Source organism: Pongo abelii, chromosome 8 (assembly GCF_028885655.2).
Source record: "Pongo abelii isolate AG06213 chromosome 8, NHGRI_mPonAbe1-v2.0_pri, whole genome shotgun sequence".
In the NCBI taxonomy this organism is placed as follows: Eukaryota; Metazoa; Chordata; class Mammalia; order Primates; family Hominidae; genus Pongo; species Pongo abelii.
The window spans coordinates 130,778,394-131,066,751 of NC_071993.2; the positions used below are offsets into that span (position 1 = coordinate 130,778,394).

Genomic DNA, 288,358 nt, shown 5'->3' on the forward strand with positions numbered 1-288,358 from the left:
ATCTCTTAACTTGCCCAAAACCACAGCAGCCCTCCCCTTCCCAAACACCCCTGACCAGGGGGATGCGTATTCCCCACCCTCTCAAATACATTGCAATTTTTGCCACTTTGGCCCAGTTCCTCAGGCTTTGCTAGATGACTAATTAACTTCTTGGATCTCAGAAACAGAGTAGGAGGGACCTGGGAGAAGGAGGACCAGACTTCTTGGTTGCCTGCTGCGTGCTTGGCACTTTGCTAGGGGTCTTGGCTATAGTTTCTCATTGAAGAGCTCCAGAGGTGGGGCTTCTCAATTAGTAGATGCAGGGACTGAGTTCAGAGAGGTTAAATGACTTGCCCAGGATCACACAGTAAGGGGGCATAGAGATTTGAACTCAGGTGTGACTGATACTAAACTCCTATTTTTACCAAATCCATGAAGACACTTCCTGAACTTAGAGATGATTCAGCAAAGGCCTCTCCTTTACAGTTGGGGAGACTGACGCATAGAGAAGGAACTGACTTCCTGATATCAGATACTAGAACTCATATGTCCTAGGATCTTAGGCAAGCTACTCCATTCTTTCAAAACTCTCTACTATTTTCTGGTTCAAATATCAGATTTGCCTCTTTCTATCCTAGCACATTCCCCTTTTTGTGGCACCATTTCCTCCCCTCCAAATGGGGAGAAGGACCCTCTATTCCTCAAGGTCTTGTGAGGATTAAATCAGCATGGCACATAAAGCACATAGCAGGTGCCTCACATCTGCAGACACCAGGGGCCAATCCACATCACAGTGGCTCTCACGGGACTGGGGTCCCCCGGGCCTCAGCTACTGCTTTCTTAGGACAGTACTTCCTTCTCAGCCAAAGAATTAACATAAAATTAATACCCTAACATGAACAGCGACTAAGAGCCAGAGCACATGTGATCAAATTACCAGCATTGCCACTAACTGGCTGTACCACCTCGAATGAGTGACTTATCCTCTCTATGCCTCAGTTTCCTTGTGGGTAACACTGGCTAGCATCACTACTGAGTCATCATGCTTCAGGCACTCAGAACAGCACTTGACACAGGGTTAGCGGCACAGTCAACGTTGCCAGTCAGCCTTAGTGCTGTCTTTTGAGATAGCACTCTGTCTCCATAGAGGGGATGTAAAGGCAAGCATGGGAGAGATTGTGGATGAGGGGACTGGGCTGGGGCACCTTAACCTTGTTCACACCCATAGTGCTCATAACATTGCAGCTTGATCCATTTCTGAGTGAATTTGCACAGCAGTCTCAAGGCCTGACACTGGAGCCAGGTATTTGAGCAAGAAGATCCAGACGTAATGCAGCCGGGTATCCCGTGGTGCTCGACGGCCAAGCACCCACCTGGGACTAATGCAGCTGACTCTAACTTCACTAGGCCCGTAGAGAATGGACATTGTGTATGGGGCTTCACTCCTGCGAAGTGAAGGAGTGGCAGGGGCCCCACAAACATTCTCTTAGGGTGGGCTCCAGGCCACTGTTCTGAGCAGACAGACCTCTTCTTGCCCTCCAATACTGAATTTGGCCGTCTTCAGGGGAGTTGTGAGTTTCCTTGTAGGTCAGCCCAGCCCCAGAAGAAAAAGGAATCAGGAAAGCTGCTGTAACTGGGAATGGGAATGGGATGCTTCAGTCTGTGGGGGCCACTCTCCCCAGCATGGGAGCATCTCTAGTATCAGCTCCAAGGGAAGACCCTTATGCTGCCTAACGCTGTGAGTAGCTACCTACCCTGAACACCTATCCAGTCCCAGATGCTGCACTAAATACTCCAAAAACACCATCTCATTTAATACCTCAATATTCCTATGAGGTGAGTGTTTTTCTTATCCCATTTTACCATTGAGGAGCCTCCAGGGATGGAACAACTTGTGCAAGGTCACATAACTGCTCCCGGAAAGCCCAGCTCCATCTGTCTAGCTCCTAATGCCTCTCCCTTCTGCAGGGGCCCCGCAGGCAAGCTCGGGGGCACCCAGGGAACCACTGTCCCAGCGTCAATAGCCACACTGCGACTTATACTCCCTCTTTGCTGACTTTCAACAAGAGTTTAAGATGGATATTTACAGAGTCACAGTCCATCTTGGCTTCTAACTTATGTCATGTGGCCTGATACAAGGCTCTTCACTCTCTTAGCTGTAATTTTCTCAAATTTAAAAATAAAGCTGGGTGTAAGATTAGACATAGAAACCAATAGAATAGAGTCCAGAAATAGACTGACCCATAGATGATCAATTGACTCCAACAAACATGCTAGGATAAGTCGGTAGGGGAAAGGATAGTTTTTCATCCTATGGTGTTGGAATAGCCACATAAAAAATAAATAAATAGACAGACCTCCACCCATCCCTCACCCTATGTGCTGAGCTTAACTTGAAGTGTCTCAAGACCCAAATGTAAAGATGGAAAATATAAAACTTCCAGAAGAAAACATAGGAGAAAATCTTTGCAACTTTGAGGCATGCAAAGGTGTCTTTGATAGAATGCGAAAAGCATTAACTGTAAAATTAAAAATTGATGAATTGGAAATTCATCAAAATAAAAAACTTCCGCTCTTGAAATACCATTTAAAAAATGAAAAGACAAGCTACAGAATGGAGAAAATATTTGCAATACATAGTCTGGCAAAAGAATGGTATCCAGAATATATAAGACAAACAACCTGTTAAAAATGAGCAAAAGATTTAGGCCATGCTTCCAAAAAAAGATTTGCCAGTGGCCAAACAAGCATATGAAAAGGTCTCAACATGATTAGCCATCAGCAAAGTGCAAATTCAAACCACAATGAGACACCACTACATACCCATTGAAATGGCTAAAATTAAAGATCAACAATACTAAGTGTTGAAGAGAATGTGGAACAAATGAAACTCCCACACATTGTTCTTGGGAATACAAAATGATACAATCATTTTGTATCTTGCGAAAGAATGTTCACAGTAACTTTATTTGTAATAAACAAGTGTGTACTTTAATTGTACTGGTGGTTATGCAAGTATATACATTTATTAGAGCTCATAGGGTTGCAACACTTTAAACGGGTGCATTTTATTGTATTTAAATTATGGCAGAATAGAGTTGATTTAACAACAAGGAAAGCTGTTTCTCTTAAAGGTAAACATTAACTTACTATATGACTCAATAACTCTACTCCTAGGTTTTGTTCCAGAAGAAATGAAAATGTGTCTGCAGAAAGAATGTTCACAGTAGCTTTATTTGTAATAAACAAAAACTGAAAACAACCCAAATGTCCATCAAACAATTGTGGTATATTCTGTTTTATTCCATTTATATGAAATGTTAAAAAAAAAAAGACTAAACTAATCTACAGTAACAAAAAATAGATCAATGGTTATTTATGTTTGGGATGGTAGAGATTATAAAGATGCACAAAATTGATATATTGGGGGTGATGGAAATATCGTGTACTTTTTTTCTTTTTTTCTTTTTTTTAAGACGGATTTTCGCTCTTGTTGCCCAGGCTGGAGTGCAATGGCACAATCTCGGCTCACCGCAACCTCCGCCTCCCAGGTTCAAGTGATTCTCCTGCCTCAGCCTCCCAAGTAGCTGGGATTACAGGCATGCACCACCATGCTCAGCTAATTTTTGCATTTTTAGTAGAGACAGGGTTTCTCCATGTTGGTCAGGCTGCTCTTGAACTGCTGACCTCAAGTGATCCATCTGCCTTGGCCTCCCAAAGTGCTGGGATTACAGGCGTGAGCCACCGTGCCCGGCCAAGGGAATATTGTGTAATTTAACTGTACTGGTGATTATGCAAGTATTTTGTTAGAGCTCATAGGGTTGCAACACTTTAAGTTGGTGCATTTTACTATATATAAATTATGGCAAAAAAAGTTGATTTAATAAAAAGGAAAGCTGTTTCTCTCTAAGATCTCTTCTAGCTCCTGGAAACCTTGACAAATATGCAGAATTACCTTCTCCTCATTATGAAAATTCTTCGCTTTTTCACACTGCGTTAAATTCTCCCAATAAAATGAAATTCATCTATGCTAACTCATCTTCCTTTAGAGCAGGGGTCTTTAACCTTTTATGTGGGCCTGTTGCCAGCCTGGGAAACCTATGGACTCCTCCAAATAACACATTTCAAAGAAGGAGGTGAAATAGATAAGATTTCAAAGGAAGCCAATAATATTAAAATATAGTTACCAAAATATTTTTAAATATTTGCATTTGCAATATAGTAATATATGTACTTTGTTAGCACATTAAATGACAAGATCTAGTGGCAGCCTAAACATTACCATCATTCCAAAATATGAGCCGAAACAATATTTCAAATGCCTGCAACAATTGTAAAGTGATATGAAGATGCATGTGCTTTCTGTTGGTGACAAAGTCACAAGCCACCTGACATCCCTATAATCTATTCCTCACTTGCAATTGAAAGTAATACTAATTTTTTTATTTTTTTATTTTTTTTGAGATAGAGCTCTGCTCTTGTTGCCAAGGCTGGAGCAATGGCGTGATCTCGGCTCACTGCAACCCCTGCCTCCTGGGTTCAAGCGATTCTCCTACCTCAGCCCCCCGAGTAGCTGGGATTACAGACGCCCACCACCACACTCGGTTAATTTTGTGTTTTTAGTAGAGACAGGGTTTCTCCATGTTGGTCAGGCTGGTCTCAAACTCCTGACCTCAGGTCATCTGCCCGCCTAGGCCTCCCAAAGTGCTGGGATTACAAGCATGAGCCACTGCACCCGGCCAATACTAAATTTTAATTAGAAGTTAGTGAGAATGAAGACCGAATTTTCCATCCAACTTCGTAGATTGAATTCTGTCTATGGAACCCAGTTTGAGAACCCCTATTTTAACAAGTGATTTATACCTGGTGTGAAATTTTTAATCAGATTAATTTCAGTTAACTCTGAGACTACCCCCTCTCCCACATGAAGGTGAAAAGAAGGCTTGGAGCACCAGGTAGGGAGGACAGGAAGGACAGGAAGGCCTCTGAGGGTGGGCAGAGCTGGAGAATGGATGCAAAATCAAGATGGGAAGGAGCCACCTCAAGGTTTCATGGGTGTGGTGGTGGGGACCTGGTTTAGCTTCTCTCCTGTTCTAGACAGCTCTACAGAGACAGAGCTCAAGGGAGGGTTTTCTACAGGTTCCCCAGTCTGGAGTGCCCAGCTCCTATGGGCCCTAACTGAGGCACTAGAGGAAGGATGGATGAGCAGAGCCAGGAGTGGGCACGCCTTTGTGCCCAGGCTTCTAGGTCTCCTGGGTTGGGCAGGACACAGAGCAAAACCCCTTCCCCAACTCACACAGCTCCAGTCAGCTGCTGGTTGTTGGCAGGGTAAGGCCCACCCCCCAGAGCCCGCCCCCCACAGCTGTCCTCTGAGATCTCACTGCCACAAGGGTGAACTCCCACCCAGGGTTCTGGGCTTTGCTTCAGGGTGCTTTGCTCTCTGCCCAGAAAAAAGTCCCCCAGGAAAGGAAAGTACAAAGGGGTGGTTACCTGCTGAACTCCCCACAGGTTTACCCTGAACTGAGGCCCAGAGAGGGGAAGGGACCTGGCCGAGGTCACCAGGAGGTCGGGGATGTGCTGGTGCCCTGCCAGGCCTGGGCTTCTGCCCTCTCCTCCCCTCAGACCAGCTCCCATGGGAATGTGAAGAAAGGAGGACCACAGGCACCAGTGAGGCCACCCTGGGGAAATACAGGTGGCTGGAGGCAGCTCAGACCTCAGACATCATCCAGGGCACTTTTATAAACAGGAAAAATGTGGCCGGGCAAAGAGTAAAGGCTCCTGCTAACACCACCAGGTGGTAGGTGGTGAAACCGCACGTTAGCCCTTGGGTACGTGATTCCCCAACCTGACCATGGATTAGAATCACCTGGATTGCTCACTCAAACCATGTCTCTTGGCACCAGGCCTGACCCTACGGAATCAGCGCTCTGTAGAGGGGCCTAGCACCTGCACCATCAACGAGCAGCCCAGATAGCTCCAGTGTGCAGCCAGGTTTGGGGCCCATGGCACTGAGCCATTCCCAAGTGTAGCCTGGGAAGAGGTCCTGAGCTGTGGGCAGAGGGAGGGAAGAGCTCAGGAACAGCGTCTGGTTCAAGACACTTGATTCACTTCTTTCTTTTTGTTGGTTGGTTACATCTAAAACTAAGGACGGGTGACTGGGGCAGGGGCCAGAATTTAGTCTTAGCTGAGCTGGGGGCCAAGTGGAGTGTGCCCTGAGGCTTGGGACAGGAGCATGTGGGTGGGACTTCCCATCCCTGACCCCCACCCATATCCTGCCCTTCAGTGGCTATAAGAGATGGCAACCAGGTCACAAGGCTGGACTTTGTGGCCTCAAGCCCCAAGGAGTAAAGCTGGGAAGGGCTTTGGCCTAGATCAATTGGCCTTAGGACTCAGCCCACACATAAGTGGGGTGAGTGCAGCACAGGACAGCATTTGTGTTCTCCAAAATCTGCCTTCACTCTGACTCAATCACCAGGGGATTCTGCACCCCAGTCTTAGTAGAAATGCACCTCTGAGTTTCAGTTTAGCTCCCTGCCCGTCACGTCACCACAGTGGTCAATGGAATCTGATGCGTCCCACAGCTCGGCCCTTCCACCTTGCCCAGTGTGCCCTCCTCATCGACAGCGCCCGCTCCCAGCCCTCTGCCTCTCCGCTTCTAGGCTGCAATCTGCTTCTGTCTCGTCCTTGGACCACACACTTGGACCCAGCTTCCTGTTTTGCTCTGGGCTGCGCTTTCTCTTGTGGAGTTGGTGTCACCGAAGTCTTAGGTGAGAAACTCCTTCCTGCCATGTGGCTGTCTGTGGAGAAGCGGGGCACCCTGCGGGGGATGGGATACAAGGGGTGTCTGTATCCAAGCTGTGGCCCCTTGGGTTATAGATCAGTTTTAATCCAAAGACCCTTGTGATAAGTCCAGGCTTGAGTTTAGTCCCTATTCCAAGACATGAGTTTGCATTTCTTCTTTCATTAGAAGATGACATTTCAAAAACTTTCCTTGGCTTTCAAAAAGCTTAGCATTAGATGATAGAAATCAGCTCATGGGCCCCTTGCTTTTAGGTGATATTTATTCTGTTTCATCCTTGAATATCAATTTGTCGTGCATCCAGACTCACTATGTCAAGCCTTTTGAATGAATGCAGGGTGTATGTCTTAAATTAACTCCATAAAACTCGAGTAGCTAGCATAGAAATTTAAGGAGGTATGTGAGCAGGACGTCATTTCCCCCAGTTCACCCGGCCTTCTTGCACTCAGTGCTTTTAGCAGCTGGAGGGCAGTTTGTTTGTGTCGTGTCTAAGTTACTGACATGAAGGGATGGGAGTGAAATCAGTTATCAGACAACAAACAAGTGCTCTCATGTCTGATGGGTAGAAGAGAGGGGCACTCACTTCCTCAACATGTAAGATGACACTGACTTTGCAGTGAGCTCTCCCCAGGAAAGAGCAGAAGCCCTGGGCAGGTGAGATGGGGAAGGACATTGTGGGAACCACGAAGTTTGGAACTCTGTGCTGGAGCATGCAGCCTGCAGGGCTGCAGACAGAAAACTTCGTTCCGCCCTGGTTTGGAGGTTTGCTGGCTGTGTGAACCCTGACAATTTACTTCTCCTCTCTGAATGTCAGTTTTCTCAACTATATAAAGGAAACAGTAATAGCTACTTTGGTTGTTTGTGAGGGTCAAACGCAACACACATACAGAAGTCCTATAAAATGCAAACACTTTTATCCTCAGTTCTGTGCAGAGGCCACTGTGTTTACTTATGTATTGATTCTCTCCCACCCCATCCTCCTCCCCACATGCCCTCACCTTCTTGGTTTTCTCCTCCCAGAAGTAGGGGAGTACAGTTATTCAGTTAGAGCAGTTACACTCTTGGGGGTTTGCTTCAGCCAAGAAGATAGTGAGCCCTGGGGATCGTAATTAATGGAGGCAGACTGATTAGAAATGAGCCACTGGATTGGGGTGTTTGCTGCTTCATCTTGGAAACACTAGGTCCTGAGTCCCAATCGGCTTCTACCACATCGGTCATTGTTCTACTTCTGCACTGTTCTGTGCAGAAGCACCTGTGTTTACTCAAACTTACATATTGATTCTGTCTCTTCTCCTACCCCCATCCTCCTCCTCATATCCTAAGTGCTCAGCATGGTGCTAGGTACACAGCAGGCACTAAATAAATGTTTCTTTAATTAAATTCCCATTAATAGCTACACTGTGTGAATGGTACTTTCATGATAGATTTTTCTGTCACCCCTTGAGTTTCTGCAGACATTAGGATTCACAGAGAATGCTGTGTTCCAAGTCAAAATATTCATTATGACACATGCTGTTTGCAATTTCCACAATCCAAGTCATTACCCATAATGTGCTTGGGGAGGAAAACAAACCTCTCTTGGAAATGCTGCCGTGTAGGGGTTGGGGTCAGAACTCTGCCTCCAAATTTCGTGACCTTTCCTGGAGCACTTCTCTGTTGACCATGACCAGGAGGCATTCCAGGCTTGGGAGCACCAGCCAGAGGACCCCCAGCCAGATGAGATGCAGTCACACATCTCAGGCAAGGTCAGACAGCCCAGGGACCCCAGGAATGCAGCCCACCAGATGTGTACTAAGGACAGCATGCTTATTTGGAATGCTGGGTACCCTGTCATGCATTGCAGAAACATGGAGATCCCCCTGTTTGACATTTTCCCCTATTAATCCCATTTTTTAAAAATAGCTGTGCAGTGCGGAGGTTTCCTCCTGGTCTCATTAGGTGTCTCCTTATAATTGCAGGTTTTAAAGCAAGCTCAAGGCAGAGACTTTCAGAGAAATTAAACCTAAAGAGAAAGAGAAGAGAAAAAGAAAATGCGTAGGAGCTGGATAATTGCATGCCTGTGTCTCTAGGGGTGGGCTCAGGCACACAGAGCAGCAGATGGGATCTAAATTGAAGGAAAAATCGAAATGAAACGCAACTCAGACAAATGATCATCAAAGCAAGCCATGAGAATTTCTGGACAAGCCTCTAGCTAGTTATTGCTTGGTGACTTTACCTGGGTAATTGGCTCCACTGTTTCTCCCCAACCCCAGATGTCACTCAGCTGCACCTCCTCTCTTTCCTCTTGGTGGGGGAAGATTTCTAGAAACTGCTTCTTGGGCTGCAGGTCATCGGACATCAGCCAAGAGACAGTTTTCCTCCGCTTTGCCTCCCTGCATCTCCCGCCAGCTGCTGCACTTTGATCCGACCATCTGCAAACCTACCCAGGACACATGGGGCTCCTAACCCTGTACTGTCACATAGCAGGTGCTAGTTTTGTTTTGTTTTTAACATGGGCTCATGCTTAGAAGCAACTTCAGCATGGGTGAGTAGAAAGCCATGGGCTTTGGAAGCAGAATGACCTAGAATGGAGTCCATTGCTTGCCATCTTTTTCACCTTAACCTCCATTAGCAAACTGTTGACAACAGTAGCTGAACCCTTAGATTAAGTGAGCTATTCTGGAAGGTGCTGGCACACAACAGACAGCATTCATGCTAGTTCACCACTTAGCCTCTAGTTTCTCTGGGGTAGGGGCCATATTCAGAGTTTTCAGAACTTCTAGCCCTTCCAGGGCAGCATGAGGTGGTGTGGTCAGTGAGAGGAACCCCATGGGTTTGAGACTCTGCTTGCCAACTCTGTGATCTTGGTCATGGCCCCAATGTCTCTGGCCCTATGTCTTCCTGGGGCCATCAGGGATATAGAGACGTCATCCCAGGCCTGCCTGCCCAGCTTAGCTGATTAGGCTGCCATGAATTCTGGGTAGTTATGCATGAAAACAGGTTCTATCAACTGTTAAAGGCGAGTCCTAACTCCAACCCAAATAGTGCCTTAGGACAGCTAAGGAAGGAAGGAAATGAAGGTCCCTGAATCCAGCTTATGTGTGGGCTGTTAAAGGAACCGGAATGCTTACCCAAGGCAGAGGACAGAACCAATGAGAAGATTTGTACTTGAAATAGACAAGACTTTTCTGACCATTAGAGCTGCCTAAAGAAGAGCCAGGCTGTCCCAGCGAGGAACGCATGTTCCATGGCTGCTGGGGCTATTGAGGTAGACACCAGATGAACCTTTCTCATGGGGTCACAGCAGAGTCTCAGGTTCTGGAGGATTTTGTACAGTGCAGAAAGTCCTCCCCGGGCAGCAGCTGGAATCATGTGGGGAACCTGTCAATCCCACTGACGCCAGGGCCACCCCAGACCAACAGAACCAGAATAAGGAATATGAGCTCTACTCTGGCCCCATCTAATCTTGCTCCAAATGGAGCTCAGAACCTTCCAATGGTTTCCCATTGTACTTAGGACAAAGATTATATCCTTACCAAGGTCTCGAGTCCTCTTGTGGTTCGCTCTCTGCCAGCCTCTTTAACCGCATCTTGTCCCTCTCACTCACTCACAAGGGTGTGTTCTGCTATAGCCTGAATGTTCATGTTACCCCAAAATTCCCAAGTTGAAATCCTCACCTCCAAGGGGATGGTATTAGGAGGCAGGGCCTTCGGGAGATGCTTAGATCCTGAGGGTGGAATATTCATGAATGGGATTAGAGCCCTTAAAAAGGAGACACCAGAGAGCTCCCTTGTCCCCTTCTGCCATGTGAAGACACACCAAAATGGTCATTTATAAACTGGGCATTAGGACCTCACCAGACACCAAGTCTGCCAGTTCCTTGATCTTGGACTTCCTTTGATCTTAGACTCCAGGACTGTGAGAAATATATTTCTGTTGTTTTTAAGTCATCCAGTTTTAGATATTTCATCATAACAATGCAAATAGATTAAGTCACAGTCCAACTGCTTAGTGCCATGGACTTATCAGAAGTACCACTAACACATTCACTGTGCCTCTTGACTATTGGTTATTATTTTTTTCTTTGATTAAAAACACAGGTGCACTTGTTACTTACTTCAGGTGTTGTCTAGGACCAGGGGCAGCCAATTATCCCATTACAGAAACCATGTACTTGGAATAATGATTGTGCTGCTGAATAATCCAATTCCATTCACCTGAGTAAAGTAAAAGAGTTTATATTCCTGTTGAGATCAGGCATACGAAATGACTGAGTTCTTATTCGGGGAGAGGCTAGCTTGAGTGGCTAGTGGATGGAAATTCTACCCACTGAGATCAAGAACTAGGGGATGGGAATGATGGGTCCATTTGGGGATACGTTGAGTCTGAGGTGGGTAAGTCCAGGCGATAGTTCGTTGATGGCTTTAAAGGAGGGACAGTTGTAGGATGGGGAGGAAGATTTGGGAATCATCTAGATTTAGGAGGTCGTTGAAGCCATCCAAGTGAAGAAATTACCCAGGAACTGTGTGTTCAGTGAGAGAGACTCAGAGAACCTCCGATGGGGCAGGTGAAGAGAGAACAGGGAGACTGAGAAGATACAGAGAGATGCGCAGTGAGAACTAAAGGAGCAGGGCCACAGGAATCCAGGTTGGAGAAGCTCCAAGACTGAAAATGTGGCAGAAAGCATCAGTAAGGTGAGGTCACCTCGATGATGTTGCACAGCGGAGTGAAGACAGTGGGGACTATGGGACTGTGTCAGGTGTGGTTTGGGCAGCAGGGTGGCGGTGAAAGTCAGCACAGAAGACAGAAACGTGAGGTCCTTCCTCATCTCCCATTGGATTGATAAAAACTGGCTGCTCCTCTCTGCACACTAAACAAAGTGAAAAACAAAAAGAAAGACAAATGTTTCTATTTTTCCAGCCCCTCACTGGCCAGGAGGCCTCTTCTTCCAGCCTCATAGATTGTATGTGTGTGTCTGTGTGCCTCTGTGTGTGTTGTGTTTAAGTCACTTTGCTTTCAGATTCTTGCCTTAAAACTATTTAAAACAGGGGGAAAAAGTAATGCATCCTGTATCAGTCAGGGTTTTCCAGAGAAATAGAACCAATATATATTAAGAAATGTATTTTAAGGAATTGGCTCATGTGATTGTGGGGGCGGCAAGTGTGAAACTTAGGCTGGAAACCCAGGCAGGAGTTAATGCAGTTGTCTTGAAATAGAATTTCTTCTTCTCTGGGAAACCTCAGTTTCAATGGATTGGAGGAGACTTTGCCCCATTATTGAGGATAACAGTCTTTCTGATTTAAAGTCAACTGAGAGTATATGCTAACCGCATCTACAAAACATCTTCACAGTGACACCTAGATTCTTGTTTGATTAAACAACTGGCTACTATCGCCTAGCCAAGTTAATGCATAAAACTAAACATCGTACATTCCAAATCATGCAAACTGCTAATTTCCTGCCTAAGCTTTATCACTGACAGTCTCATTTCTGTTTAACAACATACTGGAAAGTGGAACAAGAAGAACCTGGGGTGGGGTTCCTCCTCTGGCCCCTCAATAAGTCATGGGATAGCAGAGGTGGCTGCAATAACTGTGCTTTCTAAGTCAATGTTCAGCTCTTTCAGAGAATTCACCTCCCGTGGCCTATAAGGCAGAAGGAAACCTCTTATTTACCCAACAGTTATAGTCTCAAAGTAACTTTCTCCATGACGTGTTAGCAAGTAGGCACCTTCTCAGTGACAAACATCGGGGAGCTGATAAAACGCTCCCTCCCACGCTCGGCTCTTGTGGTGGATTGAACAACACTAAATTGGTTCAGAGTACTTGTTGGTATTTCCCCGCCTTTTTTCAATGTCAACCTATTAGCAGCTCGAAGGGATGTCCCTTGAGGGCCACACATGTATTATCACAATGGAAGTGAGACGCCACTGAGACGCCCACACAGCCGCCTCTATAAGATGCTCTTCCTTCCAACTGAACCTGGCCACTCAGGAGTGAACCAGACAGTGGGACCGGCTCCCCCTTGTGCTGATCACTGGCTTCAGATCAGGACGGAGCAGGTGGAGGGGCTGCAGGGGGCTCCTTGGGATTCCTGTTTGCCCACACCTCACCAGTGGGCTTGCTGCCTTTACCTCTGTGCAGCCGTGCTTCTTTTCCTGGCTTTTAAAATCAGTAGTTTCCCAGTGAGCAGCACCCACAAGGGGTGTGGTTACAAGTCTACCTGGGATGCGGATCTGCATTTCTCAATCTGACCTACCAGAAAGACCCAGTGGCTTATGGGAAAATGATCAACCTTGGGCAGTTAAGGGCCCCCCTGGCTGATTCCGACAGTTGTTAAGCAAACATTATTTACCTACTTTTTCCTGTTTGGTACTCTCATTTCAGTGTTACAAGAAAAGAGTAGCACCTCTGATCCTGTTGCAATAAAAAGTTTGAGATTAGGGCTGGACACAATGGCTCACGTCTATAATCCCAACACTTTGGGAGGCTGAGGCAGGCAGATTGCTTGAGCCCAGGAGTTGGAGACCAACCTGGGCAACATGGTGATACCCCATCTCTACAAAAAATACAAAAATTAGCTAGGCGTGGTGGCGTGCACCTATGGTCTGCTACTCAAGAGGCTGAGGCAGGAGGATACCTTGAGCCTGGGAGGTCGAGGTTGCAGTGAGCCATGTTTGCACCACTGCACTCCAACCTAGGTGACAAACTGAGACCCTGTCTTAAAAAAAAAAAAAAAAAGGTTTAGGATTACTGAGATAAAATGTGGATCCACTAGACCAGGGATTCCTATCTGGGGATCCACAGACATTTTGGGATTTATGAATTTAGATGGCGAAAAAACATTTCTTTGTTTTCACTAACCTGAAATGTAGCATTCCTTCAATCATGAATGTAAGTGACACTCAAAAGTAGTATTAGCAGCGCCTGTGACTTTGTCACTAATAATAATCATAGATATTTTCATATCACATTACAGTTGCAGAATTCTAAAAATAGCATTTCTGCTCATCACTACTTCAAAATTACAGCAATATGAGTTGGCTGTCAGATCTTGTATTGAAGGCATTAATAATGAAGCACACATATTACTGTATTACACATTTGTTTATTAAAATATTCTTATAATTGCACTTTAAGGTAATGGGTTTCCTTTCTAATCCTATATACGTTGTTTTGTGCATTGTAAAATATGTTTTTGAGGAATCCATGACAGAGAAGAGATTCCAAACCTCTGCACTGGATCAATGGTTTTCAAACTGCAAGAATAATCTGAGCATTCATGGGTCATAAAATCAACTAGCAGGTTGTGATGGCCCTTTTGCTTTAGGAAAAAAATGAATAAAATAGAAAATATCAGAGTACATCATGTACTAAAGATACATCAAACCTTTATCATTGTGTGGTAAGTGCGTACCAGCTGAAATGTTTAAAAATCATGAGCCTAGATGGCAAGGGTTGTAAAGACAGGAATCATGTCTATATTTTCTCATCTTTGCCTATCTCTGTAAGTACTTAGAACAGTGCTTGAAGGTAATACATGTATTTGACTTCTCCAGAAAGATAGAATCAATAGAAAATATAGATATACGAGAGGAGATTTATCAGGAGAATTGGCTCAGGCGATTATGGAGAGGTCCCACAACAGACCATCTGCAAGCTGGAGACCCAGGGATGCCACTAGTGTGACTCAGTCCAAGTCCCAAGGCCTCAGAACTGGGAAAGCTGATGGCGTCACTCTCAGTTCATGGACAAAAGCCTGAGAACCCAGGGAGGGCTGGTGTAAGTCCTGGAGCCCAAAGGCCGAGGAGCCCAGAGTTCTGATGTCCAAGGGCAGGAGAAGAAGGGTTTCCCAGCCCCAGGAGAGAGGGAGAGAAAGAATCCACCATTCCTCTGCCTTTTTTTCTTTCTAGGCCTCCAGATGACTGGACGGTGCCTACCCACATTGACGGTTGATCTTCCCCACTCAGTCCACTGACTCACACACCAATCTCCTCTGGAAACACTCTCACAGATCCACCTAAAATTAATGCTTTACCAGTTCTCTAGGTATGCCTTAATCCAAACAAGTTGACACCTAAAATTAACCATCGTGATCAGTGCTCAAATATCTGTAGACTAGAGAAATGAAAAACCAAAGGGTAATACCCATATGTTACATTTCTCCATCAAAAACGTTTATAAAGCCATTCAAGAAAGATTTTTTGAGTACTTACTGTGGGCTGGGGGATGCGCCTCGCAATAGAATTTCAATAGCGAAGAGTCTCAGTTTGCCCTCATGAAGCTTTCAGTCTAGCAGAATAAACAACTTCATTCAGTTTGGGCCAAAAAACAACAACAACAACAACAACAACAGAAACCACCAAAACTGTGAGTCTAAGGTGTTAAACACATGTTTTCTGGGTACATGCTGTTTACAAAGACACTGAGGGGGGCTTGAAGATGCAGGTCATGTGACCTTTTATGTGGAGGAGCCCAGTGAACCCAGATGAGAGAGCGACCAGGTTCCCATGCGGCCAAAATGCAAGGCAGAGAAAGCCAAGGGTCACAGAGGAAGTCCAACAAGAAGCGGCACTCAGCAGCTACCAGAGAAATTCCAACAAGCACATGTCTTAGGACAATCATCACCCTCTCGTACAATATGAGAATTGCTGACTGTTTTAACAGCAGTCATCCCCTCCTGGCTCAGGTGCTACTGTCATCTGGCTGTCCAGCTCCATCTTTCCCTTTTTAGTCCAAATATTAAACATTTCTTACTTTTTATACATTCAAAATATCTACACTTGTCTAGACATTTTTTATTTCATTAACTCATTTCTTTTTATACCTCATACCTTCTTCCTGGGGTTAGTTTCCTTCTTCTTGAAATATATTCACTAGAAGTTCCTCAGTGGGGATATTTTGGTGGTAACAGGGTCAGGACTAGTGTGAGGCACCTGGGAGGTAAAATTATAGTATATGTGTTTGTATTAGTCTGTTCTCATGCTGCTGATAAAGGCACACCCAAGACTGAGTAATTTATAAAGGAAAGAGGTTTAATTGACTCACAGTTCCATATGGCTGGGGAGGCCTCACAATCATGGTGGAAGATGAAGAAAGAGCAAAGGCACATCTCACATGGCGGCAGGCAAGAGAAAGCTTCTGCAGGGAAACTCCACCTGATAAAACCATCAGATCATGAGACTTATTCACGAACACAAGAGCAGCATGGGAAAGATCTGTCCCCATGATTCAAACACCTCCGAGCAGGTCCCTCCCATGACACATGGGAATTGTGGGAGCTACAATTCAAGATGGGATTTGGGTGGGGACACAGTCAAACCATATCAGTGTTAACCCTCACTCTCAGGCACTAACCCTAAACTTCACATCACTGAGAATGAGTCCTCCTCAAATTTTATGTTCCAGGCACCTCACTTGCCTCACCTAGTTCCAGCCCTGGGTGATAAATGTTCTGTTTTTATCTAAATGTAGGTAATTCACTCTTACTCTTGAAAGGCAGTTTCGCTGGCTGTACAAGGTTAACATTCTTTTATTTATCCAAAGATGTTATTCCACCATCTTCTGGTTTCCAAAGACGGTGGAATAATATTTTTGCTGCTATTGAGAAATCTGCTCCCAGTATAACCATTTTTTTCTTTTGTTAGAAATTTGTCTCTTCTTTCAGGCTGCTTTAAGCCATTCTATTTGTCTTTGGTGTTGAGGTTTAACTGCCACACATCTAGAAGTGGATTCTTTTTAGCAGACCAGCTTAAAGGATTTAGGAAGTCAGATTTTTTCCTCCCATTATTTGCAGAAAATGTTCAGCAGTAATCTCACTGAGTATCATTTTTTCCCCAATCTTGCCGTGATCTCCTTTGAACTTCAAAACCTATCTGTTGACTAGCCTTACTTTACCTTCTACACATCTTAATTTCTCCTTTATATATTTTTTATCTCTTTTTGTCTCTCTGATGGTTTCTGGGTAAATCCTTTAGATCTATCCTCCATTTCACAGTGATCTCTTCTGCTATGTCAATTCTGGTCTTAAACTTCTCCATTATGATCTTAATTCCTATAATTATATTTTCAATTTTCAAAATTTACTCTTGCTTCTGGTCATTTTTTATAGTCTCTTGTACCTTACTCATGTTAACAGTGCCTTCTGTATATACTTACTGTATATTCTGGAATTCATAATTTCATTAAGTGTCATCGTAGCTGTTTCTATGTTGTTTGGTCTGACTCTGGCTCAAAGGGCTTGTTGTCTTGCTATTTTGTAATTATTGTAAACAGGGGACTCATACTTACTGGCACTCTTTTTCTGGGAGTTCTGAGTAACCACATAGTGTGTCCCTCCTGGGAGGATTTGTGTTTGTTCCTGCCAAGCTCTTAGGGGGCACTGAGGACCTGGGTGCACTATAAATGAAATGTTCTCCCTTAGGTCTCTTGAATTACACCAATGACGTAATTTCTCCAAGGGTCAGCTTCTGGTAACAATATTTTAGGGGAGGCTTTAAAAAAGATAGTCCCTCTTGGAGCCAAGTATGAAGTAGATGGGTTTCCATGGCGTTCAGCCCTATTGGGCAGGTTTTCTCCTAGTTCATACATGATCTCATAGCATGACTTTATTGAGTCCAGTCTTTAAGCAGGAACATCTCAGTCTGGGCCCCTGCCCTGCACAGAGCCCAGAAGCTCTGGGCCACGTGGAGCAGCAGGTGACCCGAGTGAGCGGCAGCAGTAATGCTGTGCTCTGTTATCTGCCTGGTCTCCAGCTCCCACCCTATCCCTAGCCTCAGGAACTGTCTGCTACTGCAAAAGGTTCAAGAGCTTTGAAACTGAGTTGGGGACATAACTAAGAGCTAATCTGTCAACTGTGCCTATATTTCTGGGCACAATTCATTTAGTCCATAAAAATTTATCAAGCACCTGTGATATACAGTTACATGTTCTAGACACAAATGAATCTGTCAGTGAACAAACCTGAGAAAAATCCCTGTGATTATAGAGCGTAATTTCTAAAAGGAGGAGAAAGACAAAATGAATGGAGAAATTACATAGGAAGTTTAAAGCAAGAAATATGTTAGAAAAAAACTCAACCAGAGAAGGGATTTGAGACTGCTGAGGGCACATATTTCAAAAGGTGCTTAAGAAAGACCTCTTTGAAAAGATCTCATTTAGCAAAAACATGTGAGGCAACGAGCCATGCTAATGTCTGGGAAGAGAAAACAGCCCTTGCAAAGGCCCTGAGGTTGGAGTGCGCTTGGCATCCTTGAGGCTGGAGTGGAGAAGTGAGGGAGTGTGGAATGAGGGCAGGAAGCTGGGGAAGTCAGAGGATGCCAGACCATGAAGCCCCTGTGGACCATGGCAAGAACTCAGGTTTTCCTCTGCATGAGATGAGAATCACTGGAGAGATTGGGGCAGAAGAGTGACATGGAATGACTTAGATTTAATGGGATTCCTCTAGCTGTTGGGTTGGGAATAGATGAAAGTAGAGTGGAAATGGGGAGAGGTCAGGGGAAGCCAAGGTCTTGACTAAAGTTGATGGAGGCTCAAAACAAGGTGGTATGTCTCAATGGGACTCTGGGTCTATTTGGGAAGAAGTACCAAGGGGAGGAGCTAAGGAATTGGCTGGGGGTATGAGAGAAAGAGCCAAGTCAAGTAGAACAGCTTTAGGGTTTTTGCTGAAACAGAGGAAGGATGGAATTGCCACCTACATAATGAGGGGAAAACTGCGGGAGGAACACACTGGGTGAGGAGAAGTCTGGGCTCAGCTTGTTGAGTTTGAGATACATAAAGGACAGTTAAGTGGGCATGTCCAGGAAGCAGATGGATGGGCAGGTCTGAGGTCAGAAGAGTGGCCTGGGCACAGGGACAAATTTTGAAGTTATCAATGTCATGAGATCGAGTAGAGTTAGAGAGAAAAGGTCTAAGGTCTGAGTCCTGACCTCCCGACTCCACACCCACTTGCAACAAGAGCTTTGAGTGCCTAATGCAATAATAGTACCTGGACATGTGTATAGTCTTTTAAAATAATGCAAAAGTCTTTTGCAACTACTATTTTGGCAGACACCACGCGAATACTTTTTGTGTGGCCGATTATAAAAAGCTCCACAATCCAGTCCTAACCCATCTTCCCAGCCTTGCTGAGTCCCCCTAGCCAGCCCGATTTCTGTCTAGTTCTGATCAGGCCATTTCCACGTGCTCCTCCTTCTCTTGGCACACTCTCTTTCCTCTCCTGAAAGAGCTCTTCCCATTTCACTGATTGGCAAGTGATGTATTGTTGAGAAGCAGATCACCAGGTACCTCCTGGATGAGCTGAACTGCAGGGGTTGAGGGTGTCAGGAGACAAATTCAACCTAGGCTAGGACAAGAGTGGCAGGGAGGCATTACTGGCTTAAGTAACCAAACCACGGATAGAAAGGAGAGGTACCTGGCCAGGTGACAGATCATATGGCTATCAACACTGACCAGGAGGTGGGCACTATGCGAAGACAGATGTCCCATTCTCTTTGTGGCTAGAAGGAGCCAGCCTTGGCAGAAAGGAAGCTAAGCAGGTCTCTCCAAAAAGCCCAAGACTTTCCTGAGATCTGGGCATGGAGGTGGCTCTGTTCGTGGCTCTATAGCACTTTGCAGTATTAGGCGCCACGTGCTCCAATTCCTGGTTTACTTATCCGCCTCCCCACCTAGACTGTGAGCTTCTTGCGGAAAAGGACCGCATCTTGTTCAGCAGCATGTGGACTAGTGCCTAGCAAGGAACAGGTGCTCAGTATAAAGGTTTACAGAGAAACAACAGAAATAGATTCCTAGATAGAGAATGTATGCTGGAGACATTCATACTATAGACACACAGATATCGCCTCAATTTAACTTCCTCTCCCAAACAAGTCAGAGGGATTCCAACATCAAGAGGAATGCCTTGCACCTGACAGCACTAAGACCAAGCTCCATGAGACCCAGGTCATATCTCCTACTTTGCTTCTGCTACAGGCCAAGCACTTGCACCCAAGCCATTTGCATTCACATAACTGAAGTTCTGATGCAGTCTAGCCTCTGAGCTTAAAAGTTAGCAGATACCAGCCACCAAGTGGCCCCAGCCAGCCTTCAGCAGTGAGGTCCCATTCACAGGAGGATTTGTGGTCAGCCAGCCTGGTTCAGGCTGTCCTGGAGATTTGTCCTGTGTTAACCCCAGGGACATGCGGTGGTGTTTCACTATGATTCCCAGGGGTACACTGTTTCTCATAAGACAGGACTGACTGTGCACATGTCTGGATACACACCTGCACACACACACCACACACACCACACATCACCTATCTGTGATCTCACAGAAGAGCCCCTGACTGTCCCTTGACTGCAAAGGAAAGGTGTCGAGGCTTCAGAAGCTCAGTCTGTCTCCATCCTAGTCTCTATGGAAACCTTGAAACCAGACAGGACTAGGCCAAGCTGAGTTGTTTCCTAAATAAGGAGCTACATCAGAGATCAGCCCCTGGGGCTATGAGTTAATAAGACAAGAACTTTTCAAATAGACATGCACAACACTTCTCTGCCTTTAAATATTGGGGCCATGTAGACTAGGGACAGTTCCTTGACGGAGAACCAAATATACTTCTATGTCAATATAGCCAGTGTTGGGCTGATGCCTGCAGAGGTAGGAATATCTATTAATATTATAGGGCCACTCTTTGGTAATGATAATAAAAATAAAATAATTATAGCTACGACTAGTTGAGCACTTCCTATATGCCAGGCAGTGGGTGAAAGGCTCTACCTAAAATTATCCTCTGTAATCTACACAATGCATTAATCTTTCTTTCTGTAGACATCCTCAGATTCCCAGATCCACTCATTTCTTCCCTCTGCTGAGAGTTCCCTGTGGTCTGGATGTTCTTGGGCTGCTGCTTTGGGCTTCTCTGCCCTATGCCCATTTGCCATTCTTCTGGTAACTGCACTTTGACTTTCTTCTGGGAAAGCTCTTCCCTACTCACTGGGTGGTATTGTTTGAGAGCTGACTCCATCCCAGCTCCATGGCTGGACATATGACCAAGGTCTGGCTGACTGGCACCTTCCTTGGTCACGGTCATACTATTTCACAGCTGGACACTTGGCCCAACTCAATCCTGTGAAGAGCAACACCAGGATATTTGTAGAAGACATTTATAAACAGGTCTTGTGTTATACCAGAGTCAGTAAGCTAGCAAGATGTAAGTTTGGAATTGCTAGGAACTTATTTAACTGTTGCTCTATAACAAGCTACCCCAAAACTTAGTGGCTTAAAGCAACAACTACATTATTAATTTCCATGAAATTGTGGCTTGGCTGGGATCAGCTGGGAGGTTCATCTGCTGCATGTGATGAGGATTGTGCTGCAGCCATGCAGGGGCTCTCCTGGGTTGGAGTATCCAGATGGCAGGTGAAGCAGGCTGTTGGCTGGGAGCTCAGGTGGTGCTGCTGACAGGAGGGTCTGTGTTCTCTATGCAGCCTCCCCATGTGGCTTGGACTCCACAGTTTGGCCAATGAGCTCCAAGATCAAGCTTTCCAAAAGGTCAAGTCCCAGTATGCAAGCACTTACCAAGCTCTGCTTGTCAGTTCAATAGTAGTATGTAAATGAAATCATACAGTACGTAGCTTTGAGCTTGTCCTTTTCACTCACATAATGACCTTGAGGTCCACCCAGGTTGCTGTGTGTACCAAGAGTTCATTCCTTCTTATTACTGAGTAGTATTCTTGGTTTGGATGGACCACAATTTTGCTATCCATTCACTTCTTAATGAACATATTAGTTCTTTCCAGTTTGGGGCTATTATAAACAAAGCTTTTCTGAATATTCATTCCTATACACCTCTTTGTTATCAACATACATTTTCTTTTCTCCTGGATAAACACCTATGAGTAGAATTGCTGGATTATTTAGTAGGTTTATGTTTAACTTTTTAAAAAATGACCAAACTGTTTTCCACAGTGTTAGGCCATTTTACATTCCCACCAGCAGTATAGGAAAATTCTAGCTCCTCTACAAGCTCACTAACACTCGGTGTGGTAAAGTTTTAAAAAATTGTAGTCATTCTCATAGTTGTTTTGCAGCATCTCAGTTGGTTTTAATTTGCATTTTCCTAATGACTAATGATGTTGATTATATTTTCATAGGCTTATTTACCTTCCATATATGTTCTGTGGTACAGCTTGTCCAAATTTTTTCCCCATTCTTTAATTGGGCTCTTTGTTTTCTTATTATTGAGTTTTGAGAGTTCATAAGATTTTTTTTATAAGATATATCCTTTGCAAAGATTTTCTCCCAGGAATAGATTATAGACCTAAATGTAAAATCTAAAGCCATAACACTTCTACAAGAAAACAGAGGTGAAAATGTTTGGGACTTCAGGTTAGGCAAATATTACTTAGCTGCAAAACCAAAGGCATGTTTCACTAAAAAACAAATTGATAAACTGGACTTCATCAAAATTAAAAACTGTTCTTCAGAGGACAATTTTAAGATAATAAAAAAGTTGACACTATTTTAATTTTATTTTATAAGTGAGTATGTTGAGCTGTATAAAGATTGGCCGATTTGCTTAACTTACCTAGGAAATGAGCCTCCAGGCCTTGGGCCTGGGTCTGAATCATTCCAAATCATATGCTTTTAGTTATTTTCTAGTGTTTCCTGAAAATGTACAAAGGCTTCCATTTCTTCTTTAGAAAATGACAGCAGCTCTGTAAAGCACTTCCCAGTAACTCAGAGGGGGCAAAACACTCAGAAATATTTCCAAAATCCAAAAAGAGAAGAAAAAAGAAAAGACACATTTTTGAGGGGGGGAAAAACACCACCCACACGTACAACTTAAATACTCAGAAAAATTTCATCAATATACTCAAAATTGTATCATCAGGGTGCCAGCTGTTGACTCTGCTACTTGGGAGGCTGAGGCAAGGGGACTGCTTGAGGCCAGGAGTTTGAGTCCAGCCTGGGCAGCACAGCAAGACTCCATCTCTATTTATTTTAAAAGCCTTAAAAATAATAACCCCTTCAGGCCCTTAGGAGGAAATGGTGAGGTCTACTTTAGAGAAATGGTTTCCAGCTAAGCCTTCCAAAGGGGGGTCTTCTTTCACAGTCACCCAGGCCCCCACTCTGTTTGTGAAGATGACCAAAGCTCTAAGCCTGGCCCGTGAATAACTGCCAGGAAAGACTTAATAGGATAAAGTTGGCTGACTCCTTCTGGTACCAACAGCAAGGACCCTGGAGGAGGAATCCACCCCTCTTCCCTTCCCTGACTTTACTTCTAACTCCTCAGAACAAAGTTGAGTCTCATTGTGGGTGTAGAGTCCACTCTGAAGCTCCGGGGTCACCTTCTAAGTCTGCCAGGGTTGGCTCCTGGGGATGCAGGCCAGGATTAAGAAATAAACCTGAGTACTCCCCACACAGTCCTCTCCACTGAGTTCCTGTACAGAAGAAACAAGGTTAAGATAAGAGCCAAAGGTGATTCTGAAATGGAAAGGAGGGCACAGATGGGGAGTTTGTGGAAGAAGCTGGTGGAAGGGAAGAAAAGTATCAAGAGTTCCCTTAACTGGGAAACCTCAAGAGAGGTCAGTGGGCAAACACAAGTGCAATAGGGGGTGAAGTGTGTGAAGGAGCCACTGTTCTTAAGCACCTGCCTTTATGGACACGGCACTTTCATCAGGATTACACCAGTCCTGAAGAACTTTCTGCAGATATACTGTTCTCAGAGAAGAATTCACAGCAGTTAAGAAGTGTTTTGTACATCAGGCATTTTATAAACATTATTATATTTAATCTTTTAACAGCCCTGAAGTGTTGGTGTTATTATTCCCATTTAAAAGATGAAAACATTTAAGCTCATAGAGGTTAGGATCTCAGGTTTAGCAAATTATCAAATCCAGACTCAAATTCAACCATTCCTCTGTACCAAACGGATGTTTCTGCCCTAAAGTGGGATGAAAGTCACTGGGAAGGCTCCCAGGGCCATGCAGAATCAGCCCTAATTAACACGGAAAGAAGACAGAGCTGACTTGTGGGAGCACACAGAAGACAGGTGGGCATGGCAGAGGATGCAATGGGATGGCTGAGAGTGGATGAGGGGCTTACACAGGAAAAGAGAAGCAGGAATTTGGGAGCGCATCATAGGGTGCCTAGGTCTCTGGTCATGCTGCCTGACATTAAGGGCTGGTGACACGGAGCTTTCGCTCTGGGACTCTCTGCTGCAGGCACTGCAAGCCAGCCTCAAGCATGAAGTGTCCTCTGGGGGCTCAGGAAGAGTCAGGCTCTCCTGCTTGGGAGAGTTAGGTCCATTTGCTCCTGGGAAGTCCTCTCCAGCATGCTGACACCTTGGGCGTCTTCTCCCCAGCTTCCCTGGACTCGGCTCTTTGTTGAAAACAAACAAGTACCCAAACTACCTTCTGTCACCAAAGACTGTCAGAATCCCCGGCTCCTTTGGGGACCAGCTGGCTCCAAATCAGAGGTAACACAAGACCTCCCTGCCCTAGAATATCTGACACCCACATGCCTGAACATGGCCAAGACATTTCCACAGGGATCATGAAAGTTGTGTTTCTAGTGCCTAAACCTGAATCTTTTATCACGTTCAGTGTCAGGCAATAAGATGAGAAATCAGCATGTGACCAGAGGAGGTCGGAATGACCTACCTTGTCATTCATGCCTGTGCTTTTATCCTTCACTAGACCCTCAAGAAAAGTCTTCAGTCAGATGCTCCTGTGCCCCAACCCAGAGCAAGAGTCATCTTGACATTGCAAAGTACAGTTTTACACAAACATTCTGAATTTAAAAAGAAACCCCACAGCCTGAGTTTTGGTGGTAGAAGCGTACTACTACATGTTCAGGGGCTCCGTCTCCTTCTCATTTTCTCAGACACAGACTCAGGAAGGACACTCAACCAGCAACGCAAAGACTTATGAAGAGATTGATGGGATTTGGAAAATACAAGCAAATAAGGTGCATCTGTGAGCTGAAGCCATAAGGTGGAACATGGGTGGAGGAGAATGGGAAAGAGGGTGCTTCTACAATGGAATATTGGGGGGTTGCTCCCAGAAAAAGGTGATTGCTGGGCTGCAAAAGCAGCACACAGCTCTGTGGAGACAGGGATTCTTGCAGCCTTCTTGACCACTGCGTCACTGGCACCATGTGGTCAAATGAGCGTGTGTTCCATTGACAGTGCACTTGACCGGCAGCATGATCAAAATCAAAGAAATGTGTCAGCTGAGCTTGGTCCCTCACATCCAGCAGTTCCTAAGTCCCTGCTGCCTATTACCTTCAACATAGCATTTCCTTTAAGGCCATAAAATGTCAAAGGGGGAAATGATTTTCCCCAGTTTGTAAGGGGCCCAGCAGAGATAAAAGTAGGGAGGACTGTCTGCCGACAGGCGCTGCTCCTGTATACTCAATATGAGGCCATTAAATTTTGGAGAGTGTAGTTAACTTGGGGGATCAGTACAGAGACCCCCCATATACACAGGGTACAGCATGGAGTATAACCATCACGGCAGGAAACAAATTTCCCTGCAGCACTTGTTAAATTTCATTAATCAGACTCAACACTTAGTCCTTAAAGGGAACACAGAAGCCCGGTTATGTAAGGTACTTTTATCTAGAGCACTTATAAGAACTTGATGCAGTAACGACCAGATCATGTTGTCCCTGCTCCTGGTCAAGGGCGCTGTCAATGGAACACACACTCATTTGACTACATAGTGCCAGTGATGCAGTGCTTAAGAAGACAGCAAGAATCCCTGTCTCCACAGAGCTGTGTGCTGCTTCTGCAGCTCAGCAATCACCTTCTTCTGGGAGCAACCCTCCAATATTCCTCTGTGGAAGCACCCTCTTTCCCATTCTCCTCCACCTAAGTTCTTAGGAAAGGTAACCTCCTTTTCCTAGCCCCAAGGGAAAGGGAGGGCACATGACCCAGGCCTGGCCTCTTGGAAAATTGCAATCTCTGTGCCAAAGAAACTGGGACAGAGATGGGCATGTTATCCACATTTGGAGTATCCCTGGTCAACCCAAAGTCTTTCTTTGAATTATTGAAATGAAGTGCTTTCCTGTCCAGGTCTTTTAAGACGGTAAGATGAAAGTCTGATGCTGGTAAGATTTATCTCTAATGCTATGTTTTGAGAATTTGTTCAGTATGAAGCAACTTCAGAGGAAACCAGAAACAAGATGTAAAGAGAGGTTCCCAATGACATCATCTATACCCAGATTCAGCCATGCCTGATGTCCGCATACCCCTTGAAGTTTCTGTCTCCTTAGCCAATGAATTCCCTTGTATCTTAAGCATGCTTCAGTTGCTTTTCTGTAGCTTCCAATGGAAAGAGCCCTAACCTCTATAATGAGGATGCCTCTGGACTTGCAAATGGAGCTCCATTAGCAAGCAAAGTCAAGGAACAAGTCAAACCCCTCCCACCCACGGTACCCCAGTTTTCCACTTATATTTAGACCACCTCCAGCTTTAGTTCCCACTACTCCATCCCCCCATAACCAGCACTACTTCACCTCCCACAATGGCCCTCACTGGACTCCTAACAGCTCAGGTCCCTCTGCTTTGCCAGATGTCCCTGCCTCTGTCCCTTTCCCTTAGAATGATTTTTGGTGCCAGATACCACAACTCCGGGAAAGGCCTCCCTCATGCTCCCTTCCCAGACCTCAGGGGATACGCTTCCCACCCAGCCTCCCTGCCAGGAGAGGAGAGCCAGGCAGAAGCAACACAGTCTCTTGTGGAACTTTTCTAGGACAAAAAGGCAAAAAAAAAAAAAAAAAAAAAAAATTCCTACATGCAGAATACAGAATACAGCTTTTCCTATTGAGAATCGGTAAACAGTAGGGGGTTACAAAAACAGTTTAACAAAAAAAAAAATCGTTTATTTGAATTGCTTTGAGACAAATGTGACTTGTCCCCCCAAAAGTTAATTTTAAAAAAAAAGTGATCCTTGTAATCTAATCTCTTAGAGCTCATATTTCCCTGGGACAGTATTTTAGGGACGGACTTCAGCTGTAACCGAGTTAAAATGCTTTAAAAACATTGCATCAAACAACATAAGTTCAAATAAAGATGCCCTCCTTTTTTTCAGACTTGTTGATATGATTTTAGAGGCCTAGGTCATATGCATTAGTTCTTCTGGCGGTAAGGAGGAGAAAAGAAAAAAATTAACAGAGTTGCTTCTAATTAGAGGTCACAAACCCATGTCCGCAAACTGAATCTGACATTCTTTTTATTTAAATTAGTGGCCAAGAACGACATCCCTGCAAAATCCTGATTTCTGGCTTTACTGGAGGAGTCAGCGGAACTGGAAACCCCGGGATATATTTTGCGCTGTGCTCTTGTGCTCGGTAATTCTGGCATTTCCGGTAATTTTCTCCCGTTCCCACCAGGTACGCTGGTTTGCTGCCCCATCCGTAGTCTCGTCCGGATTGACAGTTAGTGGCACCTCCCCTGGCAACCAGGCAATCAGGTGGCACATACAGGTTCTGTGAGGGGTGACCACAGCCTGGGTGCTGGGAGAGAAGGTGGCGGAGTGGAAAAGAGCTATTCCAGCCAGGCCCTCCCGCACCCCCGCTTGGATCTTCTCTCTTGAGGGACTCCTAGCCTCCCTATGGAAGCGCAGCCAACCTAGAATCTGCCCCTAGACTCTGGGCCGTCTGTTTTCTCCTCTTCCACCCCTCCCCACATGGGGCTGGTGCAGCTGCACACTCAGGCTTGAGAGGTGAGCCTGCGCGGGCTCCCCCTTCCCAAGGAAGAGGGTCTTGGGCTGGCCCAAATACCGCTTCTCCTGAAGAAGGATTTCAGTCAAACTACGAGGACTGGGAAATCCTAATTCAAATCTTTCTAGACAGTCTTAAGAAAAGGAAGTTCCATGATCCTTTGAAACAGCCCACAGTTGAGGATCTGATGGCTGCTGTTCTGCACCTTGCTATGTAGTTCACGGCTCCTGGCTGGCGCCCCCATCTGCTGCCCCAGCTTGAAGAACAGCAAGATGGCGCCTCCTCTCATCAAAAACTACTGTCTGGCCCAGGAAACCTGGAGGGCAGGCGGGTGACTTACCTTCCAGGCAGTGCATGGGGAACTGAAGAAAGGGCTGTGGCTGTCCCTGACCTGGCCTCCCACTAAGGTCTAGTCCTCCGGGGGCTTTGGGCTTCGAGGGGGCAACTCCTCCTGGTGTGGAGGCTGGGAACAGGCAAGTGATGCTGACGGAAGGATGTCCCGAGGAACAGCCTCACACTGCTCTCGCCTACAATTATTTTTCTATTGGCTGATACATGTTAAATACAAAACTCACGTCAGGAACAAGAATATAAATCAGCCTCTGGCATTTATGCTGAATGCGATGATTGATAGTCACTTAAGTGTGTAACCCAATCCTGCTAATTTTTCAGTAGCTCGATGCATCCCCAGGAGAACGCAGAATTTCTTTGCAGGACACAGCTACCACCACCAACTGTTTTCTTTCCCACAGAAGGTACATTTCTGTTCCAGAAACATATTCGTTCCTTTGTGTAGAAAACTTTGCATGAGGCCTGGCACTGTGGCTCACGCCTGTAATCCCAGCATTTTGGGGAGCCGAGGGGGTGGCAGATCATTTGAGGTCAGGAGTTCGAGACCAGCCTGGGCAATGTAATGAAACCCCATCTCTACTAAAAATGCAAAACTTAGCCGGGCATGGTGGTACACGCCTGTAATCCCAGCTACTCAGGGGGCTGAGGCATGAGAATCACTTGAACCCAGGAGGCAGAGGTTGCAGTGAGCCGAGATCACGCCACTGCACTCCAGCCTGGGCGACAGAGTGAGACTCGGTTTCAAAAAAAAAAAATTGCATGACATATGACATACAACACATAGGCCAGGACTACAGAGGTTAACTAACTATATTATCTGGTTGGTCAGACCACACAGGGCAAACCCACTGTACTGACAGACATCATTTAGAAAACTTGGTATACCTTCGAATCCATTTTTAATTTATAGAAAAATACTGTGCTTATCTCCAAGGATTATAACCAACTGATAATATGGAAGCATATGCTCCCCTTCTGAGCAAATGATGACTTATGTTCCTTTCCCATCAGTACAAAGAAGAGGTAGAGTGTTTGATTGATAAAACTCTAAGAGTAGAAGAGAATCCTACCTAAAAATGAGCTTTTAGAATGCAGTAATAGTGCCCTGGTTTGTTTGGCTAAAAGCCAATGGGCTTCATCAGCTCAGCACAAAGAAATGTCCCAAATATGGGAGAGATGGACAGGGAAGATGGATGGCAGCCTGGCTGATTTCAAGGCCAGGAGTCGTGGCCCGGGCCACCATCCTGTCTGGTGAGGGGGAAAAGGATCGTGTTGGAAGCACTGGTGGCCACATCTAGGATTAACGTTTTATCAGCAGTAACTGGGAGAGTTAGAAACGTTGGACGTGAGACTCGACATTGCCACTAGAACCTGTAGTGTGGAAGCCCTTCAAGCAAGCCCTAGAGTGCCTGAAATGGTCTATCGCTATCCCCTACAGCTGCTGCTCTGTTCCAGACCTTTCCCCATCTCTCCCCTCAACTGGTGCAGGAGTTTCCAGCCAATTGGCTGCTCCTCTCCCCAGTCTTCCCCACTGCTAACTCCATCCTTCCTGCTGCTGCCAAAGCTTCCTCCCTAAAACATGGAACAGATGAATTGGAGAAAGGCCAGTCATCCTTGGCTCTATAGCATCTCTCAGGATTGCTGAACCACATATGTGTGCATGTAGATGTGAATTTAGGTGTTATGCACGAACACATGAACCATGGATCCCCACCTAGGCAGACCTTATAGAGATAAGGTATATTTTCTCCCCCAGGACATTTCATTCTTCTGCAGTGACAGGTCCTCCATCTTCTAATCCCACCATCCCTTGGCCCATCAGGAAGGCTCGAGGTTTACCCCAGCCTCATCTCTCCCTCCAGAAAGCCACTTTCTTGGACAAAGATGCTTACATCCTGCAGCTCTTTCTCCATGCCCTTCTTGAATGACTTCTGCTTGCAAGGTGGCTGAGTACATCACACATTGGACAAGGGATTACCTCACCTGACTCCCTCCACCTGTGACCCCGTGGTCTCATCTTCTGTACACCCACCGTAAACCCACCAGGACTGAAACAACTAGAGAAACTCGAAGACCTAGCAAATGCCATTTTGGTGAGGACAGAGACATTTCCTGTTTCCATCTCTGCTTTATCCCCTGAGCCTTGCACAGTGCCTAGTAAACAGTGGGTGTTTGTAAATACTTGTTAAATGAGTAAATCAATAAATCGGTGTTCACCCCAGCCTTTAGTCCTTTTCCTGCCCTCCTGTTACCAGTGGCTTAGGATTCCTTATAACTAACAGTGCATCGGGGAGATGCAGGCAGAGAAATTCCTGGGCCTTCACTGGTCCAGGTCTTGAAATGTTGTATTCAGAACATCTTTCTACTCAGTTGTCCCATGCATGGGTCATTTGCCCAGGCTCACCTTGCAAAGATGCCTCGCTTGGTGTTACAGATGCCTATGGTGACCAGAGCCCGTCTCCTCAGTTCTGTCCGAGGGCTCTGCATTTCTGGCTTTTCTCGCTAGGCCCTTTGTGGGCACCCAGGAGCCCACCAGCCTTCACACAAGTGTAGCTTGAAAGTGCAGAGAGTGAGCACACTGGGGATAAGCCTTGGCCAATGGGAGGGGAGCAGGGGACAAAACATCCCATCCCACACGTGGCCATAGCAAGACCACAGCAAGAGGCATTCCATAGGCTCCCACTGCCGTTCACAGTGAACTCCATCCTAGCTTCTCCCCTACCATGTCCCTTCCTGCTTCCTGGAACCACCCCCCAAATTACTCCCTGCACTCAAGTTCTCATCTCAGACTTGACTTTTGGGAACCCCCAAACCGAGGCACACAGTTAGACAAAATATCCCATTGTGGATATTTTTGCTCCAAACTCCCATCTTGCAATATTTTCAATCGTCTGTCCTTTACTAAATGCCAGTCTCTCAAAATTTCTGCTGCTTGATAATTGGAAAAAAGCTCAGGCAAGTTCCTGGCCATCTCCAGGCCTCATTTTCCCATCAGGAAGATGGAAATAAGCACACCTGTCTCCCCAGTCTCCCTGCCTGGCTCACTGGGCAGGCAAATGTGTGGGAGGTGATTGCGAAGGTACCAGATTTGCCAAATATATGCTTGCAATTAAATCCAAAGGCCTGTCCCACAGTTGCTTGACTCTTTTAAAAGGTCAATTTATCCTCCTTTCTTAAGGACTAAACAATTTTTCCACTTCATTTATTGAAATAAAGCTCTTTAACTTGCATATTTTTAGACTGAAGGAACCATGCTCTGAAATGACCCCATCACTTCTCAGCGAGAAGCTGTGCTCCCTGTTCTTTGCGCTTCTTGGGATTGCAAGTGCAGCCTTTGCGAGTGCTCTGTGGGCCTGGAGCAACCGCATGGAAAGGCTCACAGCTGAACCCAGTAGGATCACTTGCCTTCCTTCGTCAGCATCACCTGCCTTCCCCAACCCTGGTTTTTTTTTTTTCCCTTTCTAACGTGGGGTCCTCTTATAGCTCCTCAAATACAATGTACTCGTGTCCCTCAGAGCCACTGTACAGACTGTCCCCTCTCCCTAAAAAGACCCCGCTCTTATCCTCCCCCTCCCCTACCCCACCCCAGTCAGCCAGGTGAACTCTGGTTCATCTTCTGCATCCAGGTGAAAGGTCACCTTCCTTGCCAGTCAACCCCCCACCCTCCCACTGCAGTCATCAGAGAGAGATGAGCAGCCTCTAAAACACACCCTCGAGGTACACATACATGCCTTTGCTGTCACCTGTGTTAGAACCACAAGGCTGGAGTCTTTCCACCTTTAGAGTTCCCAATGCCTATTAGATGGGACCACAGCAGACACTCAAGAAAGGCTTTTCACAAAGCTCATCTTATAACAAACCTGCATTTTAAGGGATTCTGCGATGTATTGATTAGGAGCCTCTTTGAGCCTCTAGGGAGCGAGTAGAGGTGATTTGCAGGGAGAACTTGGGCATTTCCGCACCTCTGACCACACCAACAACCCATCCTGATGCTGTGTGATCCCCACTGCTCCGATAGTACTGTGGGTGTTGGCACAACAGACAGAGCCTGAGCTGGAAAGAGATTCTCACAACCAAAGCTAGGGCTGCAGGCAAAGGATATTGCCAGTTAGCAGCACCACGGAGAGAAACTCTGCTCTGAAAAAGAGTCCATATATCACTATCCAGAGGCAGTGGATCATGAACAAATACTCCTGTGAGCCAAGTGCGCGGGTTTGGTTTGCCTCCTCTGTACTAAAACGGGTCAGGGTAGGGTAAGCGCTTAGCATGGCTCCACCTGTGCAGCCCTCTGCGAGGCAGCCTCACCTCCTCATTTGCATAATGGAGCTGAGGGGAATTTCCTGCCTCCCCTAGGGGGTTGCTGAGAAGAACAAATAAAATAATAGTTGTGCAAATCCTCTATAAATTGCAAAGTGCCATGTAAATGAAAAAAATATTTACCCTATATTCCTAAAAAAAGAAGAAAATGAGGGCAATAGAGTTGACTCCAAAACATGAATTTTTAAAAGCAGCACAGGATCCTCCTCGGCTGCCTGCTATTCTCTGTGAGCACCTTGCAGGTACTTAGTTCCACCACCTTTCCTCTGCAGATGAGGACCCTGAGCCAGAGCAGAATGAAGTCACTTGCTTGGAATCACACAGGCAGTGAGTGACAGAGTCTGAACTCAAATCAATTCCTCTTTCTTGTGGAAATAAAGACCAACCAAATGGGAATGAGCTGTTTATTCTGAGCTTGCTTCAGCAAGGGAGGCAGCCATCATCACTTGTGTTTTCATAGAAACTCAAAGAAGAAAGGCAGGGAGAGGCCACCCACAGCGGCTCACACCTGTAATCCCAACACTTTGGGAGGCCAGGGCAGGAGGATCACTTGAGACCAGGAGTTTGAGACCAGCCTGGGCAGCATAGTGAGATGCCCATCTCTACAAACAATTTAAAAAATAATTCACTGCGTGTAGTGGTACATCCCTGTAGTCCCAGCTACTCAGGAGGCTAAGGTGGGAGGATCACTTGAGCCCAGGAGATCAAAGCTGCAGTAAGCCATGTTTTCGCCATTGCATTCCAGCCTGGGAGACAGAGTAAGACCCTCTCTTTAAAAAAAAAAAAAAAAAAAAAAACAGCAGGCAGAGGAGTAGGAGAGCTTCATAGCAGTAGAAAAGGAAGCTTCCAGTGGGCCCTGACTGGAGGCTGCGGGCACAGGAAGCTGTAGATGGGCTAAGTAGAAGCAGAACATTCTAAGTCATTGGTTAGGGGAAAAAGAAAAACCTAACCTTCTCTGGTTGGTCCTAAGTTAGAAGCAGGGACAAAAACTAGGGAAGCGGTTCTTTATTATTCGAGCCTTGGTCATTTTGGACAGATCGTTACAGAGGTTACTGCGTGACTTCCTGAATTGCACTAGATATAGTGGCCTGGCTTCCTGCAAGTCTGATTTATAAATAGTAGGCTGGTTTCCCAGGCTGGTTTTCTGGACTGGTTGCTGCAGGTTGTGGGTCAGAATTCAATTGTTATAGATGGTCAAGCCTTCCTTGCACTATGTAGTCAGTCTCTCACTTTCCTGTATCACCTGACTCAAAACCCACTGCTTTCACAAACAGGATGTCTTTCTTTATCAGGGTTTTAGGAGCATAGATAATTTCATCCTTAATGAAATAACTAAGCAAGCAAGCACCCTAGGAAGCTCATGACCTTTTCTGTTACCCAGAAGAAGGATCTCATAAAGTTCTTTGTTTATTGATCAACTAGAAGAGAGGAAGCAATGTTTGGAAATAGCATGTTTTCATACTCTGTAAATTCAGAATTGTCCAGGATCACTGATAGGTGTTTACCAGGCTGAAAGTTTCCACCCAAATATGTGATCGCAGCAGCATTAACAGCTCCAACAAGGTTAGTGTACACAAACATTTTTATTCTCATCCTCTAATTCCCTTTTTTCTTGTTTTTTTGTTTGTTTGTTTGTTTGTTTGTTTTTGTTTGTTTGAGATGGAGTCTCACTCTGTCACCAAGGCTGGAGTGCAGTGGTGCGATCTCGACTCACTGCAACCTCCACCTCCTGGTTTCAAGCAAGGCACATGCCACCATGTCCGGCTAATTTTTTGTATTTTTTAGTAGAGACAGGGTTTCACCATATTGGCCAGGATGGTCTCAATCTCCTGACCTTGTGATCCGCCTGCCTCGGCCTCCCAAAGTATTGGGATTACAGTCGTGAGCCACCGCTCCTGGCCCTCGTCTTCTAATTCTAACAATGGCTGCCGAGTTACGAGGTGAGGCCCAGTGACAGCTCGGGCAACGTTAAAAATTGTAGGCGATTTGGGGAGGATGCTGGGAAAGGGCCTCAATGCATAAAGGAACATCTGAAAACAGCCCAGTAACCGTGTAGTGTAGTGTAGTGTTTTAGTCACCGTGTAGTGTTTGGCTTCTGGTATCTAAAGTTCTCAGGCAGATTAAATTATGAAAATGTAAGCAAAATTGTTCCTGAGTTCTGTGTTGCTTATGGGTTGGAGATGTTGACTTTTGCGCCATCAGAGAGATGTGAATTTGAGTCAACCCAGAAGCTCTTTGAACCTCATCTTTTAGGAATTTTTATGGAGGCTTCCCCATATAGACACGATCAATTATTAACCCAGTCTCTATCCCCTGTCCCTCTCCTGGAGGATGGGATGTGGGGCTGGCAGTTCCAAGCTTTTACTCACGGCTTGGTATTTCTGGTGATTAGCTCCATCCAGGAGCCCACTAAGAGTAGCCTCATTGGAACAAAAGTGCTCCTATCACCCAGAAAATTTCAAGGGATTTGGTGCTCTGTATCAGGAACTGAGGTCGAAGACCAAACATTCGAACAAAAGATACACCTAGCACCTCTATGGCTCAGGAATTACAAGGACCCGGGGACAGAGACTAAATACATATTTCTGATTGTAAATCACACTATCACAATATTGCTCCCCCAAAAATACTCAGGGTCCTGTTCTGAAAGATGCAGGGGATATTAGGTAGAACCTCAGGCTGAGTTCCCCAGAAGCAGCTTCTGGGATAACGATGTGTGTGAAAGAAATGTATTGGAAAGTGAGTCCAAGAAAACCTGATGGGGCATGGAGACCTTCGATCAGGAAAGGAAGGCACCAAGCAAAGATGTGATGTCAAGGAAAGTCCCACCAAGGGAAACCTTGGCTCAGTCCCATGGGAAGTTCTGGGGACAGTGTAGAGTCCAACTCAGAAATATCCTGATCTAGGAGTGAGAGAGCTAGGGTATTTATAGACTCACACCCATCACTCATTGGTGTGATCACTCATTGGTGGGGGAGTGCTCCAGAGAACAGCATTCCCAGGCACTACGGCTTTCCAAGCACAGGCAAGTGAGCTCTGAAGGCTGAGGGCAGCCCTATGCCTGGAGGGGCCAGTGCCCTCTCTTGGGAGTAAAAGCTCACCTCTCAGCAGTCTTTTGTTTGTCCGTTTGTCTATGTAAATGAGATAATAATTTTGTACCTACTAGGAAGGACAAGAGCTCTTTGATACTTGGACCTGTGAGTTTTTAGCTGTGAGTAGCAGCTAAAATGGTAGAACTGAAGCTATAAACTATCTATGGGATCATAAGTCTAGGTGTCTGTAATTCAGAGAACTACCTTTCATTGTGTATTTGATGTTTTTCTATATCCAGAGGGTATTAATAAATTGAATTTTAAAAGTCTCTTAAATTAAAGGAGCTAGGCTGGGCGTGGTGGCTCACCCTTGCAATTCTAGCACTTAGGGAGGCCGAGGCTGGTGGATCATCAGAGGTCAGGAGTTCAAGACCAGCTGGGCCAACATGGTGAAACCCTGTCTCTACTCAAAATGCAAAAATTAGCCAGATGTGGTGGTGCATGCCTGTAATCCCAGCTACTTGGGAAGCTGAGGCAGGCAAATTGCTTGAACCCAGGAGGCAGAAGTTGCAGTGAGCCAAGATCACGCCACTGCACTGCAGCCTGGACAACACAGCAAGACTCTGTCTCAAAAAAAAAAAAAAAAAAAAAAAAAAGAGCTATATTTTGGTTGGAATACAAACACTTCTAGAAATGAAATTTTCCTAAATTACTAGAAAATAAGGACATTAAACTTTTAATACTTGAAGTGTGTCAGCCAAAGCTAACTTAAAAGCATTTTAGGAATCCATATAATTAAGGTAAATCTTTGGCAAATGAGACTAGTCTAATATTTTGATTAATAACAAGACAACTATGTCCTTCTAATTAATGCTATGCATAACGTGAGGTAGATTTTATTCTACTATACACACTGTTTCCTAACCTTATTCAGGTTTACTGCTCAAATAAGCTAGCATTATTCCTAGTTAATGTTTAAGGCTACAAAAAATGTAAATTTGTGTTCAACTAAATGGAATGATTATTCTGAAAGACTGTACACAGGCACGCCTCATTTTATTGTGCTTTGCTTTACTGTGCTTCATAGATACCTCATTTTTTATAAATTGAAGGCTTGTAGCAACCCTGCATTGAGCAAGTCCATTAGTGCCATTTTTCCAACAGCTTATGTTCACTTTGTGTCTCTGCATCACATTTTGGTAATTCTCACAATATTTCAAGCTTTTTCATTCTGATTTTATCTGTTAGGATGATCTGTGACTAGTAATTTTTGATGTTATTATTGTAATTGTTTTGAGGCACTATGAACTGCACCCATGTAATATGGCAAACTTAATCAATGAATGCTGTGTGTGTTCTGACTGCTCCACTGACCAGCCATTCCTCCATCTCTTTCCCTTTTCTCAGGCCTTCCTGTTCCCTGTGATAAAACGATATTGAAAATAATCCAATTAATAATCCTACAGTGGCCTCTAAGTGTTCAAGTGAAACGAAAAGTCGCACATCTCTCACTTTAAACCAAAAGCTAGAAATGATTAAGCTTAGTGAGGAAGGCATGTTGAAAGCTAAGATAGGCCAAAAGCCAGGTAACTTGTGGCAAACAGCCAAGTTGTGAATTCAAAGGGAAAGTTCTTGAAGGAAATTAAAAGTGCTACTCTAGTGAACACACAAGTGATAACAAAGCAAAACAGCCTTATTGCCAATATGGAGAAAGTTTGAGTGGTCTGGATAGAAGATCAAACCAGCCAAAACCTTCCCTTAAGCCAAAGTCCAATCCACAGCAAGGCCCCAACTCTCTTCAAGTCTATGAAGGCTGAGGGAAGTGAGGATGATGTAGAAGAAAAGCATGAAACTAGCAGAGGTTGCTTCATGAGGCTTAAGGAAAGAAGCCATCTCCATAACATAAAAGTAGAAGGTGAAGCAGCAAGTGCTAATGGAGAAGCTGCAGCAAATTATCCAGAAGATCTAGCTAAGACCTCTGATGAAGGTGGCCACACTAATCAATGTATTTTCAATGTAGACAAAACAGCCTTACCTGAGAAGAATATGTCATCTAGGACTTTCATAGCTAGAGAGAAATCAATGCCTGACCTCAAAGCTTCAAAGAACATGCTGACTCTCTTGTTAGAGGCTAATGGTGACTTTAAGTTGAAGCCAGTGTACATTTGCCATTCTGAAAATCTTAGGGCCCTTAAGAATTATGCTACATCTACTCTTCCTGTGCTCTATAAATGGAATAACAAAGCCTGGATCACAGTACATCTGTTTATAGCATGGTTTATTGAATATTTTAAGCACACTGTTGAGACCTACTGCTCAGAAAAAAAAGATTGTTGATAAACTACTGCTTATTGACAATGTACCTGGTCACCTACAAGCTCTGGCAGAGAAGTACAAGGAAATTAATGTTGTTTTCATGCCTACTAACACCACATCCATTCTGCAGCCCATGCATCAAGAAGGAATTTTGTCGTACAAGTCTTCTTATTTCAAAAATGCATTATTAAGGCTATAGCTGCCATAGATAGTGACTCCTCTGATGAATCTGGGCAAAGTAAATTGAAAATTTTCTGGGAATAACTCACCATTATAGATGCCATTACGAACATTTGTGACTTATGTGAGGAGGTAAAAATATTAACATTAACAGCAGTTTGAAAGATGTTGTTTCCAATCCTCATGGATGACTTAGGGTCCAAGACTTCAGTGGAGGCAGTAACTGTAGCAGATATGGTAGAAACAGCAAAAGAACTAGAATTAGAAGTGGACCCTGAAAATGTGACTGAATTGCTGCCATCTCATGATACAACTTTAACTGATGAAGAGTTGCTTTTTAAGGATAAGCAAAAAAAAATTATTTCTTAAGATGGAATCTATTTGTGGATATGCTGTGAACATATTACCACAGCAACCCCAACCTTCAGCAACCACCACCCTGATCAGTTAGCAGCCATCAACACTGAGGTAAGACCTTCCACCAGCAAAAAAATCAGGACTCCTGGAAGATTCAGATGATCATTAGTCCTTTTAAAAATAAAGATTTTTTTTTTTTTTTTGAGATGGAGTCTTGCTCTGTCACCCAGGCTGGAGTGTAGTGGCGCGATCTCGACTCACTGCAACCTCTGCCTCCTGGGTTCAAGCTATTCTCCTGCCTCAGCCTCCCAAATAGCTCAGACTACAGGTACATGCCACCAAGCCTGGCTAATTTTTGTATTTTTAATAAAGACAGGGTTTTGCCATGTTGGCCAGGCTGGGCTCGGACTCCTGACCTCTAGTGAGCCACCGCCTCAGCCTCCCAAAGTGCTGGGATTACAGACGTGAGCCGCCATGCCTGGCCAACAATAAAGTATTTTTAATGAAGGTATTTACATCATTTTCTTAGGCATAATGCTATTGCATACTTAATAAACCAGTATGCTGTAAACATAACTTGTCTACACCATAAATGCACTGGGAAAACCAAAAGTCTGTTTCACTTGCTTTATAGTGTGTCAGCCTGAAGATACTTTCCAAGATCTTTAAGTAATTCAAACATTTCGATGATATTAAATCGCATTAAGTAACGGATAATCATGGGATGCCTAGATCATTCCTGAGATGAATACTGAAACACTGATTATTCAGCATAATTTTGAATTTATAGGTGTTTGCTTCTTAATTTTTAAATGCTTTGGGCCATATTAGTGAACATGTACATTTTTGCTGTTTGTAGATGTTCTTTAAGAGAGGTAGGTATATGGCTATAGAAATTGTTGCATCAATTAAGGAGCTGTTAATTTGCTAAAATGCTGGTACGTGATAGCAGTTCTCAACTAATGTTTCACAATTTGCTCTATGAAACAGACATTATTTACTTTAGTTAAAATTGTAGTTGATATAAGTTGTTGAGACTATGCTAGAAGCAACACTAATAGAGAAATACAACAGTGTGTGCTTGTCTTTCAAGGAAAACAGTAGTTTGGTCCTAAAGCAACATTTCTCAGATGTTTTTGGTCTCCAGATAACTTACACTCATAAAACTTATGAAAGACCTTATAAAACTTTTGATTTTTAGGGTTATAACTATCATTCTTTTCTGTATTGGCAATTGAAACAGAGAATTTTATTTTTTTAACTTTTATTTCAAGTTCAGGGGTACATGTGTAGGTTTGTTTCAAAGGTAAACGTGTCATGGGGGTTTGTTGTACAGATTACTTCATCACCCAAGTATTAGCTATTTTTCCTGATCCTCTCACTCCTCCCACCTTCCACAGTGGGCATTGTTCCCCTCCATGTGTCTATGTGTTCTCATCATTTAGCTCCCACTTCTAAGTGAGAGCATGCAGGATTTGGTTTTCTGTTCCTGCATTAGTTTTCTAAGAATAATGGCCTGCAGCCTTATCCATGTCTCTGCAAAGGACATGATCTCATTCTTTTTAATGGCTGCATAGTATTCCATGGTGCATATATACCACATTTTCTTTATCCAGTCTACCATTGATGGGCATTTAGGTTGATTCCATGTCTTTGCTATTGTGAATAGTGCTGTAATGAACATTTGTGTGAATGTGTCTTTATAATATAATTATTTCTATTCCTTTGGCTATGTTCCCAGTAATGGGATTGCTGGGTCGAATGGTATTTCTTGTCTTTAGGTCTTTGAGATATTGCCACACTATCTTCCACAATGGCTGAACTAATTCACACTCCCACCTACAGTGTATAAGTGTTCCTTTTTCTCCACAACCTCACCAGCATCTGTTATTTTTTGACCTTTTATTAATAGCCATTCTGACTGGTGTGAGGTGGTATCTCATTGTGGTTTTGATTTGCATTTCAAAACAGACAATTTTTAAAATGCTTTTTTAGAGATAATTTGAAGAGAACAGCAGTGAATGTATTGCAGGTTAATAACATCTTAGTATTATTATTCAATTAGTCCTGACCTCACAGACTCCTGATACCTATCTTCAGGTAAAGTGTCAGTTTATTCCAGAATATGAATGCGCTTATAGAGAACCAACTTGGAAAGTGAATTTTATTTGCCTTGGTTTTTAATTCCTGAATTGAGAAACTCTCCCTGAGGCTCCCGACTTTGTATGGCTTGATATGGTTATTTGCATAGTAGGAATCTGTCCTCCTTTTTCACTAGGATATAACTCAAAAAGTTGGTTATGCAACTGATATGGTTTTAATCTGTGTCCCCACTGAAATCTCATGTTGAAATGTAATTCCCAATGCTGGAGGTGGGGTCGGATGGGAGGTGATTGAACCATAGGGGTGGTTTCTAATGGTGTAGCACCATCCTCCTAGTGCTGTTTTTATGACAGAGTTCTCATGAGATCTGGTCATTTAAAAGTGTGGTACCTCCCCCTGCCCTCTCTTTCTCCTGCTCCAGCCATGTGAAGTGCTGGCACCTCCTTCACCTTCTGCAATGATTGTAAGTTTCCTGAGGCCTCCCCAGAAGCTGAGCAGATGTCACCATGCTCCTGCATAGCCTGCAGAACTGTGAGCCAATTAAACCTCTTTTCTTTATAAATTACCCAGTCTCAGGGGATTTTTTTGTTTTGTTTTGTTTTGTTTTTATTTTTTGAGACAGGGTCTTACTCTGTTGCTCAGGCTAGAGTACAGTGGCATGATCATAGCTCACTGCAGCCTTGACCTCTTGGGCTCAGGTGATCCTCTCACCTCAGCCTCCTGAGTACCTTGTACTGGAAGCACATGCCCCCATGCCCAGCTAATTTTTTGTATTTTTAGTAGAGATGGGATATTGCCATATTGCCCAGACTGGTCTTGAACTCATGGCCTCAAGGGATCCTCCTGCCTCAGCCTCCCAAAGTGCTGGGATTACCAGCATGAGCCCCCCTCACAGGCCAGGTATTTCTTTATAGCAATGGGAGAATGGACTATTACAGCTACCAAAGTCTTGCCTGGAATGTCATATTTGAAAATGATGCCTATTTAATGAGGTATGGTTATGTTTTTTTAAAAAACATCCTTGAAGTGAAATAAATTATACCATACAGTTCACCTGTCGAGAATATACAATGGCTTTTCAGAGTTATGCAGCCATCACCACAATCAGTTTTGAAACACTTAACCACAAAAGGAAGCCTACACCCCTTAGCCTTTACCCACCTCAACACCTCCTCAATCTCCTATCACCCCAGCCCCAGGCAATCCCTAATCTGCTTTCTGTCTCTACCGATTTGCCTGTTCCAGACAGTTCACATAAATGGAACCACACAATATGTGGCCATTTGTGACTAACTTCTTTCATTTAGCATAATGTGTTCAAGGTTCATCCATGTTGTAGCATGTATCAGTATTTCATTCCTTTTCATTACCAGATAATATGCCACAGTCTGAATATGCACATTTTGTTTATCTGTTCACACCTTGGCATTTGGGTTGTTTCTACATGTTGGCTGTCATAAATAACGCTGCTGTAAACATTTGTGCACACATTTTGTGTTGACATATGTTTTCATGTCTGTTGGGTATATACCTAGGACTAGGATCACTGGATCATATGGGAACTCCATAGTTAACATTTTTAGAAACTGTTAGTCTGTTCTGTAAAGTAGGCTGCACTCTGCTCTAACAATAGCCCACTTTTGTTTCAGATTATTTCCATGCTGAAGGTCTAAGCATTTCAAATATATTATGTCGAATTGAATCCCCGTGACAATTCTAAGAGGCAGAGCTTACTATAGGCATTTTAGAGATGTGGAAACAAGTCCCAGGGAGATGAGGTGACTTGCTCAATGTCACCCAGACGCTAAGAGGTGACACTGGGACCAAACCAAAGCTCATCCACCCAAAAGCTCCATCTTTTCCTTCTTGATCCCATCCCCAGGGAAGTGCAGTGAGGAGGGCTTTTTTCTTTCTCCAGTGGCCGGGGGCTGCCTTTCTCCATGGACCTCAAGGCCCCCTCTCTTGCTCCTGCCCCAGCCCCGGTGCCGTTTGTTCCCTGCAGTTTGGCAGAAGGCCCAGAGATGGAACCTGATGTTGTGGAGTCACTGGGCTTCCAGGAGCTGGAAAAGAGCGATGCCCAAAGGATGGGATCATGGCCTTTGCCGTCTCCCCCTAGTCCCCACAGGGAGCCTGACAGCTGTTCTCATGCTTGGGGAGGATGAAGAGCATGGCAGAGTCAGACAGGAGGCCATTATTTTCAATGAAAATTCATTGAACGCTGACCCCACATAGTAAGGGTTTCCATGGCCAGGAAACCTGCTTCTGTAACCGATTGCTTCCCTCCTAGGCTCAGCTCCCACTTCCCTCACCGCTCAGCTAATGCAGGCTTCAAGAGCAAAGTAAGGAGTGCATCAAAACAGCTGCTTCCATCCTGGTGATGAACTTGGAAAAACCACACCAGAACATCTGACTACATACATCTATGCATGCCCTCAGCCTCAGCTTCCTCATTTGAAAAATGGGAATAATAATATTTACCTCTAAATGTAGTTGTGAAGATGACAAGGGATATGAAATAGCACACTGCTGGGAACATAGTACCTGAAAACAATAATCAGCAGCTGCTCTGCATCTCAGTACTTGCCACGTGCCGGGTGCCTGTCTAAATGCTTTTCACTGGAGCCCCATGACATGCAAGGTAGGCCCTATTTACCATGCCCATTTTTTTTTCTTTTGAGACAGAATCTCTCTCTGCCACCCAGGCTGGAGTGCAGTGGTGTGATCTCGGTTCACTGCAACCTCCGCCTCCCAGGTTCAAGTGATTCTCCTGCCTCAGCCTCCCGAGTAGCTGGAATTACAGGCACGTGCCACCACGCCCAGCTGATTTTTTTGTATTTTTAGTAGAGACAGGGTTTCACCGTGTTAGCCAGGATGGTCTTGATCTCCTGACCTCATGATCCCCCCACCTCGGCCTCCCAAAGTGCTGGGATTACAGGCATGAGCCACCATGCCTGGCCTACTATGCCCATTTTATAGATGAATAAACTGAGATTCATAAGGTACGTAATTTATCCTAGGTTGTGCAGGGACCTAACCCGTGTCACTACACTTCCCTGGGGATGGGATACAGAAGAAAAAGATGGAGCTTTGCGGTGGATGAGCTTTAGTTTGGTCCCAGTGCCACCTCTTGCCAAATGAGCGACTTTAAGCAAGTCACCTCATCTCCCCAGGACTTGTTTCCACATCTCTAAAATGCGTATAGGAATCTCTGCCTCTTAAGATTGTCACAGGGATTCAATTCAACGTAATATATTTGAAATGCTTAGACCTTCAGCATCAAAATGATCTGAAACAAAAGTGGGCTATGGTGAGAGTGGCACATCTCCTAGTTATTTTTTGTTATTTTTGTTATTTTTTGACTTTTTAACAACAGGCATTCTGACTGGTGTAAGGTGGTATCTCATTGTGGTTTTGACTTGCATTTCAAAACAGAGAATTTTTTAAATGCTTGTTTAGAGATAATTTGAAGAGAACAGCAATGAATGTATTGCTCTCCGACACTTTGCTTTACTGACCACTATCCTGAAGGCCTTGGAGGCAAGGGAGGCTGGCGAGTGCTGACTCACAACGACAGACTGACATTTCAGTGGATACTCACCACTCAGCCTTGCTCGGAGAGGGCTCCAGAAAGTGGCCTTCCCTGCAGATATTGACACATGTGTGAGGCAGGGACAGAGTCCACTACCCGCAGCACCTGTGAGCACTGGGTAGAGCCACTATCCTCTTCCTCTGTCAGGCTGGCTCTCGAGACAGATTAGATAACAAGAAATGCCAGGGTGGTGCTGATCCCCCCAGTGCCCAGCACACCAACCAGGCTACAAAGGATGTGGAAGCTGCACATAGGATGGGCGTTACCAACCGCAAATCAAATCGGGCCTTACCAACCGCAAATCAAATTGGACATTACCAACCGTAAATCAAATTGGGTGTTACCAACTGCAAATCAAAACCGTCAGCTTTTGGGAAGTGAAGACATCATTGGCTCTTAGGTCATCTCAAGCTGACAGGGAGCTATGATGGCAAAAGACATCCAGAATCAGGCCCAATGAGCTTCCCCCGGATGTGCTACATATTCAATCAGCTCCTCCTTAACAGATTCCCCAGCCACATTCATCACACAAGGGCCCCATCCTTTATCCTCTGGTTGCTGAAATGCACCCATAGTTCCCAATGTTCTGTCACTGCCCAGGGTGTGAGCTGCTCCTGGTAAAGCTGGCCCTGCAGGTCAAGAGGCTCAGCTGCCTCCAGGCCTGCACCAAGACCTAATTACAGGTTCCCAGTCAAGCAGTGGAAAGAGCACTGTCCTGAGAGTTCAGCCTCTGCCATGAACTGAAACGGGACTTTGGACACTTCATGCCCCTCCCTGGGCCTCATTTTTCCTATCTCTAACCCCAGGGGGACTAGACTAGCTCAGGGATGGAGACAGCAGGCATCCTTGCCCTCACCCTTGCCATACCCAGAGCAGACATAGGTAATCAGTTGGAGCATCTCTTCATTAAGCCAGCTCTCTGCCTCAGAATTCTTAACACAGAGCTCCGAGCAAGGACTACCAATAAACCAGAGTTGGCCTACAGGAGGAAGCCTAGGTGCCATCCCCAGGCTCGTTGACCTCATGGCTGCCCCTCAGTTCTAAAGACCTGCCATTGTCCTCTGTCTACACCAGAATGTACTGGAAGGCTCCGCCCCATGTGTTTTAGCTCTCTGAACTTTTTCTTTTTTTTTTTTTTTTTTTTTTTGAGATGGAGTCTCACTCTATTGCCCAGGCTGGAGTGCAATGGCATGATCTCGGCTCACTGCATCCTCCACCTCTCGGATTCAAATGATTCTCCTGCCTCAGCCTCCTGAGTAGCTGGGATTACAGGCATGTACCACCACGCCCGGCTAATTTTTGTATTTTTAGTAGAGATGGGGTTTCACCATGTTGGCCAGGCTGGTCTCGATCTCCTGACCTCGTGATCCACCTGCCTTGGCCTCCCAAAGTGCTGGGATTACAGGCGTGAGCCACCACGGTGGGCCATGAATTTTTTTTCCTGATTTTCCCTTGATTTCCTGTGAATTCGCTGGGAAGTTGGGGATGTGTTTATGTGTCGGGGATCAACAGACAGGAGGAAGAGCCCCCATGGTCTCAGGAGAGGTCGCCCTAGTACACAGAGCTCAGTAGCAGAGGCAGACTTGGGCTGCTGTGAGCCAGGCTCTGCCTCTTTCTGGCCAGTCCTGCTGGGCTGTGGCTCCGTAAGCAGCAGCTCCCTTCACACTGTGACCACCCACTGGGATCGGGGACACAGCACAAAGTGGTATGGACATGTGGGCTTCTTCAGGCAGGGTGGCAGCCTCCAGAGCTGATTCAGAACCTGCAAACCTGGGACTCTTTCCTGGCATGATTGTGTGCTAACATCACATGACAGTTTCAAGGTGTTGTAATGCCCTTGTGTACACTGAATAATGCCTAGGGGTTCCTGGTAAAGACTGGGCTCCAAAACTCATAGAAAGTGGGCTGTGATTGCTGACAAATGCTGATTTGAGCTTCTTCTCTGCACAGCTCCTTAAATGCCCCTCAACATAAAACAGACACGAAAGAGGGTGAAGCCGCTGCGGCCCTCCTGGGACCCACGTGGGAGGATGAAGACTGTAAACAGGCACTGGACTCTGCCAGAAGGAGACGCACCACGTTGGTTGATTTTATCCTGCAGAAAAACATCTCAAACAGCCTGTCAATCTCTGGACATGTTTCTACTCAGTCAAGTACCAGATTTCACTTATAAAAATGAAGACTCTTCAAGAGGTAAAAAGATACCAAATAAATTCAAAGTATAGATTTTCAATTTCTCAAGTCACGTTTTCTGAACGTGTTAAGGGAATCCTACAAACAGGGCACCACATGGCAGCAGCTGGCTCGGCTTCACACGTGTTCATGGTGCACCTGCTGCAGTGGGGAGCGGCTCCACAGGAGGAGTGGGAACCAAGGAGGACGCAGGTCCTGCCCTTGGGAGCTTCCAGACCAACAGCAGAGAGAACCTGAAGTAACACAACTCCTCTGAGAGGCCCTGAGGGCTCTGCAGATTTGTTCAAAGGAGTAAGAAATCACCATGGTCCTGAGAGGGGGAGGGCTTCCTGGAGGAGGTGGCATTTGAGACAGGACTGGAGACAAGCAGGAGGGTTTTCAGCTGTGAGGAGAGATAATATATGCAGAGGCCCAAGCTGAACCTAGGGAAAGATCTAGGAGGGTAATTCCGGCTGAAAAGCAGGAGAGAAGGCAAGTAGGAGGGAGGTTCCGGGCTCCGGGTTAAGGAAGGTGGTGTGGGCTTGAAGGTCCAGTGAGGAACCACTGTGTCATGGAGGGGCCGAGGAGAGAAGTGACTCCAACAGAACAGAGCTTTAGGAATCCAGGATGTCGGCTCTCTGCCAGAAATCATCAGACGCCACAGCCAGCCTGACCTTCACAGTCTATGAAGCCTGAGGGCTTTACTTTGCAGGAGTAGATGAGATCAGAGAGGACGCCTGACCTGAGATCACACACCAAACAGCCCTGGCCAGCCCTGAACGCAGAGCCCCTGCCTGCGAGCCCAAAGTGCCTGCAAATGGGCTCAGTTTGGTGACAAGGCTGCAGGGAGGGTTGAGAATGGTATGGACACAGTAGGCTGTGTGCAGTAGCCCTGCAAGTTCCAGAGCTGACTACTGGAAATGAGACCGAGCCACCTCGGCACCAAGGGCCAGGACCTGGCTTCTGGGTCAGCATGGCAAGGACTGGAAAAATCCACAATCTTCCAAGCAAATGTGGGATTGCTCAGGTTTAAATTGTGGGTCCAGGACATGTCTCAAGGGCCCAGAAGGGTCACTTGCACCATCGTCTCTTTCACCCCTGCAGCTCCACCTTCTGAACTACAAAGGTGGTTTATAGTTTTAAATGCTTTATAGCACCACCTCCATATCTACTGCTGCGAGGGTCAGATTTTCCTACCATGGGCTTAGTTGAGAGCTGTGTGGTCCAATATGTAGCCTTTAGCCACAAGTGGCTATTAAAAGTTAAATTAACATTCTATAATACAAGAAACCCAGTTTTTAAGTTTCACTGACCACCTTTAAAGTACTCAATAGCCACACATGGCCTGCGCTGTGGCATTTGATAGCACACAATAAGGACATTTCCATCATCACGGAAAGTTCTATTGGCCAACACTGGCTTATAGCAGGAGCCGACTATGCCTTAGCTTGCAGGCCAAATCCAGCTGCCACCTGTTTTTGTAAATAAAGACGTACTGGAATGCAGCCATGCCCATTCATTTCTTTTCTTTTCTTTTTTGAGACAGTCTTGCCCTGTCATCCAGGATGGAGTGCAATGGTGTGACCTTGGCTCACTGCAACCTATGCCTCCCAGGTTGAAATGATTCTCCTGCCTCAGCCACCTGAGTAGCTGGGACTACAGGCATGTACCACCATGCCCAGCTAATTTTTGTATATTTCGCAGAGACAGGGTTTCATCATGTTATCCAGGTTGGTCTCAAACTCCTGACCTAAGGCAATCTGCCCACCTCGGCCTCCCAAAGTGCTGGCCCATTCATTTCTGTACTGTATATGTCTGCTTTTGTGCTACAATAGCAGAGCTGAGTGGTTATGACAGAGACTGTATGGCTTGCAAAGCCTAAGATATTTACTGACCCTTTTAAAGAAAAGTTAGCTGACCCTGAGTATAGATTGTGCAAAAGCTACATGAGAATCTTTTCTCTAAAGATGCTCACTGGCATCTCCAAGAGCCAATAGTGGGTCCCAAACATGTGTCTCTCCTGGGAAAGAGGCAGAGAACATAGTGCTGTCAGCATCAGTGCTGAGCTTAGTGAGGGTGCAGGATGGCCACCCCTAAGCAGGCACCTTGTCTAGGCTGACCAACCTCAGAAAGAGGTAGTGGGGTGGCTGCAAGCCTACCCAGAAAAGCCACACACACCAGAAGGGTCTTATCATTTGCTTTATTTTATTTTTTTCATTTTTCCCAGGTCAATGAGGCAGCAACATTAACAAAAAGTGAGACATACTTTTTTCTTGCAAGATAATTCAGTAATTCTTCCCAAACTGATGCTCCACAGATAATCCTAAGAGGTTTTCATTACATTTAGCCTAATCTGGAAGATCTGGCATTCTACGTATCAAAAATAACTCCCAGGCTGATATGAGGCCAACCCATGAGCACTCAATTCCACGCAGGGGCAATACCTCAAGCAGAGAGAGGGCTTCAGGCCACCCCACTTCTGGCTCTTTCCAGTCCTAGCAGGTAAAAGAAGAGATCCAGGCTAAATTATCTCGCCCTTCAGGAAGGCTGGCATCTCTGGCTCTCCCTACCTGGGGAACCTCCAGGGCTACTGGATCAGCAGGGAGTTTGGGGGTTCTTTATGGACCCAGAATTTGTGCAAGAAGCTCCATGCTTGCTGCCCAACAAACTCCTGAATGATCTCAGCCTCTCTCTCCTTTTCTGAACACACTCCTTTGTTGAAAAAGAGACTAAACAGCTTCAAGAGGCTCACTGATACGCACTTGGCAATGATGCTATTGTCAAAAGAACACAGAATTTATTTGTAGCAGCTTGCAATGTCCCAGGGCCAGAGAGGGTGGATTCTCTTAGGATGCCCGGGAGCATCTCAAATGGTAACATTTGGGACAGCCCAGCTGGGGAAATGCTGCAATTTTAGCTGTGCAAATTGCAAATGCGTGTGGAACCCTTGCTGTCACGCAAACAGGGGAAGCACCAGAATCCTTTTCTATGCAGCCAGGAGGCTCTGAACGGACAGGCTCCCCTCTTTCTCTTTCTCTCTCTGATTCCCAGGTTGGCTTGCTGAGTTCTCTCACTCCCCTCAGGTTTTCTTTGCTGCTCTGTCCAAGTTATTTGGATAAATGGGAACAAAGAAAAGAAAACAGCCTCAGCCTCCAGCCTTCCCTTTTGGGACCTGCTTCACAATGCACCCTCTCTTCCAGGCACTTCTTGAATTACAGAGGAAACAACAGTGAGTGAGTCCACTATGGAGCTACTACCAGGTTGGTTTAATTTGCATGGGTCCCAGACGAGTCTCAAGGGCCCAGGAGAGTCACCCACGCTGTCGTCTCTTCCGTCCCTGCAGCTTCAGCCGCCTGGCTGGCAGGCTGACGGGCTGCTTCCCAAACTTCTCCATGATCTCTCGGATCCTGGCCATGTTGGTTTTGCTAAGTGTGAAGTCACACCATGTGGCCCCCATGTCATAGCCAACCATACAGTTCTTGGTGGATGCAGTGAAGCCTTCGGCCTTTGCTGTGACTGCATACTCTCCAGGGTTCAGGAGGCGCCAGTAGTCCCCATCGTTGGCTGTGAAAAAGAAAACCAGGGGAGACTCAGAGCAGCTCTTGCTAATGCAGATCCCGCCAGCCCTCCTCCAAGACCAGCTCCCTGGGCCAGAGAGAGACTCTCAGGCTGGCAATGTGGAATCCGAGCTCCTGCAGATGCAAATTCTTAATGCATTTTGGAAGCCAAGATGTTTTCCTCTCTGAAAGCTGCCTTAATGGTTTTAACAGAGAGGGGAGGTATAGGCTCCCCGCAGTGTCAATACACAGGAGCAAAGCTGGAGAGCCGATCACTAATGCTCTGTGACAATATGAGCCATTCATTATGAACTTGAACTTCCAAACGGTATGCCCTCGCCACAAAATGCCATCTTGAAAAGCCATCAGTGCAGGGCCTCCTGGCTGCCTTAGCATGGCTGCAAGTACACAATAACCATTTTTTAAAGGCGTGGGTTCTTCACTTCTGGAAAGAGAAGGAAAGGACTACATGGACTGAGGTCAGATGGCCCCAGAGAGGCCCTGGCACCTGTACCCCATTCCCTGGCTGGGGCCTGGAGAGACTTGGGAGTTGCAGGGCCATCTATACATGGATGCTGTGGGGCAGAGGAGCCTTGAGACCATGAGACCCATGCTGGAGCTGAGGTGGTGCCCATGCCTCCCAGGTAACTACCGGCCGATTACCTCCCAGGCGCCTAATGTGACCCGGTCCATCCTCAGCTCCAGGCTGGATCCCTGTGGTGGGCGCGGTGGTTCACGCCTGTAATCTCAGCACTTTGGGAGGCTGGGTGTGGTGGTGGGCGCCTGTAATCCCAGCTACTCTGGAGGAAGAGACAGGAGAATCGCTTGAACCCAGGAGGCGGAGGTTGCAGTGAGCTGGGATCACGCCACTGCACTCCAGCCTGGGCGACAGAGTGAGACTCTGTCTCAAAAAAAAAAAAAAAAAGACAGGTTCTAGGCTGAGGTCACTCCTCCCAGAGAGCCTACAGCCTGGTGAGAACATTTAGATCCACAGCATATCAGAGACCATGAGACAGAAAAGGAGACATCGGAGGCCATCCTGGGGAACACTACCCACACACAGAAAGATGAGGCTGGCACTGGCTTACTGAACACTCCAAGTGACTCTGTGATGCAGGCTGCATGCTTATTCCCTTTTCTACGTGAGTAATTTGATGCCCAGAGAGGTGTAGTATCCTGCACCAGGTCACACGGCTAGTAATCAGCAGTCTTTCACTTGTGACAACCTGAATGTCCTGCCCAGTCTAAAGTTTTGGAGCCAGGTAGAGAAAAGGTTGGGTTTGATCAAGTACTAAGTAGGCCCTGGTCAAGGTTTGCTTGTCTTAACAAGTCCTGAAGTCTTCTAACGGATGGAAGAAAACTATGTGTGTGTTTGTAAATATACGTCTCCCACATACAGATCTATAACACTTTGAAGCATCATGTTGAAATCATGCACATTCTAATCTCAATTCATCCAAGACACCCCGTGCAATACACTGAGCTCACAGGAGCACAGGACATGATGGGAAATGAAATATGGAGGCAGTTGTTTGCCACATGTACATCATTAAGGAGCTGAATGGAAAACAGGACTCCATCTGAGAGGCCCAGGTACGCGCTCAGGTGGGCGGCTCCCTGGCATTTCTTGGTGCTGTGTCCTGGGTCTTTTTTTAATGAAATGGCAAGTTCTTCAACTAAATAAAATGCCACGCTATACCTTTTCAGGAGCACATCGACAGGCTGAATTATACCATCAGGTGACTCGAGCCTCGCAGCAAAGTTTGTCTTTGGAGATCTCCCTCAGGGTCCCCACAGTCCCTGACAAGCCTGAGCGAGCCACCTCCTCCACATGCCCTCCCTGTCCTCTGCCCTCTGCCTGCTACCAGGCAGTATGTCCTTGAGAGTGGAAATGGCCTCCGCTTCCTGCCTCGGCCCCTGTATTAAAGCTGTAGGCGCCTGAAGAGCCCATGTTTTCCTCTTCTGTGCTCAACATGCGTGCTGTTTATCCTCCTGGATTGAACACTGAACAGGTCTGAACATTGGTTTATCTGAATGGGCTGGAGAGAAGTGAGCAACCAGGAGAGCACGTGGCTTACTGGCCTGAGAAGCAGAGCATATTAGGTCTCAACTACCAAGGGTGCTCAGAGGGGATTAGTTAAGGCCGAGAGCCTGCCCCCACCAACAGCTGTTGTGGGGCGTTGGACTTTGGAGGCCCCTGGAAGCAAACCTCTCAGTGGGAGCACCTGACTCAATGGCACTTGGAAGTTAGTTGAAATACCTCAGGGAGGGGGCAGCCCAGGTTCTCATCAAGGGAGGTGTTCAGTAAGCTGAGCAGTGAAAGAAACCCACAATTAATGGTTATCAGCATAACTGGCTCAAGTTCATATTTCTAATAAGAAGCCTTTGTGAGTCCCCTTATCCCCGCAAAAGCCAGAAGAAGCCCTCCCTGCCCCCTCCCCAGTCCACCCTCTGTGCTGTCGCTGGCCTTCTCACACACATCATGGTGCTTACTCCCTAAACCTGCTGTTACCGCAGGGCCACATGGCGATGAGATCCAAAGTCCTTGGGTGGCCTGAGCCTCTGGGGTCCCAGTTCCTGCCCTCCCCTATTGTATCTCATACCCCTTTGTTCCAGCCATTCTCAGTGCCTTGCAGTGGTGTCTCAGGACACACACATCTCACACCTCGGGGCTTTGCATATACTGTTCCCACTGCTGTTCCCAACTCCTGTGCCAGGTCCACTTCCTCTCACCTTTTGTAAAGTCAGGCCTTGCAAGATTCCATTTAAATGCCTAGAGTTCGTTTTTTGTTTTGTTTTGTTTTTTTGAGACAGAGTCTCACTCTATCGCCCAGGCTGGAGTACAGTGGTATGATCTCAGCTCACTGCAATCTCTGCTTCCCGGGTTCAAGCAATTCTCCTGCCTTAGCCTCCCGAGTAGCTGGGATTACAGGTGTGCACCATCACGCTCGGCTAATTTTTTTATTTTTTTGTTTTTTTTAGTAGAGATGGGGTTTCACCATATTGGCCAGGCTGGTCTCGAACTCCTGACCTCATGATCCGCCTGCCTCGGCCTCCCGAAGTGCCAAGGATTACAGGCATGAGCCACCACACCAGTTCTGAGTTTGTTTTTAATAATGAAAGCTATTCTTACTAATTTTCAAGAAATTTGTTCTGTCCTTGTGGCCCTGTCAGGTAAGCCCTCTAATTTTTGAGGAGAAATAGACAAGCAGGTGGAGACAGTGTCCCCCCTGAGGGTTCACCCCATTCAGATAAGGGCTCAGTGCTTAGAGTAAAACCCAACGCAGGTCCTGGGGGCCCCTTCCACATCATTGCACTCCACTGCTCCCAGCTGGCCTCTCTCCAGCCACACAAGTCTTCCTTTTGTTCCTTGATTCTTGACTCTGAGCCTTTGCAATTCCTGTTCCCTCCAACTGGAATGCTATTCTCTGCTCTTCTAAAGGCCAGCCTGTGTATGTCCCTTAGGGAGGGACCCTTCCTTGGCTTTCCCATCTATTTGTAAATATCACTTGATTTATTTTTTTCATGGCACGGATCATAGTGTGTAGTAAACTTTTAAATCTTCCTTTGGAATTATCTCTAGGTCTCCTTCACTAGAATGTGTACTTTTAGAGGCCATATTTGTTTTGCTCACCGCAGTATTTCTAGTCTGGTGCACAGTAGGAGCTCAATAAGAAAGGTCAAAAGAATGAATACAACGATCAGGACTGTGTGTGGGTTCACACAGTCAGAATGAGGGGTGTTGGCCATGTCATCTCAAAGCTTCTACTGCAGAGACATGGATCTGCCTGATGCCCTCACTGGCCTGGCAGGGCACGCTGTCCTCAGTTCTTGGCTGTTTTCCCCATGTCTTCCTTGAGGCTCTCATTTTCTCTGCTTCTGTCTCTAGCCACTGGAAAAGTCTGGAATCACTCACATTATGAAAAGCAGGAGATGCAGTGTTGGGCTGCTGTCCCCATGAGTGCTCAGGTCTGTGTTCAGGGTGAACCTTCTAGGGAGCTGCAGTGGAAGTCAACACATAATGGGCATCCCGGTCATTCATGCATGCCAAGCCTGTCCTGCAGACTCTGGCCAAGCGATGGATGAAAGAGGTATGCAGACACAGGCATTTTGCCTGAGCGTGTGGCTAGGGGACTGCACGGCTTAGCACCACTGACGAGACTGCAGCCCCCATAAGCCAGAGACGTTTGTATTTATTTAGTACAGATTTAATGACAAAGGCTTGGAGCAAACACAATTTGTGGGTAATTAACATTGTCGACCCCCCGAGTAGAGAGCAGTCCTGTGTGCAAATGATCAAAGGTTGGTTTCTGGAGACATAAGTAAACAAATTCATCTAGATAAATTCCTTTACATTCCCTTGTTATCTACCCTTTGCCCTTCCGAAGCTTTTGCAAAACCTTCTGACCTTCTAAGAAGGTTTGCGTCTTTCCTTATAATTTCTCCTGCCACCCTGACACATCTCCTATACATGGGCAGAAGGGGCAACTCAGGCCCAAAGAATGTCCACACATGAGCAGGTCAGTTCAGTACCCCCCAAGCAAAGGACAGATATGTGGAACGGTGAGCCAGGTGTCTGTCTAACATACTGATATGCATCTAACTCAAAGCATTCCTACCAGCTTCCCTCCCTGTGGAATTCCATTTAATACGCCTGTTTATTTTATGCAAAATCCATCCCGAAATAAAACTTGTCAGATCACATAAACCTCAGACAGAAATCAAGGCAAATTCAGAGCTTTTCTTGAGAACCGAAAGATTGTGAAACAGAAAAAAGAGCCGTGTGTAAAGTATGGAGTTTATCTGTCAGGAGAATACACTGGGAAATTATTTATAGAGGGGAAAATCAAGGGAGGGAGATGCATTTTCCATTAGCTCATCAAAACTGTCTCCTTGATTGCAGGGGCTTGAAACTCAGCACCCATTAGGCAAAGTATTCTATCTTGGCTTATGAGGCCCCAGGGTCTTTTTATCTCCCACTCAGTTCAAAACTCCCACATTTTCTCACACTGCATACAAAGCACTAAATAGTCAAGGAATGTTCTAGGCTCTTTTAGAATTGTCATTTCAAAGGAGCTTCATTTGTAATGTTTAAAATACAAATCCTATGCAGAACCACATCACACAGCCTTTCATGCATAATGATCGCCAACACTCTGCGTGGTCTCTGGCACATTCCAGCTATGCAATCTACATTTGCTGAATTAATTAAGGAATAGTGAATAAATATATGAAAAAAATGAACACCTATGAGGGGCTACTACGTACAAAATTCCACGGTATTCAGTGTGAAGCCTCATGGTTCATGGCTATAAGATCAGTGACAAATGGTAGGAATGTTCAGAAAATATTATTGAGCAAAGAAATCAGTAACTAGATGGGAAAAATGCAATTTATGGCATTACACAGCAATCTACTATTTTGTGGCATTTTAGACACATTTCACCCATTTACATATTTGGTCTTTTATGCCGGGCCCACTGCTAGGGAGCCTGGCAATGAAGGATACATGGGCCAGGTCTGAACGCCAGCCTCACCTCATCCTAATGTCCCAAAGTCTGCTTCCTGGCGGGTGGAATGGGATCTTTTGTTGGCACGATAGGATCATGGGAACAGTTTGCAGAGAAGGAGCCTCTCCTCCCTGTTCAAGAAAAATGGCATGGAAATAAAGGAAGGAGCACCAGATTTGAAGTCTCCAGTGCTTGGCTCAAATCATAGCTCTGCCACTCACTGGGTAATCCTGGAACATCATGGACTGTTCATCCGCCCATTCACCAACAAGTATTTATCGAGCATCCACTGCTCAGAAGTGGCCAGGCAGGGTGCTCCTAATACATTGAGGAACAAACCAACAAAATAGTCAAGGGCTCCTGACCTCGTGGGGGCGAAGAGACAGAAACAAATAATGAGCAGAGTACACATGAGCCTATTACATGGTGTGTTAGAAGGGAGACATGCCACAGGGAAGGGATAAAGTTGGGGCAGGTAAGAGGGACCAACAGGGCAGCGGGGAGGTGTGCCGTGCTCATATGGGTCAGGGTTGGTTGCACTGAGACGGTGACATCTGAGCAAAGACCTGAAAGGGAGGAGGCAGGAACCCAGGGACCCCCCAGGGAAGAAGGTTCAGGTGGACAGAGGCGCCGCAGTGATGACCCCCCGTGCAGGTGGACAGAGGTGCCGCTGTGATGACCCCCTGTGTAGCTGTCAGTCCACGGGGAGCAGTGGGAAGTCAGATCATGGGACAGTCAGCCCTGTTTGCCTAGGACAGGGGTGGGGAGTGGGACACAGCATTTTCAGTTTTAAGTGGGGCATCCCAGGTCACGACAGCCCTGTGGCACAAAAGAAAAACCTGGACTTGTCAAGCACCTTATTTTCATACCACTTTCTAACCAGCAAAGAACAGGGCAGAGTCCTCTGGGACCCTGAGGGGCACCTGCAGGGCATCTTCCAGCCCACCTGGGGGTCGGAGACCTGAAGCCAAACCCCACTTACTCCTTAACCATCAGTGGGTCACTGCCCTCCTTGAGCTTCTGTTTTTCATCTGAATAAGTGGGAAAGAATGGCCTGTCTCCCTCGAAGGGATAAGGTGAAAACAACTGAGAGAAAGCATGTATGAGCGTTCTTTGAGAACAGATCGTGTGGGGAATAGCTCCTTGTTCCTGCTGTTGCTGAGTGATCCAGGGGCAGCCTTCTGCTGTCCTGACGTGGTATGGCCACTTCATATTTGGTTTATAAAACCCTGGGTCTTACAATTTCTTTTCTTCCACAGCAAAGAGAGTTGGAATAAGATGTCAGCACTGACTGTTAGAGATCATCCTCTGACCCTCAGATTATCCAAGTTCCTAGAATTTTGTACCCTCCATTCAAAAGGGAATCATGCGTGCTAACCCTGACTAGTTAACACCACCAGACACTCATCCCTTCCAGTGAGTGGGAGCTGAGTCTCCCTGACGCATTTCATCTAATGACAGCATCAAGAAAATACAATTTATGTGAGGAATGATGGAGTTAAATGACAGAGTTAATACAAGAATGCTATGAAGAGAGTGGCATATAGGAGATGCCCACATTTATTGTTACTGTTATTCTTATCCTATCCTTCACATTACAGACACCTGAGTCTTCCTAAGACATCACGCTTAGTGATTTCCTGTGCTTTAATGGAAAAATTGCATCCTCTCTAGCCAGTCCCAACCCACCCCTCCAGCTGTCCTCTTGCTGCTGGTCCCTTCAAACTCCACTCCTCCACAAGTCGCCCAGTCTACGGCTTCTCCCTCTCCGGAGCAGCTTGGCTCCCTCGCTCCCTGGCCCCTCTGCACTCATGGACACAGGCCACATTCCACCTGGTCTGAGAGCTAAGCTGCCTGCAGATGCAACAACTCCATAGAGACAGAGCTGCTTCCTCAACTCCTTAGAAACTTCCGCTGCGCCTGGAGGTCAGCTGGCTGCTGCATGACCATCCTGTGAAAGGGACGGCGAGCAACCAGGAAGCACAGGCTGAAAACCTCCCTTTCAAGGGTCTCTTGAAAAGTGGGAAATTTAAAGGAAGGAGGCTGTAATTTGGCTCTGAGTAAGACATTTCTGGCAGTCATTTCATGATTGTAACCCAAGTAAAACGCCTAAAAAAATAGGTATTTCTTACCAAGAGACAGTCTGTACACATTTGCAGTTACCTGTTCGGATGTCATGGTTAATGCCTTCTACGGAGATAATGGCATTTGGGATTCCTTTTCCATGTGAATCTCTCACCAAGCCTTTAATGCCACGATGAACCTGCTCAGCGAACATGAGACACAGGGTGAGGTCACTGACCAGCTCTGGACACAACCGGCACAATGGAGTGGGCTGTCAACCCGCCATTGTCAACCCACCATTGGCCAGTTCCCACCAAGAACTCACACAGCACCACGTCTTGCTCAGAAGGCTTGGAACCGAAAAGCAGGTTCATTGCTCGCTGCATGTCAGGTTCAATTAACAAGGGCGAGGTCTTAGTGTAAGAAAAGTGAACTTATTTCTCAAGCTAGCATTAGGGAAGCATCCTGCTTTAAAATGTGCCACTTCTCCTTTGGAGCAAAAAGCCGATACTTTTATAAGGGGAGGGGGCTAGTGAGCAAAGGCAGGGGTCCCCCTGCTAGCCTGGTGTCTTATCTACCAGACAGTTGAGTTGGCACCTTCCTGGGCAGAAATAAGTTGTAGAAGTGGCCAGTGGGCATGCTTTCGGCATGCCCTCCGAGGCCAGCCCCTGGAGGTGGGCAGTCTGCCTTGGAGCACAGATGAGCTTGCCCTGCAGGGAATGTCTGCTGAGGGGGAAGTGACAGGTTATTTTGCATTTCAAAAAGGGCTAAGTGGGAAGCAGGGGAAAGGAGAAAGGAGGAAAGAAGAGAAAAAAACCAATTTAATTATCTCAGAAAAATAGGAGTCCTCCGGTTATAGGATCACCTGGCTCTGTGTGGATTTGGAATGTAAACTTCTGCATTTCTTTTGGGTTCTTGCACCAGAAAGTCTTCCATTAGAATGTCCAGAGGCTCAAAAAATATTAGGATCCGAGACGGTTCACAGAAACACATTTACTAAAAACTGAAATTTAATTTTTATAGGCACATTTATTGACTTTGTGGGACTTGCTGACTTAAAAGTCAGAGGGAAAAGAAACAATGCAAAGAAACCTTCCTATAGATGACAACTCCATGCATAGACCCTTCCAATGACTTGTGTCATGCCATGCACTCAAACCTTATGCCTCAGTTTCCCCACCTGTAGAATGATGTGCCAATCCAAGGTGACATTCCATCATTACCAATGACTTTACGCATATTTTGAGGACTGGGCATTTTATCCATAGGAGGCCCTTTGGCTATGGCATCATTACTTAAGACTGATCAGGTTCTTACAGTCAAGTCTTTCTCTTTACAGAGATGCAAAAGAAAAAGAGCCTTCTCTTACAAAATTCCAGGGTGGGAACAGGAATTCCTTGAGTGAGAGGTTCCCCTAAGAAGGAAAAATAGACTCACATCCTTCTGTGTCAGAGAAGTTCACTGGGGGCTGGGTCTCCCAAGACCATCATGGGACAGAGTCAGATGCTAAATCCTGGTGCCAACCTCTGCCCCCTATGCAGAAGTGCAGCCAAAAGTGCCAGCCAAAGCCATGGGCTGAATGTGCCTTCTGACTCCTGAGCACAACCCATGGAAGGGGAACCTTGTGTCCAGCCTCAGGGTCTTACTTCCTAATGGATGGAGGTTAAGGTGCAGTCAGAATTAACACTTAGAAAAAGCAGGAGCCCTGAGGCTTGACACTTGTTTCTGTTTAATCCATTACTTTCCAGTTAGTCTGTTCCTTAGTGGGGCCTGGATATTGTTTGGTTAGTCGCAGAACTAGAACTGGTGAATTCACTAATGCTGCAAGATGGATGTGTCCTTGACAGCCTACGGCAGGGAGGTGTCCAAGGTTCTCAGTGGAGGCAGCAGCAGCCCCTCCCCAGCTGGACAGCAGAGCCCAGTGGTACTTGTTAAAGCTGCTCCCAGGTCATTCACCCCTGCCACCTGCAACAGTGACTCTGAAGGCCTGGGAGGGTGTTAGGGACTCAGTTGTGTCCCCACCCCACCCCGACCCCCCGTATTCATATGTTGAAGCCCTAACCCCAGTATCTCAGAATGTGACTATTTAGAGATGGAGCCTTCAAAGAGGTAATTAAGCGAAAATGAGGCTGTTAAGGCGGCGTCCTCCTAAGAGGAAATTTGGACTCATACACAGAGGCGCATGCACAGAGGGATAACCACCGCATGAAGAGGTGGCAAGAAGGCAGCCGAGGAGACAAGCCTCCAAGGACACCGACCCTGTGGGCAGCTTGTTCTCAGACTTCCAGCCTCCAGAGCTGCAAGTCTGCCTTGTAAGCCACCTGGTCCGTGGTGTTTTGTGATGGCAGCCGGAGTAGACTGAGACAAGGGGCCTGGGCACATTGGCTCAAACTCATAGCACCTGTTCCCTGCAGAGCAGCATCAGAGAGCTCAGGAACCAGTCCCAATTGCTCCAGGCCAGTGGGGACAATGACCATTGGTTTAGAGCTCTCTTCCCTGGGGCCTGCTCAAGTGTCAACACACAGTGGCTCCTCGCAGCACTGTGCTGGCCCAGGATGACGGCCAAGGTCGGAAGCTCTAATTCCATCCCATACTTTCAGCCACCTCGGCAGCCTCATCCCCCAGCTAGTCCCCCTCATCCCAGCCACACACCCGCAGTATACCTGCTCCATGAACACGATCAGAGATTCCCGGTTATTCTCCCATTCCTCGGGCAGCTGGCTCTCATGTGGATATTTATCACAGCCCACGTAGATGGACAGTTCGAAGCAGTTCGTATGAAGGTAGCTGAAATCGTTCAGACCTGCCAAGCCAACCGGACAACACTTTAACTGAACAATACTCAAAATGGCACTGGGGAATGGGGCACAGGGGGCAGCAGGGATGTTTAAGAACATTCGGAAGGCCTTGTTTAAACAGGGAGACATCAAGTATCTACTACAGACAAAAATTTGCATTAGAGCAAATGTGTGTGAGTTAGAAAGAGTTTGGAGAGAAGATGCAATCAGAATGGCTTGTGGTGAGGACAGACACATGGAAGTGTGTCTTTGACAAAAGAAGAACTGAAGTAAGTGCTATTTAGATAAAATACTTTATTAAAGTAAAAAAGTTTAATGCTCCATTTTTGGAGTAAAGCTATCATGTACGAACACTATAGGTTTTAAGTGTTTGATTAAGTTTATCTCTACAGTTATGCTGTCTCAGCTATAGCTCTATGACAGTCTTCTATTTTGATTCCAAAAATTGCAATCCTTACCACTGTTTGCCAAGTGCCTCCTATAAGCCAGGATCTGTCCTAAGCACTCTGCAGCCATTAGGTTACTTAATTTTCACCCCAAACCCAGCAGAGGTAGGCAACACAGCACAATTTTACAAATAGGAAAATTGAGGTTGAGAAGGGGAAGAATAGTACCCAGGACCTTGTATGTGTTGGAAAGGGCCAGAGTCAGGGTTTGGGCCCAGGTCTACATGCCCTTGCCCATGGCTCCGAATAGAGCATCACTGCTTGGGGACTTGTAGGCAAACCCACTCTTCCAGTACGCCTGAAAGCAGACAAGCCTTCTGCCTCCTAGCATGACGACAGCAGGACAGGAAGCCCCAGCCTAATGTGTAGTCGGTATCTGGACTCATTTCCTAGGGCCGCTGTTATAATACAAATTACCACCAAATGGTTGACTTAAAGCAACAGAAATTTATTCTCTCACAGTCTCAGAGGCCAGAAGTCTGAAATCAAGGTGTCTGTGGTCCCTCCAAAGCCTCTAGAAGGGGGGGCCTCCTCTAGGGGAGGAGCCTTCCTTGACTCTGGCAGCTTCTGGGGAACCCCTGGCATTCTTTGTCTTGAGGCCGCATCACTCAGCTCTCTGCCTCTGTCTTCATATGGGCTTCTCTTCTTCTGTCTTGCTTCTGTCCCTTACAAGGACACTTCCCACTGATCTTAAGGCCCATCCAGGTAACACAGGGTGACCCCATCTGGAGACCCTGAATATAATGATACCTGCCAAGACTCGTTCTCCAAATAAGCTAACATTCCCAGGTGTGGGGTTTTAGAAAGCAGACATTATCTTCTGGGGAGGTCCCATTCCACCCACTATACTATTCAACATTTGTGAAATAAATAAATGAGTGTTTCACGGCATGAAGTACCAGTGGCTTCCTTCCCAACATTTTTGTTTTTGAACAGGATGATGATTAGCAAGCTGCGCTCTGCGTGACTCACCCAGTAGGAGGCCCCTCTGACCACCCTCCCTGGGCTCTAGGGTCAGGGTCACAGAAAGCAGGAGTGTTCTGTGCCTGGGACAACTTTTCTTCATTCTCACTTAGTGCACCAGAAGGAACCCTCTCCTGCAATGCTCAGTATCAAAACCATGGCTTTGGGGTTTCAAGAGCAACTCTGTCAATCTGTTGCCTGGTCACTGAAGTCAGAGGCAAAATGGCATTAAGTATACAGCCACACTCTACCCAATTCCAGATTCGAACCATTCACATGTCATCAGCAACGGGCCTCTGATCAAGCCTGTGATGAAACACAGTGAGCGTGTTTGCAGTGACAGCAGTGGAATAAAAAGGGTGGGACAGAGCCAAGTCAATGGAAAATCCCTCACATGGGCCCCGGTCTCATTGAAGGAGATTGGTCAAAATTCCTTCGGTCAAACCTGCAGTATGGAATTACAGACAGTGCAAGAAGGCCAGGGGGCAACAAACCACCAGGGAGCACAGGTTTCAGCTTTCTGGGAGGGCCGAACACCTGTCTGCAGAGAAAATAGATTGTCACTTCCACCCTTTTAGTCCTCGTTAGCACTGAAATAAATGCGATATTTAAACATTCTGGAGCGAGCCTACCATTTTGCAATATGTGTCTTCAGAGCATAGGAAGCTTTAGAAGAACTGGCAAAATGAGAAACCAGAGGGAGGTGGAGAAGCTTGGGCCACGCTGTCTTGCTGCTGCCTGCCAGCCTTCCAGAGTGTATCGCCTTGCTGAGAACACGTGGCCAGAGAAGGGCTTCAAAAGCAAAATGTGACTTCCTGTCTGAAGTGTGTGAACAAGGGGCCATGACATGCCCCAGACAGTTGTTCACAAGTCTTCAGTCCTAGTTGGGGTGGTGAGACATTCCTTTGTGTTCTCTCCCTGACTAGCATCCTTCTCTTGTCACCAGCTTCAGCAGGGAAGGCACAGCCGCATTCCTTACAGCTCTGTGCATCTGATGCAACCACAACACCTGCCTTCACCGTGGAGGAAAAGGTGCAGGGTTGCAGGTACAGAGAGGGTCACAGGAGTCTGGAGTGAAAGCACACACACTCCAAACGATGTGCATTTCAAAATGTATTGACCCTTGCTCTCAACTGGGCCACTCCCCATTAACTAGTGCCTGGCAGGGCACAGTTAATGAGTGAGAAAAAAAATGGAACAAAAAGGTGGAGAGGAGAGGGAGGGGGAGGAAAGGAAATTACAAGTCACATTTCATTAATCCTCAAAGTAATGAATCTGCAGACTTCATCACACTGTCAGGAAGATGAATGATTAAAAAGGCTCAAGCTACCACATGACTCTGCCGCAAAGTCCCGGAAATAATGGAAAATATAATGGATAGAAAAAAAATCAAACGCTACCTATGTGATTGTGCGGCAGCCAACTTCGAAAAATGTTACGAGTGACCAACACTGGGGAATCCAGGTGTGCCCATGCCTAATTTAGTCACAGCAGTCATAAAAAATAAACAGGTATTTTACTTAAAGCTTTTTGTAGGTGGGTTTTTAGGGCTAAAAACTTGAAAAGCAAGAATGTTTTTTGCCATTAGGAATTTTTCTTGATAGATAGAGATTTGCATTTTTTTAAATTTCATACAAGGTAAAACCATGATGGATTTAGATAAAATGCCTCTGCTTGGTCTGTAAAAGACAAAAACGTCAAGCTATCTATACATGTTTTAAAATGGCCAGGGAAACAACTATTTCTACTTTGTTTTTCGTTTCCCAAGGGTGGGAACATACTTGAAAAGTATGTGAAGGCTGAGTTTCTAACAAAGTCAAATAATATTAATGCTTATCAGTACAGTGAAACCGAAAATAAGGATGTGCTCATATGAGGTTTCACAGCAGCTGTGTTACTGCAGAAGGGAGTCCACAGGGGATGGGAACTTATCCCAGTTGTTTCTGTGAGCCACACGACGTCAAGCACCACCACATCTTCCACCTGCGTAATCCTCACAGCTTCCTAGAGGGAGCTGGTACTACCACCACCATCCTCCTCCTCTTCATCATCATGCCCGTTTTTACAAATGAAAAAGTGCAAAAGTTCAGAGAGGTTAAGTAACTGGCCCTGCATCACACAGCAACTAAGTGACAGGGTGGGATTTGAACCCCTCAGTCTGACATGAAAATATTTTGCAAATTCATCATCGTCTTGACCAACCCTCACGAAGGGAAGGAAACAAGCAAGAAGCATTATGCCTGGGGTCCTGCAGTCAATGCAGAGGGACTTCGGAAATGGGACATCCTCGTCCCTCCTGGCTTAGGGAACAGCCCTGAGACAGGAAACAAAGTGCTTGTCCTGACTTGTGGACCGTGGGGCCCTCTGGCTGCTGTGAAGGAATTTCTGAAGTCTCTCCTGGGAGCCTCTACAGTCCTGAGTGGATGCCAGAAGCAATACTTTGAATTCCCCATGCAGCACACAGTCAGCATTGACCGCAGCCTGTGGGTATGAGTGTGACAGGCCGTCCCGCTGGCCACTGGAGGACAGCAGGTATAAACGGAACTGTCCTCACCACAGGTTCAGTCTGCAGCTCAGAGTCCCTTCACAGCTGAGCTCGGGATGGATGCCTGGCCCCTTCTGTGGGTTTACAGCACAGGACGTCACCCAAGAACAGAACAGCTCTTACGGCTAAGAAAAGAAAAACTCGGGCTCCAGCGCCAGCACCAGCATGCTCTCCACCCCTTCACTGGGTTGGGGTTTCTTTTGTTGTTGTCCAATATTGCCATTAACTCCAGTTTTACCCATCTCTGACCCTATCAAATCTGAACAGCTTGGAGGCTAAGCACAGGCCACGGAGTCAGAGATCCCAGTCCGGTGTCTTTCTTGCTCGAGCAGATCCCTTTGGGTCTCCAGCCCCAGTTACCTCCTTTGTGTGCACTGGAAAGTGAGACTGGGGCAAGGATGGAAGGAGAGCCTGAGTGTTGTGCTTAGGAAAGCGCTGGCAGGTCCTAAGTGCTCCACCGTGGCAGCCACCACTTAGTGACAATGGGACAGTAGTGACACCAGGAGGGCCAGGAGGAGACCCCTGCAGTGTCCTTCTGCACCCGCAGCCCACTCTCCCCCAGAGGGAGGCTTACTTCCAGCGACGGTGTGCCAGGAGGCCCCATTGACAGTGCCCTCCTCCTTCTGGAAGTCCTCCGTGTGGCACACCCTCCTCCGGGCGTCTGTCATGAGGCGGTGCGTGGAGGCATAGGAGTAGGCCAGCCAGCGGAACACGTGGTCGTCGGGGGTGGGGGTGTGTTCCTGCGTCTTCCAGGGGGACCGCACCAGGTCGTAGGGGTACGCCACCACCAGCTCGCCGCCCTGCAGGTTGCCGCCCAGCACAAAAGGGATTTTTTCCATCCAGGCTATGACTGCTCTGGTCTCGGCGGCCACCTGTGAACATCCCAAATGGACGAGTAAAACGAGCAGGAAGTCGTTTTCTCTCCCCAGCTGTCAAACAGGGACACAGTCAAAAAAGCAGTGCTTTTGTGGAATAATCTTAGTAAAGTTTAGAATTTCAAAATCAATTCTGGGAAAACGTGAAGGAGACTTAGAAAGACTCATAAACCAATCAAAATGAATGGGCTTTGTTTGGATCTTGATTTAAACAACCTTGGGGAGGCGGGAATAACAGGGGAAATGTGAGCACCGACCAGATACTTGACAATATTAAGGAACATTTTATTTTGATATAATAATGGTAATGCCTTATGTTTGTAGAAGAGTGCCTTTATTTTTTAGAGAAACCTACTGAAATCTTTACAAAGGAAATGCTATGATGCCTGGGGTTAGCTTCAGTAATCTGGGGGAGGAGGAGAAAGAGAGGGAAGATGTGGATGAAACAGGAATTGGTTAAGTGTCAGAGCTGAAATGGGTCCATGGCGATCCTGGGCAGCTTCCTCCCTAATTCTGTAAGTTTGACATCGTTTAACAATAAAATTCAAGAAAAAAAGAAAACGATGTTAAAAGCTAAAATTTGAAAGTTTGATATGGTCAAACAGTGGTCAGTGGAACAAGTATTTATCATAAATTGCTAATCCCCGTGAAGATAATCTCAGTAAGATCAAATCGACAATGACAAAGAACAGATATTGGAAATCCTTTCACCATGCAGTATAGAAAACTGAGTAAGGGATGAAATGGACTTGGGATTCATTAAGTGTTGTTGTTTTAGTTTAAACATATCAGGGGACCTGGATTGGACCAATGAGAGGGCTTAATTCATTGCACAGTATCACTGTTGGTCTGTGCTTGGTCCCCCTCTGGTTTTATTTATTTATTTATTTCAGACGGAGTCTTGCTCTGTGCCCAGGCTGGAGTGCGGTGGCGCGATCTCGGCTCACTGCAACCTCCACCTCCCGGGTTCAGGCGATTCCCCTACCTCAGCCTCCTGACTAGCTGGGACTACAGGTGCACACCACCACACCTGACTAATATTTTGTATTGCAGTAGAGATGGGTTTTCACCATGTTGGCCAGGATGGTGTTGATCTCCTGACCTCGTGATCTGCCCGCCTCAGCCTCCTAAAGTGCTGGGATTCCCTTCTGTTATTTACTTCAATATGGAAAACACCTGTGAACCCACCATCCAACCGCAGACCTCACTAACAATTTCTGTTCTGTGTGCCTATACCATCCTACCTATCCACCCTCCTGCCTCCCACTCGAAGGCACCCACTGTATCCTAAGTGATGTGATTCTTTCTCCTTCTTTTGTTTTATCCCATATGTGTATACCTGAAAATATATCGTTTGGTTTTACTTGCTTTTGATCTAAAAAAAAAAGGCGGGGGCGGAAGGGCGCAACTATACTGCTGGTTGCCTTCTGCAATTTCTTTTTTCCTCCCACTTAATCTTGTAGTTTCCAGAGTCATCCTGTTGTTGAATAAAGCTATTTCCAGGCTTTTTTCACTTCAATATGGTGATCTCATTTAATGTGTTAATACCTATTCTTAGATGATGGGCATTGGTAATTTTCAATCTTTTGCTATAATGAACACTGTTGCTTTGAACTTTCTTTTACTGTCTTCTGGTACGTATGTGTTGGAATTTATCTTGCACATATCACCAGAAGTGAAATTGCAGAGGCGGAGGATATAGAAATATTCTACTTTACAAAATAATCAAATTATTTTCCAAAATCATTATGCCAATGTATACTCACCCACAATGTATAGGAAACCTACTGTCCCGTATTCCCTCCCACACTGGGGGCTTTTTACTTTTGCCAGACAATGGACATATAATGTTCTCTCATCGCGTTTCCTTAGTACTAGTGAGGTAGAACATCTTGTCATGTTTATTAACTCTGTTTCCTCCTCTCTTACCTTTTGCCCATTTTTCTGCTGAATTGTTCACATTTTTATTATTTGTTATTCTTCAGCTTTTAAATTTTCAACTTTCTCAGTTATATAATTTATAAATAACTCCTCCCAATTTGTAGCTTGTCACAGTTTTTCAAATCTTTTGATGAACAGGCTTTCTTATCTCCATGTAGTCAAATTTACTAATCTTTTATGATTAATGCCATTTGTATCTTACCTAAAATAGCCTTCCTTACACTAAAAGCTATATTCAAAATTTGGCAAGATATTATTGTGAACAATTGTTAAATTTTGTCAAACACACCTTTCTATAGACAAATCACTTAATATTATTTATTTGTTTCCTATCATTTCATTGATTTTTGCCCTTGCTTTTTATTTATTTTATGTATTTTAGTTTTTTTTTTGAGACAGGGTCTCACTCTGTTGCCCAGGGTGGAGTGCAGTGGCACAATCTCAGCTCACTGCAACCTCCACCTCCCAGGTTAAAGCGATCCTCCTACCTCAGCCTCCCAAGTAGTTGGGACCACAGTTGTGTACCACCATGCATGGCTAATTTTTGTATTTTTAGTAGAGACAGGATTTCACCATGTTGCCCATGCTAGTCTTGAACTCCTGACCTCAGGTGATCTGCCTGTCTAAACCTCCCAATGCCCCTGTTTTTAAATTAATCTCCCTTTCTTTGGGTTTCTTTTGTTATTTATTTATTTATTTATTTATTTATTTATTTACTTATTTGCTAACTCCTCAAGTTAGTTAACTTTCAGCCTTCTTTTGCAATATAATAACTTAAAGTTATAAATTTCCCTAAAGCACTATTCTTTGCTGTAATCCACGAATTTTCATATGTAATATTTTCATTATTATTCAGTTCTAATTATTTTTTAGTTCCCAGTATTTTTTTCTTTGACTTATTCTTTAGAAGTTTTTTATTTTCTAAATACATGATGAGGTTTTCATTAATCTTATTACAGCCTTCTAGTTTAATTGTATGGTGGTGAGACCAAGGTCCGTCTGACACCTATTCTCTGAAATTTGTTGTGATTTCCCTTATAAGCCCAGTTTATCATCAATTTTTTAAAAATGTTACAGGATTATTGAGAAGAATATTATCTAATCATTGGTTATAGAATTCTTATACATCCCTTATGTCAAGCCTGCTAGCCTTGTTATTCAAATCTTTATCTTTGCTGATTTCTTATCTATCTAATCTAGCCACAATTGAGAAAAGTTTTGGTGGTGATAGAATTGTGTAATTCTCCTTGTAGTTCTAGTCAACAAGCTCAAATAACTAAATTCTAGTCTAAAAGCAAAGACTGAACATCCAGAGACTCTGTACAGTTGTGCTAAAAGGATTACTTAGTTCTTATAGCCTAGTGGCTAAGAAAGCTGGCAACCAAATTCCAATTTTGGTCTAAGTGTTCCCAAAGTATAACATAGCTTGAATTCTCAACTTTGCCAGGTGCCATTAGGATGTTAGGTGGAAAAACAAACAAATGAACAAAAAACAACTGAAACAGGTTCTGTGGGAAACATGAGAGCAGATTTAGAAGACAGAAGACTCAGGGTCCTCCCTAGTCTCCTGCCCGCATCAGCACCCTTGGGCATCCTAACTGAACCAAGTGGCATTGCCACCGTCTGTCTTCCTCACCCTACTGCTCACTTCCGGAGGGCCTGGATGACCCTGTACTGTGAGTCACTAAAGGAGCCCACCCTGCTGCTCCTCCTCAAGTAAGCGGCACCCACATGTGCTGTGCCGGACGCTGGAACGCCAAGGGAGAGCTGCTGTCCTCTCTCCAGCTACCTTGAATCCACAGTAGGAGAAGTCCAATCTTTTTTTGTTGTTGTTTGTTTGTTTGTTTTGAGCTTGCAATATGCTTGTCTAAAATATAGCATTTCCCAGCCTTCATTGCAGTGGTTGATACCATGTGCAACTGAATTCTGGCAGGTGAGAGTTAAGCAGAAGTATTATGTAGAACCGCTTATAGGAAATTGAATTATCTGAGAGAAAACTTTTTCTTTTCCCCAAGCCCCTTCTTTCCTGTTCCTTCAGAGACACGACAGCTGGAGCATCAGCTGCCACCCTGGATTATGACCTTGAAGATGAGTGTCACATGCTGACATGGCAGAGACAGAGAGAGAGAGAAATGAATCCTGGGTTCCTGATGATTACCAGGTTTCTACTTGGCTGGCCCTTGGCTGGCTTCCAGGGTACTTTTATGTGAAGAAAGAAATAAACTTTTACGTTGTTAAGGCACTATTTTGATTTTTCTGTTGCTGCAGCTGAACCTAACACTAACTTATATATCAACAAAGGTAGAACTGTTGAAGGATGTTTACGATCAAAGAATCAGAGTAAGGAGCTCAACTATGATGACCAGGAAAGACAATAAGAGGTATGGGAGAATTATTTCTTCTGCAACATACTCTTTGTAAAACAAGACCTAAGAAATCTGGGGAAATATTTCTCATCTAATTTCATTTTTCTTTCCAAAGAAACACCACATGTAGTAAACCCAAGGGGATGTACTAAAATAAAAAATAAGATATATTAAGCAATCAGTGAGGGCTAAGGATAATTTCTTAGTAATATAACCAACAGTGAAAAAGATAATAAAGGTAGTAACAAACATGTGCAATTCAGGGGAGATTGTTTTGGTTTTGAAGCTCCATGTGCTTGTTAAGAAATACAATTAAATGATTTCTCCTCTATGAAGAATCTCCCCAAATATTCAACTAAAAGGTAGTTATTATCTAGCACACTTCTCTGCTTTTGGAGAAAACATGAAAGAAAAAAACAGTTTTGTCTCTTTCTTAAATGTCCTATCCTCTGCAAATACCAATGGGGGTTAAGCCTGGCCTTTGGCTGCTTTACAGATGAGGGGTATTTTGACTCACCGTGGCATTTTCTGACAGAAACCACTCAGGGATTGCAATATAGTGATTGGGAACTTTCCTGGGGACGTTCTGTCGATCCTCTGCCTCCCAGAGCAGCGTGTTTAAATCAGGAAAGTTGTTGTTGATGTCAATTCCATCATGGGTCCAGCGTCCCAGGGACCAGCCTCCCAGCTCCGAGCCCTGGAGACAAGTGAGAATGTGAAGAATGCACAGGCTGTAGGACAACACGGACCGTCTACCATACAAGATGCATCTGTCTCCACTTCCCCTTGGGGAATGTCTCTAAGCCTCTAGATGCCCTTTGACCCAAAGATGGCATCTAAAGGAGAATATTGAAAAACTTCCTATTAATATTTGGTGAGTGATAGATAGTTCAGCCAAATTACTCCAAAGAGGGAATGCAGAGAACCACCCCTGCCACATGGAAGTGCTTAAAATGCATTAGGTTCCTTCTTCCACCCCTACCTTCCTCTCCTCTGTACTGGCCAGGTGAACCTCTGAGTAGCAATGAACTCATCATCAGTGGCCACCATAGTAATGCATTCTCCCTGCCTGCCCGTGATTCTGGCTCACTATTTAGCAATGAAAATTCCTAACTGACTATATCTGCATCCATCAATAAATGTGACCACATTTCTATACTGTAAAGCTTGCATTTGATAGGTACCCTTGTTTTAATATAAACATTTATTCCCAGGTATTGAGATATATCACTGTCAATACACAACACAACATAATACTAACTATACTCTATATTCTCTTTATACATAATTCTGTACATATGCATATTCTATGCACACCTATAACCTATATACATTCTATATCATAATTGGAACACAAAATATAAAGAATATATCAGAATAATACAACTATCCTCAGAACACTGATGAGAAGATTAAAGGTAATAATCAAGGCTAACACATGCCATGATTAAGTGCTCAGCCAACATAAAGTGTTACTATTGGATTCCATTATCATTGTGTATATAGCAATATTGCTGTTCATCTTCACGTCCTCCAATTTGTCGGCATGTCCACCTCTCAAAGCCACCATCATTCTCAATGCCTGCTTTGCACCTTTCATAAACCTTGTAGGCTTCCCTGCCTCAGCAGAGACACTCAAAAATAAAACTCATGTGGCCAGGCACGGTGGCTTACACCTGTAATCCCAGCACTTTGGGAGGCCAAGGCTGGCGGATTACCTTAGGCATGAGTTTGAGACCAGCCTGGCCAACCTCCTCTCTACTAAAAATACAAAAATTAGCTGGGCATGGTGGCTGGTGGCCGTAATCCCAGCTACTTAGGAGGCTGAGGCAAATCGCTCGAATCCAGGAGGCAGAGGTTGCAGTGAGTGGAGATCGCGCCACTGTACTCCAGCCTGGGCAACAGAGGGAGACTCCGACTCAAAAACATAAACAAATAAATAAACCTCATAAGGTGGAATTTTGCATAACCCTAGGGCCGGGCATACTCTGGAGCTGGGGCCTCGCTGCCCATGTCCTATTGGGTGAGATGGGCCAGAGCCATTACCCCTTCGTAGGCCTTCTCATAGCCATCGGGATTGAGGGAGGGGAGGATGTGAATCCGCGTCTCCTCCACCAGGTGGACGATGCGCGCATTCCCGGCCAAGTACTCCTGGCACAGGAACTGCACCAGCAGCAGCAGCAGCTCCCGGCCCAGCACCTCATTGCCGTGGGCTCCCGCGATGTAGTGGAACTCGGGCTCACCTTTACTCAAAGACAGAGAGAAGCACAGGTTCATGTTGAAACACAGGGCCAAACGGTGCTTGTCACATTGTGTTGGGGGGGAAAGTCTTGAATAATATAAGCTTACCATTTTAGGCCTATTTGTTCTTTCAAACAAACCTCTAAAATGACATCAGGACAACTGTCTTATTCCCAGAGAGTCAGGTATGTAAGAAAATGTGTACAAAACTCTGACATGACACCTGTCACAGGGTAATAATGTCCATTTTTACTTACCAAGAACAAATCAAATAACATAGTGCTTAGGGCTTAACATTTACAAGTTGAGCACAAGCCGTAGCAATCAGTGCCTCTCTTTTGGGAGGCAATTATTTTTCTTAAAATAACTTCCTATTAAGTTTAACAAAGACAAATGAATATAAGCAGAGAACAGTCCATCAGGGCAAATTAGCAGTGACACAGTGTAAAGTGGGCTTTCTTTAGGTATTTTCTCTTTCAAAGCTCAGCTTTTAAAATCTCAGGGTGCTATGATTTAATGTATGTGTCCCCCCAAAATTCATATGCTGGAACTTAAGATCAAATGTGAGTATTAAGAGGAGGGGCCGGCCGGGCACAGCGGCTCACACCTATAATCCCAGCACTTTGGGAGATGGCTCCAGTGCAGGAGTTCAAGACTAGCCTGGGCAACATGGCAAAACCCTAACTCTACAAAAAAGAAACAAAAAAAATTAGCTGGGCATGGTGATGCACACCTGTAATCCCAGCTTCCCAGGAGGCTGAGGCGGGAGGATTGCTTGAGGCCAAAATGTGGAGGTTGTAACAAGCCAAGATTGTGCCACTGTACTCCAGCCTGGGAGACGGAATGAGACCCTGTCTCAAAAAAAGAAAAAAAAAAAATAAAAGAGGTGGTGCCTTCAGGAGGTGATGAAAAGATTACTCCTCTTATAAAAGGGCTCCAGAGAACTAGCCAGGCACTTTTGACCTTCTGCTCCTGCCATGTAAGACAAGAAGGGGTCTGAAGAGGAACAGCCCTCACCAGGCACTGAATCTGCCCGTGCATTGACCTTGGGACTTCCCAGCTTCCCAAACTGTGAGCAATAAAGTTCTGTTGCTTAGAAATTTCCCAACCTCTGATATTTTGTTGCAGCAGTCAGAAAGGACAAGGGCCTGGTATTTATCAGTGCTGGGCTCCAGCTGACAACACATCTCCTTCCCTCATTGGCAAAGCTGCTGCTTTTGAGAAAATGTGATTTTACCAGCAGATAAAGTTTTTACCATTTAAAATAAACTCCTGCCGGGCGTGGTGCCTCACTCCTGTAATCCCAGCACTTTGGGAGGCCAAGGCAGGTGGATCACCTGAGGTCGGGAGTTCGAGACCAGCCTGACCAACATGGAGAAACCCCCCTCTACTAAAAATACAAAAATTAGCTGGGTATGGTAGCGCATGCCTGTAATCCCAGCTACTCAGGAGGCTGAGGCAGGAGAATTGCTTGAACCCAGAAGGCAGAGGTTTCCATGAGCCGAGATTGTGCCATTGCACTCCAGCCTCGGCAACAAGAGCAAAATTCCATCTCAAAAAACAAACAAACAAACAAACAAACAAAACCACTTCCTGAGAGGAACTCCTGAGACCCTGATGAATGTTAAAGTAAATCAGACAAATCTTTGCACCTGAATATCAGCAGATTTCTAAACAGCTCCCAGATTTACCAAAAAGAAAAACAGAGAAGCCCATCTGACCTATACAGGTGCAGGCTGGGGAGTGACTGAATGGGAAATGTCTGAAAACAGGAAATATCTAAAAATATAATTGAATTTTTTTAAGAATGGGGAGAAGCTCCTCTAATATGAGCCATTAATGATCAGGGAATCCTGAAGGAGGAGGAAATTCTGTCCTACCCACCTCAGCCACTTTCTTCTTTGGCTATTGTGGCTGGTCTCAGAGGTGGACGACAGAGAATGAAATATGTTCCATTTGGAGAAAAGATGGGTATTTCCAGTGTAAATAATTCTATAGTCCATATCACAAGATGAGTGGTTAACAGAGCCAACACGTGCAGAATCTGTCTACGTGAGACAGCAATGGTGTGGACCGCTGATGCCCTGTGGCATGAATCTTCTCATAGGGTGAACAGTCTCCTAACTGTTTACATGAGTACCAAAGATGAAGGGGCCAAGCATCCCAGAGGGGTCCTTCTCACCGACTTCATGCTCCCCAGGGTGATCAGAGATCTCCACAGCATACAGCTTCAGGCCCTGGTGGCTTTTTCCAATGTTGTAAATTCTGGTGATATTGGGACACATTTCATTCACAACTTTCATCAACTGAAAAACAAAGTGAATCAAAAACTCTAAGCATTGATGACAATGCACTAAAAGGACAGAGCTCCCAAGAAGATGGACACCTCTTGCTTTCCTCCACAGCCTCCCAAGCGCCCCCACATTCTGCACACCCCAGCTGCTATCGCCTCTGCCCAGAACACTCTCCTTATATCCCTCTGCCCTGGATAATGCCTACTTTCCTTCCAGCGCCTGCTCTATCATCACCCCCCTAGGAGGAAAGTCCTGGCCATTGCCCCCACCCGGTCATGTATTTTCCACACCCCTTGGTTGTGGCTATCCCTTCCTGTTATCCTCCAAATGTTTATGTCTCTCAAAATCCATAGGCTGAAACCTAACCCCCAATGCATGAATTGCTGGGCCCTCTAGGAGGCGATTAGTGTCCTTACGAAAGAGGCCCAAAGGAGCTTGTTTGCCCATCTGCCATGTGAGGATGCAGCATGATGATGGCCCTGTGAACCAGAGAGTGAGCCCTCACCAGACCCTAGATCTGCCAGTAACTTGATCTTGGACATTCCCACCTCTAGAATTCTGAATAGATTTCTGTTATTTATAAGCTACTCAGGTTACAATATTTTAGCATGAATGGACTGAGATACTTGCTGATAGGGTTTGGCTGTGTTCCCACCCAAAACTCATCTTCAATTGTAGTTCCCATAATCCCCACATGTCATGAAACCGGGTGGGAGGTAAATGAATCATGGGGGTGGTTTCCCTCATGCTGTTCTTCTGATAGTGAGTTCTCACAACATCTGATGGTTTCATTAAGGGGCTTCCCCCTTCACTCAGCACTCATTCTGTCTCCTGGTGCCCTGTGAAGAGGTGCCTTCCGTCACTGTTGTAAGTTTCCTGAGGCCTTACCAGCCATGCAGAATTCTGAGTCAATTAAAACTCTTTTCTCTATAAATTACCCAGTCTCAGGTATTTCTTCATAGCAGCATGAGAATGAAGTAATACACCTTCCTTAGTTGTGACTATCACCTCTCTGGTTGTGGCTATCACATACTTGGTTGTGATTATCAACTCCCTGGTTATGGTGACATCTTCCCTGATTGTGGCTATCGCCTCCCTGGTTGGGGTTATTACCTCTCTGGTTGTGATCATCACCCCCTTCTTTGTGGTTATCACTTCCCTGGTTGTGGTTATCACCTCCATTGCTATAGCTATCGCTATCCTGGTTGTGGTTCTCACCTTCACTGTTGTGGTTCTCACCTCCCTGGTTGTAGTCACCACCTCCCTGGTCATGGTTATCACTCCCCCAGTTGTGGTTATCACCTCCCTGGGTGTGGTTATCACTCCCCTGGTTGCAGTTATCACTCCTCCGGGTGTGGTTATCACCTTCCTGGTTGTGGTCATCACTCCCCTGGTCATGGTTATCACTTCCCTGATTGTGGTTATCACCTCTCTGGTTGTGGTCATCACCTCCTTCATTGTGGTTGTCACTCCCCTGGGTGTGGTTATCACCTCTCTGGTTGTGGTTATCACCTCCTTCATTGTGGTTATCACTGCCCTGGGTGTGGTTATCACCTCTCTGGTTGTGGTTATCACCTCTTTCATTGTGGTTATCACTCCCCTGGTCACGGTTATCACTCCCCCGGTTGTGGTTATCACCACCCTGGGTGTAGTTGTCACCTCCCTGGTCATGGTTATCACTCCCCTGGTTGCAGTTATCACTCCTCTGGGTGTGGTCATTACCTCCTTCATTGTGGTCATCACTCCCCTGGTCATGGTTATCACTTCCCTGATTGTGGTTATCACCTCTCTGGTTGTGGTCATCACCTCCTTCATTGTGGTTATCACCTCTCTGGTTGTGGTTATCACCTCTCTGGTTGTGGTTATCACCTCTCTGGTTGTGGTCATCACCTCCTTCATTGTGGTTATCACTGCCCTGGGTGTGGTTCTCATTCCCCTGGGTGTGGTTCTCACCCCCCTGGTTGTGATTCTTACCTCTCTTGTTTGTGGTCACCACCTCCCTTGTTGCGGTTCTCACCTCTCTGATTGTGATCATCACCTCCCTCTTTGTGGTCACCATTCCCCTGGATGTGGTTATCACTTCCCTGATTGTGGTTATCACCTCTCTGGTGTGGTTCTTATTGCTCTTATTGTGGTCACCCCCTCCCTCATTGTGGTTATCACCTCCCTGGTTGTGGTTATCACCTCCCTGGTTGTGGCTATCACCTCCCTGGTTGTGGCTATCACTTCCCTGGTTGTGGTTATCACCTCCCTGGTTGTGGTTTTTATCTCTCTCATTGCGGTCATCAGGTCCCTGGTTGTGGTCATCACCTCCCTCACTGTGGTTATCACTTCCCTGGTTGTGGTTATCACCTCCCTCATTGTGGTCATCATTCCCCTGGTTGTGGTTATCACTGCCTTTGTTGTGGATCTCACTTCCCTGGTTGCAGTTCTCACCTCCCTCAGTGGTGGTTATTACTTTTTTCACTGTGATTTCCTGCTTTTTTATTGCCCACTCACTACACTGCAGATCATTGAGGAGACAGACTTGGCCTTTTATCTTTTATGCCTGACCAAATAAATGTATCTTAATATCAACTTTTTCTCATAATTTAATGAGCATCTACATTGTTGGGTTGAGCAAATACGCACTGCTCCTTCCCTCCTGGAGCTTGCAGCACACAGCCAATAAGAGGCATGCAATGACCCAGTTCATTGCCACTAAGCAAGGAGAGCATTGGGTCACCATGACAACAGGAATCATGGGGTTAAATGGTAGGAAAAGCAGGCTTCAGCAAAGAAGTGAAATAAAGGCATGCTGTTTTCTGAATTTTGCCTTTTTAGTCAGCTCGTCACACTGATAGCTGAGGTCTGGGAAAATGAGACCAGGGGCCAAAGGAGGTACCAAGGGCTCTGCAAGTCACAGGAGAAAAGGCTACCCTAAAGGTCAAAGGCCAGAGACACCCTATCCCTAGAGGCTGCCTTGCCTCATGTCACTGAGCGTGTACCTGTGAGTTCACTGCAAGTAGCTGTGATTTGCTAGGCTAAATTTGTTTATCAACACCCAAGTGAAAGAAGATCTGATTCAAAGGCATCTCTTTTTTGAGCCAGGCATCAGACCATGCAGTAGGGGCCAGAGGGTTCCAGGGACAATTTCATGACAGTGTGTTAAAGACCAGGAAGGAAGCCCAGGTGCTACAGAAACACACAGGAAGGCCATCCTGGCCAGAGTGGCCGGTGGGCAGGTGCCCGTTAGGGAGGCCCGTGGCCTTCTGAAAGCTGAGCTGGAACTGAATTGATGCAGAACAGAGGAAGGGCATGGCCCACAGCGGGGTGGCGTGGAACTTAATGCGTTCTAGCAAGCTGCCAAAAAATCGGATCAACCGAATTATCCGTAAAATGTCCTTGTAAAGTGTAGATAAACAAATCTGTTGCAAATTTTACGGTGGGTTGAAATCTATTAGAACTAGAAAATTGGTATTATGTAAAATTTATGATACGTTGGAGTTATATGGCTGTGTGCTTCATATGCCTTTCATAACACAACATTCTGTAATGACTGGGAAGAGTGGTTTAATGAGCATCAAGGAGCGTTTCTAAAGGAGTGGGAAGATTTACTTTAGCCTGGCTTTTATGACATGCCTACCAGAGGTGACAGGTGCAGCCTTGACTGGGAATTCAGGGTCTAACTCTCTTACTGCTCCAGGGGTTAAAACAGGCTTCCCTTTATGATAATTCACTTTGTGTCACAATATTTAGGTGAGAGAAAGCTGTCTACAAGGACTCTTATTCCCAAGAATGCTACAACAGAAACCCATCATAAATGGAGAAGCAACATGCAAAGGACATGTAGCTTCTACAGCCATCACCATGAAGACAGACACTGCAGGGACGGCAGGGGGCCACATATGAATAGCACCATGTTTTAATAAAATACACAGTAATAACGTCACCAATTGTGTTAACAAGAACAGTAACAATACGTTCCATTTCTCTACTAAGTCTCATCATCATGACCGGCAGGTAAAGTAGAGAAGGCAGAGGAGATTTTTCCCATTCTACAGACTTGGAGACTAAGGCCCAGAAAGCCACTGAATAATTCACCCTGCATCACCCAGCTGGGAGCAGGAGAAGCCAGGACTTTGGCCTTTCAGGGCTCTTCCCAAACCCCTATCTGTCCATGAAGGTGTAGTAGAGAAATGAGAACCAGTGCATCTCTGCTGCTTGTTTTATTTGCTGCACACTATGACCATTCTGATAGCCACAGCATACTTGCCATCTCCTTTGAGACCCCATATACTCATCCCTGTTGATGCAGTCATTCTCAGCCAACAGCATCGACCTTAGCAAATCCTAACTGGCAGGCAATTCACTGTCTTACACTGGGACCAGTGACTATCTCCACGGACATAAAGCCTGGTGGCTCATCACAAACTAGGCAATGAATGCAAGCATTCAGCCCAGGCTGGCTTCCTTCACTGTTACCCTAACCCCTTCCAATTAGCTGTGGGAGAAACGTGCTGTCAGTACTAGAGATCACGACCTTGACACTGGAAGAAGACAAACATCATCTTCCCTTGAGATGCACACTTAGCTATGGCATGGGAAGATGGTTGGGCCACGAGTCATCAGAATCACCTCCTTACATTCTACCCCTATCACTGTACTTTCATACCAGCCACACTTTCCCACCGATGGCACAGTATTGGTTAACAAAGTGCTTGCCACTGTGCCATGGTGTCATAAGCATCTTTCCCATGAGACCATGGGCCTTTGAAGAATCTTCTCCTCAGTGAAGTTTCTTTACAATTCTCTCTGCACAGTGGCCCTCTGCAATGCCAGGAAGCATCTCTCCAGTGGCTACCAGCACCATCAAAGACATGGGTGGTGGTCACTCTGCTCTTCTGAGCAAGGCGACCATGAACATCCCCAGGAATGAAGTTTCCCATTTAAACACCATTAATTCTTGTAAAGGAATACAATTCTTCTTGAAAGGGGTCAAAGATGGTTTTTTGGAGTTTGCGTCTTTGTGGTAAGTGTTTGGGTCTTGATGACTTCAGTCAGAGTAAGGAATAGAATTTTCACCATGGCCTTAGAGTATGCATTCAAATGGGATGACATCACCCCAAGGGACTGAAAACTGTGGCTAAAAAAGTCTTAGGTATGACAATGTTTTGTGGTCCCCCAAAGCTCAACCCTATCTGGCAAAATCCTATTTCTTAATATTTAATATAATGCAGGTAGGATGATTAAGAAAAGAAGTCTGAAAAGTCTCCCTAGGTGGGTAGTAATGAAAAAGAAGGTTGAGAAACACCACCTTAGAAAGTACCAGTGTTTGCAAGACTCTTGGTCTCTTCAAGACTCTGTTTTCCCAACTCTGAGATGGAAATAAACTTTGCATCCTAGTGTCTACTGAATCCCAGGCTCTGCTGCTTCACTCTCTACTGAAGGGTATAGAATCAAGAGCCTCAATTTCTGGCAAAATGTCAGAAGGAAATTTTTCATAAAGATGGTAAAATGTTAAGCACAATGACACTTGTTGTGGCATGTTTCATACTTTGTCAGTATTCATGAAAAGTTATGAATTGGGAGATATCCAAATGCTCCAGAGCAGGAAAGAAGCTGAGAAAAGTATGACGCATCCACTCACCAGAACATTCTGCAACCTCACAATCACAATTATGAAGACAGCATGGAAAATGGCTAATGATCCAATATTCGCTGAGAAACACAGGGCCAAGACGTAACTATCCTTTCATCAAAACTGTAGGAATTCTGTGAATACAGAAGTTCAAACACCGGATGGAAATGGGGAGAAAATGAAAACCGCCTTTTTTTTAGAGTAGTAGGTTCGTGGAGGATTTGTCTTTAGGCTTTTGGTTTGCATTTGATGCTGACACAATATTGTTTATCCAGTGAATGCCAGCTTTTTTTGTTGTGTTTGTTTGTTTGTTTTTTAAAGAGGAGAGTGGAGAAGAGGAAAGTTCTCTTCTGCCATCATTCCTCATTTGCCTGAGAAACAGGCACCACACCTGGCCCAATGGAAAAGAAATTCCAGAAGAAGGGAAGAGGGAAGGAATGGAGTTGGGTGTGTCTGGACCTACAGGCTTGCTGCTCCGCCCTGGCTTCCTATCCCTACAGGGTCAAGCTGAGCATCGTGCAAGTGGGTGGGTCAGCCATGGTCCCCACAGCCTGACGTCCCCGGCCATCCTTAGTTGCCCTGGAAATCAATATCATTAGATGGCTGCCTTCCAGCCTGTGTCTGCCTATGTTACTTTTTTCCACCCACATCACACTGTCTACATATGGGCCATCAGCCAGTACTTCCTGGGCATTTGGGACCTGACAACACTGTGCCCAAACCAAAGTAGGTCATTAACCTTGTCCTCAAAATCACTTCTTCCTTCTCCACAGAAGCACACCAGGCCTCTCTCTCTTCCCAACTCGCTCCAACAGGTGAACTCCACTGGGCAACCTGCCTCAGAAATGCCTCTCCTCTCATCCTTCTTCAGGCACAGAGGCCCGCCCTCCATACAACTTCCAGAAAGACAGCTCTGCACACCTAAAGAACCTCCACAGACCCCTGCATCAGGACAAAAGCCTCTCCTGGCACTCAGGACCAGCCTCCTCCCAGCTGCCTGCAAATTGTCACAGAACACACCTGTCAGCTCTGACCCCATGCCTTCACTCTTGCTGTCCTCTCTGCTCAGAGCACCCTCCCTCCACCCCTGTCTGCCAGTGCCAGCCACGCATGTTGGATGACAGCTGACTCCCTCTGCAACCAAAACCTTCCAAACCATGGCCAAGCAGATGGCTCCCTTCTCTCTCCCATCCCCCGTGACTGTAAGGACCTCAAATACACAGATTGATCAAGTGCACACTATGGATGATAAAATGACAGGGTCTCTTCCCTCATTGTCTCAAGTGAGGGAGACAGGCAATGTACATATAAACCAGCAATTAAGCAAGTATAAATTGCAACATACGCTATGAGGGTCCTCAGTATATTCTTGGAATAATTCCCTTTCTCCGCCTTATAGTGTCAATGTCAGGACTTTCTCCTTCCTCTCCTCCTCCCTTCTCCACCCCAACCACCTGCAGCTCCCCTCTGCCTGGAACTGTGCCTTGCAAGTCAGTGCTCTCTGCAAAAAAAGTCCCTCATTATCTTCCTCGTACAATGCAATAAGGATTTCTATTTTCACTTCTTGCTTCCTGCTTCTGTTTCTCATTTGTTTTTTGTTTGTTGTAAATGTCTCTTTCAATAGTAGGAAAAATGAACAAGTTTTTCCTGAGGGAGAAAGATTTCTACGGTAACCTAGCAGACTCCATATGGGGAAGTTGCTCAAAATGTTGACTTCTTTCCCATTCCCAGGAGCCAGAAATCCAAATGGCAAATCATTTCTGGCTTGAACACTCTTCAGGATTGATGGGCACTCTCCTGGACAGTCTCTAGTTGATAACTGCTGAGCTGTGGGATCTCACAGGGGTCTCCCAGTGTCACCCAAGGGGGCTACACTGATTATCCAAAGGTCCCTCTTGGCTCCAGTAGTGATCAGTCACCTAGGGTAATGAAGCATACTCTGCTTGCTCTCCTTGTAAGAAAAGAGCCCCAAGTCTCCATGCATGACAACTATTTACAGATAACAGCTACCTAGAGTCTCTGTGCAATTCACTCATTTTAAATGCATTGAGATTTATTGCTTTTGACATTAATTGCACTGAGTTGATATTTGTCTCATTTCTGAGCTCAAGAAGCTGTCCTGAGATGTCCAGTGAGCAAAGCAGAGTTAACACACCAGTGCTCCATAAAATGGAATAGTGAGCAGAGCCATATAAATACCCCAAAAATGTAGAGCAGCAGGGATGATTCACAGCCAAGTCCAAACACATTATCTTGATTTCTGAAGAGCAAGACAGCAAGAAGATTTCTTAGCACATCCCACCTCTAAGTCTGTGCTGACAGGTGTCTGGAAGCTGTGTGTGAGTATCTCAAGTTAGATCACATCAAGACAAACCAGCCTTGTTCATTCCATGGGATTGGAGCTCCGCTTAATTACTCTGATCTCAGAAACATCTTCCACATTTGTACTAGATGGCTGCTCCCCTCCCTTAGCACCTACAAGCCCTCCGTTTGAGCCACGTTAATTTGCCCTTGGTGAATCCTTGTTCTGTAAATGTATTCAGAAGGACATTTCTGCATGTTCTGTCTCTTCAGATTCTTAGCTCTCTAAGGATTTCTCATTTGCCAGCTCCTCCCCATGCTTTCTAGCACATGCTAGGGGTGGGCGCAGAGCAGGATTTCATAGGCACCGCACTTAGCGTAGGTACTGCCTTTTTAGCTTGTCCTAATAAACACACTGTCCCTTCCCCCTTCTGCACTCAGTATGCAAATGCTGTCAAAAGCTCAGAACTATTGGGTTTCTATAATTAAATCTGGGGAAAAATCTCATCTGGGATTGTCTTTTCTTTCTAACAATACTAAGAGCTATGAAGCTGTTAACCAGTAGTTTTGAAATCTGGCTGGACAGCAGAAAAACAAAAAGAGGATTTAAAAATCTGGATCCCCAGGCCCCTGTCTCCTAAGGATTCTACTTTAATTGGCCTGAGACGGGGCTCAATTATCAGTAGCTTTACAAATTTTCCCAGGTGATTCCAATATGCAACCAAGATTGAAACTCTGAGAATCTGAATAATAAGGGGTAGTGCTATAGTCTCTCAGTGCTGTTTTCCCATCTGTAGACAACAATAACAACAGTCCTTACCCTTCTAGAGTTATTAGGAGGACTGAATGCAGTCATGTATGTAAGTTGATCCTATGTGAATATTTCCCACTATTATTATCTATGTTATCCTAGATCCTTTTTCTTCTTCAACTCTGCATATGATCAACATCCTTAAATCAGTGACAGCACTCAAAAACACAATGATTCTCAAGACCTAGAGTATTAACTGAGAAGAACCTGGATTCAAGTTGTGTTTCAACAATCTGCCAGCCAGGAAGCCTTCCTCTGGTCACCTGAACCCAGAATCTTGAAATGACAAGCATTTAGTGTGTCTTCAGCAAACCAAATGATCATTCAGATCCCTAATCATCAATTTCTGGAAAAAAAAATTTAAGTGATTATGGACACATAATACGTTGTTTTTTTGACAAATTCCTGGCATGAGGCTTTGTGATCTGGGTCTTACCTGGCGCATTTCCTTATAGTTGTGGTGCTTAAAATCCAGGTCATCAGTGGTGGTCATCTCGTTCCGGCGGTGATAATAGTTATTAGGATCTAGGGACAGAAACATGATTTTGAATTCACTCCCATCATTCAATCTCCCATGGCATCTTTGTTAGAGACACATTGGGACTGGAGGGACAGTGCAGCCCAATCTCTAGCTTCTGATGTTGGCTCAGAGATGAGAAAACCAACCTGCAGGAAGCAACTTAGGAGTCCAAATTACCCAGTGGTTAAGAGCGTGGAGCCAGAATGCCTGGGTTCAAATCTCCGCTCTTCTACTTACATGCTGTATGAGTATGTAAGTTACTTGCACAGTGTTTGACTTGGTTTTTTACCCATAAACAAGAAAAAGATTGGCACCTTCCTCGATGGTTTATTTTTCGCATAGATGGGACAAATCTATACACCTGGCAAGCTGTCAGCACTGCATAAATAAATGAGTGAATATCATGACTACACACACATGCTTGGAGACTTCTGGAAGGATGTGGACCCTATAAGCCTCTTACCCAGCATTCATTCCCCTTCCTTCCTTCCTAAAAAAGTCCTATATTTGGGAATCCCCTTTTCCCACTTCTAGGAAGATCTCAAGTCCCCAGCTCCAGGGCTCCAACATGACTGGCCAATCAGAACACAGCATCTACTGGCCACTGTAATTGATCCAGATGGAAGGGAAGGACTTGATTGACACAGAGGAGGATTGAGTAACAACCTCTCCCCAGCAGTAAGAATGCAGAAGCACGCTGCCCACTTGCTACTGTGGCCATCTGACCTCAAGAAGAACTAGTCTCAGGATGACTTCTGTGGTGTGGATGACCCAGAGTAGAAGTCACAGAACTCCAGTAACACTAAGAACAACTGAATCAACCAACCCCAGAGCCCAACCTTGGACAAGATAAAGAACCCCCTTTGCAGCTAAGCCAGTGGGAGCTGGGGTTTCTGCTGTGGGAGCAGAAGCACCATGGCGGGTATAATCAGAATGTGTTAACAGAGCTGACCTTTGGGGACTGGGATTTGGGGGTCAGGGAGGCAATGTCTGCTCTTCACTTGATTCCCTTCCACATAAATTGACTCCCTCTCTGCATTCCTATAAGCCTGTATGGTTTATATAGTTACAAAACCCAAGAACACAGAGCAGAGAGGAAAGGACAGGGAGGAGAAAGAGCAAGAAGGAGGGCAGCCAGGAAGAGACCACCCCATCTGCCTCGAGGTCCCCCAGCCAGCCTGGTGGTATCTCTGTCAGGAGGACGCCACTGGAAATGTGGTGTATTTCCTGCTCAGTGTTCAGGGCTCCCTCCAATGCAGAGAACCCTCAGCCCTAGGAACCACGTGAGCAATGTGGGAACCATGCAGCTGTCTGTTTAACCCAGTGGCTCCTAGGGCCACTCTAGAGGCAATGGGGGCAGTAGGGGGCTGAACACTCTGTGTTTATGTGGAGCAGTGAGGCCAGATCTGTGCCACCAACTGTGGTCCACAGACCAGTAGCATTGGCTGTTCGCTAGACCCAGCCCCAATCTACTGAATTAGAAACCACACTGCAACAGGATCCCAGCTGGCTCTGTAGACATTCACAGTTTGAGAACACTCAGCACATGTTACATACATCTGCCATCAATTGAGCCAGCCCTGTGCCTGCATCCCCACAGCCACAGGTCACAAGCGCCATACCCAAACTGATCAAGGTTCACTTAAAGACTGGCCTCACCCTTGAGAACGGAGGCCACTTGCAACAAGTTAAAAATCACATATAGACCCAAACACTGAAAATACAGCTTTTAATATTCACAAACGGCTTTCCAGTCTTGCAATTACAAACAAATAACTGTTATGGGAAGGGAAATAATGTAGGAGTGCAACTGGCATCTTGTCCACACAAGAAAGCAAAGCCATTCAGGCTTAGCCTGATGCCTCAGTGATTTCTCAAGCCCTTTCCTTTTAGGAGTGGAGGCTGACCACGCCTCAGGCAAGCTGCCTTCCCTTTGATTTCCAAACCTGCCAGTTTCAAAGCAAAGGTAAAACATGTATTTTGCATTCATTTACACCTAACTCACTCGCAGGCTATTTTCTAAGAGCTACTCAACACACCCTAAACCTCGGGGGCGTCTTTTCAAAGAACTTTAAAGCCCCTTTTGTTTTGGAACACAAATTATGCCTTCAAGGTTCTCAAAAAGGATTGAAGAAAAACTGACAGCCCTAAGTACAAAAGAGCTCTATGTTTGGCAACATTCTTCCTTCCTCAAGGCTAATCGGGCTTCTGAAAGGTATGGGTACCTTTTCCAGAACTGTCTCAAAACTTCATAACTTTCAGTCACCCACATTTTGAACAAATACTCACTTACTTGTCCATGTATTCTGATTGGACCAAGTTTTATTGAGACCCTCCCTATTAGGAGCCCAGCACTTAGGTAAGAAATGAGTGAGGAGGACTGAGCCCAGAGTCCACAGACAGAGCCAGTTAGTCATCTAAGCCTGCTATCCCCTGCTTCCTTCTGTGGACAAGAGAAGCCCTTCCTCCTGTCAGAGTTGTTTGAACCAGAGCGACTCCATCTTGAATAGGAGCTGCGGAAAATGAGGCTGAGACCTGCTGGGCTGCATTCCCAGTAAGTTAGGCATTCTAAGTCACAGGATGAGATAGGAGTCTGAAACAAAGTACAGGTCATAAAGACTTTGCTTATATAAAACCGGTTGCAGTAAAAAAGTCGGGAAAACCCATCAAAACCAAGATGGCGACAAGAGTGACCTCTGGTAGTCCTCAGTGCTCATTATACACTAATTATAATGCATTAGCATGCTAAAGACACTCCCACCAGTGCCATGACAGTTTACAGATGCTCTGGCAAGATCAGGAAGTTACCCTATATGGTCTAAAAATGGAGGGTCCCTCAGTTCTGGGAATCGCCCACCTCTTTCCCACAAAACTGATGAATAACCCACCCCTTGTTTAACGTGTAATCAAGAAGTAACAATAAATAGAAGCAGCTGAGTGGCCCATGCCGCTGTTCTGCCTGTGAAGTAGCCATTCTTTCTTCCTTTACTTTCTTAATAAACTTGCTTTCACTTTACTCTATGGATTCATCTTGAATTCTTTCTTGCGCGAGGTCCAGGAACCCTCTCTTGGGGTCTGCATTGGGACCCCTTTCCAGTAACACTCATGTGGGGAATCTATTCCAGGTGCTTCAGATATGCAAGTGTGAGCATGTGACTCAGGAACACACTTCCTTCCTTCAGCTAGGCACTGGCTCAGAGATGATCCCAGGATCCAAGCCAGGCCGATCAGATGACTTTTCTCACAGAGCTTGCAGTCTCTTCTGCTGGAGCCCTCAGAGGGTAGGATGTGAGTAGGAGGTGTTTGTGGCCAACTTGCCAGTCTGCAAGTTAGTGACAGAGGGAGCCCTGACCTCCAAGCAAAGGCCCTGAAATGTCAGATCTATTCTTGCCTAAAGCCAAAGTCAGACCTGCCTCTGGAATTTTTGCTTATGTGAGCCCTAATTTCTTTACATTTTTCTTAACCTAATTTGAGTAGGACTTCTGACCTTTGAAACAGAAATGCAGGCTGATCCAGTCTATTGGGGCTTTATCCTCACAGAGGGAGCTTTGATGCTATACCCCCTGTATATGGAAAACTAGCTGATTCCTCTGCAACACCTTAGTGACAGGGATCCACAAACTCCAGGAGTGGGGCCTGAAATGCTCTTTCCATCCTTACTTCCCTATTAGTAAACTACTCAAGCATTCTGCTCTGTCCAAATTGATCTACTAATTCTACCCTGTTATGGGCTGAATTGTGCTCTCCCACCAAAGAAAAGCTATGTTGGAGTCCTCACCCCCAGTGCTTGAGAGTGTGACCTTGCTTGGAGATGGGGTTCTTACGAAGGCTTTTGAGTTGAAGCGAAGTCATTAGGTGAGTCCTCATCTGATAGGGAGATTTGAATACGGACACACACAGGGGCAACACCAGCTGAGTGAAGGCAGAGGCTGGGGTGATGCACTTACAAGCCAAGGGATGTCAAAGGCTGACATCAAACCACCGGCAGCTCTGAGAGAGGCCTGGAACAGATTCTCCCTGACAGCCGCAGAAGGAACCAGCCCTGTCGACACCTTGCTCTCGGCTTCTGGCCTCCAGAACTATGGAAGGATAAGTTACTCTAAGCCACCAGTTTGGGGCACCTGGTTATACCAGCCCTAGGAAGCTACTACCTGCCCTAAACATCTCTGCCTCCTCACCCCTGAGTCCTCCTGTGGTTTTCTTTTGACTCCTCAGAGACCAGAACAGATGTCTGCTGCCCTGTAGGGCCTTCTGGTCACCCTCATCTCAGTCATTTCTTACTCCTCAGACATGGTCATAAAAATAAATCCTTCAATCACCTGGACTACCTTTCATCTCCTTTCAATAATCTATTCTCGGGTATCCCTGATGTAAGTTCATGGGAGCCCTCTGGAGACTAAGAGCTCACTCCCTCATGAAGCAGCCTCTGGTGCTATTTTCAGCCCTGATTGCTAGGAAGGTCCTCCTTTATCAAGCTGAAGTCTACCTGCTGATCTTAATTCATTCCTCTTCAGCTATGATGACTAAGCCTTCTCCCTTTCATATATGATTGAGGTAGGAGAACAGGGTCTGGAAGAAGGAAACATAAGGCCGATTCATACTGACTTCCTAGAACTAAATCAAATGGAAACACTTCAGCTATGACAGGAAATATACTTTCCATTTACAGAGGGCATACACCAAGTAAAGGACTTTGTAACTTTACTTCATCCTCTTCATTTACATAGGGCGTACACGAAGTGACCAGTGGAAACCTCTAGAAAATTCTGTAATGGGGCTCTTGAGCCCCTATGCTCAGGCCCGCCCCCACCCTGTGGTGCGTACTTTCATTTTCATTTTCAATACATCTCTGCTTTGTTGCTTCATTCTTTCCTTGCTTTGTTTGTGCATTTTGTCCAATTCTTTATTCAAGATGCCAAGAACCTGGACACCCTCCATCAGTAACATGACGATCCTACAGATTTGGAAGAAATGTAGCCTATTTTCCCCTGAGTTGTCTCTGTTCCTGCCTAAATATCCCTATTCCCTGCACCGCCCTCATGATGATTTCCACGGCTCTCACTGCCCCGGTTTCCTCCTCTGAACACACTCTATTCTATCTGTTGCTTCCCCAACCTGTAGCACTTGGGACTCTGACATGTGGCCTAACAACAAAGCAACCAACTTGTCCCAGTTTTTCCCAGGACTGTCCTGGTTTTAAACAGAAAGCGTCGTGTCGTTGGAACCCCTCAGTCCCTGGCAGCCTGGGATGGTTGGTCACCCTCTCCAACTAACTCAAGCAACTTTAGCTTGAGTTTCCTAAGACAACTTAATTATGTGGCTTAAATCACTTTCGCTTCTTTTTTTTTTTTTTTTTTGAGACGCAGTCTTGCTCATCGCCCAGGCTGGAGTACAGTGGCGTGATCTCGGCTCACTGCAAGCTCCGCCTCCTGGGTTCACACCATTCTCCTGCCTCAGCCTCCCGAGTAGCTGGGACTACAGGCGCCCGCCACCACGCCCGGCTAATTTTTTGTATTTTTAGTAGAGATGGGGTTTCACCATGTTAGCAAGGATGGTCTCGATCTCCTGACCTTGTGATCTGCCCACCTCGGCCTCCCAAAGTGCTGGGATTACAGGTGTGAGCCACCGTGCCCAGCCCACTTTAGCTTCTTAAGGACCACAGCTCTGACTAGGCAGATACATGCCTGCAGATGTCTTCTAGTTAAAAATTTAATTATTAATTGATCAGCTTGTTGTTTTGCTGCCTTAATGACTACAGTATATGAGAAAGCAATCTCATGATCCCATCTTAGGCTAGATATGACCTACATTTGGCCAATGCCCATTGATTTATGCAGATGTAGCTTTAATCTTGAAGCAAAAAGCTTTTACTGACTTCATCCTATTGTTCACTGAACACTGCTACATGCCCAGCACTGTGTGAGATGCTGGGGAAAAAAGCATGAAAGATACAAGGCCCCCAACCATGAGGGGCTCACTCAAGGCTCATGGAAGGAGCACACGCATCTGCAGACTAAGACGGACGTGTGGCAAAGTCTGCGTTCCTCTTCATCCTCTGTTTCGGGAAGCATATGTGAGAGAGAATGAGAGACAGAGACCCTGCTTCCAGCTGCCTTCCCTGAAACACACGGCCTAAGCTCTGCGGCATCAGGCAGCTCAAGCAGACACTGACCCCATACCTGACGGCAACCAATTGGACATTCCCAGGACCCTACGCACATCCACCGGTTGTTTAGAAGTGAGAAATAAAAATAAAATTCTAAGCTCCCAACTGATGGAATGGACAACCTCTTGGCCAAGAGAATCCCAGAGAAATTTGGAAGCTGAGTTCACCACCACAACAGATGGAGACGGGACACACCTCATTATACCCCATTCCTTACTGCCAGTCATTCGGCTTTCTACCCTATGGGCTAAAAAAACAGCTCTTTCAAAAGACAAGATCCTTCCAGGCACAGCTTATCTTCCCAAGCACCAAAAAAAGACAAGATCCTTCACCCCTCCCTGAGACGTTGCCTCCTCTATTCCCTTTTTCTTCAAATGTTCACCTATCTTATGTCAAATGTAGATTTACTGGGCACTAAAGTCTCCCAAGGATGTCATCATTTGCCTCAGTGCCAACCTGCCCCCCCTTCTTGTAAGGAAAATGTATAAATACTAAACCTCCTGAGAACCTCTTTGAAAAAAACAGCCACAGATGCTTCTGTGACTTGTGTTTCTCCCGGGCACACCCTCCAGCTGGCCCAAAAAACCATGGTGATTTGACACTCGGGCCACAATCCCTCAGAGGAGGAGAGTGGAAGAGGAGGTTGGCTAAAGCTGGAGTGTCAGTGGTGGGAGGCCTGGGCTCCGAGGTGGCTATAGCCAGTTCCCCATGCAGCTGGGCTGTGAGCTATGCTGGGGACCAGATGACAGTGCAGACAGAGATGGAAAAGGGACACAATTGGAAGGGGAGATCTAGGAAAGGTGGAAGGAGGCCCCAGGTGGGCCTGGCAGCATCAGAACCCATCTCACCCTCACTCTTGCTGGTACCAGCGCCCACATCAGCCACAGCTCAGGGCTCCTGAGCCCCAAACCAAGTGCTTGCTCACTACGTGAGACCTTCTTTTTTTTTTTTTGAGATGGAGTTTTGCTCTTGTCACCCAGGCTGGGGTGCAGCTCACTGCAACCTCCTGAGTAGCTGGGATTATAGGCACCTGCCACCATGCCCGGCTAATTTTTGTATTTTTAGTAGAGACGGGGTTTCGCCATGTTGGCCAGGCTGGTCTCGAACTCCTGACCTCAGGTGATTTGTACATGGGACTATTCTTAAAAGAACAGTAAGAATCCCAGATCAAGTCCCATTACTAGGACTTCAACGGGACCAAGATTTTGGGCTGCTCTGCTTGCTGTTTGCTGCCTTACTGGTTGGGACCTTGATTGAAATGAGTAGGTGCGTGGCTGGGGAAAAGAGGTTCCTTTTTTGGGAAGGTGGCTCACCTGCAACCCAGAAGCCCGGGCTCAGGATGCCTGTGAATGCTCCATCCAGACCGGCAGACCCACAGGGACAGCAGATTCCAGGTTACCCGGGGATGGCGGAGGGGACTGGGGAGTGATTACTCTGGGTTTGTAGCCCTCATTTTTCTAAGAGATGGTTTAATTATTTTTTCTCTCTCTTCTTCTCTTATTCCCCCAGTTCCCCACTTCCTACTTAGCCCTTTAGAAATGCAAATACAGGCTGAGAGTGGTGGCTCATGCCTGTAATCCTAGCACTCTGGGAGGCTGAGGCGGGTGGATCACCTGAGGTAAGGAGTTCAAGACCAGCCTGGCCAACATGGTGAAATCCCGGTCTCTACTAAAAATACAAAAATTAGCTGGGAGTGGTGGCACATACCTGTAATCCTAGCTACTCAGGAGGCTGAGGCAGGAGAATCACTTGAACCCCAGAGGCAGAAGTTGCAGTGAGCTGAGATCATGCCACTGCACTCCAGCCTGGGCGACAGAGCAAGACCCCATCTCAAAAAATAAAAATAATTAAAAAAAAAAAGAAAATAAAATAAAATGGAATGCAAATACAGCCTTTTACCTCCCCCTTCACCAGCCTCTCCCTACAGGGCAAGTTCTTTTAACTATCTGCTCCAAAACAGGTCTGGAGAGTTACAAGTGGATTTACAAACCAAAGCAAGCCCAATATGAAACTTTCCCCCTCCAGGAGGTTGCCTGCCCACGAAGGTGCCAGCAATCACCAGCCCAATCAACCAGTAGGGAAGGCATCAGAGCTAGCATGAACCCTTCACCCTTGCTTGTTCCCTCCCCTGCCTTTTAAAAGTGCCTGCTTTCTGCTCCAAAAGTGAAGCAGCACATTTAAAGACAAGACGCCTCTTCCCCTAAGCTGGCTTCAGAATAAACCACTTTCTTTATACCAGACCTCACTCTTGTTAATTGGACTCTGTATGTGGTGAGAGCAGTGAACCTGCTCTTCAGTTTCAGGTTCAGGGAGGTTTTATGGGGTGATGACAAAGTTTTGAAACTAGAGAGGGCTGGGGCTTGCACAACATTATGAATACACTAACTATCACCAAAGCGTACACTTTAAAAGTCTTAGTGTATATTATATGAATTTCACCTTGATTAAAAAAAAAAAAAAAGGATCACTGGCCCCAAAGTGCTCTCCGAGAACTGAGGACACCAGAGGTGCTAGGTCACAAGAGATTTTTCTTTACCTGGCACAATGCCAGCCTCCCACCCAAGGAACAGCTGCCACTGTGGCCTTGTGACCTCCCTAAGCCCCAACATGCTCAGCAGACCCCTGAACAAAGATGGTGTGAGCTGAGCACGAAACCCCTCCCACAAAGAGCTGGCTGTCTGAGGCAGTCACCTTTGTCCAGACACCATTGAGTGCTCTGATGACAAGGTAATTCCTATAGAGCAAGGCCACGAGAGACCCAGGAGCCGCAGACCCCTAGGCACAGCCTCACCTGATCCTGGGTCATCACTGTCAGCAAGAACATCAAACCTGCCACCCCACAAGGCCCCTCAGAGGGGGCAGCACATCCTCTGTGCTTATTCACTCACTTCCACCCCATTTCCTATGTCCCCATCGCACAACTTCTCCACTGTGGGAGCGGAAGTCCAGGAAACCCTCTGGTTCCCTGGCAGATGCTGCTGTGCCAAAAGCCCAGGGCCAATTTGCAGCTTGACTGGCAGGGAAGCTGTCAGGAAAGACAGTTTTCAAGAGTGTGGCTGTTTTAACAGTTTCCCAAGATCATCAACATTGGGCAGCTGGACCACGAAGAGAAATCTCACATTTATTTAAACTTGGTAATGTTAGAAACAAATGCTTGTTCCCTGGTGCTGAAAAGAAGAACCAGCACCCAAAGAATTTTCCCAGCAAGGCAATTTTCCTTCTATAGAAGGGTGCAATGTGCAGATGGAGCAATGGTGAGAGCACACCTGAACAAGGGAGGGGAAGGGGTTCTTATTCCTGATGCAGGTAGCCCCTACTGCTGTGTCATTCCCCTATTGGCTAGGGTTGGACCACACAGTCTAAGTTGATTCCAATTGGCTATTTTAGAGAGAGCAGGGGTGGCCGGGTGCAGTGGCTCACGCCTGTAATCCCAGCACTTTGGGAGGCCGAGGCGGGCGGATCACGAGGTCAGGAGATCGAGACCATCCTGGCTAACACAGTGAAACCCCGTCTCTACTAAAAATACAAAAAATTAGCCAGGTGTTGTGGTGAGCGCCTGTAGCCCCAGCTACTTGGGAGGCTGAGACAGGAGAATGGTGTGAACCCAGGAGGCGGAGCTTGCAGTGAGCCAAGATCACACCACTGCACTCCAGCCTGGGTGGACAGAGCAAGACTCCATCTTAAAAAAAAAAAAAAAAAAAAAGAGAGAGAGAGCAGGGGTGTGAGCCAGAGTGGTGGGAAAAGTGGTTACAGAACACGTGACTCAGGATAATTCAGGTCAGAGCAGGTGACCAGGGGTGACTCAGGGTGGAGCAGGTGACTAGGAGTGACTGAAGACGGAGCAGGTAACCAGGGGAACAGATGTGAACTACGGATTAGAACTCATGGAAAAGGTTGTTTACTGAAACTAGGGGCGAGGGAGCAAAGAGAACCAGGAAGTTAAACTTTAAAATGGAGAACAAGGAATAAGAGAGCTGAACATACTGACATACTGATTCTTTGAAGAGAAATTTGGAGTTCACTATATTTAACAGTAAGGGGAAGCTGCCTTCTGCTGCTAGGAGGACAGGCTGCAGCCAACCTGGGCCAATCCCACCTCAGCTGAGAAGGATTCACCAGGAATAAAGGCATCTCACAGGTACAGGCAGGTCTCCCCCATCGTGCCAGGAGAGACGGGGGCAGCAAGTGTGTCTATTTTATCTCAGATTCCCAAGAGTCTGCCTCAGAACAGGCACCCCATACGTATTTGATATATGAATGAGTGAATGAGTAAATGAATGAACGGATGGGTGGACATTCTAATCAAGTTATTTGGGAAAGGCCAGTTATGAAGAAGATGCACTTTCTAGGGCACATGAGGTCTCTAACTGCGGCCCACCTGAAGCTGCGATGCTATCATTATTACCCTATTACCATGGTAGAACAGAGAATGGAAGGTAGGGTGGGAGACAGTAAGTTAAAGCCACATCATCAGGGGTGAGGACAGTCACGAGAGTGTGCCATCTTTGAGTCTGAGTATCGGTTTCCTGGGGCTGCCATAACAAAGCACACCACACTCCAGGTGGCTTAAAACAGCAGAAATGGCGCGGTGGCTCACGCCTGTAATCCCAGCAATTTGGGAGGCCGAGGCAGGCAGATCATCTGAGGTTGGGAGTTTGAGACCAGCCTGACCAACATGGAGAAACCCCATCTCTACCACAAAAACTACAAAATTAGCTGGGTGTGGTGGCACATGCCTGTAATCCCAGCTACTCAGGAAGGCTGAGGCAGGAGAATCACTTGAATCCAGGAGGTGGGGGCTGCAGTGAGCCAGGATCGCTCCACTGCACTCCAGCCTGAGAACAGCAGAAATGGACTCTCTCATGGTTCTGAAGGATAGAGCTTCAAGGCATCAGCAGGGCTGCAGTCTCTCTAAAAACTCTAGGGGAGGATCCTTCCCTGCTTCTTCCGATGTCCATTGGCTGCCTGCAACCCTTGGCTTGTAGCCACATCACTCCGATCTCCACCTCCAATGTCACATGGCATTCTCCCTGTGTGCCTCTGTCTCTGTTTTCTCTTCTTAAGGACACCAGTCATTGGATTAAGGGCCCACCCTCATCCAGTATGACCTTCTCTTGATTGACAACATTTGTAAAGACTCTGTTTCTAAATAAGATCACATCCAAGGTTCTAGGGGGACCTCCTCTTGATTGATTATATCTACAAGGATGCTGTTTCTATATAAGATCACATTGGAGGTTCTGAGGGGGACATGAATTCCTGGGGACACTATTCAGCCTGGTGCAGTCAGTCGTGGTGAGCCCTGAACAAATGCCCACTGCGAGAGGCCATCCTTCTAACTGAGCTGCTTCTGTACAGTGAGCGGTGGGCTTCTTGCTGTGCAGCTGAACCCAAGCCCAGAGTTTGAGACAGGCCAGGAGAGAAATCTGTGGTTCCCGTGTGACCTGCCGTCTCAACCTCAAATCCCAGAGTACTTTGCACAGGGAGAGGCCTTGGCATTCTTGTTGTTGGAAAAGTAGTGATTTAGCACCATTAGCGAGTCACAGAGAGGACAGAAAACAAAACCAGGACAGGGTTAATGGGGAGGAAATATCTTCTCACATCCACTCACCACCTATGGGATCTGGTGACCTTAGAAATGAGGCAGCCACAGAACAAAATAGCCAAACCTCAGGGAGAGCAAAGAGGAAGAAGGGGAAATTGGGAAAAATAAAGCGTATTGAGCACTAACCATGCACTGGTGCTCATTTAGTCTTCACAGAGTCCCCGATCAGGAATGGAGGGGCTGCTGGAAACTTACAATCAAAACAAGAGCAGCCTCTTCTGCTTCCTAGGGGAGTAGCAGAGTTCTTCTCACGGAACTCATGGTTTTGAAAGGCAAGGCGCCAGCTAGCCAGGATGGAAGAAGGTCCCTACCAGAAAAAAACCCAGACATTCCGCCCACCACCCCAACCCGGAAGCCCCAGAGACAGGAAGCCAGAGGACAGCAGAGACAGACACGGGAAATGAGAAGCAGAGACAGATAGGAAAGATCTCCCCAGGGAGAGCACAGTTCTAACGCCAGTGTGGCAGGGCAGTGGGCTAGACTGAGGAGGAAGGCAGTGAGCAACAGGTTGGTTCCCCTTGCTGGGATGACAAGAAAACTCAGGAAGAGAAACGCTGATTGCCCAGGCTGCCCCTTTGTTATCCCCAGACCTTCTGCAATACTCATGCATACAAATCGGCATCAGTGGAGACTGCTGTTCTAGCACCCAGAGCCACTGGCAGGAAAGACCTAAGGCAACCCAGAGCACAGCTGGGACCCACAGGTGGTAGAAGACAGGTGGGCAGCCACCCCAGAGCCCCCAGAAACTCTAGGGAAGGAGGAGATTTGGGATTTCCCATAGGACTGTGAGGAACATTTGTGTTATTTTATTTGAATGTTTTATGAAAGCATGACCACAGAAGTTGAAGGACTCAGCCACACCCCTACAGCGAAGGTATTCCCTCTACTCCATGGGAAAGTAAACCACAATACATTTGCATGGGCTACCTGAGACCACAGTTGTTGAGGAGCAAAAGTGGAATTTGAGGCTGGGCGCGGTGGCTCACGCCTGTAATCCTAGCACTTTGGGAGGCCGAGGCGGGTGGATCACGAGGTCAGGAGATCAAGACCATCCTGGCTAACACGGTGAAACCCCATCTCTACTAAAAATACAAAAAATTAGCCAGGCATGGTGGCGGGCGCCTGTAGTCCCAGCTACTCGGAGCCTGAGGCAGGAGAATAGTGTGAACTCGGGAGGCGGAGGTTGCAGTGAGCCCAGACCACACCACTGCACTCCAGCCTGGGCGACAGAGCGAGACTCCGTCTCAAAAAAAAAAGGTGGAATTTGCACCCAGGTCTGAGCTGAGCCAAAGCTCATGTCCCTTCTGTCCACCAGGCTTCCCCTGAAACGGGTGTGAACTCATCTCCTTTTTAAGGCCCTGGCAACCAGAAGGGCTCAGCTGGTACTCAGCAACTCCAATAAGCTTGTTTATGCCCATCAAAAAGACGCTCGCTGATGACATCACCCTCAGCAAAAGGAGGCCTAGTATGAGGAAGCCAATGGCTGCTTCATGCCCTCTACCTAATTCCTATCTTTTTAAGAGTCCAGGCCTGGAGACCAAATGAATGATCAACCCATTGCCACAAGAGGGTATTCAGACTACAGGCCTGACTTTGCAAGCAAAAATGGAAGGGAGCAAAGCAAATCAATTTATGTACAAAGTCTTGCACCCATGGTGACCCAACAGAGCAACAGCCCATCCTTTCTCCAATTTGTTCATCTTGATGATGGGTGAGGTGGCTGGCTGAAACATCATAGTTTAGCAAGACAGGTGGTGGCCTTACAATTAAAATAGCTTTTCAATAATTATGAACTAGTGAACATGGGCTGGGAGGATGTACGTATCAGGGGGAAGGATACAGCGTGTCACCTGCTCTTGGCCAACTTGGAGGACTGACTCGCAGGCACTGCCTTTCCGCAGCTCCTCTGTGCTTCAGGGAGTGGCTTCTGTCCACAGATCTCTGTGCCCGTCACTAGGTTCTCTGAGTCACACCCAAGAACCCTGGACACCTCAGTGCTGTGCAGAGGGAGGATAGTCACTCAGACCTGGCCAGGAAGACGAGGTGGAAAGAGTGACAGCTTCCCCCAAAGACATCAAAGCCCCACACATTCATAATATAAGCTACTGGGCAGTTCCAGGGGCTCAAGCACTGCCACCCCAGTATCTTGAAGGTCATTTCCTAGGATGCTGGGTGCCAACCCTGTAGCCTAGTAGGGTAATCATATGCAAAGCCTCACCTGGTCCTTTTAAGAACCAGGCAGTGTGTAATGCAGTGTTGTTTGCAACAGCAAAATCTCTGAAAACCACCAAGGCCATGACCATCTGGCCAGTCAGCTGGCACAGTTCTTAACTCGCATTTTTTTATTGTTAAAACTTTATCTTCAGAATTCTTCCCAGGTTCTGATAAGCATAGATATTCAGTGCAAAATGGATAAGTCCATTCAACCTTAGAAAAGAGGACTTTCTTTTACCGTTTTTTATTAATAGCAATCAAATTATTTTTATTTATTTATTTAAGACCGTGTGTGTGCGTGTGTGTGTGTGTGTGTGTGTGTGTGTGTTTGAGACAGGGTCTCACTCTGTCACCCAGGCTGGAGTGCAGTGGTGTGATCTCGGCTCACTACGACCTCACCTCCCGGGCTCAAGTGATTCTTGTGCCTCAGCCTCCCAAGTAGCTGGGATTACAGGTACCCGCCAACATGCCAGGATAATTTTTGTATTTTTAGTAGAGATGGGGTTTCATCATGTTGGTCAGGCTGGTCTGGAACTCCCGACCTCAAGTGATCCGCCTGCCTCAGCCTTGCAAAATGCTGGGATTACAGGCGTGAGCCACCGTGCCCTGCCAAATTATTTTTAATTGTGGAAAACTACGCATAACATAAAGGTTACCACTTGACCATTTTTCCAGTGTATTGTGCAGTAGCGATGAGTACATACACCTTGCTGTGAAACCACCAGCCATCTCCAGAATGTTTTCATCTTGCAAAACTGACAGTCTGTACCCATTCAACAACAACTCTCCATTTTCTTTTACTTTTGAGCTTTAAAAATTCTATTAATAGACCATGGTATATGGTAATTCACTTTTCAGCTCAAAAATTTCTGGAAACATTATGCATAGAGTCTTAAAAAGCACCAGCACCCTCATCCGCCCCCCCCCACCCCCCCAGAGAGTTCACAGGAAGATAGTGAGGGAAGAAAGGGACAGAACAAAGAGACGCAGAAGCAAAGGTAAATGAATGTTTCATGAGAAAGAGGCCTGGGAAGTGCAGACTCGGAGAGGCTGCGTTTAAACCATGAGGTCACCTTGGGTCATCCCTGGCTCTGGCCTCCATAACTTTTACAAAGGAATCTCCCTAGCACTGGGGTGATAAGCAAGACTCGTTTTGGGCCCCTGAGCTACCCCATCCTTGGACATGACCCCATCAGGCAGCATGCGTGAACAGCCGCTCCCCTCTGAGCAAACTGCTAAGTAACTTCTAGAAAAAAAAATGGTCCTCAATATTTGAGGGGTGGAAAATAGAAGCATTCTGAGTCCATACATGGATTCAGATTTCACAGTGTAACCCTGACTTTGTGAGGGTTTAAAGGACCTCCAGGGCCCATCTTCAAACACAAACACACCAAGAATAACTTCACAGGGAAGTATTTATTTCATGAGACTCTCACAGGCTGCCTTTTGCCCTTTGCCAACAACAGATGAATTCCTACCCGCAGAGAAAAGCTGCAGCCCTACTTTTTCAAGCAAGCAGACCAAGGCTGTGCTGAGCAGAATAGGAGAGCAAGACTCCTGGGCTGGCATCAAGAGGGCCAGAGCCCATAAATGCCTCCTGAAGATACCTGTGCCCACAGTCGCCCTGTGCTGGAGAGCCCAGCAGGTCCAAGATGCCGGAACCAGTCCTGAGGCAGTTCCTGCACCAGCCCGCCACAGGAGGCCCACATCCACGATCAGGCAGGCCTTCCACAGTCTCTCTGCATCTGCCTTGAAACTGGACACATTCTTTGTACCAGCAATCCTACTTATCATAATCTAATTTCAGGAAATAATTGTGGACACACACAAAAGAAGGACAGAGAAATAAGAATGTTCTCTGTGGGGTTGTTTACAGAATCCAGTGATTAGAAACAACTGAACTTCCAACCGTCTGAGGCAGATTGAAAACATGGCATTTTTTCCATGGGCTAGGAGAGAAGCATCCCAAAGACAGATGGTCTCTAATGGTTTTGATGACATAAAAAAAGTTGCACAATCGAATAAGTACACATAAATATAAAACACACAAAAAATATGACCAGTGTGAGGGTAAGCAGTTAGGTAGATAGATCTGTCTTTCTCACCAATATGAGGTTTGTATTCTAAAAATCGGAGGTTGGCTAGCAAGATCATGAATACTATGGGATTGAGAGAAAAACAATTAAATGACCTTCAGTATGCTTCGAAAATACAGGAAATGTCAGTTCGTGAAGAGGGGGTTACTACAGAAATAGCATCAGAGCTGGTACCCTGCCCCAGGCAGTGCTGGGAGGGACTAGGAGTCCCATAGGTAGCCAGCCCTGCACCTCACACTAGGCAGGAGTGGGAAGGCCTCACTGGAGAGTTTGGGGGATGAGCGACGACTGTGCCCCATGTCCCCACGGCCTGACTGTGTGGGTGGACTGCGGGTGAACAGGAATGTGAAGGTTCCTATAGGCCCCATGAGGTGATGAGGCCCTGTAGGGAGTGATCTCAGGCCAGCCGCCTTCTTTGGAGATGTGTGGTCAGGATGAAGAGGCTGCAGCCTGCAGGTTCCACCCAGGCACAAGCTTGGAATGCCTGAAAGGCTGAGACAGAGCAGCCTGTCCAGAGAAGACATTACCAAAGATGCAGGTGGCACATGTGAATTCAAACCCCCTTTCTTCAAGCCACCCCGAGGTTACCCCCAAATATCTCATGTGAAAATAAGGCAAGTAGAATACTACCTGAGTAAGCATTTACCCAAAGACACAGGCTTCCAAGAGCAGCTACTTCATCAGAAAAAGACTGTCAGTGGTTTAGAATGAACTTCTACTCCCTCCTACCCCACCGCCACTACCCAGTGTAATGGGATCTGCCAATGACAAATAAATGTGTTCTCCCAAATTTCAACATAATTTTCTTTTTTCTCACTTCTGAGTGGTAGGCATCATCTTAAAATCACAGTAGGCAAAACTACACTTGGCAAGGGACTTCAGTAGCCCAATTGTTCACTGTGCTTCCCAGTGGGCTTATGGGAAATTTTTACTCATTTTCTTTTTGGTTCACTTATGTTTTCTAAATATTCTACCATAGACATGTATTTTTTTACACAAGAAAACAATTGCTTGGTTTATTATTACTTTTTATCTTTTTATTTTTTTGAGACAGGGTCTCACTCCATTGCCCAGGCTGGAGTGCAGTGGTGCTATTTCGGCTCACTGCAGCCTTGACCTCTGGGCTCAAGTGATCCTCCTGCCTCAGCCTCCCAAGTAGCTGGGACTACAGGCTCACTCCACCATGCCTGGGTAATTTTTACATTTTATTTATTATTTATTTATTTTTATTTTTGTGGAGACAAGGTCTCCCTTTGTGGCCCAGGCTGGTCTTGAACTTCCAGACTCAAGTGATTCTGCCTCCTCAGCCTCCCAAAATGCTGGGATTACAGGCATGAGCTACTGTGCCTGGTCTGCTTAGTTTATTTTTATTTGCCTTGGCTGGGCATCTGTTTTCCATCAGTGCTCCCACCCTGCAGGAAGCACAGGAGGGTGAACTCACCTGGCAGTGGGCAGCCCAGGATCTCCATTCTCATGCAGATGCTCCCATTATCAAACCAGGACTGCGGGTTTATGCGGATGTAGCGGGCCACCATGGGGACGGGTAGCTCATTGAGAACAGGGATCTCCTTCTCACTGTTTCCTTCAAATATCTATTTATGCTCATGGGAGAAAAGGAAAATCTTTTAGCGCTTAATTACCAAGGGATAAAAAGTCAGAATTCACTATTCAACAAGACCTTATTGAGGAAAACCTAATGTGTGCTGGGCATTGAAAAGAAAAAAAAAAAAAAAAAAAAAGAAATGAATCAGGCCTGGATCCTGCCCTCAGGAAGCCTCCATCTAGTTGGTTTGCAGGGAGGGGGGCTGTTAATTATATATTGTAGGAAAAATCTATCGGTGTCACGGCAAAGGGACAACTAGAGAGCTTTGGGATTTCAGAAGATGGAGAGGACCAGGCAAAGTTTTGGGGAAGAGGGGCTGTTTGAACTGGCATTGAAGGAAAGCTATTTAGATCTGTAGGGATGAGAGGGTATCCAGAGAAAATGAACAATGAGTGCAGAAGCCTAAATACTGGATTCATAGGCAGACGAGCAGCTGTTTCACTTCTACAAGGACACAGGACTGTGTGTAGGGGGTAAGAATGAGAAAGAAGGTTGAAAAAGGAGGCCACAGTCAGACTAGTCAGACTGTGTAAGACATTGGATACCATGCTAGGAATATGCATTTGAGAATCTGAGGAAGAGAGTGACAGGATCAGGACTGACTAAGCTGGAGCTAATCATGGAACTAAAAGGCCAAGGTCACGAAATGAAGTTAGGAAACTATTAAGAACAGCTGTAAGGGGCCCCAGCATGCCCCGTGCATGCAACTTCCAGGGCTAACTTGCAAATTACGTAAGATGCTGCATTCCTGCAGTTGCCTGATGGGAGTAAATAAAGGTTGAATTTTACATTAGCTCTAAATGTGTGTCACTTGCTGCTGGGCTTCAGGGCAGGGAAGGGGTCTCTGTCCATCAGACTGTTGTGGTAGGTTTGAGTTGACACAGAATCCACAAATCTCCAAAGAGTTGATCATACATTGCCCCTCTTTGCAAAACCCCACCCAGCCAGGCACGAAAGGCATGGTTAAATGGAGGATGAGACTCACCATGTCTCCAGATCCATTCTTAACAGTGACCCACGTGTGGCTGTCATTGCTCACCAAGACCTTATAGGATGTCACCCAGTCACTCCTATGAGAAAATAAAACATCATTTGGACTACACACTTTAAAATGTTTATTCTTCCATGAAGAGGTTTAGAAGTGAGGAGAGCAGGTGCCAGACAGCACTGGGTCAAACCCTGGCTCCAGGACATTTACAGCTCTGTGACCTCAGCCAGGTAACTAACTGACCCATCTATGCCACTATATATTCATCCATAATATGGGAATCATAAAAGTATCAACCTTAAAGAATTAATGTAAGCCTCAGTTTAATGCCCTTTAATCACTTAGAACAAGGCCTAGCCCCTAGTAATCACTAACCGTTGATCACAGACATAAAGATAAACAAATGTGTATGTATCTTTTTGCATTGAATACCTACATCACACCCAAGAAGCTCTGTGGAAAAATAATCTGAGTAAAGGTTGCAAACTGGTCTAAACATTTTGGTTAGGAAGCTGATTTGGGAATGTAACAAATGAGATTTTACCAATCACAAAAATAAAATCTTGAGTCTCTAAGAGATACCGAGTTTCTCCTTGGGTGTCACAGCCACACAGACAATCCCCACCCCAGGAAGAATCCAGCGATAGCTGGACCCAAATAAATACCCCCATCATCACATCCTACTGCACAGAAATTTCTGGGGGTAAATTAGCCATAATTTGACTTTTCAGAGTGGAGGTTAACCTGATAGACTTGGCAGGAAAAGCAACCTACACCTTTTTTTCTCTCTGCCTCAGTTTTTTAAATATTAGTTGTTGAACAATATAGGGAAAGTCTTCCTGAGTACACTCCCTCTTTTAATTTTTTAAATATTGGAACTAAGAAGCAATTTGCTAGTTTTTCGTTTTGTTTTTGTTTGTTTTTTTTTTTAGAAAATTCTGCCCATTGAAGTATTTGGAATCCTTTTCCTACTTGCCTGCTTGCCCTCAGGATTCAGATCTATCCAAATAAGGTTTTGAGTTTCCTGTCTGAATTTATACTGCCCAGTAGAGTTTATTTCAAAAGAACAGCTGGTTCTATGCATTCTGGTTCATCCGACTGACTTGTCATGAAAATGATTCTTAGGTGCTTTTATACATGCTTGGAAACAAACCCTCATCTCACACCTTCTCTTCTTCTCCTCTCTCCTCCCCACCAACTCTGTCTGAATACCTGTTAGAAGCCAGAATCGATCACACACCACATTCCTCCTCTGAGAGTCACCAGTTTGAGCCCAGGGCTGTGGATGGAGATGCATTAGCATTGCCTTAACAAGAAAAGCACCTCAGCAACAGCTCCTTCCTTTGCCCTGGAAAATTATCCACACCCAAAATAGCAACCTGTTTCCCACATACAAATAATTTCCGAATGACTTGTAGCTGCCGTTCCTTTGCTGCCTGTTTTTCAGCTGATAAGGCCCGAGGGTGATACAGCAAGACAGACAACAGAGGTGGGAGCTGTATCCTGCCGAGACAGAGGTGATGAATGTAGGAAACCCTTCAGTCAAGACAAGCACAAGACAATAAGAGGGGAGTAGAGAGAAAAATAAAAAGAAGTTCTCCAAAGAAAAGGAGAGGGCAGGGAAAAAAAGGAAATGAAAGCCAAGTCATAATTTCTCAAACTCAAAAAAAAAATAAGAATACCAATCCCCTACTTATGTTTGAATCGTAAATTGTTTCTATGGCTCAGAACCATCTTCTGAACTGCAAAGCTACATCATGTCCTCCTGCCTAGTTGACCCCTCCACTTAACGTCTCTGCAACATCTCAAATTTAACTTGCTTTAAAATAACTGATTCACGCCCTCCGTTCTACACTCTGACGTGACAGTCCACCAGAGGCCCTGCCCCAGGAAAGGTACTACCATCCACCTAGGGAGACCAAAATCCCAGTGTTAGCCTGGGTGTCCCACCTTCCCTTCCTCCCTGATACGGTTTGGCTGTGTCCTCACCCAAATTTCATTTTGAATTGTAGCTCCCATAATCCCCACATGTTGTTGGGGGGACCCGGTGGGAGGTAATTAAATCATGGGGGCAGGTTCTTCCCATCTCATTCTCATGATAGTGAATAAGTCTAACAAGACCCGATGGTTTTGTAAAGGGCAGTTTCCCTGCACAGGCTCTCTTGCCTGCCGCCACGTGAGACATGACTGCTCCTCTTTCGCTTTCCACCATGATTGTGAGGCCTCCCCAGCCATGTGGAACAGTGAGTCCATTAAATCTCTTTTTCTTTGTAAGTTACCTAGTCTCGGGTATTTCTCCATAGCAGTATGAAAACAGACTAATACATTCCTCTATATTGAATCCATCACCAAGTTCTGTCAATTTTAACTTCTGCATTTTCAAGAATGTATCCAACTCTCTCCACCTCCCCTGCCACCACCCCAATTCACTCTCTCAGGCCCCCTGGCATCTAAATTGCTCCCCCATCTATCTTGCAGGCAAGAGCTTACTTTTCTAATGAAATATTATCATGTCATCCCTGCTTAAAATAGCTCATAAGTATTCTTATATTAAATATTGTGCTATCTTAATATTAACAAAATCCTCATCACGTTCTACAAGACCCTTGCTTGCCTTGCATTTTCTGTGTTCTTTCTTTCAATTCCTGATACTGTTTATACTCTCTCTTGCCCAAGGGCCTTTGCACATACTGCTGCATCTGTCTGAACTCCTCCTCTTCTCTCCTCCATCTGCCTTTAAATTATTCAGACCCCATACCAAGTAAAAAAGCTAGTCTTAACCCTTCAATCTAGCCAATTTCTTTCTTATATGCTTTCCTTCATAGTTTAATTCAGTTTGTAATTTCATACTCCTTTCTGGAATTACTTGATACTGTCGTTCTCTCCCACTGACATATAAGCATCTCACGGATGGAGGAAGGAGGGCCCATGGCACTTGGAGGACAGAAAGGATGCTGGTGCCCCAGGAGAGCAGAGGAAGGGACAGGGGAGCAGAAGCCAGGGCATGGTAGGCTTTTAGGCCATTTGATAGGAGTGGAACTTCCTCTGCCAGGCAGTAGGGAGCTGCCCCTCTTGAAGTTCACTAAGGGTGGTCAAAGTACCGGAAGACCAATTAGAAAGTCTCCTCTACTTCCAAAAATTCCACCATAATAGAATGCTTGCCAATCAGAGGCTATCTTTTTTTTCCCCGTTTAGAAAACTAACTCCCCTTTCTACTGCCTGTGTACCACTGCTGAAAATAAGCATGATCACAGATGGGTCCTCTTGTCACAGGTTTATGAAGGCTTTGTTCATTTTGTTTCAGACTTAGTTTCGTCTTTGATAATTCTTATCATTGCTTATAATTATGCTTTATTCATTCTCACTGCTTTCTACTACTCTACTCTGAGAACAGACACCACAATTTATTTATCCATTTTATTGCTAATGGGGATTTGAGTAGTTTCCAGTTTGGATTATTAGGAAGAGTGCTTCTGTGAACATTCTTGCATGTATATTTTAGTGAATTTATACAAAATTCTGTTTGTTGTATAATTAGGAGTGGAATTGCTAGGTCATAGGGTCAGAGGGTAGATATGTTCATAAACCTATGTTCAGCTGCAGTATTTTCCAAATTAATTATACCTATTTGTACTCAGACCAGCAATAAACAAGAGTCTGGTCATTCCATGCTCTTATTGACACTTGTTATTATCTTCCTTTTTTATTTTAGCCATTCTTGATGGATGTATCCTTTTATCTCATTGTTGATTTATTTTAAGTTACTTGGTGACTAATGAAGTTCAACATTTTGTATGTTCATTGGGTATTTGAATACCATCTTTTGAGAAGTGCCTACTCAAGTTTTCTCCCTTTTTCAATTAAGTTGTCTGTCTTTCTCACATTGATTTATAGAGCTCTTTATACATTCTAGATATAAGTTGAATATATACATATATTGCAAATATCTCCTCCAATTTGTCTTCCTTTTCATCCTCTTTGTAGTATCTTTTTTTTTTTTTTTTTTTTTTTGAGACAGGGTTTTGCTCTGTCACCCAGACTGAAGCCTCCCAGGCTCAAGCAATTCACTCACCTCAGAGCCTCCCAAGTGGCTGGGACTACAGGCATGCACCACCATACCCAGCTAACCTTTGTTTTTTTGTTTTTTTGTTTTTTGTAGAGATGGGGTTTTGCCATGTTGCCCAGACTTGTCTCAAACTCCTGGGCTCAAGTGATCTACCCACCTTGGCCTCTCAAAGTGCTGGGATTACAGGTGTGTGCCACCATGCCCAGCCTGTGGTATCTTTTGATGAAAAAAATTCTTAACATAATCCAATCTTAGCCATTTTTTTCTTTATGGCTTGCAGTACTTTTGTTCTTTTCAATAAATTTTTGCCTACTCCAAGACGATAAAGATATTAACTGATGTTTCTTCTAAAAAACTTTATTGCTTTACCTTTCACATTTAAGATCTGCAATCCATTTGGAGTTGATTATCATATAGTGTGACGGGTCAAGATACATGGTTTTCTTTTGTTTTTTTTTTTGTTTTTTTGAGACAGAGTCTTTCTCTGTCACTCAGGCTGGGGTGCAGTGATGCGATCTTGGCTCACTGCAACCTCTGCCTCCTGGGTTCAAGCAATTCTCATGCCTCAGCTTCCTGAGTATCTGGGACTACAGGCACGTGCCACCATGCCCAGCTAACTTTTTGTATTTTTAGTAGAGAGGGGGTTTCACCATGTTTGCCAGGATGGTCTCGATGTCCTGACCTCATCATCTGCCTGCCTCAGCCTCACAAAGTGCTGGGATTTACAGGCATTAACCACTGCACCCGGTCCAAGATACATGGGCTTCCAGCTGACCTAGAACCATTTATATGGTTAATTTCCTATTGCACCAGAGTGGAAATTTGCTATAAATCATGTGACTGTATATGTGTAGGTATGTTTCTGGATGTTCTATTCTGTTCTGTTGGTCTACTTCTTATCCTATCCTAAATCTGTCTTATCTTCATTTCTATTGTTTTATAATACGTCTTTATATCTGATAGTATATATTTTCTCACTTTGTTTTTGCTTTTCAAAGTTGCCTTCACTATTCTCAGATCTTTGCAGTCCTATATAAATTTTAAATTCAGCTTGTCAATTTCTAAAACAAAGCCTCTGGATTTTAATTGGGTTAATATTGAATATATACACCAATTTTGGGGGAATTGACCTCTTTACAGTATTAAATCTTCCAGTCTATAAACATGGTATATGACCCTCTTTATTTAGGTCTTCTTTTATTTATCTTTTGCTAGCTTTATTACTGGGTAGCTGATTTTTTTAAGTGATTTTACATGATATCACTTTAAATTTTACTTCCTCCTTATTTGTTGCTGGTATGTAGACACACAGATGCTTTTTATATGTTGACTTTGTACCCAGCTACCTTGCTAATTTATTAATTAGGTCCAAAAGTTTGTGGGCTCCTTTGGATGTTTTTATGGATATGATGATATCCTAATGACAGTTCTGATTCTTTATTTCCAGTCATTAGGTCCTCTATTTCTTCTTCTTGACTTATTATACTGGCTAAGATGTTCAGTCCAATGCTGAAAGAAGCGAGTAACAGACATCCCAGCCTCATTCGTGAGATCCAAGGGAAGATTTCTATATTTCACCACTGAGTAAGATGCTTCCTGTAGGACTTTTTCTACTTTTTTTCTTTTTTTGTTTGTTTTTATTTTAATCAAGTATGAGTTCATTCTTTTTCACATAACAACAGAGTCTGGATGTTTGATGCTGCTGGCACTTATTCAGCTAGTCGACTGTGTAAGAACTCAGTTTTCATACTCATTATCTCCAAGTTCTATGTGGATGTGGCAAGAGGACTTATTACACATTCATTTTACATACTTGTCATCTCAGAATTCTAAGAGGACATCCATCTGCTTTCATTCTTCATATTGTCTCAGAGTTCTAAGAAAACATCAAGATGTTTTCAATTTCATATGTATTGTCTTTAGGTTGTAACACAGTTGTTTCAGCTCTGTATCACACCTACATTCAAAAATATTAAATCAATTATAAATATTATAAATTATAAATTTTTAAAATGACTTATTTCCTTCCTGGTGCATTCTTTAAGTTTGATTTACAATTCTTTTTATATAGCTTCTGGAGGTCACTGATTGTCAGTTTTTCTTCTTTTCTAATATAGCATTTCAGGTTATAATGTTCCCTCTGAGCACTCTTTAGTTTCGTGCCATAAATTTTGATAGGTCATATATTCTTTGTCATTTAGTTCAAAATATTAACTCTTATTGTGATTTAGTCTTTGATTATGAACTATTTAGAAGTGTATTGTTTAATGTCTAGGTACTAGATATTTTCCAGTTACTTTTTTATTACTGATTTCTAGTTTAATTCCGTTGTGGACAGAGAACATACTTTAAATCATGTCAGCCCTTTGGTTTCTCTTGAGGTTTCATTTATGGCTCAGTATACGGTCAACTTTGGCAAATGTTCTATGTGCACTTGAAAACAATATCGGCTCTGTAATTGTTGGATGCAATGTTCCATACAAATAATTTTGATCATTCAAAATTGATCACTGCCAATATTAAGATTGGAAAAAAAATCACAAAATAATCAGATTTTGATTACTAGTTTCTCTTTATTGACTTATTAGTTATACACTCACAATATTCTTTTCATAATTCTCTTAAGATTACAATATGCATCCTTGATTACTACAATCTTATTCAAATGATAATTTCTACTACTTCCATTGTAATGCTAGAACTTCACAACACTTCAAGTCCATTTACCCCTCCAGCTTTTGCATTATTTTGGAATTCATTTTCAATTCCATATGTATTTTAAATTTTATAAAATATTCCTACTATTGTTGTGTGTAGTTAATGTTTATAAACCTACTCATTTATCCTTTCTGGTACTCTTCATTAATTTTGCATTTCCACGTTTCCATCTGGATCATTTTCTTTCTGCTTGAAGAGTGTCTTTGCTATTTCTTTTAAACCAAGTATGCTGACAGTACGCTTTTTCAGTTTTTGTTGTCTGAATATGGCTTCTTCATTTCATCATTTTTAAATGATATTTTTGTTGGGAATTCTAGATTGATGTTTATTTTCTTTCAGCATTTTAAAATTTTGATTTTATTGGCTTGTGAGGCATTGTTTTTCTGTATAAAAACACACATGTTGAAACTACTGTTGTGGCATTGAGTAAACGTGCAATAAGAGTATGAGTAGAAAAATGAGTGTCAGCCATTTTAGCTTGAATCCAGCTTTGTTGTTCACTACCTACATAAGCTTGGTAAGCTGCCTAGCCTTTGAAAATAATAAAGTTATCTACAAGGAGATTATATATTAATGTATGAATTCAGAGATGTTATAGTATACTGGTTAATACCCCAGACTTTGACATTAAGAAGGCTGTGTTAGTCCATTCTCACATTGCTATAAAGATCCTACCTGAGACTAGGTGATTTTTAAAGGAAAGATGTTTAATTGACTCACAGTTCTGCATGGCTGGGGAGGCATCAAGAAACTTACAATCATGGTGGAAAGCAAAGGGGAACAAGACACATCTTACATGGCAGCAGGAGACAGAGAGAGAGTGCAGGAGAAACTGCCACTTACAAAACCATCAGATTTAATGACAACTCACTATCATGAGAACAGCATGGGGGAAACTGCCCCCATGATCCAGTCACCTCCCACCACGTCCCTCCCCTACACGTAGGGATTACAATTCAAGATGAGATTTGGGTGGGGACACAGAGCCAAACCATATCAAAGACCAAACTGAAATTCTAGTTCTTCCACTTACTAGCTGCAACCCATGTGATAGCAGTGTGTCTACTGAGCCCCAGCTGTTAAGATAAGGTAACAACTCTACCTCCTGGTATAGTGAGTAGGAATTGAATGGGATAATGCAAGTAGTCTGAGAACAGTGCCTGGCACATAGTAACTGTTCCATAAATATGAGCTGTTAATAAGAACACTCAAATTATACACTGTCAGATGCCGTACCACCATATAGGATTACTATTAAAGTTGAACTGGGATGTAATTCAGATGCTCCCTCCAAACACTTCCAGGGTGTGGATTTTCACACTTACCCCTTTGTGCCCTAGTAATGGAAATATTCCGTCATTGCCATAAGGAAATTAATAATTAATTAAATCTTCATTAAAATAATGAAGGCTGATAATCCAGGGTGATAGAAGAGATACTTGCCAATCAGTATGATGTTGTGGGAGGACTGAACTGTGTCTTAAAGCTCTACCTACATGAAAAGGTTAAAGCATTATGGGATGTGTGGTTAAGTCCTGCTCCTCTCCCTGCAGCTACTAGCTTCTGGGAATGCAAAGGTAAGTTATACAACATTCCTTTACTCAAGGTTTTTACAGGTTGATGATGAAGACAAGGAAGTAATCTGGAAATTTCAAGAGAGTGTGATCAAGTGCTGTGATGAGACAAGTACAGCAAGTCGTGGGAGGGCAGAGGAAGTCTCCATGGCTTAGATGGAAAAGGAGGCAGGGCAGGTTCGTGAATGAACATAGTCCTGATCTAACATAAAAGCTGATTATGTTATTCTTTTGTGACAGGCAAATCCATTGTTATTAAAGAGGCTCAGAAGACTGAAGCTATAATGTCACTGTTTCCTGGTCTTCTAATCTTCAGGGAAAGTTTAAAAACCATGGCACTGTTGTGGCTTTTTTCCACTTTCCTCAAATAGATTATTCCACATCACAAAACCACTTTGACATTTAATTCTCTGCAACTGGAGGTTACGAACTCCAAGCAATGTAGTTCAAATAAAGAAAGGTTTGTGTCAAAGATTTCTTGACTGCGGAATGAGGAGAAGCTTCTATGGGCTGCAGCCATCTCCCTTACTTAAAAAATTTAAAAACAAAACAAAATACCTTTGTATGATATTACCACATTGCCCTCCAATCCAGCCTTCCTTCAAATCAGAAAAACAGAGGAGGCAGGCCATAATAGAAAAAGCTGGAATATATTTAGACATTTTACTATATGATGCTAATATGGTTTAATTAAAAACAAAGAATACCTATCATCAACAAAAGGAAAGATTAATTGCTTATAGAGCCTTCTACTAGTGTACAACTAGTTTCTGGTGACATCAAAACAAATGCTTAAAACCATCAGTGGGTTTGTGAGCAAGTAAAGAAACTCCAATGGGGCAAACAAAAACAACAACAACAATAAAAACCAGCTGTTAGCTGAAAAAAAGAATAGTGAGTAATGCACAAACACAAAAGCCAGGGTCGTCCCAGGGAAAATGCATCTAACAGTGCCAGGATCAGAGTACTAAGCCTGAGAACCATCGAAAGCTAGGGAAGCTGAACTTGAGTCTTTTCCATGACTCTCAAAAGGGGCTAAAAGATCTCAGCACAGTGGTATCCACTGGTTCCCAACAGAAGCACACATGAATCCCCTCAAAAGAAAAGAATCTTCAACATAGGCTCTTGGAGGTTTCAGCAGGTACAATTAAGTAATTACTGAGTCAAGAACAATTATTTATATAATTTTAAAAAAATCATTAAACACACAAGAAAACATTCTCCATGAGAAAAAGGCAGCATAAACAAAAAGCAACAAACCTAGGTCCCAAAGAACTTCTGATTTTGTAATTATCACATTTTTAAATTTTCCTTTAGCAAAGAGTTATATAGTACCTAGCACATCAGATGCCTTTGGAAGCACTTCACAAATACTGTAGTGCCCCCTTATCCATGGTTTCCTTTTCTACAGACTGTAGTAACTTTAAGTCTGAAAATATTAAATGGAAAATTCCAGAAGTGAACAATTCATAAGTTTTAAACTGCACCATTTTGAGTAGCATGGTGAAATAGCACGGCATCCTACATCATCCTGCTCCATCCTGCCCGGGACGTGAATCACCCCTTTGTCTAGCACATCCATACTGTATAGGCTTCCTGCCCATTAGTCACTTAGTGGCCTTCTCAGTTATCAGATCGACTGACATGATATGGCAGTGCTTATAACCTTTATTTTATTTAAGAACGGCCCCAAAGTGCAAGAAGTAGGGATGCTGGCAATTCAGACATACGAAAGAGAAGCCATAAAGTGTTTCCTTTAAATGAAAAGGTGAAAGTTCTCAACTTAATAAAGAAAGAAGAAAACATAGGGTATGCTAAGATTGCTAAGATCTATAGTAAGAACCAATCTTCTATCAGTGAAATTGTGAAGAAGAAAAAAGAAATTGATGCTAGTTTTGCTGTTGCACCTCAAACTGCAAAAGTTAGTCATAGTGCATGATAAGTACTTAGTGAAGATAGAAAAGGCAGTAATTTGTGTTATGTGCCAGGTCCCACTCTAAGATATATAAATAGATATAAATATATGTAAATAGATATAGATACACTCACATATATATATAGATAGATATAGATACATACACACACATACATACATATACATAAATTGACTTAAGTATCACTACAATGCTATGAAGTAGGTATTATTATCTCCATTTTATAGATGAAGAACCTGAGACACATAGGTATCCTATTATTGTTAAGGAAGTATTAACTTATTAAAAATTAATAAGGTATTTCTTTCAATTTTGCTTTGTATACTTGGTAAAATTCCAGGAGTAAAAACTGAAATAACAGAGTGTGTTATGCAAAATCAGCATAATGGAAAAACCAAGCAAGGTGGGAAAACTCAGATTATATAAAAGAAAAGTAAAAAGAATAACAGAGAGAAAGCAGAAATGAATCAAATTACAAAAGCTATCACCACAAATATAAATAGATTAGTTAATAGATCATTAAGTTGGATTAAAAATTACAAATATACTGTTCATAGGAAACAGACACAAAACGGAAAAAAGTTGAAATTAATGGAAGAACAATCTGTAAAAGCAGATACTAAAAGAAAAGTAAGGTAACTATAATAATAACAGACAAAATATACTTTAAGACAAAAAGCATTATTAGAAATAAAGACAGTCATTACATTATTATAAAAGATTCAGTTCACCAGGATAAAATAACAATTTTAGATTGTATGCACCTAATACAGGAGCTCCAAAAATATAAGCAAAAAGTAAAATAAAATAAAAATCAGTATAAGTAAAAACTGACAAATCCATCAGCATAGAAGAGTATTAACATTCCTCTCTCAATTATTGTTTTAAAAAGGCAACAAAAATAGCAAAAATATACAAGATTTTAATAAAATAACAACCTTTATGTAATGAATATACATAGAACTCAGAACACAAAAGTTAAAGAATATTCATTTCTTAAGCATACATACAACATTTATCTAACTATGTAATTATCCATAAAGGTAAAAACATTTCTAAAATAGAATTAATAAGAGAGTTCAGCAAGATGGCTGGACATAAGCCAATACACAAAAAATTAATTACATTTCTATACACCAGCAGCCAAAAATAAGGTACTTACACTTACAAATAAAATAAAGATGTGGAAGATATTTATGGAGGAAATTTTAAATTTTTATTGAATAACATTTTAAAAGACATACATAAGTGGGGATCTATACCATGTTCATTGATAGGAAGATAGTGGAAATGTGTCAATTCTTTCCAAAAATCTCAACTGCATTTTCAAGAAACTTCACAAACTGATTCTAAAATGTATAGGAAAGAATAAAGCCCAAAATAGCCAAGATTCTTTATGAGAAAAAGAAACAGTAGAGTATTGTCCTATCAAGATATTGGAGCTTATTATTATAAAGCTTTAAGACACAGTGATAATGGTGTATGAATAGACAAATTTATAAATGTAAGAGAATTGAGAGTCCAGAAAGAGACCCATGCATATATAAAACCTGAAAGAGATCTCTAGCATATCAATTTTAAATAAATGAACTATTAAATAAATGATCTCAAGGCAACTGAATATTAATATATAAAAAAACTAAAACTGGACCCTATACCTAACATTTTTCACAAAACCATTTCTTTTTTGTTTTTTGTTTTTTTTTTAATTATACTTTAAGTTCTAGGGTACATGTGCACAGTGCAGGTTTGTTACATATGTATACATGTGCCATGTTGGTGTGCTGCACCCATTAACTTGTCATTTACATTAGGTATATCTCCTAATGCTATCCCTCCCACCTCCCCTCACCCCACGACAGGCCCCGGTGTGTGATGTTCCCCTTCCTGTGTCCAAGTGTTCAATTCCCACCTATGAGTGAGAACATGTGGTGTTTGGTTTTTGTCCTTGCAATAGTTTGCTGAGAATGATGCTGACTGGATTAGCTACTTAAATGTGACAAGTGAAACTTAAAACTTAAAAAACCTGAATAACAAATAGAAAAATAAGTTCATAACCATGGAGTATGGAAGAAATTTGTATATAAAACACAACCAGTCAAATCATAAAAGACAAATAAACTGAAGTACATTAAAATTTAAAACTTTTGCTTATTAAAAAACATCATCAAGAAAGCAGTAAAAGAAATTCTAAGCTGAGAGAATCTATTTTGAGCACATTTAGCTGACAAAAGATTAATGTTGAGAATATATTTTTAAAATTCTATAAATCAATGAGACAAAGAAAAAGCACACAATGTAAACGGAGAAACATGACAAATATTTCACAGCAAAGGTAACCAAACGGCAAATAAACATAGGAAAGGAAGTTCAACCCTGTTAGTGGTTACAGAAATGCAAGTTTCTCTAAGGACAACAGTGAAAGATAATGCTTTACACCTTTTATATTGAAAAGTAAGAATAGCAATGCCAAATGTTGGTAAAAATGTTTCACAATAAAAACCTTAAAGAAGACTATGACAATCACCTTAGACAGCAAATGTCATTGCCCTGTTAAACTACCATTTGCATACCTTCCAACCCAGCATTATACTCCTATGTATATATCATGGGGACTGCTTTGTACACATGATCCAGAAGACATATACAAGAATGCTAATAGCAGCACTATTCTTAAGTGAAAATTGCAATAATGACAACAACAACAATAAAAAATCAAAAAGAGGACAATCTAATCTTCATCAAAGAAGAACAGATAAGTTGTGGTATACCTACAAGGTTAAATAGCATTACAAATATATGAACTAAACCCACAGGTAACAACATGGATGATCCTGTGAAGCATAATGTTGAGTGGAAAAAGACAATTCCAAAAGCTACGTTCAGTATATAATCATTTTTATAAAGCCTGAACCAAGAAAAATATTTTTTCATATGTAATACATATGTGACAAGAGTAGTTTTTAAAGGTAGGAGATTAATTGGTCCCCGATAAGGAGAATTATTCCACTTCTGGGAAGAAGCAGGGGAATCTGGAAAAGGCACAGAGATTATTTCCATCAATCAGAGACCATGTTAACAGGACAATATTCTACCCCAGGGGTCCCTGACCCCTGGACCATGAACCAGTACTGGTCTGTTGCCTGTTAGGAACCGGGCCACACAACAGAATGTGAGCAAACATTACCAACTGAGTTCCACCCCCTGTCAGATCAGTGGTGGCATTAGGGCATTAGATTCTCACAGGAGCATGAACCCTATTGTGAACTGTGCACATGAGGGATCTAGGTTGCTTGCTCCTTATGAGAATCTAACACCTGATGATCTGAAGTGGAACAGTTTCATCCTGAAACCATCCCTTCCCCATCTCCCATCCCCCACCATCTGTGTAAAAACTTTTCCAAGAAACCAAGTCCCTGGTGCCAAAAAGGTTGGGGACCGCTGTTCTAGCCCTTTAGTTGCATGGCAGGTTCATAAGCATTGGTTTTATTGTAATGCTTAATACCTTACACATATATTATATCCATTCTTTTGTATCCATCAAACATTACATAATGATAAAGCTAAAATATATTTATTTGAATGTTGTACAATAGGCCTACATACAGGAAAATGCCACAACTACCTTTTGTGAAACAGATGTGTGTAAAGATGCCACATTCATCTCTTAAAGACGTTTTATAAGTTAAAAAAATAAGATCTTTGCTCTTGATTTCCTTATGTATAATTTCTTCTTTCCTTGAAAGAGCAACTGTATTAACATTTTCTGATAACAATTCATCTGGCACTTCAGTCTGCAAAATGCTTCCATACACATGATCTTACTTTGTCTAAGAACAAGCCAAGTTCATCATCAAGGATGTGGTAATTCACTAGGTTGGTAGAAAGAAAGGATCTGATCCCTTGTTTCCTATTTCTCCATACCTAGATGCTCTGTTCCCCTATTCTTTGGTCTTCATCGTACTTCTCTTTTTCCTAGGTCCTAGGTATAGGAGTTCAATGTTCTCAGATCAATTGCCAACCTTTAGGGGTACTTAAGCAAGTTATCTGGAGCTGCACATGATGTGTAGAAATTGTTCTTCGTTAAAAATTCTTACGTCTTAAACCTAAAATTAGCACTTCTCCATCACTGCATATAATCTCCCTTTCTCAAAACACAGAGGCCACATAATCAATCAGAATTTAAGAAACTGAACATTGAAAGCATAAACTAAACATGAAATCTAGATCTTAGTGAATTTTTCTAATGTGTAATGTCAGTTGTCTTCAATAAATAGAGATGAGAATCTCAACTTTTGGAAGATGTGCCAAACATGGTGGTGGCCAGCAGATATCACAATCTGCTTTAATTATGTCTACCTGGAAACATTGTTTTGTGTGCTCAGCTCTATTGTTTCTGGGAGTTACGTTTCCACTTAGACACTTCCACATGATCACCTTTGGAGCAGATGTGTTGTGCAGCATGACTGTGTACCTTGGCCACGTGGAATACCTAAAGGTGCACCTGACAGAAACTAGGCCAATCACAGTACCTTGATGATGTGACCACAGCTGATTAGCCTACACTAGACACCTGATCCAATACATTCTCTTCTGGGATTTTGGATTTGAGACTAAGTGGTAGCTGCAGTTATCAGTCTTGCCCATTGGGTGCTGTGATGGTTAATACTGAGTGTCAACTTGATTGGCTTGAAGGATGCAAAGTATTGATCCTGGGCGTGTCTGTGAGGGTATTGCCAAAGCAGATTAACATCTGAGTCAGTGGGCTTAGAAAGACAGACCCACCCTTAATCTGGATGGGCACCATCTAATCAGTGCAGCTAGAATATAAAGCAGGCAGAAAAATGTGAAAAGTCCAGACTGGCCTAGCCTCCCAGCCTACATCTTTCTACTGTGCTGGATGCTTCCTGCCCTCGAATATCAGACTCCAAGTTCTTCAGTTTTGGGACTCAGACTGGCTTTCCTTGATCCTCAGCTTGCAGACAGCCTATTGTGGGACACTGTGATCATGTGAGTTAATACTTAATTATCTCCCCTTTATATATCTCTCTATCCTATTAGTTCTGTCCCTCTAGAGAACCCTGACTAATACAGATTTTGGTACTAGGAGTGGTCCTAGAGGAAGAGAATATTAAGGACGGAGTTCTTTCATTGGTTTGGGGGTTTCTGGAGTTGGCTGCTTAACATGATTAGACCCAAAAATGCTAAGGACTCTACTTCTAATAGTATGGACAACATTGACAGTCCTTGTTGTGAACTGTTTAGAGAATTATGCAAAATTTCCAGGTGCAGTGGTTCATGCCTGTAATCCCAGCAATTTGGGAGGCTGAGGTGGACAGATCACCTGAGGTCAGGAGTTCAAGACCAACTTGGCCAACATAGCGAAACCCCATCTCTACTAAAAATACAAAAATTAGCTGGGTGTGGTGGTGTACACCTGTAGTCCCAGCTACTTGGGAGGTTGAGGTGGGAGGATCACTTGAACCTGGAGGGTGGAGGTTGCAGTGATCCAAGATCGTGCCACTGCACTCCAGCCTGGGCTACAGAGTGGGACTTTGTCTAAAAAAGAAAAGAGTTATACAAAATAAACGCATTTGACACTCCTGACAGGCAAGGAGTTTAGTGACTCTATACATAATACCTTTGACCATATGTGGAGAACCAAGGAACATAATGAATCTGCTTGGTTGCTCCTAAGTTCAGTGGACAAAGTGATGAAAGAAAATGATGAACTCAGGGATTCTATCTCCCAGCTTCACAAGCTGATACTGAGCCTCAAATCTGCTAAGTTTGCCCTGCGTGACAGCCTTATCTCTGGTAGAGAAAGAGCTGAAATTGTGGAAAAACAGACACAAGCTCTCATCATGCGAGTGGCTGACCTGCAATGAAAGGTGCAAGCACAGCCTCATCAGATGTTTACTGTTAAAGTGAGGGCATTCACTGGAAAAGAATGGGATCCTGCAACTTGGAATGGGACATTTTGGAGGACCCTGATAAAGGTGGGGACACTGAGTTTGTAAACTCTAATGAACCTTTTTTGCTGGAAGGAACAGCTTCCCCATCCCCAGTAGTGGCAACATCCCCTCCCCAACCCATACTGCCATCAGCCTTTCAACCTTTGTCTGAGGAGATAAACCCTGCACTGCCTGAGGCAACAGTGATGGCTTCCCCTGAGGCAATTGCCAGGCAAGGTAATGTTGATTCTCCTCAGGAGCCACCCCCAACACCCCTGTTTCCTTCTAGACAGATAACTAAAGTCCCGGCAGGCCCCTAGAGGTGAGGTTGAGAGTGTGACCCGTGAGGAGGTACACCAGACTTGAAAATAACTGCTTGAGTTTTCTAATTTATATACACACAAATCTGAAGAACAGGCATGGGAATGCATAGTAAGGGTGTGGGATAATGGTGGAAGGAACATAGAGTTGGATCAGACTGAATTTATTGATTTGGGCCACTAAGTAGGGACTCTGTGTTTAATGCTGCAGTTCAGGGAGTTAAAAAAGGTTCTAATAGTTTATCTGCTTGGTTAGCTGAAATATGGATTAGAAGATGGCCCACTGTGAGAGAGGTGGAAATGCCTGATCTCCCTTGGTTTAGTGTAGAGGAAGGGATCCAAAGGCTTAGGGAGATTGGGATGGTGGAGTGGATTAGTCACTTTAGACCTATTCATCCCAGCTAGGAGGGCCCAGAAGATATACCCTTTACTAATGCCATGCAAAATAGATTTGTGAGGGCAGCATCTGCATCTTTGAAGCTCCCTAGATTCATCCTGTGGTCACTTCCCCAGTGCCAGAATGCATAATTGGCATAGACATACTTAGAAGCTGGCAGAACCCCCACATTGGCTCCCTGGCTAGTAGGGTGAGGGCTGTTATGGTGAGAAAGGCCAAATGGAAGCCTTTAGAGCTGCCTCTACCTAGAAACATAGTAAATCAAAAACAGTACCGCATTCCTAGAGGGACTTCAGAGATTAGCACCACCATCAAGGGCTTGAAAGGTAGTGATTTCCACCACATCCCCATTCAACTCTCCCATTTGGCCTGTGCAGAAGACAGATGGATCTTGGGGAATGACAGTGGATTATCATAAGCTTAACCAAGTGGTGACTCCAATTGCAGCTGCTGTACCAGATGTGGTTTCATTCCTTGAGCAAATTAACACATCTCCTGGTAACTGGTATGCAGCCATTGACTTGGCAAATGCCTTTTTCTCCATTCCTGTCCATAAGGCCCACCAGAAGCAATTTGTCTTCAGCTGGCAAGGCCAGCAATATACCTTTACTGTCCTACATCAGGGGTATATTAACTCTCCGGCTTTGTATCATAATCTTATTTGGAGAGATCTTGATCGCTTTTCACTTCCACAGGATATCACATTGATCCATTACATTGATGACATGACACTGATTGGATCCAGTGAGCAAGAAGTAGCAAACACACTGGACTTATTGGTGAGACATTTGCATGCCAGAGGATGGGGAATAAATTTGACTAAAATTCAGGGAACTTCTACCTCAGAAAAATGTCTAGGGGTCCAGTGGTGTGGGACCTGTCAAGATATTCCTTCTAAGGTAAAGGATAAGTTGCTGCATTTGGCCCCTCCTACAACCAAGAAAGAGGCACAATGCCTAGTGGGCCTATCTGAATTTTGGAAGCAACACATTCCTCATTTGGGTGTGTTACTCCAGCCCATGTATTGAATGACCCAAAAGGCTGCCATTTTTTAGTGGGGTCCAGAACAGGAGAAGGCTCTGCAACAGGTCCAGGCTGCTGTGAAAGCTGCTGTGCCACTTGGGCCATATGACACAGCAGATCCAATGGTGCTTGAGGTGTCAGTGGAAGATAAGGATGCTGTCTGGAGCCTTTGGCAGGTCCCCATAGGTAAATCACAGCAGAGGCCTCTAGGATTTTGGAGCAAGGCCCTGCCATCTTCTGCAAATAATGACTCTCCTTTTGAGAGACAGCTCTTGGCCTGTTACTGGGCTTTGGTGGAAACTGAACATTTGTCTATGGGTCATCAAGTCACCATGCGACTTCAACTGTCTATCATGAACTGGGTGCTTTCTGACCCATCTAGTCATAAAGTAGGTCATCCATAGCAGCATTCATCATCAAATAGAAGTGGTATATACGTAACTGGGCTTGGGCAGCTCCTAAAGACACAAGTAAGTTACACGAGGAAGTGGCTCAAATGCCTGTGGTGTCCACTCCTGCCACCCTGCCTTCTCTCCCCCAGATTGCATCGATAGCCTCATGGGGAGTTCCCTATGATCAGTTAACAGAGGAAGAGAAGACTTGGGCCTGGTTCACAGATGGTTTTGGACGATATGCAGGCACCACCTGAAAGTAGACAGCTACAGCACTACAGCACCTTTCTAGGACATCCCTGAAGGACAGCACTGAAGGGAAATCTTCCCAGTGGACAGAACTTTGAGCAGTGCACCTGGTTGTGCACTTTGCCTGCAAGGAGAAATGGCCAGGTGTGCAATTACATACTGATACATGGGCTGTAGCCAATGGTTTGGCTGGATGGTCAGGGACTTGAAAGAAGCATGATTAGAAAATTGGTGAAGAGAGGAAGAAATTTGGGGAGGAGGTATGTGGATGGACCTCTCTGAGTAGTCAAAAACTGTGAAGATATTTGTATCCTATGTGAGTGTTCACCAACAGGTGACCTCAGCAGAGGAGGATTTTAATAATCAAGTGGATAGGATGACCCATTCTGTGGACACCACTCAGCATCTTTCCCCAGCCACCCCTGTCATCGCCCAATGGGCCCGTGAACAAAGTAGCCATGGGGGCAGGCGTGGAGGTTACGCATGGGCTCAGCAACATGTACTCGCACCCACCAAGGCTGACCTGGCTATGGCCACTGCTGAGTACCCAATTTGCCAGCAGCAAAGACCAACACTAAGCCCTCAATATGGCACCATTCCTCAGGGTGATCAGCCAGCTACCTGGCAGCAGGTTGATTATATTGGACCTCTTTCATCATGGAAAGGGCAGAGGTTTGTCCTCACTGGAGTACATGCTTATTGAGGATATGGGTTTGCCTATCCTGCATGCAATGCTTCTGCCAAGACTACCATCCGTGGACTCACGGAATGCCTTATCCACTGTCACAGTATTCTGCACAGCATTGCCTCTGACCAAGGCACTCACTTTACAGCTACAGAAGTGTGGCAGTGGGCTCCTGCTCATGGAATTCACTGGTCTTACCATGTTCCCCATCATCCTGAAGCAGTTGGATTGATAGAATGGTGGAATGGCCTTTTGAAGTCACAGTTACAATGCCAACTCAGTGACAATACTTTGCAGGGCTGGGGCAAAGTTCTCCAGAAGGCCATGTATGCTCTGAATCAGCCTCCAATATATGGTACTGTTTCTCCCATAGCCAGGATTCACAGGTCCAGGAATCAAGGGGTGGAAGTGGAAGTGGCACCACTTACCATCACCCCTAGTGATCCATTAGCAAAATTTTCGCTTCCTGTTCCCACGACATTATGTTCTGCTGGCCTAGAGGTCTTAGCTCCAGAGGGAGGAATGCTGCCACCAGGAGACACAACAATTCCATTAAACTGGAAGTTAAAATTGCCACCTGGATGCTTTGGGCTCCTCCTACCTTTAAGTCAACAAGCTAAGAAGGGAGTAACAGTGTTGGCTGGGGTGGTTGACCCAGACTATCAAGATGAAATCAGTCTACCATTCCACAAAGGAAATAAGGGAGAGTATGCATGGACTACAGGAGATCCATTAGGTCGTCTCTTAGTATTACTGTGCCCTGTGATTAGGATCAATGGGAAGCTACAACAGCCCAATCCAGGCAGGACTACAAGTGGGCCAGACCCTTCGGGAATGAAGGTTTGGGTCACTCCACCAGGAAAAAAAACATGACCTACTGAGGTGCTTGCTGAAGGCAAAGGGAATACAGAATGGGTAATAGAAGAAGTTAGTCATGAATACCATCTATGACCATGTGACCAGCTGCAGAAACAAGATTGTAATTATCATGAGTATTCCCTCCTTCTTTTGTTAAAAACATGCTTGTGCATGTTTACACCTGTACTAAGAAAATACCTTCATTTTATTTCCTTTTTCCTTTATGATGTGACATGAGATTTATTGACTTCATATCAGCATTTAAGTATTGTTAACTTTATGTAATAGTATTTGGGCTGGGGATTGGTGCATTTCCGGTTGTACAAAGGATAGTGGTATTATGTTAGCTGTAATTATGACCTTATTATTGTCTTTATTTGAAGATTATATATGATATCAGGAGATGTGTATGGGTTCAAATTGACAAGAGATGGGCTTGTGATGGTTAATATTGAGTGTCAACTTGATTGGCTTGAAGGATGCAAAGTATTGATCCTGGGCATGTCTGTGAGGATGTTGCCAAAGGAGATTAACATCTGAGTCAGTGGGCTGGCAAAGGCAGACCCACCCTTAATCTGGGTGGGCACCATCTAATCAGCTGCCAGCATGGCTAGAATATAAAGCAAGCAGAAAAACATGAAAAGACCAGACTGGCCTAGCCTCCCAGCCTACATCTTTCTCCTGTGCTGGATGCTTCCTGCCCTCAAACATCAGACTCCAAGTTCTTCAGTTTTGGGACTCGGACTGGCTTTCCTTGCTCCTCAGCTTGTAGATAGCCCATTGTGGGACCTTGTGATCATGTGAGTTAATAATTAATAAAGTCCTTTTTTTATATATCTCTATTTTCTTAGTTTTGTCCCTTTAGAGAATCCTGACTAATACAGGTGCTGATGACACTCATCCCACATCATGTATCTGGAGAAGCAGAGGCCACTCTACAGAGACAGAAGAGTGAGAAAGCAGCACAGAGAAGCTCATAGAAGAGACCCTCTGAGAGAGTCCCATCAGTGCTCAGACCCCAGGTTCCAGAGGAAGAGCTTGAGCTCATCTCCATTCCTGCCCCTAAACTCACTGACACACATGTCTGCTCACTAGTGTCCCACCTTGGGCTTTATGCTTGCTGGACTCTTGTTTTGGCCTATGAAGGCCTCTGAGAGCTGTATGAATTCCCTATGACTGCTGTAACAAATTATCACAAATACAATGGCTTAAAACAACACAAATACCTTCTGTATCAGTCCTGCAGGCTAGAATCTAACATAGCTCTCCTTGGGCTATAGTCAAGTTGTGAGCATGGCTGGTTCCTTTCTGGAGGCTCCAGAGGATAATCTGTTTCCCTGCCTTTTCCAGCTTCCAGAGGCCACCCACATTCCCTGGCTGGTGGCCACCTTTATCCATCTTCAAAGCCAGCAACAGTGCATGTCTCTAACCATTCTTCACTAGCTGTGGCTTCCTCTGACCATAGCAGTGCCCCTTTTAACCCATGTGATGAGATTGGACTCACGTGGATAATTCAGGCTCTTCTCTCCATCAAGATCTTTAACTGAATCACATCTAAAAAGTCGCTTTTGCCATGTAAGGTGACATATTCACAGGTTCTGAAGATTAGCATGTGAATGTCCTATGAGAGGATGTCTGCCTACAACAAGAACCCCACTCTGATTCTGGCTCTACTCCAAGACTCATTCCAGATCCCTTTCTATTCTGACCTAGGCTTGACGATCCAGTCTTGTCCTGCCACCTGGGTCCCAATAGGACGAAACAATGGTTCCCTAATTCCTTTCAATAAATGGAAAGCTTAGGGCACAGCAAGAAAGCCACAGCCACAAAAATTAAATCTCTGTATACACTCACAAACACCAGTCTGTCTCCCAAAGTGGATATAGAGTTCAAATTTCCTTAAGAAAATTCCTCCCACTTGACAATCAATGTTTGACTTCATGGTCCACTTACCATAATTAGGGTTTCCTGGTACTTCTCAAAACATTCAGCTCCTTCTACACAATGTTAGAAGTTGCATTCCTGGAAGAGGCACATTCTATGTTTTACCCTAGTAAGCCTAACTGGCAAGAACTGACAGGTCATAGGATCGGCCACTGGAGACTTCTGAAAACTCTTCTGATTCCAGCCCAAGGCTCAATATGCTCTTCTGAGCATTCTGCCAACCACGTAAGTGTGTTCCCACAGCACCGTGGAATGTCAATTTCCTCACATGTCAGGAAGGCAGGTACTACCAATTGTATTTGACTAGGAAGGGACACTATGTCTATATATCCAACAATGGCTGTCAAATGGGGGTAATGTTGTCCTTCAGGGGACATTTGACAATGTCTGGAGACAATGGGTAAGGTGCTACAACTGGGGACATCTAGTGGGTGGAGGCCAAGGATGCTGCTAAAAACCTCCTAAAATGCATTAGACAGACTCTCATAGCAAAGAATTATCTGTCCCATTGTGCCAATTGTGCTAAGTTTGGGAAACCCATTCTAAACAATTCAAATAACAAGATGTTAATTCTCCATTTGATTTGCTCAAAACTGTTGAGGAAAGGGTAAATGTCATTGGCAATTTATGAGTAGGAAACTAGAGTACAGACTTCCCAGGGACTTATAACATTTTAAACACCAGAATAATTATTAGATAATACAGGTTTCTTCAACACATTCCTGTTGATTTGCCTAAAAGAGCAGGAAGGATTCAGAAACAGATGTGTGACCGATGAAAAGGTAACAGCTTAAACAGTTTTCCAGAATGGAGCTCAGCTACCTGAAAGACACATGTCACAAATAGCTGTTGAATAAACAGAAATTGGTTTCTCCAAAGTATCTGAACACAATTTATCTTCAAGTGTCCTGGACAAAGTTAACCTGTTCCTTTACTTAACAAAACTTTTCTTTATAGACAGTGCAAACTTCAGCTCAAATCTTTCTCATACTAGCATAGAAGCCACTCTTTCTCTTCACCCTTGCACCAAATACTTGTCAATACCAGGTAGAGGGAGTGTGCCAGGCACTGGGGTATAGTGAATCCCAAAGCAAACCTAGAGCCTAGCCACAGGGAGCCTACAGTCTAGTGGAGAACATAGAGATTGCATACTAACTATAAAATTAATGAATGAACTGCAATGGTGATATTGTTCAAAGGAGAAAATACAGAGTGCTTGCAAATGGGGGGTGAGGGCTAGCTTAATCTAGGGCGAGTTGGGGGAGGCACTTCTCGGGAGGTGATATTTGAGCTAAAGAGTCAAGATGAACTAACTAGGTGAGGATTGGGTGGCATTTCATTTTAAGCCAGAAAAAAATTTGTACAAGAGATTAAATATGCAAATAATAATTTCAAAAAAGTAGGCAGCAGAAAATGGACCTGAAAATAATAATAATAATAGAATTTTCCAGAATTGAAAAACTTTATTGAGGAGGAATAACTCAAAGCTTTAGAAGTTTGCCTACCCTCAGACCTCTACTCTGTAGCACTGAAGGCAATGGAAAGTATTGAAAAATGCCTCACAATCTCCAGAGATAACAGATATGGGGTTTCTTTTTGGTATAATAAAAATGTTCTAAAATTGATTGCATTGATGATTACACAACCTTAGGAATATATTAAAAACCACTGAGTTGTACACATTAAATGGCTGAGCTATATGGTAGGGGAATTATATCTCAATAAAGCTGTTAAAAATTCTTGGGGAAAATTATTTCCAAAATACAACCAAGAATGATATCAACAAAAACGCATTTTCAGACATTCAAGAAATCTAAAATTTTACCTCCCAAGCTCCATTTCCAGAAGATATGTACCATCAAAATAAAGGAAAAACAGAGAGATGTAGGAGCTAAGAAACACAGACTATAACTCAGGAGAGAGGTGAAAAGAATTCTAAGATGAATGGTGAATGGACAAGAGCCATGTAGAGGCCTGGGAACCAAACCAGTTCAGAGGCCAGCAGACACCAGATGGCTCCAGGAGGGATATCTCAGGAAGAAAATGAAAAAGTGGATTGCTAATATGTATGGATATATTAAGAGGATATTTTTGTGTCTGTCAGAAAGCTTTGGAATTAACTAGTAAGAGGTACCTAGAAAACCATTAAAAATAAGTGATTATTACCTCCAGTAAAAGAAAAAATGTTGCACAGGGAAGGAAATTTAACTGGAGTACACTATTTGACCTGGCTTGTAAATAACAATTCAATAATAACTATTGTGTAAAAAATCAACACTGATTTAACAAAACTTGGCAATATAACTCTTTTGGAAGGATAAGAAAATAAAGAGAGATAGAGATAGAGAGAAAGAGACAGAATGAGAAAGAGAAAAAAAGTGTGTGTGTTAGAGGTTGGTCAATAAGAGACAAATTCTCTCTTTTCATAGTAGAATGTCAGAAGATGATAACTAATTTAAAAGAATCTGGGGAAAGAGTACTAAAAGCATTTTATTCCAAAATATTGAGATTAAGAAAAAGAAAACAGAAGAAACAGCTAATGGGTTTGCAATTGTTGCCTTGGGAGACCAGAATTGAAACTGAGAAAAGTATGAGACATGGGCCACCATGTTTTATTAAAAGTAGCATTATTTGGCCTTTTAAACTACAAAATAATTTTTAATTAAAAAATCAATCCACTTCACTCCCTTGGCACGTTTTCAGCTTTTCCACTCATTTTAGGGTCATTTTCTTCCAATGCATGCAAGGATTGAGGCCAATTTATACCTCTGTTACACATTCAAAGCAGGACTAAAAAGCAAAATTTCTTTTTCTTCTTAAGAGTTCACATTTTACTATGTTTCTCTGGAGAGAAAGTCAGTGGAAGTTTATGTGAATAAAATTGGAAAGCATTTTGCTTTTTACTTTCCACTGCCTGGCTTGTGTTCTAAATGTATTGCCAATTGACCACTCTGCTGGCTGTGCTAATGTTATTTTTCAGATAGACTTTAAAGAAAAACTGGAGATCAGAATGTTATTAGAAAAGAAGAAAAATATTGACTTCTGTGAAAGCTAGCAAATATTTCATCTGTCAAAAGTGCTTACAAAAATCATAGACTCAACCATTCCTTCAACCTGGATGGAAGCTAACACAGCACAAAAGATGTTCCCACAGAGAGAGATCTTCATTGAAAATAAAGAAGCTTCCTAGCAGGCATGAAAGATGGTATTGAGTGAGCAAAATCCACACCATGAGAGCTGTATATTCTCAAGACCAGCTGGCACGCTGAGAGCAAGCAGGGAGATTTGCTGCAGACAACCTGTACTGCTGGATGGCATCCTGGAAAGATCAGGGACCTTCAAGCCAGGCAGAACTGGGCTCAAAGACTTGCTCTGCCACATCCTAACTATGCCACCTCCAGTGGTTGTGGTTCTCTGTAGCAATAAGTTGATAAATCCTAACTTCAAGGGATGTGGTAGGGAACACAGTTAACAATACTTACTATTACAGTAGCTCAACACACGGTAGTTATTGTCATCATGACCATTTTGTAATGAAATATGACATCTCCCAGCCCTGAATGACACACAGGGACTCAGGCATTCAACTGACTGCCATTTTGCCACTTCCAGTGGGAAAGCAAGGCCAATGTACAGAAACATGCACCTGGAGGAATCATGTCTTTTCCTGTTTGAAAGTCTACCTTTCTCTCAAATCAAAATTACCCACCATGGCTTAGAAATTGGACACTTACCAGAAATTCCAAAAAGACCAGAAACTTCTGGAGGATTCTGAGGGGACAACATTTACCTTCTGGATCTAAACTGGCCACAATTCTGAATGAGCCTCATACTGTGGACAATCTAGTGGCTAGATTACATGTAGGCCTCACACCATGTGCTCTATCCACACATACAGTGTGTATGTGTGTATGTACTCATTAGAGAAGAGACAGAGAGGAAGGGGGCAGGGTGAAATGCCCGTATATAAGGCCAAAGTCATCTTGGGTCATGCATGATGAGTTTCCCAGCACTTTAATGTTTGCACCACCAAGTATCAGACAGCAAATGGAAGAAGACATGCTAACTCAGCTGAATGCAGCAGGCTGTGGAAGAATACAGCACAGACCTGATGCCTGTTCTCCCCATCTTCTTCTCTCTCCTCACTTTGCCATGTGTTCTCCCTTGGAAATATTTACTGCACAGTTATTTACCGTCTTTGTGCAAGAGAAACAAACACAAGATAATGAACCAATGAACCTTCATCTCTGGCATCACAGCACTTGAACTAGCGTTCGCAGCTGCTAAACCTCACCTTGCCTTCCACTGACGATGCCCATCTGTCCTTGTCTCCATAAGCATCACACAGCAGTCTCAACCCTTCCAAGCTACCTTCACCTTTTGTTAAAAAAATAGTTCTCTATAAATTTGAATATAGAGTATAACACATCTTTAACTACGTTAATATTTTTATTAAGATTATTGTCACTTTTAGTAGTGTTCTGGTTCCAAGTTGCTTGAGTTTTTTGAGGTCTTCCCAAAGAAGCTCCCTTACTTTCAGTGCACAAATTTTGCAGAATGTGAGGTTTTAAAGACTGGTATATTACCACAGAAACAGCTCTTCTGGGTGAGAAGAGCTCCCTGGTTTTCCTCACACCCCTCAGTTGGCTCTGATGTGAACATCTCCTGTCATAATCACTTTCCACTGCACAGCATCATGTAGTTCCAGCAATCAGTACAAACATATACTGGATGGTGACGATGGGCCAGACACAATTCTAAACTACTATACTTGTTTCATTTCATTTAATCAACACTATGAGGTATCATTATTATTCCTGCTTTACAGGTAAGGAAACTGAAGCACATGAAATCAAGTAACTTGCTCTTGGTCACACAGAAAGTGGCAAAGTTCTTCACTGCCAAGCTTACTCTCCCTTCAATGGCAGGAAGACACCACCTGGCAGGATTTTCATCTCCCCTGCAAGATTATGCTTCTGAGCACAGAAGGTTAAGAGCACTTCCCAGTTCACTCAGAAGTAGAATGAGGCTCCAAACCCAGGCATCCTGGTCACTATACTGTGCTACTAATAGCAGAAGAAAGGGAAGGGAAGTTGAAAGATATCAAAGCTAATAAATAAGTAGTGGAGGTACAGGAACATTTAACAATGCAAAGGTAAACACTAAGAATGGTAATGAATCAGCTAAAATTGGAAGGAGGAGTAGAGGAACGGGACAGGGTATGAAGGATTACACAAATTTAACCATTGTTCATAATAGGATGTTAATAGTATCTGAAGAAATACTGTATTGAGCATTATATAAAATTATAGTCATAATTTTATGACTATAAAATTAGAGACAGGCCTTCTTAATTATCAGAGGAAACACAATCCTATGCTGATACACAAGAAACACACAAAGCGATTCAGAAAAGTTGAAATCGAGTTATGGACACACAGAAAGCATGACAAGAATGCATTTGTAAAACCTGCAGGTGGAATTCCGAGCCAAAAGCATCAAGTCAGACAAATAATGGCATTACATTATTCCAAAAGACACAGCTCACAATAAGGCATTAAACAGTTATGAATATCTATGCACTAAAACATAACATTGACATTAATGAAAAAAATTATAGAAAAATATAGGGAGGGATAAAGACAAACTCTCTAGACTGTAATGGGTCATTAGTATGAAGGAAACTAAATATCATAATTAATAAGGTAAATCTAATTAATAGACTTGAAGTTCTGTAGTCTAAAAACAAAAATCATCTTTCTTTTCAAGCATTCATGGAGCATTCCCAGAAACTCTCCCTATTTTAGGCCTCAGAAGAAACTTCCAAAACATCAAGAAATTAGAAAGTAGAGACAACATTATCTGATGCAATGAGAAATGTATTAATAAAAATTAAAAATCCAAAAACCTCCCCCAGGAGAAATGTAAATCAGTCTCTTAGACAATCTTGGACTAAATAGAAAAATCAGAAGAAGCCTCCTGAAACCATGCCTAAATGTATTCAGAACACAGAAAATGAAGGAAGATTTGATACCAAAAACCAACAGATTGCCCACCAAAAATAAACCTTTACCATACTGTCACGTGTGAATAGTGATGCAAAAATCATAAATAAAATAGTAGCAAACAATATCATTTACAATTGCTCAAAAAAGACAAAATACTTAGATGTAAACCTAACAAAAGATTTACAAAAAAGCATAGAAAACAGGACTTGCATGCTGAAAACTGTAAAATTCTGATGAAAGAAAACAAAGAAGATTTAAATAAATGGAAAAATATCCCATGTTCATGGATTGGAAGATTCAACATGGTAAAGATGCTATCTACAAATGTACACACAGCTTTACTGCAATTCCCACCAAATTCCTAGTAAGATGTTTTTGTAGCTATAAACAAGATTATTCTAAAATTAATATAGAAAGGCAAAGGAGCAAGAATAGCTAAAACAATTTCTTAAAAGAATGAAGATGGAAAATCAGCCTCCCCAGTTTCAAGATATTATATAGCTACAGTCATCAGGACTGTATGATAGTAAGGGTTCTGTGGAACAGAACAGAAAAATAAATCAGGGTGGGCAAGGTGGCTCACACCTGTAATCCCAACACTTGGAGAGGCCAAGGCAGGTGGATTACCTAAGCCCAGGAATTTGAGACTAGCCAGGGTAATATACTGAGACCCTGTCTCTACAAAAAAATTTTAAAAACAAAAATTAGCCAGATGTTGTGGTGCATGCCTTCTAGTCCTTGCTTCTCGGGAGGCTGAGTCAGGAAGATTGCTTCAGCCTGGGAGGTTGAGGCTACAGTGAGTCATGATTGTGCCACTGCACTATAGCCTAGGTAACAGAGCAAGACCTCATCTCAAAAAAAAAAAAAGTTAAAGAAAGAGAAATAAATCCATGCAAATATGTCCAACCGATTGTTTACAAGTGCAAAATCAATCTGATGGTGGAAGGATAGATCTTTTCAACAATTGGTACTGAAGCAATTAAGTATTTATAAGCAAAATAAACCAACTGATATGGTTTGGCTGTGTCCCCATCCAAATCTCATCTTGAATTGTAGCTCCCACAATTCCCATGTGTCATGAGAGGGACCTGGTGGGACGTAATTGAATCATAGGGGCAGGTCTTTTCCATGCTGTTCTCACAATAGTGAATAAGCCTCATGAGATCTGATGGTTTTATAAAGAGTAGTTCGCCTGCATGCACTCTCTCTTGCCTGCCACCATGTAAGATGTTCCTTGCTCTTCCACCATGATTGTGAAGCCTCTCCAGCCATGTGGAACTGTGAGTCAATTAAACCTCTTTCCTGGTTTCTCTGGTATGTTTTTATCAGCAGCATGAAAACAAACTAATATACAAACCTTGACCTAAATCTCACCTTTTATATAAAAATTAACTCAAAATGGATAACAGCATTAAATGTAAAACATAAAACACTAAAACTTTTAGAAGATAAAAGAGATTTTTGAGATCTAGGGCTTGATAAAAGAAATTCTTAAACATGACACCAAAAGCACAATTCATAAAAGCAGGAAATTGAACTTGGTTGAAATTTAAAACTTTTGCTCTGCAAAGTTGATGTGAAGCCAACCTAAGAAGACAGAAAGACAAAACATTGACCGGGAGAAAATATTTACAAACCATATGACCAACAAAAGACATATATCAAAAATCTGCTAAAGAACTCTCAAGAGTGAAAACATAAACAATGCAACTAGAACATGGACAAAAGACAGGAAGAAACATTTCACTAAAAAGGATATCTAGATGGCAAATAAGCACATAAAAAGACATTCAACATCGCTAGCTATTAAAGAAATGCAAATTAAGATGGCAACGAGATATCACTATGCACCTGTCAGAATGGCTAAAATAAAAAATAGTGATAAGATTAAATGCCGGTGAGGATGCCCAGAAACTGGATCACTAAGACATTGCTGGTGGAAAGATAAAGTGAACAGCCACTCAAGGAAACAGTTTGGCAGTGTCTTACAAAACTGTATATGCAATGAACAGACAATGTATAACCTACGTGGAAAAAAAAATTTTTTTTTCTGAGACAGAGTCTCCCTCTATCGCCTCAGCCTCCCAAAGTGCTGGGATTACAGGCATGAGCCACTGCACCCAACCCAAACAAACGACAACAACAACAAAAAAATTAAACACAAACAGTACCAGGAGTAAAAAGAAATATCTGAACAAATGGAAAAGCCAATATCATGTCTTTAGAGAGGAAGACACTGATCTCAGATACGCCAATTCTCCCTCAATCCCTCAAATTAAGGCAATCCCCTAAAAGATCACCAGAAATTTTTTGTGGAGATAATTTGGACCTTATTGAAAAGTTTGTATGAAAAAGAATATAGCAAGAATAGCCAGAAAAAGTCTGAAAAGATTAATAAGGAGGAAGAACTAAGTCTATGGGATAGCAAAACAATGCACACTATAATAACCACAGCCATGTAGTTCTGGCAAATAAAAACAGAACAATGTGACAGAATAAAAAACCCAAAAGTAAACCCCACAATAGACAGGAATGTAGGCTATCCTGGGGGTGGCATTTTGGTTGGAGAAAATATGGATCATATAATAATGTTGGGATTTCCTGGAAGCCATTTGAGAAAAAAAAAAAAAAGCTTGATATATTACATATACCCTACACCAAAATAAATTCCAGATGGTTCAAAGATGTCAATGTAAAAATTGAAATAATAAATGTACTAGAAGAAAATATAAGGAAAATTATTTATGTTTAGAAGGAGTAAGGACTTTCTTACTCCTTCTAAAGTATGGCATATCTTAAGAAACTGATGATATTAACCATATAGAAATTCAAAATTTTTGCACAGCAAAAGGTGCCATAAGCAAAGTGACAAGAAAGGGAATAATTGGGGAAAATATGAGTAGCTCAAATCCCAGTCAAAGAATAATTTGGAGGGATGCAAGGTAAGACTGAAGAGCTACCTCAATCGTGGAGGTCTACCATGCTGGAGTTTCACAGCAATCACCTTGCTGGTTAGACCTTCTCCCTCTAACTCCCCAAATCCATGCAGGCAGCCATCATCAGCTACAGCAAACACCACCAGATGTGGCAAGTGGGCAGTCAGTCACATAAAAGGAGCGCTAGTAGTCCCCAATCTTCATTTGTGCAAGGCACTGGCTGTTGCCGACCTCTACACACAACTAGGGAAAGCACTATTAAATCCCTTTCTACTCAGAGCAAAGAGTCCCAAAAGCTTTCCTCCTTTTTTAGGCCAGTTCTCTGCTGGAACCATGAGGAAGCTGGCTGCCTCCTCTTCCTGTCCATCACCTCCTGACAGCTGCATTCCAACAGGCTAGCGGGCTTGAATCTTACCCATGACCAAATTATAACTTTGGGCAGGACTGCTGATTCCAGGAGGGCTGGGCTTGCCTTTTGCAGCTTCTGGGAATAATATGCAAAAAAAAATGAAAATGTTATCTTATGTCTACAATAAGCATGGGTGCACACAGCACTTGAAACATGAGTACGCACTCATCTCTCTCTCTCTCTCTCTCTCTCTCTCTGTGTGTGTGTGTGTGTGTGTCTTTCTCTCTTTCTTTGCTGGAACTCTAATCACGCAGTTAAATGGCTCTGCCATGTTCTCACTACAGCCAAATATGGGACACTGTGTGAACTGTTGATTTATTGGATTTTTCACTGTGGACTGGTTACCATGGCTTTTTGAGAATTCAGACCACAGGAGGAAATGCTGTAAACTTAGAAATATTATCTATTTTCCATTACCTCCAGTAAAAATATCTATCGGGCAGAAAGCTGGGGAAATGCCACTTTGGGGGCCAAGTCACAATAAATTTGGGTACAGGGTGAAGCAGTTCCTAAACAGCCCCAGTGCAGAGAACTAAAAGTACAAAGGTACTGAAAGCCCCCAAAATCTGGAATAGTTGCTTGAGGGACCAGGAAAAGAGAAACCCAACAAAGAACTCGTAAGAATCCTAAAGAAGAGAGAGAAGTGGGTCAGCCCCACCTCTGTCCAGTGTTCAGCAGGCACTGCCTACAGCTGGGAACTCCAGGACCCATGACCCAGTATCCGAGAGCCAGGCATAGAGGTGGCTGGTCAAGTCATTTCAGGACTTTCATGTGCCCTCGGCACTTTGCCTTTGTGGGCACCATTAATTTACTATTGCTGACACAAACTTAGTGGTTTAAACCACAGACATTTATTCTCTTATAGTTCTGGTGGTCAGAAGTCCTAAAATCAGGGCTGTATTCCTTCTGTAGGCCCTGAGGAAAGTCCCTGTTCTTTTGCCTTTTCCAATGTCTACAGGCCGCCCCTGCCTTGTTGTAGGTCTCCTCCTCCATCTTCAAAGCCAGCCATAGCCAAGCCCTTCCTCAAGTTGCCATATCTCTAGTATTTCCTCCTGTCTCCATCTTCCATATTTAAGAACCTAGTGATTACAATGGGCCCACCCAGATCATTCAGAAAAATCTTTCTACCCTAAGGTCAAGCAATTAGCAGCCTTAATTTCCTCTGCAAACTTAATTATTTGCCATGTAACCAACCATATTCATAGGTTCCAAGGATTAAGATAATGACATCCTGTGGGTGGAGGCTGGGGGTGGGGGGTGCCGGGGGGCGGGGGTTGTGGGGGCAGGGGTGGGGTGGGGTGCAAACTGGTGCAGGGCAGTGGTGTGATTATTTTGCCAACCATGGGCCCATTCCTCCAAAAAGAAAAGTTTTAAATATATTTTATGACTCTGGTGGTATAAAGATGAATATATTAACATTACATATTAGAATGTTTTCTTCAACCTACAAGTTTGGGGGTTTTCTTTTGATTTTAAAAGAAATTAAATGCTTTCATGGGCCCCTAAAGGTCATGAGGCCCCAGGCACTGCATCTCCTGCATCTGAGGGGTAAGTCAGCCCTGGGGGAGCCATGCAATGGCCCCGGCCCCAACTCAGAAGCACTCAGATGAAGCACACACAAGTCCAGGCCCATGGAGGTGTCTACACTTGCACAAGCCTCACAACACAGGAGAAAGCCTTTAGCAATAGTGTTGTGGGGAGGGATGTGCACTGGGCAGGGAGGAGGGGGCAAAAAGGATTTTACTATGAGGCACAGCAGGTGCTGTGGTTGAGTGTGTGTCCCTCCAAAATTCATATGTTGGAACCAAATCTCTAATGAGATGGTATTAAGAGGTGGGGCTAGGCTGGGCACAGTGGCTCACACCTGTAACCCCAGCACTTTGGGAGGCCAAGGTGTGTGGATCACCTGAGGTCAGGAGTTCAAGACCAGTCTGACCAACATGGCAAAGCCCCGTCTCTACTAAAAATAAAAAAATTAGCCGAGCATGGTGGTACACACCTGTAATACCAGCTAGTCAGGAAGCTGAGACAGAATAATTGCTTGAACCCAGGAGGCAGAGGTTGCAGTGAGCCGAGGTCACGCCATTGCACTCTAGCCTGGACAACAAGAGCAAAACTCCGTCTCAAAAAAAAAAAAGAGGTGGGTCTTTGGGGGAAGAGCAGAGCCCTCATGAATGGATTAGTGCTCTTACAAAAGAGGGTGAAGTGAGCACCTGAGTGTCTTTTGCTTTTCCATCCTTTCTGCCATGAGAGGAGGACACAGAGTTCATCCCCTCTGGAGGATGCAGCAACAAGGCGCCATCGGGGAAACAAAGAGGAGCCCTCAAAAGACATGGAACCTGCCAGCACTTTGATCTTGGACTTCCCAAACGGTGAGAAACAAACTTCAATTATGTATAAGTTTCCCAGTCTAAGGTATTTTTGTTATAGCATCATGAACAGACTAAGACAGAAGGTTAAGCCATGTTACTTGGGCTTTCTAAACCTGTTTCCTTATGCATACAATGAAAGAAGAAAGGAACCCATGTGGGCAGGGTTACAATGAACAGCATAGGTGGTAACACAGGCAAAGTGCCCAGCCAGCCTGGTGCAGGGAACCCATGTGCTTTTATTTTTAAAAAGTTCCTGCCAGCCAAATTTATGCCAACAAAATACAGATGTGTCACAGGAATATTTTCATAAAATGTCAGATGCTACTTCTTAGCTGCAACATGATTCAGTTGCCAGGCCTTTCCTGGGTGCCCTCTAGAGGCACTGGGGGTGCTGGAGGTCCCAGCTAGGGATAAATAGGGTTTGGAGGTGTTCAGAGGTAAGATGAGGCCACCTGGTAAATGAGAGAAGCTTCAGCTTATTGTGTCTCTGCCATGTGTCCAGACTGCGCTCATGACTTTCCACAGGCATCTCACCAACACTCGGCAAGCTGAAAGAATGAGGCGTCTCCTCTTCCCACAGTCCAGGAAACTGAGGCTTGGAAGGGCAAGATGGCCACCGGCCCACCCACCTACTCAAGGCCGGTGGCAACTGCCTCCCAGTTAATGACACTAGGACCACACAGAGCAAGTGAGAGCCATCAGAGAACCGAGGATGTGGTCCGAGCACATTTCAGCTTAGCCGGAGATAAGATAGAGGAATGGGGTAGGGGCAGTGCTGGCATGAGAATAGGACCCTCCATGAAAGGGAAGGAGACCCAAGAAAATAGCAGCAACAGCAGACTCCTACAGGGCACTTGCTACGTGCCAAGCACAATCTTAGCTGCTTGATGTGAATTAACTCATTTAATCCCCACAATAACCCTATGGGGTAGCTGCTATCTTACAGATACAGCTTATCTTACATCTCTATCTTACAGATGAAGAAACTGAGGCCCGAAAGGCTCAGAAATAGGTTCAAGGATGTGCAGCTCGGTAGGTCTGGAATCCCAGTCTCACTCCAGAATCTGAGCTCTTATTCACTCTGACACTGGTGAGGACCTGGTAATCAGAGACAGAGAGCAAAGGAGCGGAGCTGCATCCCCACAGGGCATCCTGGGGCAGGTTTCCTCCCAGTGTTTTCTGCACTAAAGAGCCCCCGCTATGCTAGGTGGACTCTGGCTTGTCTCTAGAGGAGACAGTGTCAGGAGGGTCTGGTCACAGAGACCTGCCCTGTGCAGGGCGCTAATCTAGCACTGGAGATTCAAGGGCAAAAAACCCTGCCTGCTCCCCAGGAGCAACATCAGGGTAAGTACAAACAAAGAGATAGGTGGTCAAATAAAGCCAAGAGAGGACATGACACAACTGAGGCTGGGTTATAAAAGGTGGGCAAAGAAGGCCTCTGAGCACAAGGAGGGTTGTGCCTGTAGGTAGAGGAAATGGCAAAGTGCAAAGGCTCCAGGGCAGCAGCAGGCCTGGTGTGTTTGTGGAACAAAAAGGATGCTCCTGGGCTGGAGTGCAATGAGCAAAGGGAATGACATCTGATGGGCAGTAGGAGCCAGTCTCCATAGGCTCTTGTAGGTTGCTACAGTCTGGCTGTTTGACCTCTCCAAATGTCATGTGGAAATCTGATCCTGTGTTGGAGGTACAGCTTAATGGGAGGTGTCTGGGTCATAGGGACAGATCCTTCATGAATAGAGTAATGCCCTCCTTGGTGGGGGTGCAGGGGGTGCTGAGTGACTTCTTGCTCTATTAGTTTCCCCAAGCTTCCGTGAAAGCTGGTTGTTAAAAGAAGCCTGGCACCTTTCCCCTCTCTCTTACCTCCCCTCTCCCCATGTGATCACTGCACACACCAGCTCCCCTTCGCCTTCCGACTTGAGTGGGAGCATCCTGAGGCTTTCACCAGATGCAGATGCAGGCACCATGCTTCTTGCACAACTGCAGAATCATGCACCAAATAAACCTCTTTTCTTTATAAATTATCCAGCCTCAGATATTCCTCTATAGCAACACCAATGGACTAAGGCATGGGTCAAGGGGTGGGGGCATTAGTGAGCTAATCAGGGGAGGAGGCCCACAGCAAGGGGGCCTCCCCACGAAAAAACAGAGGGAAGCAAAGGCAGGTTGTGCCCAGCAACCATCTGGGGGGTTTCCTGGGTAGTCACAGCTGGGGAATAAGGACCCTCAAATAAAGTGGGGTGGAAGCTTCCAACCTGGAAAAAACTCTAAAATTGTTTCCATTTCAGAGATTTTCCCCATCTGAGAGCTCATGCCTTCATCATCAACACCCAGAAAGCTAAGAACGAGCCCCTCATGAAAGCTTTATTTAATTTCAAATAACTATCCCTGCATTGCTGAAATTTAACATAAAATGCAGAAATGATTGCATGCCTGGCATTCTACTTGAACTTAGAGATGTTTTCATTAAAACCCTTCTATTTCATGCTAAACACTATGGTTCAGAAACTGACAGTTTTCAAAGAGGTTAGAGAGGAGATTGGAAACTTCTCTCTCCCCAGCCCCCCATAGGTGCCAAACATTTCATTTCACCCTTAAGTGAGGAGACACAGCATGACACATTCTGAAAACACACACACCCTCTCTCCCGAGAAGATGGGTGAATGATTTATAAAGTGCTGGCCTCACTTTGCACTCTGCTTCTGAGCTCCTGGCCTGGCCCCGTGCCTTCTCTCTGCACTATGGCAGGCTGCTGCCATGTGGGCCCAGGTCCCTTGGGAGGAACAAGGGGACACAGAGGCCGGGACAATGCCTCAGGGGAGCAGAAAGCTGGATCCAGTGGAAGAGAAAGGGTGGACCTTGCTGAATGCTTCCTACTGTGAAAATGGGAACCTCAGCCAAAGGAGGTGTTTGGGGAGGCTCGGGCTCCCCACCCCCTGGACCAAGGTCCTCCAGCTGCTTCTGTATCTGCCTCTGCCCTTCTCACCTTCCTTTCCGCTTCTGCTAGACCCCACTGTCACTTCAGCTGCCTCCTCATCTCCTCTCCCGACCCTTGCAGGGTCCAGTGTAGCCTGCAGATCCCCGCAACAGGGACAGTGCTGAGTAGCCAGTCCTCAAACCTCAAGATTCCCAGAAGTCTGCTCCTTTGGAACCTCCCCTTGGCTCCATCTCAGCCCCTTGAACCCTGACCCCAGTAATCAACTCCACTGCCCCGTGGGGTCCTCAAATAGGGACACTGTCTTCCCCCGCCAATCCTCCATCACTTCCGAAGCCTCATCTCCCACAGCGGCTCCTGAACCTGCCCTGCACCTCCAGGTAATCAGCCCTCTAGCTTGAATTCCCGCCCCACCAGCCTTGAGTCTCACAGTCCCTCACTCCTGACACAGTTTGTGCCACCAGTGCCACAATGCCCTTGTTCCTGATCTCCTCCAGCTGCAACTGCCACCAACTCCACTGCCCCTAGTGAACATACCACCAAGCGTGCCCAAAAGGACAGTGACAATTCCACATCTCCAACGCCCACAGAGCCCTCTCTGCAACTGGAGGAAGATGCTCTCTGTCCTTTATCTCAATGCAGATCTTACACTCTCTGAGTTTCCAGCCCCGAATCCTGTCACATCCCCTGTCTGCAGAGGACTCCACCTCCTACTTCACCAAGAATGTGAAACCCTCTGGGGTGAAGGCTTGGAACACCCCTGAGCACTGCTCCCCACCTTCACTATATCAGGGTATAGGAGAACTTCCTCCTTTTCAGGTGAGCCCCTGCCCCAGTTTCAGCCCCTCAGGGACCTGCCCCATCAGCCACCCCCCACCAACTTTCCCTTCACCTGGATCTTCCCCCAAGGCGAGATCTCAGGGTAAAGGAGACCCTCCTCCTTTCCAGGTGAGCCCCTGTCCCAGAGTCAGCCCCTCAGGGACCTGCCCCATCAGCCACCCCCCACTAACTTTCCCTCCACCTGTATCTTCTGCCTAGCCAAGAAACAGCCAGATTCCCAAGAAGCAAGGAGGGAAATTTGCCTTTCTTGTCCTGGTTTTCCTTCTAATGTCAGCATTTTACCCACTCCTTTCCTTCTCCATCAGAATTCTCCAAAGAAAAGCCGAATGTGGAACTCCTGCTAAGACTTTCCATTGCCAACCAGAAAGCGAGCGCCTCAGGGCTCAGGGGTGAGCCTCCCCGTCCTTGTGCTCTCAGGCACAGAGCCTGGGTCACAGCAGAAGTTCCATCCATCTTCCTCTCATTAGTCTAACTCCTTCTTACAAAGTCAGCCAACCAGCTAACCTTCCTCAGCCCTCACCTCACAAACTCATTCATCAAATCGCTGCCCCACTTAAAGGACAAATGCACAGACTTCAAAATATACAGAGAAACATTTTGTCGATTAAAGAGCTAAAATTGAAAAGATTTGGTTACTTCAAACTGCCTGTATTTATTCCAAATCATTAGAAGCATCTATTCACCTCAAGCAGAATAATTAACTTTTCAATCATCACATTGGTTATAACTGTTAACACTCATATATCTAATATACTTTCTGTCATTAGGGAAATAAAAGACTGCTTTTCATTAGTATACTAACATTGCACAAAATTATAATGCAGTAGGGAAGGATATTTCATAATTGTGAGAAGTATAAATTATTCAATATCTTTAAAACAATCTGGTTGTTTTAAAGATATTGAAAAATTTATATTTTTAATGATATTGGATAATTTATATTTGTATAAGTTATTGTATTACTTTCAAATAGCATGAATTATTTGGAAAACTAATAAAACTGCGGTTGTAGAACTTGTCATCAACTTGGTTATGAGCTTGTGTCAGGACTGTGGTGGCTGAGCCTCGTGTTTTCGCTGCTTCATCTCTCCCATTTGTCTCCCAGGTTTCACAGCAGCTCCCCTGTGCCCATTTACCATGGCATGCACCTTGCTGAGTCTAGTAGACCCATGAAGGTATTGGACTCTTCCACTAGATTGAAAGCTCCCTGCAGGCAGGGCCATTTCTTGCTCACTTTTACATCCCTAGTGCTTATTGTAGAGCACTTGATAACATCATAGGAATGAATTAATAGACATCCAGAGAGCATCAGAAACAAATAAGATTATGAATGTACATTTTAAAATTCCAACTACAGGGCAAGGCACGGTGGCTCATGCCTGCAATCCCAGCACTTTGGGAGGCCGAGGCAGGAGGATTAACTGAGGTTAGGAGTTCAAGATCACCTGGCCAACATGGTGAAACCCCATGTCTACTAAAAATACAAAAATTAGCTGGGCACAGTGATAGGTGCCTGTAATCCCAGCTACTCAAGAAGCTGAGCATCACTTGAACCTGGGAGGTGGTGGTTGCAGTCAGTCGAGATCACGCCTCTGCACTCCAGCCTGGGTGACAGAGCGAGACTCCATCTAAAAAATAAAATAAAATAAAATCCAACTATAAATGTCCTACAAAGGAAAAGTATATTTCTTAAGTGTATATTGTAACTCCAACTGCTAGTCAAGTCTTTCTGTATTTCCATAGCCAGCTAGAAGCCACTCTGAACAGCAACATCCATTTGGAAAAATCTACCGGGCTAGCAAGTTTCTCCCTTTCCATTTCTAAAACATCACCAACCAAAACGCAACACGCTGTGAGACTAGGGTACGCTCTGCACACTTAGCTAGAAAACTCAAAGTCTAATTCCAACTCTGCCATGGCTTGTCTTGGTGTGAATTCCACTTCTGCCTGCAACCCTGCAGGACCTGGGAAGCGGCAACGGGCACCGGGGAAGTGTGCAGGATAGTAACCTGCACAGACCACCCTCAAGCTGTTTACTAGACTCTTACACACAGATACTTCCAGCAATTTGTCCTCCAGCGGTGTTCCTGTGAGGGAGAAGAGGGGAGGACCAGGCAGGCGACTGTCCCCAAATCCTCAGACTCATGCAAAGCAGCTTTCTCTGTCTATATTTTCTAAATATTTCCAAGAAAGATTTTATTTGAGAGAAGAATCTATACCTAAAAATAAAGCTTGAAAACCACAGTTACAGATAAACCCAAAGACGTGTGGCAGGAAGAGCCACCACTTACTCTGCACTTATTATGTGCTGGGTCATTTAAAACATCATAATTTCATTTTACCCTCACCACATCTTTATCAGATAGAGAGTATTTATCCCATTTTTAGAGAACAGGAAACTGAGGGTCACAGAAGAGAAATCTCAAAACCAGCAAGGGACTAAAGCCCTGACGCAGCGAATGCTCTACAGGAGCCGTCCAGCTCCAGACACCTGTGGCTTCTCAATCTTCTCTTCCCGAACCCCTCCACATTCCCTTCTTACATGTATAATATAAATAAATGCTCATTCATGTATCATCATAGATCAATTAACTCATTATCATTCCATGTGAATGAGTCTTTGTCAACTCTTTACTTCATATTGATACCCATTCATTAAAGACTTATTTCTTGTGCATCTAATAGGTGCCTGGTCCTGGGTAAGGTCCCAGGAATAATGAGTGCCAAGACATGGATCTGCCACCAAGGGAATCACAGACTAGCGGGAAGAAATATGAAAACCAAACAATAGAAATATTAAAAAATGATACCATAGCCATCTGCACTGGGAGCAGTGTGGGGACAGGTCATGGCAAGAGAGAAAGGGAGATGACTACTGCCTTCTTCACTGTTAGTATTTAATGATACTCATTTTTGATATGTTTTCTGGACATACTGAGATAGAAAAAGGCTCAGATACCAAAATGTATCCTCATCCCATTTCCTCTTCAGTCCTCATTGGAGACAGTACTATTCCCAGAGATAAGACAAACCAAAACTCATCAGGTTTCTTTTCATTGTTCCTGGAGAATAATTTGGCTAGAAATACATTTTTAAAAAGTAACTCTTAAAGTAATTCTATCCCTTGCCTTCCCTCTGAGATGTTCCTGTACTGTCTGAGCCGAGGAAAGATACTGTTCCACTGCAATTCCTTGCTTACCCCAAACCTTCTTGTGTTTCTAGTTGAAATGGAATGTGAGCTTTATACCTACCTTTCACTTATTTTCTAATCCAATAATAACCCGACTACTGGGTCTCTAAGGACAGTGGCCAGACAGCTTAACATGCAAGCATTAAGGCAAAAATCCCCATGGATAATCTCAAACCAGTCTTTTGTTTTAAGTTTCCATTTTTTCTTGAGCAACCCAACTGCCCCCATAAATTCTTGCCTTTCAGAATATCAACAGTGAAAACAATTGTCATGGTAATAAGCTACTGCTAAAAGCAAAACGCATACCACAGAGCAAAAATCAGCATATACATACACAAAAGCGACTGAAAAGCAAGGCAAATAAAATGTGATACACAAAATGGCATAAATGCATAATCAACTGTTGTCAAAATGCACAAATTATTTAAGCTCTGAAAATGAATTCAAAGAATTCAAATGAAGAAAAAGTATGAAAACGCTTTCTCACAATATGATATATGATAATAGAAAATTGGGACAGTGATGGAGGTGTGGCTGAGTAAATTACAGGCCATTAAAAATAATCATTACAAAGCCTGAGTAACAGCATGAAAAATGTTACTGGTATGTCTTTAAGTTAAAAATAAAATAACCGGATATGTAACATTATTGCAATATGGGGGGAAAAATCTGTTAGCATAAGGACCACGGAATCACGCATAACGTTTTAAAATTTTGCTGGATGTTATAATATTGTCTTTACAGTAAAAAAAAAAATTCAGAGTAAAATAGATGATGAGTCACTGCCTGACAATTGTCACTGTATAAGACAGTCCCCTTTGCAGGGACAATGACAGGTGGTTAAATGTGAGCACAGATGCCAGGTTCATCTCACTTATCCCACTTTATTTATTAATGTTGACCTTCCAGAAATTAAATTTAATCTAGTCAGCAAATTAAACTCTGATTTTATCTGATTGCCAACAAGTAATTAGTAAATATTGAAAGATGCCAAGACATGAGCTTTGAGAGTGCAGTATAGATGGGAGGGTTGGGGAGGGTTGCAGACGGGAGGGATCTGAGCTCACAAAGATCAGTTTCCTAATGTTCACGCATGGGGCATTTGTGATCTTGGCTTCTCAATGTCGACAGATGTTAGAAGAATTTGAAGATTTCTTGTATAAGTTCAGAAAGCACCTGAGGTCCTGCTGACCCTACTGCGCCCCTCCACAAAGCCCCCAAGCTCTGCATGACCACCGTCCACATGGCTGGAGCCACACAACATCCCTCACGGATGCAGCTCTGCCTCCGTCTCCACAACCAGCCCTGAGACGAGGTCGACAGACAGGGTGACTTTGTTCATGTATTTTTGCTTGCTTGTTGTAAAATAAACATAAGATAAAATTTATCATTGTAACCATCTTTAACTGTACAGTTTTGTGGTATTAAGTTCATTCACATTGATTTGCAACCATTTATCGCCAGAACTTTTCATCAAGCTATACTGAACCTCTACCTCTTCAACATTAACTCCCAATTCCTCCTTCCTCCTAGCCCTGGCAACACCATTCTAATTTCTGCCTCTATACATTTGACTGCTCTAGGTCATCATGGAAGTGGAGTCATGCAGTGTTTGTCTTTTGTGACTGGCATATTGCACTCAGCAGAATATCCCCAAGCTGTACCCAAAGTGTAGCATGTGGCAGCATGCCTTCCTTTTTAAGGCTGAATAATATGTTTCACTGTATGCATATGTCATGAGACAGAGGGTTTTCAGGGGCTGCAGCCCATCTCTCCTGGGATTACCATCAGATCACACTTGTCACTGTCCCAGCCTTGACCCTGAGTGAAATTCTGAGAAATTAAACCCCTTCTCATTCTCAAGCCTCAAGCTCTGTCATCCTTGACTTGCACTACTTCTCTGGTGATCCTCCATTTAGGAACCTAGACTTCCAGTCCTTCTTTCCAGGATCTGGATGATCTATGCCCTCTACCCCCGAACTGTGTACTCACTGTTTGTCCAGAAGTCCTGCCTTGGGCTGTGCCCTGGCCACCAGTCAAGACACTAATATCTTGTCCCAGAGGCAAGACAGCAGCCACCTGCCTAAACCGCCTGGATTTCACTGAGTCTGTGTGTCTACTCTGCTCTACCTGCCAGGCAGATCTTTCTCTCCACTCTTGTACAGGTGGAGGGTGTCATTCTGAGATGCACCTTCCTTCCAGGAGAATGTGTCGACAGCAAGTCCAGCCTCCTGTTCATATTCCAATTGTCTCCTCTTCTACTGCCCGTCACCAAACACCTCTCTGCAACTTCCCTGTGTCTGTCCAGACCCTCAAAAGCTAGACCCAAAAGAGGGTCCAGAAAGCACATGTCCAGGTACACTCACAGCCAGAGGGAGTTCCTCCCTTGAGTGATGACGCCAGTGAATCTGGTCAGGCGCCGAGCGTCCACTTCAATCCACTGCTGAAGGTCATTTCTTCCTGCACACCATGCTCCGTCATAAAAATCATTTTCATTAATGCCCGCCTAGAAAGAAAGAAAGTGGTGTTCTTCAAAAAGACTCTCAATTGAAGAAAATTAAGACATATCTTTTCCTAAGACTGAGAGGAAGGGAGGGAGGATAGGAGGAGAAAATGAGGAAGGTGTTAAAGAAAAAAATAACTGTGCCCTGAACTCCTCATCCTAAATCATAAAAGGGAGTTGCTTAGTATCTACAAGTTGAAAATATTTCAATATACCATGTCCTCTTTTTGCCCAGTGTGAAAGATGAAATTTAATGAGTACTCCTACTACTCTTTCATCTAGCACACATAAACCATCTCCCACACAGCAGCCCACGCACACCAGGTGCTGGGGACGCAAAGGTGAATTGTTCCCTCCCAGAACCTCGCCATCTAGGCAGGAAGAAAGATGTGAAAATAGATGAATTAGAACACAGTGGGGCCGGTGCTATTTCAGGAATATGAGCAAACCGCTGTGGGAGCATTTAAGGACAGAATCACTAACTTAGTGTGAGGCCGACCATAGACAGAAAGCCCCAAGACCAGGGGATACTTGAACTAGGTGTTGAAGGGTACATTTATCCAGTGAACATTTGTTTGTTAGTGTTTAAGTCATTTGACGTGTTCAGTATCAGCTGCTATTACTACCAAAAATTCTTTTTTTTTTTTTTTTTTCAGAGATGGAGTCTTCCTATGTTGCCCAGGCTGGCCTCAAACTCCTGGGTTTAAATGATCCTCCCTCCTCGGCCCTCCGAATAGCTGGGACTACAAGCACACACCACCATGCCTTGCTCAAAAATTCTTTTGATCTGAATTTCCAAGATAGGTAAAGTTTTTGCTCTGGAATTTTCTCTATATTATCACCATGTGAAGAGATAATTCCCTGACTCCTTGCCTCCCAAAAAGGACATTTGAACCAAGTGAAGCATCCTCGTTTATTAGCCCTATTTTTCCATGGCTATTTCACAAAGCTATTTCTTTTCTTTTTTTTTTTTTTTTTTTTTTTTTTTTGAGACGGAGTTTCGCTCTGTTGCCCAGGCTGGAGTGTAGTGGCGCGATCTCGGCTCACTTCAAGCTCCGCCTCCCGGGTTCACGCCATTCTCCTGCAAAGCTATTTCTTATGATCAGATTAAAAAAAAAAAGTCTGAATGATAAAAATGATCAGCCAGCCCATCTTCCCTATCTCTGAGCATTTTCAGCTCAAATTCTGGGGACAGCCTTACTTTTAATGGGCAATGGAAATGTGAAATTAAGACTCCAGCTATAGGAGTGAACAACTTGGCCAAAGGTTCCGCTGAGCAAAACTCTATCCATCACTGCACCACCTAACATAAGCGTTCTATCAGGACAAAACCACAGTACAGTGTTAGACATCTAAGGCTTAGCAGATAAGAACAGAACTGCCACATAGCCTGAGACATGTACCCTATAGAATCAGGGAAACTGGAAGGAATTGTCCATCAAAGTCTACTGAACAGGAATTGAAATTAAATTTAAGGCTCCTGGTTTTGCCAGCCTGAATATTTTGTTTCTGCTGCCAATCTCCGTTCTTTCTGAGCACACTGGACAGTCAATTAAATGTAGCACAGTGTCAGGGGAATGAAGAGCTCTTCCCAAAGATGACTCATTGGGAAGTGACAGCCACCTCTGCAAAATCGATTATGAATTTAAAAAGCAAGTGCCTGGGAGAATTCAGAGAAAGAGGAGGTACCAGCCCCAGAGATGTTACAAAATTATACCATCATGCAATAAATGATATTCAGATGATGCCTCTGAGAAACCACAAGAAGAATGCATTCATCTCTTTCTCTTTAATAATGTAGGGAAATCGCTGATAAATTTTGGAGAAATTTCAATTAAAAGTTGGTGAACCAAAAGGTTTGATTCTTTAAAGGGTACGCTCGTCTTGAAAACATCACTAACATCGAATGAATCTTTCTACTACAATACCAAAAAAAACTGAGAATTAATGTAATTTTATAAAGGAAATTAAATTATATGCATTTTTTTACCTTAAAGAAAGCACACCAATGCCCCTAACAGACTCAATTTTGCTTAAGATAAATGTGGGAATTATCAAATCCATAACAAAGAGAAAACCTGATACTGTCTAAGGCCAATCTAAGAGGATTTTTCTGTTTCAAGATGACGGGATAAACACGTTAGTTTTTCTGTGTTCTTTCAAAAGTCAACCCCAAGCAAAGAAAGCAAGATACAGAAATACAACTTTGATCTCTGATAAAACCAGAAGACATATGAAAGCCCTAAATTACAATATATGAAGACAGAATCAGATGGAGGAATCCTGAATGACTCAGCAAGAGAAGGAAGTGCAAACGTCAAAACAGCACAATAAGAAGCAAGCCACACAGAACCTTAGAAAAGCTGAGAACCTGGGTTTCAAGATATCTTTGGGAGGTGAGGGTAAGGCAGGACTCAACAGGCAATTGCTTCAAAATGTGTATTAAAAAAACAGCTAGGCTGGGCACAGTGGCTCACGTCTGTAATCCTAGCTACTCAGAAGGCTGAGGCAGGAGAATCACTTGAACCAGGGGGGCAGAGGCTGCAGTGAGCCAAGATTGCACCACTGCACTCTAGCCTGGGTGACAGAGCAAGACTCAGTCTCAAAAAAAATAAAAATAATTAATTCCCCCATATCTCCACCCCCACACCGCAGAGGACCTGAAATTTTTCTCTGAAAAGAAAGTAAACCGTAAAGACCCTGGATTGGGGATACTAGGCACAGAGGAGGGCAGGGGAGCCGTGATGGATAAAAATAGTAACCTCTGGGGGCATCAGCACACTAAAGAGTGAGATGTTCCAGCTCCTTCCCCCAACCAGCTATAGAACACCATGCAGCCAGGTTTATAACAAACAGAAAAAAAAATGCAAACTATAATAGAGAACAGAAAAAAGGCTTTAAAAATCTATAATATTTCTAGAAAGGTCTTGAATTCATGAAACAAGAACAGAATACTCTAAAAAAGGAAAAAGCACTGAACAAGAAAGAGCTCTTGGAAATTAAAATGTGAAAGTTGAAATTTTAAAAATGTCTGCAACTTTTAAAATAGAAAGGCTATTTTTAAAACAAAAAGGCTAAAAAGATAAAGTTGAAGAAATCTCATAAAAAGTAAAACAGAACACAAAAATAGACAATAGGAGAAAAATAAGAAAAGCAAAGGAAGAAATCCAGAAGAATTTTAGGAGGAAAAAACGACCAAATAAAAACTATACTTTCCCAGTTAAGTCTCCAAAACACGTAAGAATCTAGTATACATAATAAACTAATATACACACCATGGAATATCATTTTGAAACTACAAAACATCAGAAATAAAGAAAAGATTATAAAAGTTTCCAAAGAGGAAACAAGCAGTAAAAGGAACACACACAAAGAAAGAAAGAGGAATAAGAATGACATCAGAATTCTCAATAGCAGCATCTGAAGCTAGAAGAATGGAGGGATGGTGCTTTCAAAGTTCAAAAGGGAAAGATTTTTCATCCTAGAATTTTTACACTCAGCCAAACTATCAATCATGATGGCAAAATAAAGACATTTTCAGATTCACAGATTTTTAAAAAATCTACTTTTCATACACCACTTCCATGAAGCTACTGAAGCAGCAGTCCCCAACCTTTCTGGCACCAGGGACTGGTTTTTCCACCATCTGGGGGTGGGGGACGGTTTTGGGATAATTTAAGCATATTATATGTATTGTATACTTTATTTCTATTATTATTAAATTGTAATATATAATGAAATAAAACTACACAACTTACCATAACGTAGAATCAATGGGAGCCTGAGCTCGTTTTCCTGCAACTAGACATTTTCATTTGGAGGTGATGGGAGATGGTGACAGATCATCAGGCATTAGATTCTCATAAGGAGCGCACAACCCAGATCCCCTACATGCACAGTTCACAATAGGGTTTGCACTCCTTTGAGCATCTAATACCACTGCTGATCTTACAGGAGGTGGAGCTCAGGTTGTAATTTGAGCAATGGGGAGTGGCTGTAAATACAGGTGAAGCTTTGCTCTCTGGCCTGCCACTCACTTCTTGCTGTGAAAGCCCTGTTCCTAACTGGCCACAGATTAGTACTGGTCTGTGGATGGGGGACTGGGGACCCTATACTAGAGGATGCACTCCAAAAAAATGAGGCAGAACACTACAGAGAGGACTATATCAGATCCAGAAATCAAGGGTTCCAGCACAGCAGAGAATTATCAGAATGATGGTGAAGAAGACCCAAGACAGTAGCCATGTAGGAGACCCAGAGAGTAGCCCATTCAGAATGCAGCAGGTGAAATGGCTTCTGAAGGGGTGTCCAACAGAAACATAAAACACAAAGCAGGACTAAAAACCAGTGAACAGATGTGGCCGCATAAAAAATGATATTGAAGGTTTTTTGTTTTTTTTTTCCAGATCCAGACCTATTGCAGGGTGTGGGGAGAATATGTTCTTAAAAATACAAGCAGGTCCAGGAAAACAAAAGGTTGTTAAGAAATGATATGAAGTTAATACTTCCTGACTCAAAATTAAAGTATTTCTTGGCTCAGTAAGTAGGAAGCAAAATTTTCAGTCATAATAATGAAAACCTTAGATACAGATTTACCCAAAACTTGAGCTACAATTTTATTGGAAAGATGGAAGAGGGGAAAGGGGTGATAAAAATGGGTGATAGCCTCATCTTCCAGAATAGGGATCTAAAAGATCAAGTCTACATTTATAAATGGATACAGATCAATATGTGCATATTATTTAGAAGTGAAGATTTCAGGCCAGGCGCGGTGGCTCATGCCTGTAATACCAGCACTTTGGGAGGCCAAGGTGGGTGGATCCCTTGAAGTCAGGAGTTCGAGATCAGCCTGGCCAACACGGTGAAACCTCGTCTCTACCAAAAATATAGAACATTTGCCGAGTTTGGTGGTACGTGCCTGTAATCCCAGCCACTCAGGAGGCTGAGGCAGGAGAATTGCTTGAACTTGAGAGGCGGAGGTTGCAGTGAGCCGAGATGGCACCACTGCACTCTAGCCTGGGCAACAGGGCGAGACTCTGTCTCAAAAAAGAAAAAAAAGGAATTGAAGATTTCAATTCCCAAAGACAATTAAAAAGAGTTTCCAGTAGCTGTGCCATCCATAGTGCTTGATGGCAGTCAGGGGCCGGGTGGAATGTGAAGTGTGTTTGTTTGTTATAAAACTGATTAAAACAAGTTTTAAAAAGCAATTTTAAAAAGTAAAAGGAAAGGGACACATAGATATAGAGGGTGACTGATACAATGTCTACTGTTTCTTCTTTCATTTTTCAGGTATCTACAGAGCACTGACGACGTGCTAGGTATTATGCAAAGGGCTTTGATTTCTGAGAGACAGAGACAACAGTGAATATCAAAATCATTCTGCGGCAGTGAGTCACTGATCTGCACTGTACATATTTCATAATCATGGGCTGCCTCTACACAGAAACATCTGGAAGTAAATAAAAAGTCATATCCAAGTGAATGTAACTATTTAGTGATTCCAGGATAATTGACTTACAGCTGCCTCTCTGCAGACGTATCCCAGGGCTATTTGGAGAGAATCAGGATAAAGTGATAGTTATTTTAAAATATTTTTGAGAAAAAAATTTAGAAGAAATAGCTGAAACTATAGATTATCAGCAAGTTAATGCCTTTTCAGGGGGAGGTTATCTAAAAAATGTTAGCTGTGACATTTGATGAGTAAAGTAAGCAATCTGCCATAACATGGCCACCATGTGGTCTGAATGTCTGCCTTCAATAAACCTCTGTAATAAACCACCCATAAAACTTTCCAGGTGCAATCAGCTGATCCTTCTGCAAATTGGCAATGCACCTTGTCCCAATTCCAACCTTAATCATCAGTAAAGTAGGCTGTACAAAAACACTGTATTCATTGTTTTTGAAGCAATTTTTAAAACCAAAACCAATTTCTTAACTATTTCCTTGCATTGGCCAAGGAAACTAGTAAACATCCACAGTTTAAAGTTAAAAATATTTAAAAATAAAATCTATTCAACACACCATAAACCATTTATTAGCTATTTAAAAGAAGAAAAGATGAAGAAATATACTAACTGAAAAAGAAACAGGCAAATGTTTTCACATCAACATTCTAATTCAATTTAACTCCAATCTGGGAAATGCTTTAGCCATTAAAATTGTATATCTATGGAAGAAGTTTAATTCTCAAACAATTATTAATTCACTTATCAGTGACCCCATAAAAATTGTGTATATCCTCCTGTGCACTCCAAGAAGGCAGCACAGCTCAGAATCGCCTTCAGAAACGCATGCAGGTCACGTGCAAGTCCTCATTCTACAGCTCATTATTTAAATACCCCCAGTTAGGTCAGTTGATCTATAAAATGAGGATAGAAATAAAATATGTGATAATACTATTGTCACAGTTACAAGTATTTTGTATAGTGCCTGGCACAGAAAACATGGTCAATACATGGAAGCCACTGGGGGTACAAGTATGATTCCCTTTGTGTTTAGTATGTGCCTGCTGTGACCTGTGATTAAATTTGCTTTATGGTACAATTTCAGTTTTGTTCTATTAATAGGTAAGTTAGGTCCATTTAGCCCATTGACAGATGTTCTTTGTCTGAATGAATCATCTGTGTTTCTTAGATATTCTATTTTTATTGCTTCCTGTGGCTTTATTTTTATCTATTGATCCATTTTTTGTTTTTTGTTTTTTTGCTTTAAGTGCATATTTCCTCTGAAAACGCTAACAAGCTGTACCTTTGTTTTAGTGGTTGATTTAGTAACTAAGTCTTTTACGTAACATACTTAATTCTGTATTTTCTTAGAAAGTACCCATTAACTCCCTACTATAGGCAGTGACGAAATCATTATTTCTACTTCCTGCTGCCTCTCCTCCTTCCCCTTTATCCCCTTTATCACCTAATTTCTTTATTATATTCTTAACATTCACTCTTTTTTTTTTTTTTTTTGAGATGGAGTTTCGCTCTTGTTGCCCAGGCTGGAGTGCAATGGCGCAATCTCGGCTCACTGCAACTTCTGCCTCCTGGATTCAGTAGGTGGGATTACAGGTGCCTGCCACCACATCTGGCTAATTTTTGTATTTTTAGTAGAGACAAGGTTTCACCATGTTGGTCAGGCTGGTCTCGAACTCCTGACCTCAGGTGATCTGCCTGCTTCGATCTCCCAAAGTGCTGGGATTACAGGCGTGAGCCACCGTGCCCGGCCTAACATTCATTTTTAAAAGGCTAAATCAAATATACCTCTCTTCTTTAGTTGAGCAGCTTTTTCATAAAGTTTTCATTAATTTTATAATAGATACAGAAAAGTGTGCAAATCCTAAGTGTGCAGCTCAACCAATTTTTATAAACTGCATGTACCCACATAACCACATCCAGACCAAGATGTAGACCATGAGCACCATGGCAGAAGCTCCCTGTGCCCCTTCCCAGACATTAACTTCCCCCAGACATAACCACCGCTCTGACTTCTATCTCCTCAGGTTGGTTTTCTTATTTTCAAACTTTATATAAATGAAACCTACTGTAACTACTCTTTGTGTCTGGCTTCTTCTGCTCAATATTTATTATATCTGGGAGATTCACCCAGACAATTGCATGCAGTAGTAATTTAGTCCTTTTAACTGTCATATAGTATTTCACTGTAGTACATAAAAAATGACTTATGATATATCTGGATTATTTCCATTTGGGGGTTATAAATAATGCTGCTATGAACATACCTATGCATGTCTTCTTGTGCACATGTGAGCACATTTCCATTTAGGCATGAGAGTGAATTTGTTAGGTCAATGTGCATGAGAATGTTCAACTTTAACAAATACAATAGTCCCCCGTTATCTGTGGTTTCTCTTTCCATGGTTTCAGTTATCTGAAGTCAACCACAGTCTGAAAATATTAAATGGGAAATTCCAGAAATAACCAATTTATAAACTGCATGCCATTCTGGGTAGGGTGATGAAAGCTCACGCCGTTTCTCACCATTCCACCTTGATGTGACTCCTCCCTTTGTTTGGCGATCCACACTGTCTACTTTAGCCGCCCAGTAGTCACTTAGCAGCTATCTTGGTTATCAAAGAGTTGGTATTGCAGTGCTTGTGTTGAAGTAACCTTTTACTTAATAACGGCCCCACAATGCAAGGGTATTGATATTGGTAATTCACATATGCCCAGGAGACAAGTAAAATGCTTCCTTTAAGTGAAAAGATGAAAGGTCTCAACTTAATTTAAAAAAGAAAGAAAATCGTATGCTAAGGCTGCTAAGATCTATGGTAAGAATGAATTTTCTACCTGTGAAATTGTGGTGAAAGAAAAAGAAATCCACGCCTAACATCTAAGAGCATTTGGTACTATCAACAGTTTCAAGCATCCACTGGGGGTGGGGGTCTTGGAACATATCCCCCAGATAAAGACAGACTATTATACTGCCAAACAGGTTTCCAAGTGGCTGTGCTACTTTACATTTCCAGTACTGTATGAACGTTCCCATTGCCCCACATCTTTGCCAACACTTGATATTATCCTTTTTTCAAAGCCATTCTGGTGCCTGTGCATCCTGTCTCATTGTGGCTTTGATTTGTACTTACTTGATGACTAATGGTGGAAAGCTCTTTTTCTCATGGCCATTGGCCATGACATTGCTCCATAACCACATTGTAGCTCCAGTCACACTGGCTTTGCCTCAGTCCTTCCAATATACCATGTTCCCCACCACCACAGGGCTTTTGCACACACTCTTCTCTTTGACCTGGAATGCTCTTCTCTCCCTCTGCCTACCCTTTGTCCAATAAACTCTCAACTTATAATCCTTCTTCATATATTAGCCCAAGTATTCACTCCGTCCTCAGGAAAGTCCTCCAAGCTCCAGCCTGAGGCAGATCTATTGGGCATACAGAACCACAGTATTGAATTGTGTGCCTCCCTCTCCAAAAGAAGCTCATGCCCTAACTCTTGGAATCTCAGAATGTGACCTTATTTAGAAATAGGGCTGGTGACCAGGCACGGTGGCTCACGCCTGTAATCCCAGCACTTTGGGAGGCCAAGGCGGGCAGATCACGAGATCAGGAGATCCAGACCATTCTGGCTAACACAGTGAAACCCCATCTCTACTAAAAATACAAAAAATTAGCTGGGCATGGTGGCACGCACCTGTAATCCCAGCTCCTCAGGAGGCTGAGGCAGGGGAATCACTTGAACCCGGGAGGTTGAGGTTGCAGTGAGCCAAGATCACGCCACTACACTCCAGCCTGGGTGACAGAATGAGACTCCATCTCAACAACAACAAAAAAAAGGGCTGGTACAGATGCACTTAGTTAAGATGCAGTCAGATTAGAGCAGGATGAGCATATACAGCATGACTGTGTCTTTAAACAAGGGGAAATCTGAACACAGAGACACACAGGCAGACGGCAGATGATGTAGAAGCTCACTGGGAGAAGCCTGAGGGACCAGGGAGGCAGAGACTGGGGTGATGCATCTACCAGCCCAGGGATGCCACAGAATGCCTGAGGCCACCAGACGCAGGAAAGGGCAAGGAGGGACCCTTTCCTAGAGACTTCGGAAGGAGCAATGCCCTGCTAACACCTTGATTTCAGATTTCAAGCCCCCAGAATTGTGAGAGAATCAGTGTTTGTTGTTTTCAGTTGCCCTGTCTGGGCTCCCAAATTTGTTGTGGCAGTCCCAGGGAATGAATGCACCTGCTCCACTCCTTCCCAGGACTCATTACAGATTGTAATTATGCATTCCCATGTGGGATTTTTTTCAGTAATTTCATCTCCCCATTAGATTACTAGATTATCAGAGTTGCAGGTTAAAAAGCATGCCTGACTCCCTTCTATTCTCTTGCATCCTTCATCCAAACCTCATCTGCCCTGCATCAGAAAATCCTACTTTCAAAATAACCTAAATCCAACCACTTCCAACCCCCTCGACCACTCCCATCTTGGCTCAAGCCAGTACCATCTCCTGTCTAGGATCTGAAGTCACCCCCCTTAACAGGCCTCTGCTTCGATGCTTGCTCCCCGAAAGTCAACACAGTGACTAGGTTGATCCATTTCACTTGTAAGCCACAGCATGTCATTCCTGTGTCCAGAACTTTCCAGGGCTCCCCTAATTGGCTTACGGCTAAAAGCCAAAGTCCTTCCAGGGGGCCTGCAGGCCTCCTATTACCTCTGGCTCATGTCTTCTCCCCTGATGCTCACTGCAATCTCCTGCTGCCCCTTGGCTATACTGAGCATGCTTCCACCCCTGACCTTTGCTCAAGCCATCCCCTCTGCCCAGAATGCTTTTCTCATACCCCCTTGGCTCCCCATTGATCCCCTTCTTGAAAAGCTGCTGCCACCTCCTCAGAGCCTGCCCCCATGACTACCACTGCCAGCTGTCTGCTGGTTTTGTTTCCCTTCTCTCCATAGTACGTGCCACCTTCTAACATACCATAATAATAAACACTATGATTTGTTACATTTCCTGCTGATACGGTTTGGATCTGTGTCCCTGCCCCAATCTCACGTCAAATTGTAATTCCCAGTGTTGGAGGTGGGGCCTGGTGGGAGGTCATTGGATCATGGGGTGGATCTCCCCGCTAGAACTGTGTTGGATAGTGAGTGAGTTCTCATGAGATCTGGTTGTTTAATGTGTGTGGCACCTCCCCAGTCTTTTGCTCCTGCTGGGGTCATGTAAGCAGTGCCTGCCTCCCCTTCACCTTCCGCCACGACTGTAAGTTTCCTGAGGCCTCCCAGAAGCTGAAGCCACTATGTTTCCTGTACAGCCTGCAGAACCGTGAGCCAATGAAACCTCTTTTCTTAATGAATTACCCAGTCTCAGCTGTTTCTTTATAGCAGTGAGAGAATGGACTAATACATCTGCCTTGATTTGCCTCCCGCACTAGAACTCAAGCTTCAAGATGGCAAGAATCTTTATTTTGGTCATTAAGGCATCCTCAGCACCTAGAACAGGACCCAGCACATCATAGGCCCCCAGTAAATATTTGCTAAGTGCTCAGGGCTCTTCTGTTTTTGCTCAGCATTGTTTCCTCAGTTCTTATGACAGTGCTGAGTACATGAAAGGTTTCCAGAGGTGTATTGTGTTTCTGTGTTGTTATAATAAAATGAATAAATAAAAGAAAGAATCTGGACAGGTGTGGTGGCTCATGCCTGTAATCCCAACACTTTGGGAGGCCAAGGCAGGCGGACCACTTGAGGTCAGGAGTTCGAGACCAGCCCAGCCAACATGGTGAAACCCCGTCTCTACTAAACATACAAAAATTAGCTGGGCGTGGTGGCACGTGCCTGTAATCCCAGCTACTCAGGAGGCTGAGGCGCAAGAATCGCTTGAACCTGGGAGGTGGAGGTTGCAGTGAGCAGAGATCGCGCCATTGCACTCCAGCCTGGGCGACAGAGCAAGGCTCAGTCTCAAAAAAAGAAAGAAAGAATCTGCTGTTATTCTTTCTTTCCCTCCTCCTCTCCTTTTTCCTCCCCTCCCTCTCCCCACCCTGGCTTTTTCTGCTTATATAGCATTCATTGTGTCCTTGAAGCACTAATACAGAATGACCTACACACCTGATTCCCAACCATGCACCTCCAGGAGATGGTCATCTGACCTGTGTGTAGCAGGGCAGGTGCCCTGGGGAACCATCCCCATGAGGCATCACTGGAGAAGCAGCTCTGACTGCTGAATGGACACACAGGCTCCAGGGGTGACTACTGATGCCTCTCAGATCAGACTTTTCTGGGCCCTGCCTGGATGTGGGCGTGGGAGATCCTAGGGGAAACTTAAGCCAGTGGTCGGGGAGATAAGGCAGCACAAGCTGGGAGGCAGGGGTGGCCCAAGAGCTAGTGAACAAATATATATATATAAAATATATATTTTTATATATTTTTATATTTTTATATATAATATATAAAATATATTTTATATATTATATTTATATATAAATATAAATATATTTTATATATTATATTTATATATAAATATAAATATATTTTTATATTATATTTATATATAAATATAAATATATTTTATATATTATATTTATATATAAATATAATATATATTTTATATTTATATTTATATATATTTATATATTATATACATTATATTTATATATTATATATTATATTTATATATAATACATAATTTATATATAATAATATATAATATAATTTATTATATAATTTATATATTATATATAATTTATTATATATAATTTATATATTATATATATTATAGATTATATATTTATGTGTATATATATTATATATAATACATATATTATATATAAAATATATAATATATATTTTATATATTACATATTTATATATATTATATATAATATATATTACATATTATATATAATATATATAAATATATAATATATATAAAATATATTTTATATATATTTGTTTTAGAGATAAGGAAACTGAAGTCAGGGGCTAAGTGACCTGCCCTAACCCCGCAGCTACTAAGTACACACCTGAGACCCTAATCTCAGTTTTCCGGCTGTAGATAAACCCAGGGCTCCTTCCCTGCCAGCTCCAGCACCCATGTGATGGCTCAGCTTGTTCAAGAGACAACCCGGAGCCTGTGTGTCTACTCTGCAGTTGTAACTGCACTGTGCCTTCTCCAGTGATGCCTCGTGGGGATGGTTCCCCAGGGCACCTGCCCCACTGTACACAGATAGGATGACCGTCTTCTGGATGTGCACATCTCCCGGCAATCAGGTGTGTAGGTCATTCTATGTTAGTGCTTCAAGGACACAACATATGAAATTTAATAACATATTAAAGAAAAATGCACATAGCACACAGAACAGAATCTATATCTGAACCAGATAACCCTGTGGTTCCTTAATAATCTGTGGTTCATGGGTCAAGGAGGCTTTGGTGGTTTTGGACCCTTTTTACTTTGGTTACATTGTCCTTCTACCTGCTTGTGTGTCTACACTGTAAGCTTCTTGAGAAATAAGAACAGCACATTACCATCATAATAGATACTCATTTTGGTTTTTCCAAGGGAGTCACAATTTAAAATATTCGGTCCTGTTATTCCCATAAAAATCCAAATACCCAAAATTCCAGTGTTTTGGCATCCAAACACTGTCTCCCAGACTGTTTGCTTGAAGCCAGATGTAGAACGAAATCCCTTTATCAGAACAAACACGACATTCCTTGACTTGGAAACTATGTCTACTGTGATTATTTTTGCCTCTGCAGCACTTAGCACATATATGGCCCCCAAGAAGAACTTGCGAGTCACGGCAAGGTTTTGCATAGCCAGGAAAAACAAAAACAAACAAACAAAACAGAAAATCGGGAAGGCCTGAAGGAAGAGATAGGCTTAGGGTCAAAGACACCGGTGCAGGGCCCAGCCACAGACAGGTGTGGGTCAGGCACAAGTGAGACCTGGGAAAATGGTGCTGCCAAAGGTTCTCCATAGACTTCCTGCCAGGAGAAATGTGAGTGGCCTCCACCTTTGGTCAAAGTGGGGCCCCAAGAGCACTGGGGCCAAAAGGTACAGGGAGACACGTACAGGATGTGCCCTGGAACATAAGCTGTGACACAGGATAAAACTCAGTTGGTTCAATGTTCTAAAACTGCATTCATGTCTTCATGCGGGGGTACATATGAAGCCACAGGCAGCGGCCACCTCCAAGTATCCCACCTCATTTTAGGTAAAAAGCGGATGAGAACACTGGAACTAGATTCTAATATCAGCATCAAGGTGCTCCATATAATTTTTTTAAGGAAATGACTGAGGAGAGGACTCATGATTCCTTCCAGCGGTGCTAGGGAAATGGCTCTGACAGACACTATTATTATGGCCAGACGTTTCCTCCTGGAAGAGCTACAAGAGGTGAGCCTCTCTCTCTAGGGGACCAAACTCTCAGTCATTTCTAACATGGGTGAGACAAGACCTGGTCCACAGACTGCCAAACGACCGTGACCAGGCTATCACAAGGACACCCAGAGTTGTGTAGGCAGTGTGCTATGTTTTTCCTTGTGACCTCAAAACATCAGCTGTTTCTTCCAAGCTCTGATCTGAGCACCAACTTTTTTACAACCCCATTTATAGGGGATGTAAATCGGTCCCCAATTATAGGCAGGAATCGTGTCGACATCCTGAGTCCCAACCACACACTTGGTGTTTCATTTCTTCTGATCACACATCAGACCCTGACTTACTGTAATTAAAATTCTTGAGAATGAGGTTGAAAGCCAGCCCTCTGACATGGCAGTGCTTACTACTGCAATCTGTTTGAGGCTTGCCAGCTAAGAAAATATCCAAAATAATAACAGTGGTGCAATAAGTCACTTCAGCAGGGCTGCTGTCCCCGAACCCCCTTCCTTAGTTTATGACCCAGGGAAACTATCTGAGGGTCCTCAAAGGAGGATTCTTTGGGGTGGGGCAGGTGATTAGCTGCCATTAGATGACCCACCTGAATATAGGGTCACTTCCTAAGACTAACTACAGGCAAAGGATCCGAGCACGTTTTGTTTTGTTTTGGTTTGGTTTTGGCTTTTTGTTTTTTTTTTGAGACAGAGTCTCACCCTCTCTCCCAGACTGGAGTGCAGTGGCATGATCTTGGCTCACTGCAACCTCAGCCTCCCAGGTTCAAGTGATTCTCCTGCCTCAACCTCCCAAGTAGCTGGGATTACAGGCGTGCACCACCACGCCCAACTAATTTTTGTATGTTTAGTAGAGACGGGATTTTGCCACATTGGCCAGGCTGTTCTTGAATTCCCAACCTCAGGTGATCCACCCACCTTGGCCTCCCAAAGTGCTGGGGTTACAGGCATGAGCCACCGCACCTAGCCCTGAGCATGATTTTAGAGGTCATTGTCAATATGTTCTCTTGGAGACTCAGAATGTTAATTTCCAATCTGTCCGTAGTTGCTCCCAGAATGGAAGAAACCAGTGACTGTTTCTAAATGAGATCACAGCCTTACAAGTGAGTTAGTATAAAAGGGTCCTGGGTGCACAGGAAGAATAATCATAGGTCAGGGGCCGAACCTTTGCTCTCCTGCCGAACTGGATGTCTTCCTTGAATTCCTGGGAAGTCTATCTTGTCCCAATGTAGTGATAAAATGTAAATGTTGGTTTTTTTCTCTAACCTTATATTATTAAGTTAACAAAAGTAAAATTCTACTTGGAAAAAAGGAAGTATTGAGTTATAAGGTCTCTTTCAAAGTCTTCTGCTTAAAATGATGGAAAAGGAGACAGGTATTTCTGCAGTAACATGGCAAATGCATTCCAGTAAAACTCCCAGTCTAAAACCCAGCTCACCAGCCAGCCCATTCAAAATCTATACAGGTCTGGAAGCAGAAGACTGAAAAAAAGTAATTCTAAAAACACATTAGCACAATTAAGAAGACACGTTGGGTTGCTCAAAACAGTGTTTAAATACAGCTGTAATTATAGGATTTGATCTGAAAAGGAAATAAGCAGGGAGGCGGATGATGCCAGCGATGGAAGGCGGCGTGGAGATGGAAGGCGGCGTGGAGATGGAAGGCGGCGTGGAGCTGCTGAGTTGAAGGCTAGGGCAAAACAGAGAAGAACCTGAGCAATGCACCAGCACAGGCCCCACCGACGCAGAGGAACAGAAGGCACAGGGCACCACGCACAGGACTCCGCAGCTTCCATGCTCACCCCTGACAGTGCACTCTGTGGTCAGGTGCTGGTGCTGGGAGCCACAGACCACTCACAGACTCACACTCACCTGTGACAGTGCACTCTGTGGCCAGGTGCTGATACTCGGTCCCACAGACCATTCATAGACTCTACACTCACCTGTGACAGTGCACTCTGTGGCCAGGTGCTGATACTCGGTCCCACAGACTATTCATAGACTCTACACTCACACATGATAGGGCACTCTGTGGCCAGGTGCTGATACTCGGTCCCACAGACTATTCATAGACTCTACACTCACACATGATAGGGCACTCTGTGGCCAGGTGCTGATACTCGGTCCCACAGACTATTCATAGACTCTACACTCACACATGATAGGGCACTCTGTGGCCAGGTGCTGATACTCGGTCCCACAGACTATTCATAGACTCTACACTCACACATGATAGGGCACTCTGTGGCCAGGTGCTGATACTCGGTCCCACAGACTATTCATAGACTCTACACTCACACATGATAGGGCACTCTGTGGCCAGGTGCTGATACTCGGTCCCACAGACCATTCATAGACTCTACACTCACCTGTGACAGTGCACTCTGTGGCCAGGTGCTGATACTCGGTCCCACAGACTATTCATAGACTCTACACTCACACATGATAGGGCACTCTGTGGTCAGGTGCTGATACTCGGTCCCACGGACCATTCGTAGACTCCACACTCACCTGTGACAGGGCACTCTGTGGTCAGGTGCTGGTGCTCAGCCCCACAGACCATTCATAGACTAGCAAAAGTCACACATGAACCAATGCTGATTCTGTGTCATAACGACATCATCCCTGTATTTGCCAACCACACAGGGCAAATATGCACTAGAAAAACACATGTGACAGCAGACCAGCCTGCCCGGCCTCCTCCTAGGCTTCTCCTGCTTAAGCTCCCTTAAGCACTGCAGCCACTACACAGAAGCTTTGTTGATTCAGCGCATCCATATGTGCAGACACTGCGCTCACACAGGGTGGGGAATACCCAGAAATGCAAGAGACACATTTTCTGCAAGCGGCTCAGCATTTGGCGAGGGTGCAGATGAATAAATCAATGTGAGATAACTGTCAGAAAAGAGAGATGTACACGGTTTGATCACTATTCCAGCTGTTGGACCTATATCACTTCTATCTGTTGACTTGGGAGGCAGTTTTATGGCATCATTAGGAGCAACAACTCAAGGTTTAAAGCTGCCTGGATTCTTAATCTGCCTCTCCTGGGAAATGTGAGCTGAGTCATTCCATGCTCCCTGTGTCTGTTTTCTACAAGGCAGAGGTAATAATAACAGTACTGTCTTCCATGTTGGAGGAATAAATGAAATCACGTGCATAAGGCACTTAGCACTGTGCCAATAATGCTTGGAGCTGATTCCCACTCTCCCTCTGCTAGAGACTGAAGCATCCTGAAGGCAGAGAATCCCTAGGGCTTTTTGTCATGGCCCTTTCCATGCCCGTCACATAGCAGGCACCTCACAATGGTCTGCTGCAAGAATGAATGCTAATGGGTAAGAATATGCATTTGAGAACTGCCAAAGGCAATTCTCTTTCTTTACTCCTTTTGACCCTCACAATAGCATGAAGGAGGAAGAGCCAGCAGTGGGACCTGCAACTTCCTGATGACGACACTGAGCCTTGGAAAATGAGGGCATCTCACCCAAGGGCACATGGCTGGTCAGCAGAGTGACCAGCAGCAGCATCCCAGCCTGTGAGCCCCATACCTTCCAGCCTGGACCACAGCCACATCTGCGCCTATAGAGTCCTGGGCCGGCACAGCGCTAGGCTAAACCAGCTCACAGCCTGCACTAGGGTATTAAACACAGTTTCTAATTCTGACATCTTGGTGTTTCTCGATCACAAAATCCCATTAGCTCAACACGCCTACAAAATACTCGTATGTGAGACAAGAGGTGGTTATTTTTAAACTGCATTTCAAACCATTCTGTGTGGAGGATGTATTTTTGGAGCACACTGACTTCAATTATGCACCTGTGACAGTGGAATCACACTGCATGTGGCACTGGCTCTGGAAGACACAAACCACAAAAGTGGGCTGACCTCGTCCCCATTTCCCTGTGGCACAGGAGCACAGTCCTGCTGACACCTCAATTTAGCCTAGTGAGCTCCCCGTGGGGGACTGGGGCTGTATGTCAAAGCCCACAGACACACATTGCAAATGACACTGTCCTCTCTGGGGTTGACACCAGGTACCCGAGTGGGGTCAGAGCCAGAGGCTGGGGATGGCGGCCCCAGATTTGGCTATTAAAGCAGCAACTTCCCAGTCTAACAGCAGGTACTGAGACCTTCCTGTGAGAAAGCATCAGGGTAAATAAGATGCCCCTGAAGAAAGAAAAACCCACGAAGACAAATAGCACTGATGTGATTCCCACGCACAGCCTCCTTTTCACCCTGACCACAGGCAGGAGAGTGAGCTCAGCCAATGCATTCACTGAGGGGAGCTTGGCATTCCGCCTGGGGTGGGCCTCTCATGGGTGAAAGACTACCTGAAGCCGGGAAGATGAAGTGAGGACAGCCTCGCCGGCTGCTCCCTGCTGGATGCCCCATCTACGGTGGGGCTCCTGTGCAACCCAGCAAAGGCAGGTCAGTGAATAAACACCATCTGCACCTGAGCCAGGTCTCCGTCCATGTCCTCAGTGTACCTCCCATGTTGCAGGTGCTATTCTGCACACCAGGGGCTGGGCAAGCAGGAGAAACAAGGCCACATCTAACATGGGGCTTACTCACAAGGAAGGGGCAGGTACAACCCAAGGAAATAAGTAAATGAAGGTTCAGAGAGAGACCCAGTCACCCAGGGCCAACCTGGGACTTTCCTCATACGGTAACTAGAAGCCACCAGAGCCTTTCAACAGAGGAAGGAGATGATCCAGGGAATGTTTTAAAATCAGAAGTCACCTAAGGTCACCACTCAAGGAACTCTGGGAGTGATTAGGACTCTCATCTTTCTGATGAGGCAACTGAGCCTCAGAGACATGAGATCATTGTTCCAAAGGCCCCCAGTCTAGAAATATCAAGGCCAAGGTCTGCACACAGCATGCCTGCCTACAATGTCTCATTGGCACACCCTGCGTGGCACTCTGCTGGTGGAATTCCCAACTGGAAGGACACAAACACCATGCTCCCCCCACCTTCCCATTCAACCCCAACACATTTAGGATTAACAGGACCTTTTAATTTTTGGCCGAAAGCACAAATAAATGTGAACACTTTCTCTTTTTCAAAGGATAATTTCAATTATAGAGAAAGCATGCAAAGCATCAGACGACAGCTCCCCTAATTAATGCACAAAACAGGCTGCACACACCCTGCTTGGGTCTGACTGTCATTTCCTCAGAGGCCTGGAGCCCCTTCTAGGGTACTGAAGGCACTGTGCAAACATGAACATAGCTCTGGCTCGAGCTTTGAGGGCTCATGTGTTCATCCTCTCATAAAACAAGAGATTGCTTGCAGTTGACAGTTGTGCACATCCAAATATTTCTTATTAGTTATTATTCTTTTTTTATATGAGCATTTATAAACCAACCTTCAGATCTCATTAAAGTTAGTTCTACAAATGTTCTCCCTGAATTCCTCTGAACTAAAAAGTGGTGGAGGTTAAGCAGTTCGAAAGTCTGTTTGATGCGGTGCAGTCTGAGGGGTGGGGTGGAGAAAGAGCAAAGCTTGGAGTCAGAGCTTGGCTCAGATGCCCCCAATCCCATGAGCTCCCTGGGAAGGAACCTTATCTGTTTGTACACAGTTCCCAGCACAGCAGCTGCCCCTAGCACATTTACACAGACCGCTGGGGGGAGTCAGGGGTCTACTCTGCCACTTGGAAGCCATTAGCTTTGAGTGCATCCTTGATGGCTCTCAGGGCCAGGGGCAAGGAACCTCCTCCCTCCCTAGGCCAGAGATGGTGCATGTGCAAAGGGGCTTGGAAACTACTCCCAATACAGAAGAGCTATAGAAAGAAAACTAGAATATGGTGCCATCAGAGAACCACACAGGACGGTAGAGATCAAGTGCTAAGTTGAGAAAGAACAGATCAGCACGAGGTGGGGCAGGAAAAAAAGGCCCTGGGGATGGGGCGGCAGAATAACTCCTACCCAAAGATGTCCACGCTCTAATCTGCAGAACCTGTGCATATATTAGATTACACAGCAGAGACGAATGAGGGTCACAGATGGAATGAAGGTTGCTTGAGGAAGGAAGATGATCCCAGGCTATCCAGGTGGGCCCAGTGTAATCTCAAGGATCCTCAAAAGGGGAACAAGAAATCAAAACCGAGAACCAGACAGGCGGTCACATGAAGACTCCACCTGCCTTTGCTGGCTCTGAAGAAGGAAAGAGCCACTAGCAAGGAATGGGGCAGCTTCTCAAGACTGAAAAGGGGAAGAAAATTGATTCTCCCTACAGTCTCCAGAAAGGAGCACAGCCCTGCATATCTTGACTTAGCCCAGCGAGACGTCTGTCCTCCAGAACTGTAAGAAAATACATTTGTGGGAAGAGGCTATGTTTATTTGTCACAGCAGCAGTAGGAAACTCATGGATGGATCAGATGGGATTCATGTGAGTGGAGCATGGTTGGCCAGTAGAAGTTTCAGGCAGGGGAACCTGCTGCAGAAAGGGCCTGGAGTCAAGAATTGCATGGTGTGTAGAGTGTGCAGAGAGGAGCTCACTTTCCTGGAGCAAGACCTTGGACTGATGGGACTGACAGAGAGGGAGGCCTGACAGTCTTGAGGCCCAAGGTCAGAAAGGCCCTTGAGCCTCCAGGAGGGAGACCAGCCAGGATGTGCATGGTCCCAGGAGCCACGCAGGGCTTGACCCGGGGGAACACAATGGAGGGAGCCACAGGAAAGCCTGGAAGATGTGTGTGTGGCAGAGACAAGAAGCACTGGCAGGGAGGCAAGGGAAGACAAATGCCACTGCCTTGTGTGCCACGGCTCTGCCCCGCCATGCCCCAGGCATTCCACCTTCTCCTCCTGTCCTTTCTGGACCAACAGCATATGGAAGAGAAGTGTTCAAAAGGTGGAAGAGGAACAACCTGGGTCCAGGTACTGGTGGTCTCACTTTTACTCACGACAGTCTTTGGAGAAGACATTGCCTCCCTGAGTCTCAGAGCTCTCTCTGTAAAATTAGGATCATTCAACAGTATCCTTTCTTACTGTGAGAATCCAGGCTAATGCATTTTAAATCCTGCGCATTGCCTGATCCAAGCTCAAGGAACAAGAGCAATAAACAAGGCAGTCAAAATCCTTCCAACCACAGGGCCAGGTACCTGGATGTTGAGTCTCCCTCGATGCGCGCCCAGGCCATAGCGCTTCACCGTGGAGGCATGGAGCTGGAAGTCTGTGATTTTTAAGGTTTCCAAACCAAGAGGTGGGCAACCTGGAAAGGACAATGCTTGTTAAAAACAACGACAGATGCTGAAAGGGATGAGTTTCTTATTTTCTAAATCTGGCCGCGTGCTTTTCCATTTTCCCCTGAACTCCCACCCACAGGCACACCTGGTCTTTCCAGACACGGTTGATTGAACTGTCAACATTAAGCCAATGTTCTTTCTTGTTGGCATTTGCTTTAGGGGTGTTTTTGCTCTGATATTCCTTCTCTTTTGCTGTCCATGCTACTGTCTGAGGCTGTTCCCAATTAAGGATCCTTCGCCAACATGACTCAGTCAGGAAGCATCATTGGAGCTCTGCAAATTAATCAGAACTTGCTGATTTTGCTTCAGCAACTCTGGCCTTTATATTGTGCATGCTAATGAGCAAAGGAATATAAGTAGAAAAAATTCTATTGTTTTCCATTCTCTGCAAAATTGATAACACGGAGCACAGCTAGTAAACACCATTTGCCCCTGGAATAAAACACCAGTGCCTGATCGTCCCAGCCTAGCCCATTGTCCGTAAGTATGACAGTGCTTACAGCAGCATCCAGAAAGGGTCTCCTGACCTCTGGGCTGCTGTTTGTCCCCACGCCCACCACAGTGAGTGGTGGAGCATTTAGTGAAGGCGGAGGGGTGCACACAGTGAATGTGAAAGGCCGTGCAGCGAGTGGGGGCCACACGATGAACTGGGGGTCCCCGCATTGAGGGGGTTTGTGCAGCAGGCATGCCAACCACCCGAGGCTGACCTCACAGAGAAAAACCTGGCTACCATGCCCCCTTCCCTCCCCAGGGTTTGCCCTCACACCTTCCAGGCCTGAAGGACATGAATCTGACCCAGGTGGTGGCAGTTCCTGGGTCCCACATGTTCACTCTCCATCCTGCCTACCAGAAATGGACCTCAAGTGGCTGACCAGCAAGGTTAATCCTCACACTACATACTCAGAAATCCTCACTGCTGGGCCTCCAACAGCCCTGCCTCCTCATAGAACCTTCTCATGCTGTCCCAGCAGCCCCACCCTGCCCCTCTCGTGGTCTGGCACCTCCGCAGCTTGGCCCCTGAGCCCAGGTTATAATCCCACACCTCGTCACTCTCTTAGACAGCTGGGAGCCTGGGCCCGTGCCCTCCACTCTCACCTCAGGACAATGGGCCCCTTCTGTCGGATGCCACTCGCCTCTTGGAGTTCACAGTCCCCAGCGGTCACTGGTATCCACCAGAAGGCCTTGTCAGAATCCAGGGCAAGCTCTGAGAGTCAAGATCACTGACCCATTAGGCTGCCTGTCCCTTCAGAGAGGCTGGACTCCAGGACATCCTGCAGCCTGGCCCCAGGAGCCTAGGCTCTGGCTGAAGCTCTTGGACTCCCTAAGCTGGGGTTGCTGCCCCGCTGTGCCCCATTCTCACCCTCGTCTCCTGCTCACTCCTTGTTCTTCTCCCCATCACCTGGTCTCAGCCTGTCCTGCCTTAGACACAGTCAGCATTCTCAGGAACAACTGGTCTGTCCTGAGAGATCCTGCCCACCGAGAGACCCCACCCACTGAGAGAGAGACCCCACCCACTGACTGTGACACCAAGCTGGCTAGGCAGCAGGTTCTGTCAGGCGATTCCTGGTGGCCTGGGAATAGCCTCTATTTATCTTCACTCTGCCAGCTGTGGTTTCAGGGTTCAAGGGACCTGGGGGGTTTCAGACCCTGATGGGGAACCAGGCACAGGTCCTGTCCCTCCACGTCCTGATGCTTAATACATACCCACAACAGTCCCACATAACCAAGCATCAGAAACACCAAAGGGATCTGCTGCCATCTTATGAACCTATTTCACTGCCGTGTTGAAAGCCTTCCCAACCACCAGCTTCTTCCTTGGTAGCAGAAGACACAGCAGGAGGTAAGTTCCATGGACTTCCTTCAGCAAAGCCACCTTTATTTATATCATTTATACACTCAAAGTGAGAGACGGACAGATGGACAGATAGCCCACCAGATGGACAGGCAGACATATATAGATCATGTACCAGCTCAATAAAGCAACAATAATTGCTATTCAAAACATTTCTTCCAGAAAAACAGAACAACTCCTATGCATGTGAGTATTTTAATTCAAAAAAGGAAGTACCTGACTAAAATTACAAATCCATCAAAATTGCTTTTCTGTCAATAGACAGAAGCTCTGTCACATCCTCTTGCCAAGATACACAAGGGGTGAAAAGAAAGTGCCCCCAAGTGAGGTGTTTCATGGGTGCATGTCTAACAGCAACTGAAAAGTGCAATGCCTGCCCTCTCATGGGCTGAGTTTCCCGCAGCCAGCAGTGCCGGCAGCTGCCACATCTACCAGCCATTCTTATCCACTCCTGTGATGGTGTCACAGCAAAGCCAGAAACTTCACCCCCTCCACCCACAGCACAGATGATGACTTTGGTGGGGGAGCCCAGATAAACACACACGAACTTGGCCTGCTTGCAAACGTGGTCTTACAGGAACCCAATGCTCTGACACTGGGATTTTTTGTCCTTATTAGAAGATGCTATTTTTAGAGCCATTAATTTTGGTTTGGAAGCCTTCTCCATTGCCCGTGCCACTTACAAAGAAGCTAGAGATTCCACACAGAGAAAACACAATGTCCTTGAAAGGCAAAGACAGAGTTACTGATCCACCTGGTTTAGTGAGGGCCCTTTGGTTTTAAGAAACCTACCACAGCCAACTTAGACAGGAAGGGAAATCCCTAGAGAAATGAGAGGGATGGCAGAAAGTGAGAAGGACAGAGGCGGGACACAGGACACGTGCGGGTGGAAAGGCACAGAGCTCCCATCATCTAGGCAGCAGAACAGTGGATTCCAATGACACTGTCCACCTCCTATCACACCTCTGAATTTCCACTCAACCTCATGCATGCCTCCAGAGAGGGCCTGACTCACCTGGTCCCTGGGCTGCCCACTGGGATCAGGGTGCTGTTAGCAAAACAAGGGGATGCCAAATTCACAACCGACACAGGGCATGGGACAGGCACCTGCAGATGCTGCCCAGAGCTGATGGTGAACACAGCTCAGGCAGGTTCATCCAGCTTCTGAGTTATCGGTTCTTCCAACCACCTCCTCCTACTGGCCAACCCCAGGAGGAGCAACACCTCCATCTCCGCTTCCTCTCTCCCTTCCTTTCCTGGGATTTTTGCTCCTGACTCCATTCATTCACAGTGGCCCTGGTCACTCTGTGGCCCTTTGGGACTCCTCAGCCTCTTCTCCGTTTCTTCTGTACTGGGCCCCGCAATTTCTCCCTCTCAGCCACTCCTCCACCCCCACAACACACACGGCCCTGGTTTCCATCACAGAATGTTCTGCTCTTTCTCTTCCCTCTCGATCCAGACCTTCCTTCCTTGTTTGGACTTTTCTTTCCACCTCCCCCAGGGCAGTCTTTCCCGGCTACAGCACAGGCTCATCACCTTCAGACTGATTCCCTAAGAGAGCCCCTCCCCTTCCCTTTAACAATCCACCTTCTGAGCCCACACTTCAGCTATGAGGTGTCACAGGCACCGTCTATGCCACTCAGCATCCAATCACATGCACAAAGTTTAAATTCAGGGCTGGGTGCGGTGGCTCATGCCTGTAATCCCAGCACTGTGGAGGCCAAGGCAGGTGGATCACTTGAGGTCAGGATTTCGAGACCAGCCTGGCCGATATGGTGAAACCCCATCTCTACTAAAAATACAAAAATCAGCCAGGTGTGGTGGTACATGCCTGTAATCCCAGCTACTGGGGAGGGTGAGGCAGGAGAATCGCTTAAACCTGGGAGGTGGAGGTTGCAGTGAGCCGAGATCATGCCACTGCACTCCAGCCTGGGCTACAGAGTGAGACACTGTCTCAAAAAAAAAAAAAAAACAAAACAAAAAAAAGTTTAAACTCAGACCACTTGCTTATCTGGAGACCAGCCTGTTGACGTGGCAGGCAGGCCTCAGAAACCTGGTGGCCCCCATCAGGCAGGTGTGAACGCTGCAGCTGGAGTAAGCCACCTGCAATCTGCAGCTGAAGCAAATACCCAATCATCTTCCAAAGTCTGCTGCAAAAGAATCTCCTCAAGCTTGTCACCACTTCTTCCTCGGCACTCTGTCCCCTCATATTCGTGTGGCAGACGCCGCAGTATCAGTCAGGCACACAGCAGTAATGTTAGCTTCACTTGGAAAGTTCTTATTTAATCAATCTTCCATTCTTTATTTTTCCCTTTGATAGCCTCCTCTCCTTCCTTCCATCCCATGTCTGCCTCACTCTGACTTCACCCTGTTTTCCATGAGCATCAGGGCAATTCACAAATGTTACTGCAACCCAGCCTAACACACGGCGCCATGCTCCACAGTAGGCATCCTGCAGGCTCAGATAAAACCACCCACTGAGCCAGCTGGGAGTTACCCACCTTCCCCAAATCCCATTTTAAAACAATTTTTAAGCTAAAAAGAAATTTAAGCATAAAGTAGTCTAAGCACAAACTCACTATCCCACATCTCTTTATGCAAAGATCAACAAGGCAAAAATCCCATGTCAGAATCAAGCATCCCAGGAAAAGTTCCCAAGCCCATCTTAAGGACATATTGAACATCTGACACAGGAATCTCCACATTTAGAAAAAGGCAGGATTTTCCTATGCTAAAGAATGGGAAAGTAAGGGACTAGAAAATAAAAGACAGGAAAATTATCTTTTGCTTTAAAGATTCTAAATTAATTCAAAATACAGAATATTGAAATATTCATGCTTAATACTTCACTCTGAAGAATTTCAGAATATTTCAATCTGATTCATTTTTCTTTTCTTTCTACCTTCTCAGCGTCATCCTAGAGATTTTTTTTTTTTTTTTTTGAGAAGGAGTTTCACTCTTGTCACCCAGGCTGCAGTGCAATGGTGCGATTTTGCTCACCACAACCTCCGCCTCCCAGGTTCAAGCAATTCTCCTGCCTCAGCCTCCCAAGTAGCTGGGATTATAGGCGCCTGCAACCATGCCCGGCTAATTTTCGTATTTTTAGTAGAGAGGGAGTTTCACCATGCTGGCCAAGCTGGTCTCAAACTCCCGACCTCAGGTGATCCGCCCACCTTGGCCTCCCAAAGTGCTGGGATTACAGGCATGAGCCACAGCGCCCGGCCCATCCTAGAGATTTTTGACAGGTCTACTCAATGTCCAAAATGAATAAAGTGACCCGTTCCTCCCCCTTGGGTTCTCCTGCTAAGGGGAACAATACTACAGTGGGGAGAAAATTATGCAGGATGAGGAAACCACTTGCAAAGCATGCTGAGCCACGCCGGAGAGAGGAGGGCTGGGGAATCTTAAACCTGCAGAATGGTCTGGAGGCCTCAGAGCCACAGAGGCTAGGGCAAAACATTTGAAAACATCTGCAGTTCCCAGGCCTGCAGAGGCCTTGAAAAGTGGATGAGACTTCTGTCAGCTCCACCCTGGGCTGGCAAAGACCAAAGGGACCACAGTGCAAACAAGTCACCAGAAACCAGCAGCTCCCACTCCCTTAGGCCAGCACCCAAGGCTGCTCTTGGTCCCTGAAGTGACATCATTGTCAGCACTTCAGTCTCTGGGCTGCACCCTGGTCTTTGGACCCCAGCCACCATGGGGAACTGCTGCTAACACCGTAACCCCTAGGCAGTTTCTCTGAGGCAATCAGCAGCCAGACAAGATCCACAGCATAAATGAACCAGCGTCCAGGAAACCTCCATGTCTTCAAAACCAGAAATCTCAAAAGAAAGGCAGAGATGGCAGAAAGGAGACAAGTACTGTCTTGCAGCCACAGTCCCGGGCTTGTCTAAGACCTGCCAGGAGATGACCAAGAGTGATCATCAGAGTAGCACAAGACTTTGCAGCAGCAACCTGTGCATTCTAAGGGCTGAAGTAAAAGAAACTGGGATCTGGAAGCCACTACCAGCTAAGTTACAGTCAATAATCACAGTAATTGTCATGGTAATTAAGGGCTTTTTGAGACACAAGAGTATTTGGAAAATGCACCCTACTCCCACCATAACTATCAGCCTTTACTGAAAGAACAGCTGGAATCACGTGCCCAGAAACATCGACACAAAGGCAAGCAGACACGTGACCGGCAGGTGCAGCAAACACTGAGGACTGCATGGCACTTCCCGCAAATAAGCCCAGAGAACTCTGCCAGCCAAAGAACTTCAAAAGCATGGTAAAGTTAGAATGAGAGGTTAGAACTCCATCGACTTTAAATTCTCAAAGAAACATCTGGTTCTGGTCCAAGGACCTGTCAATCACAATACCACTTCCAAGGACTAGGACTTTTCCCCATCCTTCAGAAAACATTACCAAGAAAGACAGGAGTGTTGCATAGGTGACTAAGCAAAACGGAGGAGAAGCAAGGTTTCAAAGCTTAATTTAAATATCTGTAATCAGAGAGTTTAAAAAAAATCTTTGTTGGAACTGTAACATATTTGTATTACAATGTCAATTGATGACATAATTACTAGGTTTAAAGAGTGCTTGAAATAAGTAGGAAACTCATTGGCAGCTCTTCATCCCTCAGCAGTGTTCTGCGGGGGTTCCCAGCCAGGCTGCAGGAAAGCGGGCTCCGACAATCAATCGCTCAGTGACTCTTGAGCCAATTTGTTCCAACAGCCTCAAGACGAGCTCCCCGTTTCTCCCCTAAAACAAACAAATTCATCCTTTACCATTAAATCAAGTTTCTGTTGCTTCTAGGAAGAAAAAAGGATCTAATCCTGAGAAGCATGTGGGTGTGGAGAACAGAGAAAAAAGTGTGAAAACACTTCAGGAAAATATTAATTAGAAATCAGAGATGTGTCACAATCTAGAGGAAAGGAGAGTAACAATCATCCACGATGAATCTGCTTTTCTCTTAAAGAGAGTGTGGTTCTCTGAGAACACACCACGCTGAGCAGGGCACCATCTCCCAGCCCCATGCTCTATTCCTCGGGAGGCGAGCATGGGGTCCCCTGCCTCATTCTACCCCACCCCATGCATGCACTGCTTTAGATCTGTCTCTTGCTAGCAGTCTCTGCATTACATATACTTTAAAAAGAGGCATTTGCCCTCTGGCAAAGATTCATTAGTCCTCATCATCATCATCATCATCATCACCACCATATATTACCATTTATGCACAGCAGCTCTTGAACAAATTGCAAATGTCCACTGCATTTAAGATCATGGAGGACTTTGTGGCCCAGAAATTCCAGGGCACAGTCAGAATATAGCATATAAGTAAGAATTCTGAATCTAGCACCGACCCCAACACCCCACCTTCAGTATCCCAAATCTGGCCAGGAGGTCAGGGGCCATTATGAATCATGTCATGAAAATTATTTTAAAAGTGTAATGATTTGGGGAGCAACAGGGAAAACCTGCAGGTAACTACTGCAAGCCAGACCGGCTACAGACTCCTGTCATTGTATCTGCACATTGACCCCAATAGATGGGCATCGTCGCTCATCATCGCTGAGACTCAGGGATGCCGAACACGGTTAAATAGTCGTTAGGTGTCTGAGCTATAAAATCTCAAGCATAATCTTTACACCACCTCCGTCTGACTTGAAAACTCGAGAGCATAACACAAATGAAGTTGCTTGATGGTGTTCGGGGTCACACCAGGAAAAGAGCTGGAGCCAAGACAGGCATCCCCCGCTGGCAGAGCAGAGCTCAGAATCCGAGGCTCTGTGGCCTACTGTGTTCGCCTCAAGACATGGTGGGCGCTGCCAGGAACAAGCTCACAGCCCTCCTGAACTTTTGCTTTCATTGTCGCCTATAAACAGAGTAGCTTCGACTTAATGGAATTCTTGCCTTCGCCTTTCTGAACTTGACATTCCCTTTGATCAGTGAAGTGTGAAGGCAGCTTCCCAGCGCACTGAAAATCTGTCTGCAGTAGCTCTCTGCCTTTCTTAGATACCACTGGCTTCCCAGAGGGACAGGGCCTCTCTCTGGGTCTTGGGAAATCTCTGAGCCAATCTCAGCCTTATCTAGTCGTCCTTGGAAAGCTCTTTAACACCCACCACAGGAGAGATGATCCTTCAGACCCTCATCACTGAGCTCCTCCAGAGAGCAGCTCTCACCCCAACTGAGCATCAAAATCTCCCAGGAAACTTAAAGGAAAGGTGCCCTAACCCCTCTCCCAGAAACTGATCAATAGGATAGCAAAGGAACCCACCACTGGTCTGAAGTTCCCAGGTGATTCTTCTGAGACAACCAGTCTCAGAAGAGAGTCCCTGCAAACCTGGCTAGGGTCTTTTACCTGTGAGCCTACACAAGCTCAGAGATTTTCTTTCCCAGACCCCAGTGGATCCAACAGAGGATACTCTCAAAGAATCGGGTTCCAGCCCACGCTGGCTACAGCGGCTGATATCTGGAGTCAGCCCGGAGCCTCAGCCTCAAAGGTTCTGACCACCTACCTCCTTCTTAAATGTCCAGCTCAGGGGCTGTTCCCTCTGAAAAGCCTCCCAAGACTTCCTCACCTGCACTCAACCCTCTCAGCCTACCACTCCTGCCTTTCTCCTGACCTGCTAGGAAAAGTCCACACTTAATGTGGTAGTTTAGTCTGTCTCCCTGAACAGGCTGTGAGCCTCAAGAGCAGCAATGACAAGTTTTCATCCTCGAATTTCCAATGCCCAACCAATGTTCCCAAATGAATGAATTTGCATTATGATCCAGTTTAACTGATAATCCCTATGTCTGCATCATCATGGAAAACTAACACCATTCTTTATACATTGCTTATAAGGCTCAAAAAAAAGGAATTATTGATTCAAAAGAACATTTCTCAACCCTCAAGCACTTGCCTATTATCATCTTCATAAATTTTTCCACATCCATGTACCACCTGCACAATTATTTCCTTAATGTTTTTATTTAAATCAAATTACTTTAATGAAAATATGTTCATGTAAAAGGAAATTTTATCACTAGAAGACAACATGAAAATATCTTCATGACCTTGCGGTGGGCAAAAAACATTCTTAGCCAAAGCAAAAAGTACTGACCTTAACAGAAAATATTGATGATTGGTCTATATTAAATTTAAGAGCATTTATTATTCAAAAGACACTTCTACTAGAGTTAAAAGTGAGCCAAGAAGTGGGATATTCACTATGCATGTATCTGATACAGGACTCATATTCATCGTATTTTCGAGAAAAACAAACAAACAAACAAAAACCCTCCTATAAATCAATAAGAAAAACAACAGGCAAAAGAACTGAGCACATATTCACAAGTGAGGTTATCCTAATGGTAAGCAAGCATTAGTCACTAGTCATCAGAAAATACAAATTAAGACCACAATGAGATATCAACATATACCCACCAATATGAAGAAAATAAAGGTTGACAATATCAAATGCTGGTAAGGATGTGAAGCAACTAGAACTTTCATTCACTGCTGGTAGAAGTGTTAACTGGTACAATCAATTTGGAAAAATCTCCAGCTGTACTTAGTCATACACTATGATCCAGCAATTCTTATAGGTATACATGCAACAAAAATGCATTCATATATATACCAAAAGACTTATTCAAGAATAGTCCTAACAGCACCATTTATAATAGCCAAAAAACTGAAAACAATCCAAATGCCCATCAAGAGAATGAATAAATAACCTGCAGTATAGTCATGCACTAGAATACTGTAAATCAATAAAAATAAATGAACCATGCTATATACAACAACATAGACGAATCTCATAAACATCATATTGAGCAAAAGAAGTCAGACACAAAAGAGCATACAATGTATGATCCGATGAATATTAAGTTCAAAACAGGCAAACGTTGTATCTGATGGTGGTTATCTTTGAGGAGAAGCAGGAGTAATGGTTACTGGCTGGCAGTAGGATGGAGGCCTGAAGTTGAGACCTCAGAACAAAAATATTTAAAAGACAAAAGGCTGCTAGAGACCGGAAACTCTATTGTATTGGAGGTTCTGCATTTTGAGCTAGTCAACATTTACAGATCTGAGAAAGGGCTTAGACTGTCCCTCCTGGAGAAAATCTGGCTGAATCTTGCCTCATTGAAAAATAAATAAAGAACGAACACTAATGTACAGTCTGTGAAGAACAAAAAATTCCACCAAAAGAACGTTAAAGGAGGAATACCATCCAAAACACTCAGAAAAATAATGTGACCTTGAAAGTAACTTGATGTGATAGCTAGGAAAATATTTTACCCAGACACTGTTCATCCTTTGTATAATCCAAGAGTCATGGCTTCTACTTGCCATAAAAAAAAATTAAATTAAATTAAAATAAAATAAAATAAATAAAAAAAACATGCTGACGAAAAGGATAAACAGAAAAATATTTTAAATAAGGCCAAATAGCAAGAAAACTAAAAATACAAAAGCAGAATTAAAACTCACAAGGAAGATCTATTCTTTATGAATGGGGGTCTTTGCCAACACAGTAAAGAAAAATAAATAAAGGTATAAGAATTGAAAAGGAGAAAACAAAATTGTCATTATTTCATATACATTACGATTTTGTACTTAAATATCAAATAAAATGTGATTAACAAGAGTTTAGCAAGATTGCTGAATATAAAAATCAACATTCAAAAATTAACTGTATATCTGTAGTCTACCAATAAAGAGTAGAAAATTGAAATTAAAAGTATCACAGAATAGCAAGTATCAAAGAATAAATCTATTAAAAGATATATAAGACCTCTAGAGATAAATTTCTACGAGCAATATTAAAGAAGGTCTAATAAGGGGAGAGATATACCATGTTCATGGATTAGAAGTCAATGTTGTAAATGTGTTCATTCTCCCAAATTGATTCATAAAATCAATGCAAATCTAAATCAAAATTCCAAGAACTTGACTTGACATCATGTAGAACTTGACTACATGATGTAAATGTGTGCTTGCCTGTTTACAAGTACACACAATGGGCCAAGAATAAACACAACTTTTAAAGAAGAATGGGTCCTCCTCTACCAGATGTCAGATTTGTTATAAACCTACAGTAATTAAGAAAGTGAGATATTTCACTCACTTTCTTGGTAGCGAATGGGTAGAAAAATGAATTAATAATAAAGATTAGTGAGCCTGAAAACAAAGCCAGACATGTATGGATACTTGATATCCAACAGACAGGTGGCACTGCAAAATAGTGCCTTTTCATTTGATACTTAGTACTTGTCTTAGTCTATTCAAATTGCTGTACCAGATTATAAACAACAGAAATTTATTTCTCACATTTCTTTTTTTTGAGACAGAATCTCACTCTGTAGCCCAAGCTGGAGTGCAGTGGCACCACCTTGGCTCACTGCAACCTCCACCTCCAGGGCTCAAGTGATTCTCACTCCTCAGCCTCCCGAGTAGCTGGGACTACAGGCATGCATCACCACGCCAGGGTAATTTTTTGTATTTTAGTAGAGACGGGGTTTCACCACATTGCCCAGGGTGATCTCAAACTCCTGAGCTCAGGTGATCTGCCTGCTTCAGCCTCCCAAAGTGCTGGGATTACAGGAGTGAGCCACCACACCCAGCCTATTTCTCACATTTCTAAAAGCTGAGAAGTCTAAGATCAAGGCACCAACAGATTCAGTGTCTGATGAGGGCCTGGTTCATATACAGTGGCTATCCTCTCCCTGTGTCCTAACATGGAGGAAAGGCCAAGGGAGCTCTTGGGGGTCTCTTTTATAAGTTCACTAATCCCATTCATGAGAATTCCACCCTCATGATCTAATCACCGCCCCCCCCCCCCACCACACACACACACAAAGGCCCTACCCCCAAATACCATCACCTTGTGGGTTAGCATTTCAACAAACACATTCTGTGGGGATGTGATCAGTTTATAGCATGTGTTTACTGCTTTCATAGTCAAATGTTTAATAAGCCGGGAAAGAAGTCTACTTTCACCACAAGACCAAATTCCACCACAAGTGGTTTAAGTGCCAATTTTTTTTTTGTAAAGTTTTAGGGCATAACATGGTAAATTTGGTTTTCTCTTAAATCCATCCAAGAGTCAGTAATACAGAATAAAGAGGGTTTTATCACAGAAGCTTTGAGAAGATGGAAACAAGATAGATCACAGTATGCCAAGAACAAATTCCCCAAGAGCAACAGAAGCACATGTGCTCGCCCTCGTCATGGGGACTCTGAGGAGGTAAAGCCCTAGGATGTCTCCCCTGTAAGTGGACCAGCATGTACTTGGTCAATAAGAACCACAGTTGGGGTCAAGTGGCTGATACAAATGAATGAAATTTCACGCCACCTATGGGTGCTACCGAGCACATCAGAACATCAGAGTTCTGTCCCCTAAACCCTTGTCTGGGAAGTATTTCTAGGCTGACAAGTCCACTGTGCCTATGGTTTCAGACCAAGGTTTCTGAAGCCTATAGCTGCAGACTGGCCACACTGCTCATGTGGTGTTCATAAACACACTCAGTTTACAGACATGTCTACTGTAGGCTACAGCCAGCCCCTAATCAAACCCAGTGAAGGCCCTGCCACAAACCCATTATTGGAAAAACAAAATAAAACTCTCCACATTGTAAAGGAATGCTATAAAATCCTTCAAAGGCACATGTTTCATTTTAGAGACTAAAGAATAACCTTTTAGGCATGTTTGAGATGGTGCAGAAAGTGGAAAATAGCAAGGAGTAGGGGCACCTTTGGTTTCCCAGTGCCCACATTTCTTGGGCTTCCTAACCACCGTCTGTCAAGAGGGGTGTGACTCTGTCCCAATTCTGGCCCCTCACCTCCCCTGCCACTCCCATAGGAGTCTGAAATACAGGCATGGCAGTTTATCATGTCTACTATGTCGGTAAAATCTTCCAGAATCAGGGGTCTGGGAATAGCTGTGCCAGATGCCAAGAAGGAAGACCCAACTTAGCCCCAGGGAACTGTCTGGTTATGCAATGAAGAGAAGAGGCTCATAACAAGGGCTTGGATGAAAAACCAAACTGTCTGTGATGCAATGAAAAACCCTCAAGCTTAAAACACACACAAATATACATTAAGTTGGCCAATCCCCAAGTATGGTGCCTGATTGAGGCCTTAAACTTCTTCCAGTCAAGGCATGAGGGAGATATATCAAGCAAGCTCACATTCACCAACATGTTTCAGGGAAACCATCCTACTTCCATCCTGGTAGGAGATCATGTTTCTTTCTTTCTTCTTTTTTTTTGGGTGGGACAGAGTCTCGCTCTATCACCCAGGCTGGAGTGCAATGGCGTGATCTTGGCTCACTGCAACCTCCGCCTCCTGGGTTCAAGCAATTCTCCTGTCTCAGCCTCCCGAGCAGCTGGGATTACAAGTGTGTGCTGCCATGCCTGGCTAATTTTTGTATTTTTAGTAGAGACAAGGTTTCACCATGTTGGCCAGGCTGGTCTCGAACTCCTGACCTCAGATGATCCACCCGCCTCGGCCTCCCAAAGTACTAGGATTACACGTTTGAGCTGCCGCACCCGGCTGATCATGTTTCTTTCCTACAGATCTTGCTGTAAGAACTGAAATCAAAGACCACTTCCTTGAAAGGGCCAGCTGCTGTTCTGGGTCATAGAGAACCCATTTGAGCATATGTAGAGCACCTGTTCTGTTCACCATGATGCTGGCTCTACCACAATGTGGGTACTCAATGAACAGGTTCACCATTGTCAAGTGCCGCTACCAACATTGGGTCTATCCAGAGATGAATCAGACAAGGCCCCTGCTCTTAAGCATTCACAGGCTTTCAGAACCAAAGAACCGTGCAAAGGAATCGCTGTGATATGAAAAAGGAGGGAACCAGGACCATGAGAAAGAAGCACAGGAAACTAAAGAGAGGTGATCAGAGGAGGCTTCCCGGAAGTGGGATTTGCAGAGCACTGAACTTCTAAGGCAGAGGTTGACAAACTACAGCCCATGTAAAGGTCAAATACAGCCCACCGCCTGTTTTTGTATGATCTGTGAAATAAGAATAAATTTTAAATATTTTAAGGGTTACATTTTAAATGGCTATATAAGCACTTATATAATATCCTGGATTTTGGCTCTTAGCTACTAAAACATAAAATATTTACAATCTGATCCCTTAAAGAAGTTTGCCAGCCCCTGTTCTAAGGCACACAAAAGACCCCAAGATGGTAAATTAAAGTCATAGCTAATGTTTGCTGAGAGCTTACTGTGTGCTGTGTGCTACACTGTGCAGACATTATTTAATCTTCACAATATGCCTATAAGGTTAATATTATTCCCACTTCACAGAGGAGGAAACTGAGTCATAGAGAAGTTAGTAACTTGTCCAGAGTCTGGCAGCCAGAAGTTAGTAACTTATCCAGAGTCTCGAGTGTAAGTCTGATCCCAAAGCTGTCCTCTCAATCACCAACTTTGATGCTTGTCCAATTCCCTATAGAGAGAACATGTGAGCAGAGGCTTAAAGCTTAGGACACATGTAAAAAACAAGCCCTCATCTGGCTGCAAACAAAGGGAAGCAGAGGCCAGAAAATGGGTAAAATCATGGTGGGAATTGCCAAGTAGAGAATAATCCTGCAATTAATGCATGGTAAATAACATGGCATAAGGTAATTTCATTGCAACAAAAGCTGTTTACAGTAGCAAAAAATTGGAAACAACATAAATGTCTATTATTAGGTGGTTATATTACGGAATGTCATGTAACCTTTGAAAAAACAAGGTCATGCTTTATCTTCATTGTATTGGTCAGCTACTGCTGTATAACAAGAACCCCTAACTCTTAATGGCACACAATTAGCATTTACTTTCAGGTGTCTGTAGATCAGCTGAGCTCAGCTGGGTAGCTCTGGGTTGCTGGTTGGGCCCACATCTGTTCCACTTATTGCTCAGCCTCCTAGGACCAGTGGTCTAGTTATGCACACTCTTCTTGTGGAGATGCAAGAGGCCCAAGAGACAAATGGAAACAAGCAAAGCTTGGGTTCAGAACTGACACATGATCCCTTCACCTTCATCTATTGGCCTAAACAAGGCTCACGGACCAGCCCAAAGCCAAGGGACTTCCAGCTTTGGCAAAGGGAACTAAAGAGTTACACAGCAAAGGGTGTGGACATGAGAAGAGGTGAAGAATTAGTTAGAAAGATGACTCAACCAACTTCTTAAACTATTACAAAACAACATCTAAAATGTAGTTTGATACTTGCCACAGCTGACACTACTCCTTAATCACAGTGACAGCCATGTACATGTTCTCTTCCTCAAAAGCTAAAGTTCCATAAGGCTCTGAGATGAGCCTTTTAACCCCATCCACTCTCATAACTCAATGTAGTTAACATCACCTGTACTGCCCACCACCTTGCAAATGAAGTGGCTGACATCTGCTCCGCCTGCCACCTTGAACATAATGTAGTTGTCACGTATACCAGCCCAACATTCTGCCACACTGCCTTCAAAGCCCCCCAGTGCAACCTGAGTAGATCCTGAGAGGAGGATGGACTCAGGGTTCTGAGAATGCCCAGTTCTGCATTTGAGGCCACACCTTGCTTGCTCAGGTGCCTGACTCTAATCCTGTGTTCCTAACCACCACGCCACCCTGCCACATGTGCCCTGCCTCCATGGCCACCATCTGTCGGTTGCATGTCAGAGATCTCCTCAGCTGCTTTTCCCCTCAAAGGTTATCCTCGACCCCTTTTTTTTTTTTTTTTTTTTTTTTTTTTTTTTAGTAAAAGAAGTTTCACAGGCTAAAATCACATATAGGGCATTCAATGAACCAGAGCCGTGATGGCTGCCTATGAGACCAGTGATCCCAACCTGACAGAGCTTTGAAGCCAAAGCCAGGGGAGCAATCCTGGGTGGGCCAGTAGGGAGGGGTGTACCCATGGCAGAAAAGGAGGCAAATTCAGACGTGTGTGTGCGTGTGTGTCTGTGTGTGTGTGTGTTTGTGTGTAATTGAGTCTTCAAAAATCTTTCTGAAAATGTCTCCTCAAAAGTTTAAGAACTTCCAATTCTGAAAATAAAGAACAAGATAATTCAAACCAACCCTTCTGCTGAAGCTACTCAAAAAAATCTGGGCAAAATATGTTTAAAAGCACTTAAAAATTAACAAGGCAGTGAAGAAACATGTTTATTTCTTCACAAGGCAGTGAAGAAGTACCAGGATCCCAATCTGATGGCAGCAAGACCCAGGGAGGCAAGACCAACTCTCAAAGCCACGTCAGCCCTGTGGCATTTGTAATCCTGAAGAAACAGCTAGTGTTTTATCAGCCTGCTTGGGCACAAAATGCCAATGTCCAAGGTCCCCTCAAGGTGAGGAGTCCTATTACCCCCCATTTAGAGAAGACCCCAAAGCACCACACTGTCAGGGTCAAGCAGCAGAAACACAGCCACAGCGTGCACTGTGCAGAACACGCTCTCCCGGTCCAATGAGTCCTCTCAATGGGCAATGGGTGGAGTGCACGCCTGCCCACTTTAAGAAGGAATATACTTTACATTTGGTGAGTGACCACAGAAGGTCACTGCTGTTGACATCTGTTTTCACTTAAGGATGCACTATTAGTCATCTCTATGATTTCTTTGATGGCGAGTTCTTGGTCAGAAACACTGCCCCAAATCATTACATTGTGCTTAAGGAAGCACGCACTTCCATCTGTGACAATCAACTCTGTAACATTGTTTACGGACTCACATGGCAGCTAAAGTCCTGCCTCTGTAAATGCAAAGTTGTGAAATGCGTCATTTATTTTAAGCTAACCAAAAAGTCTAGAATCAGAAAATCTTGGGTTCAAATCCCTGTTTTACCACGTAGAAGCTGCATAACACTTGGTAAATTATGCACATTCCCATGTCTCATTTTTCTCATCTGTAAAATATGGATAATAATGATAATAATACCCATAGTCAGACGGGAACTAGAGGATGTCAAATACTCAGCCAAGTGCCTGGCTACTACATAAGCGCTTAATAAATGGCTGTTATTACTAATACTAATTTTAGCAGAAATGTGATCCTGGTTACCACAGTTTAGAATAAAAATGATACAATAATAATAATGGTAGGAGTTAATAGTGATAGCTGTAGCTCATGGGCCAGAGATTGTTCATGAGTCTCAAAATAATACCTTTGAACATTCCAAGGTGAGTAATTAAAGGTGCACTATGTTCATGACTGTGAGATGCCGGCCTAGCACTGCATATTTTGCAAGTAGATTTGATCTCTGAACCCAGAGGCTCCTGGGTCAGGTTGGGAGATAAGAAATGCACACTCAAGGCCATGGGCAGCTAAGAGGTCTCACAAGAAAGGAAATGATGTTGTCTTTGAGAAGAGAGAGGTGGGGAAAGCAACCAAGAGCTCCAGGAAATTCAAAACTGACTGCAGTTGAATCAGAAAATCTGGCTGTGAGTTGTGAGGCAGTGCACAAGTGTGAGTGTGGTGCAGAAGCTGCCGTGAATGTTCTCGCCCCCGCACCATGGATCGGAATAGACAGCAGGCCCCAGGCAGCCCCACACTCAGGAATTTGTAGTCGGGCTGCTGCACCAGGGGCCTGTAGCCTCTCACCCTCCCTGAACAGGGCCTACGACTGGTGTAGGGGCTCTCAAAGAGCCTCACTTACTCTCTCTGAAATCTTCATGGGCCACACGGATATTGTGATCATCGTTGGCAGCCTTCTCAGAGCTCTTGGTTCTCATAACTTTTTTGTTGCTGTGTTTACCTAAAGGGGGGAGAGAGAGATGCCTTTACTTTCACATATGTCAGAGCTGGTTCAGGACGCTAAGAGTTCAACTGTCTTCTCCTGCACAGCAGCCATCTCCCCTTCTGCTCTCCTGTCCCTAAAGATGGTGTCTTGGACTTTAAGGAGTCTCTAGTAAAAGGAAAGGAAATGTGTTATTAGCAACACCCAGAAGAACAAACACGCCTAATAAAAACAATATACACCTGCACGTTGTTACTATTATAAGACTGAAGATCACACCTGTAATCCCAGCACTTTGGGAGGCCGAGGCGGGTGGATCACAAGGTCAGGAGATCAAGACCACCCTGGCTAACATGGTGAAATGCTGTCTCTACTAAAAATACAAAAAATTAGCCAGGCATGGTGGCGGGCACCTGTAGTCCCAGCTACTTGGGAGGCTGAGGCAGAAGAATTGCGTGAACCCAGGAGGCAGAGCTTGCAGTGAGCCAAGATTGCACCACTGCACTCCAGCCTGGGTGACAGAGCGAGATTCCATCACAAAAAAAAAAAAAAGACTGAAGAATACTTTTGGGTAGTACATTTGACCCTCACTGAGGCCCAGAGACATCATTTGTAGTTTCTGGAACTGGAAGTGGAGCCTCAGACTTGTGACCCCAGAGCTAGCATTTTCCACCCTGCTGGGCTTCTCCAACCTAACTCTCTCCCAGGCCCTGGCTTGGTACCTGTGGGTAAGGATGCTGCCCCCATTTGGGGAGCCTCCTTGCCATAGTCTGAGACACTTGCCTGCCATGCTCCTGCTGGCCCCTTGGCTCCTTTTCACACTGCACTCCCTCTCCCTGCTCCAGCAACACTGGCCTCCTTTTAGCCTTCAGTTCATGCTTCTGCCTCACCAGAAATTTGTACTATGTTGTTTCTCCTCCTGGAGCACCCTTCCCTTCCTATCCCTTCACTCTCAAGCTAATTAGCTCCTACTGATCCTGAAAATCTCAGCTCTGGCATTGCCTCCTTAAACTTTCCCGACCTCCCCACCAGAACTTTGTACTATGTTGTTCCTTCTCCTGGAGTGTCCTTCCCTTCACTCTCAAGCTAATTAGCTTCTACTGATCCTGAAAATCTCAGCTTTGGCATTGCTTCCTTAAACTTTCCCGACCTCCCCACCAAATCAAATCCACTTTGATGGAAGTTGATAGCACCTGTTTTGGGTCAGGTTGCCTCTAGGTAGAGCCTGATGCAGGGGTTTGGATGCACAAGTTGTATTGAGGGAGAGGGGGAGGAAGGCAAGCAGGATGGGTGAGGAAAGGAGCTAAGCAAGGCTGTGGTCTCAGCCAGAGTCAGGCTCAGCCCATCCCACAGGAGCTCTGGAGCAGCAACTGCACACAGGGTTGTCCTGACTTGGGACAAGGAGCTGTCATTTCTACTGCAGTTTGCTTCTGGCTACAGCCTGATAGTGGGAGATGTAGCCTTCCAAGGGCTCTTCTGCAGAGGTGGAAGCAGGTGTGAGCTGCCTGAAGAAGAGACTCCTGGTATCTGGGGGCTGGATGTCCCTGTGGGGAAAGAAGACCTGGGTGGGACACTGGCAGCCACACCGCAGGTCTCTACCCATCTTGGGTAGCAGCATCTCAGTGGCAATGGGACGTGTCTGTTGATGAGACAGGGATGATGTCTGGCTTTGCTCACTGCTCTGTCTCCAGAGTCTGGGACTTAGGAGGCTGTGATGAATGAATGCATGAATGAACAAATGAACCAGTCGGTGAGTGACAAACAAAAACAAGAGGCAGGGCAGGTCTGTGGAGAAAGAAACTTAGCTTGAACTTTAAAAGCCAGTTGAAATACCAAAATCAGCTGGTGGATTCTGCCAATAATGAAATCATTTCCGACTATGTTACAGCCACCCACTAAAAGGACACTTATTAAGAAAATCTTAAATCTTCAAGAAATTCAAGGGGTACATTGGGCCAAGCCGAAGGAAACTCCCTTTTTGTTATATTTTTGGGTGGTACCTGCTGGAAATATCTTTCATTTCCATGTAAGCAGAAAAGAAAGTAAAAAAATTAAGTGCCCCCATTAGTGTCTAGAAGCCAATTAACTGAAACTTCTGTAAAGGCCAGAGGAGGAAGGCAAGTCAGAGACCTGAACCCACATCTCTGCCCGACACTGCTTTGGCCTGTGTCCTGCTTCTGTGGGCGGGAACATCCCGGCTGGTGGGAAAACCGTGGAAGAAGGCCACCTCCCTAAGAGCCTGACCAGGGCTCTGTAAAGGCCTTAGTGGCTCCACAAAATCAGGAGCATAACTTTTGATAAGGCTGAGTTGGATTTTGCAGAAACATAAGATGTTTTAAGAAAAGGAAAGAAAAAAGTTTCACAAAATATGTGAGAAAAAAAGCCAAAGTTCTGGAAAATAATGCCCCGTTCCAGCCTTCCCCAGAAGATGGTGTTCACAACAGCCTTCCTTCAGCCAGGGCCGCCTCCCTGGGGCCTCCATGGAACAGGCAGTGAGAGAGGGAGCCAGGCAGCCCCCCAGCACTATGGCCTGGGCAGCTCCCAATACTATGGCCTGGACGGCTTCCCATGACATGGCCTAGGCAACCCCCCCGCCGCCCACCATAACACCATGGCCTAGAAAGCCCCCAACACCACAGCCTGGGCAGCCCTCACACCATAGTCCAGCCAGCCCTCACACTACAACACCATAGCCCAGCCAGCCCCCACACTACAACGCCATAGCCCAGCCAGCCCCCACACTACAACGCCATAGCCCAGCCAGCACCCACACTACAACACCATAGCCCAGCCAGCCCCCACACCATAGCCCAGCCAGCCCCCACACTACAATACCATAGCCCAGCAAGCCCCCACACTACAGCACCATAGCCCAGCCAGCCCCCACACCATAGCCCAGCCAGCCCCCACACTACAATACCATAGCCCAGCAAGCCCCCACACTACAGCACCATAGCCCAGCCAGCCCCGACACCATAGCCCAGCCAGCCCCCACACTACAACACCATGGCCCGGGCAGCTCCCAACACCATGGCCTGTACAGCTTCTAATACCATGGTTTAGGCACCCCCCACCAACCCCGCAACCATAATACCATGGCCTGGGCAGCCCCCACACCACAGCCTGGACAGCCTGCAATACCATGGCTTGGGCAGACTCCACACCATGGCCCTGCCAGCCCCCACATCACAACACCATGGTCCGGGCACACCAGGCCCAGGCAGATTTAGGCCTGTGAGGAAATGACCCCTCTCAGCTCTGGGACTCCAGTGAAAGTCTGGATGTCAGGTGAAGGTCCTACTACACTGAGAGTGTGACTCCCCTGGCAGAGGGACAGACGGTGGGATCAACAGGTGGGGAACAGACTCCCTGAAGGGAGTGGCAGATGGGGCTGAGACAGCAGGCAGGGGCCCAGCGCCTTCGCTGGGGAGGAGGCAGCTGGTGGTTGGAAGTGCAGGCCTAAGGGCCTGGCTCCAGTCTGGGGTGCTGCCATGTCTGCCCCTGTACCCCCAGGTATGTCCTGGGATGACCTCGTCACCTCTCTACACTTCAGTTCCCTCATCAGTGAAAGGAGAAGGCAACAATACCTGCCATGGTGGAAGTTACTGGCAGGAAACAAAAATGCTGCCTGATGTGCTTAGGGTGGCCCTGGCCTGCAGCCTCACTGAGCAAGACCTCTATCTTCTCACCCATCACAAAGAGCTGTTCCAGTTGCTAGAGGAATAACAGCTATTATGCATAGCATGGTTCAAAATTGACAAGGCATTTTCACATAGATTCTAACAGGGTCTCTGCACACCATTTTATAGATGGGGACACAGATGCTCAGAGCGGAGAAGAGAGCTGCCCAAGGTCATGGACAGAGCAAGGAGGGGACAGAGCTGGAGAATGATTCCAAATCCGAGCCCTTCATGGACAGCACACAGGCCCCTCCTTCATAGCCCCTTCCTCTCTCCTAACAAGAAAGGCAGCATATGGTCCATGCAGATGAAAGAAGAAAGCAAAACGGAAACAGTGTGCAGAGAAGGGGCCAGCATCTCCATCTGGGCCGCGTGACAAAACCAAATCCCTTAAAAGTAGCAAACTGAATTGCCAATGTGGGCCACATGTTCTATTCTGGTCTACAGTGATAAATATAATTCTTGGTTAATAGAGAACTATTTTTCCCCTCACTATACAAAGGGCTTACAGTAGCAACCCCCAGAAGCCAGAAAAAAAAAAAAATGCTTTGCTGCAATTTTGCATTTTCCCCAGGAAATTCCAGTCCAACAGGCTCTACATTCCTGTAGTGAAGGACCCAGCCCAGGGCTCTGAGGTCCTTGCCTGCTTCTGCTTAAGGAACCCACATTAGGAGAAAAAAAAATGACCAAAGGGGTTCTCTGGGGCTCCCCAGAATTGCAGCATTAAGGCTAAATCACCACAAACACACCAGATCTGCTGGGAGGATCTGCTGGGAACCCTCACACAGGGAGAGCCAGGAGAACTTCACAGGTGAACACGAAAATCTAAACAAAAGCAGTGAGAAACGCCTGCTCTGTGTGATGTTGGCAGGGAAAGGGCCACGACACAGGGAGTAACCACCTGCACCCTTATCCAATTCTGAGGACAGGAATCTCCCAGAGGAAATAAGAATCCAGGGGTTCAGTGGGTCCTGAAGGACGAGTTGAGCAGTGGACTGATGTGCTGGCTTCCATCCATCTCAATGACCTTGATGGGAGCCCAAGGGGAGGCTGTGGGCTGGACATGGAGGTACTCATGAAATTGTCTAAGAACTTCTTACCAAAACTAGACCAAAATCAATCAATCAAACAATCCATCAAAATCTCTCTCTCTCTCTCTCCATTGTGTCTTCTCTGGGATAGCTGCCTGGTCAGTCCCACCCTCCTCTGGGCCAGCCTTTCATGTAGAAGACCTGACCTCAGATCTGGGCATAAGGAAGGGTGGGCATGGCTGGGGCAGCAGTGCCCTGTGGCCCCCACTCTCACCCTCTGTGCAGCCAGCAGCTGCCTTTCCGACTTGCAACCAAATAGAGTCCTTTGCCTTTAAAGAGACACCCCGGTAACAGCAGCAGGTGGGTGTGTGCAGACACTGTGCAGGGAGCTGCTGGTACCTGCCAGTCTCATTTTAGATTCCACCTGGAAACAGAGCCTGAGACAAGAAGGCCTTGGGCACAGTGCTGTATGTGGGAGGAGATTTCAAGTAGCACAGGTGAAAAGTTGAAGGGGAAACACCAATAACTCAGGCTGTGTTGTCTGGCAGGACTCAACGGGGACTCAACCTGGCTAGGGACTCAGGGTGGGGTTGGGAGGGGAGATGCCTCCGAGCTGCCCCTCCAGAGGCTGGGAGGCTGGGAGGCTAGAAGGCTGGGCATTGACCCATCCAATCACACACCTCCTCCAAAAGCTTGGGTTATTGTTTCTATGCCACAGTGAGGAACTGATGCTTGGAGAAGTCACAAATGCCCATGAGTGGCAGAACCAGACTTTGACCTCAGCTCTCTTTTAATCCAGAAAAAACTCACCATGGAGCACCTACCTGTGCCTAGCATGAACCAGGTATTCCATACAAATCTGTGACATCGGGGCTTAAATTAACATTTGAAGGTGTTTTGTGCCATGGTAACCATCCTATGATGCCCAACGAGTAGCGAGCTGGCTGCCAGCCAGATGTGGATACCAGCCCTTCCAGTGGCCATCCAAAGAAACCCTAATTTCCTGGGTTTTGTGACCCCAGAGTGGCAGCTGCAGTGGCTGGGGCCTGAGAGGGCCACAGAGGGCAGAGCCATTGCTGGAGATGCCAAGCCTGAGAGCTCAGGCTCCCTGGACCCTCAGGGACTTCCAGAGAAAACCCCCACCTCGAAAGTCAAGGCTCCAGGGCCAGGCTGCCATTGTCCCCACGCTAAAGGTGCCATGAGCTCTGGCAGCCATGGACACTTGGGGCATACAGAAAACACAGTGGCTATTTTTAAGAACCACAGCATGCAGGCCAGCTTTCGCAAACGTGGGAGTGTCCTCCTTTATTATCCATGCGCGAGCCCTGGTTTCTGGAACCTTGGGCACGGGCAAGAGGAAATTTGCCAGCATTAATAGTTGACTTTGGAAAGCATTTTGGAAATGGAGGTGGTGTCTTAGAAAGCTGCTTGCTAATGTACAGGAAATGACGTCCTCTCCCTTGGAATTTTGTAGGGAGTTTACCTGGACAAAACACTTTGGATTTAACTCTTAAAGTGAGCATATAATTTGACATGAAGGATTGCTTGTTAATTGTTTAGGTAGGCTAATAGCGTTGTGATTGCTTTTTAAAGTACTTATTGAAATATTTACAAACACAGCTTCCTAATCCTTACACTCCCATTTTGCCCAGGAGAAGACATTTCCGTCCAAAAGCCAAATGCAGCAAAACACCCTGAAAAGAGAAGGAAAGCTTAAATGTGAAGCCCTTTTCACCAACTGGCTTACAGCACACACAACAGAAAAGGCTTTGTTTACAACCAAATATGCTCAAAGAACAACTCTTTGGTTATTTCCCCCTGCAACTGGGGCCCAGCACAGTACAAAATGCAAACTCAATGATTCTGAGCACAGACACACAAACAAACGTGGCTCGCTGCCCCCTCTGCAAATTCCATGGGCTCAAGACCATGGCGGTGATGTGGGTTTGTCCACATTCAAACAGTGGCGCATTCTCACCAGCACATGAAGAAAGCTATGAACAAATGACCAAGCAGAAACTCAAATTTAAAGACTACATATCCAAGCCTACTTCTAACCCAATGTGCAATGAAGAGAGAAATAAATAAAATCTTCAAATCCCTCATTCAAATCAGTAGTTCAACTTATTATTTGATTTGATTATTACTGCCAAGTGGGAGGAAAAGGGTAAGTTCTATAACTATGGTTTATTTTTCTGTTCTATTTTATTCTTCAAAAGGAATATGGCTGCAAACCAGGGTCATCAATTTGAAGATGGCATGCAAAGTAAGACACCCCCAAATCCACTTGCACGTGCAAAATGTGGCCCCTTACCTTATTCTTAATGCTGGGATAATGAAAACTGAGGACCTGAGATTCACTCCCGTAGCCTCAAATCATTCCAACTGCAGGGATTTAGAAACTGTTAAATTCAATTCGAAACAGCTAAATAAATGGAATTAGAGAGGAGAACGTTGTCAAGTTCATATGAGGAAGAACATTCTAGCAATAAGTACTCTTCATCCACTGAATGTTGAGAGTCCATCCATGGACGCCTATGAGCAGAGGACAGGCGGCTCACTGTTAGAATCTTGCAGTAAGCAAGAATCTGTGCTCAGTGTCCACTTAGGTTCCTTAGAGTTCTAAAAATCTGGGATGGATGAGTGTTCACAATGAGGACCTCAGAAACTGTACAGTACCAAAATCCTACTGCAACCTAAGAAAAAGATTCTACAGTTCCATATCCTGACAGTAGTGGTGGTTCCATGAACCGTACATGTGATAAAAACTGCAGAGAGCATGCCTACAAATGCATGTAAGAACTGGTCAAATCTGAGTAAGGCATGTAATCTAGTTAACAGTATCACTGTCAACCTCCTGGTTTTGATGCTGTATACAACAGTGATTCCCATCCCCCTGGGGATATTTGGCAATGTCTGGAGACATTTTTGGTTGTGACAACAGGGGGGAGGGTGCTACTGGCATCCAATTTGGAGTCCAGGGACAGTGCTAAACATCCTACGACACACAAGAAGGCAACCCCCTTCCTCCTCTGTTGGCACGCACACACAACACACACACACACACACACACACACAAACACACAATTGGCCCAAAACATCAATCCTGCCAAGATTGAAATCTCTTGTACTAGAATCATCTAAGAGGTTATCACTAGGGGGAGCTGATAAAGGGTACATGGGGCCTCACTGTACTATTTTTGCAATTTCCTGTGAGTTTATAATTATTTCAAAATAAAAACTTAAACAAATGTTTTTAAAGATTCCATTCTGTTTAGTATATTGGGGCTCTACTTCTCTGGAAACCTGTTAGCCACTCATGGAAAATGCAATACTCTCAATTAGCCAAAGGGTTCAGTTCTCCAAGCATCTCCATGAAAGTCAGCATGTCACACCCATTGGGCATTTCTGTGGTGGTGTGAAAGAACAGCCAATGGTCAAAGCCAGAACCCACATCAAGATCAAATCCCCAATGCCCTTGGCTCCTTGCATAAACCCCCCTACAGAGTTAAAACAGGGCTCCCTCCTAGGGCCTACCACATAGAAAATCTGCCTGTGTGGGGAATCACTGCTGAATACATCTTTCCTTGAACTCACCTTTATGCAAAATGAAAGCTATCTGGGAAATATTTTATCATCTGCAAAGATAAAGTACATATAGACTTTTAATTAGTTATATATGCTTTTATACTCTTATGCATCTCTAAATTGAACCCCTCACTCCCACCTCAGTGCCTGATACATAGCATTGCATCATCCACCCAGTGAAGCAAAGTACAGAAGTTTGCATTAAACACTCCAGGCCACAGTCCAATGTTCCTTCCTATGTAAGTGCCTTCCTAAGATATTCCAAAACAATCCAATGCAGAGATAAGTGCTTCTGTTACACCATGAGCAGCATATAGATCAAGCCGCTACTTAAAGTGGAAAAAAATAATTTTCTCCTAGTGTAGTTTAACTGCACAAAACTGTCACTGATTCCCCTAACCAAGGTCACGCTTAAACCAGTCTTCCCACTTTGGTCCAGGGCAGAGGATTCTGCTGAGCAAACACCAAAATAAAAAAGGACAGGAGTTAAAAATATGAGATAAATGTCACGCTTGTCTTTCCATGGTTGGGGAGAGCTCTAAAAAAGCCCCACAGAATTCATTAGAAACAAAGCTGACATGGTAGCAGGTCCGCAGGCAGCTGTCCCAAAAGGCCTCTGATGTGAGTCTCTAGATCTTCCAAAGACGTGTTTTCAGTATGGGGCTTGGAGATCCCGGTGGATGCCAGGGCTGTGGTGAACTGGGCAATGTGTCCTGCAGGAGCAGAGGCTAGGCACCGAATAAACAGGCTCCCCCAAGGCCTGTCTCTACCTGCAAGACGGCCTTCCAAAAGCAAATGAGCTTTTTCTTGCAAATTCAGGTTACACTCTGATTTCTCCTCCAGAGACCCCATTCCAAGAGTGGCAAGAGCTGTTTCTCCAAGGACTAAAGAGAGTCACCTCCCCATGTAACCCCTGAGTCTGCGGACACATTAGTCTGTGGATACTGCTCAGGCCAGGCTGTGACTTTCTGAGATGTTTTTTGTAGGGAAAGAAACCTATCTTAGGAATGACGTCCGGTCACTTGTACGAGTCCCCAGAACAATAAAGCTGACTTACTTGTCAAGTCTTAAACATCGCCTCTTCAGGGAAGCATTACCCAAGCCCCCATAGATTCAGTGAGCTCCCCCAGCTTGTTTGTTACCTTAACACCCCACACTTCTGTGCAACCCTCAACACAACTGTGATTACTTTCTCAGAGTCCCAGCTAGTTCCATGTGGTAGGAGGCGGGGGGTGGGGGCAGGGAAAAGGAATGTCTTGCTCTCCCCATTCCTAGGATCTTACCCAGCACCAGTGCTTAGCAGGTTCTTGGTAACAGCCTGTGGAATGAATGAAAGGTTCACAGGAAGACTAGCACATAAGCTGGCAGGCACACTGGAAGCTTTCATTAAAAAGGTTTTTACAGCAATTGACAAAGTAAAGTGAGGTGGCAGGTGCAGTCTTCCTATTTGCAAATGATGATAAAGTTAAAGCTCAGGAAACTGAGCCGTGATTCCAGATCCCCAAGTTGATGAGCCCTAAACGTGGGTGTTAGGCCCAGTCTTCAGACTCCCAGTCTGGGGCTCCTTCCACTTTCCCCCTTGGCACCACCCCCAGTGACTGCCAGAACCCAACATACATGTCTCCTGCCTACACCACCCTACCGTGCCCAGGGTGAAGCTAAGCACGTTGCAGGCACTAAAAAAAAACTAGAATGCATGTGGATTTGGTTCACACTACCAAACCAAAAAGGCCTTGAGTTAAAAAGCACAGGAGAAAGGCTTTCAAATATCCCAAGCCAGCAAGTGACACTGAGCAAGTTACTTAAACTGTCTGAGCCTCACCCACCCTTCAGAGCCACTGAAAGGACTAAATGAAACTGGCACATAAAGTTTCTAATGGAGTCACAGTCGACATTCTACAAATATAAGTCTCTTCCCGCTCCTAATCCTGTTATTAAGCCACTGTAGCTCTTAAACCTCTGAATTCCCATAACTCTCCCTGAAACACTGGAAAATCTGGATGTGTTCAGGGTTGTCACACAACTCAGAAATCCCCGCCCATTCAAAGTTGTCCACAAATGGAAGCACGCCAGGGCCTCTGCAAAGGGGGGTGCTCATATAGGTCCACCCTTTCAGGAGTTCTGTGTCCTCACCCCTCCTCCACTTTCCCACTGCCCCGGCTGCTGACTTTCACGAGCAGTTTAACCAAACAAAGACGATGCCTTCCATACCCGGAGCCCTGTAACGGTGGCATCCGCACGTATCTCCTTTCAGGAAAGGCCATTGCGAGGCCAGAGAATTTGGCCACATTCCTGCTCATGCCCCACTCTTGAAATACTAGGCCTGCAGCCCCTGCAATTTGAGCAAAGAACATTTGGAACTAGAGAAAGCCCCACTTCACAAGGTAGTTAATAAACTACGTCATTTAGTGGAAGTCATTTTCCTAAGAAAATGAGGTTGGCAGAAACTGAAGATGGATTTGAAAAGGGTATGAGACTTGGATGAAAGACGGAGCACTGCAGGCAGCCGGGCAGCCCCCAAGCCGGAGTCCAGGCTGCAGCAGACTCCAGGCACAGACTCCCCAGTGGAGGCTGTGCCATCCTGCCCCAGCCGGGCAGAGGACCCAAGGGACCCACTGAGAGTGGGAGGGAGGGAGCTGAGAAGGGACACGGCTGGGTAAAGGCCTACTGGCAGAACTTTCCCTAGAAGGCCATCTGCCAAAACAGCCAGCCATCCACATCCCCAAAGCGGAAATTCAGCCGCATTTGAGGACTGAAGAAGTAGGAAGAGAAGTAAGAGGTATCCAGCAGAAAGACCCTTAGCTCAGGGGATTTCAAGCTTGAAACAAGAAGAACTTTGACTCTCCAGGCAGCCTCCCAATTGCACAGCTCCCTCTTTACCTACGGGCATAAGCCAGAGCTGAAATGCGTGTCAGGGTCAAGGACAAGTTCTGGGAAGCTGGGCGGGCCCGCGGGAAGCGCAGATACAGTCCCTAGAGAGGCAGAGGCGGCAACAGGGAGATTCCCGGGACTGGCCCATCCCAGACACACACACTGGGAGAAGCTAGTTGTCCCCTGGAGGCGCGCAACTACCGGCGCTCCCTTGGCTGCCCAGCGCAGAAAGTTCCTTACCTGGTGGAGGCGGCTCCGGAGCCGACTTCTCCCTCTTGGGAGCCTTCTTGGGCTTGGTGGCCCTCTTGGGCGGCCTGGGCTCCTGCGGGCGCCGCTCCCACTCCTCCCCGGGCCCCGCAGGCAGCGGCGGAGAGAAGGTCTCGGGCTCGGGCTCCGGGCGCGCGTAGTAGGGCTCCCGGCTCCAGATCTCCTGCCCGTAATAATCAGGGTCCTCGAGGGCTGCGCCCTGGGCTCCGACCCCGGCCAGGGTCACTGCAAGGAGCACCAGGGCCAGCGCCGGGGTAGCGGTCCCCGGGCGGGACATGCCTGCTCCGCCCCGCGCCCAGGGCAGGGTCACGGTCACCGGGAGCGCCGGGCGGGCTGCGGGCGCAGAAGCTGGCGCGGGGCAGGGGCGCAGGGCACAGCAGAGCGGCGCGCTGGGCGCGGGAGGCGGCCGGCTGGCTGCGCTTGTGACCGGCCCGCGGGGCTGGGCTGGGCTGGGCTGGGCTGGGCTGGGCCGGGGCGAACAGGGGCGCGCAGAGGCGCGGGGCGGGCGCAGGGGGGCCGGCCCCGCCCTTCCTTCTTCCCTCCCTTTCCCGGCGACCCCGCCGAGGCCGGTCCTTGGAGGCAGGTGTTCCAAGCAGCCAAGCCCAAGAAAGCCCCCTGCGCCCTGCAGACTGTCTCCAGCCCCCTTCCCCTCCCCCGCAGGCCGGCCAGTGTGGGGCCTGCTTCCCCAGAGACGCTAATGAGTTTCAATCTTAGAAGAAAACATCGAGGCCCGCTGTTCCATTCCTGTTTTACAGGTGGAGAAACGTGACCTGAGAGGAGAAAAGATTGGCCCAGGGTCCTAAAGTAAATCAGAGCCCAAGCAGCCTCCAGCTCTCAAACCCTGCCCCGTGTGCTGACCATTCCGCAGACGTGGACTTCCCACTAGCCATGCTTCTGTTTCAGGAACTGGGAATGAGGAATTCCTGAGGTTCCCGGGGTTTCTGGGAGTAAAGTTCCCTGGGAGCAGGGCCTAGGGACCCTGGAGGAGCCCTCTCCCATCTGAGACTCTGATTCTGTTGGGCCTTGGGAAAGACAGTGACGTTACCCCAGGGCGGCCATCCAGGGGTCACAAGAGGGTTTGTGGTTCATCCAAGAGCAGGCTCTTGCCCAGAGGGTCCTTTGAGAAAGGGCCTCCTGCTTTGGACAACTCTGCATGGGTTCTTTATGCGGAGCCTAGGCCCATGGCCCTGCGGCTTCTGCTCTCCAGGCGGGGATGTGGGGAACCAGGGACTGCATCGTTTCCCTTGCTGCTGTAATAAACGATGACAAACTTAGTGGCTTCAAACAACACCTATCTCACAGCTCCACAGGTGAGAAGGCTGATGCGAGTGTCACCCGGCCAAAATCAAGGGGTCAGCAGGACTGGTTTCTTAGGGGAGCCTCTGGCGAAAAGTCCACTTCCGGGCTCACTCAGGTATTGGCTGAATTCAGCTCCTTGCAGTAGTAGGACTGACGTGCAGTTCACTTGCTGGCTGTGGGCTGAGGCGCCTTTCCTCCTGCTGGCTGCCTGTGTTCCTCCTCATGTCTTCTGCAGGCTTCTCCAGGCCTCTCTCTGGTCCTCGCATGTGGGCCCTGCATCTCAGAGCCAGCGCTGGCACAGCTTCAAATCGCTTCTCTTCCTGCCACATCTTTCCGCCTTCCAGCTAGAGAAAATTCTGTACTTTTAAGAGAGAGTGTGAATAGATGGGCCCACCCAAAAAATTCAGTATAGTCATCCTATCTTGAGTGGCGACCTTAACCAGATCAGCAAAGTCCATTTTGCCATGTTCCCTAACTTTTTGCCAGGTTCCCTAACTATCTCTTGTTCTAGGTATTCAGTTGTAGATGTCTTTGGGAACCCATGGAGTGTGCTACAGGGACAGACTGACCCTCAAGCCTGCATTGGCCTGTCACCTTCCCAGTTCCTCTGGGCCTGTGATGTGATCCTAGGATGCCACTGAGATGAGTCAGAGCACCAGGGCAAGGCCTCACCATTGCCCTGGAGTGAGGACTTCCCTAGAGTGGGAGCTCCTGAGACCCCACAGTGGGCAGGGCTTGGGCCAGGAAGGCTGTCATTCTCTTTCTGCACAGGCCACTCAACCAGGCCATCTTTTAGGGCCAGTCTTCCAGGCTTCCAGTTTGAAGGCCAAAGCAAAATGACCAGAGGGAGAGGAGGAGGCTGCTGGTTGAGGCAGGGCCTGTCTGCAGGGACCAGGAGGCCTTGGTCCTGCCTGTCAAACCCCCAGGACGCTCTGGAATCCAGAGCCAGCAGAAGTCCCTAGGGTGAGAGGGCAGGAGGGTCCCCTTCCCCACCCACCACTCTTTGCTCCCCGACCCTTCCTGGATCCCCGCCCACCGTCCTCCATGGCCTATCCCCAGGGCTCACTCCTGGGGCCTGTTTTATCTGAAGCCAGGCACTCCAGACCACAACACAGTCTTTAGTGGTGAAACAGAAAGCGGCTCCAGCAGCAAGCAACACACCCAGTGTTCCAGCGAGCTGTATGAAGCACTAACAAGAGGCTGGCCTGGCATCCTGGCCAGAGGGACTGCAGAGGCTGCCCAGGCCAGGACTGTGCCCTGCACCACCTCCATCAGAACCCCCAGAGCTTGCTCAACAGCAGACGGACACCCAGGCGGAACCCCAGACCTTCAGAGTCTCCTAAAGAGTGGGTTCAAGCACTAGCATATTTAAGAAGTTCCTCAGGTAATTCTGATAGCGTCCAAATTTAAGATGAATCTTCTCCCTCTCATTTTACACAGGATCCTGAGGCCCAGATTTACCTGAGGACACACAGCAAGCTACTGATGGCCAGGACTAACCCTGCTCTACTGCCTTTAACCAATATTTAAAGTCAGGCCATATACATCCCAATAGCCCCAAACCCATGAGTCCTGAAGACATTTTACTGCTTTTCAGCACCTCTTAGGTGAGTAACATAACATATACCCACTCTGCAGTGTCTGGTAAGTGTCCAGAGAAGGCCCTACCCAAACATGCCTCTCAACATGTTCCTGGAATAAAGAAATGAGTTCCACTTATTACTGCTCTCCCTATTAATGCTTGCTTGTTTGTTTTCCCTGGAGAGACACATAATTAAAGCAAGTAGGACAAATAGAACAAGAATCTATTGCACTGATGCCAGTTCTCCCAACACAGAGGCCCACGGCACTGTTCCTGGAGCATCCTTTGTCTACCTCTGGCTCTCTCTCTCTGGTGCTGCCTGTCCTGGAAATGTGCAAGGCACAGTCAGAGCTCATGAAGTTTAGGAAGATAGGGTGGCAAAGCTGACCTCATTCTCTTGGTTTGCAAGCCTTATCCTTTCTCCCAATTCTCACCTATCTGCCTGGGAGGGTCCTGCATTCTTCAGCTTCTCAGATGAAGACCTCCCTGGTCATCTTGGCCCCATCTGTCCTTCACCATCTAATACATAGCAGTAAGTCCTGCGGCTCTCATGGTACACATTCTTTAATCTGCCTCTTCATCTGTTCCTGCTGCCCATCACTCAGCCCGTGGTTCAGAGACCCATGGCAGATGATGGGAACCCGTGCTCAGCAGGTCTCGCTGCTTTGGGCCTCTCTGATCTGCCATCCACCCTTCCTTCAAGGCAACAAGCCATTCATTCTTCCTAAACACCCATTAACAACCTTGCTCCCTCACCGAAGAATCTGCAGGGCTAACCAATCCCAAGTAAACCTAACCCCTCTAGGTAAGATTCAAGGCTCACCAGCTCACTCAAACTCGGCTCTTTCCACTTGCCACTGGGCAACAACCATAAGACAGATCCTTTTATTTTTCTTTTTTTTTTTTTTTTTTGACAGAGTCTCACTCTGTCACCCAGGCTTGAGTGCAGTGGCACTGTGTCGGCTCACTGCAACCTCTGTCTCCTGGGTTCAAGCAGTTCTCCTGCCACAGCCTCCCAAGTAGCTGGGATTACAGGTGCCCACCACCACACCCGGTTAATTTTTATATTTTTCATAGAGACAGGGTTTCACCACGTTGGCCAGGCTGGTCTTGAACTCCTGACCTCAGGTGATCCACCTGCCTCAGCCTCCCAAAGTGCTGGGATTACAGGCGTGAGCCACCACGCCCGGCCAAGACAGACGCTTAATGGCCTCCTGCACAGCACCGATAAGCTCTGTGATTATTATAATATGCTAACTTTGCATCTTCCACAGAAACCAACAGAGTACAAGAAACACAGAAAATTTCAATAACCCCTTCTGCATAACTAATCTTGCCTAGAGTTTTTCATGGCATCAGCCAAAGAATGTTTCTCTCTAGGACTTTTTTGTTCTCAATCTAATAATATGTCTATTTAACTCAGGACTGGAACCCTCAGGAGGGGCTGTGAGTCTCTCCGCATAGTGTAAGTGGAGCTCCAGAAAGCACTGATTCTCCCTGGATGTCAGCCGTGCTATAAACCAGACACTCCAGTCGGGGGTAGTAATGGGGGCAAACTGGGAAACCAAAATGGCAGTTCAGAATCCCCCCCTGGTTTCTGAAGGCTTCTTCAAATGGTGTTCTTTAAAGTCAACCATTGTTTGCCTCAATTGAGAATCTGCTAAGTGCACTTCTGCTAAGCAAAATAAGCCCGTGTTTGTCCATTCATTCATCCCTTAAACAGGATTCTGCTAAGCCAGTTTCTGTTATACAACATAAATCCATACTTGTCTGATAATCCTCAAACACCTTACACAGCTAATAATTTTTCAAATATTTATGAGCCCCACAGAGGAGATTTATGTTAAGTTGCTTGGCAAGGAACAATAGAGTGTGCAGGTCCAGAGAACATTCTGTTGAAACAAATATTGTCAAGACTCAATATTTTTATAGCATTTTTCATTGGGGACTTTTCACACCTGCTCATTTCCCTAATTATCCCTGAGACTCTTAACACTTTCAGAGAGAATGAAAATGGAATTTTTTTGAAAGATCATTAATTTGAAAAATTAGCTGCTATATAAAGAAAAATACATACTCAGGCACAGCCATTACTAAAAATATAGTCTTGAGATGGATGCACAGGGAGAGAGATACTAAGTTGTTATGGCAACTATCATTATAATTACAAAGCTGGAGGGTTTTTCTCGTTCATTACTGTGTTGAGATGTGATAGTTTAAATGGCAGGGTCCTTTGTAATGTCCTCAATCTCATTACTACATAATTACCCATTTCATATTTAATTTTCAGCATGTTTGTTCTTACTCCCATACCCTGTACGTTTGGCATCTTTTGATAAGCCTTATTCTTAGTTCATGGGTCCCTCTTGCAACTTAATTCCTCTCCTCACTATTGCCTCCACTCTGTGGTTTCATTTTCAATTTGACCTTTGGGACACTTGCTTTGGCATGAGATATTCCATTTGTAAACAGTAAGATGCTGTTGCAAAAGCTCCTAAGAAACCACATGAACAGGCACCCAGGCAGACACTGAACACAGGATACACCAGAGCCTGCTGAGCGGCCTTGGAGGCACTGTGTTTCTTGGCCACCCACTATGTGCAGGATCATTTACAGAAGTGATCACATTTGACCTTTGTAAGCTGGGTTCTCTGTTTGCACTGCCTCTGGTCTCCAGCCCTCTGGGCTTGCCTCTGTATCTGGGAGGCTGGGAGGCTGGCCTTTGTAAATTAGTCCCCTTGTCCTCTGGTTTCTGATTGGGATTGCCCAACAGAGATAGGAAGGTGAGGAGAAAGGGCTCTGGGTATTTCGTCCCCTTCCCCCACCCCCACCCTTCCATAACCCCTACCCACTTTGGCCCAGGGGTCCTGGTGGTGGCTGGATCCTTGGGCTTCCCTGAAACCCACTTCCTCAACTCTAGCCCCGCAGTCCTATGGAGGGACATGACTTCCTGACAGCCTGAGCCTCCACTCATTAGTCTCGGGAGCCTCAATATCACTGTTTGTCTCCACATCCCTGCCCACACCTCTGCACTTCATTTAATTCACATGTCATCTGTGTGTGCCTCTGTTTCCTGCTGGGTCCCTGACTGATATCATCCTCCCAAAGCTTTGTGAGGGGAGAATAGCTCCCCCTGTCTTACAGTTGAGGAATCTAGAAGTGGCTAAGTCTCTCGCTGAAGGTCATGGAATTAACAAGTGATCGAGTCAGTTGAACCCCCATCTGTTTCACTCCAAAATTTCTGCCTCCATCACTTATGTTACAGTCTCAAGCCAAAGGGAACTGTGGCCCATCAGGCGACCCGAGACGCGCTTGGGCAGAGTGGCATAGTGTGTCAGGGTGCAGCGTGGGCACCCTGGGGTGGTCATGGGTGGGGATGGCTTTAGCTTCCAGTAAATCTCAAGCCTCTCCATCCATCAGGAGTGCTCAAGATCTAAGTTCTTTAAATTCAGAAGTTCTGGAGCTGCTTCTGTGGTCACTTAATGCATGAAGCCCGAAAGACAAGAAGCAATCATCTCCACGAAGTTGAGATTTGCATGAAGAGGAACTCAGTGTGAGAAGCCAAGAAGCAAAGCAGGGGAAGATGCTGCCTCGGCCCCCGGCTCATCACTGCCACATGGGCAGGGCTTCCATGCTCTGGCCCAGAATCAGAAGCAAGGGTTTGGAAGGTCTGAGTTCAGACATCCCTCTTTCTATCCTCTCAGTCAAGGTACGGGGCTCTCTGAAACAGCAGTGCCAAATGCAGTTGGTCCACACACTCTGTGAGGCTCCAGGGCTGGGAGAGACCTCCCACACCTGTAGTCTACTGTCAGGCAATCGGACTCCACGCCAGGGGTCTCACTGATGTTTCTGCAAGAGAACATCTCTGCCTCTCACCACCACACAAGAGACACTGAACTTGGTAGGATAGAGACTAAAGATATAATAAACTAATGAACCTAATGAGTTTGAAAATCTAATAAATTCCTAGAAAAAAATAAAATGCTACAGCTGACACAAAAATAGAGCACCTAAACAGACCAATAATATTAAATAAATTAAAATGGGAGTCAAACAGTCTTTACTAAAAAAAATTCTAAGCCAGGCGCAATGGCACACACCTGTAGTCCCAACTACTTGAGAGGCTGAGGCAAGAAGATCACTTAAGCCCAGGAGTTCAAGGCTGTAGTACTCTATAATCACGTCTGTGAATAGCCACTGAACTCCAGCCTGAGCAACACAGTGAGATCTTGTCTCAAAAAATATATATATCTTTTTAATTAGCCAGGAGTGATGGTGTGCACCTGTAGTCTTAGCTACTTGGGAGGCTGAGACAGGAGGATCACTTGAGCCCAGGAGCTTGAGGTTATAGTGAGCTATAATACACCACTACAATCCAGCCTGGGCAACAGAGTGAGACTCTGTCTCCAAAAACAAACAAACAAACAAAAGTTCCAGATCGTTTTTCAATTTTCCAGTTGAATTTACTAAACTTTTTTAAAAGCTGAAATTCCCACCTTATAGAAAGTTTTCTTTCTTTCTTTCTTTTTTTTTCTTTTTTAAGATGGAGTTTCGCTCTTGTTGCCCAGGCTGGAGTGCAATGGCACGATCTTGCCTCACTGCAACATCAACCTCTCAGGTTCAAGCAATTCTCCTGCCTCAGCCTCCCAAGTAGCTGGGATTATAGGCATGTACCACCATGCCCAGCTAAGTTTTTGTATTTTTTCATAGTGCAGATGGGGGTTCACCATGTTAGCCAGGCTGGTCTCGAACTCCTGACCTCAGGTGATCTGCCTGCCTCAGCCTCCCAAAGTGCTGGGATTACAGGCACCAGCCACTGCACCTGGCCTGAAAGTTTCCTTTTACAGAAAATAGAAAAAAAGGGAAATCTACTTAGATAACTTTATTATGCTAATGTAATCTTAATTCTAAAACCAGAGAATGAAATTATTAGAAAAGAATATAAAAGGCTCATTTCGTTATAAATATAGACATTAAAAATCTTAAGTCAAATATTAGCTAACTGAATCCAATAGCTTATTTTTTTAAATACATAAAGTATACATAAAATCCATAAAGTATAATTAAGTAGGCTTTATTTCAGGAATACAGAAATGGTTCAACGGTAGAAAAATCGACCTATGTAATTTATCATGTCAGCAGATCAAAAGAAAAAGGTTGTATGATTATCTAAATCAATGAATTATCTGAATTAGAAAAGCAGTTCGTAATATACAGCATCGGTTTGAAGATGTCCTGAACAAATGGAAAGATACCTATGCTCTTGCATGGGCAACTTGGGATCAAAGATTCAATTCTTGCTGGGCATGGTGGCTCATGCCTCTAACCCCAGCACTTTGCGAGGCTGAGGTGAGAGGATTACTTAAGCCCAGAAATTTGAGACCAGCCTGGACAACGCAGTGAGACCCTGGGAGGAAGGGGAAGGAAGGGAAGACTGAGAATGTTACACATCAAGGTGGATTCTTTACCATGTGACCTTGGGAAACTTGGCTCTCATGGAAAAAACTAAAACTGGATCCTTACCACACACGAAAGTGGACTCCAAATGGATTAAAAAACTAAATGTGAAAAGTGAAACCATAACAATAATAGAAAGTGTATAAACATATCTTTGTAACCTAGAGATGAGGAAAAACTTGTTAAATAAAAACCTCAGAAGCACAAACCATAAGGCAAAAATAAGAAGAGGAGGAATTAATTAGGTTACTTATATCAAGATAAAAGATTAATGTTCTACAAAGGACACACTGAACAAAATGAACAGGCAGATAACATATTGGGAGACAATACCTGCAATGTCTAACAAAAAAATTTTTTTTGGAGACAGAGTCTTGCTCTGTCACCCAGGCTAAAGTGCAGTGACGCGATCTCGGCTCTCTGCAACCTCTGCCTCCCAGGTTCAAGCAATTCTCCTGCCTCAGCTTCCCTAGTAGTTGGGATTACAGGAACCTGCCACCATGCCCAGAAAATTTTTGTATTTTTAGTAGGGAAGGGGTTTCACCATGTTATCCAGGCTGGTCTTAATCTTCTGGGCTCAAGTGATCTGCCTGCTTTGGCCTCCCAAAGTGCTGAGATTACAGGCATGAGCCACCACGCCTGGCTAAAAAATTAATATCCATGATACATCCGGAAGAAAGGGAGGACTCCTGATAGGAAAATGGGCAAAAGCTATGAACAGGCTATTTACAGAAGAGAAAACTCAAAAGGCTAACTATGTATAAAGAAATGCTCAAAGCCATTAGTAACCAGAGAAATGCAAATTTAAATGAAGAGATGTCATCTGACAACTATTAGCTGGGCAAAAATCAGAAAGCTGGACGATGTCAAGTGTTGGTGGTGGTGTGGAGTTTTGGGGCACCCCAGCACTGCTGGTGAGGATTCAGATGGGTACCACCCACTGGGAGAGCAGACGCATGCTCCTGACATTCCCAAACATGTGTCTGTCATAATTAAAGGTTTATATAAAAGACATAAAAGATTATGAGTCCAATGAAAATAAATTTAAACTAAATTTAACTGAGAAGCATTTTTTATTAAAATACTTGTGCCAATAGAGAATATTACATTAACTCAGGACACAAGTCACTGAAACAATTTCTACATGTTACCATTTGAAAAAGTAAGACTTGGCAAAACCAACCTAACAGATTTTTTTTCTTTTCTACTGAATTGAATGAATCAATCCTTTTTTATGGCATTTCATTCTAGAGTCAGCCCACACTAATTATCTGGTAAAGAGAATTAACATTTTATTCTTTTATAATTTTCTGATTGCTTTTAGGGAGTAAGAGACATAAAGAATAAGCAAACAAATGCAATGTATTAAAAGCATTTCTAATATGTCCTTTTGCCCTCCAGGGACTTTGTAATATAAATACCCTTATACAGTAAGAAAAATAGATCACTAATTCTCAAGCTGCAATTACCTGAGATCATAATACTGAACATACATCAAAGCAGGGGCATAGTAGTTTAAATCCAATTGAATTACATCTACCCTTAGGGGCACAATCAGGAAATACAATTTTAAAAAGAGAGAGCCTTGGCATCATTCCTTCACACCTGGGCTTCACTGACTAGCTCACAGTTATAAATCACATGCTGAGACCCAGTGTGTTTTTCCAGGGCTGAGGCATTAACAGAGAAGGAGCTCCTGGGAGCAGCAAACACCTTGTTTTCCTTCCACCCAAGCAAGTTTGTGTGTGTGCGTGTGTGTGTGTGTGTGTGTGTGTTTTCCCCTATGCAAATGAAGGCAAGTTTTCACATTGCATTATAAGCTTGGTAGCTAAGAAACCATTTCTGTTTCTGAGAAGGTTAACTTTCAAGTTCAAATATCTGATGCTTTGGGTATTGTGAACAAATGTGAACCTGAAAGAGCCAATCTTTCAAGATGGATCACCACTGGCTAAGTGAGCCAAAATTTAAAATACAGTCAAGCGGCCATTTGCTGAGTAGAGAGGTCACACACATAACTCTGAGTTCCTGAAAAACAATACCTCTGTTTAACTTTGGGACTTTCACAGCACACCTGAACCAACCAATCAGAGTTCACCTGCTTGTGCCAATCAGAGATCAGCTGTATCAACCAATCAAGGCTCAGCTGTGTTGACCAATCAGGGCTCAGTTATATTGACCAATCAGAACTCAGCTGCGTCATCACTCGGCGGTAAGCGCGGTTGAATTTTTCATTTGCCTGAATTGCAAACTGTTCACTGGAATGAAGTCTCTTTCCTCCAAACTGTTTTCCAGAGAACTTTTGTGCAGAGTATCCCACTGAAGTAACCACTGTCACAACCTGGATAAAATGTTTGAATATTTTTCAAACCTAAGCTTACAAACTATAGTGGATTTTTGCTCTTATTGGGGGTGAGGAGTGTCAAATATGGAAGTGTTTAAATTTTATATTTCAGTATATAAAGAGCCTCTAAATAGGGTTATCTGAACTTGGAGTGGGCCAGGCGAGGTTATGCAGCTAACAGGTTACAGCTTACAGGCAGGTTACCCAGGGGAGTAATCTGACATGGGCCTGAGCGCCTCCCATTCTGACTCTTCCCACACTAGCTGGAAAGCCTAGAGCAGGCTGACCTCACCAACTTAGCCTTAGTTTACACATCTGTAGAGTGGGGAAATCCTGTCCTAACCCGATAGAGAATTGTGGTGAGAATTTAATAAAATAATGCATGTAACAGCTTAGAGTAAATCTTGGCATATAGTGTCTTAGTCCATTAGGGCTGCTGTAACAGAATACTATAGACAGGGGGGCCTATAAACAACAGAAATTCATTTCTCACAGTTCCGGAGGCTGGAAGTACCAAGAGCAAGACACTGGCAGATTCGGAGTCTGGTGAGGGCCCATTTCACAGATGGCAGCCCCTCGCTGCGTCATCATGAGCTGGAAGGGGCACACAAGCACCCTTGGGCCTCTTTGTAAGGGCACTAATCCCATTCATGCGGGCTCCTCCCTCATGACTTAATCACCTCCCCCAAAGCTCCATCTAATATCACTGCCTTGGGGTTGGGGATTTCAACATATGAATTTGACAGGGGAAACACAAACATTCAGACCGTGACACAGAGTGAACACTCAGGAAAGGCTCGCGGCTGTTGTCATTCTTCATGATGATTATCTTAGCCTGTCAGTGTAAAGCACGTGCTCATTACTGCCTGAAGAAGAAAGGCCACCTCCCCACCGTGCCCTTTCATTCTTTCCTTGTCAGTGCTTTGCCTTTGCAGACATAGTTGCCACCACCTGGAGTACTCTCTGGCGCTTCCCTTCACAGCAAACACCTATTTGCACATCGAAGCCCAACTCTAACGCCTCCTCCTGGGGGAGCCCTCCATGATTGCAGCGGGTGAGGTCCTGTGTCTCTGTTCCCAGGCTCCCACAGCTCCCCTAATGTGGCTTTCACAGCTCTCATGACCTTGTCCTAGGCATAGGGCACAGAGGACCTTGTCCTGGCCATAGGACACAGAGGGATCCCTGCTACCCAATTACCTCCTCCAGGGCTGTTGGCATCCCTCTTGCATGCAGAAGGTGCTCAGTAAATGCTGGTTGGAGTTGGATGGCTGGATGCAAAGACCTTAAGAGCAGGATGCAAAGTCTGATTCCTCTCTGCATCCTCAGAGCCTGTCCCAGTGCTTGGCACACAGTAGGTGCTCAATAAACAATCATGCACTGAAATTGACTTTCAAAATGCACATGGCCTGGACTGCATTTCCTCTGAGTGTCCTCTCCTGGCCTCCTGGCTCAGCTGAGATCTGGGGTACCCACCTGTCCTGTCCCGCCACCTTTGCCGTCTCCACCCAGTCCTTAGGTCCCTGCCTTAACATGGGTGAAGTCCTCTTAGGGATAGGGGAAGAGGACTCTCATTCCCATGAGACCAGGGCATGGTTCTTCCTCATCTCACACTGGTGGAGCCCTGAGGCTGAGAGGCCAAGGGGCTTTGTAATGTGCAGAGAGCATTCCCCAGTTGGCACAGCCACTTGAAATTTTACAACAGATCTCGTTCTCAAAGGAGGAAAAAGTGGAGCCAAACCAATTAACTTTTTAAACAGCTGAGAGATTCAAATGAAGCAAGGTTTGCCAGGCGTAGCTGTAACCTGACAGAAATAGGAGATGTGCTGGGGGAGGCTCTCAGACTCTGGTGTGGGTTTGCCTGGCCAAGACATGAGCCCCTCCTGCCAGCCCCCACACGGCCCCAGCTGTGTGAGTTCACCCCATCTCCTCCAATGCAACTCTCAGCTCCCTCTTTGGAGAAAAACATAGATGAGCCTTAGAAAGTGAAATGAAAAGAGCCTAACAATTAAAACCAGTACACCATTTTTTGTTCAAACGAAACCTTCCCAGTTATTCATTACATAAATAAAATATCTTTTATCCTTTCTATCTCAGCTTAAATGTTACTTCCTCGGAGACCCCTTTCTGGAAAATTCTGCCTCAATCAGGACTTACTCTTCTTTCCTCTTTCCTAGCTCTGCAGCCTGTTCTTTCCCTTCAGGGCAGACACTCCACTGGGCTACTTCTTTCCGATTGTGCTGATGTTTGAGTAAGGGACAGGCAGGCGCAGTGGGTAAGAGGGTGGGCCCTGCAGATTCTTGCTCAGCTGCCAACAGCTATGTCCTGAAGCAGTCACCTCACCTCTCTGTGCCTTGGGGTATTCATCTGGAAAATGGGGATAACAATTGTTCCTACCTCACTGACCAGTTGTGGGGAGTAAACAAGTTAACACATGCAGAGTGTTTGGATCAGGGCCTCGACGTCAGGGGGCCAAATTATATTATTCCCATCATCACTGTCAGCTTCCTAAGTGTTTTATTACTGAGGTATGACCATGTCTAGCACAATGCTTGGCATGGGGCGAGGGTTCAATAAAGGTTGCCATAGAGCTCTCCCAAACCCTGGTCTGAACCTGTGTCTCCAAACTCCCTGTCACTTCTGCTATTCATGAATCTCCTTTTCTGGCCAAGTTCAGGATCACTCTCTTGTGCATTCACACATCCAGCGCTCCTACCTTCTCGTCAGGCATTCCGCTCTGCCAGCACCCATCTACCACTTCCTTCTAGTTATGTCAGCCCCTCCCTCATTTCCCCAACCTCTGTGACCTCCCCATCCCACCCACCCACCTGCAGGGCCCAAGCACTACATCACATCTGCATCCTGTGACCGCTTATCCCACCCACCCACCTGGAGGGCCTGAGCTCTGCATCACACCTGCATCCTAGTGAGGGATCAGCCTCTTGTGCTCTGTGAAGCACCAGTCCCTGAGGTTCACCCTGTGACAGGCGCTGGGTCAGGCAGGTGGCAGGTAGCAGGTGTGCAGGAAAATGCGTGAAGACAAGGACAGAGCAGGATTTTCCAGCCCTGTTATCAGGCGCTTGCATTCCAAGTGGAGCTCCCCTGAGTGAGGCTATTTCTGCAGTCAAATGCTCTACCGCTGAGCTATACCCCCAAGTGAGGCTATTTCTAATGTGGGCCTTTCAACGAGGGAAAAGAGGAAATGAAGAGAAAAGAATGAACCCCGCCACACAGCCTGGGAGCTGGGCCATTTGCAGGCAGTGCTTCCAGAATGAAAGGCCTTCCGAGAGCAGCTTGACTGCCCTGCTTGGATTCTGTGCTGGGATGGTGCGACCTTCTGATAAAGCCATGGTCTCAGATAGTGCAGCACAGGGACAGAGCACTGGACAAGGAGCCACTTTGGCTCTGGGGATGCCACTGTCTGTGCCTGAGGCTTTCAAGGCCTCAGTTGTCCCATCTGCCAATCTGGGCATTGCACAGATGACCCTGCCGTTTGAGCCCCTGACTTTTCTGATAAAGCTTGACCACAGCTCTGAAGCTTTCAGTCCAGGGCAGAGGATGCCAATGACCGAGGGATGGCCCAACCCAGGACAAGAGATTCCAGACCTCCTCTAGCCCCTGGGTCCAGGCTGCCTCCCACCTAATGTGACCGTACATTCCCACTCCTCCTTCCCACGTAGCTTCTCCCTATTCACGAAGCCATCCCTGTGATGCCAGGTTCAGACCCTCCTGGGGGTCCCCTCCCAGCCCTCCTGCCTGTAGTTTCTTCTGTTTCCCACCTTCCTGCCTCCCACCCCACCCTCACCCAGTCATCCTCCATCTCCTGCGTCCTGACTCCTCACCCAGAAACGCTGCCTTTACCATCTCCCCCTCAGGAGACAAGCTCAAGCCCTGTGGTTTTTCCAGGCCACCTTGAGGCTGATATCCAGAGCCCAGGCTCTGGCTCTCGGGTTCTATGTGAACAGGCTGAGCCCCACCTCCCGACGGTCTGTCCACTCTTCCTTCCGCCAGTGACGCCCAGGTACTGAAGTGGGGGCAGGTCATCCACGTGGCCCGCACCTTTGCTGTCACATCCCACTGCCAGGCACAGCCTTGCCAGCTCCAGGAAGCCTCCCCCTGTCTGCTTCTACACCCATCTCCCACTCCGGATCCCAAAGTCCATGCATTTCATCCCAGAAGTCCTCAGAAATGTGACCAAAGGGCAACATGGGCACACCACAGGCTAACCTCGTTCTTTAACCTTACTGAGCCTCTGTGTCCTGATCTATAAAATGGGACACTAATGTCTACCTAGAAGAGAGATGGAACTAAGGTGCTTCACAAAATGAAATGCTACGTAAATGTCAGGCCCAATGCTGAGTCTAAGGCCAGCTCGCTCCTCCTCCCCACCCACAGTAGCCTCCTCACTCTCATAGATATAGCACCTTTCTTCTTCCAGACAGCTACGGGATCTTAATGGATCTGCCAAATCACTGCTCCCCAAACACCCTTGCTATAAATCATGTCAGCTTCACTCAGCTGCTTCTGAGCTTCTGAGCATGTGTGCATGATATTGGAATAAAGTTTAAATTAAATCCAGAAGCTACAACGCTTCATAAAACTTAAACTGCAAATTCCTCACTGTGGAATGCCAAACCGAAAAAGTAATGAGAAATAAATACTTCGTTTCACCCCATGTGCCCTGAAGACCTCCAAACTTGGCTCCAAAAGATCTGGGGCCTTCCAAAGATAGGAAATCTATGCAAGAAACTTCTCCCATGGCCTCAGGATTCAAGCATCCCCATGCACTTTTAGAAGGAGAGACAAGCAGAGTCCCAAACCAAGGACCAGGATGAAAAGCAACCCCTAAATGCCGGATCAAGAGATTAGGGAAGATGTGCCGGATCAAGAGATTAGGGAGGATGTCTTTGCTGCTTTCCAGGTGGATGTCCAGCTGCCTCCTTTGCAATAACCAGCTCTTGTCTTCTTCAGGTGAAATTTCCAACTGCCCAGAAGCTGCCTGGTGGATGCCTGCTACCCATCTGAAGTTCACTTAAAGGATTTACGAGTTTCTGCCCTACAAGTTTGGTGCAAAGTTCATGCTGAAACACGAAGCACGGTGTGTGCATGTGTTTTCTAAATAGTAGAGTTTCCAGGAGGGCTTCCATCAGCACCGAGTGTTTACGAGAGGCTGCCACAGCGGTGTGGTAGACATACCTGCTCCTGCTGCCAACACGATTTGCTAGTATAATTAACATTCAGGCTGAAACTGGAGAAGGCAGTTCAACTCACAAAGACTATTTTTAGAGGCCTCTTAATGGAAAACTCTGTTCCTTTCAAACCACACAGCTTTCTGTAATTAGAAGAGAGACTATTATTCAAGTCAGATTTTACTTTTTCTCGCATTTCTGTGCTTTATGCGATGTTATCCTAAAACTGCATTTACTTGGGGCGGACAACACACAGACAAGTGGCATCGCTGGGCGGGGTCCTCACAGCATCCTTACGCACCCTCCTGCAGCACAGGGAGGATGCGGTCACCAGCACAATCCCCCACCCCCACCCCAAGTCCCACCCTGACCCTAGTGGGGATCACTTAGGTGACATGGCACCATCCTGTGCATTTTTCTCTTGGAAACTGGCTACAGGTTCCCCAAAAGCTCTGACAATTCTGGGGAATAGTTTAAAATGTCTCTTCTATCATTCCCATTACAGAAACATAGACGTCCCCCCACCCCCAACAAGTTCATTCATGTGCCCATCAAATAGCACCTCCTTGGTGCCAAGAAAGGGACTGGACCCCGCAAGGCTCCTACCCAGATGTACACTGAGGGCACCATCCCTGCCTTCATGGAGCTTATTTTCTAGTGTGGGAACTAGGGGGATGGTGCTAAACAAGGCAGTACATCAGCAAAACATATACGGCTTTTGATAAACATTTTTAAAAGAAAAAAGAAGGAAGAGAGGGGAAGCAGGAGGAAGGAAGGGAGGGGGAGGAAAGGAAAAAGGGAAGAAGGAAATGAAAGAAGTGAGAAAGGAAGGGAGGAAGAAAGGGAGGAAGCAAGGACTCAATAGGAGACTTTAAACAGGGGAGGGATGTGACAAGGACCATATTCAGGATTGGGTAGAAAGTGGGGATGCTGATAGACCAGTCTGGGGCTTGTGCAGGGGAGGGATAGTGGTGACTTGGGATGGGACAGGGACTGTGGAGAAGGGAAGAAGGGGACAGATTCAAGCCCACTGTTAGGGGTAGCACCAGTAGGACGTCCTGGAGTGGCTGCAGGTGGGAAGGAGAGAGGAGGAAAGGATGGGGTGGGGGCTTATGCAGGGGACTTCTGCTGGAGACAGACTAGGAAGTGAGAACACTTAGATTCCAAAGGCTGCAGCTTGAGCAGCAGCTATTAACAAGAGACTCTCTGCTAAGGCCAAGCGCAGAGACCATCCTGTTTGCAGATAAGCCAGATCACCTGCAAGTTTCTTCATTCGATCACTCACTCAGTCAGAAAATACTGGCTGAACTCATGCCAGAGCCAGACCCTGGGCAGGTTCTGGGAAGTCGGCCACAAGGACTCAATCTGCAGCCTAGTAGGGAGACAGACAGGCAAATGAGGACCACCCTCCCAGGAGGTCAAGGCTACCATGGAGGGCTCGGGGCAAGGAGACAGGTGTGGGGAGAGGGGCCACCTGGTCCATCTGCTTGGGGTACCAGGAATGGCTGCACAGGGACCAGACAAGTGAGCAGAGTTCTCCAGAACAGCTGGAGGTGGGCAGGATCTATCCACGTGTTCAAGTTCACTGCAGGTTTAAACAGCCATGAGGTTTTTAATGGCAGAAGGGCACTGGAGACCTTCTGCAGTGAAGAAAATATTCCATATCATGGTTTGGGTACAGATTATACATTTGTTAAATGTATAATCTATAAATCAGCAGTGTACAATCAGCAAACTGTACACTTTACATCTAATTCACTGTATGTAAATTTTGCTAACAGTACCTTATATCTTCAATTAAAAAAACAAGATTTAAAACTGTAAACACAAGCCAGGAGGCTCATTGTTAACTCTCACTAAATTTAAGTGAATACTTTTTAATAACCTAACGCATTGACTTGACCTTTTAAGAGGCAATTCTGCCCTTTTGAAGCTATAGGTTCAAGCTTTTGGCTGGGCACAGGCACACTCTGCCATCAACCTCAGGCATAGCAGATCCCACACAAGACAGTACAAGAACAGGATTCGTGTAGCTCGGGACACTGGCTTCCCTCCACCCTGAGGTTCAGCGTCCAGGAAAGGTCTCCAGAAAGTACACTACCAGCCCACATCCCACCTGTAACAGGTCTTCAGGGCCTGCAGGGGGGACTTGCCCTCAGCAAGTCCACCTCCTGAATCCTATGTTTCTATAAATTCCAATTGCAGTCCCCACAAGGCTTAATTTTTTTTCTTTAAAGAACACTCTTTGCCAAAATCTGCGTTGAGTAATTAACTAGTGCCATGCCCAGCAAGGGAAAGCAGCTGTATAATTTATGTTCCACAAGGCTCCGCCTGACAAGCGGAAGCCCGGCCAGCTGCTGCTTTCCTTCAGCCCTGCATTGGGTTCTAATTGTATTCACCCAGGCTGCTCATGTTTGCTGGGCCGTTCAAAGCCTACAGAATATTTCTCTTTCCATTGTACAGTACTAAATCTTTGTCAACACTTCTCCAAATGCAGAAATTGACAGTCAGCCCTCAATGACTCAAATGGAAAGCTAGTAAAAGCTCCCAAAGGAACATCTTTCAACAAGTCATAATGCTTTCATAAAATAAAGAAGGCAGGATAAGTATAACCACTCTCCTCTTCCTGTCATGTTCTCTCAAAGCAGAGACAATGGAGGTGATTTGGGGCTTCCTCAATGTCCAGGGATAGTATCAGTCATGTGTTCACCCATGAGGGCCATGGAGCAGTGCCCTCAACACAATCTCACGCCAACATTTAGTCCCTCCATGCTGATGCACGTGGAAACAAAGATGCCCTCAAGAGAGGTGGCCCAGCTTCCATATCCCAGGACTTCCAGTGTCACAGCCACCTACTTGTACCGATGGGTGCAGCCAGGCAGCGCCTGAACCCACAGAGCCAGTGCAGGGAGCAGGTGTGGCCACCATAGACAGGTGGGGCCACCACAGTCCATAGTGGCAGACAGAGGCTGGAATGTCCCCCACTGAACCCAGCCCCACCGAGCTGGCCCACCTGCACATTTGGGACCCTGCACACCTGCCTCATCTCCCAACTCAGCCTTTGGTTGCTCACCCATGCCAGACAGGTGCCTTGCTCTGAATGCCTGGACACCTGGCCAGGTTTTTTTTTTACTTTTTCTCCCTCTGGAGTCTGGGAATCAGTTCTGTGCATTTGCAGTGCTGGAGGTAGGATTCTTTGTCAAATCAATGACCAAGATCGTGACCTCCACCGGGACAGAGCCCTTTCATGTCCTGTCAGCATTCATCAAACCTAGCATCACTCCCCCACTGCAGAGATTCTGGGAACTGCACCACCGGCCCCTGGTGCAGTTCCCAGGGGGAGTTCTCCTGATCCACTGGATCCCAGCTTTCTTCACTTCCATCAACAAGGGCTACCTCAGCACCTCCTCATTGTGCCCACCCAGATACAAGCCCCAGGTTGGTGCAGAATCATCAGTTACTAGACATTTGCGGAAGTGAGTTAGGCGTAACTGGTGTGAAATACAGGTATGAACGCAGGTGCTCACCCAACTGCACCTAAGTCTCTGCCTCATTGTTGACTGTTTCCGTTTTCTGGGGCTGCAGTAACAATGCACCACAAACTGGGTGACAACACAAATTTATTCTGTCACGGTCCTGAAGGCCAGAATTCTGAGATCCAGGCATCCACAGAGCCACACTCCCTCCACCAGCTCTCGGGGAGGATCCACTCTTGCCTCTTCCAGGTCTGGTGGCCCCAGGTGTTCCTTGGCTTCTGGCAGCATCACTGCAATCTCCACCTCTGCCTCCATGGGGCCATTGTGCTGCTGTGTCTGGATCTCCATGTGTCCATATGGCACTCCCCTCGTGTGTCTGTGTCTGTGTCCAAATTTCCCTCTTCTTATAAGGACAGCAGTCATCCTGGATTAAGGTCCATCCCAAGGACCTCATCTTATCTTGATTAAACCTGCAGAGACTCTATTTCCATATAAGGTCACATTTATAGATACTGGGAGTTAGGACTTCAACATATCTTTTTGTGGGGGACAAAATTCAACCCATACAGACCTTATGTTTCTCTTGATCTATCTAGTTTCATGACTCTTTCATTTGGGAATTCGTTCAGCAAGTATTTATTGAGCACCTGTTACATTCCATGCACTATGCTGGGTATGAGGGACTCCTGCCCTCAAGAACTGACGGTCCAGGGAACCGGTTCCCCGGAAGCTGCTAGGAAGTATAGTCTGAGGACACTCAGAGCAGGGCAGCCCCAAGGGGGCTCCTATCCCAGCCTTAAAGCATCGATGAAGTTTCTCAGAGGAAAGAGTGATGGAGAACTAGGCTGAATACAACTAGGTTGGTGCAAAAGTAATTGCAGGTTTTGCAATTAGTTTTAAAGGTAAAATCCACAATTACTTTTGCACCAACCTAACAGCCAGGCGAAGAGGCCATGAACGGAAAAAGCTCCAAGAAACTCAGAGATGAGAGAAGCTGAGAGACTTTAGGAAACCTTGGATGATTCAGCAAGGTAGAAACAGAGGCATGGCAAGAGATGAAACTCCAGAAAGTCACATGGGTGCTCACACGTCACTGTGATGCCAAGGCACCCACAGAGCATCTGTGGGCTCTGATTACAGGTGCCACCCGTTGAACCCACGCTGTGAGCACTGTCTCCTGTAATCATTCCTGCAACCCTGCAGGGGTGGGGTGCTCTACATGTTACCAGTGGTGAATCTGCAGCAACCTCAATTCTTGCCTCCTCCAAAGAAAGAATTTGACTGAGGGGCATAAGGCAGAAGGAGAGACTGAGGCAAGCTTCAGAGCAGGAGTGAAAGTTTATTTAAAAAGCTTTAGAACAGAAAGGAGAGGGGAAGGGAGGGCAACTTGGAAGAGGGCCAAGCGGGTGACTTGCAGAACCAAGTGCGCAGCTAGACCTCTCGATTGGGGTTTTCTGTGTTGGCATACTTCCAGGATCTTGCATTCCAGGATCTCTCCCACTCCTGAGATCTTGTTAGGAAGCTGCTGATTGGTTTCAGGTGTTTTCTCTTAGGAGCCTGCCTTTCCCTGGCAGCGCCTGTGACCAATTATTATTTTAGAGAAACAGTTGACAGCTGCCTGACCATCACATGACAGTCACCCAACACTCCTAGTGCGTGTGTGTGTGTGTGTGTGTGTGTGTGTGTGCGCGCGCGCGCGCAGATGGCGGAGGGGGAGGCATTCCTGCCCTGCTCATACCTAAGTAGCTACCCACTGTAACCCACTGAACAGGTGAGAAAAGTGAGGCCTGTTGCATTGACATTTCTCTCCCCAGGTCACATGAGAGAGGCAGCAGAGGCTGCCCTCTGGGACTCAGCTCCACATCCTGGGCCACCCCTGCATCTGCAGACTGGTCCCCTCCCAGACATTGCACCGGTGTGGAAAAGAAGGGGAGGGGCTGGTGGCCGGGGCTTGTTTCCATCTGTGATGCGCTCCTGGGTATTCACCCCAAAGCCTGCTAATTTAGGAGGCACTGCCAGGGATTGGGAGCATGGGAGTGTGAACAGAAACACACCCAGCCCTCTCCACTCTGGCTGGAGGAAGGCTCTGAAAGGCACTCAGCTTTTTTTCTTCCCGGGCTCTCATCAATCATCCACTTCCATCTTTGTGATTCTCACAAGCTGTTAATTTATTTTATCAAACAACCTCAGTCCAGTCAACCATCCAGTTATTTTTGTCTCTGAAGCCACACAACAGATTCAACTACTTTGTTGTTGTTTTCATTTGCCAACTAGGCGTAGAGGGTCATGAAAGAACTGCCAGACTTTGTGGATTTACCTCTATCTGTAGTCATACCCCAGACTCCTCCAAAGCTCATCCACACGGGAAGTTCTCTGCTGAAAGAGTGTTTAGCGATGGAAATGGATCCCTGGGCTCTACTCTGCAGAGATGAAGGGCTCTAAATCTGCATAGCTCTTACTCTAGGAGGCTGCTGGGCTCTCTGCCTTGATTTGATTAATGAGTGTGGAGTTTGGCAGAGGCATTCTTGGAAGATTCTGGATTGGCTGTGTGTATATACATAAAATAAAAGATGTGCTGTGGGTATTTTGAGCTAAACATGACTGATAGCTATGTTTATTAAGATAGGAGCAGTCAAACCCTGGCTGTTTGAAGTTATACACAGATATGCCGAAGAAGTGCAGCCTTATCCAAGTGCGGAGTCTCAGGATAAACTCAAAAGAGAATATGTATTCTCCAAGTAGCATTTGGTGAATAACGAGGCTAGAATATATGTCTCGCCACTCTGTATTCTTTCCCTAATGATTGTTTAGGGGGCACTGGCTTGGCAAAAGAGCACTGGAATTATTGCATAAGTATGTTTATGTGCGTAGGTGTGTATGTGCATACATCTGAATGAATATACGCATATATTCCGCACCTTGTTCCCACAAAGGGAATTAAAGATGGCTAAGGAAGCTACGTAATAAAATTTAAATAAATTTTAAATAAATAGATGAGAAAATCAGGGCAAGTGAGATAGAAAATTAGGAATAAAAATAGAGGAAAGAAAGTAGAGAGGAGGGCAAGTGGGTGTGAGGAGAGGAAGGAAAGACGAGGGGTGGGGAGCGAGAAAAAGAGAAGAGGAAGTGGTGAACAAAGGCTTCTGTTTCCATGGTGACCAGCAGCTCCAGGTCCGCAGAGATAAAGCTCAGAAAGAAAGATGGTGTGGACTGGCTGTTTAACCGGATGCTGTGGCATGCTTCCAAGCATCATCCCTCCTCAGGAGGCACCCCCCTCCCAGGCTCTGGAAGCTGGAAGCTGCCCACAGCCCATGCAATACGTAATTCCCAGACCCTGAACCATGCCTGATGGACCAGAGTGAGCACCAGAGTCAGGCCATTGCCAACCGCATTCCCTCCCCTGGGGTTTCAGAATCCAACCTGAAAGGCAGGAAGTCAGTGTCATTTGGTGGCTTGACCTCTTTGGCACAGAGCATGCAATTTGGGAGGAGCTCCAGCCTGCCCTGTGCCTGAGAAGCAGAGGAAATGAGCATGGCCAAGTTGAAGGTCAAAACAGCTCTTGCCAAGGTCATCTGGGAACTCCGTGAAGCTAACCATGAGTCCACTTCTTAGTTAATCTCTAAGCCACATCGAGCACATTAACCATGGTTTCCTTCCCGGACACTCTCCCATCTGGGATACTGGAATGCCCTGACCGGGCCTTCTCTGCCTCGTCTTCCTTCACTGAGACTCAAGATGTACATGTTCTTTAGCACTGGGTCTGAGCCCCTTTTCACTTCTAGCTTTCCCCCTTCTCTCTCTAGGGAAGCCTGTCCATTCTACCCATTGCTGTGACTTTAAATTCTTGCAGAGAAGTCCCGTGTTCCAGGTCTGTGTGTCTGACAGCCTCCTTGACATCTCCACTCAGATGCTGCCTCCAGGTCCCAAACTTCACTCGAAAGGTGAACTCCCCATTTTCTTTCCCAGATTTGTTTTCCTGGTCTCTGCCAACACCACCATTCTATACCTGGATGGTTACTTAAGCCAGAAGCCTGGCACCCGGGCCCTAAATGCTCAACCCCAACATAGCATCCATCAGCACATCTCGTAGATTCAGCTTCCAACGTATACCATGAATCTGTTTTCTTCCCTGATTCCCCAAGATTTCACTGCCCTCATTCAGGCCACCACTATCTTCAACGTGGATTTGCTTATCAGCCTCCTAACTAGTCTCCATGCTCCCTCTTTCTCCCTGACAACCTGGATTTGATTAATGGCCCCCTAACTAGTCCCCATATTCCCTCTTGCCTCCTGACAATTTGTTCTCCATGCAGCAGCTGGAGGGGCCAGCTCATAACAACAAAAGGATCTGCTTCAAACCCTTTCATTGATTCTTCCCACCCAGAGAATAAAATGCAAAGTCCTTACCAAGAGGTTCGAGATTGGACCTGCTCTGGTCCCCTCCGCTCCCGCGGCTCCTCTGATGCCTTCCTCACTTCTCCTCTGCCTAGCTCCTTTCAGTTTCTCAAATATTTCCTGCCTCAGGGCCTTGCACTCGCTGTTCCTCCGCCTGAAGGTCCTCGCCCTGCCCTTCACACACTTGCTCCTGCCTCACACATCTGACTCTGCACATCATCCCTGCATGGCAGGGAGATCTCCTCCTACCTCTGCATCCAAAATAAGCCCCACGTTAGGCCAGGTGCGGTGGCTCATGCCTGTAATCCCAGCCCTTTGGGAGGCTGAGGCGGGGAGATCACTTGAGGCCAGGAGTTCGAGACCAGCCTGGCCAACATGGCAAAACCCCATCGCTACTAAAAATATGAAAATTAGCCAGGCGTGGTGGCAGGTGCCTGTAGTCCCAGCTGTTTGGGAGGCTGAGGCAGGAGAATCACTTGAACCTGGGAGGTGGAGGTTGCAGTGAGTGGAGGTCGCGCCACTGCACTACAGCCTGGGCAACAGAGCAAGATTGTCAAAAAAAAAAAAAAAAAAAGCCCCACATATTATTCTCCATCTCAGCTACCTGCTGAGCCCTTCAGACAACTGATCATTTCTTCTTAGTTTGTTGCCTTGTATGATGTCAACTTTCCTCCTGGTCAATGGCTCCTTGTGGATAGGTCTGTGACTGATCCACACTACATCCTCAGAGTTGGTCCATAGTGTGCATTCATGTATTATTTTGAAAGCTAAGCAGAGAGAAAACAATGACAGGGAACCAAGAAAGTGCTCTATGAACTTTCCAGTCCCTGGTCCTGGTTGCTCAGGAAGCCGTTGCCCACTCCAGCCCTGGAGTTCCACTGAATACTCCTGACATTGGCCAGCAAAGCCCTCTGCTGCCCTTGAGCAATTTTCTGCTCCTGAGACCAGCACCTAGCACCTGGCCGTGACTCTCTGTGCCCTCTGGGGAAACAGTCACCAGCTTTGAAAGCTTGTGGATTCCAGGACACTTGGCATAAGGCTGCTCTTTCTCAGGCTTGAAGTTTGGTGCTGTACTTTATGCTTTGGGAGAAAAAAAAAATCTCAGCCACCAAATATTCCCAGCCCTAGGAGCACTATGTTGGTCATTGGTGAGCTTGTATTGCATCCCAGGGGATTAGGAGCAAAATGCTATTATTTGTGAGATCAGAGGCAGCTGGATGAAGCGAGAGTAGGTGGTAGGATCCATGGAGTAGGGGCCGGGAGCCCTGGGATAGAGAAGCCACTCTGTGCTGATGAATGATACACTAGATAAGGCTCTGGATTGTTCTGGGCTTCTGTGTTCAGGTATGCACCAGACAACCAGAGCCGTCAAGTCAGTTAGCTAAGCACTCCCACCCCACCCCCATTCACTCTGTGCTCCTTTCCATAGAGCCCCATGGGAGTTCCTATTCACTGCCATTGACCAGCCGTCTCTGACTGCATTAAGCCCACTCCTTTGAGTGGTGACTGAAGTCCCTAACTGCTCAGCTTTCCATGCGTGCATCTGGCCTCCCTAACTCAGGCTCCTCCAGGGCAGGGACACTGTGTTCCTCTCTCTTCCTCAGCTCAGAACCTGGCAAACACCAGGCATCAAATTAATGCTTGTTGGTTTGATCTGGCTAAATGATCTGAAGAATCCTTTCATTCCTCTAGCTCAAGCCACCTTCTGCCATTTGATTCTCTCTCTCTCTCTCTCTTTTTTTCTTCTTTTGAAACAGAGTCTTGCTCTTTTGTCCAGGCTAGAGTGCAGTGGTGCAACCATAGCTCACCATAGCTTGGAACTCCTGGGTTCAAGCGATCCTCCTGCCTTGATATCCAGAGTAGCTAAGACTACAGGCATGTGCCACCACGCCCAGCTCTGATCCTCATCTTGATTCCAGTTGTTTGCTGGAGGGGATGAGTAGGGAGTGAGAATGACAGACAGGGAGACGGGGGCAGAGGGGAAGCCAGTACAGGAAGGGAGGGGAGGGAAGGCTGGACCTAGTGTTTTTGAAATTGAGTGAGATTGGATGGAGGCATAGACATTCAGCTTGAGGCAAAAAGGGAGCGAGTAGGAGATGAAAATAGATCTATACAATCAGCAGATGCCAAAATATTCATAACGTTCCCGAATCTCCCTTAACATCTCTCTAGAGGCGCCCATAGAAAAGATCCTTTATTCCATTTCTAATTCAGGATCCGCTTTGATGTGCTCAGGCACAGGAAGGAAAGTTACCATGACTAACATCTTTAATGTCATTAAAAATAATTAAATTACACAGTCATTTCTTACACCCAGCCTGACTTTTTTCAACACTTTCTTTCAAAATGAAACATTGCAAAGACATCAGGGAGTTGGAGAGAGCCTGCGGACAGAACCTTCCTTCCAACTGCTGCTCTTGATAGAAGATTATAATGGGCTTCAGAATTCATTTGACGTTTTCTTGCTATTTTGTACGCATAATAATAGATGTAAAGCCTCAGATTTTAATGGCACCTTTCTACCTGACAACCACATGTGCTCTCACAAACATTCACTTTTTGTATGTTGAAGAGGAGAGAAGTATTACTAGCCCCATTTTACAGAAGTAGCAATTTGATGATTCACAGGGCATGAGCACTAATATTCCCTGAATGCCTGCCATACTCTAGGCACTGAGCTTTCATACAGTCTCATTTATACCTCTCAGCCAGCTTTTCAGGACTGAGAAAGGATTCAAACCTGGACCACCTGACTAAAAACCCACATGCATCAACACTGTGCTATATAACTTGTTCAACAAATCTTTACTGAACAGCTATTATGTGCCAGACATTATCCTGGCTGCTGGGGATACAGTGGTAAAGGAGACAGATCTCTCTATTGTCAGGGATGATGTTATAATAGGAACACATAAAGAAATTAAAACAGGGTGATGTGTTCAAGACTGTAGGGCAGGTGTGAGAGCAAGTCCATGCCTCCTGAGGAGTTAATGACAAGAAGGACCCATTCACAAGAAAATATGGGCAGAGCATTCCAGTCGGAAGGAAGCCCAGGGATCTAAACATGTTGGTATTTATTATTTCCTCAGCCATTTCACCTGAATATCTGTTGTAAGACAATAATTATTAATATGGAAACAAATATTCACTGCTTATTTATAATAATGAAAACAAATAGAAATGACCTAAAATCAAATAGGGAGAAATTTCAAGGAATTATGACATTTGTGCTTGCTGAAATATTATGCAGCCATGAAAAATAACTTGGCAGGTTTCGATTCTGGCTAGGAGGTATACCTTACTCTCTATCTCTTCTAGTGGTTACAACTAAAAACTCAGGACAGACTATATAAAATAACTATCAGAGTACTGTGAAAAATAATAACAGAGTGGGGAAAGAAATAAAAACTTGAAGAAATACAGATCCAGCAGAGTGTCCTGGAGTGCTCACACCTCATATTTCCTGGCTTAGACACTAGAACAGCTAAATCCTGAACTGTGTGGCAGATGTGATGTGCACAGAATAAGTTCCAAGAGAAATCCTCCCTTTCTGGCCAGAAAATCAGAAGGGCAGCTCTTGCAGTGCACAGCTTGGGGCTAAATCTGCATTTTGTTTTCCTTTTCCCTTCTTTTAGTCTTCCAGCCCTGTCCCAAGGCAATCCCCAGTCATGATGCTGTGATCCCCTTCAGCAGCAGTGGTCATGGAAGCCATACAAGCATGTAAAATTCTGAGGAAATTCTTTCCTGACTAGAGGAAGCTGGAAAAGGGGTCCCTGTGGTCCAAAGAGTGAGGTGGGAAGGACGTTTGTTATCTCCTCTTTCTTTTTTCCTAGCTATTTTGTCCTAAAGTGGACCCAGTCACAGGGAGTGCATGAAAACACAGGAAAGTTAAAAATCCCAGCTGGAGCACCAGGAAAGGGGGCCACTGGGAGCTGGAGATTGTGGAATAAATTTGGAAGAGGAGGCAGCTGAAGAAAGAGAGCCCCTAAATCTGTGTTTGAAGCCCACAGCTCCTCTCTGAGCTGTGCATGTATGGAACTGACATAAAGTAGCATAGACAAGGCTTTGAGAATTTAACTGCTGTACATCCACTGCTCAGGACCCAGACTGGACCCTGGGTGGTCCCCACACAGGACATATCCAAATAGCACACAGAGGCTTTGAAAATCAGACTGACATTGAAACTCCAGGCCACAAAAGATGCACAGGGACTTGTGGTCCAATCCTAACCAGCTTGATTACCTGCTAAAATGAAATAATCAACATTTATCAGAAGATTTTAACAGTGCCCATAGCATAATATAATATTCAAAAATATCCAGGATACAATCTAAATTTACTCAACATACTAAGAACCAGATACATACCAGCAACCACAAGATAACCCAGATTTTGGCATTATCAGTCAAAGACTTTAAAGCAGGTATGACAACCATATCCATAAAGTAAGAATGAACACACTTGAAACAAATAGAAAGTTACAAGCTCTCAGTAAAGAAATAGAACCAGTAGGAAAGAACCAAGTGGAAAGTTTTAAAAACTGAAACATACAAATAGAATTTTTTTGAGAGTCCCTAGAGAGGCACAATAACAGAATGAAAATGACAAAAGAGAGTCAGTTAATTTGAAGACAGGTTGTCTTTGTCCATTTGTATCGCAATAAAGGAAATACCTGGGACTGGGTAATTTATAAAGAAAAGAGGTTTATTTGGCTCACAATTCTATAGACTGTACAAGAAGGATGTCAGTGGTATCTCCTTCTGGTGAGGGCTTCAGGAAACTTCCACTCATGACAGAAGGTGAAAAGGAGGCAGGGTGGGGAGATCACATTTCAGGAAGTGGAGGAAGCATGAGAGAGAGGAGGAGGTTCCAGGCTCTTGTTTGTTAACAATCAGATCTCATGGGAACTAACAGAGTGAGAACTCACTCATTACCACAAGGACAGCACAAAGCCTTTCATGAGGGATCCACCGCCATGACCCAAACACCTCACACCATGCCCCTTTTCCAACAGTAGGGGATAAATTTCAACAGGAGATTTAGTGGGGTCAAACAAACTATATCCAAACCATGGAATAGATCAATAGAAATTACCCAGTGATAAAGAGATAAAAGATTAAAAATAAATTAACAGAGCCTCAGCGTCATTTCTTATTAAAGACCAGAGAAACCAAAAGATTATTGAAAATTATTTTTAAAGTTCTCAAAGACCTAATTCCTATATCTAGCAAAAATATCCTTCAGGAACGAAAGCAAATGAAATAAAGATATATTCAGATGAAGGAAAACTAAGATAATTTATCACCAGTAGTGTATAAATTTAAAAACAGATTTCAAAAATAAGAAGAATGCAAAATTATTTTACAAAGGGCTTGTTATTACTTTGAAAAATTCCTATGATCTAATGTTTAAGAAATCATGATACAAAATTTAAAAAACAGTGTTCTTGCAATTATGTCCAAAAATACTATGCATAGAGAAAAAGCTAGCTAGATGTAAAATAAAGTGTTATTAGTGACTTCTTTTGGCAAAAAGATCTATTGGTAAATTGTCCTTTTTATTTTATTTTTTAATATTTTCCAAAATGACAGTGGATAATTGTTATGGTTTAAATGTTTCTCCATAGTTCACATGTTGGAAACTTAATCCCCAATATGATAGTGTTGAGAGTTGAGACCTTTAAGAGGTGATGAGGTCATGAGGGCTCTGCCCTCATGAATGGATTAATGCTGTTATCTCAGGAGTGGGTTAGTTATTGTGGGAGTGGGTTCCTTATAAAAGGATGAGTTTGACTCCCTCTTCTCTTTTTCTCTCTCGCATGCACTACTTTGCCCTTCCACCTTCCACCATGGGATGATGCAGTAAGAAGGCCTTCACAAGATGCTGGTGCCCTATTCTTGGACTTCCCAGCCTCTAGAACTCTCAGAAATAATTTTTTTCCTTGTAAGTTACCCAGTTTGTGGTATTCTGTTATAGCAACAAAAAACAGATGAAGACAATGATCAAACATTTTTATAACATTAAAAAAAAGTTACTTCTGAATGCACCAGGTTATTAGGGAAAAGGGTGGAATAAATCATTTTAGTCCAAGAAAAAGATCATATTCTTGAAGATTTCTTTCTAAAGAGAGGAGGTGTAAGAGAGTGCCCACCAGATGAAGAAGATGGTCAGTTATTTCAGCTTTCACCCATGTTCATGATGTTCCAATTATCTAAGTTCATAAGACAATTTTTTTAAAAAATAGCATCTAAAGTTCAAATTATTAGACATTATAGATTTGGCCTGCCTGACAGTTCTTAAAGTTCTTAATTCTGTTTACAAAGAGAAAAAGGCCTTTATGGGAAAGAATCTTCCGATATGCTAGTGGTAACCGCTGCTTCACAATTGATAAAATCATTGACTGAAAGGAAGAAAGAAACAAAAAATACAGCTAGCCTCAAACAGCAGCAGCAGATTTTAAGGCCTAAGGGATGTTCTGTGAATAAGATAAGAGCTGGCAGCCCACCTATCTCTGTATAATAGCCAAGGTATGAGAGGCAAGGAATAAAGACCACTAACAAAGGAGCATGAGCTCAGGATCCAGATGATGGACATGGTAGCAGAGGCTCAGATTCAAACACCTGTGTGCTGAATAATTCAGTGGACCTACAGGGTAATAGAGACAGCCACATGTGCCATTGTTAGCCTGAGTGAAGAAGGGAATGATAGACATTTAGGGAGGTAAAAAGAATCCCAGGAGACCTAGAGTTTTAGAATAAAGGTTTGCAATTCCCTGGCAACATCCAACTTTGAGGAGGAAAGATCCCTGGTTTACAACTCTTCCAGGAGCTAAGAGAAGGGATAGCTGAGGTGTGAAAGTTGTGATGTGTGATGCCTGATGCCTTCCCTTTTGCTTAGCTCTTCTCCATCCCTCCCCATGTTTCCCTGCACAACCCTTTGAATCTGTTCCCTTTAAAGAAGAATGTATTTTGTTCTACCCCAGGACTCAACCTGAGCACAATTGACATTTGGGGGCAGGTGTTTCTTTGTTGTGGGGGCTGTCCTGTGCATTGTAGGATGTTGAGCAGCATCCCTGACCTCTACCCCATAGATACCAGGAGCACCCATGCCCCACACTTGTGACAAACAAACATGTCTCCAGACATTGCCAAATGTCCCCTGAGGTGCAAAATCGCCCCAGTTGAGAACCATCATCCTACCCATTTTGGAAATTTCATAGATACTGATTTCTGAAGAAGCAAAAGGGGAGTTCTGGCATCTTAACCACAGGTATGGCACTGAGCCCAGCAGAGCCTAAGGGAATAAGGGCAAACATATAAAGTTCCATTTTTTTAATTCAAAAAGCGTAAAAATGTTTCTGGATGTAATGCAATTTTGCCCTTCTAAAAAATTATATGCTGTCCCTCTTGGATATCTGTGCTTTAGGCATTCACTCATTCATTCAAGCAACACTCACTAAGTGCTGGGTTTTCTGTGATCCTCACTCAGCAGCAGTCAACCCAGCTAGCTTGCACCTGTGGCAAGTCCCCTGCATTTGCATAAGCAAATACAGAACTTTACTGTATTTTGCCTCACTGAGTCTACAACATTTCTGAGCACTGAGATTAAATTCCCCAAAGCATAGGAGGCTCGGCGAGGTGAGAGAACTTGCCCAAGTGGGCAGAAATTTGGGATGGAGAGGGAAGTTCTTCTTTATGAAAGTTCTTCTTTATGAAACTTCTCCAGCTGCAGAATCCAGGAAGAATGGAAGAACTTCATGTTGCAGCCTGATTCAGGTCAGAATGATCATTGGTTGAAAAACTACTGGGAAACGGGATATTCACATGAGGCCAATGTATCACCCACAGATAACTGAATAATCACAAAGAGAAAAGTCGCTGTCAACACCTTAACCGAGTGAACAGATTACTCACTGTGGAGCAGCTTGAGGCCGTCCCATGCAAAATCTCCACCCTCGCCTAGGAAGTATTTCACCAGGGAAATCTATTCAAGCCTCTATAGCTAACTCCTGGTTCAGGGGGAAAAGGAGGGATAGAAAAACCATGCAAAATTGCCACAAGGACACAAGAAGACAGATCAAGAACCTGGGGCATTCTAAAAGACAATTGGCCTGCATTCTTCAAAAAGTTGATGTTGTGGAAAAGAAAAAGAAAAAGTGCAGCGACCGTGCTAAATGTAAAAAGATTTAGAGATATAACAAGCAACTGCAATGTGTGTGCATTGGATCCTGGCTCTTAAGAAATAAACATTCTTAGGACACATGAGGAAATTTGAACGTAAATTGGATGATAAGGTTTGGCTGTATCCCCACCCACATCTCATCTTGAATTGTAGCTCCCATAATTCCCTCATGCTGTGGGAAGGACCCAGTGGGAGATAATTGAATCATAGGGGTGGTTTCCTTCATACTATTCTCATAGTGAATTAGTCTCACAAGATCTGATGGTTTTATAAAGGGGCATTTCCCTGCACAAGCTCTCTTCTCTTATCTGCCTCCATGTGAGACATGCCTTTCAGCTTCTGCCATGTTGGTGAGGCCTCCCCAGCCACGTGGAACTGTGAGTCCATTAAATCTCTTTCTTTTGTAAATCACAGTCTCAGGTATGTCTTTATCAGCAGTGTGAAAACAGACTAATACACTGGCTATTATATAGGTCAAAATGATTGTTATTTTTTCAAGTGTAATAATAGTATTGTGGTTATATAAGTAAAAAGGGAAAAACGCTCTTTTTCTTTCTACACTCTCACACACACACTTCACTTCTGACACCAAATGTGTGGATTTTCCATACCAAGCAGCTCACCAAATCTCCAAACACCAACTGTGTGTTCTACTATGCAGTTAGGACACTAACTACCTAGAGTTGGTGCAGACTCCACAGATGAAGGGCTCAGTCCCACAAGACTGCCTCCACTGCAGACACCAGTTACAAATAGCGGGTCCCCAGGTTACCCACAGTTCTGTCTGACGTAGCCACAATGACCCCATGTAGGGGTTCCCATGACCCTCTCTTTAGGTTCCATAGTTGGTTCTAACGGCTTGCAGAACTCAGGGAGATGCCTGCTGGTTTCCTGGTTTCTGATGCTGGTTTATTATAAAGTCTATGGTTAAGGACACAGATGAATAGCCAGAAGAAGAGGCACACAGGATGAGGATTGAAAGAGTCCTAAGTGCAGGAGCTTCTGTTCTCACGGAGGTGGGGTGCACCACCCTCCTGGCACAGAGACGTGTTCACCAACCCAGAAGCTCTCTGATTTTTATGGAAGTTTCATCACTTTTGTATGATTGACTATAAACTCAATCTCCTGCCCTTTTCTCCTCCCCAGAGGATGCAGAGTGGCAGTGGGTGAGCTGAAAGTTCCAAGCCTCTAGTCCTGGCTTGGTCTTTCTGGTAACCAGACTCCATCCTGAAGCTATTCGGGGGCCCAACAAGAGTCATCTCATTAGAACAAAGCATGCACCTATCACCTCAGGAAATTCCATAGGATTTAGGAGCTCTGTGTCAGGAACCAGGGTCAAAGACCCTGATTAGAACAAAATACCCCTATTAGAACAAAAGACACTCCTAGAACACCTTATTGATAAGAAAATTCCAATGGTTTTAGGGGCTCTGTGCCAGAAACCAGGAACAGAAACCAAATACATATATTTTTATTGTATCGCAATAAGAAAATGTTGTTAGGAAGTAAGTGCTAAGGGATTATGATTTAGGGGTAAAGTGTCGTGATAAGTCATAACTTATTTTCAAATGATTTATATATATATATATACATTCACAGAGGGGTGGGAAGGATGGGAGAGAGACGTGGTCCCTGGACCCAATTTATGCCCTAAATCTGCTGGATTTTCCACTGTTTTACACATGTTTCTAGCAGGGAGAAGTTCAGGAAATTATTCACTGGTTATTTTTTTCAATTAAAAGACAGAGAATTCAGGCTTGAAAGCTTGCCCAGTTCTTCAGCAAGTTTCCAGACCTCATTAAGCACTGGAGATTATTAGAAAGAATCTCACACACTTATTAATTTTGTTTTCCAGTGAATCTAAGATCATCTTTGTCAGCCTTTGCTAAATCTGCAAAACATATCGGCATCTTGATTGCTAATTAGTGTACCAGGAGAGATAGTGGCTTCCACAACAATTTCACATAATAGAGTGAATTTAATTAAAATGCATACATTTTAAAACACCCTAATTTGTAAACATCCTCTTGGAAATCTTATGTCTGTGCCAAAATATTTGTAAGTTGCACACATCCAACAAAATTGGCATCTCTTGCCTCTCTTGTGTGTATTATGAGGTAAAGCTTGTTTTTCCTGCAACACTATGGACCCCCCCGCCCTACCACACTTACCACACCATGTTTCTGCCTTGTTTACCTGTATACTTTTTCCTCTAGACTATAAGAGTTATTCATTCATTCGTTCAACAAATATTTAGTGACAACCTACTAAGTGTCAAGGCTCTGTTCTAGAAACAAGAGAGCAATGAGCAAATTCATGGAGCTTCCAGATACAACCATACAAAATTGTAATAATTTAACATGTCAAAAATTAGGGTCCAAGATCTATACATTTGGCAAAAGTGCCCTATTTTCACTGATTTCCAGTGAAATCTCAGTAACATATGTATGCATATCATGCTTTTAAAGTATAGCAGGATCTCAGGGCTAGAAGGACTTCCAGAGACACATGTCCCAAGCCTGCCCTCTTCTACAGGAGTTACCTACGACATGCTCTTCTCATGGCAGATTCCAAGCTTGCCAGAGGGCCAGCACCATAGCATCTGTGTCATGTCTGTAACATGCCGTTGGCCAAAGTAAGTCTCCAGCCATTCCAAACCAAGGCAGTGAAGAACTGGGAACAATAACCTAATCTTCCGATACCAGGTCTTACCATGGAAATGGTTTCCTCCACCTTCTGCTCTTCTTCCTCTGCTAGCTCTACTGTCCTTAAGATTTAATTTGGATATCGCCTCCCCTGAGGACTCCTCTGTGGCTTGGATGCTCCTCCTGGTTTCCCCCAGTGCCCTGGGCATACCTCTACCATGGCACCTAGCACAGTTTATTGGAATCATCTGTGTGTCTCTCTCCCTTGAACTGAACTCACCTGACAAATACCTCTAATTGCCTCCTGAACATGTTTTCTCCCCTTCTTTAGAGCTAGAGAACATCAATTTTGTCCAGGGCAGTGCTCCTGTTAAAACTATTCACTTTCCTAGATATTCTTTCAATTAAGCTGACCACGCAAAACAGTTTAGCTTTCTGCAAAGCTTTCTTAACAGAGATACATCCAGAAAATCTGTCCGCCTTTTGTTTTTGTCCTTTGCTCCTCCCCTTTCTCCTGCCTGGAACATAAACGTATGTCCAGAGTGCAGCAGCCATATTGCAATCATGAGGACTATAGCCATGAGTTAAAGATGACGCAGCAGAAAGACAGGAAGACAAGACAGGGGGAATCCCCAGTGGCTTCTGAGCTGCTGTGTCTGCCCTGTACTGCTTGGCTCCAGATTTTATGTTATGTGAAGAAAACCCTTTCACTTCATTAAGTCACTTCTGTTAAGTTTCCCAAGAGTTCCAGCCAAATGCCCCCTAACTGACAGCCTCTCACAGAAGAGACAGACTAACTCATTCTTGCATCTCAGACCTGGGACAGGTCCTGGGACATAGGAACCCAGTAAGTGTTCATCTGTGGATGGGCACGTGACCTTACCAAAGCTCTGCCAACCTTCTTACCTCAGTCTCACCACTACCCACTCTCAATTTCCAGACCCCAGCCACACTCCACAGGGATCCCCTCATGCATGCCAAACTCCAGCTCACCACTGGGCCTTTTCAAAGGTTGCTCCCTTTACAGGAAGGACAGTCTCTCCTCTTTCTCTACCTCCCTTGAGGCCACCTTGAGGCTTCTTCTCTGGCAGCCTCCTGTGTCCCACCCTCCAATGATGCTAGACAAGCAAAATGCCCCCTGCCTCAGTGTTCTCATCCATAAAATGGGCATGATAATAGTACCTGCTTTATAGAGTTGACGTGAGACTCAGAATAGCCAATTCTTACAATCAGAGAACAAAAACGTACATAGGCTTATCTCATGCCAGGCACTATCCTAAGCACCTCACATGCCTTTAACTCATTTAATCCTCCCCATGACCTACAAGTGCTAATGTCAACCTCACTTTACAGATGAGGAGACTGAAGCACCGTGCCCAAGGTCAAACAGCAAATGAATGGCAGAGCCAGGATTTATACCAAGCAAGTGAGCTCTGGAGTCCAGGTGCTTACCTGTTGCTCATGCGGCCTTAGGGCTCCCAACTGCGCCTGGTTCATTAGCTCCCAGTAACTGTTAACAACTATTCTCATTGGCCAGACACCTGCCACTCCGGAAGTAATCGCTTGTGCATTCACTGCACCAGGCTTTGTTACCCCAGATGAGTACAAATGGGTCACATTCATAATTTCTTCCAACATTTGTGTGGTTTTAGTTCCCACCTACTTGTTAGCAAGATATCCAATCTCGTTTCCCTGGATCTCCCTTTTGGGAATTTTCTCCAGGAACCCCCCAGTGTTGGGGGTAGGTACCAGGCACTTCCATTCTCTTTGCCCACCCAGGATCTACACACCCCTGAGGACTAACACACTCAACTGTGCCCCAACCTCCTGGCCTATTCATGAGTGTCAACGCCCACATTAACACACAGCACAGAGCTTGTCTGCCAAACCTCCTGGCCGTGGCACCCACTCCCCTCCACCACCATGTACTCCTATCAGCCCACCTTCTGTGAGACCTTCACAGACCACAGATTCATGCTTGGAAACTGGTTTCTTAACAGTGCTGAACAAGGGAGGTCACCAGAGAGCTTTGATTCACCACAAAGATTGTCTGTGGACACCTGGCCCAGCCAACCTCAATAGCTGGTCCCAAACCTCTCCAAAAACTCTTCAAAGAGAGCCAGAGTGGATGGTCTGATGACCCCTGGGAGTGGTGGACTGTTTCTGTATTTTAAGATGCAGATTTTAAATGACTGCAATTTAAAATTGGTGAATTTTATTCTATGTGAATTATGTCTCAACAAAGCAGAATACACCAACACATGTGGCCACAGCATGCTCTTCTTATAGTACGGCCTTGACACTGCTCTATCAAATTGTGGCATCTCTCTCCCCTCCCCTTGATCCTGTGTTGACCAACAGATGATGGTAGAAACATCCCTATCTCTATGTGACTTCTGAGAGAAGGTCAGAAAATTCTGCTTTGTTCTGTTAGGACACTCATGCTTGGAAGCTAGCCACATGGAGACTCTATCTCTGGGTGTTCCCGCTAACAGCCCTGGCTGAGATCGCAGGTAATAGACAGTATCAAATGTTCAACATTAGTGAATGAACCTTCAGATGACTCCAACCCACAGCCATTTGGTCCCCTAGACTTTGAGGTTTCCCAGACATCAGAGATAGGAATGAGCCATTCCCACTGGCTTCTGTCCAAATTACTGGTCCACAAAATCCATGGCCATTGAAAAAATACTTGTTTTATGCCACTAAGTTTGAGGTGGTTTATTATACAGCAATGGTAACTGGGAGATGGGGCTGCCCCAGAAGATCCTGGGAAGACTGTGGTCCTGAGTGGAGCAGGGGGGCACTGCTACAGGGGGCCTATAGCTGGTACCTCTCCTAGGCAGGAGTCCAGGACAGGGAATCCTGGAGAAGCCAGCAGGCTTGAAGCCAGGAGACATCTGAGACCTTGTTGGGAGATCAGAGATAGGATCTGTCACAGGTGACAGGATGGGGCAGGCAGTGCCAGGACAGATGATGGCTCAGCATGCAAACTGGACTGCTTTTGGGTGGCCACAGTTAGGGACCTGAGGAGCCAATGGGCTGGGGCACTGGCAGAGTGCAGGGAGGATGAATTTCGGAGGATTCATGAGGCCAGACCCCGGGCCCATGGGAGGGCACTGGTGCCTTGGCAATCCTTCCCCTGGAGTGAATGAAGCTGACTCAGCTTCTAGGAGCTGGGGACTTCCTGGTCAGCACCACTGATGGCTTTATGGGCTAGAATCCCTCCAGTCTTTGACAAAAGTGAAATTGCAGAACAGCAACTGAATCTGAGAAGAGACCAGATAAACTGAGGACCTACAAACAAGGCTAGGAGGAGGAAAGCCAGGAGGCCACCATGGAAGAAATCTCATTTTCTCCCTGCCCTTGCTGTTTCACTTCCTTTTGGATCCCAGTGTAGAGTGGGTCCTCTGGCCAGGGTCCTCATTTCTGCTTCTCCCCACCCACCCTCACCCCCACTATTCCTGCTGGGAAGGGTCCCTCTGCCTTCTGCAAGCCTTATTTTAAAATGGTTACCTGCAAGGAACCTGCTGCCCCTTTGGTGGTAGCCCAGAAAGGCAAGCAGGTCCTGTCTTGGAGCGGGGTGAGCACCCACACACATACACAGCCCGCCCCTGCCAGTTCTGGACCCCTGCCAAAGACGCCATCTGTAATCAGAAAGGGACAAGAAGCCTGGGGACACAGCTCCGACCACCGGGTCATGCTTCCCTCCTTGGGTAGGGTGTCCCTGGTGTGCCCAGAGCCCCTGCTGAAGCAGAGGTGACAGAGGTTCCCACCACCTCCCCTCCCAGGCATCTGCTGCAGGCGTGGCTGCCCAGCCCTTCCTGGGCCATCTCTGTCCCCTGAAGAACCTGGCTCCCCTCCACCCCTGTCTTCCGCACGGCCACCAGCCTGGTCCTTTTCTCACACCTGATACATGAAGCACACTGAAAAGGCCGCCTCACAGTGACACACTTTGATGGCTTGAGTTCTCAGCTCTCCTGGGAAAATTCATGCCTGAGTACACATGTGGACCCTGTAAGGCAATCCCAGACCCCCCTCCTGGGCTTTTGCTCAAACCTCCATCCCACAGCCCTGCTTCAAAGTTACTCTTTGAGACTTTCTATTTGCTCCCCGCAGCACCATCTCAACTGGAGGCAGAGGTGCTGTCCTCAGGAGAAAAACATACTGGGGTGTGCTGCTTCCAGCAGCCCCATGACTCCAGTTTAGTTTATCTTGGGCGTGAAACATTCCAAAGGAACTCATTTCTCCCTGTGCCAGGGACCGGGACTGCAGGAGAGGCCGTGTGAGTGCTGGTACCTTTGTGGGTTCCTGCAGCACACTTAGGCCAGATTCCTGGACCCTGCTTCAAAGTAGCCCTGTCTTCCCCTTCCATCAGGACCTCCAAGTGCACACAACCGAAAGATAGCAAGCCCAGAAGCAGGTTGATGAGCTAGGCAGACCTCCAGTAAGCGAATCAGGATTTGAAATTGCATAACACTCCTGAGAGCTGCCATGTGCTTTTAATTTCCCTGTTACGGTTAAAGCAGGAAAAGACATCCAGTGAGTCGATCCAATGAATTGCTGAAAGAATGCTCCAAAGCCAGGTCATGATGGCGTTTCCTGACATTCATTTTAATTGAATAGTTTAATGTTAGATGATTACAACCCTGTCACATTTACAGAAAATGAGTAGCCCGGGAGGTCTCCAGAGCTCGGCAAGGAGAAATAAATCTTTCATTCCCACAGCAGCTGATCTGAGGGCAGGCCAGGGAAACTTACCCACACTGGGTTTGCCATAATATCCTGGTTTAGGCCCCACGCTTCTGAGTGTACACCCATATTCGTGGGGAAAACTTGACCACGTGTAACCACAACAGAGAGTAAGAACTAATCAGGCTCCTTAGTCAAGGGGGGGTCCCGAAAACTCAGGGAAGGGACTGGCAAAGAGACTTCTGGTGGGAAGGGGTGGGGAGCAAGTGAGCCTCAGCTGTCTGGCAATTAACAAAAGAGGAAGGGAGGTGAGAACATCAGATCTATGAGGCCAAACCCCAGTAAAAAAAAAAACCCTGGACACTGAGGCTCAGGTAAGCTTCTCTGATTGACAGTATTTCATGACTATTATTGAACACTGCTACTAGGAAAAGTTAGTCTGTCCATGAGTTCATGAAGGAGGACATTGGCAAGCTTCATGTTTGGAACTCTTCTGGACTCTGCCCCATGTGCCCCATCCCTTGGCTGATTCTAATCTCCATCCTTTCGCTATAATAAACTATAACTGTGAGTGTAACAGCCCATAGCTTGTTCTGTGAATCCTTCTAGGGAACTGTCCAACCTGAGGATGATCTTGCAGATGATGGGCTTTTCTTATTGTGAGAGACATTTGGCTTCTTTCCTGCCCTTCGTCCTGGGAAAAAAAGTAGCCCCAAACTCATACAGGGCAATATTTGAAAACAATGGATAAGTTGAACTTCATCAAAAAGGGATGGTTGTGGTTATCAACTCTTCCCACTACACTCATTTTAAATGAATAGATGCAGTAATTATCAAATTTTTAGATTAGTATATTCATATCAGAGTCTCAGTCCACCAATAAAATGGGAGAGTAAACCACTATGTGTAAAAAGGTGTTTATCATAATATTGTTCAGAATAGCACTGCCTTTCTCAAACTATGTGCCATGCGAGGAATGTCAGGCAGTGACTGATGATGAAATTCACAAGAGTTTGACATACATGAGAAATATGGATGCTACACTATGAAGTAAAAAGCAAAGTAAAAGAAGAAAATCAGGTCTTAAGTCAGTATGCAGAGCATAAGTCTGAGTGGTTTTTTTTAAACAGGGTGACAGTGTTGATTAAGTTAGGGAATATGTGAGTCTAGGAAGGTACAGGTGAAACTCTACAAGAGGAAGGTGTCAGCTACATCTTCAAGCAAAGACTGGTGGCCACTTTGAAGCCAATCTTCTTTGTGAAGTGCAGACTTGGTGGTTGGTTACGCAATGCAGGGTCAGTAGGCATCCTTGCCAGGCTCCATCTTGTGTGTGTATAGGGTGGTATTGGGCTGTTCTGGTGCCTGTCTCTAGAATCCTCTCAGCCTCATCTCTCATGCCAGCCTTTACTGCAACAACTAGCTCTGTGCAGGCTTTGAGCTAACCGAAGAGCACCTCACTCCAGACTTGCAAATTAACACCCCATAGGACACTCTTGACCAATGGGACCTGGAGCCAGCAGATGATATTTCCCACTTTGTCCTTGGATGGACAGTTCTAAGACACATTCCATAGATTTCCCAGAAAGTCTGCAAAGTCAGGCAGTCAACTGCCTTTTGCAGTGGCCAACTCAATAGTGCATCTCTGAATGACTCTCCATCCTTCTGCATGAAGAGGCTCTCCCTGTCCCACTCTGCTCCTTGCAATCTCATTCTCAAACTCACTCAACAGCATCTACTTAAAGTCATTTCTCCCCTTGGAATGCAGGGCTCTGTGTACAAGGTGAATCAATTTACATAAGAAATGCAAGAGCCTACTGTGGAAGGAGGGTTCAGACTCCAATGCCTGCACCCTGAGCTCCAAGTGCAGGAAGTGTGGGAGTTTCTCGGCATGGAAGATAGCAAAACACAGCAAGGGCTCCAACAGGGAATGCAAAGGAGAGAAGGGGCAAGCAGGGCTTGTAGGCCAGTCTCAGTGCAAGGGCACAGGACTCACATGGGGGAGAGTTGGTTCTGTAAAGCATTGTAAGCCATAACAACTGGGTCTCCTGGAGCACAACTTCAAAAGGTAATGTGCCTGCTGTCCACTAGAGTTGGGCCCTGTAGCAGAGACAGGAAGATCTCAGGACCAATCCACCCTGGTACAGTGATTGTGCATTAGGGACAATAACTGACCAAGGAGGTGTCAAGTAAAGCTACCTTGAATGCGATTTTGGAAACCAAGCATGGGGTTCCACCATGGCCTGGGCAGGGAATGGACAGTGAGGCCATCGCAAGGAAGGGCAAGTAGGACTGGTCTCCAACCACAATGCCATGTTGCAGCAAGAGCCAGCATCATTCCTGCACTGACCACCAAACTTCCCAGCCCTGTCTTCCTAGCATTGATCTAGGACTAGTGGCATTTTGATTAAATAAGACCCAGCTGTTCTGATCCTTTGAGGGCAGTGGGGATGCCTCAAGATGGATGAGCTATTAGAAGAATCAAGAAGAAAACCAAAAAAATGATGTCACCATATTTGTACTTTAAGAATCAAAAACAGGCTGGGTGCAGTGGCTCACACCTATAATCCCAGCACTTGGGAGGCCAAGGCAGGCGGGTCACTTGAGGTCAGGAGTTTGAGACCAGCCTTGCCAACATGGTGAAACCCCATCTCTACTAAAAATACAAAAATTAGCGAGGGGTGGTGGCATATGCCTGTAATCCCAGCTACTTGGGAGACTGAGGCAGGAGATTTGCTTGAACCCAGGACGCAGAGGTTGCCGTGAGCTGAGATCATGCCACTGCACTCCAGCCTGGGCAACAGAGAAAGACCATGTCTCTGAAAACAACAACAAAAACAAAACAAAACAAAACAAAAAAAGGAAGCACACCTAAACCCAGACTTTCCCACCCTGGGCAGACCACAAGAGGCCATCATACCCTTCATAAGATGTAAGGAGCACAGGAGGAAGGGAGCTCATCTTCTTTTCTGAATCTCCCTCTTAAGGGAGAGGAAATATGTCTTCCCAAATACCTCTCCTTACCCAACTCCCCTCATCTCTTGTTGGTCAGATTGGGTTGTGTCTGCTCAGAAATGAGTCCCAGGCAGGGGTCATGGGATGGCATGACCAAACCTGATTACCTGGGAATTAGGGCTGCTCCTGGAGCCAGGGTAAGTCATCTTCACTTTTGTCATGTTGGGGTCAAGGAGGAGGTAACAGCTGAACAGGTTTAAGGTGCTGTTAGGAAAGGGGGAAGGGGAAATGCTGGCAGATGCCCAAGAGGGTCCACTGTACCCAATGACACTGAGCCCTGCGTGCACTTCACGGGGCTGCCATAGCCCAGCACCACAAACTGGTGACTTACAACAACAGAAAATTCTTCTCTCACAGTTCTGGAAGCCAGGAGTCTGAAATTGCGGTGTCAGCAGAACAACATGCCTCTGGAGACCATACAGGGGGATCTGTCCGTGCCCCTCCCAGGCTCCGCTGGCTCCTGGTATCCCTTGCCTTTCCTTGGCCTGTGGGTGCATCTCGCCAATCTCTGCCTCTGTTGTCACCAGCCCTTTCCTTGTATGTCTGTGTCTCGGTGTCCAAATTTCCCTCTTTATAGGAACACCCATCATACTGGATTTAGTTGTAAATTAATGCAGTTTGACCTCATCTTGATTCCACCTGAAAAGACCCTACATCTAAATAAAATCATATTCAGAGGCTCAAGTGGACATGAATTTGGGGGGGACCCTCTTGAACCCACTGTAAACCCCAAGGGAAGGAAGGCACTCTGCGAACCATGCGCCAGGAACAAGCCTGACGGGGAAGCTCTGTGTTCACCCATGGGAGGCCCTTTGTCCACATCTGCCCCACCCATGTAGAGGATGTGCAGGGCCCTTTCTCCCCACCCCTGTTTCCTCCAGCCATCTTTCTGCTTTTTCCATCCATCGCCTGCCACTGAGACCTGTGCCTCCCACTAGCTGTGTTGGATGAAGTTTGTTTCAAGTTCCCCTTGATCCTGATGCCCAGCTTTCTCATTCTGTCAGGCCACAGTGAGGTGAACTCCTCATCATCTAAAATTACGTGAAGCACCCAAGGCTGTCTTCGGGTATGACCTAGCCAGGAAGTTCTTAGTTGTTCTTCTCAGCCACATTCTTCTACCTCCTCCCAGCTCCAGCGTTGATTAGCAAGTGACTTAACTTCCTGTCTCGGTCTCCTCTGCAGAGGGAAGGGGTGTGCATTGTAGGAGGCGATCAGGGCAAAGGCCTGTCGGAGCCTGGTGCATGGAGCCCACTCAATCCTGTTAACCATGAGCTGTTAATGCTATTGTAGAGAGGAGCAGAAAAGCAGCCACAACTCACAAAAAGGGTGACAAGGCCTGGCTTAAACCCTCCTCTCTCAGGGAGAGCTGCACTTTCAATGAATAAAACCTTAAGCTGGTAGCATTTTCAATTGTGGCGGGGGTCAAGCAGAGGTACCCGCTTTGTGGCTGGGAACAGGGAATTGGGGAACCCACCCTGGGTGGGGCCACAGAGACCGCACAACACCCATCCATTCCAGCTTAGCATCTGTCTCGTGAAACCATACCTTTGAGATGTGAAACTGCTAAAACAAACTTTGCCCTTGCCAGAATGGCCCAGAAACTGGGGACAGACCCCACAGGGAGAGGCCTCAACAGTTCTAACACCTCCCTTATGTTCTACCTGCTCCTCCCATAGTTGTTGATAAGTGCCCCAGTGTGGCGCCTGACACTTATAAGCTGGTGTAGTGGGTAGGAGCCCAGACCTGAAAGATGGGAAGAAAAATAGCCAAGACAAGGATGCAGTCAGGGAGGGACTCTGAGCAAAGATCCAGCCAGAAATACAAGCATCATCACCAATACCATCGTAACCAGCATCTTTACCATCATCATCACCACCACCACCAGCAGCATCTTCATCACCATCATCACCAGCGTCTTGACCATCATCACCACCACCACCATCACCACCATCCTTACCATGCTTACCATCATCACACCGTCCTTACCATCCTTAACATCCTTACCATCATCACCACCACCAACACCAGCATCTTCACCATCATCACCACCACATTTACCATCATCACCATCACCATCATCACCAGCATCTTTACCATCATCACCATCATCACTACCACCATCATCACCACCACCAACACCAGCATCTTCACCATCATCACCATCACCACTATCTTTACCATCACCACCACCACCATCACCATTATCACCAGCATTTTTACCATCATCACCATTATCACCACCACCACCATCTTTACCATCATCACCACCACCATCATCACCAGCATCTTTACCATTATCACCACCACCATTATCACCATTAGTCTCACCATCCATCATCGCCAGCATCTTTTCCATCATGATTATCATCATCATCTATTGTTATTAAACTTTTACTGGGGTTTAAGCACTGTGCTTTACAGCTATTATTTCATTTAATCCCCAAAGTAACCCTGTAAGATCAGTACTATCATCCCCATTTTACAGAATAGGAAACTAATGCTCAGAGACTGTAAACCTTCCAAAGCCACCAGGGAGTAAGATGGTCCAGAACTCCAGACCATCCTGTAAATCATTATGCCTTATTGTCTCCCCAAAATCAATCAGTAATAATAGAGGCAGATAAGTCAGGAGCTGAATGATTCCAGAACATTCCAGAAGTGTCTGCGGCTCTTATTGGCTGTATGTCAGTTTCCCATGACATAGGTGGATTGGCTGGTGCAAAGCTCCTCTCTCTAGACAACAGCCACACAGAAGAGATATTAGTCACATTTTGCATGCCTTCCAAGTAAAGCGAGGCTACCTTGAGGCCCGTCTCAGCACCATGACGCATCCAAACCAAAGGAAAATGCAACTCCCAGAAGCCTTGCAAAGGAATGAAGGTCTTGACCAAATGTCTTGTTTCAAGGGGCAATGACATCATACAACTCTCAAGATTCCTTCACAACAGTCTCTCTTTCCTCAAGTCTCACACCCTGCGGCACTTTCCTCTCTACTCTCCCTTTCTCTCTCACTTTCTCTCTCCCCACACTCCCACCTCCAGTCCTCAGGCCCCACTGCCCCTTCCAGGCTCTGGCCTGCACCCTCCTGCCTTCCTCATCTTCCTCTTCCTCTGTGGGTAGCAATCAGTTCCCTCCTCTTGACTTTTTTCTCCATCATTCAGGATGCTTCCTCTCTCTCACCAAAGGGGGAACCCAGCATTCAAGTCCTGCAACAAAGGCTCCTCCCTGGAAGGCCAGGATAGGGGGTTCTTACATCCCCCATCTCAATCAAATGAGGAAACTGAGGCTCAGAGAATCCAATGACAGCTAGAAGGTGGCAAATTTGGGACATTTACCAATTCTGAACACACAGCAATTCCCCTTCCCGGGGCTCAGCCTTCCTGACCAAGTAAAGGGGAGTCCAGGTGACCCTAATTTTCCTCTGATGTAACTCAGGCTTGGTTAGGGGAGGTGCTAATGTGGAGAAAGGAGCTGGACTTGGGTTCCAGCCCTGACTCCACCCCTCTCCAGTTGTGGGGTCTCAGGAAAGTTACAATTCCCCTCAAAGCTTCGAGTTCCCTTCAGGATCAGGAGAGCTGAAGAAGACAGCATTGACCCGGCAGCTCAGGGGGCTTCCCTCAGCGATGCTGAAAAATCTGCCTGATGCTCTGCAACCTCGAGGACCCCCCACCCCAAACGTCCATCAGCCAACAGGCATCCCCAGCTTTCAGCCTGTTAGAAAAACAAGACAACAAAACAACACACACACACACACACACACACACACACACACACACACACACACAAGAATTCTGGAGTTATAGAGAGAAGCTGTTTCCACTGAATTTTATCTCTTTGTTCACTTCCAGGAACCAAAGACCCTTTCTTAAGCCAGAATGCCTTTTTTCAACAAAGTCTCTTGACAGTTCCTTGAAGCTCAAATTCACAATGAGCTTTCTCTTCTGAGCATCCTGACTGCTTGTCTGAGAAGGGAAACAAGATTTTTGAAAGAAAAAAGCCCCAGGCAACTTTTATTTTTTTTTTCAGGACCCTGTTTTGAACATGTAGGTTTTGATCTTTTTAAAATCAAAGCCTTTAGAGAAGATGAGGGAAGGTTCAACCCCAATCCAAGGCAGGAGTGAAATGTCAATGTCCCCTGCACCCGCAGTGACCAACTGTGGACGTGCAAGAAACCCCAGTGTCTATTTCTGGTGCTAGAGCCCTGTGGGAAGCGTGGAAGCAGCTCTGTCTTCCTTCTGAATAGAATTAAGATTCCTTTGTTCCTAACTCAGAGGCATAAATACAGGTACACCACCAAGAAAAATGAGTTTCTAGAAAAAGCCAGTTCTTACAAGAGATTTCTCTCTCTCTTTCTGACTCTCTCTTTATGTATCTCCCACTCTCCCTCCCTTTCTCTCAGTGGTCAATGTTTCTAACACTTTTGTGTGCACACAATCACTAGGAGGTCTTTTTAAAATGTGTGTTCTGATTCAGCAGGCCTGAGGAGGGGCCTGAGATCCTGACAATTCTGACAAGCTCCTGGATAATATCGAAGCTGCAATCTGGGATCACACTGAGTAGCAAGCACTCAGACAATGAAAGACAGTTCCTTACATCACGAAGCCAGTGGTCTGGAGGTAGATAGGTACAGTGTGGTCTGCAGCTCAACCATGTCAAGGGGTTTGGCCAGTGCCTGCAATTCTCCTGATCATGAGATGGCTTCAAAAAGCACGTCTGTTCCCTAAGAGAGGAGGAGAGTAGCTCTTTCCCCTTGTCTCTTTCTTTTTACTAGGAAGGGAACAATTTTCCCAATAGTCTCCCAGGAGATCTCCTCATAGCTCACTGGCCTGCACTCTGTCATGTGACCTCCTGGAGCTGCAAGGGAGCCTAGGAGAGTGTGCACCTGGCCAAGGGGAACAGGGTCACTGTGACAGATGCCGTCAGCAAGCAAGAAAGGGGAACGCCCGCTGGCTGCCCATCTGGCCAGCGTCTACCGCAGCCATCTTGCAGATACTGAGGGCCACCCATATATGCTCTGGTCTATGGTGAGCCAGTGGAAAGAGAGAGGGGTCATGCCAGGCTTTCAATATGGAGTCGGTGGTGGCAGTGGGAGGCAACACTTATCTGGAAATGCAGGTGGGACACAGCCCAGGTGACTTTCACTGGGGGACATAGGTGACCCGGGAACACAGGTGGATCACAGCCCAGGTGCTTCCATAGCCCACCCAGCACTCCCGCCCTGCCAAGCCCTCTGATCAGACAAACTAGAGCTGATGCAAACGACACAGCCAGACTCACCCCTCTCCCTCCTCTGGAGGAGCAGACACATTATGTTCCTGGTATCCTGGATACCATGTCAGGGACATAAAGCCACGAGAAGTGTATCTGCAGAGCCAACTGTGAGCAGTGCCAATTAAACTTGTCGCTCAGACCCACAGAGCGGTAGTATTGGGAACCAAGGTATCATCTTCTCCAGAAGCAGTGCTGCCCCTTGGTAGCAGGGTTACCATGGCAATGTTTTCTACCTGGGCCTGCTTTGGGTAAGGCTGGAAACAGGACTCACATATTTAAAGTAAACCAGAAAAGCGGCACCAAGCGGGGCCCAGCAGGTGGAAGGCAGGCAGGTTCAGGAAGTCCCCTCTTGCTGTCCTGGTGGGTTTTGGCTTCTCAGTCATGCTGGTGGCTCTAAGTGAGGGGATGTGGAAAGAGGCCAGCTCTGGAGTCAGACAGGGCTGGATTCCCATCCTGTCTCTGTCACTGACCTGCTGCGTGGCCTTGGGCAAGTTGTTGAACTGCCTCAACCTCAGTTTCTTCATCTTTAAAACAGGAGGAGAGAAAGGCACACGCCCTAATATACAGGGTCATTGGGATGACTGTAATGTCATGAGACTCTGCATGTAAAGGGCTCAGCGGGGTGTCTGGCGCAGAAGTCAGTAGAGCACCAGCCCTGGGGGTGGCATGGAGAGGCTGGGCCTAAGGAGAGGCTGTCTGCATGTGACTTTATCAGGCCAGACAGGTAGATGCATGCTAAGTGGGAGCACAGAGGCCCAAGGCATCAGTCTGCCATGAGAATTCCTGTCCCAGAGCCTGGGCGCATTCCAGATGTGCCTGATCAGGGCTCTCTGGCAGCCAGGACCAAGTGCAGGAACCCCACGGCTGGCTCTCCAGGAGAAGCCCCGGGAGACCATATTGCTGAAGACTTAACAAGCGCTTCCTGTCCACACAGGCAGAGCTAGGTAGGGGCGTCTGCAGGACTTGAAGCTCATGGAATTAGAGCAAGGAGACTTAGAAGAAGAGAATACTTAATGGCCCCACCCCACCATTGACATCCCTCAGTCCCAGAACCACAGTCATCAACACATCCTGGCTGTAAAGCTCCCTGAGCTCAAAGCAGCAGGACCACAACCCCTCCCCTGCTGCCTGCACCCAGCTCACCCTGGGAGGCCTCAGTCCTGCCATCAGGGCAGGGGGGAGGCAAGGTCTGCAGCCTGATGCTTCTTCTTCCCTGAAAGCTGCTGCCTACATTCACCTCCATGCCTCTTCTTTACCTACCCATGGGTGATGAGCCCTTGTTGTAATGTACACAGGACATCTGTGTCATTGTGATGATGTACATGGGACATCTGTGTCCTTGTCATTTACACAGGACATCTGTGTCATTGTGATGATGGGCACAGGACTCTGTGTCCTTGTGAAGATGTGCACGGGACATCTGTGCCCTTGTCCCAGATCCACCCCAGAATCCACCTGGCAAGGGAGCGTCCAAGCCTGGGAATCACTCATCACTACCCAACAACTTTGCCCATGTCTGATCTACACTCTGTGTGTGGGCTTTGGCTCTGGCTCTCAGTGAGCAGGCTTATTTCCCTCATTTCCAAGTTCTTGGGGGACGCCTCAACACCCACCTAACAAGCATCCATAGATGGCAACAGCCTTTCTCTTTTGACTTCCAGCATTTTAAACCAACGCTGAGTTGTTGGAGTGGGTGGAGAACAGCACTTGCCTTTCTGGGACCATGGATTAGCTCAAGATTCCCACACCAGTGGGGCCCTCAAAGCCACAGGACAAGCCTGGTGCTTCTTCCTGGAGCATCTGTGTCTCCATGGTGAGGGTACTCATTGCCTAGTGCTGCCGTCAAAAAGTGCCACAAACAGGTGGCTTAAAACTGGAAATGGGCCGGGCATGGTGGCTCATGCCTGTAATCCCAGCACTTTGGGAGGCCGAGGCGGGCGGATCACGAGGTCAGGAGATCGAGACCATCCTGGCTAACACGGTGAAACCCCGTCTCCACTAAAAATACAAAAAATTAGCAGGGCATGCTGGTGGGTGCCTGTAGTCCCAGCTACTCAGGAGGCTGAGGCAGGAGAATGGCATGAATCTGGGAGGCGGAGCTTGCAGTGAGCCGAGATCGCGCCACTGCACTCCAGCCTGGGCAACAGAGCAAGACTCCATCTCAAAACAAAAAAATAAATAAATTTAAAAAAAAATAAAACGGAAATGTATTGTCTCATAGTTCTGGGGCCTAGGAGTCTAAGAACAAGGTGTGGCTAGGCCCGTGTTCCCTTTGAAGGCACTAGGGAAGCATCCTTCTTTGCCTCTTCCTATCCTTTGCTGGTTGCCAGCTTCCCTGGTGTTTCTCAGCTTACAGCTGCAGCACATCAATCTCTGCCTCTGTTGTCATGTGGTCTCCGCCTCCTGTGTCTGTCTCTGCATCTTCTCTTATTATAAGGACACCATCATATTGGATTAAAAGCCCCCCACCACCACTCCTGTATGACTTTATCTAAATTTAACTAATTACATCTGTGGTAACCTTATTTCATAAAAGGTCACATTCAGAGGTCCTAGAAGTTAGGATCGCAACATACATTTTTGGAGGACACAATCTGACCCATAACAGTGAATAATGTTAAAACATTGTTTTTATGTTTAACCAGTATGGATATTCACATGAGGTAGAATGTAAGACCCTCCCACCTGCAGCAGACGGCTGCCCTGTGGACCCCAGAGGACTTTCCCTCTCCTGTGCCTTTGGGGGTGCTTTGAAGAAGAGCTCAAAAGCTAGAGTATGAGGCCAGAAGAACTGGTTCCTTCATTCACCTTGAGCAGGCCACCTACCTTCTCTGAACCGCATCTGAGATGCGGATGAAGCAGTGGAAACAGGTAAACCCAGAATCTGTAGGCACAATGGCTTGCACATGCAAATGTGCTTAGATCCTTATGGGCATGCCAGGAGAAATTGTGAAAGAGCTTAAAATAGGTTAAAAAGATTGCTGGGTGTCGTATCTATGCACCCCTTCAGGGTTATCTGAATCTCTAGGGGCCTGCACTTTTCACTGTCTTTGAGGAATTGGACAATTTTTTAAGTTGCAGAAAACTTAGAGTAATGCAAATGGCTCTTGTCCACAGAAGTGCAGATGGATTTTGTCTGGTAGAACGCAATAGCTATTGCTCTGTGGGTTTTGACCAGCTTTGGATCTATAGTCATGCATGGCATAAAAACATTTCAGTCAAGGATGTGTCAGAGGCATCTGAACCACAGTGACTCCATCTTGAACAGGGGCTGGGTAAACTGAGGGTAAAATGACCTTCTGGGCTGCATTCCCAGGAGGTTAGGCATTCTTAACCTACAATGTCACCGGATGAGATAGGAGGTCAGCACAAGATATAGGTCACAAAGACCCCACTAATGAAACAGGATGCGGTAAAGAAGCCAACGAAAATCAAGATAGCAACAGAAATGACCTCTGGTCAACCTCACTGCTCATTATATGCTAATTATAATGCATTAGCATGCTAAAAGACACTCCCACCAGCACCACAACAGTTTACAAATGCCATTGTGACATCTGGAAGTTACCCTAGATTACCTAAAAGTGGGAGGAACCCTCAGTTCCAGAAAATCCCCACCACTTTCCAAGAAAACTTGTGAATAATCCACCCCTCGTTTAATATATGATCAAGAAATAATTGTAAAAATAGCCAGCCAGCAGCCCTCGGGGGGCTCTCACTATGGAGTGAGTAGCCATCTTTTTGTTTCCTTACTTCTCTATAAAGTTGCTTTCACTTTACTCTACGGACTAGTCCCAAATTTTCTTGTGTGAGATCCAAGAACCCTCTCTTGGGATCTGGATGGGAACCCCTTTCCGGTAACGGACCACATATATGATGGTGGTCCCATAAGATTATAATACCATATTTTTACCTTACCCTTTCTATATTTAGATATGTTTAGATACACAGATACTTACTATTGTGTTACAATTGCCTGCACTGTTCAGTACAGTCACATGTTGTACAGCTGTGTAACCTAGGAGCAATAGACTCTACCATATGGCCATACCAGTAGACTATACCGTCCAGGTTTTAATAAGAGAACTCTGATGTTCACACCATGACAAAATTGCCTAACAATGAATTTCTCAAAACATATCCCGTAGTTAAGCAATGCATGACTGTATTTCTAAATTCATTTCAGCATTCCTGATTGCCTATATATGTGTGTTCTTTGAATGTTCCTTTGAACTGGTTGAAGCATACTATTGCTTTCCTCACTAAATGATAAGTTAAGTAAACTTGACGTGTTCATTGTATATTTTATGACAATCATGACTGTACCTTTTAAAAATTATCCTTTTAACAACGACAACAGGGCAAAGCATTTGGATATACAAGTTCGTGGGAAGTTGCAAAATGTATGGACACAAACATGAACAGCAACAACAACAATAAAATCAGAACTCAATGCCTCAGGGGAGCCTCTGGTGCCTCAAACAAAACCCAGAAGGGATTTGCCAGCCATGCAGGGTTTGAGTGAGCAGCACGAGGCAGATCCTCCAGGGACCAGCAGGCTGCAGAGAGGCCAAAGTCCCCTTGGGCCCTGCAGGGAGCTGCACTTCAGCCCCTGAAGTGCAGAGCAATGAGGTTAGGTCTGAAAAATAACAAACGAGGTCCTAAAAGCATCACTGCTACCTGTAGAGCTGAGCCAGGTATGTGCCAACTGGCTGGAGCCTGTTGCTGAGGTGTTGCTGACAGCCTGGTAGGCAGAAGCCCAGGGCCCAGGCCACGGTGGGGCTGTCTGGTGCCATGAAGCCACCTGCAAAGATAAACACAGCCCATCTTGGGCCTAGAGGGACACCACTGTCCTGGTCCTCTTCCCAGATGGAGCAAACAGAACCCCTGCTGCCCCATGGAATAGAAGGGGGATCTGTGTAGTGGGTAGTTCTGAGAAGGTATTTGTATCTCCAGAGCTGAGGCTAAACAGGTCCTTTGTGGCATCCTAATTAAAGAGACCATCGTCATCATGGTCACCTGCTTCTGCTTCCAGCCAGGGTCATCCTGCAAAGCTCCACAGCTTGGGATAGGAGGTGCTGGTCCTACAAGGTTAAAGTGTCCATGATGTTTGCAAAGGCCCTGGGCTGGGGTGTGAGGCTGAGCTGGGTTTGAGTCTCAACTCTCCCTTTTGCCTGCTGTGTGACCTCACAAGGGGTGTTTAACTCACCTGATGAGTTGTGGGATTACCTAAGAATATAGGAAACGTGGAAAAAGCATCTGATATAGAGCAGATTCATCCTAAATATCAGTACTCCCATTCCTTCTTGTAGAGCAGGAAACAGGTCTTCTGTAGGTTCTACAAAGCAGCAGATAAGATTTGGCCAATCTCTACAAGTCAAAAATTCTACTTCTGGCTCAACACAAATTCACTTCTTCTCCGTGGGTCTTTAAAACAAGGGGGTCTGAACCTGGTATGAAATTCTAGCACTCAATCTTGCCATTTTCAGAACCTGGGAAAACTGACTTGCTTTTCTAAGAAATGCCTGCAAAGTTCCAGCAGAACGCTGGTCCCACTCTCTTTCCCTCTTGACTCTCCCCAGACAGATGCGTTACCATTGAGATGAGAATTTCTGGACGGTGCAAAGCAAATCTGAGGGTGGCTCCTCAGAGTTCTGTGTGGAATTTTCTATAACCTCCACTGCCCTCTGGACAACAGACAGAATCCCAACCACATTGCCAGCATTCTGCTTCCAAAGAGGAGAAGCAACAGTACCTCTTCCCTTCATAAAGATGGCTGGCCGTTCTCAGGCATCCTAAAGCTGGAGTGTGGGCTCCACAGGGCGGGTGCTGGGCCTCAGCTGTCCAGAGAAGTCAGCCTCAGGTCAACGTGGGCCGCTTGGCCTGTTATTCCAAATGATGGAATTCTCTGGCCTTGAAAGCTCATCTCCTCCTTTCCACCAAATGATTAAAATACTAAGTGAAAAACATTGCTGAGATTCAAAGGGAGCCGGGGCACAGTGTGTCCTTAAATAACTCCTCAGGCCGCAAGTCTAATCACTCTTTGTCCTGAACTTCTGGTAGCAGCATCAACTTCTCGAAGGGCCCAGGAGTGCAGTTTTTTTTTCCCCTACAAAGACCATACTTTTTCTGCAGGTAATTTCCCCCTTTGACAACTATTCCAAGAATGCAAAAAGAAGGAATATTCTCTTCCTAAAAATTATACTTCCAGACTTTGAGCTGTGACGATGCTCATGAAGAGTCAATAATATGCTGCTGCCATGGAAATCACAAGCACAAAGAAGATGTCTTTAGCCAGCCCCAGAGGTTCCCTCTCAAGGGCTGTTCCAGGTGCATTTTAAATCATGCCAGCAATGGTAACCCACGCACCAGCAGGGTCTCCCTGCCTCCAAGGACCTGGCTAAGCTCTGCATTGACCCTTCTTCTGTGGTCTCTACAAGCCCACGGTTACATTCATGTCCTCAAGGCTACCTCTGACCTTCAATTTAGCGTTTATTCTCCCACCTACCTTCTCACACATACACTCCCTGCTGCCTATCCAGCCAAGTCAGACCTGGACTATGCAGTTTCTGCAAACACACACACACACACACCACTCATGCATGTCATTTGTGTATTTATAGCTTTTTATGGAGTAGTTGGAGACAGGGAGGAAGTGTCAGGGCATACCACTGCCTGTTCACAAAAGCCTTACTTCCTTCGGGTACAGAGACTACATTTCCCAGCTTCCCTTGCAATTAGGTTTGGCCACGTGACTTGCATTCTAGCTAATGGAAGCGGGGCAGAAGTGAAGTGCCATGGTCTGTTCATATAATGGAATACACTTCAACAATAAATAGAAACAAACTACTGTCTCTCTCTCTGAGTGAACCTTAAAAACATGAGGCTAAGTGAAAGAAACCAGACACATGAGACCACAGATTGTATGACTCGCTTTCAGTGAAATGTCCAGAAGAGGAAAATCCACAGAAAGTAGCAGTTCCCTGGGGATAGGAACAGAGATGACAGGAAATGGGCATGAGGGATCTTACCGGGGATGAAAGCACTCTAAAACTGTTTTATGGTGATGGTTACAGCACTTGGTAAAGTTACCAAAATCAGTAAACTGATATCTGAAATGGATAAACTTCATGATATGTAAAATGTACCTCAATAAAGTTGTTTTAAAAAAAGGAGTGAGAGAGCTATTCCCAGCCCCAATCTGGAAAAACCTTTTGCATGTTCTCCAGGCCCTTTCCTTCATGTAAACCAGACCATGATGGAGACCGGGAGGAGGGACCCTGGGTCCCAAGTGACTACATGGAGGCAAGCCAACCCCAGGCCTGTCCTGCAAGCACGAGGTGCGCGGCCTCGTGTCGAGCCAGTACTCGTTTGAATTTTGTGGTAAAAGCAGCTAGCTTCCACCTCCCAGGTGGCTCCCTGGCAACCACACATATTTCAGTGTGAGTGGCATTGTGGTTCTTTGGCCACACCAGCCTTGGAATTGTTTCTTGGCTACCAGCTTTTTCGTCTTCCCCACCTCTCACTGGGTCCTCTCTTCCTCTCCACTCTTTCTCCCTCTGCCACATCCCTGCCTTTTGAATTGTGCCCAGAGATTCCAGATCCTTCTCTATTATGCAAACCAGAGATGACCAAGTATAAGGGCTTGTTTTCAGAGTAGTCTTGGGAGAGAGGGAAGAGGAGAGGTATTTGCCTTTGTGCGTGGTTGAGGGTCGGGGCTGAGCTTAGAACTGGGAGACTAAGCTTAGGTGGGAGGCTTACGGGACCAGGCTCTATCAGATTCTGCTGCAGGTGCTTGGGCAGTGCTGAGACCACTTAGCCCCCTGCAACAACTGGGGAAGGGAGGAGGGCAGGCAGACGTGGACCTGGGCATGCCAGGGACACAGACCTTTCGCCATCTCCAGCACTCAGGTTTTTCTGCTTCTCCAGAACTGAATTGGCACTTGGGTGGTCAGAGTCAAGAACATCTCTTTGAGTCATAACAGAGAAAAGGTATTGAGTATTAGCACAGGAGAGTCACTGAAACAAAGAAATGCCTTAAAGTATTCATATTATCAGTGACAAGCAACATAATTTAGCAGGCATCATTGAAACTGTCAGGGAGAAAACTCCGGGAAAGTTTCTGTGGCATAAGCATCGACAATGGCAGCTGATTTTACAAGTCCCATTGTTACTCACCGAAGGTGTTTACAGTGGATTGGACATTTTCTTCATTCCTTGCACTGTCACTCTCAAGCTCCTACAGAAGCCACTGCAGGCCCCACACAGCATGCGCCCCTCCATTCTCCCCAGCACTGCGTGAAAGCAGCCCTGACAAGCCCCACCTGCATTCACGAGGCTTCCTCCCAACTGCTTTCCTGCCTCCGCCTTTTCTTCCTCTAACACACGCTCCCCAGCCACTGTGATCTTTTAAACTCACATTTATAGCCATGTCAATCTTCTGCTTCAAACGCTCTGAAGGCTGCCCATTCCCCTCAAGATAAAGCTCGTCTGCCTTAGTGGGGCAGGGTCACCCTGCTCAGTTATTTGAGTTGTGCACTGCACAAGTGTAGGGGTGCACTGAGACACATCTGTACTCCATGCCCATGAAAGTAACACAGAGTGAGACCTTCAAGGCCTTCAGGTCCCCAAGTCTCTCTGGCCTCACGTGTCACCATCTTTGACAGACGCTTTCTATCCAGCCACGTAGAATTCCCAGTCCACGCGGCTCGGTCCCTTCTGCTTGGAACTCCTCCCCACTCCCTTCTTCCTCCAGGTGTTTCCCATTCACCCTTCACAGCTCAGTTAAGCATCACGTCCTCCAGGAGGCTGCCTGGTCCCCTCGCCAATTCTCTCTGCTCCGCCCACACCCACCAGGTGGCTGTGGTTTCTCTGATACCCACATCAAAGCACAGGTCACTCTGTGCTCTGCCTACACCATGAGCTCCCGGAGGATGACCACATCTCGGGAGATGGGAGGTGAGGTTTGGACTGTCCCTCATAGAGGGAGTGGGCCCAGAAGCAGAGGCACAGATGGCTACCCCTCAGCCAGACGAAGGCCATGAGGGAAATGCTGCAGGAAGCCAGAGGGAAACTGAGGCCAGGATCAGGGCTCTGAGGCTGATAAACCTACAAACCAGGGTCACCATGGGAAAACTGAAGCAAAGATGGCAGGTAATTGTTGAAAATATTCACTGACCCCTTCCCCAACCCGTCTCCATCCCTTCCCCCCACCACACTGCTCATCTCCAGCCAGGCCTTTTCTGGGCCACAGCCACCATCTCCTGCTCACCCCAGGGCCAACAAGACACATGCTAACTCAGCCTGGCACAAATGCCCTGGGAAGGGCCTGGGTGGCAAAGGGTTAAGATGGTCAGGCTCAATGCAAATGGCACCACTGGACTGTGGGAATGGTGCAGGCCTAGGGTTTGATCCAGCTCATCATTATAATATATGATGTTAATGGGGCCCAAAGAACTAAGGTGAAGGGTGCCCTTTAATCCCCTTGAAGTTAGATGCAGATCCCCAGCTCGGCTGGAGACACAATATTCTCTCCTAGACCGTCGGGAGCTTGACCCATGGGCACTGGCAATGAACCTCTCAGAATCCTTGTTTACCTACAAGAGATAATAAAACCGCATAATCACGGAGATGAATACGCATAGTCACAGAGATCAACCAAGAGTGATTGAATCTTCCATTCTGCTGGAATGATTAAAATTCTCCAGATGGGTCTTTGCTATAAGAGGTCAGATAATTGGATTCTTTCTAAAGGGAGAGTTCTTTCCTTCTGCATCCACAGAGCAAATACCTATTTGAGAGTTCAGGCCCGGGAGGCCCTATGGGCAATGACAACTTCCGAGCACGCAGGGGTGCGGGTCGGGGGATGGACACAGGAAGAACAGGCCAGGGCAGTGGCACGACCTCACATCAAGGAAGCCAGGCTCTTGTTTGGTTTTGTTTTTAAATAAAACTGCTATGTTAAAAGCTTTTTGTTCTATACTGAGTTTCTAAATCTTGGGCTTCTTTTTTCTTTAAATGAGAAACAGATCATGATGAAGGCATTTTGTTATGTATATTAAATGCAGACATATCCAGAGAAAACAAATAAAAGGCAGAAGTAACACAGGTTTATGCGTCTGTGCTCAGATGCTTGTGCATTTGCTCACAGTTACTTAAAGTCAGTTTCTATCGTCTTGTATTACGCAGAAAGGGGAGTATTTTCGAAGCCCTTTCTCAATTAAAGGGAAATGGCTCTGTCCGATCTTTTCTCCGACATGGTTTTACAACAGGCTCTTTTCCTCCCTGCCCCACTCCTTCTGTAGGAGTTGACTGCTTCTTCCCTCTTGGTATTTACCCCAGCAAATTACGTCCTCCAATTGGAGGAAAAAAAGATTTGATATTTAAGTATGTCACAAAAAACCAGGCAAATATACTGCTGCAAGGGGTATGGAGTTAGAAATACCCAGGTCCAAGAGTCTCTGCCACTTACTACTGGGCAGGTGACTTCATCTTCTAGCCTCAATTTTGTCATCTATAAAATGGAAGAATGGCCGGGCACAGTGGCTCACGCCTGTAATCCCAGCACTTTGAGAGACCAAGGCGAGCAGATCACCTGAGGTCTGAATTTCAAGACCAGCCTGGCCAACATGGTGAAACCCCATCTCTACTAAAAATACAAAAAAATTAGCCGGGCATGGTGGAGGGCACCTGTAGTCCCAGCTACTTGGGAGGCTGAGGCAGGAGAATGGTGTGAACCTGGGAGGCGGAGCTTGCAGTGAGCCGAGATCAAGCCACTGCACTCCAGCCTGGGCGACAAGGCAAGACTCCGTCTCAAAAAAAAAAAAAAAAAAATTAGTCGGGTGAGCCTGTAATCCCAGCTACTCAGGAGGCTGAGGCAGGAGAATCACTTGAACCCAGGAGGTGGAGGTTGCAGTGAGCCGAGATGGTGCTACTGCACTCCAGCCTGGGCAACAGAGCAAGACTCTGTCTCAAAATGAAATAAAATGGATGAAAGAATGTGAGAATTAAGTAAAATAAGGCCTGCACAGGAATTTGAAGAGTGTCTGAATAAGCCCACATTATGATGTTTTATGAATTCTGTCTACTAAATGATCACTTATCCCAGAGGACTCAGTTCCTCGGGCTGGAAGGGATCTTGGGATAGTCTATTTACAGAAGAAACTGATCTTGGGAGGGGCAGGATGGCTCACTAGAGCCAGACAGCAGGGAGGTGGCAGCTAATTCTTACTGAGCACCTACATTTGGCATTCTGCCTCCATCTAGGTCCCCCACACAGCCTGTGTCCCCAGAGACACAAGCCTGCTCACAAGGGCTGCTCAGTGCACAAATGAATGGATGAATGGATGGTGGCCCTCCAGTCTCTCCCTCCCCGCATGCCCACCCCCAATTTCTCTCCGCTCAAGCCTCAGCTTGAGGGGTTGAGGTTGGAGAAAAGGAGGGCAGCTGTCAGGGCTGTGGCTTGGGGACAGTCTGAGCCCCAAACCCACACCTGGCCCTGGACAAGGCGAGGGTCCACTGAAGTGGAAACTGGGGGGAAGGAAAGGAAGGAGGTCCAACAATCTCCCCACAGAGGGGCTTTAGGTGATCACCTCCTCTGGTTGCCCCCCCAGGATTCTGTGTGAGCCACCTGGGCTCTGAGGGGAGCCCAGACACCCCTTCCTGCAGTGCAGGCCTAAGTAGGGGCACCAAGACTCCTCTGCTGCATGGGCTAAGACCCCTGACAGCCAAAGCCAACCCCACAAACCAAGTCAAGGCTCCAAGCAAAGGGCCCTATCTGCCATCAAGCCTTTCTCCAAGGGCTGGGTGCCCACAGAGCCCCCCTCAGCAGGAAGCAGGGAGGCCCCGCCCACCTTTCCCAGCTGGTTCTTTGCCCTGGGGAAGATGGATTAGGAGAGATGCTTTCAAAGGCACGGAATTTTTTTTTTCTTCTCTCTCTCTTTTTAATGAAGCAAACCAGATAGACAGGAGAAAACTCAAAAAGAAATGTTTTAAGAATAATGACCTTTTGTTGTTATTGTTTTCAAAAGAAATCATGCTCGTTAGAAACAAATTCAATGATAAATACCAGAGACTAGGAAGGTTGTGTCAGTGGGGAGAAGGACAAAGAGAGGTTGGTTAATGGGTACAAACACACAGTAAGACAGAAAGAGTAAGGTTCAATAGCAGAGTAGGGTGACTAGTTAGCAACAATGTAGGGTGTATTTCAAAATAGCTACAAGAAAGGTCTTGAAATATCCCCAGAATACAGAAATAAATACTTGAGGTGATGGATACCCCAAATACCCTGACTTGGTCACTCCACCTTCCATGCACCTAACAAAATATTACATGTATTAAGCCGTTCTCACGTTGCTATAAGGAAATACCTGAGACGGGGTAATTTTTAAGGAAAAGAGCTTTAATTGGCTCACAGTTCTGCAGGCTGTACAGGAAGCATGGCAGCATCTGCTTCTGGGGAGGCCTCAGGGAGCTTCTACTCATGGCGGAAGGTGAATGAGAGCCCACGTCTTATGTGACAGGAGCAGGACCAAGAGCAAGGGGGAAGTGCCACATACTTTTGAACAACCAGATCTCATGAGAACTCACTCACTATAATGAGGGCAGGACGCGGGGGAAATCCACCCCAATAATCAAATCACTTCCACCAAGACCCACCTCCAACACTGGGGATTACAATGGATTTGGGCGAGGACGCAGATCCAAACCATATCATTATATGTACCCCACAAATATGTATGAACATTATGCATCAATTAAAAAAACAAATTCAAGCAATATAAAAAGGACCAAATGATCCCTTCAAAGTCAAGGGGAGAAAAGGGTAGACAAAGAGTGATTATTCAAGGTTATTGGATTTTGATATGACTGCATGTTTCAAGTTTTACTTCCTGCTCTGAAAGATCAGGGAAGTGCCAGGGTTCCCTCACCTCCTTTTCTGATTTGGTTATGACGTCATGATTTACACCGGCCATGTTTGTGAGAGTTACTCTCTGTTTCATAACACAATTTCACCAGTTGCTGGGGTCTTAATTCTGAAATAGAATGGATTCCGTGTTCAGTGTCATTCCTTTTCAGCACAGTTCCTTGTTCCTAAGATCTACAGTTTGATTCCTCAGTGTTCTGTCAAAAACGGCTTTTAGGAACTGTCCGCCCTGAGTGCCCACATGTGTAAAGCCATCTGTGTGTGGTCTTTATATGTGCCAGGGTCTGCTGATCCACATTGCCTTTCCCCCAAACTGTAGATCGTGGCCACCATCCTCGGGTGCTGAATGCTGTGGGGGTATTTGTGCTTTGGTTTCCTTTGGCTTTTTGGTTGATAGGATTCTGCCTTTGTCACTGTGTTCAGAAGCTAACCACAGTTATGCTTCAGCATGAGTCACTCTGTCTATGTTTCTCTTTCTGGGATACAACGTGCTCAGTTGAATTGGAAGTCCATGTCCTCCTTCTGAAAAGTCAGCTTCCCATAGTTCCTTGAATGCCTTTTCAGTTTCATCCATTCTGTTCTCTTCTTGGAAAAACCAGTTGCCCTTTGCCTGCCATTTACATCTTCTTACGATCAATCTTGCATGTTAATTTGTGCCGGTTTGTTTTGCATAATTGTGTCAAACTTGTGCTTTCAGGGTTGTGTGGCTTTGAACATGGTTCCCGTCGCTGTAATGTTTTACCTTTTTCTTCCATTTGTTTCCTCAACTTGCCTTTCATCTCTCTGTTGTCACAGAATCTCTGCTTGAAACTTACAGAGTTCCATTGAGCTCAGTTTGTCGGTCCGTTGTGTCTGCAGTTTCTTTTGGGGTATGAGGAATTCATTTGATCTTTCCTTTTCCTTCTTTGAGCCCTCCCTCTTGGAAGTGGGTTATTCATCTCACTCTTTCTTACATCCCTTTCCTGCTTTGCTTTTTTCTTGCTGTTGTTAAAGAAAATGTGTTCAATACTACTTGTTAAAGCATGGTAAGGAAGACTTTATTCAGGGCCATTGACATAGTTATAGGGACCACTGCAATGGGGTCTTAGAGTTGGGGAGAGAGATTGCATAGAATTTATGCAATTATATAGGAATTTATAGCCATGAAGAGTGTGGGGGTCAGTGGATAGAAAATTACTAAGAAGAAGGCCGGGCACGGTGGCTCACACCTGTAATCCTAGCACTCTGAGAGGCCGAGGCAGGCAGATTGCCCTGAGCTCACGAGTTCAAGACCAGCCTGGGCAACATGGCAAAACCCAGTCTCTACTAAAAATATAAAAAATTAGCTGGGCACTGGCTGGGCACAGTGGCTCATGCCTGTAATCCTAGCACTTTGGGAGGCGGAGGCGGGCAGATCACAAAGTTAGGAGTTCAAGACCAGCCTGGCCAACATGGTCTAGAGACTATTTTAAGTCTCTACTAAAAATACAAAACATTAGCCAGGCTTGGTGGCAGGCGCCTGTAATCCCAGCTACTCGGCAGGCTGAGGCAGGAGAATTGCTTGAACCCAAGAGGCAGAAGTTGCAGTGAGCCGAGATTGCACCATTGCACTCCAGCCTTGGCGACAGAGCAAGACTCCGTCTTGAGGAAAAAAAAAATTAGCTGAGTATGGCAACACACACCTGTGGTCCCAGCCACTTGGGAGGCTGAGGCACAAGAATCGCTTGAACTTGGGAGGCAGAAGTTGCAGTGAGCCAAGATCGTGCCACTGCACTCCAGCCTGGGTGACAGAGGGAGGCTCTGTCTCAAAAAAAAAATAATAAAATAAAAATAAAAAAAATTACTGAGAGGAAACATAAGAGTTAAGGGAGATTCTGGCTGAACTGACCTAACAGAATTCCTGCTGAAGACAGGCCAGGGTAATCAGACATCACCTTGGGGATGATGGCAGCTGAGCAACCTGATCAGATATTGAGGATGGGGGTGGGGGGGGTGGGTTCTTGCTGAACTGACTTACCAATGTTCTTTGCTAAAACTGGATTTCACAAGGAAGTGCACAGATGGGCCGAGGGGAAGATTTAGAAGCCTGACTAAAGTTTGGTCAAGCAAAGAATCTTTTGTTAGTCCCTACCTCCCTTGTTCAAGGGAAAAAAGAGGGATTCTTCTTTCTTTTGAACAATATAAACTCATTTTCTTGTTCAGTTGCCTATTGTTCATGAAGGACCGCTGAATCAGCTGCTGGGAGTTGGTAGCAGAGGAGATCTCCTGGATGGTGTGAGCCATCAGGCCTTTAATGAGGATAGTTTTGTTTCTATAAAAATAAAAGAAAAATAAATGTTAATAGTAAGAACAAACCATAAACTCGCTTTCTGAGTCCATAGTGCAGCCAGTAAAGATTTCTAGATGCTGGCCCTGAAGTATCTTCAGCTGCAGCAAGGCTCCGGGAGGGCAGTAGGAGTCTAACGGATTTTCCAGGTTTGCAGTTTGGATGTCATGAAGGTTGTCCATACGTAAGCTGTTGTGGTTGGTGGTTCCTCCGAAGTTTAGTAGAAAGTTGCTCAGCTTTAGCTTACAGGGCATTAGGAAAACAGCAGTGATCCCAAGCCAGAAAGATGAGAGAAAATTGGAAACATTAGTTTGGAAAGTCATAGCCAGATATTGAGCGAAACTGGGAGAACTCAGGATCCAGTCCAAACTACATGTGGATAATAAAACCTCAAAGTAAATGAACAGGGCTAGAATCAAATATTAGGTACACTATAGTTTTCTTCTGAAACAATTTTTCTCCCTATAGTCACCCCCATTTTTACCAAAGATAATCAAAGAAAGACTAATTCATTTGCAAAACAATAAGTTTAAGTCTATTATTTACACAAATGCAGCAAGAATAGTGACTGACCACTTAGGCTCTTGTTCAGTTTGCTTTGCTAGAACTTTTAGTAAGGAATCTCAGATTAGACTTCTGAAAGCCTCTTTAGGATATGAAGCCAAACCAATGACCTACTATCAGGCTTCATCTGTTATGTCTAGATTTGAGTGAATTCCTCTCTTCTTGAGGTCCTTGAATATCCTGAGGTTTCTGTGCCTGCCAAGAAGGGATATTCCTTATTCATCTGTAAGGCTGGAACCCTCAAGCCAGTTTTATTAAGATGGGGGTGGCTTATTGGCTCCATAAAGTCAACCTTAGTTCCTTAAAGCTGTCTGGTCATATCTGAAAATATGGCATTCCAGTCAAAGCCTTGTAATATATCCAGTGCTTCCAATTGTGTCCTGTTATAAGGAGGACAGATTCTTATTTAACTTATGCAAATAACTATATTGCCATAAACATAAGAATACTTACAAATAGTTTCTGAATTCTGGATGGATCAAGGAGGGAGAAACCCCGTTTTTGTTCACAAAAGTATACTTTATCAAATTGTTGCAATCTATAGATAGCTTTTTTTTAAAGTTTGCTTAAATCTGGACAACAAAACAATTAAAGCAAGCAATGTTTTAAATAAAAAGTCATTAAAAATTATCCTCATCAGTTTATTCAGTCCCATGTAATTACTTTGTGTTCTGCTTGATATTGAAATGGTTGTTTCATGAACCCATCAGTTTCTTCACCAGAGTTCTGGAAATTCTTACTCAGACCAATGGTATGATCTTAAAGTTTTGAGAAACCTGTGTTCTAGAGTACTTGTCAGAGTCTTTTCCATGAAACTCCTTGAAAAATAAATTTTGGACTGTAGCTGATTGCAAATAATTTCAGAGAAGAATAAAAACAATAACTGTAAGGCCGGGCGTGGTGGTTCATGCCTGTAATCCCAGCACTTTGGGAGGCCGAGGCAGGCGGATCACCTGAGATTGGGAGTTCGAGATCAGCCTGACCAACATGGAAAAACCCCATCTCTTCTAAAAATACAAAATTAGCCAGGCGTGGTGGTGCATGCCCGTAATCCCAGCTACTTGGGAGGCTGAGGCAAGAGAATCACTTGAACGTGGGAGGGGGAGGTTGTCGTAAGCCGAGATTGTGCCATTGCACTCTAGCCTGGGCAACAAGGGCAAAACTCCACTTCAAAAAAAAAAAAAAAACAACAAAACAACAAAAAAAACAACTGTGGATGACAAAGACTTAGAATAGCCATGGTTAAAAATAGCATGAGAGTTCATTATTATTATTATTATTATTATAATGATGCAACTCACAAAGAAATTTGGTTCTTTCAGTGGAATACAACAATTTAACATAGCCAAAATTATGACTGATAGAATATTAGATTTCTAGACATCTCACACAATTTTTAAAACATTCATATTGATAACATACCCATAGGCCAGGCACACTGGCTCATGCCTATAATCCCAGACCTTTTGGAGGCTGAGGCAGGAGGATCACTTGAGGCCAAGAGCTCAACACCAGCCTGGGCAACATAGTGAGACCCTGTCTCTACAAAAATAAAAAAAAAAATAGCCAGTCATGGTGGTGCACACCTGCAGTCCTAGCTACTCAGATGGCTGACGAGGGAGGATCCCTTGAGCCCAGGCATTTGAGGTTACAGTGAGCAATGATCACATCACTGCACTCCAGCCCAGGTGACAACAGAGCAAGACTATGTATCTTAAAAAAAATCATAAATATTACTTAGAGAAAGTTTTGAATCACTTATCTGACAATGCTTCCCATAAAATTTAACATCAAATAAGTCTAGTTAGTTTAGCCTCTCTCTTTTACAAAACCACGGACACATCTTTTGAGCTTATCCGGGAGCCCAGTTTAAAAAATCCCAACGTTAATTCAAGGCCAAAAAGATTTAATTTAGAATTTGATAATGGGAAATTTTTTTCAATGTCAAAAAGTTTAAAATGCTTCATCAAAATAGGATCACAGGTCACTTTGAAGTAAGAGTCACTCATTTAAACAGAGTAATAATTAAAAACTTCAAGAGGCAAATACAGAAGTTTACACAGTTATCAATAAAACCTTAACTCTTTTAATATTGAGAAAATGCACTTATCTTAAGTAATCAAATACTTAATAAAAGACAATAATGAAACACAAGAAAGTATCTTAATAAAACACAAAATATTTGTTTACTTAAAAGATAAGGAAAAACCCTTCATATTCTCAAACTAATACTCAGAAAATCCTGTCATTTTAACAGAGAAGACCAAAATCTACTTTTGTATCAATGTAATGCTGAAACTTATTTTAATAAACCTTATAAATGAATCTATTCAATCATAGTTAGCTTTGACCATACAAGATAAAATTTTCACAATGCTTTTATAACCTTTTTTTTACTTCCATTACTGATATGCATTAAACAATTAAGCAATTCATTTTTACTGTGCATTCTACTCTAAGATTGGATTTATAGTTTTATGTCCTTAAACATCTAGCAGAGACAACACAGACCTCTCTGACCAGAGAACCCAGGCAAAAATATAGGTCTGTATTATATTCAGTGCTGACAATTCTGAAGACCTATCTTTATTTGATCAGTAATTTTTAAACTAGCTTTTGTTTAACAAGGATTATTCCAGAGCACATGAACTTAAAAAAAATTGAGTCAGTTTCTAATTTTCTGAGAATTCTATGAAAACTTAATTTGTTTGAGCATTTATTTATTCCTAAGCCAATTTTAGCATATTGGTTGGGTAATGCCATTGGAGGTAGAAAAAGTTCACATATACATAACATATAAACATAGATCATACATGTACACGTCCAGAAACATACAAAGAGATGCAACTAGATCTTATGGCTTTTCATTTTTAAAAAAATTTTAGTAATGAGGTAGTCAAACAGAGTAATACAAACTCACTGGTTTATCTTCACTTTATATTTTTATCCAGATTGTGTTTCTGATGAAAATAAGACAAGTTGAATTTGCCTACTCAACAAGGGCTAAAGCTTTTTACCAATATTTGTGGTGAAGATTTTAAGATTTTTTCATTCGCTCAATTTCCAAATAGTCCTTTCTTTTTCTCTTTTCAGCCTCGGGTGCTTGCTTTTGAGGGGCCCTGTGTCCCTTATGAGCCCCTGGAGGGTAGAGAGGCTAAAATTCAATTGACTCAGGGGCAGGAGTGGGAAGGGAAAGGATCTGGCAAAGGTAGCCAGAGTTGGCAGAGCATCTAGTCAGCAGGGGTTCAAAGAAAGGGGCTTCTGGTGACAGAATCATTCCAGTGGGAGAAGCAGGATCTAGTAGAGAGAACAGAAAGAATAAACAGAATGGGGAGGCCTCACAGAGAGTCAGGAAGAAAGACTCCCAGCCCAGGCAGTCAGGGAATAATTCCAACTCAGAACAAGGAGCCAGGAAAAAGACCTCCCAGCTAAGGAAGTACCCTTCAAAAGAAGCCTGGGACTCTAACCCAGCTTCACAGAGTATACTCATACCTTAAGAATCAAAATCTGTCTTTACCAACTTGCCCATTTCACCACGTTAGGACACACAGAGTGTACCTTCCAAGGACATTTGTCCAGAGCAATTGCTCAGGAGTCTGACTCATCAATTGATCCTCTACTATATTAAATAATTTCACTTTAACAATTACGGGGCCATGTTTGGTCTCTGTCCTTCCTTCTCTTCAAATGTTGAATGGACTTTGACTGTGGTTTATAGTCAAGAGGGATACACTAAAAGATTACCATTCATGCAGGGATTTAAGACCATTTCCTAAAGGGAAATTGAAGCAGTTGACAACTTGGTGGAGATCTTTCTCTTGAGTTGATAACTCTTTTCATGGGGTAACCTCCACACTCCTGCCTAGGAGAGTCACACATTTGAAGACAGAGCAGAAAAGGGGCTGACATCTCATTTTAGGAAAACCTGCACCTAATCCTGTATTTCAGTGTGCCTCTCCTCTCTTCCCTGCTCCCTGAGACCAAGGTCCCTCTTCTCAGTCTCTCTGGAAAGCAGACCTCCAGTCTTCTGCAGGATAGCAGAAGAGTCAGGTGCCCATTCCTCAAAGGGAAGCAGGGAATCTTGAGGTCTATTTCCTCCACAGACTTTGTATTCCAAATTCCACAGTCCTCCTGCTTTCACCCCCACTGGTCCCCACACTAGGGATCCTGCTGACTTTATCTTGTCAGTTAATCATTTACTCTCTTGCTATGGTCTAAATGTATGTGTTCCTGCAAATTCATATGTTGGAACCTAATACCCAATGTGATAGTACTAAGAGTTGGGGCCTTTAGGAGGTGATTAGGTCACAAAGGCTCCACTCTCCTGAATAGAATTAGTGCCCTGATGAAAGAGATCTGAGTGCCCCATGAAAGAGATCTGAGCAAGCCTGCTTGCATATTTCACCATGTTAGGACACATAGAATGTGCCATCTATGTGGAACAGGCCCTCCTCAGCCACTGAATCTGCTGGTGCCTTTATCTTGGACTTCCCAGCCTCCAGAACTATGAACAATAAATTTGTATTGTTTATAAATTACTCAGTCTAATGTATGTTGTTATGGCAGCTGAACAGACTAAGACACTCATTCATCCACTGTCCAGTTCCCAAAACATCCTGTTGTTATTCCACTCACTTTCTATTTGTCCTTAAGAGTTTGTGCTCCCTTTAATTCCTTTACTGTCTTTTTGGTGGGATTTGGGGTGGGGGTAGAAGTAAATTCACGTGTTCAGTCTGCCATATTTAACTGGATGTCACTTCTATCTGGTTTTCAAGGTGTACACTTTAATCAGAGTCTACCACACCAGTCCTACCGTCACTGAACTTCAAAATCCTGCTGCATTCAAGACCCAAATGAAACATCAACCCTATCTGAACAAGCCCCTCTGAACAACCCCCGATACCCTCTAATGTATAATTTTACAATACCAGGACCCCATCCACACAGACAGGACCCTTAGAGGGCCTGGGCAAGTGTACAAATGGACACCCACATACCATATGTCTAAATATTCAAAAGTTATAAATCAAGCAAACAAGCTGTTAAATACATTCCCTCCTCCTACAATGATAATTATACTTTCATAACAACCTGGAAACTTAAGTTCAAATTTAGAATTATCGGACTGCTTGGAGTTCTGCACTGAAACAGGCAGTGCAGCAACAGTTGGCCCCTAGCCTGTCCCTTTTTTTCATACTGGCCCACCCTGGACCAGTTGTGAACACCTATATTCATTCACTCTCTAGGCCCTTATATGAAAGCTCTTCTCCCCATCCCCACAAATATCCCCCCTTGGCCCAACTTTGGGCCTGGAAGTACTCATCCAATTGTGTGGCCCACCTGAGGAAGAGGCCCAGGAAGAAAGCCAGCACAGGCCCTGGAAGTACCTTGGAGCTTGTAATGGTTAATTTTAATGGATCACTTTGGCTGGCCACAGGCTGCCCAGATATTCGGTTAAACATTATTCTGGGTGGGTCTATCACGGTGTTTCTGGATGAGATAAACATTTGAATCAGTAAACTAAGTAGCTTACCCTCCCCAGTGTGAGTGGGCTGCATTCAATCCATTGAAGGCCTGAACAGAGCAAACGGCCAAGTAAGGGAGAATTCTCTCTCCTCTGTCTGACTGCCTTCTAGCTGGGAAATTGGTCTTCTCCCACCTATGAATTTAGACTTGGACTTGGATGGAATGTACACCACTGGATCTCCTCATTCTCAGACCTTCAGACTCAAACTGGAACTATACCATTGGATCTCCTGGGTCTCCAGTTTGCCAACTGAAGGTCTTAGGATATCTCAACCTCTATAACTACATGAGCCACTTCCTTATAATAAAGTGCCTATAATAAATGCTTCTTATATAATATATATACATTTAAATATGTGGGTGTGTAACCTATTGGTTCTGTTTCTCTGGAGAACTCAGACTAATACAGGGCCATTTGGATGGGGCTTTCCAATGTTCCAGGAATTGGAGCATTGTCTAGAAGGAAGAGGTGTAGGAGACCAGAAAATGCTACTCCAAAGTATGCCTCTTTGGCTTAAGACTTATTTTGAGCTTATTATTTTGAGAAGCTACAGACACAAAAGATGCTCTGAAAACAAAGTGGCAGCTACCTTTGTGTAAGGGAAATTTATATCTATAAAAGGTAAAATCTCCATCTGTAAGAGTGTCTCCCTCTCTGTACCAGGACTCAAATCACTAAAGACTCCTATCAGTGGAGAAGGTGCTGACTCAGATCTGCAAATACAAATATTACTCTTTGTTTACTGTGTTTTTCTTCCCATAACTACCCTTCCCCATGCCTTTGTTTCTTAGTTTCCATAGACAATCATTTTTAAGCCTGAATTCCAAGCCACCTCTTTGAGATTTATTCATTTTTCTGAGTACCTCCCATCTATGCATGAGGGTATATTTGTTATTAAACTTCTGTTTTTCTCTTGTTAATCTGTCTTTTCTTACAGGGGTCTGTCCCAACTAAAAACTATGAAAAGTAGAGAGAAATTATTTTCCTCCCCTACATAGGCATGAGCTCCAAGTTGGCATGTCAACTTGGCTTTTGGACTCTAACCCTAGGAAAAGGGCATGACCAGAGAAAGATCAGATGGGGTGTGACACAGAAGTGTCAGAGAGGACCAGCTTTTGTTGTCTAGGAGACTTTCTGATCTCACTCATGTCTGGAACAAAGGAGAGAAGAGTCTTCCCCATCCCAAGCCTAGCTCAAAGAAACAAACATTCACAAAAATTTCGTAGCTTCCAATCTTATAGCATCATCCAAATCCCTCCCAATTTGTACCCGCCTCCCATCAACATAATAACCCACCTCTTCCAGGGAACAGAGCCAAGGAGGTTTACCTTTTAAAGGCTTTGTCTTCTGTTACGATCTGCCATGGTCTACAGCATAACCAGTTAAATCTTGATCTCTTTCTGTCCAGTTTCTTCTGTCTTCCTGATGACTAGTGTCCATATGTCAAAATATATTGATATATATTTTAGATATGGAAACAATCAGCCGTTAAAACAGTAGTTCCCAGCCTGTAGGGTTTCAGAAACCAATACTTTAAATTTTAAGTTAATTCACAGGCCGTGATTCCACTAAAGAAAGCCAGTTGAACACAAAAACATAGGAACAGCATAATCTCTGTGTAAAGGATACTCCTCTAAATTAAATAAGCTTGGCTTTATTAAAAAAACTCATTATATTTTCTTTATTTTTCACATTTAGTCTTAGACCAGGGAAACCTTGATTCTTTTCTCATTTTTTCCACAAAGACCAATATTTGGAAATTACTTCTTTAAAGCTCATAACGGGAAAAATTTTAAAGCCATTATGTTAACACAGAAGCACGCCAGTGTCCAGATTCCTGGGATGGGCAGGGAGTACAGAGAGAAGAAGACGTCTGCCCTCCAGCAGGGCTCACTCCGACTCTGTTCTTTTTCCATGGCTCAGGCTGGACTTTGACATTGACAGGCGCAGCTCCTAAATCTTCCTTTCCTTTCAAATTCATTTCTCCCAGGTCATCTGGACAGTAAGCTCCTCTACAGTGACAAGTGTTTTGCTTCATTTTGGTTTTTTCTTCTCATCTCCAAAGCCAGGACTAGCGTGAGCTTATCTCTCACCGTTCCCCCAACAAAAGCCCCCTCTCCAGGTGCTGCCTCTGCTGCCCTCACCTGTACTGTGCCCATCCAGCCTCCCCGTACTTGCTCATGCCTTCTCCCCCAGAAATGCCCTCTGCCATCCCAGATGCTGTGGAGCCCAGCCCAGGGCCCCTCTCCAGGAAGCCCACTGGAACCTCCCTGTCTTCTGAGTGCCTGTGACCCCCTTAGCAACACTGGGTTCTCAGCAACCTCCAACCTCCAGGCGTTCTCAAATCTATCACAGATGTGTCCACTGGACTGGAGCTCCACCTGCATCACACACTGTCATGGATGTATCAGGAGTTGGCATCTTACCATCCTCTGCCCCAGGAGCAGTATGGGTGCTTTTTGCTAAAAGCCAGTACACTGAAGCTTCAGCCTAGATTGTAGCCCAGCGTTCTGCTCACAGTTGGGGGAACCAGACGGGGGCTGCCCGGCTGTCCTGCCTTACCCTGCGGGGAGAGCGCTTGGTTATTTCCATCCAAGCCCCTCCCTGGTGCGTTTGTTCTGCAAACTCTCTGGTCACACTCCAAGCCACTGCCTTTGCTGCACTGTCTGTAAACATGACAGTCTCGGGGCTATATTAAGATTTTATGAGTCTGTAAAACAGATTAAGAGATTCAGTGTGAAATTCTTCTCCTTTTTAAAAGCTCTTCTTTCCCTTCAGATCCCATCAGCTGCACCAACCCTGGCCCCCTTGGCTTCCCATCCTGCCTGGGGACTGGTGCTCTGAGATTTCAAAGTTAAAGTAAATGCTGCTTTTTCAAAACATATGGGCACCAGCTTCCCTCCCTTCCCATCCAGTGTTACTATTCGACTAGGTGATGGATCCCATTTTTCTTGACGCTTAGGCATTGAAGGGGCTTTCTAAATGGTGTCTTTCCCGTCTCTAAATGAGCATGGCTCCAAATATAAGCCACTCAAGTGAGAATGTGAAAGGATGAACAATTGGCCTGGTTTTCCTGGGACTTTCAGCACTAGAAGTCCCATGTCCGGAAACCCCACAGTGCTGGGCAAACTGGGACAGTTGTTTGCCCTAACATGAAGGCTTCTTGCAGAATCACCAAATGTTAGAACGAGGGGAGTTGTCTGAACACTGGAAGTGAAGACTTTCAAATGATTTAGAGCCTCAGACCACTGTTTCAAATGAAAACTTATCTGAGAAGCGATAAGCAAACAGGCGCGACAGGAAATCCTCTGGTGGACAGAGTGGGGAGCCTGCAGGGAGAGTAAGGCTCCCACCCGGAACGCTGGGCTTCTCTGATGTCATCCAACCATCACCCAACCCCCAAGAAGACGGGGGCTCCCACTCACCTCAAATCAAAGCCCTGGGAGGAGCTTTGCAGTGACTTTGGTTAATGATATCAGATTAAAAACTGCAGCCCCAAGGGGAAGTATGACTTTAGGGGCCAAACTAGACCTCCTCTTCCTTAATTTCCAAAAGAGATAGCTAGACATGCCCTCTGGCAGCACTTCCTTCCTCCCCACATACATTTGCTTTCTAATTTTGGAAAAAAGTCTCATGAACCCCGAACCCAACCTTAGAGACACTGCCACGTAAAACCTCCACACGCATGTATGCATGCACCCACACAGTTTCCTCCCTGGGGGCCTTGCCCACCCTGAGTGAGAGGGCAGCCAGCCCTGCTTCTGGCAGGGAAGATGGAGATAGGGACAAGGAGGGGAAAAGGAAAGGGGAGAATCAGGCAGAGAGAAGTAGGGCAGAAGCTGGGTTTAGAGCCCTGGCCATGCTATCACCAGCTTACAGCTGAGAAACAGACAGGCAGAGAGAGGGTACGAGGCTGGGGTCAGGGGTTTTGAAGCCAGACTCATCCCTGGCCTCCCGACTCAAGGCTCTTTCTGCCACCCAGACAGAATCATACCTAGCTGGGCCACGGCTATTTAAGGGAGGCCATCCACCCACTAATCACACATTCTGAACGTCATGGCTTAGTCTGACCTTCACAGCTTAGTATGAAAAAAATGCAGGGAATGGGGGCATTTGAGGAGTCCATGCCGGGACCTCCAAACACTGCATCTCTGAGATCAATATAGACCTTCTGGAAAGGCCCTGGTTATTTACAAGCTTCTGCTCACACCTAATGCCCAATTCCTCACATTCTTACTAAACACAACCTCAGCACCATGGGGGGACAGGGAAGGGTCTGTTCTCCCTGCACATAGAAGCGGCCAGGCACCCAGCTTACCCTGAATCTGGAAACTTCTGCACTCAGAATCCTGGATTCCATTCCCCAGTCAACTGCAGGTCCCAGGTAAGGAAACCCATTCCAATTCTCAGGGTTTGGGAAGAAAGGGGAGGCCCACTCATCGGTGATGCTGGAGCTCCAGCCGAAGAACCCACCAGCCCTGGAGGAGGGGGCCTGGGCTGGGCGGACTCTCTGGCAAGAGCAGGTTTCCATGGAGACATGAATCCAGGGCTGGAAGGACCTTCTCAGTTTGCTCTGAGCCACTGCCTGGCTCACACCCCACATGAGGCTCCTGCCCTCATCTCCCCCTGGCATATTCTCCCCACATTGGACTGGCAGATGATGGCTCACTGTGCAAAGCACTTAGTGACAGGATCCTTTTATTCCTCACTCTAACCAACCCAATGGGCATGAACTCCATCAAAGGATGAAGCAGAGTCCCAGAAGATCAAGCGTTCACCCAAAGTCTCAGAGTTTGGGAAGAAAGGGCAGGCCCACTCATTGGTGATGCTGGAGCTCTGGCTGAAGAACCAAAAGTCACCCAGTGAGTTCACGGGGACACACAGCTCCACCTCCAACAGAGGTTCCGACTCCTCCAGCTGGGACGGCCACTGCAGCACAGCTCTGCTCTCTTTCCTCCCCAGTGGCAATCACCCCAGCCTGTGCCACGGCCACTGCTCAGGGTGAGCCACATGCCCCCGGGCACCCTCCGCTGGCATGTGTCAGATGTTGCTCTCACAGACTTTATTTTATCACTGCAACAGCCTGTAAAACAAGTTTGAGCCTATCCCCCTTCTGTTTGTAGATGGGGAAGGAGGTTTAATTTGCCCAAGGACCCCCAAGGAATCACTGCATGGGCTGACCCCAGCTGCAGCCCTCCTGCATGGCTGCCTGTCACTCCAGCTGAGCAGAGGAGCTGCCGTTACCAGCACCCTTTCCCTTTCTAATCTGAAGGCAGCCCCTGCGGTGACAGAGTCCCAGTGTCACCCATCACCCCAGCAGGTCAGGGGCCCTGGAGTCCCCCCTTGATGAATGACCTTAGCAGGAAAGAGAAATCTGCCCCCTCTCCATGCCCCACACCCACAGCCAAACAGTGGCTTCTCACCACTCCAGCTTCCTTTCCAAGAGGGTCCAAGCTCCCACCGTGGCTTCCACACTATTCAGACACTTCCTAAGTTCACAGGTCATTCCAGTGCTTTGCCACTTCCAGGGAAATCAGCACTGGAAATGCAAGTCAGCAAATAGGACAGAAGCCCAGGAACCAAGGGTAGGGCCCAGGGGGCCCTACCACGGGCTGGCAATCTAGGGCAAGTCTCTCCCCTCCAGGCTCGTCTCCTCCTCTGTTGTTGGATAAACCAAATCGCCTCCAGCTCTATATGCCCAGCCATCTTTTTGTAATTAATATTTCAACTGATTACATGAGTCAGAGGAAACCAAACAGAATGAGGATGATGAAAACAAAAAGGGTTTGCACTGGAATTTACACAATGAACAAACCCTAGAACTATTCCAGAATTAAAAGCCTCTTAAAATATGGTCAGATGCAGCATAGGCCAACCCATGTTGCTTTGAGCTGCTTCCAGTGGTCTTGGTTGGAAAGAATGGACTGCCTAGGATGGAGGGGGAGTGGGGTGGGGTGGGGAGGTGGGGGCCTGCACAGAACCTGGGGGAGCAAACTCTGGCCTCAGGCATGAAGTCTGACAAAAGAGCCTTGTGTGCTATAGGGCTCAGAGTCCAGTTTCTTGTGCTGAGACCCAAGTGGAGGATCGCGTGTCTGCCTACCTGCCCCATGTCCCCCCACCCCATCCCCCAACTGAGCACCCACTGCTTGCATCGGGGCCATCAGGAATAGCAGTAAGGGGGGCTCTGTGGCTCCCTGGAGCTCTCAGCCGCCTTGCATATCTCCGGGGGCTTCTGGAATGGTCTGGATCTGTATACAGTTTCAGGGTTTCCTTACTTTTCCAGTCTGAGACTGAAACTCAACCTCTAAGCATTTGAAAGAAACAACAGGAAAACTCAATCCTCTTTCCTTCCACAGCACATTTAGGGTGAGAGCTTCACAGCTGAAAATCTCCTTCAAAGAAAACGCGGCCCAAATGTGCTGGGAGGAGAAGCCGGTGGATCTAGGAGGGGCCGGCGTTGCCGGCTCTGTCTCCGGGCTGACAACCTGGTTTCAGTATTGGTAAGTGGGTCAACCCCAGCTCCAGCGGCTCCTCCTCACCTCTGCCGATTGAGGGCCACCGCAAATTTCAAGCAGAATAAGAGTATTCCACAGTTAAAGAAAATTTTATATATCTATATCCATCTCGGACAGATTACGTACTAGGCCTTCTTCTAAGCACTTCTTAATTACTAACTCATTCAGTCCTATTTTACGGATGACCAAACTACGAAGTGGAGAACCAAGGTCACGTTGCTACTAAATGGCAGAGCCAGGAGTTGAGGCCAGGCTATCTAGGTAGGACCAGGACCCAGAGTGAGGGTGGGCCCAGGGCTGCCAGGTGGGCTCAGCAGGCCTGGAGCTGGTTTGAAACACAGGCGCTGCGGTGACCAAGTGAGCTGGCCCTGAAGGGCAGCGTGAGGGAAGGAGCCAGACCCCCCAGCCAGAGCCCCAGCCCTCAAGGGACAACTTGGCCAGGACAAGCTACTGGAACAGGCCAGGGCCCTTTTGGTGGGGAAGGGAGAACTGGACGACCCGGCTGAGAATTCCAGAGATTTTTCTCACTGATGGGAAGAAAACTGGGTCCCTGTAGGGGCCAGTGGGGAACGGGGCTTTGGAGGAAGTCAGGACTCAGGCGTCCCCCGGGGAGCCTCTCCGGTGCATTCCCAGGTCCAGCCTGCCCCCTGCTGGCTCTGTCGGGGAACCAAACACAGGCGTCAGCCTCATCGTGCAAAGGCGGACTTCTGGGTTCTCAGATACCCCCGCTTATAAACTGGGAATGACACGTCACAAAATCAGTTATAGAGTGCTGCTGATACAGTCATCATTCATTCTAACCACGTATTTAAACTGAGAAGGTTGCGTGTATGTTCTGCCTGTCAAGGAAACCACGGCATAAATTGTGTAAAATTTGTGTGCAGCATATTTTTGTCAGAAGCGGGGCAGAGAGGAGAGTGTTTAGGGGCTGGAGGTTAAAGTGCTGGAATCCAGGTCACCTCTACCCCAGTATTTTGGGATCCGTTCAAGTTTGCGTGGAAAATAAAAGCGTTGCTGTGCTTCAGGAATTAGACCCTCTTTACCACGTGCCAGCAGATGGTTCATCAGGGAACTTGATGCAGAATGAGGCTGAGGTTCCACAGGTAGGGCTGGGTCATTTAGAATTTGACACTCGAGACCTAAGTGCCTCAAACGTTTGACTCAGGGCTTCAATGAAACACTCAACAGTCGGAACGGGGAGTTTCAATCCTGTTAAGAAAACAGTCTATTTCTCTTCTGCTAATTTCATTAAGTCAGTCTAGTATTTTTCAAAGCCTTTTGGCAGTTATCATAAAACAGACTCTCTGATCCCATAGGACAGTGATAGAGGATCAGAAATCCAGCTGATTTGCACCTTTTAATGACCCAAACTTAACCACCCATAAAATCCCAGCCTCCAGCTGACTGGCTTCCAGTTTGTTGCTGTTATTTGAGTATTTGCAGTAGAAAGTATAATTTTGCTTTCACCTGGCCAGGATCCTGGGCTCACACCCACCATGTGCTAGCATCTATAGTAAGAATAAATTTTGCGGACAAAGCAGGTGACAAAACAGGTATTATTTTTCTATAACAGGACTTAATATGAGAGTCCAGCCCCCACTCACAAAATAACAACAAATGTCATCTAATCACTTCTGGGAATGGCTCGGTGACGCCTTAGTCTCTTTGCAGCTCCAGGTACACTTTCCCCTTCCTTGGTATCATCCACTCCTAAGGATTAAAGTGCCATCCACCTGCAGTTGCCTCCTGTTTCTCCCCACAGACCAGACCCCTCCTGTGCTCCAGACTCACACAGCTAAAAGAGAAATGCCATTTCCATCCACACCACTTCCCTCTGAGCCTTCCCTGTCTCCATTACTCAGGTCCAAACCAGGGCATCTTTTTGAGTCCTCTTTCCCTCACATCTAATCCACCCTTTAGTACAACCTGTGGGGTCTACCTCCCAAATAAAGCCCAAAGGTGACCTCTTTCACCTTTGCTGTTGCCACCAGCCTTGTCCATGCACCACCGTCTTTAATCTGGATGATTCTAGAACTTCATGGAGCCACTAGCCACATGTCGCTATGTAAATTTCACTAATTTAATTAAAATAAAGTGAATTTTAAAGCCGAGCTTCTCAGCCACACCTAGCCAGACTCCAAGTGCTCAAGGGCCACACGTAGGCCCGTGGCCGCTGCAGGTGCAGTGCCAATGCAGGACACTTCCATCGCGGGACAGCCCTGCTCCAGGATCTCTCAGGGACAAAAGGGACGGTGACCCCTGCCTGCATGTATGTCTCCTCCCCCAGGCCCAGCCCGTCTTCCCCAGGGCAAGCAGGGCCTTCTTCCTGAGCACGACTCAGCTGACATCGCACCTGTGCTTAAACTCTCTTATTGCCTATTCTGGTGAACAGAACAAAACGCCAGTTCCTTCTGTGGCCAGCCAGGTGCCACATCTTCACATTCAGCCAACCATCAGCAAATATCTATTGGACACAAACTATGTGCCAGGCAATTGTGATGGAAGATGCCAAATAGCAAAGAGTCATAACACCTCGCCTCCATGGAGCTGTCTAGGGATGGGAGGCGGGGGGAGCAATAAACAAACGGTAAGTAAATGATGGTTTTCTAGAAGATGAAATTGCTATTAAAAAAAAAAAAGAGCAGATTGAAGGGAGCTGGAATGCCAGGGGAGGGTGACCAGATGGCCTCGTTGACAAGGTGACAGGTGAGACTTCCAGGTGGGGGATCAGCCAACGGGGAGGCTCCAAGGTGTGGGCAGGCCTAGGTATTTGAGAAACCCAGGGGATCCAAGGGGCTGGGAAGGAGGAAACGAGGGAAAGGGTAGGTCCTTGGGGTCATGGGAAGGACGTGGGCTTTCATCTGAGCCAATGGAGAGTTATGGCAGGGTTTGAGCTGAGCAATAGCTCCCAGCTCATATTCAAAAGGCTCCTTCCAGCTGCTGGTATGCGATGGGTGTTGAGAGGGGGGCGCGGAGAGCCCTGAGTCACCTGCAGGGAGGAGGAGGGTGAAGCGGATTTGGGTGGCAGTGGTGAGGTGTTCAGAGATGTTCAGAGGATCCCAGGTGGGTGGGATGTGAGTCGGGGGAGCAGCCCAGGATGGCTCTGGGTTCCTTGGCGCCTGAGAGATGGGAAGGACAGGTGTGCAATGCTGGTGAAGACAGGAGTGGGAGGCGTTCACTGGACACTCAAACAGAAGGGCAAACGGAGAGCAGGAGGCATTCATTGGACACCCAAGAGGAGGGACAAAGGGGAGCAGGAGGTGTTCACTAGAAGCCCAAGCAGAGGGGCAAACCGGCTGGGTCTGAGTCCACAGTGCTGGAGAGACATTGCTTTGGAGGCGGGAGCTAAGTGCTATGAAGCTGGCCCGCCGCTCTCTCCTTTCCTGTCTACTCTCTTTCTCCGTCTGGCCACTTGCACCTCCCGTTCCACCCAGGACATCCCATCTCGTTTCGGTGCCCTGGCCTCTGTCCAAGCAGCCCCCTGGCCAGCTCCACTCGGCCGTCCCGCCCTCTGCTTCCCACCGCACTCCGCAGCCCTGAATGATCGCTACTCACCCGGTTTAAGCTATGAGCCCAGGGATACTTAAGGACAGTTGTGTGAGGACACTTGTGGAGGACAGACACTCCAGCTCCTTGCTTGGGCTGTATTCCCAGCGCTAGACAGGCCTGGCCCCAGAGGACTCAGCGTCTGCACTGCCCTCACCTTGCCCCGCCCCTGCCCCACCTTGCCCGCCCCCTGCCCCACCTTGCCCCGCCCCCTGCCCCACCTTGCCCGCCCCCTGCCCCACCTTGCCCCGCCCCCTGCCCCACCTTGCCCCGCCCCCTGCAGCCACCTGCTGCTTTTCTGGGAGGCCCAGGAACCCAGATGGTCGCTGATGAAGAGGAGCATCCCTCCCGCACCAGGTGGACCCAGCCCTGGGTCCTCAGCCTATAAGACACCACCACGCCCATACACAAACACGTACAAACATATACACATCCCACACACAAACACACAAAAACACACACACGCAATCACACACACAAACACCCCACACCCACACACACAGTCACACACACACCCCACACATAAACACCCACACATTCACACACACAATCACATACACACACCACACACCCACACACACTCACACACACACCCCACACATAAACACCCACACATTCACACACACAATCACATACACACACCACACACCCACACACAAACACATACACACAAACATCCCCCCCCACACACACACACATACAAACACCACACAAATACACAATCACACACACACACCTCCACACACACACACACAAACACCCCCACAGTCACGCACACAATCGCAAACATACACATCCCACACTCACACACAAACACAATCACAAATACCTCACACACACAGTCACAAACATGCCCCCCACACAGTCACACATACACAAACACCCTACACACACACAAACACCCTCCACACACAAAAACACAATTACACACAATCACACATAAACACCCACCCCCAACACACACGAACACCCCACACATGCCCACACACACAAATACTCCCCACACACGCACATGCACACCCCACCCCCACACATAAACACACAATTACTCACAAGAACACACACACAAACACTTCCACACTGACACACAAACACAATCACATATACACACTTCACACTCACATGCAATCACAAACACCACACACGCACAATCACACACAAACACTCCCCACACACAATCAAAAACATACACACACCCCACAACCACACAAATGCACACAACACATAAACACACACTACTCACACACAAAAAACACTCCACACACACCCACACAAACACCCCACAAACACCCACACACTATCACACACACAAACAACCCCACACACCCACATACAAACACAATCACAAATACCCACACACTAACACACCCAATATACACTCTCACACTCACAAGGTTTAACTTCTTTTCTTCCCCTCCTCCCCCTTCCCCATTCCTGGTCTGAGAGTTTTATTTGAGAAGACAGGAAAAGCCTGAAAAACCAGCTCGCCTCAAAAGTACGTATTTTTGAAAATTGAATGCCGTATATTAATTATTGATTATGAATTTGATTTATGAATGAGAAATGACTTTGAAACTTCTTTTTTCAGCAGTGGAGCCATTCTAAAGGGATACTAGCGAACGTACTTGTATCCTGACCCCTGAGTCGATCCCACTTAACTCAAGTTGTTAACGGTGATGCAGAAGGGGAGCTGTGGAAACCCACAGAAATGTGGAAGCGGCGCGGCGGGCGGAGAACGAGGAGGGGAGGGGAGGGGAGGAGACGGAAGGGAGAGGCGGGGATGGAGGTGTGGAGAGGGGAGGGGATGGAGGGGAGGGGCGGGACGGAGAACGAGGAGGGGAGGGGACGGGACGGAGGGGTGGGGAGGGGCGGGGAGGAGATGGAAGGGAGGGGCGGGGATGGAGGGGTGGAGATGGAGGGGTGGGGATGGAGGGGTGGGGATGGAGGGGTGGGGTGGGAGGGGAGAGGATGGAGGGGAGGGGAGGAGGTGGAAGGGAGGGATGGGGCAGCGATGGGGAGAAGGGAGGAGCAGGGAGAGGAGAGAGGTGGAGGGGCGAAGAGGGGATGAAGGGGAGAGGCAGGGCGGGGATGGAGGGACGGAGGGACGGAGGGAGGGAGGGACGGAGGGACGGAGAGGGCGGAACGATTCCCCGCCGCTCTGAACGTCCGGCCTGGCCGTGCTGCGCGCCGTGCTGGAAGCGCCCCTACAGACGGCTCCCGGGCGGGTCGGCGTCCGTTTCCAGAGCCGAGTCCGCTTCTCTCCCGGGCGGCCACGTTGCGGGCTGTTCCTCGCTGTCTCCGCTGGAATGGGTAGGCAGGTCTTTGTGCGCTACTTTTAAGTGCTGTAATGAGCGCCCTCTGATTCCCAGCCCTGGAAGCGGCAGTAGCTCCGGGGAGCGGATGGGGTGTCGTTCGTTCCCATCCCCCACCCCATCCCACGTCTGGACGCACCAAAGCCATAGCGGTGACCATAGGGACTCTCGGCCGCCAGGCCCGGACGGGTGACGCAGACTCTCCGCCGTCCGTTGCGCCCCGCGGGTGGCTGCTCTGCACCTGGTGGACGCCTTCCCTGAAGTTCTTGTTCCCTTAAATACACTCAGGGCCAAGCGGATTTTCCTCCAGGTGTGGGGATAGGAAATAGCTGGCGGACAGCCCGACAGGAGCGCTGTCTCCCCGAGATTTGCAGGGCTCGGGCTTGTGCAGCAGACATTGCGGGCGAAGCCAGCCATGGGTGTCTGCAGGGAGGCCTGCGCGCGTGCAGACTCCGCAGGCGGGAGGCCGTGGGCTCTCCTAGTTCCTGTTCAGCCTGCGTCCTCACCCACCAGGCCGGCCAGTGTGACTGGGACTGAGGGGGCTTTCTGGAATGCAAAACTTTCAGCGCTGAAATCGCAAAAGTTCTGGGTAGACCAGGGCAAGTTGGTCACCCAAAGGCCAACCCAGCTTCTGGGTTTAAGGCAGTCACCTCTGCTGTATTAACCCCCACAGGGCATAGACTCCTGGGGGAATAATCACCTTCAGTTTCTTCCCTTTCCTGGAGACTCCAGAGATTTTGTCTTCTTCACTCTGTGTGTGGCTGTATCTGGATTCAGCATACAGTACAATCAATCTGCTTTTGATTCTTGTAAGCCCAGAATTGCTTATGAATTCCGGATTTGGGAGCAGCTCCAATGTAGCTGTGGGTACCAGCCCCATCCAGCTCCTTCAGGTGCAACGTCGCTGCAGAGAGTGCAGGACAGTGAGGCCCTGGTCCCTTCTTTCGGGCTTTGTGGTAGGTTCTGAACAGTGCCTCTTTTGAGTGCACCACGCCTTGTCCTCTTTCACAGATTTTGTTGGTTTCCTTTTGGTTTGGGCACTGGGTGAAGCTGACCTGCTTAGTTCACGAGCCCACGTTTCCCGCTGGAGCTCTGCTGCTGAGTATCCTCCCTCCACTCCTGGGAGGAGGGCTGCCCTTTGCCATCTGGGTCTGCCTTAATCAGGAAGAGAAGTTACTGTTGAGAAGAAGAAACAAGGCATATTTTTCAGAGTGTTTTGCTTATTCCTAGACCAGGGTTCTTGAAGTTAAGATCCAGGATCTGCCACCTCATCCCCCACCCCACTTTTACATTTTGTTTTATTTACGTTTTATTTACGTTTACATTTTATTTGTGACTTAGCCCCAGGGAATGTGGTCACCTAACTAGCGACCCAATTATAGGGTTTCGTAGAGCTGGAAGGAGCCCATCAGTTAATTTTTTTACGTGTCATCCTGCTGGGATGGCACAGGGTGAACTCTGACCTGCCTGTCTTCCGGCTTTCTTCTTCACCTTTTCTGTACCATGAGACTTTCAGTGTGGGAGTGGCATTCTGCCCCCTTGACCCCAAGTGACTTGCTTTGGCCAATGGGCTGTTAGCAAACATGACTCAGAGTGGAGCTGGGTGGGGGAGCACTTGCCCTTTTCCCTCATTCTTGCTCCTTCTCCTTTGCCAAGACAGCCCAGGTGGTGAGTCACGTGGAGCAGAGCCAAGTTTCTCAGTTTTCCCAGGTGTGCTCATCCTAGAACAGCCAAGCTGCAGCTGACCAGCAGACACATGGGTGAGCCCAGCCAAGACCAGAAGAACTGCCTAGCAGAGCCCTGCCTAAGTCACTGATCCACAGAGTTGTGTGTCAGTATTTATAGTGTGACATGGATAATAGGGTGTCATTGAGGTTGTGTGGTTGATACATAGCATTATTGTGGCAGTTAATGATGGATTCACTATAGCTCCACACAGGTGCCAGAAGGAGCTCTCAGTTTCTGTGATGTCCCAGGACCCAGCATGGATCTATGTGCAGTTCAAAGCAGAAGGTGACAATGGAAGGAGCCTGATGTCAGGCAGACCAGAGTGTGGACCTGCAGTCTGCCACTTACAAGGAGCGTGACTCTGGGCAAGTTACTTAACTCCTCTCGTATTCAGTTATCTCATTCTAAAATGGAGATACTACTGATACCACTAGTCCTAATGCTATGGTTCGGATATTTGACCCCTCCAAATCTCATGTTGAAATATGATCCCTGATGTTGAAGATGTGGCCTAGCAAGAGGTGTCTGGGTCATGGGGGCCATTCCCTCATGAAGTGCTTGGTGCAGTTCTTATGCTAATGAGTGAGATCTCCGTCTATCAGTTCCCACAAGAGCCGGCTGTTAAAAAGGAATTGACACTTCCCTCCCCTCTTTCTTGCTCTCTTCCTCTCCTTCTATGTGATCTCTGCACATGCCAGTGTCCCTTCCTCTTCTGCCATGAGTGGAAGCAGCCTAAAGCCCTCATCAGAAGCAGATGCTGGTGCCATGCTTCTTGTACAGCCTGCAGAACTGTGCACCAAATAAGGCTCCTTTTTTTAAAAAATAAAATAAAATTATCCAGCTTCAGGTATTCCTTTGTAGCAACACAAATGGACTAAGACATTTAATAATTCTAATAGGCACAATGTGTCAGAAATCATGTTAACAATTTCATGTATAATAGCTGATTAGACTTTCACCACAGCCCTGTAATAAATATCTGTTTTACAGATGAGAAAGCTAAGGTACAGTGAGACTAATTGAAGGGGTCAAGGGCACACAGCTTATGCTACATTAAGTTTTGTTTTATGTGTGTTTTTCTTTAAGCAGCATATAGATTTTCCATATAATATGATCTCAACTAAAGCAAAATATATAGAAATAAGACTGGAAAAAATATGACAATATATAAATAGCAGTTGCCTGTGAGTACTGAACTTTGAATTTTTTTATTTTTATATTAACTCAAAAATTTTTATAATTATCTTTATTCTTAAATCTTTATGTTTATATAAAGATAATTATGACTATCTTTTATAAAAGATATTATTTTATATTATCTTTATAATTAGACTCAACATTTAAAAAAAAATCTTCTTCACATAGTATTTGACTGTGTTCCTAAATCTTGTGGTTAATGACAATATCTGGCTTTAGAATTACTTCCTTCATATTTTTTATTTTAATCAATGTAAGACCTTTGGTTCAACATCCTGGAAGAATAGTTATTGCAGGCCACTTTCTCCTAAAAATATATTAAAATGCTGATGGAATATGTATTAGTTAGGGTAGGGTGGGTTGGGGTAACAAAGAGACCCCAAAATATGTAATGGTTCAAACACAATAGAAAGGGGCTTCTGTTTTTTGGAGAGCTTGCAGAGGACCAATCTTCTTAAAGAGAACAAGAACGCTGATGGCATACCAAAAAGCATTTGTCTGAAGGCATTGGAAAGCTGTGGAGGCAACCAGGCCTAAGAGGCCAAGATTCCTGAAAGGGAAAAACCATGGAAAGATGAGCCATATTCTGAAGCTACTCTTCCCTCACGCACATGGGAATGCTGGCCAGAAGGCCAGGCCTGGGCTACTAGAGAGGGCAAGAAAACTAGCAAAGATGTGGGAAGCTTACAGGTCTGGAAAGGAAAAATTAAATTCTTAGGGGTGGGGGATCCAGAATCCCATAAGATGGAGCAAATAACTGAGCCAAACTCTCAGTCAGTTTTTAACTCCAGATATTAGGAAATTTCTGGAGCTACACAAAATGGAAACTAGGTAGGCAAATACGGAGCCTCTGAAAAGCTAAGTGACGTTTTCAATAGTCTCACTGTGCTGAGGAAACTAGGACTAGAATTTATAACTTATGGGGCAAGGGCCATGATGAACACCCCAGCCACTCAACAAGAAACCCTAAAACCATGCTCTAAGAATAAACATGATCCAGGGGTAGGTAGAGGTTCAATACTGCTACTGAGCCCTGAGTTAACTCAGTCCCTGGTTGAATTAAGCTGACTAACCCATAGTATATGATATGGTTTGGCTGTGTCTCCACTCAAATCTCTTCTTGAATTGTAGCTCCCAAAATTCCCACATATCATGGGAGGGACCTGATGGGAGGCAACTGAATCATGGGGATGGGTCTTTCCCATGCTGTTCTTGTGATAGTGAATAAGTCTCATGAGATCTGATGGTTTTATAAATGGGACCCCTGCATAAGCTCTTTTTTTGCCTGCCTCCATGTAAGATGTGACTTTTCTCCTCATTTGCCTTCTGCCACGATTGTGAGGCCTCCCCAGCCATGTGGAATTGTGAGTCAATTAAACCTCTTTCCTTTATAAATTACCCAGTCTTGGGTATGTCTTTATTAGCAGTGCAAGAACAGACTAATACAGTATATCTACCGATCAGAGGAAAGGATGAACAATGTCCAGCATTCAATAAAAAATGTAGGCATACCAAGAGACAAGACTAAATGGTCAAATATCGGGGGGGGATATTTAGATAAGGGAAATCAACCCACAGGTGATTCAGATATTGGACTTAGCTGATAAGGGCTTAAGTGAACTATTATTAATATGGTCAAGACAATATAGAAAAAGATAGATGGATGAAAATAGAATTTAATCAGACAATTGAAAAGCTATGAAAGGAACTAAATGAAAATTTTAAGAACTAAAAATTGCAAAAACTAAACTTAAGAATTCAGTAGGTGGATTTATTATTAATGTAATGTGTTATTTTTAATAATCTATTATGAGTAGATTAGAAACAGCAAAAAAGATTAGTGAATTAGGAAATACAGCAATATAAAAAATTAAGATTGAAACAGAAGAAAAGAAGATAGAAAATACAAAAGAGAATATAAAGGACATAGACAGCAGTGTAAAGGCCTAACATAAGTGTAATTGCAGCCTCAGATAGAAAGGAAAGAGATAATGGGATAAGGAAATATTTGAAGAACTAATACCTGACAATTTTCCAAAACTGAGGAAAGACATTAGTCCACAAATTTAAAATCTTTACATACTCTAAGCAAGGTATATATAAAATAAATTTTACTTTAGTATAGCTGAAAAACAAAGATAAAAAAAGGAAATTGTGAACACAGCAGGAGAGGAACGACAGATTACCTTCAATGGAGCAACAATAAGACTAAAGATTGGCTTTTCAGAAATGATATGTTTAAAGAGCTGGAAGGTAGTAAAATTAACCCGAAATTCTATATTCAGTGAAAGTGTAACAGCTCAATAGGTTAATCTTGCCCACTGCCCACCCAGATAGAGCCAATGTATCAAGATGGGGAATTGCAATAGAGAAAGAGTTCAAGACATGTAGAGCCAGCTAAACAGGGACTATAGTTTCATTACTATTCAAATTAGCCTCTCCAAAAATTGGAGGCTAGGGTTTTGTAAAGATAGTTTGGTGAGCAGGGGGATAGAGAATGAGTGCTGCTGATGAGTTAGTGATGCAATCATAGGGGTATGGTAAATGGTCCTCATGTACTGAGTTCACTCCTGGGTGGGAGCCACAGAGGAGTTGCTGATCCAGTTGGAGTCATCTAGTCATCAGAAATGCAAAAGTCTGAAAAGACATCTTAAAAGGGCAATCTTAGGGTCTACAATAGTGATGCTCTTTACAGGAGTCATTGAAGAAGTTGCAAATTTTGTGACTTCCAGAATAATGGCTGGTAATCATTTAACTATGCCTACATCTTAGCAGAATTCAGGTCCCTCTCATCTTCCTAACCTGGTTGCCTTTCATTACTTTTGCAAAGGTGGCTTAGTTTTGGGAAGAGCTATTATGTTTTAGTCTCCCAAAGTTAGTCTGTCCCATGCTCAGGAATGGCCAAGGGCAGTTTGGAGGTTAAAAGAAAGATGGAGTTGATTAGATCTTTCACTATCATAATTATCTCACTGTTACAATTTTTGCAAAGGCAATTTCCAAAACATCCTTCAAAAATGAAGGGAAAATATTATTTAAAGACACCAAAACAGAAAAACCCAGTCTAAAATAAATGCCAATAGAAATTCTTCAGACAAAGGAAAAAGAACCCAGATTTAAAAACTGAAATGTATGAAGAAATTGAAAGCTACAGAAAGAGTATATATGTAAATATAAATAAATATTAACCATACAAAACATCAAAAACGACATCTAGTGGGATTTAAAACATATATTGACAAGAATAAAGGAAAAGAATGGGAGCAATAAAGTATTCTAAGGTCTCAACATTGTGTAAAAGAAATAAAAGTCCTAAATTATATTAGACAATAATAAATCAAGGATACATGTTGCAACATTTACAGTAGTTATTAAAATACTTAAGTACCAAGTTTATATAGGGAAAATAGAATAATAAAACTATTCATCCAAAAGAAAGTAAAAAAAAAACCCAAAGACATGGAAAAGCAGCATAAAATGGGTAGAACACAAAAAGTAAAATGGTAACTATAAATTCTAATATATTAATAATTCTGTCAAATGTAAATTGACTAAATACTTCAAGTAAGACCAAAATAGTCAGATCTGATTTTATTAACTCAATTATATGCTGGCTACAAGAGACCCACCTCAAGAGCAAAAAAGGATGAAAGTAAAAGTTGAAAAAAGCTATGCCAGAGAAACACTAAACAAAAGAAAGCTGGTATCATTATTCTAATATCAGAAAAGTAGACTGGAAGGTAAGAAGCATTGCTAGACATAAAGTAGTTGCTTTGCAATGATAAAAGGATCAATCCACTCGTAAAGCAAAAACAGACAGAACTAAAAAAGAAAAAGACAAATTCACAATAATATTCAGAGGCACAAGCACACTCCTCTCAATATATGATAGAAATGCAAATAGAAAATCAGTAATAGCACAATTAGCCTGACCTAATTAACACTGTACCCTACAATGACAGAATACGCATTCTTTTTAAGTGCACACATAACATTTAATAAAATGAGTCATATGCTGGGTCATAAAACAATTGTCAACAGATTTCAAGGGATTTGAATCACTCTGACAACTGTGAAATTAACCCTCTGACCACTGTGAAATTAATCTAGAAATTAATAACAAAAAGTTAATTAGGAAGTCTCCTTTTCTGCTATGCTAGCAATCTCTGCCTCCAAATATATGTCAACATCTTTTTAATTCACAGGAAAACTTGAAGGAAGGAAAAAAGACACTTCTTGAACAGAAATAAAATAGAAACTACAGCCAGTGGGTAATCCATGAGCCAACACACCAGGAGCCCAGGAAAGTATCAAATGTGAACACATGTCCTAAGGGCTCACAGCTCGGTTTTGATGCCGATTAGGAGAAACAGAATATGACTTTGACCTGCATGAGGCAGAGGTTAACTAAGAACTCTGAGTAGGGTTAAGACCCTGGAAGACTGCCCCCTTCTTATAAGAGGAACTAGAAAAACTCAAGCAAAATCTCCAGAACCAAGCTTGACTGCACAGAAAAAGCAAAGGGGAAAAACATCCCACTGGAAATGGAAACTCCAAACTCATTCCATCCCAATCAGATGTAAAGTTTTAATTTATACTTCCCACAAAGTAAGGAAATCCCAAACCAAATATATATATATAATATAATTATAAATAAAATATAATTAATTATAATTATATAAGTAGATATTTTTATAAAATATAATTATGTATATATGATATATTTATAAAATATAATTATATACAACATATTTATATATATAATATAATTAATTTCAGAAGAGTGATCCCTTGGCTCCAAAACTAAAGCAAAGAGAAATCCTTTTCTAAAGACATCTTCAATGCCAGGCCACATGAGACTCCCATAGGGGAAAACAATGACAACACCAGCTGAAGAAAGCTTCCAGTGATTTTTTTAAAATCACAAACTACACAAAGAAACAATTCACAATAAGGGAAGTCAGCAGATACAATCAACAGCATAATTAGATCCCCCAGACACTTGTGATGACAGAATAGCCCAAATCAAATTATATACCAAATATATTTTAAATGATTAAACACATAAAGAAGGGATAAAATCATGTTGAAAAAAACAAGATTCTATTTAAAAAATAATAACAGCCTGACCTGAACATGAGCCAAATTGTAGTTCTCAGACTGAAAATGAACCCCAAAAGTCATTTAAAAACTTAATAGTTTAAATAGCAGAATTGATGGTTTAGACAAGTAGGAAGATTTGGTGAACTGGGAGATAAATGTAAGAGAATTTCAGAGAATGCAATGCAGATATGAAGAGGTATAAAATCTGAAAAAGAGCTAACTGAGTGAAATTGAAACATGAAAAACCATACAAAAGATCAAGAAGCCATAAGTTGGTTCTTTGAAAAAATATATAAGATAGGCTACTAGCTAAAGTAATGAAAAAAAGAGAAGATCCAAATAAACACAATTAGAAATGACAAAGTGGACATTTTCACTGACCTCACAGAGATACAAAAAACCATCAGAGTCTATTATGAACATCCCTATGCACACAAACTGGAAAACCTAGAAGAAATGAATACATTCCTGAAAACATGCAACTTCCCAAGACTGAACCAGGAAGAAATTCAAACTTCAAACAGACCAACGATGAGTTCTGAAATTGAATGAGTAATAAATATCCTGCCAACCAGAAAAGCCCAGGACTAGATGGATTCACAGCCTAATTCTACCAGACATACAAAGAAGAGCTGGTACCATTCCTACTGAAACTATTCCAAAAAATTAAGGAAGAGGGACTCCTTCCTAACTCATTCTGTGAGGCCAGCATCATTCTAGTACCAAAACTTGGCAAAGACACAACAACAACAAAAAAGACTTCAGGACAATATCCTTGAACATAGATGCAAAAATCATCAACAAAATACTAGCAAACCAAATCCAAAGCCCATCAAAAAGCTAATCCATAACAATCAAGTAGGCTTTCCCTGGGATACAAAGTTTGGTCAACACACACAAATCAATAAATGTATTCAACACATAAACTGAACTAAAAACAAAAACCACACGATAATCTCAATAAATGCAGAAAAGGCTTTTGATAAAATTCAGCATCCCTTCCTGTTAAACACCCTCAACAAAGTAGGCATTGAAGGAACATATTCAAAATAATAAGAGCCATTTTCAACAAACCCATAGCCAACATCATACTGAATGGGCAAAAGCTGGAAGCATTCCCTTTGAGAACCAGAACAAGGCAAAGATGCCCACTCTTACCACTCCTTTTCAACATAGTACAAGAAGTCCTAGCCAGAGCAGTCAGGAAAGAGAAAGAAATAAAAAGCATCCATGGAGGAAGTCAAACTTTCTGTTTGCAGACAATATGATTTTATACCTAGAAAACCCCAGCCTCTGCCCAAAAGCTCCTAGACCTGATAAACAACTTTAGCCAAGTTTTCAGATACAAAACCAATGTACAAAAATTAGCAGCATTTCTGTACATCAATATCATCCAAGTTGAGTGCCAAATCAAGAACACAATCCCATTCACAATAGCCACAAAAGGAATGAAATACCTAGGAATACAGCTAACCAGGTAGGTGAAAGATCTCTACAACCAGAATTACAAAACCTACTAAAAGAAATCAAAGATGACACAAACAAATGAAAAAACATTCCATGTCCATGGATAGGAAGAATCAATATTGTTAAAATGGCCATATTGCCCAAAATAATTTACAGATTTAATGCTATTCCTATCAAACTACCAATGATATTCTTCATAGACTTAGTAAAACTATTCTAAAATTTATATGGGATGAAAGAAAAAGCCCAAATAGACAACACAATCCTAAGCAAAAAGAACAAAGCTGGAAACATCACATTACCCTACTTCAAACTATACTACAAGTCTACAGTAACCACAACAGCATGGTATTGGTACAAAAATAGACACATAGACTGATGGAACACAATAGAGAGCCCAGAAATAAAGCCTCAAAGCTACAGCCATCTGATCTTGGACAAAATCAGCAACAATAACAAAAAAGCAATGGAGAAAGGACTCCTTGTTCCACAAATGATGCTGGGATAACTGGCTATCCATATGCAGAAGATTGAAACTGGACCCCTTTTTTACACCATATACAAAAATCAACTCAAAATTAAAAATGTAAATGTAAAACCTAAAACTATAAAAAGCCTTGAAGAAAACCTAGGAAATACCATTCTAGAGATAGGTCCTGACAAAGACTTTATGACAAAAATGCCAAAAGCAATTGCAACAAAAATTGAAATGGACAAATAGGACCTAATTAAACTAAAGAGCTTCTGCACAGCAAAAAAAAACTGTAAAACCGAGTAAATAGACAACCTACAAAATGGGAGAAAATATTTGCAAACTATGCATCTGACAAAGGTCTAATATCCAGACACTATAAGGAACTTAAAAGAACTAACAAGCGAAAAACAAGCAACCCGATTAAGAAGTTGGCAAAGGACATGAACAGACACTTTTCAAAAGAAGACATATATGCTATCAACAAGCATACAAAAAAATATTCAACATCACTAATCATTAGAGAAATGCAAATCAAAACCACAATGAAATGACCATCTCAAACCAGTCAGAATGGCTATTACTAAAAAGTCAAAAAATAACAGATGCTGGCAAGGCTGTAGAGAAAAGAGAAAACTTATACACTGCTAGTGAGAATGCAAATTAGTTCAACCACTGTAGAAAAGCAGTTTGGTGATTTCTCAAAGAACTTAAAACAGAACTACCATTTGACCCAGCAATCCCATTATTGGGTTTATACTCAAAGGAATATAAATCACTGTACTATAAAGACACATGCAAACATGTGTTCATTGCAGCACTATTCACAATAGCAAAGACATGAAATCAACCTAAATGCCCATCAATTGTAGACTGAATAAAGAAAATGTGATACATATACACCATGGAATACTACACAGCCATTAAAAAGAACAAGATCCTGTTCTTTGCAGGGACATGGATGGAGCTGGAGGCAATTATCCTAGGCACATTAATGCAGGAACAAAACACCAAACATCGCGTGTTCTCACTTGTAAGTGGCAGCTAAACATTGAGTATACATGGACACTGGGGGCCGACTTGAGGGTGAGGAATGAGAGAAGGGTGAGGACCAAAAAACTACCTATCAGGTACTATGCCTATTACCTGGGTGATGAAATAATAAGTACGCCAAATCCCCACAACATGCAATTTATCCCTAGAATCAACCTGCACATGTACCTCTGAAACTAAAATAAAAGTTGAAAAAAAAAAAAAAGAAGCTGGGTGCAGTGGCTCACGCCTGTAATCCCAGCACTTTGGGAGGCTGAGGAGGGCGGATCACGAGGTCAGGAGATCGAGACCATCCTGGCTTACATGGTGAAACCCCGTCTCTACTAAAAAAATACAAAAAAATTAGCTGGGTCTGGTGGCGAGCACCTGTAGTCCCAGCTACTTGGGAGGCTGAGGCAGGAGAATGGCATGAACCTGGGAGGCGGAAGCTTGCAGTGAGCTGAGATTGCACCACTGCGCTGCAGCCTAGGCATCACAGCGAGACTCCGTCTCAAAAAAAGAAAAAAAAGAAAATCTGAAAAGGATTAAAAGGAATTAAGATTAAGAGAAAATCTGAAAAGATTAAGATTATGGGGAGTAATGAATAAGGAGGACCAACCTAGAATCTAGTAGTTCATTTTATTGTTGTTATATTTTATTTTTAATTGACACACAATAACTGTACCTATTTATGAAGTACAGTGTCATGTTTTAATACATGTATGCATTGTGTAATGATAAAATCATGGTATTAAGCATATCCATCACCTCAAACATTTATCATTTCCTTGTGATGAGAACCTTCAAAATCCTCTCTTCTAATTATTTTAAAATATATGATACAATGTGAGGGGTCTTCAAGAAGTTCATGGAAAGTGCATATTATGAAAAGAACTATGCATGGATTGCAAAAATTTTTGCACAGAAATAAACACATACTAACTTATGATAATATGCGCCTGAGCAGGATCTAGTTTGAGGAACTAAGAAGGGTAAGACATGGACTTAAAAACAGCCCGTATTAGGCTGTTCTCACATTGCTGTAAAAAATACCTGAGACTGGGTAATCTATAAAGTAAAGAGATTTAATTGGCTCCCGGTTCTGCAGGCTGTACAAGAAGCATAGTACTGGAGTCTGCTTCTGGGAGGCCTCTGGAAGCTTACGATTATGGCAGAAGGTAAAGTGGAAACTTGCATGTCACACGGCAAAAGCAGTAGCAAGAGAGAGGGAAGGGGTAAGTGCTACACACTTAAACAACCAGATCTTGTGAGAACTCATGTACTCACTATCATGAGAACAGCACCAAGGGGATGGTGCTAAACCATTCTTGAGAAAATCTCCATGATCCAATCACCT

At 45.2% G+C, this 288,358-nt stretch overlaps 1 protein-coding gene and 3 long non-coding RNA genes across 10 annotated transcripts; 1 reads left to right on the forward strand and 3 right to left on the reverse strand.

Annotated features, from left to right (window-relative positions):
* Nucleotides 1-14,972: 14,972 nt before the first annotated feature.
* LOC129048383 (uncharacterized) lies at nucleotides 14,973-22,828 on the reverse strand. Its single transcript, XR_008510689.2, has 4 exons — nucleotides 22,317-22,828; nucleotides 15,805-15,914; nucleotides 15,591-15,692; nucleotides 14,973-15,048 (listed from the first exon to the last, which is right to left on the reverse strand). It is a non-coding gene; the product is annotated as an uncharacterized LOC129048383 (long non-coding RNA).
* A 25,232-nt stretch (nucleotides 22,829-48,060) lies between these two features.
* On the reverse strand, nucleotides 48,061-195,219 carry CPXM2 (carboxypeptidase X, M14 family member 2). 4 transcript variants are annotated; one of them, XM_002821236.5, is made up of 14 exons: nucleotides 194,748-195,219; nucleotides 183,257-183,355; nucleotides 165,647-165,756; nucleotides 144,563-144,702; nucleotides 101,396-101,480; nucleotides 100,249-100,399; nucleotides 82,643-82,731; nucleotides 73,363-73,486; nucleotides 70,986-71,182; nucleotides 69,457-69,636; nucleotides 64,332-64,629; nucleotides 59,669-59,808; nucleotides 57,105-57,204; nucleotides 48,061-49,438 (listed from the first exon to the last, which is right to left on the reverse strand). In XM_002821236.5, the coding sequence occupies exons 1-14, from the start codon at nucleotides 195,049-195,051 to the stop codon at nucleotides 49,185-49,187; spliced, it is 2,271 nt and encodes a 756-aa protein (XP_002821282.4). In that variant the 5' UTR covers nucleotides 195,052-195,219; the 3' UTR covers nucleotides 48,061-49,184. The 4 variants fall into 4 exon arrangements, with proteins under 4 accessions (XP_002821282.4, XP_054378978.2, XP_054378977.2 ...); XM_054523002.2 differs by lacking the exon at nucleotides 48,061-49,438 and adding an exon at nucleotides 50,095-50,231 and having other exon boundaries at nucleotides 194,748-195,193; XM_063727790.1 differs by lacking the exon at nucleotides 48,061-49,438 and adding an exon at nucleotides 54,806-55,072 and having other exon boundaries at nucleotides 194,748-195,193.
* On the forward strand, nucleotides 167,345-190,358 carry LOC129048382 (uncharacterized). 3 transcript variants are annotated; one of them, XR_008510686.2, is made up of 4 exons: nucleotides 167,345-167,630; nucleotides 187,147-188,408; nucleotides 188,767-188,892; nucleotides 189,701-190,358. It is a non-coding gene; the product is annotated as an uncharacterized LOC129048382 (long non-coding RNA). The 3 variants fall into 3 exon arrangements; XR_008510687.1 differs by lacking the exons at nucleotides 187,147-188,408; nucleotides 188,767-188,892; nucleotides 189,701-190,358 and adding exons at nucleotides 176,964-177,101; nucleotides 177,717-177,859; nucleotides 179,190-179,665; XR_008510688.2 differs by lacking the exon at nucleotides 187,147-188,408.
* Nucleotides 195,220-254,693: 59,474 nt separating the features above from the next.
* LOC103891741 (uncharacterized) lies at nucleotides 254,694-266,166 on the reverse strand. Of its 2 annotated transcripts, XR_008510691.2 has the most exons (3): nucleotides 264,961-266,166; nucleotides 257,233-257,526; nucleotides 254,694-256,217 (listed from the first exon to the last, which is right to left on the reverse strand). It is a non-coding gene; the product is annotated as an uncharacterized LOC103891741 (long non-coding RNA). The 2 variants fall into 2 exon arrangements; XR_010141638.1 differs by having other exon boundaries at nucleotides 254,694-257,526.
* Nucleotides 266,167-288,358: the final 22,192 nt, after the last annotated feature.

Coding starts and splice junctions, on each gene's coding strand:
- CPXM2 (XM_002821236.5), bottom strand. CDS start 195,051: ATGTCCCGCCCGGGGACCGCTACCCCGGCGCTGGCCCTGGTGCTCCTT. Junction 69,637..70,985: donor ATGAGAAGGCCTACGAAGGG/GTAATGGCTCTG, acceptor ACTTGTCTCCAG/GGCTCGGAGCTGGGAGGCTG. Junction 64,630..69,456: donor TTCTGTCAGAAAATGCCACG/GTGAGTCAAAAT, acceptor GGATGTTCACAG/GTGGCCGCCGAGACCAGAGC.